The sequence below is a fragment of the Schistocerca nitens genome, chromosome 2 (assembly GCF_023898315.1).
Source record: "Schistocerca nitens isolate TAMUIC-IGC-003100 chromosome 2, iqSchNite1.1, whole genome shotgun sequence".
NCBI classification, from domain to species: domain Eukaryota; kingdom Metazoa; phylum Arthropoda; class Insecta; order Orthoptera; family Acrididae; genus Schistocerca; species Schistocerca nitens.
In genome coordinates, this window is record NC_064615.1 from 852573643 (window position 1) to 852862000 (window position 288358).

Genomic DNA, 288358 nt, shown 5'->3' on the forward strand with positions numbered 1-288358 from the left:
TCTAATGACCTCACTGTTGACAGTATATAGAAACTCTATACTGCACATAAGTGAAATTGCAATAACAATTAAATTATACTTTGTTGGAATTTTGTGTGGTGGCTTTTTCTCGATGTTTTAAACAGATGATAGGTAAATGTGTTAATGGGGCCTAATGAAGACAGTTATTTCATGCACGATGAGAATATCTCTGCTACCTGTCATTCAGAGTGTTTTCTTTCACTAGACTACACAGCTGAAAATATCATTCACAGGGAACATTGGAATTTAAACAAAAATAAATTGTGCAATTTTCTTAAAGTGTTATGAAAGGTATGTGTACATACTTCCTATGAAATTTTGGTTAATGACAATTGTAAAACAATTTGGAGTTTTATCACATTTTATAACAAGCAAACACTTTCAGTGTTATAACATGATGGATGAAACCTGGTAACACTATTTATTAAACTCTCTTTATGTTTTAAATTATTGTGTTACAAAAAATCTGAGCCTTAATAAAAATCTGCTGAGTACCCTACTTTGTGTGGCAACTGGTTGTGACAGCAACACACTGATACAACATGCCAAAGATCATAAAAACATCATATCTGTTATTGTTGATTGTTCAGGCATTATTCTGATTATTTTCTATGAGGAGTATTTGATCTGGGACACAATTGTTAGGGTAGTGAGACAGAAACCCTGAACATTACTGACTTGATTTGCAATTAATAGTCATCAGATGTATAGCATTTAATGTAAAAATACATGGGAGTAACCAGAAAGCATTAACATGCTATCTGTAACAGAAAGAATATCAAGGACATATAAGAAAAAGCTGAAAATTTTTGATATATTTATTTTGTTATAGCAATTAGCATTTAGTAAATACTGCTTCTGGTGACCCTCATTGATTTGTGTAACAGTTTGTTATGTACTTGTATGTTAGAAGTCATGGCACCTTTCACTGCAGTTGTAGTGAGTAGGGCAGGCTGGCTGCTGTGCCAGTGAGAGAAAAGGTGTTGCGCAACAGGGCTCTGTGGGCCTTGCAGTCTTGCTCTGCTTGCCGCAGTGTCCAGTAACTTGTCAGCTGGAGTGCTATGACTGGTCATGGGCAACTCTGTAGCAGTGTGTCTTGACAAAGCTCGTGGCAGAAACAAGGCGGAGATAACAACAGTCAGTGCAACCCATTGGAAACCGAGGTCAGTTACCACTGTGTACCATAATATCAATGAAATTTTCAATCACTTGTCATCCATAATTGGTTAGCGGAAATAAACAAACAGCAAATTTTGCTTGCTTTATCCAGATATTTTATGACAGTTTAGTAAGTTTGTTCATTTGTAGACCCAACATCGTAAGTACACTATCTAAATAGACAAACAATAAATGAGTACATATTTTTTTAATGAAGTGTTCAATCCATTTTGTTTATTTTGTCATTGTACTAAACAGTGCAGTACCAGTTCTGTGTAGCCATCAAATGATCGATTTCATTTTTCATGAACATTTCCTTGTTTACTTTCACTTAGGCGTTATAGTTTTTCCTCACAGTTGCTCCAACATGAGAAATGTATCAGATTTATTGTAAAATCATAACATCCGAAAAGTATTCAATTTTCATATAACTGTTCACTAATTTTATTTTGATCTTTGTGGAATGTGTTCTTACATTTAAAAGTACACCATGAAGTGTACACAAAATCACCCCCCATTAATAATATTACATTGATGGTGCTAACTGACAGCTTTTTCATGCAAAAATAAAATTTAAAAAAATCACACAGCTTCACAGAATTAATTAATTTTGTTGGTAGTAACATTGTCTTTGGTTTAATAGGAAAAGATGAATCATGAAAAACAACACAGTGTGGTGTTTGAAACAAGACTGTAGTTCTGATTTTCTTTAAATATTTAGTACAAACACAAGACCAAATGTCAGGTGTTACAATCATTTCAGAATGACTTGAAAACTGTAGCAAGACTTCAGCAATCCCAATTTCTCTATTACCAAGTTCCAAGTAAATGTGTTACATTAATATTTAAAACTTCAAAAGAAATAAACAGTTTTTTTCATGAAGAGTGACAGGACGAGGTAGGGATGGGAGGGAGGGAGGTGAGGTCTGTTTTCTTTTTCTTTTTTACTACATGATTATTAATTGCAGTTACCTGATTATTATTTAGTTACTCCAAATGACATGAAGATCTCATACCTAGTGGTGTTGCATGTTTAGTAACTTCCTTGCATTAGTACTTCATAAAAAATCTGTTTATAGAAAAATTATTTTGTGTTGCAAATATTTGACCACAATTGGCACCAAAAATATATTTTTCATTGAATTAAACTGAGAAATAGTTGTTAGTCCATCTGAATGAAAAAAATATTATGACAATAATTCCAGATTTTGGATAAGCAAGGTTCAGTCCCTTGCTCAGTTAATTTGCTGAAAGGTTTGTTATAGTTTCTCTTAATGGCTTCAGATGATAGCAGGATTGATCCTGTCAACATGTAAAACTGATTAGTTCTCTTATTTTAAGGCATCTAATGTACCGTCCAGCTGTAATGGCATTGTTAAATTCATTATTACACCTATAAGGGCTTATAGGGTTATTAATGGATTTCATTACATTTTATAGGTGGAGTGCACTGTTATGTGGCGTGATAACTCATGACCACTGACATTTTAACTGAAAGTATTTGGCTGTCGCACATCCACAAAATATACTATTGAGTGATCTATTAGATCTTTTATTGAGACAAGATCTGCTATATGAGAGTGGTATTCCTATGCAGCTTTGCTTATTTTGAAAATGATACAAGTCTCTAGACTTTGGTTTCTGATAGGTCAGTAGTTACCTTCGAAACATGAAATTATGGACAGCTCCATAGGAATTGTATGAAGCATTTTTGAAATAGTATCTTTGCATTTATGTTGAATGAAGCCAGTTGTGAGAGATCTGTATGTCATCTCCTTTGAGGCAGTCTCTCTTAAGTGTATTATATTTCTATTTACGTTTTATTGAACTTCACTGTCAGTTACTAATACATTCCTAGTGCTAGTCAATAAAAAGAAAGATTTCAAGTCAGTTAATGTCTTAATAAATATTTATTATGCACGGGGGGGGGGGGGGGGGGGGGGGCGATAACCAGCAAAGTAGGCAGTGTGACACTTGAGAACTGGTAGTCAAGTTAAAGTATACATTATCTGACAAAAAAATGAAGCAACCAGTAGACAGGGTTGGGTGTCAATGCAATGCCGTACACTTACACACCATCAGCAGTTACATAATTGATTAGAGTTCTAATTCTCTGTGACAAAGTGGCCACCAGAGGGTGTTAGTGTTATTCACATTTAGAGTTGTTACCAGATGTGGAAGGACATATAGTGGGCGTGAACAGCATCTGATGTTGAGTGATTAGTGTAAAGGACATGAAGACACTGCATACTCAAGTGAGAAAGAGTTATTAGCTCCTGACAGGGTTTGAATAGGGGATCCTTGAGGTTCTCCGTTTGCCCAGCTGACCGAATCGTGCACTATCTGGAACTATGGGACATTGGGATGTGACACTGGCCTGATGTTGAACTGCATGGTTATGTGAGGACAGTCAACCATGTAACATCACTGCAAGGGGTGATTATTGTATTGTGCACTAAGCACTTCATAATCCCTTCACATTTGTGCCTGTCATGCAAGAAAAAGAAATGGACACTCAGCCATTTTTGTGTCATCCCCCACCGTAGGTCAGAGACTAACGACAGTCAGATTACGGAATTACTACCTCAAGCTTATGCTGCTGTTAACACCGTAACACAGGTGGCTGCATTTGGAATGGTGCTGTGAGCAGAAAGCATGAACTGCTGATGAATGGTGTAGCATTGTGTTCAACGATGAATTTCGATTCTACAGTACCCCAAATGAACATTGTCAACAAGTATGTTGACGACCAGAGGAGAGCGTATATGTTGTACACTTGTTAAGTGTAACAATTCTGATTCTGATGGCCACTATAGAGTACACTTAGTCCATTAGTTGTTATCACTCACTCACACTGACCTGCATTTGACTTTGGTCATTGTTGTCTGTTTGTATGGGTATTTCTGTTTCCTAACATTGGTAGCAAGAGGATGGCACATTCTTATACAATCATTGGTGTGTATTGTTTTTTAGCAAGGAAGGGTTGAGTGCAAGACAGCTTCTTGATGTCTACAAGAGGATGATTGATGTTAAGTTCCCATTTCTTGACACAGTGTGGCAGATGAGAGAGAGAGAGAGAGAGAGAGAGAATGACTCTTTGAGCATTTTGACTTGAAGTTTTTGGTACCTGTGTGATTTCAGGTGTGTGCTCACTCAATTCTGAGTGGCTGGTTGTCATACATAGAACATGATATACACATGTTGTACCACAAAGTTCAAAGACACTGTTTAAAGTTTAGAAAATCCAATATGCTCATATAAATAAATTTCAATTTAATTTAAATATTCGACACAACTGGGAATCAAACCTGCGACATGAAGTCAGAAGATATTTGTGCAGCATCATAATAGCAAAAGTTCCCTAAAAATGAGAAAATTGTGAAAACTGAAAAATATTATTGTCAGTACTCGAAACAAAGACATCCTGAGCGTGAATTTCAATCGATAGAACTTATGGGAACTCGTCCTTCATATCTCGTCTCATAAAATAATTGCTATTTCACTAAAACTTTTATTGTAGGTTAAAACAGAAAAGAAGAGTAAACAACTGTCACTATGCCAACTGTGGCAAAGATTCATTTTATAGTCAGTGGTGGATTTGCTCACTTATTGCAGCGAAGTGAATTAACGATGCCACTTCATCAGTCACCCCCTCCCCTTCCCGCCCCCTTTTGAAACCAGAGTCCCCCAGTATGTGGGTGAAGTTGCATTTGGTTTGCCTGTTGGTTCTTGTGGAAACGGCTGGTCCAGCAAATGTTGCTCCTGTTACATGGTTGTCACTTTGCTGTCTTCTTCTGTGGGTAAAGGTTCAGCGAAAGTATCTGCAGAAATGCTTGCCTCTACGTTGGAGTGTGATGATGTGGGAGGAGAAAGTAGTGCACCCTCGACGATGTACGCGGGTTTGAGCCACTCTATTGAGACTTGTCTCCTGGTTGCTGTTCTTTTCACTCTTGAAATTGTCGACTCCCTCGTGCAATTACTCTGTAGGATCCATAATACAGCGAAACGAGGGATAGAGACATCATATCATCCCTAGGACATTTTTTTTACGTCTCAGTGAACAAACATCCTTCGGTTTCCAAGTCTGACAGGACTGTTAGACTGAGTGTCCATCATTCTGATGCTGCGTTGTTGTAAAGTATTCATGCATACTCTGGAGTCAGTGACTTCAGCTTCCACAACTGTGCACATTCCACAGTCTCAGTGTCGGCTGTTGTTGATTCTAGTACACGCAGAAGCCTTACATAAGCTGTTTACAATGGTGTCTTCTTTCCTTGCTGAGACTTGCAATGTCAAGTCTATTTGTGCTGCAATGACAGTGCGAATGGTGGTCTGGAAGTTTGCGAAGCAATAATACACGTAAAATACTGTTTAGGCAGAAGTACACAGGGTTTGCTGGTGTCTGTAGAGTTTCGAGCAGTTGCGACGGAGTCTTGTCACCCATATTTGTGCGAATTTTTTTTGTAATCGCCGTTCTGGTGACATAGTGTACCAACGTATGAGAGTAACTTTACGCATTTTAACTTAACGAGGTTTCTGCTATTTCCTTTATCACGTCCAAATCCAGAAGTGAAACAACAGTATTGAGTCGATCAGCATTACTGGATACCCGATGACGGTGAAAATATGCTATCAATTTGCGTGAACCAGAATTGTGGTCATGTCTCCCAAAATGTGAGATGCTTGACATTTCCATGTGTTTCCATCCATCATTCCATTTTGCAGCGAATTAATAGTTGTGGATGTGATCCTAGATCGAGTGACAAGTGTTCTTTCGTCCCAACTCCAGTTTCTGGTGATTGCATCAACGAATCCATTATTCCCGACGTTACGTTCACACTGTTGCCACTGTGGCAACTCGTTTTTCATATCTCGCCATATAAAATAATTTCTCAGTTATTTCACTAATAACTTCTGTGGTACTCGCATGGGTAAAACAGAAAAAGAGAGTAAACAACTGCCACTATGCCGACTGCGGCAAAGATATTTTTTATAGTCAGCGTTGGGTACCTCCACTTACTCCAGCGATGTGGATTACTGATGTCGCCACAAAGCAATGAGATGCCTTGGAATACAGGTACAAGTGAAGTGCCGATGCAGCAGAAAGCATCAAAATTTCGAAAAAAATTCTCTCTACTGGTTTTGAACCTGGGTTGGGTTGTTTGGGCGAAGAGACCCAACAGCGAGGTCATCGGTCTCATCGCATTAAGGAAGGACGGAGAAGGAAGTCGGCTGTGCCCTTTCAAAGGAACCATCCCGGAATTTACCTGGAGCGATTTAGGGAAATCACGGAAAACCTAAATCAGGATGGCCGGACGCGGGATTGAACAGTCGGCTTCCCGAATGCGAGTCCAGTGTGCTAACCACTGCGCCACCTCACTCGGTTTGAACCTGGGGCTCTGAACCATAAATATCCGTGTGAGTCATGTGTACGCTATTTTAATATAATAAATTGGGGGTAGTTATTTACAATGTAAAAAATTGTGAAAATTTAAAAAAAAATACCAGTGTTAGGTTTCGAACTCAGAACCTTCCAATCATAGATATCTATGGGAGGGAGGAGGACGATGTTTGGACGATTGGATAATTTTGAAGTCCCCCTTTTTGTGCAGTTTTCAAGATACTAAAAATTATCAAAAAATCCCAATTTCACGAAAATCTAAAAATGTTGGGATTCGAAACAGGACCTCCCAGATCCAGAGAGTATCTGATTACCATTATACTTGAAGACAGGTGAAGTAGCCTGAGCTAACCTGGCGGAAAGGGACTTAGTGAAAGGAAAGAGGTAACAGATAATGTAGACCAGGGGTGCCCAACCCGCGGGCCGCATGCAGCCCAAAGCAAATATCAATGCTGCACATGAAGTGAGCATCTATCTCACGATTGGTTAAACAAAAACCCTTAAAATTCCGTGTGTGCAAAGTCAGGATAAATTGAATATTTTCTTGAAACTCAAGGCACACGATGCTTTTCTTTCATTGGTTCATTTCTTTCTTTTTTTTCTGAGATTAGTATTAAGTATATTATGTCAGGCCCAAAAATACTCGTCTTTTACCAATGTGGCCGAGGTAAGCTAAAAAGGTAGAAGTCTCTGATCTAGACAGTGATATGACAGGAGCAAAAAAAGTCAAAAGTATCGTCAGGTAATTTGGAACAGAACTGACCAATAATTACTACTAACATCAACTTGCCAACAAGCAACAAGATTCCAAGCAGTCTAGAACAACACGAATAATGAATTTTATGATATCCCGACCGTGTGCCGTTCCATAACCACCACAACTGCACCTGGTACTTCGTATAATATCGGTTTTTATGTTAATAAATTTTATCTTTGATGTCAGTTGGACTTCTGCGTCGAAGCCCCAAATCGTACTCTTAAATGGACAGACTTATATTTTTAATAAATAATTCCTTGGATTGTATGCCGTTAGCTTCCTGTGTTTTTGCAGGTTCGCCTCATTTGAGGAAGAGCAAGGTAAAGAAAGGAATCAGAAATCATCGTAAAATTCAGTTACTGATTCTTTTCGTTGCTCAGACAACCAGCTAGGGTATTTAAATAGACACTCAATACAACCGATGGATTATTGTCTTTTGTACTAGCATTTATGCTTGAACACAGTCGGTGAATTTCTGTCTTCTGTACTAGCAATTACACTTGAAAGTGTCAATCATTAAAATTCCCAGGTAACTATACTGCGAACTTTTCATCAACATGCAGTTTTTAGCTCTTTCCTATCCTTGAAACACCAATGTATTCTTTCGTAAATTCACATCGTCGAAGTACGGTATTATAAGACCAAAGATATACTTGTGAATTTTGGCCATATGCTGTTATAAACCACTTCTCAAAATCAAATAACCTCTTCATTTACATTTAACCACTTAATTAAAATTACATAATAATTACAATCGAAATTTTAATCTTCTTTGGTATATAAGGTAGTAAGTATCGCTCCATAAATATTTGTTAATCACCATAAAATACTGTAACCTGGTTTAAATTATTCACATCCACGCAATAAAATGTTTTAATTCATATCATAAAGGTGAACATGCGAGAGTGGCAAAGAGGAGCCTGAATCCATAATAAAGTCACGCGACATTCATTATTTATTCTTATTATGTGTAAACATTTGCTTACGCCGATTTTCTCGAAGTTCGAAGCTTTATTGCGAAAAGCTTACAAAACAGTTTATGATTTAGAGTGTTAACCTTTGCTGGCCACAACTTTCTTCCATCATCCGGGCAGCATATGAATCCCGTGGCGCAGGAACTGAGCGTATTTTGAGGAGCTCTATGACAGAACCAAATTTTCCACGTGTTCATGTCACCGGAGGTGCTGGTCAGCCAGACCCTGTGCCATTGATCGAAAAGGTAAGATGGTAGTCAGAGGGAACGATGTCTGGAGAATTTCAACGTCCCCAAGTATGTTTTTACCGGTTTTGCGACATGGGATCGAACATTGTCTTCACGGAAAATCACCTTTTCATGTCTACTGCTGTATTGTGGCCGTTTATCTTTCAGTGCTCGGCACAAACGCATCAACTGCGTTCGATAACGATCTCCTGTGATTGTCTCCGACAGTTTCAGAAGCTTCGAAAACCTGTTCCGCCGGCATGCCGACCTTCGACGTCAAAATCACCGTTCCTGGAGTGTAGAAACCATTCTCTGCACGTTCTTTCATTAAATGGTGCCTCGCCATAACTCATACCCAGCGTTTTATGATCCTCAGCCGCAGATTTCGTCATGTCAAAGAGAAAATTAAAACTTCCCACAAGTGACGATAATTGAGCTCATAACTTGACATACTCAGTCGAGATTAATTTTATGATGCAATCACAAATCGACTAATAGCACAGGTCTGTAAAAATTTTTTTTGAAGTTGTTTAAAATTTGATAACTGACTTTGAGGTACTTCTCAGCGCTGATTTGAAAAATGCAATCATTTTTTTCTATGACGTCAGGTTTTCTCACAAAAAGGGAGTATTTTGGGGTATAATAACAAAATTTAAGCAATCTACCACATTTTTCCAACATTATAAAATTTTGTTTAATTTATAAATCATGTTCTAAACTACATTTCCAGTATACTTCCATTTCTCTTTAAGCTCATAAGTCCTTATAATAACGCTTTAGATTTCTGCCTGAGCTTCTTTTATTGCTTTTCCGGCTGTGGACTCGTTGAGGATCGTCTCTTTTTATCATCCAGCAGTAGTCCGCTATCATGTTCACGTTCCTTCTTCCTTGATATCTTCTTTCCATTTTTTTGATGTCTTGGTGGAATCTTTCGCCCTGCTCTTCACTTACATCACCAAGGTTTTGCAGGGAAGTAGTCAAGATATGAGTGGAGAAAATGAACTTTAATGCACATGTTACAGCCCAGCTTCTTAAAGTTGTCGAGCATGTCTGCGACGATTGCCTTGTGGTTTGGATCTCTTTTGTTTCCAAGGAAACCGGTAACAACCAATTTGAAATATGTTCAAGCTGTCTTTTCTTTTGTTTCCATTTTGTCCACAAAGTTGGAATCTGTCATTAGTTTCCAATGTCTGGTCCGACAAAGATTCCTTCCTTTAGCTGTGCCTCGAATAAACCAGGAAACTGTCCACAAATATATCTGAAACACTCCCCTTCTTTTGGCAATTCCTTAACAAATTGTTTCATCAGCCCCAACTTAATGTGAAGTGGTGGGTTTAACACCTTTTTGAGATCCACAAAGCTTTTCCTCTCAACATTTTTAACCCCTACCTGTAAGGGTTTTCTCAAGGACCAAGCTTTTTTTATGTAGTGTTGCTGTCTCTACTGTCCCATTCACAGAGAAAGCAAGGGAACTTTTATTAGCCACTTTGTTGACCAAGCAGCATTGAAATCACGTTTAAATCACCACATAGTGCTCATTTGTGGTCTGAATAGCAGAGTTTGCTTAAAACCAGTTCAAGGTTTTCGTGACATTCTTTTAAGTGAACCGAGTGTTCAACTGATATAGAAGCATACGTATTGCCATTGCGTAGAAGTACTGCTTTAAGGCTTCTTTTTGAAGAATCAGTAAAAAGTCTCCACTCATGAGGAGCATATTCTATTTTGAAACGTGCCATAAGTCCAGGAACATCACTGCAAAACACCAGGTCACCCTCTTGATAGAAGAAAGATACAAACTCCGTTTCCCTCGATTGACGCCAAGAAAAGGATGTACCCAGAGCCAACTTATGTTTATCTTTCAATCTAGATCCTAGAACCTCTGCCTATTCATTAGAAAGGCCTAGGTCTCTAACTAAATCGTTCAGTTCAGACTGTGAGAATGGAAGGGATCGGTTGTGCCAGGATGATAGCAATCTCTGCCTTCTTCACTATCACCTTGCTGAGCCAATGGCTCGTGATCATCTATATAATCCAAAGAATGGAGGAGAGGGTATTGGTACTTAAGGTCCATGAGGAACAGGGCGAATGGCTGATTGAATGTTAGAGTGAGAAATATCCTTTTTGTTTTTCAAATTGAAACCTCGTACGTTGAAGAACAAAAATAGCAATCATCACTATGATTTTTGGGCTCCCTCCAAACCATTGGTATTCCAAAACGTAAGGACTGCTTTTTACGTTGAAACCATTGCCTCAGTTCTTCAACACACACTGAACAAACTTTGTGTGGGGCCCAAGGCTTATCTTGATCGCCTAACTTGATACCAAAATAGGCGAAATATACTTTTTCAACAAAATCGGAAATGTTTCTTTGTTGTCTTGTTTTTAACGGTATCGTCACCACAAATGTAGCAGAAGCAATCTGACGAGTTTATAGATCCTCTGGTATCCATTGTCCATAAAACAACTTCACAACACAAGAGAACAGTCACTACTTTAAAGCACTAGTAACAATAACGCGTGAACAGCACAGAGTGAAGAGGTACTGTGAACTGAAGGACAATAGCAGAAGCTCACTGCTTGGTGATGGCGGGTGAAGGGGCAGCGCGACAGACAGGCACTGACATGAAAATACTGTTGGTTTCTCCTACTTTTTATTTGACGTATATCTAGCATAAAAATGGCTAAATAACAGTTTATGGAGATCCATAAAATCAAAATTCAAACTCATTAGAGTGCTGAAATATCGAAAAAAGTTAAAACTAGACAAGCGGTTTGTGAAATAACGGTACGTGATGGAATTTTTTCACTATTTTTCCCGAAATCAGCGTAGAAAACATTATAAAAGTCACTTAATAAACTTGAAACAATTTGTATGTAGCAGATCTGTGTAATATGACACTGTGATCTGTGTAATGTGACACTGACGACCTGCACCACCGCTTACCGCTATTGCCACCTATTGCAAAACGGCAGGAGCAAAGTTGTAGACGTAATATTTTACTGCAAGGTCGCAATCGCCACAAGAGGTATGGCATAGCCTGAGGCTAGTTGTCGGTGGACAGTCATCGACTACCTGGGCGTTGTATGCAGCGATGTGATAAACTCGCGCCGCGCAAAGTATGCTCGTCATAGGGTCCATTACAGCATGCTGCGGCACCCCAGAGGGAGAGGTAAACGAATCCTCTTCCCCATTCTTAATTTTATATAGATAACACGATTATTTCAGGGCTCGTTCTTTAAGCCTGAGGAAAACCGTACATCACTGAGTGGTTGTTTTTGACTGGCATGCATTAGCTGCGTGGGAGAAACCTCGATATGGATGCTCAACCTCCTCCTTGGATAGAATCTGGAAACCAAACATCTCCTTTCAGGCGCTTTCAGAATGGGTTCAGATGTCGATCGATCATCGATAATAGAACCCTGCCAGAGGCAACTATACAACGAGAACAACAGCTACACTACTTGGAGGCATAACACCATGGTAATCACTGCAGTGAAAGTGGCATCTGAGGCCATGTACCAGTTTTCCTGTGATATTTCATTCCCCCACGTTATTTTGGCAATCATGTGTCCAGTCATTTTGCAGCAGAGAACAATGTCCTTCAAGGTAGTGTTCTAAGTTCAAGAATATTTTCAACGGCTATTAACGGTATTATATCCATAATAACGGAATAAATTCAGTGTCCCTTATTCGTAAACAGCTTTTCCAATTTTAGAGCTTCTTCCAGCACTGCAGCAGGCATCCACCAGCTGCAGGTGACAGGTCGTTGGAGGAGTAGAAAGAGCAAAAATGTTCAAAGTTTCGATTGATAGTAACCGGGCCAAATATCTCACGAAATAAGCATCAAACAAAAAACTACAAAGAACGAAATTCGTCTAGCTTGAAGGGGCAAACCAGATGGCGCTATGGTTGGCCCGTTACATGGCGCTGCCATAGGTCAAACGGATATCAACTGCGTTTTTTAAAAAAGGAATCCCCATTTTTTATTACATATTCGTGTTGTACGTAAAGAAATATGAATGTTTTAGTTGGACCACTTTTTTCGCTTTGTGATAGATGGCGATGTAATAGTCACAAACACATGGCTCACAATTTTAGACGAACATTTGGTAACGGGAAGTTTTTTAAATTAAAATATAGAACGTAGGTACGTTTGAACATTTTATTTCGGTTATTCCAATGTGATACATGTACCTTTGTGAACTTATCATTTCTGAGAACGCATGCTGTTGCAGTGTGATTACCTGTAAATACCACATTAATGCAATAAATGCTCAAAATGATGTCCGTCAACTTCAATGCATTTGGCAATACGTGAACGACATTCCTCTCAACAGCGAGTACTTCGCCTTCCGTAATGTTCGCACATGCATTGACAGTGCGCTGACGCACGTTGTCAGGCGTTGTCGGTGGATCACGATAGCAAATACCCTTCAGCTTTCCCCATAGAAAGAAATCCGGGACGTCAGATCCGGTGAACGTGCGGGCCATGGTATGGTGCTTCGACGACCAATCCACCTGTCATGAAAAATGCTATTCAATACCGCTTCAACCGCACGCGAGCTATGTGCCGGACATCCATCGTGTTAGAAGTACATCGCCATTCTGTCATGCAGTGAAACATCTTGTAGTAACATCGGTTGAACATTACGTAGGAAATCAGCATACATTGCACCATTAAGATTGCCATCGATAAAATGGGGGCCAATTATCCTTCCTCCCATAATTCCGCACCATACATTAACTCGCCAAGGTCGCTGATGTTCCACTTGTCGCAGCCATCGTGGATTTTCCGTTGCCCAATAGTGCATATTATGCCGGCTTACGTTACCGCTGTTGGTGAATGACGCTTAGTCGCTAAATAGAACGCGTGAATGAAATCTGTCATCGTCCCGTAATTTCTCTTGTGCCCAGTGGCAGAACTGTACACGACGTTCAAAGTCGTCGCCTTTCAATTCCTGCTGCATAGAAATATGGTACGGGTGGAATCGATGTTGATGTAGCATTCTCAACACCGACGTTTTTGAGATTCCCGATTCTCGCGCAATTTGTCTGCTACTGATGTGCGGATCAGCCGCGACAGCAGCTAAAACACCTACTTGGGCATCATCATTTGTTGCTGGTCGTGGTTGACGTTTCACATGTGGCTGAACACTTCCTGTTTCCTTAAATAACGTAAGTATCCCGCGAACGGTCCGGACACTTGGATGATGTCCAGGATACCCAGCAGCATACACAGCACATGCCCCTTGGGCATGTTGATCACAATAGCCATGCATCAACACGATATCGACCTTTTCCGCAATTGGTAAACGGTCCATTTTAAAACGGGTAATGTATCACGAAGCTAATACCGTCCGCACTGGCGGAATGTTACGTGATACCACGTACTTATACATTTCTGACTATTACAGCGCCATCTATCACAAAGCGAAAAAAGTGGTCCAACTAAAGCATTCATATTTCTTTACGTACTACAAGAATATGTAATAAAAAATGGGGGTTCCTATTAAAAAAAAAGCAGTTGATATCCGTTTGACCTATGGCAGCGCCATCTAGCGGGCCAACCATAGCGCCATCCGGTTTCCCCCTTCAAGCTAGACGAGTTTCGTTCTTCGTAGTTTTTTCGTTAATCCTTTCTAATAATTCATGCTTTTTCACTTGGCCTGAATCGACACTTAAGGCCACCATTTTAAATTTTAAACAATCTTTGAGACATCTCGGTCTCATTTTTGATGAAAGTTTTTCTTGGCTTCCACACCAGAGGCAACTGAATGCGAGGTCTCTCAAAAAGTCAGATATTTCAAAATCTGTTAGCCACAGGGCATGGGGATCAGAATGAAAGTTCCGGCGTTTATAATATCCCAATTCGAGTACGCATGTATGATGTGTGTGTCGGGCAGAGGATCATGTACTGGTGTGCTAAACTTAACCACGAAAGTATTTTTCACGTGATGTGTCACTGCCAAGTAAGACCGTTCAATGAAAATTGCGTCATACACAGAAAGAACGCCTGCAGTATATTATGGAAGGTAACTGAAAGAAATACGGAATGAGACGAACAGAGATGACACCTTTATTCAAATACAATAATAACATTGACGTCTCCGCGATTTGTGGTGGCCCCTGGGCATTACAAAAGGCATGATATGATTCTTAAGAAGCTCTGCAAGCTCTGCAAATGCTCCCTTGCTGGCCAACAAGGCTGGTAAGGAGTTCTTGTGATGGGGCGTTCCATTCCTCCACCAGCGCGGTTGTCAGTTGCAGTGCTTGTGAGCGTGCTGCAGTACGTCTCTCCAACTCACCTCACGCGTGCTCGGTGGGATTTAAGTTTGGGAAACGGGCAGTCCAGTCCATTCGCCAAATTTCCGCGTGTTCCAAGAGCTGCTACACCTGCACAGTTCGATGCACAGCGCGTTGTCACCTATGAAAATTGACCAGTGCGAATAGGACGCATTCTGAAGTTTCCGTACAAACTTATTACGTGTATAGTCAGTTCATCCATCTCGGAAGTCGAGAATCTCGACGACTTTGCCTTTTATTGACACTGATACTTCCAAAATATCGGTTCTAGGAATGCTTTAAGTTTGAAGTCGCATAACAAATAACAAAAAAATGCAGTCATTGACTTAAAAGCTTAACATTTTTACGCCATAAAGGGATCGCAGACCTTAGTATGTATTACAAATTTCTACGTGAAATGGTTATCCGTTCCTGAGAAAAAGGGTTTTTAATAATTGGACAGATAGACAGGTGAACTACAAAATAATACTATGAGGGTTCCACTTTTACCGACTGAGGTATAGAACCCTAAAACTGAAGTCATGGTCGAATGCAGCATTATGCGTCCCCACACCATAACACCTGGACCATCAAAACGATCATGCGGGGCGTATCCACTTGTGGAGAAAGGTGGGAACACGTAATTCATCCAGGAACATGATTGTTTTGGTGGTACAGATGTTGTAGTGTGAAGGGGCGTAATGTTGCATTGGCATATTGACCTCCAAATCGTTGAACACGGCACACTCAACGATCAACGTTACTGTGAAGCAGCACTCCTTCCGCATGTGCACTTTTACAGGGGTTCATCTCGCCCAGTCCGCCCCGATAGCTGAGTGGCAGTTCGGCGCTGGCGGCCGTGCGAAGCGGAGGTCCGATACTTCCGCCTGTGCGGCGTGTGCGAGTGTTTGTTTACTTGTGGACTTAGTCTGCGCGCGGGCTAGTAACAACGATCATGGCGAACAAGTACAGGAAAACTACATTACGATTCACTTTCTGCAAAGACTACGAACGACCAAAGGCTTTAGCAGTGGAACGATTCATTCTAGAGGAAGTCAAGATACTGCCAAACGATATTGTCGGAATTCACCTGTCCATCATTAGTCCCACGGTGTATGTTAATATGCTAAACGACGCGGCGTGTGAGAGAATTCTACTGGCGACAAAAGCAGGTCTCCGATTTTGCCATAGTGACGGGAATGTTGGCACGGTAACTGTAGAACATGCTGGTCTGGGTGTACGGACAATACGTGTTTTTGAGCTGCCATTTGAGCTCCCGGCTGAAGAAGTTACCGAGGCTTTTAAGACATACGGCACGGTACATGGTCACACGGCAGAACGCTGGACACAATTCGCCACGTACCCCGTTCTTAACGGAGTGCGACAGATCACTATTGATCTTCAGAGGCATGCCGGCCGCGGTGGTCTCGCGGTTCTAGGCGCGCAGTCCGGAACCGTGCGACTGCTACGGTCGCAGGTTCGAATCCTGCCTCGGGCATGGATGTGTGTGCTATCCTTAGGTTAGTTAGGTTTAAGTAGTTCTAAGTTCTAGGGGACTAATGACCACGGCAGTTGTGTCCCATAGTGCTCAGAGCCATTTGAACCATTTTTTCAGAAGCATGTACCGTCCTATCTGACAATTGGTGGTTGTCGGGCGGTGGTGATTTACGATGGTCAACCACGTACATGTTCTGGTGTGGCCAGGAGGGGCACCTCAGGTCGAACTGTATGCAACGGCGGATTACGCAACTGCCTTCAGATGTGCGGGAGCCATCGCCGGCGATGACAGTACTACCGATCACCTATGCCAAAGCCCTCACTGCCAGTTGGCTCTCCAGACGGAGATGCTGTGGCTATGGACACGAGTATATCACAGCCTGAAACAATGTGGTATGACGATATTGAGGAGGCGCCGGACGTCATATAGAGGCAGCCGGCACTCACGAAGACGGCCTAATAATTGCTGAAGGTGAAGGGAGAGGGGCGAGAGAACGTCTTATAACTCAGCCCCCAGCGCCGATGCACCGGGATACATCTATGTGACAAGTCATTCGTCGAGCAGATTAGATCGCATTTATATCTCACGGGCTCATGCAAATGATGTCCAGGACGCGGAACGCTGGCCATTGGCATTTTCCGATCACAGCGCTTACATCTGTACGGTGCTTCTTCCCCGTAGAGAGGTGTGGAACAGTAAGGCCCCGTGGAAACTAAACATTCAACATCTACATGATCCTGAATGCCGTCAACGGATCCTTGAGATATGGACGATGTGCGAGCGAAGGGTTGGAAGGTATACGACGATGCTTGATTGGTGGCTGACTTGTGCTAAACCGGCGCCTCGCCGTACGCTCATCTCATATAACAGGGAGATGGCAGAATGGCGCCGCCGTACGACCGACTTTTATTTTGCAGCACTGCGCGACCTGGATGATGGTCCGCCGGGACAGGACATCTGGATCGAACGCAAAAGGATAAAAGCTAAACTAGTGGCTTTAGCTCGGAAACATCTTCAGGGAACCATGGTGCGCGCCAGATGTCACGATACGATAAGGCACGAGATTCCTTCCATGCACCACGTCGTGAATGAACGAAAGCACCGACGACGCGTTTTGGTACGGGAATTAATTACCCGCGAAGACCGAAGAGTGACGCGTCAAGCGGACATTGTCTCTGCATTCGTCGACCATTACCAACACATCTATCGGGAAGAAGCAGCCTCTGTCGATGACCTCGACCGTATAGCCACGCACGTCTCCCGTACACTGACGGTGGAAGCGGCGGGAACCTTACTGGAAGCCATTAGCAGTGAGGAAGTACATGATGCGATCGCACAAGGTGCGTTGAATCGGTCCCCGGGCATTGATGGGCTTCCTGCTGAATTTTATCGAGAATTTCGCAACGAAATGGCACCGCGATGGACGGAAATGTACAACGAGATGTTAAATTCCGATGCGCCTATTCCACCGGCTTTTATGGAAGGCCTCTTGGTGCCAGTACATAAACCGAAGCCAGGAATTACGGTCACACATTATCGCCCCATCACCCTGCTTAATGCCGACTATAAGATCTTTGCACGGTTGCTAGCGTCCCGATGTCGTATGTTAATTCGTAGCGTTCTCTCTCCAGAACAGACGACACCGGGTGGATCGGTGAATGTGCAAACAGCTACTGGCGAATGCCGTGATGTGATAGCGCTGGCGGAGGAGTGCCGGCTTAAAGCGGCGATGGTGGCGGTTGATTTTGACAGTGCTTTTGATAAGGTGCGCCACAACTATCTGTACGCTGTACTGCAACAAATGAGATTTCCAGACCGTTTTACTGGTCTCATTAGAAGGATATATGGGGGCGCACAATCCTTGGTACAGGTTAATTGGCGTATAGCAGGGCCCATTCAAATTCGACGATCCATTCGCCAGGGCTGCCCTCTTTCGATGCTGCTGTTCGCGATAGCGTTGGAACCATTATTTGGGAGGCTCACCAATTCTCTTTCTGGGATGGAACTACGGGGCTACACCTTCAAATGTTGTGCCTATGCGGACGACCTCCTGCTGCTCGTTCGTTCTGAGGAAGAGGTGAAGACGGTCCTTGAACTGTTGTTGGACCACAGTGTGACAGCAGGTAGTGCAGTGAACATGAACAAATCGGCGGCAATGCCGGTTGGAAGGGGCTTTACGCCGGAAGAAATCAGTCTCTTTCCTTATGTGCAACGATTCCGCTATCTCGGCATAGACTTTACCTCATCTGTAAAACATACTGCGGCAGTTAACTACCGACGTATTTTACAGACAACACGTACCATGGTCCGACAACATCTCCTACGGCGCCTTGATCCTTTGCAGCGAGTCGAGTATCTGAACACTTATGTGGTTTCTCGAATGGTGCATATTTCGCAGATCCTGCCCCTACCACTCACGCTCGGACGTCGACTTCAATCAGCACTAGGCTATTTTGTGATGATTGGATCGCCTCTCAAGGTGCGATACGAAACGCTCACGCTCCCTACGGACAAGGGGGGACTCGGGCTTACGAATGTTCACTGCCGAGCGACGGCGCTCCTTCTAGCCACAATGTACAAGCAATGGCGTAGCGGGCGTGATTCCCTTACATCCCGCCTAATGGATCTCCTCGTTCCAGCGTCCCTCACACCTCCGGTGGCGGTGGGCAACATTACGCCACATTTTGCGCATGTATCAACATTTATCGTGGAACTTAGTTATATCAGAGACGAGCTGCCGCGCAGGAGACCGCCATGCGCGAAGGATTTTTATGTTTGGCTGCTACGACGGATAAGTCGTAATGTCATTGAACTCAAACATCCCAGGTTGCATTGGCCGAAGATTTGGAGACATGTGCACCAAAAATTCCTTCCTACCTTCGTTCGGGCACTGTGGTTCTCTGTCGCCTGTGGCAAGTTCAACACCAACCAACGGCTCTATGCAATTGGACTAGTGGACACTCCACTATGCCCGAAATGTCGCCAAGTGGATGACGACCATCACCGCTTAACTTGTATCGCGGTGGAGAACGTCTGGCTCCTAGGAAGACAGAAGGTGGCTTGCTACCTCCGTGTGACCCCGCAACATATTACACCTGCTTCCTTCTTACATCCGGAGAGTGACTACTTTCCGGCGACTAAATCACACTCGATCATCTGGGTCAAAGGTTGGACGATCGCGTACCTCTATGGGGATGCTGCCAAGTCGCGACTTGAATTTTGGTATTTCTTGCAGCAAGCCCACAATGATGTTCGTAGATGGTCACACTATCGGAAAACCTTTGCCAACTATCTTCATACAGTCTTCCTCGACCCCCCACGCAGTTTGGATGTGCCGGGTGCAGTCGGTATGCACATTTGACAGCTGATAATGAACCTCACGCTTCTCTCACCACTCAATATGTAATGCACATACTATACGATGAAATGATCTACATGTTCCTTTTAACAGAGTGATCTTTATTGAAAATAAATAAATGAATAAAAAAAACATCCCTGTTCCTGTAAATTTGTGATTGTTTTAAAATGATTTTTTTTTTGCAGAGGATGCATTTCATTTAGTTTTGTAAAGAAAAATAAAGAAAAAAAGTGGTTAGTGTCCAAGCCCCGTAATCGTTGGTCGTCGGTCGCTGGATCGAGTCCTGTTCAGCGTGACGGATTACCGTCCTAAGGGGCCCGGGTTCGATTCCCGGTTGGGTCGGGGAATTTCTCCGCTCAGGGACTGGGTGTTGTGTTGTCTTCATCATCATTTCATCCCCATCCGGCGCGCAGATCACCCAATGTGGCGTCGAATGTAATAAGACCTGCACCAAGGCGACCGGACCTGCACCACAAGGGGCCTTCCGGCCAATGACGCCAAACGCTCATTGCCAATTTTCCATAGAGCCCAGACTTTATTTTTATGGATGAAAATGTGCGACCACATCGAACAGCGAAACTGGAGGACCTTTTGGACTGGCTTCCCCATTCACTGGACTTAAATCTCTTCGAGCAGGTGTGGAATTCATAGTGAAGATCTGTTGTAACATGTCCACATGCACCATCGAGCAGTTTTCAATTGCACTGGCGGAGGAACGGAACGCTCTATCATAAGATCTTCTTACCAGCCTTGGGGCCAGTATGGCAGCACAATGTAGACAATGTATTGGCATCCTTGGTGCTCACACAACCTATTAAGAACTATGTCCTCCCTTTTGTAATGTCCAGGAGACCATCATAAATCGCGGAGACTTCAGTGAAATTATCGTCTTTGATAAAAATGTCATTTCTGTTCGTCTCGTAGGGTATTTCCTTCAATTACCTTTGAATTACACTGTTGCAGTTCTTTCCATGTATGGTCAAAGTTTCATCGAACTATAATACTTCGCAGTGACACTTCAAGCGAAAATTACTACCGTCCATAAGCTTTTAACTCCTGTGTATTTACGAACATTAAATGCAGTCACCAGTTAGGGATTCACAGTGGCCACTACAGTACGTAGGGCCACACCTATTCCCACCACCTTTGCAGAGGTTAGTGAGATACCACGCTTTGAGGTGAGATCTCCTCGTGGTGTGAGTAGCATACAAAGTGGTCCATATCTCTTAATATTACGCTACTCCACCGGCACGGAGACACTCACAGTGGTGGCGACAGTATTAGTACAGCTCATACATTATCTGATTTAAAAAAAAGTACATGGACACCTCTACATAATGCAGAATTGACCACTAGATGTCATGGGAAGCAGAACCTCCAGCACAGGAGGCGAGAATTATTGTACTGTCAGTAGACAAACATTAACAGCAGAATAGGTCAGTAAGCAGAGCTCACTCACTTCGAACCTGTATTAGTCATTGGATGGCACCTGCATAATAAATGTATCAGGGACATTTCAACTCTTTTAAATCTGCCCAAGTCGACTGTTGCCGATGTGATTGATAAATGAAACGCTGATCCCTGCGGAGGTTCGAGTCCTCCCTCGGGTATGGGTGTGTGTGTTTGTCCTTAGGATAATTTGGGTTAAGTAGTGTGTAAGCTTAGGGACTGATTACCTTAGCAGTTAAGTCCCATAAGATTTCACACACATTTGAACATTTGATAAATGAAACGGAATCAACTATCACATGTAAACCAACACCAGGCAGATCTCATGTACAGATGGGCAGTGACCAAGGAACATTACGGAGTGTGGTTGTAAAAATGAACTCAGTGGAAGCAATCAGTCGTGCATTCCAAAGTGCTATCAACAGTCCAGCTAGCACAGTGAATGTGCATGGGGAATTAAAAGGAATGGGATACAATGGTAGAGCAGCATCTCCTACGAGTAAGGTGTACATTTTCATAGTTACTGCTGTGTGACACTTAAGGTGGTGTAAAGAGCGACGCCACTGGACAGTGGATGACGAGAAAGGAGTGATTTGGAGTGACGTATCACATTATACCCTGTGGCAATCCGATGGGGAGTTTGGGTTTGGCAAATACCTGTATACTGTATAGTGTGTATAGTGAAGTATGGATGAGGTGATGGTGTTATGGTATGGGGGAGTTATTAGTGGTTAGGGTGTAGCTCCTTTATTGCGCTTAAGGAAATGCTAAATGCGGAAGTGTATGAACACATTTTACAGCTCTGTGTATTGAATACAGTAGAAGTAGTTCAAAGACAATGGCTGTATCATCCTGACGCTGTACCCTGTCACAAAGTAGCATATGTGAGGCAGTGACATGCAGACAATAACATTCCTGAAATGGACCAGCCTGCCCAGAGCCCCGACCTGAACACAACCGAATACCTTCCAGATGGCTCAAAACGTCGACTTCGCTCAAGATTGCATAGTTCAACACTACTATTTTCTGTGGTTTCGGATCTTGAGGAAGAGTGGGCCGCGATTCCTCCACTTTCAGCACCTCATTGAAAGCATCCTCAGCAGGTTCAAGCTGTCATAAAGTCGAAGGGTGTGCGCACCTCTTAATGTCCACTAATAGAAGTCCGGATACTTTTGATTAGCTAGTGTAGTTCCGTTTTCGGCAAACCTAAGTCTATGGGTCGAAGCTAACACGTCAAATGGGATAGCCGTTAGCCCTCTTAACGAAATAAATACCCGGAACGGCAGATGGATCAAGCAGTTCTTATTTCATTACTGAAGCCATGGTCACGTCGACCCTCGAAAATAACTACTATCTCGATTTCTGCGCCTGTGCTTTGTTTGGAACTCTGTTCGACTGTTTGTTGTCGTGTAAGACGATTCCAAGCTTCGTTCACCAGCTCACCATTACTAATTCAGAGTCACGTTACGTCACGTTACTTGCAGCCCTAACGGTCGCACTCTATTGCGCTGAGGCTATAGACTTGCTGTCGATCTCGGTTTCCGCACTGTACGTTTTTCGCGGCAGTGTCCTGCCTGGTTTGTGTCAGTTTACGACTCTTTAGTGTTCCCTTTTGTCTCATCCGCCTTTTGTACGACTCGTCCTGGCAACAAAGCAAGAAAAGAGTTTTTGTGTGTTGGAATATGAGAGATCATCTTTGCAGCACGCAATGAGAAGGAATTACGGAAGGGAACTACCATGCATACAGAATATTGTGCATTGGTGTCGACAATTTAGAAACACAGGTTGTCTCTGTAAACAGAAAAGTACAGGTTGTGTCTGTACACAGAAAAGTAGCGGTCGACCAGGTGTGCCACAAGGAACAGTCCAAAAAAATCAACAGTCCGCGCAAGCCACGAACTTTGAGGTACCGCAGCAAACTGTGTGGAAGATTTTGCAACGGCAGTTACTTTTCAAACAGTCGTCTGGAGCTCGTACAACAATTAAAACCGACGATTATGCCCTGCGCGATCAGTTTTGTACCACAACGCAGGAAGCACTTGAGAATGAACATTTCGCCTCCAAGGCGATCTTCAGTGACGAAGCAACCTTTCATTTGTCGAAGAAGGTTAATCGCCACGCAATGTGAGTGTGGGGCACTGAAAATCTTCATGAAATTGTGGCGCCTGAACGAGATTTACCGAGGGTTAATGTTTTCTCTGTTGCGTCACAGAAGAAGCTGTATGCGCTGTTTGTCTTCTGTGAGAAGACTGTGACAGGTACCTCTTACCTTGATATGTTGCAGTTGTGTGTTGTTTTCGAAACTGACTGCTGATTCCGCGAATTTCATCTTCCAGCACGACGGGACAGCCCCCTCATTGGTACACTTATGTTCGTCGCTACCTAAACGACGAATTTCCGTAGTGATGCCGGCCGCGGTGGTCTCGCGGTTCTAGGCGCGCAGTCCGGAACCGTGCGACTGCTACGGTCGCAGGTTCGAATCCTGCCTCGGGCATGGATGTGTGTGATGTCCTTAGGTTAGTTAGGTTTAAGTAGTTCTAAGTTCTAGGGGACTAATGACCACAGCAGTTGAGTCCCATAGTAATCCGAGCCTTTTGACTCCGTAGTGATGGGCGTAGTATTCAAGATGATGTGGTTCTGTACTTTTGCCACCCCCCCCCCTCCTTCCCCCTTGTGACTTTTTCGTTTGGGGTTACGTTAAGGACCACGTTTACGTACCCCCCCTGCCAAAACCACTAGAAGAGCGCAGAGAACGCGTCAGTGCTGCCGTGATGACAATTGAAAGGATGTGATTCTTAAAAAAATTTCCCAGTTTAAAGAGGTTCCATGAAGTTTCGGGATTGCAGACGGATAACGTCGACTTCTTGCCACGATATTTGGGCTGACAATCACTCAGCCATTTTCAGTTGAGTTTTTTGCATTGGAGATTGCTAGGTTTTTTGTTCTTCTTCTTCTTTATCGTAATTTCATGCCTCGTATGAGGCGGCCGGCGGCGGCCTACATACGCCGCTCTTCGGCCAATAGAGATACAACAGATAGACAGAGAAGGCATAGAACATAAAAAGCTTGGTAATACATGATGATGAACATTTCCTGATAGATTAGAAGCCGTTCGACGGAAAGCACTGTGTACACAAAGGTGGTCATCAGTAGAACAGACAAAGGCATCCAGTTGGAGATACGAACATAGGAGGACACTGATGAAAACACTGTAACACAAAATGAAGAAACACTGACGCAAAGAAGTGCTGGGGACGATCATCAGCGAAGCACTCAAAACACACTGATGAAGGGGGGTGGGGGGCTACCTGTGGGCGGAAGGGAGGGGGGGGCGGGAAGGAGGGGGGGATGGAGCCAATGGGAGAGTGGGGGAAGGGGAGAGGGGAGGGGTTGGGTGCCTGAGGAGGGGAGAGTGGAGACGTGAGAGAAGGGGGGGGGGGGGAAGGAAGGTGAGAAGGGAGAGAGGGAGCCCTGGGGGAAGGAGACTGCTAGTACACATAACTATCTGTATACAAAAAATTGGAGCAAAGACACCAGTGCAAAAGAGAGTTGCTACATAAGCACCATCTATTGAGTGACGCGGCCTCTTCCAATATTACTCGGTTTATGGCGCACAGGCGCATGCGTAATGAGATACTACATGCATGCTCTCTATCAGAATGCGCACTCACGGAGTTGAAATTCAGATGTCAAAATGAATAAAATTAAGTATCGCTAGACGTGTCATTGGTCCTAAAGTGGTTTCTTTTTGAAAAAATTAAAGATATCACCGGGTCGCAGATTTTGTTCAATTCAAATCGCCATCACGATTAACAAGATCTTGCGCTAAACGTATTTCCACCAATTTCTTAATAACGGAATCCCAGAAGGGTCTCCTCGAGGCCAAAATTTCCGTGGCAAAATAATCCATGGAATGTCCTGCAGAGATACAATGCTCGGCTATAGTTGCGAAAGGCGAGTGTGGCGATCATGTTCAACACATCATTCACGCTCTGTGCGCGTTGTCTGACCAATGTAGGCTTTGACACACTGGCACTGCATTCTTTAGATTCCAGCCGTGTGCAATCCCAGATTTAGGCCAAGAAAATTAGAGTTTCCCTTTCACAAACCAGTGTTACTCTGGAAACTGTTCCAATCAGTCAAATATGCCTCTGATATGAGCGAGTTTGCCCCGATTTCCGAGTGAAGTGTCAGCCGCGATGAAAAGAAAAACCACCAGAACTTCGTAGAAATTTTCAATTTCCTTCGAAACTAAGCGCTTAGTCGAAAAAGTCAAGTTTACGAAAATTGTAGAGCATTATTTTCTGTATCAATTGAGTACCAAAACTTAGCTATCTGATTAGCTTTTCCTGTAGAAAGCTACATTTGGAAACAGTAATTTTCACACTTTTCGAAAAACACTCATTTTTTCGCTATTAAACGTGTAGTATCTGAAAATTTGCCAACTTGACGCAAAATTTTGTGAAAGAAAAGTTGTCTAGCATCAAACACTGATATTTCAAAGAAGAAATCGAGTGCTACCTCTAAGGCTAGGCGCAAATTGAGAAGCGTATAGCACGTGTGACGTGACACTAGACTACAGCGCGACAAGCACGTGCCGCACGGGTCGCGCGGGTCCAGCGCATATTGCGGCGCGTACACCATACTTCGCACGAGCCGACTGGCGACGTTCTGCGCTGACTGAACCGAAGCGCACGCAACCTCTTATCTTTCTCAAACGATTTTACAGAAACTATTCTCTGAAAATATATGATTTTTGCCTTACTTGTAGCGTTATATGTCAGCTTCGTGACGAAGTGCCCATCACCTCGCTAATGACCATTCTTATTGTGATGTACACATTTTAGTGAGACACTACGCAAAACTCAAAAAGTTTGCAACGAAAATTAGGGATCGCTATGATTTTGCGTTTCGTGCGTGTTACACCATGTTGCTGCGTATGAAATTCAGCTAACATGCTGAATTTTTGTTCAGACTTGGGAGGAGATCTCTATCTGCCTCCGATCTCGAGAAAATGGATCCCATGTAGCGCGCTCACTTCCGATCTCACGCCCGCGAGAATGAAATACTCGCAACATCTCTCGTATCTCCTAAACCGCTCGAGACATCGAAACGAAAGTTTGGCGAATGATAGCACACAAGGAGGAGAATGTTTTGCCAATTATTAAACACACGAAACTTTCTTATCTATGGCGATATATCACTACTTATACTTCTTTTTTTATTTATTTCGCTCCAGTGACTGTAATTTTTTAAGAGTTACCGACAGCTAGCGAAACAAGAGCTTCCTAGTATGAAAATAAACACGAAATTTCTTCTTTTATGTTACTGCAAACCGATACAATGATGTTTTTCGTAAGCTATTGAGCTCCGTGATTGCCAATTACTTGTTTAATGAGGCCCTCCGTTTCGGAATTCTGTCTCAATAGCTGATGTGAGATGAGTTTGGCAAATTACATTGTGACAAAGGAAGTACAATTAAACCAGTCACCAAGAGAAATGTGGCCTTTACTCATAAATGGTGATACTTCTTGGAATGAGAAAAGGTTAAGTGTGTGTGTTGGGGTTTATGGGCGCTCAACATCGAGGTCATCAGCGCCCTGAGAAAAGGTTAACAACTCACACAGAAACAGATTGGCAATTCTGTTGGAATTTTCGTGGAATCCCCGTAACCCATCGTATTTTTAACACTGAGCGACTGGAATGGAAACTTAGCAAAGGATTTTATTCCTTCTCTTGATCTGAGCAGTATTAAAATAATGACGAGCGTTCCTTCAGGCGGAATGATAGGCACATGCCAGATTCTGTTTACTCACCTAGGGCTTACCAAACTGACAATGCGTGATCGCGAATAAAATAGTTGTTATTGAGAAAAATAAACAATTGATATGTCGCACAACACAATGGTGAGTGTATTGTCAGCAGTGAAGGATAATGCGCGCGACAGGAATTCACGAGCTAGCTATGTGTGCCTTGTGAGATGGAGTTCGAAAAACATTGTCATGAAAGTAGATCTGCCTTTGTCAGCAGCACATTTCAACAAATTAAATATATCTAATCATAACACTTTTTAGGATATTCCTACTTTCGTAATAATACCGACCATTTTCTTCATTTGTGTAGCCTGTTGTTGTATAATTAGTTTATTAATGCTGATAATGCCCATGCAACAATTGAAATACTTTTTCTCATCACGGCGAACCAATTAAAACATTGTTATTTGTGACTGCTTTTCGACTGTTTCTAGCTTGCAGTGGAAATATGTTGCTCACATGCATGTAGTACAGTGTGTTGGTTGGTTGGTTGGTTTGGGGAAGGAGACCAGACAGCGAGGTCATCGGTCTCATCGGATTAGGGAAGGATGGGGAAGGAAGTCGGCCGTGCCCTTTGAAAGGAACCAGCCCGGCATTTGCCTGGAGCGATTTAGGGAAATCACGGAAAACCTAAATCAGGATGGCCGGACGCGGGATTGAACCGTCGTCCTCCCGAATGCGAGTCCAGTGTCTAACCACTGCGCCACCTCGCTCGGTGCAGTGTGTCGTATTACATTATTACATCCATATCAGAGTAATCACAGTGAAACTTCTATACTTCAGATTTTGGACGCTTTTTACCAGATGCACAAAGGGATCACACCTGTGGAGATTATCCATCTATAAATTTTTGTAACAGATCGTACAGATACGCTAGCTTACTAGGCAGCGAGAAGATAACCCTGCTTCTCTTTCCTGCCTTGATTCTTAATCACATGATTTTATAATATTCCTTGCTTCCTTATTCACTACCCTCTGTCCCTTCTTGCGATCTGAAAACATGGGGGGGGGGGGGGGGAGGGCATATGGTACAATTCCAGTGGCCAATGGCTCATCAGTTACTGAAGTATACATTTTTCTTGACAGAAGAAAAACAAAACAAAACTATGCACATATAAGTAACAGAAAAGTATAACGTGCTAACGAAGAAAGCTGGAGCGTTTAAATGGCGAAAAACGAAATACTACCCAAAGGCAATAAAATTCAGTACACAGTAAGGAAAAATTTATCGTATGGGCAATATTACCACTGCTCATATGTGCCGTTCCGATGTGAGCATATGGCCGTGCTACTTTTCCGCTCCCCGCCTCAAATTTCCCATGGTGCTAGCGAGGCAAGAACGACGCGCGGCGCGAGAAACTGTGTCTCAACCACAACGCCGCGCGACCTGGCGCAGGCGCGTGTCGCGTCCCAGTCGCGTCGCGTCGCAATTTGCGCGGTCCCATTTGAACCTGTGATGTTACAAAAACACGCGCTGCGCTGCGTCGCGCCACACGCGCTATACGCGTCTCAATTTGCGCCTAGCCTAAAGCGTATATCTAATATCAAGTGCAGAATGTCATATCTATAAGTGGTGAAACATTTTTCGCGAAATCACGTTCCATAAAAAGTCCAGTGAAGAACTTCAGCACTAAAAGGTTGTTTCAAAAAGAATGCCCCGATTTCAAAACTCCTTATCGATAAAAACGGACTACAAACTTGGGATGAATTGCAAAATACTCTTGAAGTTTTAGCTATGCTGCGCTATGTCTACCAGCAGTAGCATGAACAATATCTAGACGATAGCTAAATTTGCCATAAACTTTACACAATGGTTCAAATGGTTCAAATGGCTCTGAGGACTATGGGACTCAACTGCTGAGGTCATTAGTCCCCTAGAACTTAGAACTAGTTAAACCTAACTAACCTAAGGACATCACAAACATCCATGCCCGAGGCAGGATTCGAACCTGCGACCGTAGCGGTCTTGCGGTTCCAGACTGCAGCGCCTTTAACCGCACGGCCACTTCGGCCGGCTTTACACAATGTTGCTGCTTTTACAGAATGTGGGGCGGTGGATGGAAAATAAAGAATTATACTCTTTCTTTTGTATTGCCGTTCTCTACACATGCTCTCTAACTACAACGTTGGCAACCAGAAATTGATCAGCAAAAACGTGATGCCTGTAATTAGAGTTCACTGTGCCCACTCTGATGTAGAAAAAGTTAATGATTATTGGAGTTTATTACTCTGAGGATTTAGGATGACGTCTGGGATTCATAGAAAATGCAGTTTACTATAACAATTTTCACTATATTCTGAAAACTAAGAAGCGTGAAATTCCAGACAAATGATTACCCATATCAGCTATTGTACTATCAGAGCTGTTCAGAGTCTATTGTGCGGATCCTATTATCCCTGGATAACAAAACTGTTCAACAACCATTATCTATGTGAATGTTCAAAGTGAATGCTCGCCAAAATTTGATGTTAATACTCATCAAACGCCACGCTAGTGATGGTAAAAAGTCTGTCCTGCGGTGACACATGAAAATACGACATACGCAAACTGGGAATAAATCACTGAAGTCGTTCCACTGTTAACACTTTACCCCAATGCGAACTCATTGTTAAGTGCATATCGAGTTACATAATACGGCATCCAAGGCTGTTCCTGACAATTGCACAAACGCGACGCGGCTTCCGACACGGAGTGCACGCTGACACGAATCTAGAAGAGAACTGGGGCTTACTCTATCTAGCACGCTCTTATTTATATAGCCGCGGTGCGGGCCGCCGAAGGCGCAGCCTACAAAATTTGCCTTACTGACTAGCCGCTGGGCTAGCAGAACACCACTTCAAGTTACTAAATAATATTTTTGCTTCATTCGCTTAAGGCCAATGAGGCTCTCGATTTAATTGTGCAATCAGCACACAGGTATCTGTAATAAAATTCTGATGTGGCTACGTTAAATACTTTCGGCGAGAGAATTATTTTAGTTGTACTGCACGCAATAGATGAGCTCTGAACTTGCCCTTTGGAGAAACGTTATAGCTATAGTTTTATAGCTACCTTTTTGAAACTTCTCACATCTTTGTTATTATATCGTATCTCCATTCTACCTAAATGTAAACATCCCAGCTTTATCTAATCACTTATTTAATCTATCTTGCTTCCAAACTTTTAGGACACAAAAGCAGAAAATCATGAATTTCAACCAAAATATTACTTTGTGAGATCCAGCATGCTGTTTCCATTAAATTACAATGAAAAAGAAATCTGAATATAAATTTTGAAGTTTCTAGCTCCTTTCTGTTGCGCCTATGATTTTTGCGTAAAACGTCCAAATTTCGAAAACTGTTAAAGTTACTAAACTGAAACTTAACACATTATTATTTTAGCATCACTCCTGACATGCTATTAACTTCTCAGATTATTTACTTCATTTTTAAGATATTGCGCAACATTCGTGACGTCATAGCTAGTTACAGCGGACTAGGCTGGCGCATAATGGAAAGAATATGAATTTTATATGGCGTGAGTTGGCTGCTTCCCAACAAGAAGCTATAGCGCCTTTCTGTTCTTCTCTTCTTCTATCTCACGAGATAAAAGGAAGATGAACACACTTTCCTTCACATCCTTCCACAAGAAAGGCCAAGAATGCAGGGCAGTGTCTCGGGGTCCCGTGCGCCCTAGTGCACAAGCATCCTGTCTCTTCAAATTGGCGATACCAACGACGAATGTTTTTGGGTGCAGGCAGATCAATGCCAAAATGCCGACGAAAAGCACGCTGGACTGAAGTCACTGACTTTTTCTTTGCAGACTGCAGCATCCAAAACGTCTTCTGTCGAGCAGATGCCATCTTACTTCTGATTCACTGCAAACTAAGAAGATGGGTTGACTGACATATAACGGCGATTTCCTCAGACTCTAGGCCACTCCCATTCGAACATTTACACATTTACTTGCCGTCATGTCCCGTGTTTCGTGATTATTACCGTCCAAGATAATGTCATTCTTTTTTAAAATACCCTGTATTTTGAGTACGAGCTATCCCCGTGTTCTCTATCTGTGTTTGACGATGTAGATGTGCAGAAAACACAGAAAACAGGATTTTTAAAAGCTCATCTGATTTCGTAAAGGTGGAATTCGTTGTAAATGGAGGAATTCTGTTGCGTAGAGAGGCACAGGGGTAAAAGAATAATTTTGTTGCATAATTACATAGTATGTACATCAAGCGTTGGCATGGAAGAAAGATAACAACTGCGTTTGATGGGTACCCTAATGTCACAAGTGACAGGAACATGAAGCCAGCTGAGAGGCTGCACAGAGCAACCAGAAAACTGCACGAGTTGTCACGTTTAATGAAACGACGTCAGTAACGATGGTAAAAGATTTATTTGTGCAGACCGAACAAAATAAGCAGTGTCTCATTTCTTTACTGACAGTACAACTTGCAGGTGATCACTTCAATATTAAGCAAGCCACTGAGGACATAGATTCTCTATTTGTAGCTACTGCTGTTATATTTATCAGCGCTCTGTGCTGTTGTCGTTGGGGAGGTTACCGACCTTCTTGTGATTCTTACAACTTCACCCCCATTGTACCCCAAATTTTTTTTACTGAAGCGAGGCAAAGACAGACAAGGTGACATAGTCTACTGCCAGTTACATTTCAAGTTGTATCGAGTATCGTAGTGTGGCTACAACACCACTTCCTCGTTTTTCGGAACTGGAAAACTGAAACTCCTCAAGGTAATGGAGACGATAAACAATCTACAGAAAGCACCAGAGATATTCATCAATGCATGTGCTACTCTCGATGAGATTGAGGAGGCTTGAAAGAAATTAACGGCAGCCATATATTGCAAAGATGAAACAAAGTCATTAAATGTGCTTTGCTACCGAATCTTTATAAAATATGTATCAGAAACATCATTCAACCTCGCCTCTTTGCCTCCCTACAGAAGCATCTGTTCGACAGTATTCCCAGAGGAGGCATTTGCAGATACAAACTTGGTAAAACAATCCACTAGTTCCACAATGGACTAAAAGTCTTCAAAAGTCGGCCTCTTTCCAGTTCCCAGTACTAGAGAAGCAATACCTGAGGAAGTATTGAGAACCACTTACTGCACATGCAGGACAGGACGCCATGGAGATTGTTCTGCAGGAAAAGCGCCATCAAGAGTTTGCAAACTATGTGAAGACTAATCCTGCACCAATGTTCCAACTGGCATATCAGTTATTTACGCTGATTACTGCGACATAGGCAGTGAAATTTTGGAATAAGGAAGAAGAGATCCCATCGAGGATAAAAATACAGAAGAAATGGGAGAATTAGAGTCCATGTTAGTAGTAGGACAAACTTCGTACCAGCGTGTTTTATTAGTGCGCATTGCCTACATCAGGGGCAGGTATGCACTCTAGGGCAAACCTGTTGTTCTCCATTGATTGACAGGCCATTAACTTATTGTTATCCTTTGACTGACAGGTCCTTAAGGGGGGAAGGGGGGTAGGAGGGTAGGACGTCAAACGGGCCGACTTGGATCAGGAGAGGCACCACAGGACATTTTATTTTCTAATGTCTATACTTTTACAAATAAATTCATAAAACTTTGTCAGCGTGACCAGGAAGGATTTGGGATTCACACTCATAGCAGTGGAAGTTCAAAAACATAACAAAATAAATTTTTTGCATGTGAAATTTCATCATTTTTTCGCTTACTGTTGGCTGCACTTGTTGCTATAGGTACATTTTTCTTCACAAGTAACAGAGATTCTTTGATGAATTTTGCACAGCATACAAACCATACTTACAGGTGTCTGAAACTCTAGAATTTTCCAAATCTATTAAAAACTGTGGTAAAAATTGAGATAATTAACTACAAAATTTGATTTTTTTCTAAACATGAAGTTTAAAACGTAACAGCTCATTCATTATTTCATAAATTAAATAGATTCTAGAGTTTCAGACACCTGTAAGTATGGTTTGTATGCTGTGCAAAAGTCATCGAACAGTCTCTCTTACTTATGAAGAAAAGTGTACCTATAGCAACAAATGCAGCCAATAGAAAGTGAAAAAGTGATGAAATTTCAAATGTAAAAAAAAAGGTGGTTATGTTTTTGAACTTCTGCTGCTACGACTGTGAATCCTGAATCCTGCCTGGTCATGCTGACAAAGTTTTATGAATTTACTTGCACAAGTATAGACAGTGAAAATTAAAATCTCCTGTGGTGCTTCTCCTGCTCCTAATCGGCCTGTTTGACATCCTACCCCCCTTAACCTATTGTTCTGTTAAAAATATCCTTCCTTTTCATTCACTGGTCCTTAGCCTATTGTTCCTCCACCCCTTCCACTCCTCTCCCCCATAAGGAAACATCTAACCCACCCCATCCCCCTCGCTGCTAGAGGCACACTTTCAGGTCTGAGTTATTGGAATAGCCCCTCTCACTCTTATCAGTTTGACTACTTAATTAAATTGATCGATTAATTAACCCCTCTCCCTCTTGTAAACTCCCCTCCCGGAAATTGATGGAAAAAAGACTCAGGAAATCAGTTTTGGAGGGAATTCGATTGCAGTGTATGGAATATTGTTTAAACAATTTAGACAATGTATAAAACAGTGTTTAATTATTTATGGGAGTGTATGGTAAATAGTTTATTTATTTAAAGAATTTGTCAGGAGAGCGACTGTAGCGTATGGAACATTGTTTAAATAATTTAGACAATGTGTGGAATATTGTTTATTTAAACAGTTTATGGGATTCAAGGCAGTGTATGTAATATGGCTCTGTGGTGGAGAAGAAGGATCCCATAACAGAAAATTCACGGGTATATTGTTTATTTATAAAAAAATTCAGTTCATGGGGGTTGGATTACTCTTGCTCATCATTCTCTGATCTTTGGAAATATGTAGGTCTTGTAAGAACTGATTGCATAAATCGCATTTCTTTTTTTAATTCCGATCGCACAAGGAATACCATGAAGAAACACCTATCACACGTAATTACACTGGTGAAACTTTCGATCGCAAAGCACGCACCACTCACCACCTCCTGTGCACTGGACCACGTGGAAAACCACCAGACACACTGCCAGGAGTCAGGATGCACCAGCAGCCCCCGCGAATTGAAGACGTGTATGTCAGCTGCCGAAACATGCGCAGGCGTCAGTTCGGATCCCGCAAGCATGATACGGCGGCATCCCTTTCATAATTGACACCTAAGAAATTCCTTTCAAAACATGTATCTACCTAGACACCATTGCTGGTGCGATGACGCATATCCTTTGTACCTGAATTCCAGCGAGATGTTCATATGGCGGATCAGCCTCAGCGAGATCTTTGCATAGCGGCTCACCCTCACAGCTGCAGCTAAAAGGCTGTCAGTTTTATACTGACGTCACATGTCAATGTAAATAAGATCCAAGTCTATCCCTCCGAAATCTTAAAGTGTTGCAGAAATAGTTAACGGTCGCTTTTATTGTTGGTGTAGGAGCTTTTGTGATGTCTCAGCTTGTCCGCATGGAAATTATTGTCCGTACAGGAGCTGCTTACGAAAATATGTCAGAATAACACCGAATGCATTCTTTATGATGCTCCTAACGAGACATCACGTTTTCTCTTCCTGGAAATCGTGATGTCCTGCTTTCAACATACGTCTCAGTAACGGTAAACTATCTCACCGCTAAAAGCCTTCACCGTATATGTGCACATTCGCGAAAAAACCGTTAATCATTAAAGCATTCCTGGTGTTTGGAAGGGATTGCTGCCACAGTCTGACACCGAGCAATGTCCTGGAAATGTCTACTCTTGATAGCCATGGTTCTGGAACGAATCTCAATATCTACAGTGCACATAATTTTCCACGTAAAAAAAATCTTTCATTCCCCTTATGGCTATCGATATGCTGAATCTATACCTCCCTCTCGATAGGACACATAGTAGCGACCACACGACACTAGTACATATACCGCGAAGACAGTTGTACAAAGGCTGGGTCAGTTCCCCTCGGCACAAAGGTGTCACTGTTTCTGGCCCACACCTGCCTGCTTGCTTTCTACACCCACCTCCTGTCTCTGAGTTTCCATGAACACATGTATTTTCACACAGTTTGCCAGAATATTATACCATTTACGCGATACTTCCCGATATCAAGCACATAGAAATATCGCTTGCATAGCACTATCGCTTGCACCATATAATTCCAAAGATATAGACTGGAAATTATTTCTCTAGAAACCTGAAACTTTAGTGAGGTGGATCGTGCTGTAAACCACTGAATATCTAGAAACCGATGTCGTCTGCGAAGACCTATACATGAAACCTCGAAAAAAATAAAGGAAACTTATATTTCCACTCGCAAATACCGATGACAGTGATATAACAGATTCCAAACCATACATATAATTTACAAAGTCAACTAATGTGTTTCTCATATCCAGAGAACCAGCAATCGTGTCTTCTACCCGTCTTTCACCTGCTAGGTGCGCACACTGCAATCGATGTTCTCTCAACTAAACAATGACAGGAAATTTACATGGGAGGTAGTAATGGCCCAGCAAAAACACACGTCCATATTGAATCTTCTTAAATTTCCATGCCATCATCAAAGCAGTCCACACATACTAAATATTAGTTCGCTATTCGGCTGTCTAGATATGGTTAAGTCAGCTACATTCCTGCATCCCTTCAGACCTCTCCATTCGAATGGCTCTTGTCGTTAGCGGGAAATATGAATCATTCCGGCCACAGGCAACCTCCGCCGCCATGCACCATGCACCTCTAGGCAGAATCGTCCCATATAACCAGCAACATACATATTTGATCGCTATACTTACAATTAAATCTTATGATCGCGGTCTCAATTGGCCAACATTTGACAATGAGCGAAGTATCAGAAATACACACTGCTGTGGCTGTGGAAGTAGAGATATCTGTGCCATTCTTATGACTTGACATACTTTTCCCTTTGCTATCACAGTATTCTACTTCAAATCCAAATCTTCCGTACGACTGGACATGGTCATTTCCCCTGCGCATGTCAGATCACACACACACACACACACACACACACACACACACACACTTTAGAAGCCTGATGCTTATGGGAAACCTATCATGCACCCCCTACCACTAAGTATAATACTTCGCCACTAACTGATTGCTGGCGATAAGAATTAATACTGACCGAAAATCAGTGATGGGTGGACATGTCTCATAAGTTTTTCCTGCGAGTGGTACCACTGTGTCTTAGAAAGAGTGGCGTAATCATCTTACAAACCGCCAGATGTTACAAAAAACAAAAAAAGAAAACATTATCGCAACGACCATATTACTATCACAATTGGTCCTGGTCCTATAGGTGCACACAAGTATCCATGCTAAAAGCTATACTGGTTTTATAAATAGAGGTATGGCGTTACCTCCGAATGAAGTGGTTTTTCCAGACAAATACCGTGACACTGAATGTAGACGGTGATTGCTGGAGTGTATATTATCATTGTACATCCATAATTGAAATGGAGGACAGTGGGACGTCAGCTGGTATGAATTTATCTTAAAAATGAAGAAATTCCTCCAGCTGTATTTAAGGTGAAGATTTTATTTTGGCAACTAGTTTCAACGTTGTAACAATGTCATCTTCAGGCCCATACACTTGTTGACATCAACTGCATGCGGTTGATACTAGAAGTCATTCGTGGGATATGGACGTGCTCCGTGTGGAAGGTGGGTAGTTCTATAAATCGAGGTATGGCGTTACCTCCAAATGCAGTGGTTTTTTCAGACAAATACCGTGACACTGAATGTACACAGTGATCGCTGGAGTGTATATTATCATCGTACATCCATAATTGAATTGGAGGACAGTGGGATGTCAGCTGGTATGAATTTATATTAAGGTTAGTTACTACCCACCCCCACATGGAGCACGTCCATATCTCACCACTGGCTTCCAGTATCAGCCGCACGCAATTGACGTCAACAAGTGTATGAGCCTGAAGATGACATTGTTACAACGTTGAAACTAGTTGCCAAAATAAAATCGACACTTTAAATACAGCTGGAGGAAGTTCTTCATTTTTAATATAAATGTATATCAGGCCAACAGTGCAGTTACACATCGCCTACGATCTAACCTTGTGATAAAATCACCGAATTAAGAACGTGATTCGGCTAAGGATCGTGGTATGAAACCGATATTTGCAACTCCCTCATGCCTCCGCTAGGTATTTCTCCAGTATTTGTAATGCATTCTGTCTCGATGCCATGTCATAGGTTCTGCAATATATCCACTGGGTTATAGGCAAAGGTTGATTGAGAAGGATCACAAACAGTAGATAGTGTGCTGATTGAGGTCATAAGAAATGTACACATGCTTTTCAGATCTCTAGTGTCACCCTCTTCGGTAGAAATGCTGTCTGGGATTCGGAATCAAGTCTTTCCATTCAACCACATACCTGTGATGGATCCTATGGAGGAGACTTTTAAGGATTACAGCAACTAGTGCATCATATTTCTGTCACACTCATACCTCGAAAAGAGTCACCTTTTTCGAAACTATCAGCTACAGTACTATTTTAGATAGTCGTTATGCATCTTGCGAATGCTCACTCAGACTCTGCGCTGCCACCTTGCAGCTTTGCGCATGTGATCGTTCCAATTTAAGTCGGAACTGAGCGGAAGTCGGAGTGAACCATATCTACCACATTCTGCAACCTGTGTAGAAATACCTGACTTAGTGTGACAGGACCGTGTTTTGGTCATTTAGTGGAAATGGGAACATGTTGTTGTAGCTCCACCAGAAGTGTACGATGTGTAAGGTCAGCGCCAAACGAAGCCTGCTCCATCAAGCACATGTGACGATCCTATTACATATACAGTTATTGATCCAGTGCACAGTCCAAAGTAAAGTTGCATCGCCTGCACTGTAGGAGGATGACCATATCCCACAAACTATACTATAAGTCGCAAGAGAACCCCCCCCCCCCCCCCCCTGTGACCCTGTGTCGTTGTTTGAAACATTGTTTTTTTTCTGCTGTAACACACTTTGTACACTGCCATACTGTTGTTTCTTCTGCCATGACTTTGTGTCAGGATCTAAACTGACATTAACATGATCTGATCCATTGCTTCGGACAGAAAACTAGATGTCACACGGTACAAATCATGTTGTTGCTGGTGCTTCCGTAACACACCACACACACTGGATGATTTTAAATAAAAGACAGTTACAACGTAAGGAAACAGGAAGAGTATGGTGGTGTTGTGGAGCGTCTCTAAACTGCTGTCCGAAGGTGATTGATGACCTCTATATTTAAACTCATCTGTCACAGTGACGGAATAGCTGACGGATCTGCGTTCCGTTTCGACTGATTCCTCATATTGCAGTCATGTACGTGATCACTGTTTCGGTGCTAGCCATCCCCAGAAGGTGTTTCCCCTCCACCAAAACTCTTTTTCCATCTCAAACAAGCGATGTCAGTCAATCATTATGTGGTAACCAACAGTGTACCAGTGGACGGATGGGATGGAAAAGACAGTGTCGATGTACTGTAATAATAAGCATCACAGTTGACTGTGCGAACAATTTTAGCAATTTTACAGTAATTTCAACAGTGACCAATGATGCGACAGCATGTTTCCCAATTTAGTATCATCGCTAAACCACCCCTTCTTCACTTTGCGAGTATCATTAGGAATGTAGATAGATGACTGTGCACTACGTCCATTCATTGTTAATTCTCGAGCATATACATCATCAATGTATACCAGACAGCACTCTACATATTTCTAGCACCTCGAGTGTAGTGCATAATTTATGATCTATCTCTAAGCGGATGGGAGTCACAGGGCATCCTCGCAGTCTTAGGATAAAATTAGAGACTGAATGACTCCCACACACTGTCTTTGACCAACCTGCCCTGCAGCACCGTTACCAATTTAATCTGCAGCTGACCAGAAGTAGGCCACTACATTCCGTGTCTCGTGAATGAATGGAGCTTTCCGAGCCGTTGCCCATCCAAGTGCACAAGTTTTCTCCAGATGCGCCCATGTCGAGGAGGTTAGCACTCGTTATAGGAGTATAGAAGTAGATCTGAAAATGTTTTGATGTAATAGCAGACAGTGAAGAAAAACCAGAAATGGGTGGTTTTTATACAAGATGAAACTTCAGACTGATGGAGTTCAAAGCATTTTACACAAATCCACTACTCTATCAATTTTAAAGTATTGTTCTAGCGTCTGGGATCAGTACCAGGAGCGTATTGGTAAGAGAGGACATAAACACCTACAATCCTAAGGCTACACAGTTCTGTGATTAAAACAGGCTATAATGATCGCTTCAGTTTCCGATCTATCAGTCATGTGGAATGCAGCGCTTTTAATATTTCAATGCATGACATCCACCCTTCTTGCATGTTTCTCCACGATAAACTATGGTAACAAACTGTAAAATAAAAAAAAAAACCACTTCCTTAATATATCGAGTCTCTGTGATACATGCACAATGTAGCTTTCTAGAGATGTATAGTGTCCACGGTGCACATCCAATCACAGTTCAGAAATTATACACTCCTGGAAATTGAAATAAGAACACCGTGAATTCAATGTCCCAGGAAGGGGAAACTTTATTGACACATTCCTGGGGTCAGATACATCACATGATCACACTGACAGAAGCACAGGCACATAGACACAGGCAACAGAGCATGCACAATGTCGGCACTAGTACAGTGTATATCCACCTTTCGCAGCAATGCAGGCTGCTATTCTCCCATGGAGACGATCGTAGAGATGCTGGATGTAGTCCTGTGGAACGGCTTGCCATGCCATTTCCACCTGGCGCCTCAGTTGGACCAGCGTTCGTGCTGGACGTGCAGACCGCGTGAGACGACGCTTCATCCAGTCCCAAACATGCTCAATGGGGGACAGATCCGGAGATCTTGCTGGCCAGGGTAGTTGACTTACACCTTCTAGAGCACGTTGGGTGGCACGGGATACATGCGGACGTGCATTGTCCTGTTGGAACAGCAAGTTCCCTTGCCGGTCTAGGAATGGTAGAACGATGGGTTCGATGACGGTTTGGATGTACCGTGCACTATTCAGTGTCCCCTCGACGATCACCAGTGGTGTACGGCCAGTGTAGGAGATCGCTCCCCACACCATGATGCCGGGTGTTGGCCCTGTGTGCCTCGGTCGTATGCAGTCCTGATTGTGGCGCTCACCTGCACGGCGCCAAACACGCATACGACCATCATTGGCACCAAGGCAGAAGCGACTCTCATCGCTGAAGGCGACACGTCTCCATTCGTCCCTCCATTCACGCCTGTCGCGACACCACTGGAGGCGGGCTGCACGATGTTGGGGCGTGAGCGGAAGACGGCCTAACGGTGTGCGGGACCGTAGCCCAGCTTCATGGAGACGGTTGCGAATGGTCCTCGCCGATACCCCAGGAGCAACAGTGTCCCTAATTTGCTGGGACGTGGCGGTGCGGTCCCCTACGGCACTGCGTAGGATCCTACGGTCCGGGCGTGCATCCGTGTGTCGCTGCGGTCCGGTCCCAGGTCGACGGGCACGTGCACCTTCCGCCGACCACTGGCGACAACATCGATGTACTGTGGAGACCACACGCCCCACGTGTTGAGCAATTCGGCGGTACGTCCACCCGGCCTCCCGCATGCCCACTATACGCCCTCGCTCAAAGTCCGTCAACTGCACATACGGTTCACGTCCACGCTGTCGCGGCATGCTACCAGTGTTAAAGACTGCGATGGAGCTCCGTATGCCACGGCAAACTGGCTGACACTGACGGCGGCGGTGCACAAATGCTGCGCAGCTAGCGCCATTCGACGGCCAACACCGCGGTTCCTGGTGTGTCCGCTGTGCCGTGCGTGTGATCATTGCTTGTACAGCCCTCTCGCAGTGTCCGGAGCAAATATGGTGGGTCTGACACACCGGTGTCAATGTGTTCTTTTTTCCATTTCCAGGAGTGTATTTTAACTTTCTGATACAGAGATACAAATCTAAAAGGCTGTACGTAACTCCAATAAAACGGACCATGTATTTAGTCAATTGTTTGAACCCGAGCCTTATCCGCCTTTTATGACTATTCACGGGTCATGGTGAAATACTGAGGTATGCTTTGTCCTGTATTCTGTAACGATTGATGAGTGCTAGGGTGGTGCAGTGATTTGTCTGTGTCGTTACAGATGGTTTTGGAATCAAATGATTACACCATCCTTCAAACAGATCGCAAACAGGCTTTTCAGATGGCCTTCACGACGCAAAATACTGTGAAGAGAGTTATCACTTACACTGATCAGCCAGGATATTATGACCACCAAACCTAATAGCTGATATGCCTACCTTTAGCAGTGGTAGCAGCGACTTAGCCACAGCCTGGAGGACAGTTTCGAGAATGAATTTTCGTTCTACAGCGGAGTGTACACTGATGTGAAAATTCCTGGCAGATTAAAACTGTAAGCCGGACCAGAACTCGAACCTGGGCGTATGCTAATCCCCCAGGCTGTGGGTAAGCCATGTCTCCGCATTATCCTTTCTTCCGCAGTTTTTAGTCCCTTAATGTTGCAGCAAGACTTCTGTGAGGTCTGGAAAGTGGGAGATGAGGTACTGGCGGTAGTAAAGCTGTTGGGCGGGACTCGAGTCGTGCTTGGACAGCTCTGACGGTAGAGTACTTGGCTGCGAAATGCAAGGGTCCCAGTTTCGAGTCCCTGTTCGGCACACAGTTATAATCTTCCAGCAAGTTTCAATACAAAACTGTAAGAGCTTTACCATTCTAAAATTTAAAGTTAAGCCATTTGTGCAAAAGCAGCCAATAACTTTAAAAAAATCATTTACTGTACACTAAGACAAAAACGTCGCACCACGAAGGAATTATCCGAATGAAACGGATATCGGTAAATATGATGTACATTGAAACGTCACAGGTTTACGCTTCATTTAACTGACTGATTAATTTCTTCATGTTTAATAATTCATTTTACGCCGAGAGCGTCCTTTCAATAATTCGTTGAGCTAATTAACCTCTGGATTCAAGAATGCTTCCGTGTATATTTTTTTTCTGTCGGTGTCACACCTCCTCTCTCATTCTTTGATCCCATGATGTATGTGGATGGATAAACGTAATTATGCATGGAATATATTATAGTAATCTGGGTTAGTCAAAGATGGAAGCACTAGGGTAGTTTAGCACTAACATAACAACGTGAGCAGATTCGGCAGGGAGTTCGTGATTCCAAAGATAGTGTGGTTGATCAGGGCAGAGTTTGTGAGGTTGGTTCTCACTGATGCCCTACCCCCACCACCAGTTTTTTGAACTGTTGGCGGTTGGTCCTGGAACGCGCCATGTTAGGACACTCTGGGGCCGTCGATTGAACGAGACGGACGCAGGGATGCGGCGCTCGTCATTGATGGTGAGAAAAGTTATTCATAATGTAGGCTTTTTTTGGGCTAACATTGATTATGAAGCATGTTCGGGTGTGATTTAATAGCGGGAAACGTTCATCGATATTTTATTTGTAGAAATTTTTCAGATTATTGTGTTTCAACTAGCGGACTTAGGCGCGAGGTGATAGAGGGCATGAACCAACGGTTCTTGTTCTTAGGTCAATAGCGGATAGGTTCATTAATGTTTCATTTGTTACATAGTTTCGTTCTGGATATAAGCAATATAAATTTTTCATGATTCAACGGTTTATTTTTTTACTCGCTCCTTTGTTGTCGAACTGGGTCACGTGTTGCCAGCATTCATAAAGGTAGTCACTGGATTTGCCATTCGTTAATCATAGTATGAATAATGTGTAGTCATGAAGCCTGGCCTGGTTTGCTCACGTTGCATTGCGGTTGTATAATACGCGGTTTCAACATGAACTTATCCGCATGGTACTGCATGTGTAGTAACACGAGTAATGTTTGAGAGAGTGAAAGGTAATATCCTTCCCTATTCCGCGCGTTAAATAGGTGTGACAATAACTAAATGGCGTTAAGAGGCCACCATTCAATAACATTCATTTTTACCCATTTTAATCATTAGTAGATGTAACTGGCGACGAAGTGTTGTCTATGTTTCCGGTATGACGAGATGCAAGAGATAGTGAGAGCTTCATGTAGGAGTTGTCACTGAGAGTGGTAGTTTTCTTAAATATAATAGATTTCATGTATGTTTGTCACAGAAAGTAATAGTTTTCTTAAATGTTTTGTCACAGAGAGTAATGGTTTACTTAAATATTATCGAAATAAAAATGGCTCTGAGCACTATGGGACTCAACATCTGAGGTCATCAGTCCCCTAGAACTTAGAACTACTTAAACCTAACTAACCTAAGGATATCACACACATCCATGCCCGAGGCAGGATTCGAACCTGCGACCGTAGCAGTCACGCGGTTCCGGACTGAAGTGCCTAGAACGTATTATCGAAATAAATCAGAATGATAACTGAAATTCTCTCTTAGCGTTATTTAGTATCCTTCATCCATGCCACTGAGATAATGACTATATTCTATGAATTTTCAATCCAGGCATATCCATTGTATGCATTATGCACTTCATGCGACTAACTGAATTCATAGTATCAGAAAAAGAAAGTCTTAACGTCCCTAATGAGCACGTATTGTTCCACGGCCATTCACTGATGTTGCGTTATCCGTTGCTTCATGTTTAAATTATAATACTATCTTTTCTAGCGGGTTTGATTACCCATATCTCAATTTATAGGGCCTAATTGAAAGAATTAGACACATAGCGGTAGAAATGGAAACCATGGAGCACTACGTCCGCTTATATTAAAGGGAGATACTTCTTACATGAAAATTAATCAGCTTAACAAACAAGGGTAGACATTCAACATGTACAGATAGGTAAGTGATTCAAGAGAAGAAGTTTCACAAGTTAATAACGCGCTGTCTCCCTTCTGGTCCTTTCGCATGCTGTGGCCGAGTGGTTCTAGGTGCTTCAGTCCAGAACCGCGCTGCTACTACGGTCGCAGGTTCGAATCCTGCCTTGGGTGTGGATGTGTGTGATGTTCTTAGGTTAGTTAGGTTTAAGCAGTTCTAAGTCTAGGGGATTATGACCTCAGATGTTAAGTCCCATAGTGCTTAGAGCCATTTGAACCATTTTTTCCACGCAGTTATTCTGTTTGGCGTTGATTTTTAGAGTTGTTGGATGTGCTCCTGAGGGATATCGTGCCAAATTCCGTCAAACTGGCGAGTTAGATCATCAAAATCCCGAGCTGGTTTGAGGGCCCTACCAGTAATGTTCCAAACGTACTCACTTGGGGATAGACCCGGCGACCTTGCTGGCCAAGGTAGTGTTTTGAAAGCACGAAGACAAGCTGTAGAAACTCCCGCCGTGTGTGTGCTGGCATTACCTTTCTGAAATGTAAGCTCAGGATGGCTTGCCACGAAGGGCAACGACACGGGGCCATGAAGACCGTCGACGTACCGCTGCGTTGTAAGGCTGCCACGGATGATAACCAAAGGGGTCCTGCTATGAAAAGAAATGGCACCCCTAATCACCACTACCGGTTGTCGGGCCGTATGGCGGGCGACAGCCAAGCTGGAGCCCCACCGCCATCCGGGGCATCTCCAGATACATCTTCGGTGGTCATCGGGCCTCAGTTCGAAGCATGATTCATCACTGAAACCACGTGCAATGCACGTACTTGTAGCTTTCATTACTACTGGCGGCACTATGCGAAGCCGGCCGAAGTGGCCGCGCGGTTAAAGGCGCTGCAGTCTGGAACCGCAAGACCGCTACGGTCGCAGGTTCGAATCCTGCCTCGGGCATGGATGTTTGTGATGTCCTTAGGTTAGTTAGGTTTAACTAGTTCTAAGTTCTAGGGGACTAATGACCTCAGCAGTTGAGTCCCATAGTGCTCAGAGCCATTTGAACCATTTTTGGCACTATGCGATATCACGCTTCGTGTTAACTCAAGTTACAGTATTTAGGAATAAAAAGCTTGAGAATGCTGTTGCCAGAAAGTAATACCTCAGTGATAAAGTTGCCCAGTTTTGTGTTAGCTTCTTCTCTCAAGTTTTGGAGAAACATGTTTATTGCTAATTACGCGGTATTCTGTGTTCGGTGTGCCAGTTCCTTTTGCTTCGTAGACGAGCACACCCGTGGGCCAATATTGAAGCCAAAACTCCTTGTGTCACTGTTAATTCTCTGTCAGTAGTTACCTTACGCACTCCATTCGTGGAAAGTGTCCGCCCCGGTAGCTGAATGGTCAGCGTGACGGATTGTCAATCCTCTGGGCCCGGGTTCGATTCCCGGCGTGGTCGGGGAATTTTCTTCGACCAGGGACTAGGTGTTGTGCTGTCCTCCTCATCATCCTCATCATCCTCATCGACTGCAGGTCGCCAAAGTCGCGTGAAATTGACAGATCGGCACCCGGAGAGCGGCCTGCCCGACGGGCAGCCCTAGCCATACGATTAAATTAAAAAAAAAAAAAATCGTGGAAAGTATAGTGTCGTCATGTCTCCCTGGCGTTCCAGCATCTGACGCCTCATTATGCTTAGTTGCATGCTATCCATTGTTTACCTGACCACGAATACATTCCTGTTATCCTTTACTTGCCAGTAATGGGTATTTCTAGATGATATTTTCTACTTCTCTAACATGGCATACGCGTGATATACGAGGCTATCGTACGTTTTTTATATTCTCATTCGATTCTACATCGGCCTCCGTATCTGTGTGGTCTCTAATTTTCTGTTGTACTGACTCGGTAGCCCAGTGTGTTCGGTCAAGGGAGCGACCACCCTTTGTAGAAAAAAAAAATTGAGTGAAGTTCTCAACGATGGGATTTGAAAGATGTCACGCGACATCCGCACAGAACGACAAACGATAAACGATGAAGAAACAGATCGAAAAAAAAGTTGTCGGTGTGTCCTACTGCCGTAAGGAGGATCAGGCTTCTGTTCCCAATACTGCCAGGGATTTTTCGTTGGTCTGAGGACTATACAGAGGTCCACTCAACTTCGTGATGTCTACTGAGGAACTACGTGAGTGAGAGGTAGGTGATCCAAGGTCTTCAAAGCTGACAACGACCGGGAGAACTGTGCGCTGATCCCACGCCCCTCCAGAACGCATGCAAATGATACCATTAGTAGAGTATGACACGGCGGTCATTCGGTCACGACAGGCCTTTCTGAGGCCATAACGGCGTTCTACAAGGTTATGTGCGTAAGCTGTTACACATCCCGCATGCATTTTAATATTTCCTTTCCTCCCTTGTCATTTTGTTCATCAGTGAGAGATTCAGTTTATGCATCTAGCGTTCTCATCATCAGGTAGCTTAATTCGTTTATTTCTGGTCAGCAGACTTACTGCAATTCTCATGGGAAGGATTCTAATTGTCTGTTGTTTGTAACTGAACGTATATGGCAACAGACTGAGATGAGTAGTGTAAGCACACTGTAGAGTCACTACTGTATCATTAGCATAGCGTCAGCAGTGAGGGTGTACAGGCACCTTAATTGTCTGGGACGTTATAGTTGGGGCACGAGATTGGACCAACACGAATTGGTAGTGCTGAAAAAAAAAAGTGTGTACAGAGTGTAACAAAGTGATGACGAGGAACTCTGAAGAGTTGCAGACAGTATCTTGGGGAAGAAACTGAAGAGAGGGATCCACGTGCGGAAACGTCAGCTAAAACACTACAGAGCTTCTAAATTACAGCCACCAACATCTTCTGCTGGACCACTCTTTGGCATCAAACACGAGTCTGTACTCTGCCATCATTGTGCTAAACGGTTGTTACACCGTTGATTTAGTTTTTTGCGGCAGGAGACCAGACAGCGAGGTCATCGGTATCATCGGATTAGGAAAGGACGGGGAAGGAAGTCGGCCGTGCCCTTTCAAAGGAACCATCCCGGTATTTGCCTGGAGCGATTTAGGGAAATCACGGAAAACCTAAATCAGGATGGCCGGACGCAGGATTGAACCGTCGTCCTCCCGAATGCGAGTCCAGTGTGCTAGCTACTGCGTCACCGCGCTCGGTGTTACACAGTTGTTTTGACAAGCGTGGACGAGTTAGACACCATCTAACACCCTATCGTGAAAACTTAAGTTTGCGATCGTCACCGAACAATCTCAGGCTTGCTGCCAAAGGGGTAGCCTAGCATCAGGCGTTGGCCACTTTAACGCTGTTGCGTCGTTGCATGACCTTACTGGGCGAGGACTCCTGCCGTAACTCGCTTCCTCAAGACGTCCTCCACAAACTTTCGATGTTCAACATGTCGTTCTGCTGTACCCAGTATAAGCATATAAAGCGGATATGTGCTTGCATGAGAGTTGTACACTTTCTGCTCAAAATATCTGGATAACTGTCAGTAGAAATTAATACCGAGCGTGTCCGCCGTTCGCCTGACGGCCTGAACTCTTCTGAGGACACTTTCAATGAAGTGTGTGAATATCTGTGGAAGCGTGGCAGACCATTCTCCCTCAACAGCCGAAACCAGATAATGTAGTTGGATGTTGGGGTATGGAGCGAAATCGACGCTTAAACAAATCCCACAAGTGTTCCGTTGGAGTCAGATCGGGACTCTGGCCGGGCTAGTCCACTTCAGGGATGTTATTGTCCGGCACTGCCTCACGGTTGTTGCTTTTTGACAGGGTTCATTGTCATCTTGATGCAAACATTATCGTCTCAGAACTGATTCTCTGCCACGCGTAGTACAGAATGCTTTAAAATGTATTCATATTTTTCCAAATTTAGCGCTTTCTTAAGCACGATAAGGAGAACGCACTCAAACCATGAAAAGCACCCCAATACCGTAAGACCACATCCACAGTACTTCAAACTTGGCACTTCCCCGTTGGCACTAACGTTCTCCAGGAATTCGCCAAAACCAAACTGTTCCATCGGATTGCCACAGGATACAGCGTGATTCATTACTCCAAATCACTCATTTCCAGTCATCCACTGTCCATTGGCGTCGCACTTTACACCATTTCGAATATCGCTTAATAAAGACCACAGAAATGTGCGGCTTATGAGGACCTGCTCTATCATTGTACCTCATTCTTTTTAACTCCCTACGGACAGTAATTATGTTAGCTGGACTGCTGGTAGTTCTGTGGAACTCACGAGAGATTCCTTCCGATGATATATGCGATTTTTTACAGCCACCCCCTGCTATGCTCAACGCTCACCGTCCGTCAGTAAATGAAGTCTACTTGGTCTTTGCCTAGCAGTTGTTCTTCATTCGGGTTTTCATTTAACAGTCACAGTACCAATAGTCGACTTGAGCTCCTTTAGAAGGGATTAAATGTCCTTGATTGATATGTTACTCAAGTGACATCCCATGGCTAGTCGGCGTTTGAAGTCACAGAGCTGTCCTGACTGATCCATTCTGCTGTTGGTGCTAGTCAACTGACAATAAACTACGCCCTGCCTTCTTCTATACTAGCGGGGCGGCCTCTGGTGAAATCTTGTGGCCAGTTGGGCATTACATAGGAGTGTCTGGATACTTTTGATCATAAAGTGTGTAGCGAAGTCTGTTTTAAAAAGTGAAGTACGAACTTAAGTGCGAAAACCGAGTTGCGAATAATGATTATAAGCCGCGTTGCGAACGATTACTTGAGGCCCTGTAACAGGCATAACTAATGAAACTGCAACGAGTGAAATGGCATTTACAGTGGCGAAATAGTTGTCAAGTTATGCACAATAACATTCTACCCGCGAGTATTATAGCGAAGGTGACGAACTGCAGTCGCGCGACGACAGTATCGAGTAGACTTGTAATATCTGTCGTTTCGAGCAAATTTTTTAAGTTGTGAAGAGTGTGATCGTAATTGCGTGCGTTGCTCTCAGAAGATGTGGCCATTATTTACCGGAACTTAATAATGGCCATTCATACGAGTCAACAACACCCAGTATCGGGTTATCAGTTACAGAAGCTAGTAAACGTGATGAACACAGGAGAAGGAGAGAATCAGCAAGGTGACAAAACGTGCGGGGCACACTGCTATAAAGTGTGAACCCGAACTCAGGTTGTTCACAGGGATTTTCTGGTATATGGGATCCATTGTCTCTGGCGTCTCGTTATAGAAAAATACCACTGAACAATTTCCGAAATGACTATTAAAAAAATGTTCCGGGCTGCGATGCAGTGTGCGGCTGGTCCCGGTGGAGGTTCGAGTCCTCCCTCGGGCATGGTTGTATACATGGAAGAATCCTGGAGATACTAGAAGGTATCAGATAGATTATATAATGGTAAGACAGAGATTTAGGAACCAGGTTTTAAATTGTAAGACATTTCCAGGGGCAGATGTGGACTCTGACCACAATCTATTGGTTATGAACTGTAGATTAAAACTGAAGAAACTGCAAAAAGGTGGGAATTTAAGGAGATGGGACCTGGATAAACTGAAAGAACCAGAGGTTGTACAGAGTTCCAGGGAGAGCATAAGGGAACAATTGACAAGAATGGGGGAAAGAAGTACAGTGGAAGAAGAATGTGTAGCTCTGAGGGATGAAGTAGTGAAGGCAGCAGAGGATCAAGTAGACAAAAAGACGAGGGCTAGTAGAACCCCTTGGGTAACAGAAGAAATATTGAACTTAATTGATGAAAGGAGAAAATATAAAAATGCAGTAAATGAAGCAGGCAAAAAGGAATACAGACGTCTCAAAAATGAGATCGACAGGAAGTGCAAAATGGCTAAGCAGGGATGGCTAGAGGACAAATGTAAGGATGTAGAGGCTTACCTCACTAGGGGTAAGATAGATACTGCCTACAGGAAAATTAAAGAGACCTTTGGAGAAAAGAAAACCACTTGTATGAATATCAAGAGCTCAGATGGAAACCCAGTTCTAAGCAAAGAAGGGAAAGCGGAAAGATGGAAGGAGTATATAGATGGTCTATACATGGGCGATGTACGTGAGGACAATATTATGGAAATGGAAGAGGATGTAGATGAAGATGAAATGGGAGATACGATACTGCGTGAAGAGTTTGACAGAGCACTGAAACACCTGAGTCGAAACAAAGCCCCGGGAGTAGACAACATTCCATTAGAACTACTGACGGCCTTGGGAGAGCCAGTCCTGACAAAACTCTACCATCTGGTGAGCAACATGTATGAGACTGGCGAAATACCCTCAGACTTCAAGAAGAATATAATAATTCCAATCCCAAAGAAAGCAGGTGTTGACAGATGTGAAAATTACCGAATATCAGTTTAATAAGTCACAGCTGCAAAATACTAACGCGAATTCTTTACAGACGAATGGAAAAACTGGTAGAAGCCGACCTCGGCGAAGATCAGTTTGGATTCCGTAGAAATAATGGAACACGTGAGGCGATACTGACCCTACGACTTATCTTACAAATTGATTAAGGAAAGGCAAACCTACATTTCTGGCATTTGTAGACTTAGAGAAAGTTTTTGACAATGTTGACTGGAATACTCTCTTTCAAATTCTAAAGGTGGCAGGGGTAAAATACAGGGAGCGAAAGGCTATTTACAATTTGTACAGAAACCAGATGGCAGTTATAAGAGTCGAGGGGCATGAAAGGGAAGCAGCGGTTGGGAAGGGAGTGAGACAGGGTTGTAGCCTGTCCCCGATGTTATTCAATCTGTATATTGAGCGAGCAGTAAAGGAAACTAAAGAAAAATTCGGAGTAGGTATTAAAGTCCATGGAGAAGAAATAAAAACGTTGAGGTTCGCCGATGACATTGTAATTCTATCAGAGACAGCAAAGGACTTGGAAGAGCAGTTGAACGGAAAGGACAGTGTCTTGAATGGAGGGTATAAGATGATCATCAACAAAAGCAAAACAAGGATAATGGAATGTGGTCGAATTAAGTCGGGTGATGCTAAGGGAATTAGATTAGGCAATGAGACACTTAAAGTAGTAAAGGAGTTTTGCTATTTGGGGAGCAAAATAACTGATGATGGTCGAAGCAGAGAGGATATAAAATGTAGACTGGCAATGGCAAGGAAAGCGTTTCTGAAGAAGAGAAATTTGTTAACATCGAGTATAGATTTAAGTGTCAGGAAGTCGTTTCTGAAAGTATTTGTATGGAGTGTAGCCATGTATGGAAGTGAAACATGGACGATAAATAGTTTGGACAAGAAGAGAACAGAAGCTTTCGAAATGTGGTGCTACAGAAGAATGCTGAAGATTATATGGGTAGATCACATAACTAATGATGAAGTATTGAACAGAATTGGGGAGAAGAGGAGTTTGTGGCTCAACTTGACAAAAAGAAGGGACCAGTTAGTAGGACATGTTCTGAGGCATCAAGGGATCACAGATTTGGGATTGGAGGGCAGCGTGGAGGGTAAAAATCGTAGAGGGAGACCAAGAGATGAATACACTACGCAGATTCAGAAGGATGTGGGTTGCAGTAAGTACTGGGACATGAAGAAGCTTGCACAGGATAGGGTAGCATGGAGAGCTGCATCAAACCAGTCTCAGGACTGAAGACCACAACAACAACAACAACACCTGCTACTAAAACCATCCCGTACAGACTTGTGCCATTGACAATAGTCGTGCAGTGATGATGATGTTTGGTTTGTGGGGGCGCTCATCTGTGCAGCCATCAACGCCCGTACGAAGTCCCAATTTTTACACAGTCCATTCTCTTTCCACAAACCAATCTAGTCGCTCTCACAAATGATGACGATGATGAAATGATGAGATCAACACCAACAGCCAGTCCCCGGGAAGAGAAAATCCCCAACGCGGCCGGGTATTGAACCCGGGGCCCCGTGTTCCAGAGACAGCAACGCTAGCCCCTAGACCACGAGCTGCGGACATAGTCGTGCAGTGTAAACCGTGTCAGGAGTGTTGGGAAATAGATTAGTCATTGAAGACTGCAAATGATGATTAGTAATACTGTCGTATTTCACATCTTCGTACTTGGAATAGATCCATCAGATAATTGAGGACGTAGGTTGCAAGTGTTACTCTGAGATGAAGAGGTTGGCACAGGAGAGGAATTCATGGCCGACCGCATCAAGCCACTCAGAATACTGGCGACCCCCCCCCCCCCCCCAAAAAAAAAGAAAGCTTCACATCTTTCGTGTTGCCTTCTGTAATAACCAGGGAGGCTCTGCTGAACATCATATACAGCATTTGAGACCTGAAGGTCTCCCAGCTTATACAATGTTCAACTCACATACGAGAAGGCAGCCAGGCGAGGTCGTCGATAACCGTCGATATTTCGACAGGAGCTCACCCTGTCGTTCGTGTCCCTGCTGAAATATCGACGGTTGTCGATGACCTCATCCGGCTGCAATGCCGTAAGTGATTGGAACATCTAAAGCGTAATCTCACCGTCACAACCAGAGTGTATCCTTAAATGCAAGAGTCGTGCAAACATTCTCTTGAGGACGATGTATACTGGCGAGACAATTGTCATGGTATAACAGTAAGCTTGTTGCTTTTGACCAGGCAATTTGTTTGCATTTTTCTATTTTTCAATTGCGGCATCCACGTGCTCAGTGTTAAAGAATAAGTGATAGTGTCTCTATTGAACTCCTCTGCTGATAAAAGGTATAAACAGAAATGTGCTCGAAAGCAGTTGTTCCTTCTCCACCATTGTGCTCCTATGTCAACGGCGCCACACATTGTCACCAACTCTGTTTTACAAGATGTATTGAATTCGAGGTACACATTTTGACACGTGTCAGGTACGCCACAATTTTGCAGTTGCTTACACCAGTTGTTTTCCTCCAATCTCTGTACATTTACCCACCCAGATACATCTTCTGTATCCAAGGAATGATAAAACATCTGTCGCAAGACTTTACGCATCGGCTCACTCTCCGTTCCCTCTTCGTCATCCATTCTCTCACAGTTTGTTGTGAAGGAATCAACTATCCACGTATGATTCACGAGATCATACCTATCACATGCAGTGCACGCTGGTTTGGTGTAGAAATCTACTGATAAATTGCACTAACTAATGCAATACGTATCTGAAACTTCCTGGCAGATTAAAACTGCGTGTCGGATAGGTACTCAAACTCGGGACGTTTCTCTTTCGCACGCACTTGCTCTACCGACTGAGCTATCCAGCCACAGCTCACGACGCGCACTCACAGCTTTACATCTGCCAGTTTCTCTCCCTTACCTCCCAAAAACTGTGAGAGTGGTTCGTGAGTCGTGGGTGGGTAATTCAGTTCGAGTCGTATCCGGCAACAATTTTAATCTACCAGGAAGTTAGAAAACAGTAAACACTCCGCTGCAAAGTGAAAATTTATTCTGCAAATAAGTCATACGCTAGATACTTATTCGTATTAGTGTGACACATCTCTTTCGAAAAGAATGAGTTTTGCACGTTTATCTCCTCAGCGTACATCAATTAAGAACGTACATGAAGCGTGCATGAATTATTATTGAAGACAAAAGGAAGGAGAAAATGAAATCTGGATGCCTGTACATAATATCAAGTTAGTTACTCTGTTCAAAGTCCCTCTCCACGAAATGATAGCTGCTAACAGTGGCATACGTCTTCATACCACGAGATGGTGCACAGATGTTTGTGATTAATTCAGGACTTGGCAGGTAGACAATTTGTTGATCAGACACTGCACTGCACTGCAATATATCTATTTCCTGCGCTGCACTACAATATATGTATTTCCGTTACCAGTGAAATAATGACGATGAGAATTTCTTTTAGCAGTAGGATTCAAACTACCACCGCACTAGCTTTGGTTAGGAACGTCTATTGCGGAGTCTGGCTTCGATTTACTTATTTACACTACTGGCCATTAAAATTGCTACACCAAGAAGAAATGCAGATGATAAACGGGTATTCATTGGACAAATATATTATACTAGAAGTGACATGTGATTACATTTTCACGCAATTTGGGTGCATAGATCCTGAGAAATCAGTACCCAGAACAACCACCTCTAGCCGTAATAACGGCCTTCATACGCCTGGGCATTGAGTCAAACAGAGCTTGGATTGCGTGTACAGGTACAGCCGCCCATTCAGCTTCAACACGATACCTCAGTGCATCAAGAATAGTGACTGGCGTATTGTGACGACCCAGTTGTTCGGTCACCATTGACCAGACGTTTTCAGTTGGTGAGAGATCTGGAGAATGTGTTGGCCAGGGCAGCAGTCGAACATTTTCTGTATCCAGAAAGGCCCGTACAGGACCTGCAAATTACGGTCGTGCATTATCCTGCTGAAATGTAGGTTTTCGCAGGGATCGAATGAAGGGTAGAGCCACGGGTCGTAACAAATCTGAAATGTAACGTCCACTGTTCAAAGTGCCGTAAATGCGAACAAGAGGTGACCGAGACGTGTAACCAATGGCACCCCATACCGTCACGCCGGGTGATACGCCAGTATGGCGATGACGAATAGACGCTTCCAATGTGCGTTCACCGCGATGTCGCCAAACACGGATGCGACCATCATGATGCTGTAAAAAGAAAACGTTCGACTGCTGCCCTGGCCAGCACATTCCCCAGATCTCTCACCAATTGGAAACGTCTGGTCAATGGTGGCCGAGCAACTGGCTCGCCACAATACGCCAGTCACTACTCTTGATGAATTGTGGTATCGTGTTGAAGCTGCATGGGCAACTGTACCTGTACACGCCATCCAAGCTCTGTTTGACTCAATTCCCAGGCGTATCATGGCCGTTATTACGATCAGAGGTTGTTGTTCTGGTTACTGATATCTCAGGATCTATGCACAATAAATTGCGTGAAAATGTAATCACATGTCAGTTCTAGTATAATATATTCGTCCAATGAATACCCGTTTGTCATCTGCATTTCTTCTTGGTGTAGCAATTTTATTGGCCATTAGTGTACATCTACATGGATACTCTGCAAATCACATTTAAGTGCCTGGCAGAGGGGTAATCGAACCACCTTCACAATTCTCTATTATTCCAATCCCATATAGCGCGCGGAAAGAATCAACACCTGTATCTTTCCGTACGAGCTCTGATTTCCCTTATTTTATCGTGGTAATCGTTTCTCCCTATGTAGGTCAGTGTCAACAAAATATTTTCGTATTCGGAGGAGAAAGTTGGTGATTGGAATTTCGTGGGAAGATTCCGTCGCAACGAAAAACACCTTTCTTTTAATGCTGTCCAGTCCAAATGCTGTATCATTTCTGTGACACTCTCTCCCATATTTCGCGATAATACAAAACGTGCTGCCTTTCTTTGAACTTTTTCGATTTACTCCGTCAGTCGTATCTGGTAAGGATCCCACACCGTGCAGCAGTATTCTAAAAGAGGACGGACAAGCGCAGTGTAGGCAGTCTCCTTAGTAGGACTGTTACATTTTCTAAGTGTCCTACAAATAAAACGCCGTCTTTGGTTAGCCTTTCCCACAACATTTTCTGTGTGTTCCTTCCAAATTAAGTAGTTCATAATTGTAATACCTAGGTATTTAGTTGACTTTACGGCTTTTAGATTAGACTGATTTATCGTGTAACCGAAGTTTAACGAGTTCCTTTTAGCACTCGTATGGATAACCTCACGCTTTTCGTTATTTAGGGTTAACTGCCACTTTTCGCACCATTCAGATATTTTTTCTAAATGCTTTGCAGTTTATTTTGATCTTCTGGTGACTTTATTAGTCGATAAATGACAGCGTCATCTGCAAACAACCGAAGACGGCTGCTTAGATTGTCTCCCAAATCGCTTGTATAGATAAGGAACTGCAAAGGGTCTATAACACTCCGCTGGGGAACGCCAGAAATTACTCCTGTTTTATTCGATGACTTTCCGTCGGTTACTACAAACTGTGACCTCTCTGACAGGAAATCACAAATCCTGTCACATAACTGAGACGATATTCCATAAGCACGCAATTTCACTGCGAGCCATTTGTGTGGTACAGTCAAAAGCCTTTCGGAAACCCAGAAATCTGAAATCCCTTGTCAATAGCACTCAACACTTCATGTGAATAAAGAGCTAGTTGTGTTTAACAGGATTGATGTTTTCTAAACCCATGTTGACTGTGTGGCAATAGATCGTTTTCTTCGAGGTAAATCATAATGTTCGAACACAATATACACTCCTGGAAATGGAAAAAAGAACACATTGACACCGGTGTGTCAGACCCACCATACTTGCTCCGAACACTGCGAGAGGGCTGTACAAGCAATGATCACACACACGGCACAGCGGACACACCAGGAACCGCGGTGTTGGCCGTCGAATGGCGCTAGCTGCGCAGCATTTGTGCACCGCCGCCGTCAGTGTCAGCCAGTTTGCCGTGGCATACGGAGCTCCATCGCAGTCTTTAACACTGGTAGCATGCCGCGACAGCGTGGACGTGAACCGTATGTGCAGTTGACGGACTTTGAGCGAGGGCGTATAGTGGGCATGCGGGAGGCCGGGTGGACCTACCGCCGAATTGCTCAACACGTGGGGCGTGAGGTCTCCACAGTACATCGATGTTGTCGCCAGTGGTCGGCGGAAGGTGCACGTGCCCGTCGACCTGGGACCGGACCGCAGCGACGCACGGATGCACGCCAAGACCGTAGGATCCTACGCAGTGCCGTATGGGACCGCACCGCCACTTCCCAGCAAATTAGGGACGCTGTTGCTCCTGGAGTATCGGCGAGGACCATTCGCAACCGTCTCCATGAAGCTGGGCTACGGTCCCGCACACCGTTAGGCCGTCTTCCGCTCACGCCCCAACATCGTGCAGCCCGCCTCCAGTGGTGTCGCGACAGGCGTGAATGGAGGGACGAATGGAGACGTATCGTCTTCAGCGATGAGAGTCGCTTCTGCCTTGGTGCCAATGATGGTCGTATGCGTGTTTGGCGCCGTGCAGGTGAGCGCCACAATCAGGACTGCATACGACTGAGGCACACAGGGCCAACACCCGGCATCATGGTGTGGGGAGCGATCTCCTACACTGGCCGTACACCACTGGTGATCGTCGAGGGGACACTGAATAATGCACGGTACATCCAAACCGTCATCGAACCCATCGTTCTACCATTCCTAGACCGGCAAGGGAACTTGCTGTTCCAACAGGACAATGCACGTCCGCATGTATCCCGTGCCACCCAACGTGCTCTAGAAGGTGTAAGTCAACTACCCTGGCCAGCAAGATCTCCGGATCTGTCCCCCCATTGAGCATGTTTGGGACTGGATGAAGCGTCGTCTCACGCGGTCTGCACGTCCAGCACGAACGCTGGTCCAACTGAGGCGCCAGGTGGAAATGGCATGGCAAGCCGTTCCACAGGACTACATCCAGCATCTCTACGATCGTCTCCATGGGAGAATAGCAGCCTGCATTGCTGCGAAAGGTGGATATACACTGTACTAGAGCCGACATTGTGCATGCTCTGTTGCCTGTCTCTATGTGCCTGTGGTTCTGTCAGTGTGATCATGTGATGTATCTGACCCCAGGAATGTGTCAATAAAGTTTCCCCTTCCTGGGACAATGAATTCACGGTGTTCTTATTTCAATTTCCAGGAGTGTATGTTCCAGAATCTTGCTGCATATCGACGTTAACGATATGAGCCTGTAATTTAGTGAATTACTCCTACTACCTTTCTTGAATATTGGTGTGACCTGTGCAACTTTCCAGTCTTTGGGTACGGATCTATCGTGGAGCGAACGGTTGTATATGATTGTTAAGTATGGAGCTAATGCATCAGGCCGGCCGGGGTGGCCGAGCGGTTCTAGGCGCTACAGTCTGGAACCGCGCGACCGCTACGGTCGCAGGTTCGAATCCTGCCTCGGGCATGGATGTATGTGATGTCCTCAGGTTAGTTAGGCTTAAGTAGTTCTAAGTTCTAGGGGACTGATGACCTCAGAAGTTAAGTCCCATAGTGCTCGGAGCCATTTTTTTTAATGCATCAGGATACTCCGAAAGGAACCTAATTGGTATACAGTCTGGACCAGAAGACTTGCTTTTATTATGTGATTTAAGTTGCTTCACTACTTCGAGGATATTTACTTCTACGTTACTCATGTTGGCATCTGTTCTCGATTCGAATTCTGGAATATTTATTTCGTCTTCTTTTGTGAAGGCATTTCGGAAGGCTGTGTTTAGTAACTCTGCTTTGGCATTGATTGTTTCTGGCCGCTAACATACTTCACATACGACCAGAATCTCTTTGGATTTTCTGCCTGGTTTCGAGACAAAGTTTCGTTGTGGAAACAGTTATAAGCATTTCGCACTGAAGTCCGAACTAAATTTCGAGCTTCACTAAAAGACCGCCAATCTTGGGGATTTTGCATCTGTTTAAATTTGGCATGTTTGTTTCGTTGTTTCTGCAACACTGTTCTAACCCGTTTGTTAATTTATTTGGTATAAATCTCTCGATTGTTGCCGATACTATTTCTTGGAATGTAAGCCACATCTGGTCTACACTTATTAATTTGGAATGAGTGGAGATCGTCTCTCAGGAAGGCGACAAGTGAATTTTTATCTGCCTTTTTGAATAGGTATATTTTTCGCTTATTTTTCGAGGATTTGGGGATTACTGTATTCAATCTCGCTACGACAACCCTGTGTTCACTAATCCCTGAATCGGTTTTAAAGCTCGTTATTAACTCAGGATTATTTGTTGCTAACAGGTCAAGTGTGTTTTCACAACCGTTTTCTATTCGCGTGGGCTCATGAACTAACTACTCGAAATAATTTTCAGAGAATGCATTTAGCACAATGTCGGATGATATTTTATGCGTACCTCCTGAATTAAGAATGTATTTTCGCCAACATATCGACGGTAAATTAAAGTCACCACCAACTATTATCGTAAGAGTCAGGTACGTGTTTGAAATGAAACTCAAGTTTTCTTTGAACCTTTCAGCAACTGCATCATCTGAATTGGGAGGTCGGTAAAAGGATCCAATTATTATTTTATTCCGGTTGCCAACAATGACCTCTGCCCATAATAACTCACAGTAAGTATCTACTTCAATTTCGCGACAACTACTTGTAACAGCAACAAACACGCCACCGCCAACCGTGTTTAGCCTATCCTTTCGGTACACCGTTAGGTTCTACGCAAAAATTTCGGCTGAGCTTATATCCGGCTTTAGCCAGCTTTCAGTGCCTATAACGGTTTGAGTATCAGTGCCTTCTATTAGCGCTTGGAGCTCTGGTAGTTTCCAAACACAGCTAGGACAATTTACAACCGTTATACCAGTGATACCAGTGGTTCCTGTATCTACGTTCTTCCTGTGTTCAGTCTGCACCCTTTGTGACTGAAGCCCTTCTTGTGTTTTCCGAGACCCTCTAACTTAAAATACTGCCCAGTCCACGCTACACAGCCCCTGCTACCCGTGTAGCCGCCTCATGCGAATAGTGGACACCAGAACTATTCAGCGGAATCCGAAACCCAACCATCCATGGGCGCAAGTCGAGGAATCTGCAGCCTACACGGTCACAGAACCGTCTGAGCCTCTGCTTCAGACCCTCCACTCGGCTCTGTACCAGAGGTCCGCAATCGATCCTGTCGACTGTGCTGCAAATAGTCAGCTCTGATTTCATCTAGCAAACAAGACCGGCGGCATCTACCACTTCTGTTAGCCGCTCGAAACCAGAGAGAATCCCTTCTGATCCAAAGTGACACGCATCATTGGTACCGACGTGAGTAACCACCTGCAGTTGGCTGCACCCTGTGCTCTTCATAGCATCCGGAAGGATCCTTTCTACAACTGGAATGACTCCACCCGGTATGCACACGGAGTGCACATTTGTTTTCTTACCCTTCTTGTCAGCCAAGTCCCTAAAGGGCCCAATAACGCGCCTAAAGTTGGAGCTCCCAACTACCAATAATCCCACCCTCTGTGATTGCCCGGATCTTGCAGGCTGAGTGGTTTCCTCTGAAACAGGACAGGCGACAGCATCTGACTCAGCGACAGTGTCAGCCACAGACAGCACCTGGAACCTGTTTGTCAGACAAACCGGGGATGTCTTACGTGCGGCCGCCTGGGAAGTCTTGCGCCGCCTGATTCGCCCCAGGGCGACCTCCCACTCGACCATAGGTGAGGGGTCAGCCTCAGTGCGAGCAGTAACTGGGTTGGCCACCGGTGAGGACCGATCGGAGGACTCTGACGTGCTGGACGTCCATTGGATCCCCATGGCCGGCCCACAACAGTGGTGCCCATCCACTGCAGCCTCAAGCTGTGTAACCGAAGCCATCACAGCCTGAAGCTGAGTGCGAAGTGTCACCAACTCGACTCGCATGCGCACACAACCATCGCAGTCCCTGTCCATACTAAAGACCGTGGAAAACTAAACTATGCAGATAAACTGACTATTAGCACTTGCTGCGCAACTCTACTGTAGAACCTGACGAAAATGCACGAACTGTGTCTAATAATACGCAGATATTAAAAAACCTATCTACCGAAGCACTCAGGTGAAACTAAATAATTCGCCCCTGATAAGAAACTTGTAATATGTCACAAAATCGGTTTACTTTCCGACGCAAACGAAAAAGCGAGAACTGTGGCTATCAGATATTAAATTTACACGCAGAAACTCAAGAAACTAAAATATTAAAGCACAAAGATGATATAACAAAATTCGCTCCTGGTTAGGAACTCGTAAATGTCACAAAAGCTGTTACTTCCCTGTTGCTGCGTCTGTCTCGGTCGGCTACTACTGCCTGCCAAAAGTGGCCACACCGCACATTAATGTCCGCTAGTATGTGTCTGGATGCTTTTGTTCAGATATTGTACATTTTTTACAATCCACAAAAATGTCAGTGTACTGCCTGTGTAGCTTTCCAGATAATAGGCTGCAGTTATGAAGCTTAAATAAAGAAACATTGAGGTAAAGGAGCACAGTTGGATTCTGAGGCTCCTGTATTCTATTCGTGCTGAGTTTTTATTAGCATATCAGCCTGCGTAATATCTTTTGCTTGCAAAATAAAGGAATAACTGCTTATCTATTTGTCTAATTTCCACTTCGCTCCACTCCACTGGTAATTGTGCTTTACTATTCAGCATTCGAATGAAGACAGTTTGATCATTTTTTCAATAGTGCTACTGAAGTTATTAAGCATCGCTGTAGTTTCAGCAGAACCTTCCATTATTTCCATCTCACCCTGAAAATAATTTTATCTCTCTTCTTTCTTTTTCAGAATGAGCATCACTGATAAATATTCTCTGTACCATTCAGAAGAGGCAAAATACACTTTAAGGTAAGACATTTGTCTTTTATCGTAGTAGTAAAGAATGGCTGTTTCTGAGATTGTTGTTCAAACTTTCGCGGATATCGAGATGGGGAAATCTAACAGTTTCAAATAGAAAATTCTCATCCGAAATCGACTGAACTGAACATTACAAGCCAAAACAGGGAAATTTATAGTTGGCTGCAAGTAGAAACATTTTGTGATAATTGTACTCGTATTTAGTTGCGCAACGAACTTCTTCAGTATCATACACGAGACTTGTCTCATGACCTTACAAATGGAAATTAACTGGCATCAGATCAGGTGGACAAGCTATTCGCAAAGAAGACCAATTCTTCACATGTATCTTTCAGAGAAAGTATGATGCAGGTGTTTGCGAACAAACTGAGGAGGGGCACCAACAGGTTGAAACCACGTACATGTTGATCAAGTAGAATGTCTTCCAATAACATGGTGAGCATGATACTCAGAAGCGCAGGGTACTATGGTGCAGTTAAGTTGGGAGGAAACAGACACGTGCCTATTAATCAATAATGAACGATACCAGCCACAAGTTCACTGCAAATCTTCCGTGAGACTTTTCAGAGCTGTTTTTTTCTGTCAGAAAGGTCACAGTTCCTAGTAATAGGCGGAAAGTCATCGGGTAAAATATAAGTGATATCCGGCGTTCCCCAAGGAAGTTTTATAGGCCCTCTGTTGTTCCTGATCTATATTAACGACAAGGAGACAATGTGAGTAGTCCTCTTAGATTATTTGCAGATGATGCCGTCATTTACCGACTTGTAAAGTCATCAGATGATCAAAATGAATTGTAAAATGATTTAGATAAGACATCTGTGTGGTGCGAAAAGTGGAAATTGACCCTGAATAAAGAAAAGTGCCAAGTTCAGAAATCCGCTAAATTTCGATTACGCGATAAGTCACACAAATCTGAAGGCTATAAATTCAACTAAATACTTAGGGATTACAATTACAAATAACCTAAGTTGGAACGATCACGTAGATAATGTTGTAGGTAGAGCAAACCAAAGACTGCGATTCACTGGCAGAACACTTAGAAGGGGCAACAGGTCTACTAAAGAGACTGTTTACACCACACTTGTCCGCTCTATTCCGGAATATTGCTGTGCTATGTCGGATCCGCATCAGGTGGGACTGACGGATGACATCGAAAAAGTACAAAGAAGGGCAGCTCGTTTTGTATTATCGCGAAATAGACGAGATAGTGCAACAGACATGATACCTGAATTGGAGTGGCAATCATTAAAACAAAGGCGCTTTTCGTTGCGACGGGATCTTCTCATGGAATTTCAATCACCAGTTTTCTCCTCCGATTGCGAAAACATTCTGTTGGCACCCACCTTCATTGGGAGGAATGATCATCACCATAAAATAAGAGAAATCAGGGTTTGCACAGAAAAATTTAAGTGCTCGTTTTTCCCGATCGCCGTTCGAGAGTGGTACGGTAGAGATATAGCTTGAAGGTGGTTCATTGAACCTTCTGCCAGGCACTTAATTGTGAATAGCGGAGTAATCACGCAGACGTAGACGTAGCACGGGGCTTCTGAACGGCATACACCAATTTTTGCGATTCGTTATTTCATTTGTCACTTATTTCACTTGTCAACACAGATTGTGGTGGCCGAGCGGTTCTGGCGCTACAGTCTGGAACCGCGCGACCGCTACGGTCGCAGGTTCGAATCCTGCCTCGGGCATGGATGTGTGTGTTGTCCTTAGGTTAGTTAGGTTTAAGTAGTTCTAAGTTCTAGGGGACTTATGACCTCAGCAGTTGAGTCCCATAGTGCTCAGAGCCAGCCAACACAGATTGCAGTCACTTCACTTGCTGTGTGTTGGTAGAATCCTCACTTCTCATGATGTATGACCATTTGTTCTTCGGTTTTGTCTATCCTAAAATCTTGTATAATAACCTGTTGGTTGCTCTTGTAAATAATTTATTTAATGACCGGATTCGTAGCGAGAACCCACATAATCAGGTTAAGTATTGTTAAATTACTAAAAGCGTTTGCTACAATTGTGGTGAACTATAGTTACAGTCAATAGTTGTAGTCGATAGTGAGAAACAGAGCAAATTACTTACGTGAAGATTTATGACATTAAAATAGCAAGACGGACGGAGCCGAACATTCCTTCTCTATGAGTAAATGACGCAACTAGCGAATCGTAGGTAAGCGGAAAGTATGTGTCCACAGTTCCTCAAGACTGCCTAAACCTGTTATAAAAAAAAATTAGAACCATCAAGAAATATTCTCCTAACCTAATGCGATGAAAGACCAATAATGGGCTAGAACACTCAGTAAGAAATGAAAAATTAAAAACACCTACCACGAACCTAAATGGACGACAGTAGGCCCAACATAACCGATTAACCATTAGTCATAGGGGCACAATCCATCCAGAGCGCCTAAAAATTAATGGAAATGTGTGAAGTATTAAAAATAACCCACTTAGTAATAAAAACCGTATAAGGACAATAACTGGTGAGAAAATCTGTGTGAAAATGGCATACCACAAATACTACACACCGCAATGCATGGAGACCAGGCGGGAAACTGGCCAGCTATGGACTGAGCGATGAGCCGTCCGGTAGCAGAAGTCAGGTCGACGCTCGCGCAGTGAGGCAATATAACCTGTGGAAATTCGCTTGGCGTGCTCTCATTCGTAGACAAAAAAATGCTAGGATCATGCCCCAGACAACGTAACAGAAGATGTGACAGGTGACAAAGAACAATGAGCAGAAAATAATTAGATTTATCTTACGTTACTCAAGCACTTACTGAGAATTATACTGGTAAAAATCATTGTCAGAATATAAACGCATCAGTTATTATTTGAGGCGTGCTTATTTGAGCCAATTGTAAGGAATAAGTGATAAGTAAACAAAGCATATTACTGAAAATTTTAGTGTACAACGGTAACATGTTGCTTAAATAGTACAGACCTGGCTAAAAAAACTTTGTTATAAAACCAATTTATGCCGAAATCCAAACCATAAGCGATTAACTAAGGTATCAGGAAGCAATGAAATTACGGGGTCATTGGTCCAGTACAAAAAAAAAAAAAAAAAAAAAAAAAAAAAAAAAAAACAAGCGTAGACAATCTTAATTAACATTTATATTTTAAAAAATCAAAGTTATCCGAAATGTACGATGTTGAGGAACCGTGGACCCACACTTTCCGCTTACGTGACAATCCGCTAATTGTGTCATCTATTGGTAGGCAAGGCAACTTTAATGTCATGATTCACCATGTAAGTAACTTGCTCTGTGTTTCACTATTAATTGTAACTATAAATCGACCAGGTTTAACCCGTGGCTTCTAGGCTACAAAACCGGTAGTTAAGTAAATTGTTAGAAGAGCAGCCAATAAAATAAATCAGTTTATTACGTCGTACAAGGAAGCACAGGTCACACCCGTCTACATAGACGGCAGTAGAAATGATCAACAAAACTATCGTCCAGTGTCAAGTAGCATATTCAGTGCTTTAACACAATGAGGTATGTCGATCAAAATTACCTCCTCCATACCAACCAAAGTGGATTACGCAAAAATCCCACTCGCGCTTTTCTTGACTTCCGAAAGGTATTTGATTTAGCACCACAGAAAGCATTTTAACGAAAGTACGAGCATATAGGGTTTCAAACAAAATTTTTGACTAGATTGAGTATTCTTGGTAGGGAGCCTGCAGCATGTTATCTTGGATGGAGAGTCATTGACAAATGTTAAAGTACTTTCAGGCGTGCTCCAGAGGATTGTGATGGGGCGCGTGCTATTCCTCTTGTGTATTAATGACCAGCCAGCCGATACTAACTTCAGACGTTTTGCAGAACTGCAGATATATACCGAGTGTCTCTCCTAAGAGCTGTCGGGCGCATTTTCTCTGGTGTTTCGGCAGATATTTGCAGTTTAATTTTTGCAACGTGCTGCTGGAGTCAGTTCAAACAAATACTACTCTTTAAGTCTTTCATATGAAAAGCTTCAGTTTGTTCCCCTTACAAAAAAAAAAAAAACTCATTTCTGGGGCGGAGTTTTATGTCCCCATTGGAAATAGCGGTCCCAGATTGGTCTAGAGCTATATTCGTTTTATGGATGTGTATTCACAGGGACAGGAAAACAGGAATAATATCAGGAACTCCAGCAGGAATTAGGATGCCGCCCTGCCCCGCACTATCTGCTATCAACATGCAGCAGCGCTATTCAATCGCTGCTGAAGTACTGGTTATTCTTTCTGTTTTACTATCCCTGTTAATATATACTGATAAAACGAATATGACCGTATACAAATCTGGGACCGCTCTGTCGAAAAGGCACGTAAAATTCCGCTTTAAAATTCATTTTCTTTGTAACGGTAAACAAACCAACGCTTTTGTCGATACTGGGCGTCGCATGAAAGACGTGATAAGCAGCATTTGTTTCGGCTGAGTTCGTCTACACACTTCAAAAACGAAAATGCAATATCCGAGGAAATGCTACAGAAAATGCCTCTTGTGTAATGACGTACTGTCTGAAAATAGCTGCACAAATATTCGATCAGACCTTGATAAGATTTCGAGATGGTGCAAATTGTGTAGTCTGCATTAAATGATCAGAAACATAAAACTGCGAACGTCACAAAGCGCAAAGACGTACTAAAGTATGATTTCAGTACCAATGAGTCGCACAATTCATATCAGTCAGTTCGTACAAAAGCCTGAGTCTAACGATTTGGAGTGGTATAAACTGGAATGAACACTTAGGCTCCCTCATAGGTAAATGAGATGGTAAATTTCTGTTCATTCATAGGATACTGGGAAAACACAACCAGTCTGCAAAGTATATCGCCTACAGTACACTTGTGCGACATATACTAATGTATTTGAAGAAGTGTAGCACAAATACCACATGTTTTTTTAGTCAGCGGGAGAGCGTCACCGACGTGCTGAAAACCTTGACGTGAGGAATCGAGAGATGTAAGTCACTACAACCCCCTGCGTATCACCTCTGTAGGGTGCACAAAGGAATTTGAGCAAAGCATTCTCCTATACAGCTAGCAATCTTTCACCGCTAGGATTTGAGTCGACTGTCTCCTAACAGAGCGCAACGGGCTAACCTAGAGGGCTCCACTATAGAAATGGTTGGAAAACCGAATAACTGTAGAAATCATTAGAGGTTTTCTCGATTTATTTGATTTCACATGTTTTACTATAATAAAGGAAATACGTTTCGTTTCGTCGTGTTAACCGTCAACTCATATTCATTTAATGGTAGAGCGTCATATACAAATTCACAGTATTGTGGGTGCATAACTGCCTGTATATTCATAGAAAAAAGATTACAGAAAATAGGAGAGGGCCTCTATAAATGGGCTCTGAGCACTATGGGACTTAACATCTATGGTCATTGTGGTGTCACCGCCAGACACCACTCTTGGTAGGTGGTAGCTTTTAAATCGGCCGCGGTCCATTAGTATACGTCGGACCCGCGTGTCGCCACTGTCAGTGATCGCAGACCGAGCGCCACCACACGGCAGGTCTAGTGAGACGTACTAGCACTTGCCCCAGTTGTACAGCCGACTTTGCCTGAGATGGATTACTGACAAATACGCTCTCATTTGCCGAGACGATAGTTAGCATAGCCCTCAGCTACATTTGCTACGACCTAGCAAGGCGCCGTATTCAATTGATATTGAGATTCTATTAATGTATCATCAAGAGCCATGTTCTACAAATGTGGATTAAAGTTAAGTATTCCAGAAGCTACGTACTTTTCTTTATAGCATTCATTACGTATCCTGTTTCAGACCTCACGCCAGCCTGCGTGAGTTTAAGCACGTGCCTTTCGGCTTCCTCTCATTGTGTCTAGGCTGTCTTGTCTAGACACAACAGTCATCACTCCCCTAGAACTTAGAACTACTTAAACCTAACTAACCTAAGCACATCACACAAAACCCAGTCATCACGAGGCAGAGAAAATCCCTGACCCCGCCGGGAATCGAACCCGGGAACCCGAGCGTGGGAAGCGAGAACGCTACCGCACGACCACGAGCTGCGGACGGGCCTCTATAATAGTCTGATAAACAGTTGGGAATGGATGGGCTATTCTAAGAGTTGTGAGATAATTCATCCTGAACACTTTCAGTTACTTCTCATGCAACTGTATAAAAGTGCTTGTTCAGGAAAGACAGGACGACTTTCCACTTCCATTGACGCTTAAACATCGTATTTGGAAGAATTGTCGTCAAATTTGAGGATATTAATGTATTTAGTATAACGCAAAAACTCTAAGCGACAGTGACTGGTTTGTGTGAGTCCTTATCCTTTAAGCTTACTTTTTCGACACAAGTTCTCCGTTTCAGTGTTTTCAGTACAAGGTTCTTCCACTTTCCTACTGATTTTTTCCCATTTATTCAGAAATACTGTACATGACGGTTGTATGTAGCATCGTCAGAGCTTTCGTCTCGATAATCCTGTAACAATTATCGCACCTTATAAGCTGCAAAATACCGTTTTCGAATAGTACCCTCACTTCTGCTAGTGGACGGGAGGACGAGGTTTTGGGGACGAAGATCATCCGAGTCCGAACAGGGCTTTCATGTGGTTCGCCGAAGCATTCAGTGGACAGGCTGACCTTGGCACTAAGGCAACAGCATGTTCAGTACACTCGTCTTTCCACTCAGACATGGTGATGGTATTTTATAGTCAAGAGGAATTTCCCTCCTTTGCCCCCCTCCCCTGATCCACAGTTTCATGTAATATCTGATGATAGGTTAGGATCGTCGACCGGAAATAGAGCCATAGCAAACGTGGACGGAGATGAGGAAGGAATGAGTTCTACCTTTGCATGTGAAACAAGTCCGAGATTTGTCTTCGTGATGTAACAAGACTACTTCAGAGCTAAATCTGGATGGACGGACTTGGATGTTTATGCGTCTCCTCCATGATATGTAATAAGAATCCATTCTATTATCGCATCACTATTGCATTCAACCCCATGGTTGTCTTCGTGCGTCGAATGCCACAGTATCATTAGCGCGACAACGTCTTCCGCGTGTACTATTGCTAAATTGAGTTATTTACGATCGTGATTTCGGCGGTAGACTTTCTTCTTTTTGCTGGCTTTCATCCCGTACCTTCGAGAGGTCGACATGTACATTTTTGGATTAGATGATGTGCGAGGTAGAGGGTGGGTGGATGCCCTTCCCGTCGCCATCCCTTTCCCACCTCTATCCATATAAGAGTAAGTAATGTACCCAGGAAGATAGTCTAACATGGTCGTTTTTGTGGTCCTGGTGTATCCACATTATGAGCCTACGCCGCTGTCAAAAGCCAGTGTTGTGGACTGACATCTATAGAACCTGTATGGAAGAAGGTAGCGGATACTGCTTTCCCCTTAGGATCTATATCACCATGTTTCCTTCTTATGTCTAATCCATTCTAGAGCTCAGCTTGTCCACCTCTTTCTTAGTGCGACGACCACGACCACTCATAGGCTTGCCATCATTTTCTTCCCTTTTGCACACTTATTAGTTAACATGCCCAGCATCTTTTGGACGTGATCAACCGACTGTAACTTTTCAGTTTTTCAGTATTTTCATAAGGTATATGTTTCACATAATTGGAAACCCTTTCCAGTCTCCATCTTCGAGGTATTTCAGATAGGACACAACATAATTCTCTTTAGACTTTCGAAATATTCTATGACGTCCTTCTAATTCTATTCCACCATCGATCCAGGAATATTCAGAACACCGATGTGATCCTGGTTGCTTCCTTTGCAGCCATGGCAATATTTTGTCAGACATTCGACGTCCATCACCTTTCCATTTTCTAGGGATGTTACAGTGACAACGGCAATTCAGTAACACGCGACCACGCTTCAGCAATGTCCAATCAAAGGCTGCTGTAATGTCAGTCTCACATTTATTGCACACCACCGTCTTTTCCAATGCTTACTTTATAAACACAGCACCCGCTTGATCAAGGCTGTCAAGAGAATATGGGAGGATGGTTCCTTGACGTCAAAAATACAAGCAGAGCACAGTAGTCGATTATATGCATCAGTGTGTTGACATCTGATTATCCGCTTGTGAGTGTCCATTGTATCTAGAGCTACTTTTGTGATAAAACCACAATTCTTGATACAGGGGATTCCTGTGTAACTGCTTGTAACTTGATGTCAAAGAACGGTTCTTCCGTGTTATGTCAATAATATTTGCCGATTTAATGACAGTTTAATATTGAAATTAGTAGAAAATAAAAAAGATTATTAATGTAGCAACTTTTGATGGTATTCAGTATGAAGAACTAATTTTCATTGTAGTATCGGCTTTTAGCAGTACGATCCCAAACTGATTTAACCTAAAATATATAGGGGAGCACCATCGGAATTCCTCTCACAAATGTAATGCAGTCATATGATGAAAGTGTGTTGACAATCATGTCGGGTCCCCTGCCGGAACATAACGTCATCTTGACACAATATTTCTGCGGTCCACTGGCCGCCATCTTCAGGTGAGTAAGCCATCACACCAACTCACCGTAACTGAAATCAAACATGCCGCGGCGGCTCCCTTATATATCAGCTGAGGTCCACCGTGCGTCCGCGAACGTAACTGCCCTCTAGCACATTTTTTTTAAATTTCTTTATATAGGGTGGAGCCCTTCCATGGCTACACAGGCGTCATGGTCAACACAAAAGGTCTACTGCCATCTCTACATATTGGTTAGTTTTCACTAAGTGAGGTCTCGCAGGTTGTGGGTAATGCGATGTTTGCGTACGTCTGGTTATGATTAACCATTAATACGTGCTCATCTGGAGACAGATTGGGTCGAAAGTAGAACGAAGGGTAGCGGTTTGAAGGGCAGAGGAAAAAAAGTGTCAAGGTAAGAGCCAAGGGGAAAAAACCTCTGCGACAGTTGTATCGAGTTCTAAGTGCAGTAGCGGTTTCATTGCTGCCTGCTACAGGTCAAACAAGGTAAGGCTTTGTTAGTAGTGGGTATCATAGGGCGCATACCTTTGATGTTATGCAGCGGTGTTACTCTGCGGCTGCAGCTGAGTACCGTTGATGGCTTCGCGGTCAGCATCAGCATACCCGTAACAGTTGGGTTCGTCATCGTTTAATGTCCGATACGTCCTATAACGCATTCAGAGAGTAGGGTAGCGTTGGGGGTTTGTTTGTGCGTTAGTGCTGGTTGGCTTTGATAGCAGGTGGCATATAAGTCAATGTTGTTGATTGACAGGGGCTTGCAGATGTTGTCGCTTGTGAGTGTATTTTAGCTCGCCATATGTGGTTATGCTCTAGCTAGCCTTGTGTGTGGTGACAATAATAGAAGAATTATGAGCGCAACACAACACCCTGTCCACGAGCGGAGAAAATCTCCAATCCGGCCGGGAATCGAATCCGGGCCCTCTGCATGGTAAGAAAACAAGTTACCACTCAGCTAAGCAGGTGGACTCTAGTGCAAGGCACAACAGCGCACCGGTGGTGAAAACCATGCGCTAGAGGGCAGTTATGTTCGCGCACGCACGGTGGACCACACGTGGTGTATAAAGGAGCCGCAGCGGCGTGTTTGGTTTCAGTTCCGGCGAGTTAGTGCGACGGTGCACTCACCTGAAGATGGCGGCCAGGTGGGCCGCCGAAATATTGTGTCAAGATGACGTTATGTTGCGGCTTGAGACCCGACATGAATATCATTCATTACTATTCCGTAAAAGTTTACTGAGCCACATTATGAAAGTGTTCTTTCAAGACGGTATTAATTGTTGTGGTCTTCAGTCCGAAGACAGATCTTACAGCGTGCGATGTTTTCATTTCTTAGTGAAGTTGAAAGAACGTCTGGATGACAGAGAATTTTCATCGATGAGGGAGTGAAATCTCGAATGGCTCCGTGACCGTGGAACAGATTGCTAGAACGCTCCGATCGTTCTTTACACTAGATAGGTCACTATGCTGAAGAATAGTGTCATGTACAGGAAATGGACAAAAATATGGAAACACAAAAAACACAAAACACATTACGTTGCCTAATAAGGTGTAATAATAATAATGATAATTATAGACCGTGGGCATTCAAAGCAGCCTCCAGCCGTCTCGGAATAGATAAATATAGGGTCCTGCACTGTTTCCAAGCGAATCTTATAGCATTCCTCCAGCAAAATAGTGGCACGTTCAGATAACGATGACGATGGTACGTAGAGACCACGCACCCTTCACTCGAAAGTAGATCAGAAAGGCTCTATAACACTGAGATTTGTTCGCTGTGGTCGCCAGCAGAGATGCGAAAATTGATCCTCGGGTTCACAAAACCAGTCTTGGACGATGCAAGCGGTGTGAACAGGGCCCTGTCGTCTTGGAACAAGGATCACCACTGTAGAACAAACACTGTACCGTGGGATGTACCTGACCAGCCAAAACGATCACGTTATCTTTGGTAGTAATGCGACCTAATAATCATTGGTCCCATGGAATACCATTATATGGCTCCCTATATCGTCACCGAAGCCCCGCCATGTATCACTCTCGGGACGGAAACTCGGTCAGAAGTTGGAAACAGTCTGAAACAAGACTTACTCGACCAGATGGCTGTCTGCCATTGCTCCAAGGTCTAGGTTTTTTTGCTTCAGTATGGCTATTTGTATACTGATGAGTAATTCTGGAATTGCTGTTCGCCCTGCATGTCCCCGCTTTGGAGCTCCATTCGTGTTGTTTTGGTGATGACAAAAGTTCGCGAGTTCTGTAGTTACTTTTGCAGCTGCTATCCTTTCACCTTTCATCTCAGTCCTCTTCAGTGGTCGTCTACCACGATAACTCAACACACATATATGTCCGCCTTGCGACTTAGCCGATGACGTTTTTCCGCTATCCCTTTGTATGATAACAATCTTCGATACTGTGCCTCTTGCAACACTCACCATACGAGCACCAACAATTTACTCACCTACGAACTGACTTAGCTCGAACATAATGCACTGACAACTACACAGAGCACTATTCCGACCATGACTGACATTTACAATATATTGAGGACATTGCACACGTGTCTTTTGTGGTGAAATACAATACCGCAACCTGCAGGCTTGGCTAGCAGCTGCATTTATGTTCAAGAGTGCATTTCTCGTAGTGTTTCTATATTTTTATCCGACCCCTGTATCTGTCATTCTGAAGTGTAGTGTAGCATTCAATAAAAGATACTTGCAATGCCATCATAATGTGCAACTTACTTCTTGTATTCCCCTCGTACGTTCTTTCTGGTCCCATAGTTTATTCAGACTGGGTACATTGACTGTACTGCTTTCTCACCCAAAGGCCGCTATAGCAGGCAGGTGCGCTGAACAGAGGCTAGCCAATCTCTAGACGGATCGCGCTGTCCGGCAACCTTGTCGGTGAGAAACGCAGGGAGGGTCCGGTGAGTGGGAGTGCGGCGGTTAGCGGCTAGCGGCCAGCTACAGTATGTGGTCCAAGGCTAGACCGGCCGCATTACCGCAGTCGCTGTACGCGAGATTTATACACGCTGGAAGTCGTTGCCCAACCTGGCCAGACAATATTAACAACGCTTCAGGGCTCTTCTCGGGATATGGCGGCAGCTGCACGTGATACTGTTGCGAAACGCAGAAGTGCTGCACGAAGCTTTGATCGGCGAAGTAATCCGCGGCTGACGTAAATAGCGGAGCTGTCATGTATACTCAGGTGATTCATGTGAAAAGGTAACCGACGTGATTATGGTCTCAAACAGACTTTGAATGCGGAATGATAGTTGGAGCTAGACGCATGAGACATTCCATTTCAGAAAGCGTTAGGGAATTCAATATTCGGAGATGCACAATGCCAAGAGTATGCTGAGAAAACCACATTTCAGACATAACCTCTCATCACGGAAAACGCAGTGGCCGACGGCCTCCACTTAACAACCGACAGCAGCGGCATTTACATAGAGTTGTCAGTGCTAACAGACAAGCAACGCTGCTTGAAATAACCGTAGAAACCAATGTGGGACCTACGGCGAACGTATCCGTTAGGACAGTGGGACGAAATTTGGCGTTAATGGGCTACAGCAGCAGACGACGTAGGCGAGAGCCTTCGCTAACAGCTCGATATCGCCTGCAGCGCCTGTCCTGGGCTTTTGACCATATCGGTTGGACCTTAGACGACTGAAAACCATGGCCTGGTCAGATGAGTCACGATTTCAGTTGATAAGAGATGTTGGTAGGGTTTGAGTGTGGCGCAGGCTCCACGAATCCACGGACCCAAGTTGTCAACATGGGTCAGTGCAAGCTGGTGGTTACTCTATAATGGTGCGCGCGGTGTTTACATGGAATGGACTGGCTCCTCTGGTCCTGCTGAACCGATCAATGACTGGAAATTGCTATGTCCGGCTACTTGGAGACCATTTGCACCCCTTCATGGACTTCATGTTCCCAAAAGACGATGCCATTTCATCGGGCCAAAACTTTTCGCGATTTGTTTGAAGAACATTCTGGAGAATTTGAGCGAATGATTTGACTACCCACAACACCCAACATGACTGCCATCGGGCACTTATGGGACATACCAGAGAGATCAGTTCGTGCACAAAATCCTACACCGGCAACTCTATCGCAATTACGGACGGATGTAAAGGCACTATGGCTCAAAAGTTCTGCAGTAGGCTTCCAGTGACTTGTTGAGTCCGTGCTACGTCGAGCTACTGCACTACGCCGAACAAATGGAGGTCCGAAACGATATTAGGAGTTTAAGTAATGATTATACAAAATTCGGCGATAGTGAAGAAGAGGTAACAAGGGCGCACGCTGGTTCTTTGCTAAGAGGGTGCGGTGGTTGTTTTACATTGTAGCATCTACTGTTGGTTTACAGACGAATAACGAAATAGTTCACAGTTTTCACAATTAATGGCTATGGGTATATTTGCTACTAGCAATAGCCTAATACGCATACACGTTCTGAGGTTCTTGAAACTGGTGGTGAATCTGTAAGTCCGTGTTTGGTGCGGCATATTGCAACTTGTGTTGATAAAGGTTTTTCTTATGTGGGCATGCTCCTGAGGGCTATTGTACTAGTCTGAAATGACGAACGATGATACAGAAAATCCTAAAGTATAAGTGAAAATAGAAAATTTCAAATTTTTATTGGTATTCTGACGATCTTAAAATCGAAATGGACACACGTTTATAATAATTTCACTTACCAATGCAACTTACACTAGGTGGTATATTCAAAATAATTCTTAAATGTTGCGCCTCCAAGTTTCTATGTAGGAGTCATCGTCTATCAAAATTTCATCGTGGACATTTGTAAAACCTCGGTGTTGTCTGAACTGTCACATGAAAAAGGAATTATTGACTGAAGAACTCCTTCTGTCTCATATGCAACACTTTTTAATGAACTAACGAGAACAAATGAAGCGAGGTCAGATCTGAAGCACGAGCTAATCACGAAACAGGACCGTTTCTTCCCACCCATTCTCAGGGAATGTCCAATAAGTGTTTCCAGAGTAATATGCGTAAAATTGAGCTGATATATTGACATGTTTATTAACATGGCAGAGATTGCCATTGCCGGCTAGCAGACCCCATGGGGTACGTACATGAAAATCAAGTGGAGATCTTCCTACAGTGTACGCAGTATTTGTCTCAAAGACATAGCATTCTCTGGTGCAGTCGAGTGTGAAGGAAACAAACATTAAGACAGCACGAGTTAAAAGTTTGCACTTCATGGGAATGGTAGAAGCGTAGATACTGTAGCTATATTGTTTTCCGCGAGTGCAGTGCCTACCCTGCAGTGTTAGCAGGTTCGTAGGTACCCGTATTCCACTGACAGTTACACAACAACCCCTTTGGTTTCTTTATTTCCCACTCAATAGTTTCTCGAGTAGGACTCCATTTCTCATTTTGATACATTCGCGCATATAATCCGTCCGCGAAAGTTTACGTCAACACAGAAACGCCTTGTGTTACCAATAAATTCCTTTCTTTGATAATCGATCCACTAATCTTTTGGGATGATCTCCTCAATAATTATTAACAAGATAGCCAATAATTTATGATGTTTAAAAAAAGTTGTTCAATTCACTAAGAGGTCTTATCGGAACGAGTGGTAAACGAGTAATAAAATGGAAACAAAGGGTGGTTGAGGGATATGTTTAAACACGTCTCAGAATCACAGCGATTCGCCAACTAACTGGCTAGTGCAGACTCTGGTGCAGGCATAAGTACATGGCGGACCCCCATAAGAAATATTTGCAGACAAATGGGCTCTAAGTTTGCATAGTCTTCTGAGATTCAGTAGGAACAGAGAGAAGCATTTGAATAATTGAGATAAAGACCCTCTCCATTTAAATTAGTTCGATCAGAACCAAGGGCTCATCAGAGCTGTTTCCTTTTACCTCAATCCATAGCTTATCACGTTGTTCATTGTAACCAATGATGTAGTAGGAGAAAGGATTTGGAACAGATCTCCTAGTCAGAAGAAAGCACGTTGAGGTTTCGTATACATGATCAGGATTATATCACTTCACTTCTGGATACCTGATCCTTGAGTAATTTTCTAGACATTTATTACTGTATTTATAGGGAAAAATACTGATATATAAAACTTAAGAACTCTTAGTTTTCGAGAACTTTGGGCCGGAACTTCTTTGTAAATTGACAGATGCTTGTGCTTACATTGTTCAGTGTATATATTTATTTTAAAAATCTTAAAAATAGGAAATTAGGGAGTTTAAAGAACGGACGTTGACTGCTACTGGTGTAAAGTATTGTTTAACCACGTGCTTAACAGTTACTGACGTAGGTCTGATATTAGATCAGCGTTTTATAACTATTGGCTATTATGAACTAGAGGCAAAATGCTCAGATACGCACCTTTGCTGCCAAGCCTCTATGCTCATTTCAGTAGCCGTTGTTTTTTTCTCGCACTCCGTTTCTGAACTGATGATAATCTTCTGAGGCATTCTGTTCGCTGAACACGTAGTCTTTCATTGAGCTGATGGTTCTCAGATGATGCTCTTATCTACGGGAAAATAACTTCGCGTGGAAATGCATCCTGAATTTCTTGTAGGCTTAATAAATGGTAGCTTTATTTAAAAATGAATAACGGCAAGATGATATCCACAATAAAAAGAATGAAACTGATAATATCCATCCTATACTTGAGGAGTCCATCACAGAGTATAAATATTTAGGAGTACTGTTGCAAAACTACCGTAGACCATAATAAGTAAGCGTAGACTAAGATAGTTTTCCAGCAGCCTTGGTCAGATCGTAACCACGTTAGGAGTTTTGCATACCTATTGGGCGTTACATCATTTCGGTCACTTTGTTCACATATGCGATCAGTGTATTACTATGTTCCCCTAGAAACCGGAAGAGGTGAACTGTCTAGAAACTGAGTGAGGATATATACAGGGGCACATAACCTAAGGAACATTTTTGTTCTACGTAGTTATCCTGTTTGTTACTTAAAAATCAACAGTATTTATAGCAAATTGAAATTGTCAATTTTTGTTTCTGGTTTGATGACAAAACTATTGATCTGTAACGTGAAAATGAGGGATATTGTAGTAAAAATAAAAAATAATACATATTTATCATACAACTCTATAAAGAAGATTTTTCACAAAAAAGGGAAAATTAAAAGGAATTCGAAACAAAAACACATCAAACATCGCTTCGTCGAGCTTAAATAAAATATGTTGCTCTTATTCATAAATAACTTTCGCACTTACCAAAATAACAGGAATTTCTGGCCTTTGATCGCGATGAAGAACGTCCTATGGAGTACAAAATAATAACAACAATTATATGGATTTATGTTCGCGCATGTAAACTGTACTTGTATGAAGAGTAATTGCTTTGGTTAAGAAAAAAGCCCAAAAGTCACGCCATCAACCAATTTTTATTACTTATAAAATGCAATTTATATTTCGTAAGTGTATAAAATACACAACAGACTAACACTGAACGATGTGTGGTTCAAATTATGTGCAAATCAAACAAAGGAAGAAAAATCTATTAGAAGTCATCGTTTCCCAGTTTCTCTCATACACATTCATTTATGTTCCTTTCCCTACCAATACTGCCGGTAACCCTACAATTTACTACGCCGTTTATGTAGTGTGCCAAAACTATCGAATAGTAGTTTTGGTAGAGCAAACCTCTGTTTAGGAGTAAAACGAAGAACTAATATGAAATGGGTAAAGCGTACCATCAAAAGTAGAGATGGCGTCGTAGATAGGTTTGTTGCAAGATTTTGTGTAACAGTGCACTATACACCTAAAGATGACAGCATAGAATACGGTAGTACAACTTCATGCAACTACTCAAGCATTTCATGTACTTACCAAGTAATCATGACAGCACACATGACGGAAAGTGTGAAGATGCGCAGAGAAAGTAAATGGGAATCTTTGGAGGAAAAGCTGTATCGCTTCCAGATGTAGGGAGGGCTCTTTATCCGGCCCCTTATAGTCTCGGTGTGTGTGTGTGTGTGTGTGTATGTGTGTGTGTGTGTGTGTGTGTGTTTGTGTACGAAACTGCGTACGTGTCTTGTTGTGTGTGCGGAGAATAGCTCCGGTGTAAATTTAGAGAACTGATGTTTAGGAAGAATGCGCGAGTTTTGCAGCTTCTGATCCATGTATGGCTCAGGGATCATTAGAAAAACAGATGTTATGGCGCTTAGGGAGGCATGTAAGCAATTATTTTTCGCTCTATCACAACTCGAATGGAAAATGGCAGAAAATCATTAATATAGGCACCCTAAGCCACGTACTGTACAGTGGCTTAAGTATTATACAGGCTGTTTCACAATTCCTATAACAGACTTCTAGGGGCTGTAGAGGGCACTTTTGTAGATAAAGTTTTGGTAAAGAATCTACGTCCGAAAATGTATCTTTTGCATATACACTCCAGGAAATGGAAAAAAGAACACATTGACACCGGTGTGTCAGACCCACCATACTTGCTCCGGACACTGCGAGAGGGCTGTACAAGCAATGATCACACGCACGGCACAGCGGACACACCAAGACCCGCGGTGTTGGCCGTCGAATGGCGCTAGCTGCGCAGCATTTGTGCACCGCCGCCGTCAGTGTCAGCCAGTTTGCCGTGGCATACGGAGCTCCATCGCAGTCTTTAACACTGGTAGCATGCCGCGACAGCGTGGACGTGAACCGTATGTGCAGTTGACGGACTTTGAGCGAGGGCGTATAGTGGGCATGCGGGAGGCCGGGTGGACGTACCGCCGAATTGCTCAACACGTGGGGCGTGAGGTCTCCACAGTACATCGATGTTGTCGCCAGTGGTCGGCGGAAGGTGCACGTGCCCGTCGACCTGGGACCGGACCGCAGCGACGCACGGATGCACGCCAAGACCGTAGGATCCTACGCAGTGCCGTAGGGGACCGCACCGCCACTTCCCAGCAAATTAGGGACACTGTTGCTCCTGGGGTATCGGCGAGGACCATTCGCAACCGTCTCCATGAAGCTGGGCTACGGTCCCGCACACCGTTAGGCCGTCTTCCGCTCACGCCCCAACATCGTGCAGCCCGCCTCCAGTGGTGTCGCGACAGGCGTGAATGGAGGGACGAATGGAGACGTGTCGTCTTCAGCGATGAGAGTTGCTTCTGCCTTGGTGCCAATGATGGTCGTATGCGTGTTTGGCGCCGTGCAGGTGAGCGCCACAATCAGGACTGCATACGACCGAGGCACACAGGGCCAACACCCGGCATCATGATGTGGGGAGCGATCTCCTACACTGGCCGTACACCACTGGTGATCGTCGAGGGGACACTGAATAGTGCACGGTACATCCAAACCGTCATCGAACCCATCGTTCTACCATTCCTAGACCGGCAAGGGAACTTGCTGTTCCAACAGGACAATGCACGTCCGCATGTATCCCGTGCCACCCAACGTGCTCTAGAAGGTGTAAGTCAACTACCCTGGCCAGCAAGATCTCCGGATCTGTCCCCCATTGAGCATGTTTGGGACTGGATGAAGCGTCGTCTCACGCGGTCTGCATGTCCAGCACGAACGCTGGTCCAACTGAGGCGCCAGGTGGAAATGGCATGGCAAGCCGTTCCACAGGACTACATCCAGCATCTCTACGATCGTCTCCATGGGAGAATAGCAGCCTGCATTGCTGCGAAAGGTGGATATACACTGTACTAGTGCCGACATTGTGCATGCTCTGTTGCCTGTGTCTATGTGCCTGTGGTTCTGTCAGTGTGATCATGTGATGTATCTGACCCCAGGAATGTGTCAATAAAGTTTCCCCTTCCTGGGACAATGAATTCACGGTGTTCTTATTTCAATTTCCAGGAGTGTAAAATAAATTTGAAGGTCGGATCACTTTCAAATCTCCCGCTTGGTGGTACATGTACAAAATGAGAGGAGGGCTCCGTCATTAGTCCCTGTTGTAAGTGAGACATCACATACCATACCAGGTTCGTCCGGCTACAACAACGGCTGCGAGAAACCGGTGGGTTCCCATCGAGGAGGGTTGACTGCGGTGCTTCACGGACGCGCTGCGCTCTCGACTTTGAAGAGGACGTCCTTCGTCACGTGGAAGAAAACCCGACGACGAGTCCTCGAAACATTGCCCATGTCATAGGGTCCCAGAGCATACAGGTCAGAGTTCATTGTCTTCGTTCTACGCGTACCGTGAAGTGGCGGACCGTAAAGTTATGTGATCTTCAAACTTAAAGCCAAACGGTACATTTCCGGACATGGGTTAATTCTAAACCACACCTTCTAAAACCCTACAACCACTGGCATCCTGTAACAATAATTGTGAAACACCCTGCATATTTAGATGTAAATTACTTTGCTGCCTTGGCCTACAGCCAGCTCAACCATATCTGCGAGATATATCTGATGCTATCTCATAGTCTTTACCTTCAGCTTGGTAGAGCACTTGCGGTCAGTAGAAGAATGTGGGGTACTCGGGATGGAGAAATAAATATAGTCGGAGTAATAGCGTTTGTGAGTGATTTTAACGAGGCGAGACGACAACTAATTTCGCGATAATCTTTTTTACCGAGAGTAAAATTCAGCCGCAGTTTTTTTCCGCGTGTGTCTGGGTTGATACGACCACTTGTTACATTCCACGTAACGAATCTAGGCGATAACGGTTATGGCTATTGGAGATTTAAATGGTATATTAGTCGTTCTTTTGCCATAATATAGCTCCGAAATTTTGGAAAGTATACGCAAAGCTTCAGCCACGCGCTCCTCTTCTTCTTTAAGTGTCTCGTCGTCCAAGAACAATAGCGGTCAGTAGCATGATCTGTTCTTTGTACATTGCTTTCCTCAACAGTGATTCTGTGCTCAAATCTATACCATTGGCCCAAGTTCTTCTGTCAGGATAATCTCCTACGTGCGTCAACCGTAGGTACCTTGGAAGCCCTGACGATGGAGCTTTCGGTTTTAAATTTTTATCTTATGTGAAAAAAATTGTATCTGAAAAAAATATCTGATAAATCGAAATAGAGACTCGAATAGTAACTTACCCATGAAACATATAACTAAGTAATTGTCGTGGCTGTTAGGCTTTTTTAAGAACTAATCAACATTAAACATTTTCGGATGAAAAATTTTCCTCTCTGGGCTCTAAATTTATTTTTGTATTTATTTATAACTTCGTGTATAAATCGACATATATTATAAAAATGTATGTATATATAAATATATACGGCACATGTATGTATGAACGAGTATCTTCAACATCTCCTTCTAAACTAATGGGCCGATTTCAACGTAACTTGGTACACAAATGACTTACTGTCTGGAAAGGATAGCCGTGGGGATAAGAAGCACATACCTATGAAAGAGCAGGGCAGTGAAAAAGAAGAGTAGCCCACAACGTACAATACCCAGACTTTATTCATCCATTATTTTAACATGAGAGCACTTAGTGATTTGCAGAAAATTTTAACATACGTTCAAACCTTCATGAAGCTTTTTCTCGCTGACATCCCCCACAAAATGATGGAACGGAAAAAAATTTATCCCTTACTACATTTTCGCTGTTCATGTAGGAATGATGATTTAATTTAGTAGGTCTTCACGAGTAATTGGATCTGTGATGCATTTTGCAGACAGTGTTCACATACACCTTGAATTTACCTGCAAAATTATATCATGTACTCAGTGCAGAATATATGACGACATAAACGCTGTGATACGTGAGAAACTGCCGCATCAGATATTAAGTTTTATTATTTCTATACCACTAAATTTATTCGCGACACATTTTGCCGACATTATCCATTCATGCCACTGAATATTTCTACAAATTTCTATCGTTGTACGACACCTAGCTCAGGAGATATGACGTCATAAACACTGAGATTCGAAAAAATTAAACTGCAGGGCGAAATTCACTAAAGATACAGATGAAATATTTGTACAAAATTGTGTGAAATATTTTAAAAATATATGAAATATATGTGACATGTGCGTAGGCAGGCAAAACCACAGGTAAAAAGCTCCTCCTAAACCCTTGGATCTATTTCAACAAAATTTGGTACACATGCTACTTACTATCTGGACAGAAATATTGTGGGTAAGAACCATCAAGCTCCTATAGGAGTACGGGTGATAGCATGAGGAGACAATGGGGGAGGAGGATATGGACAGAGAAAGGGGAGAAGAAGAAATGGGTAGAGAAAGGAAAGAGGGGATATGGTCAGAGAGAGGAGGGAGGTGATGGAAAGAGAAAGGGTAGAGGACGAGATGGGCAGAGTAAGGAAAGACGAGGACATGGCCAGAGGGGAAAGGAGCAGATGGACAGAGAGGGAGGGTCAGATGGACAGAAAAAGGAAAGAGGAAGAGATGGACAGAGAGAGGGAGAAGAGAAGGATTGAGAGAGGCTATAGGAGAAGATGGTTTAAATGTTAACTGCAACAAATATCTACTAATACCAGTATTGCTGGCCCATGTTTTGATTACAAGCGAGGTAGATTATTCCTAAACGTCGGTCAGGGGCCTGAAGATGACGTAGTAAAACGCTGAAACTGGTTGCCCAATAAAATACGGTTGAAAATTGACGGCTGAAAGGCGTTTAATTAGATATCCCCCACCGAACAGTCGAGTTCCGCAACCATCGCTAAAAAGATGGACATACAGAGACTTAAAATTTTGTTGTTTTAAGAAGAGTGAAGAAGGTTGACAGGATAGAGGAGAGATTTGTTGGTGCCATCACCGGTTGTGACTAGTGGTGAATACATCGGAAAATCGTCATGGTAACCCAAGGAGCGGAAGTCATGTAAACTTTATTCTCTGTGTTATCGTGTTTTAATTACCACTCTTCCGAGTTTAAAATTGGAGAACAGCACCATATATGCGAAAAGGTCCGAGGCAAATCGCCTAATAACCACACTCAAGCTGGCCAATGTCCGAGCCCACGGTCGTTAATACACCGCGCCGATTCAGTCCAGAGTGGGTCACGTTCCTGTCTTGGAATCTACAGAGCTGCACGTTCTGCTGTACGAGCAGTGCATTAAATATTCACACGCTGTTCATCTGGCTGCAAACGATCATGCACAAATTAACAGAGAAATCGATAGTTTATACTGTCGCCTCCGATTTACTCGATAGTTGCTCTTATCCATTATTGCTATGTTACTGTTTACGTGACTACAGCCCTCCTAAATATTGTTATCTACACGCGAAAAGAACAGAAGCGTGTTCAGAGCGAATACTGTTACCTGGCCGGCCGAAGTGGCCGTGCGGTTCTAGACGCTACAGTCTGGAACCGAGCGACCGCTACGGTCGCAGGTTCGAATCCCCTCGGGCATGGATGTGTGTGATGTCCTTAGGTTAGTTAGGTTTAATTAGTTCTAAGTTCTAGGCGAAAGTCGCACAGTGCTCAGAGCCGTTTGAACCATTTTTGAACTGTTACCTGTTCCCAAGTCTTTACAGGCATACCTGGGGGTGCTCGCAAAAGTCTGTTATGAATATCCCCCCCCCCCCCACGATTACAGGAACAGTAGATAATGGGGATATTAATTTAAATTTAAAAGTTAGTAAACTGTCTTCATCGAATGATCAAAATTCGCTGCGTTTCTTGGAAATCTATTGAAAATTAAAAAAGTTGTATTAAGTTTTTAAAAAGCGTTTAAATTTTTACCCACGCTGCACTGTCACTGATATTTCCGTAAAGGAGATTATGTCGCCGTATAAATAACTTGTAAATATAAATAACTTGTAAACAACTGCTCTTTGTTTAGTATGTACTTATCAGCTTGTGCATATAAAAATAGCCTTCTGGCAGTATGGAGCCAATTTAACCAAGAGGTTAACCTTTAAAAGAGTCCTTCAAGTACTAGACAAGAATGTGTGTATAGCTGAAAGGAGAATCTTCGTGAGGAAAATAATTAACAGTCGATAGCTTTGTTCGTTGCTTGATAACAGTTTAGAGGGATGAATATGTTATTTGAAAAATACCGATATTCTTACAGCATAATTAAGTGTGCTACAAATAAATGGTAAAAGTTGCTTTTTACCGTGGTGTACTAGTGCGATACTGTTTTTTGACCTTCAACCATATCATGAGGCTGAAGTCTCATCATAATCGATCGGCTTACTGAAGAGTATGGTGCAGAAAGACAAGTGCTACTTGTAGAACTTCTCTTGATCGTTGACATGGCGGGTTTCCTTCCATTATGAATATCTGAGCTCCCTAAATTGTGAGTCGGTAGAAGTCGGAAGACTTCGGGGCACAAGTGTTTTTGTGTTCCAGCTATTACCATTCTCATACATTGATTAATAATATGACTGGGAGCAGCGCTGCAATAGTCAAATGGTTCAAATGGCTCTGAGCACTATGGGACTTAACTTCTGAGGTCATCAGTCCCCTAGAACTTAGAACTACTTAAACCTAACTAACCTAAGGACATCACACTCATCCATGCCTGAAGCAGGATTCGAAACTGCACCGTAGCGGTCGCGCGGTTCAGACTGTAGCGCCTAGAAACGCTCGGTCACCCCGGCCGGCTGCTGCAGTAGTCATTACGTAATGAAAGTCATAGTTTACTGTCGATTTGTTTGTTTCTAAACGAGTGACGAAAAGACTCCTGTGACTCCTCGGTGAAACTTTCGTTACTTCTGCGTGTCACTTCTACTTTCACACTGAAACTCAAAGCATGTGCGTAATATTAGCATTGCATGGGCAAGAAAAATGCGGAGAGGAAAAAAATAAAATTTAAGTGTGGTTTCATTAGTCTGGAAAAGTTTCGTAAAAGAATGGAAAATTTTTATTGCGCCTTCTTGGTTGGTAGGCTTCATTGTTCCAAGGATCGTATAAAGAATGTCAACAATGTGCAATGTACACTTCCTTGGTGACAGCCGTCTGAACTGGTCCATGTATCGACTGCTCACAGTCGACCAAAAAGCGCATCCGCCAAAACATTTCAACACAATGTCTGGCGCTGTTTAACTTCAGTGCTCAAGAGTTTTTGTGCCGGTTTGTGACATTTGAGGACACCAGAGTCAAAATGGCATTTAAAACAATGCACAAGGGCTTGTGAAAGTGCACCAAGGAGGAAAAGACCATTTCGTCAGCTGGTACGTTGTTGGCCACTGTTTTTTGGGATTCCCACGAAATAATCCTTATGTATTACGTAGGAAAAGGTGGTACATTACCTAGACACTATAATGCTTCATTGTTGGATAGCTTGATATATGTTTTGGCTAAAAAAAGACAAAAGTTGGCAAGCAAAACGGTGCTCTTTCACCAGGATAATGCACAATCCCACACACCAGCGATAACAATGGAGAAAGTGCATGAATTGGTCTTTGAGTTGGTTTCTCGTCCACTCTGTTCGCCAGACTTAGCCTCAAATGATTTCGTGCTGTTCCCAAACTTGAGACTTTGACTTGCTAGGAGGAAATTTTCATCAAATTAGGAAATGACTGTTTCAGTCAACGAATATTTCACAGAGTTTGGCAGAACCTATTTTTTCAATGGGATGAAAAAGCTGGAGGATCGCTGGACCAAGTGTATATCCTCGAAGGCGACCACGTCGAGAAATAAGGTGAACTGTTTACGAGACAAACATTTTTCCTACCTTTTTACCAGAGTCATCAAAGCACCCTTAAATATTCTGTGTCTCAGCTTTACACGTAGTGGTTTGGTGTGGTGGCTAGTACTGTATACGTGCACAAGAGGAGAGAAGTTCAAACCAGCTCTCGGTCATAGATACTTTAAAAATCCTTGGTGTTCTTATACCGCTTTAGACAAATACCAGGATGATTTCTTCCAGCATTCCACCACCCTTGTTCAAATGAGCTGTTAACCCCCCCCCCAACCCCCCCCCCCCAAAAAAAAGTATGATTTTGTTTGGTGGGAGCCGCCTAATCGGAAACGATTTCTCCACCCGCACATAGGAGTTGTGTCTTTAAGTGTATCTGTTGAGAGTAAGTGACTGTAATGGGTGTGCGTATAGCGTGATGTCATGTTTGTCTTGTATGATGTTGAAAGAAGGGAGAGCATGAAACCTGGTACCGGCACATAACCCACCCTTCTTGAATAGCACCAACAGGAGATCTGACGCACATTGACACATTGCTGAGCACGTACTGATGATGAAAATTACTTCCCTCATCAGGTTTCGGACCATCTACCTCCGAATCTCGCGCCATCGCATGGACACTTGTTAGTGACCTCGGCTCCGCCGACGCGTGACTGAGCTAGGACTCCGTCCCTAACGTCGCGGACATCGACGAGTCGTTGAACTCTGGCCCTCTTCGCTCCTCCACCTTTGGTGCCCCTGAACTGCGTCCCCCCCCCCCCCCTCACCCTGCCAATACAAGCAGCGCAGCTGGCCGGAGTCGGTGACGCAACAGCCCATCACCTGATCCCCAGATCCAGTGAAAGGCGGACGGCATCTCCGCGTATGACGCAGACGGCCATCTTCCGCTGCGCCACGAGGCTGAGGCGTGATACGAGCGCCGGTGGCGTGAGAACGCCAGATAACCCGCCTCCGGGACCAGATCGGCCAAGCCACGAGTCCTCCAGCAGCTGTTGGCGTGCCGCGGAATGCGTGGACCGCCCGGACTACGGACCACGACCTCGTCACACCACAGTGTGCGGCCGGGGTACAAAAATTTCCGGCTAAGGAATAAGGTCGTAGACACCAGGTCAGGCAGTTAATTAGCGCAAACTAAGATCTTCAGATCACTGGCATTGTTGGCTTCTGGTCACTGTCATATGTCAGCGGGAGTGATCGGTCGACAAGTGTGTCGTGGTGAGCCTTAATGTACAAACATTTGCGGCAAAGGAATTAAGTCACCAGACACCACGTCATGGGATTAATCAGCGAGAAACGAGATACTCTGATCATTGGCATTATTGGGTTATAATAGCAGATTCAGAGGGATGTAGGCTGCAGTACGTACTTGGAGATGAAGAAGCTTGCACAGGATAGAGTAGCGTGGAGAGCTGCATCAAACCAGTCTCAGGACTGAAGACCACAACAACAACAATTAAAGCCCTATCAACGTGAAAGAACGATCTAGTAGGCTACCGTTGGATACCATGGTAAGCTTATAAACTGTCCAACGAACACGTTGGTTTCTACAGACAGTGAAAAAACAATACCAACTCGCTTAATCGACAGGTATACTCAGAAAGTTGATGATCTGTGGTGGGGAGTACTTACGGAGTTGTTGTGGTTAGTTAATTTGTGTGGTGTTCCATCAATGATTTGCACGATAAATCGTGTTGATGTACAACGAGTAATTTTATAGTCACAAGTTAAGTAATTTTGTGATTATGCCGAAATGCTGATTAGTTATATTTTTTGTATAGAAGAAAGAATACATACAGATTTGATTTAGTAATTTCTCCCCAACAGCCTTTACACATTACAACAACAGAAATTCTTCTACGTAATAGAACGAGTTGTCAACGAGAAACTGATTTTACTTCGCTGTCTGTCAGACATGTCACTGGGAAAGTGATCAAAAATTTCGGTAGCAGCATTGTGCAATCTTTTTGCGCTACAGACAACCTAAATGTGGCGTAATGATAGCCATTTTTTTCTTCTGGTACTGTAGTCAGGTACATTATAATTCCTTTTGAACTGCAGTGGGTTATTTACAACAAAATTCATGAGGGAATAAATTTTACTGAGGACCAGTAGTGAAAATGCCTAACTCCTTAAACAGATGTATACAAGGGTGAGCGCCACATACTGTACTTAAAGCACGTTTTGGAGCAAAGAAAGCTTTCTTTCTTAAATATGAGCTATCCCAGAACATTATTCCAAATGACATTATTGAATGAAAATATGCAAAATACGTCAAGTTACTGATTCGTCTCTTCAGAAGATTTGCAATGATTCTAAGTGCAAATGTGGCTGAACTAAGTTGTTTTACGAGTTCCAGACCGTGCTTTTTCCAGTTTAAATTCTCATCAGAATGGACACGTAAGAATTTTGAAGTTTCCTCCCTATTTCTTATTTCTTCACCATGTGTTACACCTAACATTGGTGTAGTAACCCTAGATGTGCAGAACTAAATATGTTGCGTCTTTTTCAAATTGAGGGTGAGACCATTCGCAGATAACTGGTCGATTATACTTTTAAGAACATTGTTTACCATTTCTTCTGTTGCTGTATGTATGCTTCGATTGATACTAGCGTCATTTGCAAAAAGAACTAATTCTGTTTGTTGCATATTATATGGAACATCGTTTACGTATATGAGGAACAATAGAGGACTAAGATTGAGCCTTGGGGATGTCCCCGGACTACATTGGTTGAATTACTAAACACAACTTTCAGCATTATTTTCGTTAGATATGACATTATCCATTGGTTGGCTATACCTTCAATCCTATAAAGCCTCCTTTTATCTAGTACAATATTGTGATTCACACAGTCAAATGCCTTAGACAGACCGCAGGAAATTTCAACCGGCGCTGTTTTTTTCTTTAATACTTTTAAAATTCGGTGAGTCAACGTGTTAATTCCATTCTCTGTAGAGAAACCGTTCTGAAATCCAAATTATGATTTACTGAGGATATTGTTGTTGCTGAGGAAAGATACTATTCGAGAAGACATCATCTTCTCAAAAATTTTGGAAAATGAAATCAATAGTGAAACAGGTGGGCAATTGTTGTCATCTCTCTCTTAAAGAGAAATTTAACAACATCATTTTTGAGTCTCTCGGGAGAAATGCCTTGAGTTGGTGATGGATCACATATTTCAGATAATACAGGCCCCATTGTATGGGAACAACTTTTCAGCACCCATTTCGAAACACCATCAAATCCAGATGAGCTTTTATTTTGAATGAATATTTAATTGTCTTAATTTCAGAAAGAGATGTTGGCGAGACATTCCTACTCGTCTGATTGAACTTCGAGAGAGTTCCATTTTCAACATACCTCTGTCATTTTTCTCTTGAAGTGTTTGGCGCTATATTTTTATGATATTTAAAAATTAATTATTAACTGTATTTGCTCCTTGTGACTCATCATTTATAACCCGTCCGTTCATCTCAATAGTGATGTTATCCTATTCTGTGGCTGGTTGTCCTCTCGTTTCACTAGATCCCACGTAGCTGTTGGTTGTCGTTGTGGTCTTTTATCCGATGACTGGCTTGATGCAGTTCTTCATGCTAGTTTATCCTGTGTAAGTCTCTGTAGTTTGGCATTACTATTTTAACCTACACCATTTTCAAGTTGCTTGCTGTAATCATGCCTTGGTCCTTCCCCTTCCGCTCCCCCACTTCCCTCCGTTACTATTCCTTGATGCCTGAGGATGTGTCCTGTCAACCGATCACTTCTTTTAGTACACTGTCCAGTCGCATTAATGTGATCACGTGTCGAAACCCTGAATGATCACCTTTTGCTGCATAAATGTGCAGGAAGAGAGTCAGTGAGGTTGTGGAAGGTACCTACAGGGATGTGGAGCCATGCCGACTCTCATGACGTGGCCAGCTGCGTTAGTTTTCTCAGCTGAAGATTCGTGGCGCGAACAGTCCGATTAAGGTGGTCCCACAGATTGCTGATTGGGCTTAAATCCCGGGAGTTTGGTAGCCATGGGAGTGCGGTAAACTCATCCTGGTGCTCTTCGAATTATAAACATACACTGAGAGCTGAATGACACGTTGCATTGTCCTGCTGAGTGGATGCCATCGTGGCGAGGGAAAAAAAGCTCACGCAGAGTTACACATGGTTCCCAAGGATACACGCATACTTGTGATTATCCGTTGTGCCTTCCAAAATGACGAGATCATCCATGGAATCCTACGAAAACTTTCTCCAGCCTAAATCGCTCCCTCCTACAGACGTTTCATGCCGTATACGCCCAACGGTCATCTGTCCGACGGAGCATAAAAAGTGATTCATCTATATAAGGCCACCTGTCGCGAATCATTGGACGTCCAGATGCGGTATTGGTGTGCACATTCCGGCCTTTGTCGCCGATGGACAGCAGTTATTTTGGGTGCATGAACCAGCCGCCTGCTGCAGAGGCCCATATGCAGCGCCGTTCGATGAACGGTCCTGTTGGTAGCTCCTTGATTCATTTGGGCGATAAGTTACTCAACAGTTGCACGTCTATTCGCCGCAGCGTCATCCACCTCTAACATATACGCACCGAGCGGTTAGCACACTGGACTCTCATTCGGAAGGACGACGGTTCAATCCCGCATCCAGCTATCCTGATTTAGGTTTTCCGTGATTTCCCTATATCGCTGCCGGCCGAAGTGGCCGTGCGGTTAAAGGCGCTGCAGTCTGGAACCGCAAGACCGCTACGGTCGCAGGTTCGAATCCTGCCTCGGGCATGGATGTTTGTGATGTCCTTAGGTTAGTTAGGTTTAACTAGTTCTAAGTTCTAGGGGACTAATGACCTCAGCAGTCGAGTCCCATAGTGCTCAGAGCCATTTGAACCATTTGAACCTATATCGCTCCAGGCAAATGCCGGGATGGTTCCTTTGAAAGGGCACGGCCGACATCCTTCCTCGTCCATCCTTAATCCGATGAGACCGTTGACCTCGCTCTTTCGTTTCTTCCTCCAAACAATCCAATCCAATCCTCCAACATATACGACCCGTGCCGCACCACAGTTTCCTCGGCGCCAGTTTTGGATAGCCCCATTTCGCCGTGAGTACTTTCGCCGTATGAGTACTTTAACCACTGTAGCATACGTACAGTTTACAAACTTAACAGTTTTGGAAATGCTTGCACCTTTGGCTCAAAAACCAATGATAATGCCCCTTTGGACTCAAATAAAGCGCTCCATTTTCGTATTGTGACGAATGCGCTGTTTTCTGCGTCCCCCACGTCCTTTACATACCCTCCACTGCTAGTGCTGTCACCGGCTATCTGTGAGAGGCTATTGCTTTTACATGCGGAACATAGTTGGTGGTGACATTGACTCACTACACCGTCTAAAATTGTGCCAAATTAATTCTCCTCAATTAGATTCAGTACCTACTCATGAGTAATGCGATCTACCCACGTAATCTTCAGCATGGGTTTGTCGCACAACATTTCAAAAGCTTCTGTTTTGTATCTTCATGCACGTGCATGGTAAAACTCCAGGCTGGTACCTCCAGAGAAGACTTCCTAACACAGATTCTTAAGTAATAAAACCCAGTACGTTGTCCCCGATGGTGAGCGTTCATCGGAGGTGAGGGTATCATCTGGAGTCCCCAGGGAAGTGTGGTAGGTCCGCTGTTGTTTTCTATCTACATAAATGATCTTTTGGATAGGGTGGATAGCAATGTGCGGCTGTTTGCTGATGATGCTGTGGTGTACGGGAAGGTGTCGTCGTTGAGTGACTGTAGGAGGATACAAGATGACTTGGACAGGATTTGTGATTGGTGTAAAGAATGGCAGCTAACTCTAAATATAGACAAACGTAAATTAATGCAGATGTATAGGAAAAAAAATACTGTAACATTTGAATACTCCATTAGTAGTGTAGCGCTTGACACAGTCACGTCGATTAAATATTTGGGCGTAACATTGCAGAGCGATATGAAGTGGGGCAAGCATGTAATGGCAGTTGTGGGGAAGGCGGATAGTCGTCTTCGGTTCATTGGTAGGAATTTTGGCAAGATGTGGTTCATCTGTAAATGAGACCGCTTATAAAACACTAATACGACCTATTCTTGAGTACTGCTCGAGCGTTTGGGATCCCTATCAGGTCGGATTGAGGGAGGACATAGAAGCACTTCAGAGGCGGGCTGCTAGATTTGTTACTGGTAGGTTTGACCATCATGCGAGTGTTACGGAAATGCTTCAGGAACTCGGGTGGGAGTCTCTAGAGGAAAGGAGGCGTTCTTTTCGTGAATCGCTACTGAGGAAATTTAGAGAACCAGCGTTTGAGGCTGACTGCAGTACAATTTTACTGCAACCAACTTACATTTCGCGGAAAGACCACAAAGATAAGATAAGAGAGATTAGGGCTCGTACACAGGCATATAGGCAGTCATTTTTCCCTTGTTCTGTTTGGGAGTGGAACAGGGAGAGAAGATGCTAGTTGTGGAACGAGGTATCCTCCGCTACGCACCGTATGGTGGATTGAGGAGTATGTATGTAGATGTAGATGTAGATATTAAGGAATTTCTCTTTTCAGATACATTTTTCTTGCTACTGATATACTAAATCTTATATCCTATTTACGCCGGCCGAAAAGATCTCTTAAGACCTCTAATAATTTTAGCGTTTCATTTCCTACACTAATACTCTCAACATCGCGTGATATAATTCGACTGCTTTTCATTAGCCTAGTTTTATTTTTGTTGATATTCTTCTTATGACATCATTTGAAAACACTATCCATTTCACTCAGTTGATCTCCCAACTCACTTGTCGTCTTTCACAGAATTAATTCTGGTACCACTACCTATATTACAAGGGACAGTCAAATAAGAACGAGACAGATGGAAAAAAACCCTAATTATTTCAAAATTAATCGCCATAACCAGTAATACATTTATGCCACTGTGAGACAATACGGTCAGTGCCTTCATGGAAAAATGTTTGCGGTTACCTGCGGCAAATCGACCGCCGCAAATGTTTTGCTTCAGGGGTCAAAAATTTGGAAATAGTACGGAGGGAGGTCGGATCTGTATGGAGGATGTGAAGGGCTTCCCAGCGAAACTTCTGCAGCTTAGTCGAGACAAAGGCACGCCAGCTTCGGGAAAGTCATGGCGGCATTTTTCTTTGACTGCAAGGGCCCGCTGCTCATACAGTGTCCGTAAAACGGAGCTACAATTAACGCACAACGATATGTGAACAGTTTTCAAAAATCTAAGCGCGCCATCGAATCCAAACGCCCAAGAATAGTGACGAACGGCATCATTCTGTTGCAGGATAATGCACACCCATACGTTGCCGAAGTTGGTCCGAGTACGGTGTAAAGTTCCTTTAGAAGCAATTACACGTTCCCCATACAGTCCCGATCTCTCCCCACGCGATTTCCATAGTTCTTGAGCCCGGAAGAAAGATATTCGTGTCCGTCGGTTTGCTTCGGACGAAGAGTTGCACGCCTAGGTACAATTATTGTTCCGTAGGCAACAGCACACGTGATCCCATGAAGGGATTGACCGTCTTGTCTCACAATGGGATAATTGTATTAATAGTTATGGCGATTTATTTTCAATTAATAACCATTTTATTTACTTCTTTTCTATCTGTCTCGTTTTCATTTGATTACTAGGAATTCGGAATAAAGTACAGGTTGCAGGCTGCCTAACTAACGGCTTCCATGGCAACAATAATTTGATTTTCAGTATTTTTCGTAATAACTTATCGAACTGAAAAATTTAAAATGCTGTCTAATCTACTCATTAAGATGTACACTCTTATGTTAAAAACTTAAAGCAACGAGACACGTACATTCATGCTCATAAATTAAGGATAGTGCTATACATGGTGAAACAACGCTCTGGTGGGCGGTTTGCGGGTAAAAATCACATCGGGGCATGACCATGCGGTGCATTTGACCTGCGGTCGTAAGACGGTGGCGCTGGCAGCAGTCCACATACGCAGAGGTGTGTTGGTGCATATCAGAGTACGGTGCAGCGAGTAAGTGTGCAGACGTTTTCAGACGTGCTAATGGTGACTGTGTGTTGAAAATGACTTAAAGAACACATATTGAAGACTTTATGAGGGGTAGAATACTAGGCCGACTGGAGGCTGGTCAAACACAGCAGGTCGCAGCACGGACCAAAAATGGTTCAAATGGCTCTGAGCACTATGGGACTTAACTTCTGAGCCGGCCGCGGTGGCCAAGCGGTTCTAGGCACTTCAGTCCGGAACCACGCGACTGCTGACCTCAGGTTTTAAGTCCCATAGTGCTCAGAGCCATTTGAACTTAACTTCTGAGGTCATCAGTCCCCTAGAACTTAGAACTACTTAAACCTAACTAACCTAAAGACATCACACACATCCATGCCCGAGGCAGGATTTGAACCTGCGACCGTAGCGGTCGCGCGGTTCCAGACTGTAGCGCCCAGAACCGCTCGGCCAACCCGGCCGGGAGCACGGACCCTCCGTGTGCCACAAAGTGTGATCTCAAGATTATGGCAACGATTCCAGCAGACAGGAAGCGTGTCCTGGCGCTACAGTACGGGACGTCCACAGAGTACAACACCACAAGAAGACCGATATCTCACCACCAGTGCCCGCAGACGGCCACGGAGTACTGCAAATAGCCTTGCTCGGGGCCTTACCGCAGCCACTGGAACAGTTGTCTCCAGACACACAGTCTACAGACGACTGAACAGACATGGTTTATTCGCTCGGAGACCTGCAAGGTGCATTCCACTGACCCCTGGTCAGAGGAGAGCCCGTAAAGCCTGGTATCAAGAACATAGTACATGGTCATTGGAACAGTGGTCGCAGGTTATGTTCACGGACAAGTCCAAGTATAGTCTGAACAGTGGTTCTCGCCGGGTTTTCATCTGGCGTGAACCAGGAACCAGATACCAACCCCTTAATGTCCTTGAAATGGACGTGTATGGTTTGATGGTGTGGGGTGGGATTATGACTGGTGCACGTACATCCCTGCATGTCTTTGACAGAGGAACTGTAACAGATCAGGTGTATTGGGACGTAATTTTGCACCAGTATGTCCGACTTTTCAGGGGTGCAGTGGGCCCCACCTTCCTCCTGATGGATGATAACGCACGGCCCCACCCAGCTGCCATCGTGGAGGAGTACCTTGAAACAGTATATATCAGAAAAATGGAGTGGCCTGCCTGTTCTCCAGACCTATACCCCATCGAGTACGTCTGGGATGCTCTCGGTCGACGTATCGTTGCACGTCTTCAAACCCCTACGACACTTCAGGAGCTCCGACAGGAAATGGTGCAAGAATGGGAGGCTATACCCCAGCAACTGTTCGACCACCTGATCCAGAGTATGCCAACCCGTTGTGAGGCTTGCGTACGTGTGCATGGTGACCATATTCCATATTGATGTCGGGGTACATGCGCAGGAAACAGTGGCGTTTTGTAGCACATGTGTTTCGGGACGGTTTTCTCAACTTATCACCAATACCGTGGACTTACAGATCTGTGTCGTGTTTGTTCCCTATGCTAAGAGCGCCAGTTTTGTGTAGTGCCACGTTGTGTGGCACCACATTCTGCAATTATCCTTAATTTATGAGCATGAGTGTGTTACAGCTAGGAACTGTATATCTGGCTTGAGGCAGTGTAACTGACGGTGGGCAAATACCCGGATTATATTCGTCCAGTATTTGAGAATGACGTCCAACGAACTTTACACATAATTCCAAAGCTTTAACAAACTTTCTCGCTGACGTCTCCTACCAAATGAAGAAAGGAAAAAGATTTATTTTTTACTACATTTTAACTCTTCATGCAGTAAAACTCAGCAGCAGTCATGACGTTTTAATTCATTACATTTACCGAGTCTACTCGCAAAACAGATTGCAGACAGTATTTACATAAACCACTGAATTTATGATGAAAACTATAACATCGTATGACACATAGCTCAGGAGTTGCCTGAAAAACTATCTCTAGCTTAAAATGAAATGCAAATTAGTCAGGCCATGAACCCAGTGTTTCATAATGAGAAGACTTAGTATCATCGAACAAATTTTAAGCATAATTTCAAAACCGTTCACAAACTTTTTCTCGCTTACATGCTTAAGGCTGAATATTTAAAACATTAACTCATTTGCAAAGTAATCAAACGTTGGAAGCTGCATTATACATGGAATTTCGACTCCTTAAAAAGTGTAGGTTATTATTCTGTTCCGTTCGGAAGTAGGTCGTGGGAAGTACGGCTATCCATTAGACTATGTATCAGCTTCAGTTTCTCAGATTTTCCTCGTCATGGTCATTTCCCGAGATGAACGTGGCAGGAAGTTGCATGTTGACTGACGCTTCTTGGAAAGTTCACTGTCTGAATTTCAACTGTAAACCTGTCCATGATGCTCAACGACTCTCTTGTAGCGTTATCACTAGAACTAGATGAGCACCTTCGTATCACTCCACCAATCGCTCCCGCGGTTAATAAACGAACTCATGACGAAACGTGCGGCTGTGCTTTGGAACTTTTCTGTTAAATTACCTGGTAAAAATCTCAGGCTGATGAGCAATACTGAAGAATCCGTCTAATGAGTGTTTCGTAAGTGATTGCTTTTCCTTGTGATCCTATCAGTGAATCTCATCCAGACGTGTGCTTTCCTGCAACTACGCTGGTGTCCAAAATTTGAGCAACAAATCGCTGTTTCCCGTCCTGTTTCTATTTCACGATATAATCACACAAACTGTCAACCAGATGTCCGTACGATAGTGTTCCACACGGAAGACGGCATTCCGGTCAGCGGACAACATGCCAACGACAACGTCACAGCATTTATGAATCGAGGGCAGTTGTCGCTGGTAGCGGAAATTATTCTGTACCATATAAAGGAACAGATACGGAGTTCAGTTGCGTCCGTTATCGATATAACTCGCTTAACGTTCTGTAAGATCCTTTATTTCTTATCTTGAAACAAAAGAGGGAAATTCCAATACATCTGGTATTACACCCTGGTAGCCGAAAAGAGTAGTCGATGGAATTAGGAAATAAAATACTAAAACCAGTTGATGAATTTTATTATTCGGACAGCAAAATAGAAGACGACAGTCGAAATATAGAGGATATGAAATACAGGCTGGCAATAGTTAGAAAAAGTATATCCGAAAAATTGAAATTTGTTAACAATGTTCGGCGTCAGGAAACAATTTCTGAAGGTACTTCTTTGGAGTGTAGCCTTGTACAGAAGTGAAACGTCGATGATAACGGTTCAGACAGGAAAGGAATAGGAAATTTTGAAATGTGGTTCTATAGAAGAATGATGGAGATTAGATAGGTAAGTATGCCAATTAATGAAGGGATTAGGTATCAGTTGATAGGACACATTATTTGGCAATTGAAGGAGGAGTGTGTGTGTGGGGGAGGGGGTGGGTAGTGGGGGTAAAATTGTAGAAGGAGGCCAAGGATTGACTACAATAAGCAGGTTATTCAGGTGGATGTAAGTTACAATAGTTGCACAGAAGTGAAGAGGCTCCTACAGGATAGGTCAACATTCGGCTAACAATCTTGCCATCTTGAGATCTAAAACAGATTTTTTCTCGTGTTAGCAGTATACAACAGCTTAAAGAATTGCACATAATATTCTGGCAGGGTCCAAGAGTATGTACACGAATTAATTACAGAGTACATATCATAAAACATTCTTCACTAGTGCTGGTGTCATAGCAGCTTCACACATCGTTGTAATCTTCCTTAAAAGACAGCAGTTGTACATGATACGATTAAAAACAGATTTTCATCGTTCGTGGCCAGTGTAATTGAACGATAGACATAAAACTGAAAATATACATTAATACAGAGAACAGGCAGTGGAAATAAAGCAATATTTGAATAGGAAACGATCCAGTAAAAGACTAACTATAAAAGATATCGCCTTACCAAAGGCGTTATCTAGTAAATGACCCTAGTAAATGGCCCTGTCAGTATTTACATCATTTCGTAACAGAGATCATCATATATTTGTTGCTGTGACGTGGTACATGTGGATAGTGTGGCAGCTGACGCCCATTACAACGTACAAGAAACACGTCATCGGCACATACATGAAAGCAGACTTCGGACTGAAGACTAAAACAACAAGTACATATTATCTCATAATCTTCGAATAGATACAGATACTTTTATTATTTACACGTGACATCACGTAGTCCCCTGACAGAGGACTAAGCATCGTCCGTTTCTGGCACACGCAGCTTCTGCGCTCCTTTAAAAGTTGAATCAATACAAGCGGAGAGTCGAGAAGACGAAGGCGAAGACGCATCTTCAGCGATTCACCTAAAAAAAAAGTGTTTGGATATATAGTAATACAGACGTTTGCGGGTGACTGTACGGAGCTAAAATTCAGAGTCTCTTGGCTGTGTGTGGCCACAGTGAGAAGCTCATCGCAGTGGCGCAAAGGTTGAGATGTGAGCATCCTTTATGGTTTTTGTCGATTCCACCCCGTCCGCATTGGAGCTGGTACCACAGTTTCATTACTTCTCCACTAGAACCCATCTAACTTTCGTCTCTCCTGATATCGAATGTCTGGAATCAATATTTTGTAGCGTGTATTTTCTTTTTTGTCATTTAATAATTTTTTTACTTAATGTCGCATTTTACATTGACAACATCAGAACCTTAGATTACCCAACATATTGATGGACAGGAATTCGTATTTAGGGAAGGGAAATGACTAAGAAATGTTACAAAAGGCCTCAAATTATTGTAGAATAAAGGACAGACAGAGAGAAACAGAAAATGCATTGACCCGAAAGAGACATTTGTTAGTTGGAAATGAAATATATTTTTTCCGACACTGAATAAAACTGGAATAGAATGATAGGATAACTGACAGGTCCTAAATTTATACAAAAATCAGGATACCTAAATAGATACAACATTAAGAAAGATATTTGAGTAAGATGAAGTAGGTGACATAGCCGTCTTCCCTTTTATATATAATTTTTTTCTAAGCTTGCTTTGATATTATTTTCGGAGGATAGCAGCTAACACACTAAGCAAAAAATAATTATTTTTTAAATTTATGTTTGGGATTGAAAACCCATGAAGTCAACATCGCACATGAAATCTTCTTTATTTGGATTGATTACTTGTTTCGCCTAACAGTCTAGCCATCTTCAGACCTAAGATATAATACAGATTTTTTATTATCACACAACAGCTTACAGAACTGCAACACTATTTTAGCAGGGTTCAAGAGCATATACACGAATTAACTGCAGAATACATAGATAAAACATTCTTGATTAGTATTGGTGCCATAAAGGCTTCATACATCGTTGTCACTTTTCTTAAAATGACAGCATCCATACACGCCATAATTAAAAACAGCTTTCCATCGCTCGTGGCCAGTGTAATTCAACGATGGTCATAAAACTGAAAAAACACATTAATACAGAGAGAGAGCAGTGAACATAAAACAATATTTGCATAAAGAACAATCTACTAAAATGACTAAATGTAAAAGATATCATCTTACAAAAGGAGTTATGCCGCCACATCTTACTAACATTATTTATATCATTTCGTAATTGGGCTTTATGTAAGGTTTTCCTCATAAGAGTGGGAATGCCAATCACGTGATAGAGTATGGTAAAGTTACTGACAAATACATATATCTCAGTAAGTGGACGTCCAGCAATGGTACATCGAATGTATGAGAGAAAGGTAAATTCCAGGAACCCAAGTATTGCACTTTTATGCATGCACTTGGTAAGCATCTAGCTACAGATTAAATGCAGATTTTATTATTTTTCTTTTATAATATCTCTTTACGCTACTTACATTGTCAAACATGTACTTTTTCATTTGTCACCTAGTACTATCGCTAAGACATAAAAATTGCGAGACATTGATTCGACCTCCGTTATGATTCATCACGTTGCAGATGAGTGAAGCTTCTTAAACAGACTTTGTTTTTAAGACATGTGCATAGTACGTTTTAAAAAAGCCGTTCTTTCATCATGTGCATTGCCATACATTTTACTTCTTTTTCGGTTTAGTAATAGTCTGATCTGTTGTTACTACCATTACCGTCAAAGTGACGTAAAAATTGGCTGCCATTAGTTCCCCTCAATTGTTGCCCATAGCGTTGCGTGTAGGTTACGTTGCTTATAATTTAGTTAATTGTGTAGACCTGTTTTAAAAATAAAAATAAAATATTTTGAGACAGTGGCTAAAGCCGGTAATCCATTCTAAAGTATCAGTACGATAAGGTATTACATAAAATTACTTCACTTGGTTTACATAACATCAGCAGATTTCTATCATGCCAATTATTATCGTTAAAGTCCTGCTGATTTAACTGAAAGACGAGTTGTATTGATGTCAGCTAATTAATTTTAATTACATTATCATGTTGCTCCTTAAATTGTTATTGGAGCTTGTAGATTAGGTGTAAGTTACGTAGCCAGCTACTGACGTCACCTGGCGGTCTTCGCCTCAAGCTGTGTGTGAAAACCTAGTGGCCGTCGGTCCCCAGTTCGCCACAGTACTGGACACACATGTGTATACTATGCATATGACGAAAGACGCGTTTCTTGTACGTTGTATTGGGCATCAGTTGCCATACTATTCACGTGTACCATGTCACAGCGACAGATATATGATGATCTCTGTTACGAAATACTGATGATCTCTATTACGAAATACTGATTGGCTCATTTATTAAGTTGCAACGACATAAAACCTTTGGTAAGACGATAACTTTTAAATTTAGTCATTTTACTGGATAGTTTCTTATGCAAATATTGCTTTATTCTCTCTGCTCTTTCTCTGTATTAATATATATTTTCAGTTTTATGACAATAGTTCAGTTACAATGAAACGCTGTTTCTCATTACATCATGAATGGTTCTCGTCATTTTAAGGAAGATTATAACGATGTGTGAAGCCGTTATGGCTCTGACAATAATCAAGAATGTTTGTTTGTTTTTTGGGGGGAAGAGACCAAACAGCGAGGTCATCGGTCTCATCGGGTTAGGGAAGGAAATTGGCCGTGCCCTTTCAAAGGAACCATCCCGGCATTTGCCTGGAGCGATTTAGGGAAATCACGGAAAACCTAAATCAGGATGACCGGACGCGGGATTGAACCGACGTCCTCCCGAAGGCGAGTCCAGTGTGCTAACCACTGCGCCACCTCGTTCGGTCAAGAATGTTTTGTGGGATGTATTCCTTAATTAATTCGTATATACTCTTGAACCTTGCCACAGTGTTATGTGCAATTCTGTAAGCTGTTGTATGTTGCTAACACGAGGAAAAATCTGTTTTACATCTGACGATGGCTAGATTGTTAACCAAAACAAGTAATCCATCCAACTAAAGAATATTTCAGGTGCGATCTTGACTTAATGGGTTTTCAGTCCCTAAGGTGAATAAAATAAATTACATCACATCGCGTATCTCCTGGCCGACAGTGTCAAAAAACTTGAAAAAATAATTAAATAAATCCTCACTTTTTATATTTTGTGTTACTTTATACTGAAAACATGATGCTCTCAAAAAAACAGAAAGCGTTTAGTAATACTTTTCACATAAATTCCAGTATGTTTATCATAGCCTCTCGTCAATACACACAACAGCTTTCTTTATTACGATATCGAATTAGAAGATTGTTGTCTTCCTCAAAAAATGAAGGCAAACACCCGTTTCTGTAGCGTAAGGAAGTGTGATGTTATTGGATGGGGTACACTGGGGGACTACTCACCATTCACCACGAGGTGAAACCGACAAACTGCGGGGACTAATTCCAGATTGGGTATGGAAAGAGAAAGGTATTATGAACATGTGTCCGGAACGCAGTAGTGGTCGAGCGGTTCTAGGCGCTTCAGTCCGGAACCATGCGGCTGCTTCGGTCGCAGGTTCGAATCCTGCCTCGGGCATGGATGTGTGTGATGACCTTAGGTTAGTTAGGTTTAAGTCATTCTAAGTCTAGGGGACTTATGACCTCAGATGTTAAATCCCATAGTGCTTAGAGCCATTTGAACCATTTTGGAACGCAGTATCGCCATAGTAGATGGCACTGACGAATGAAAGTTTCTCGGACCACTTTTCGTGTCTGTAGCCCACAGACGACGATTATGCAGGTTGATGATGCCAGTTCTGGCAAAGGTTGCTTCGTTGGTAAAGAAGAGTGATGACAGGAGTCCCATAATTATGATACTCTGGTGCAGAAACCGTGGACAAAATCCTTCCCGTAGAGGGAAATCCGCTTCTGATAATCATGGCACTCATTGCAGATGGTAGGGATAGAAGTGATTATAATGCGGGATACACATAATCGTACTCTGGCTTACACCATGTTGGCGGACCACTTGCAGTGGGGTTCGTCTCTATATCGTGTAGAACTCGGTCTTCCAAATCTGGCGTACGCACCGTCTGCCGCCTCACTGCACGTACGTCAATCTGAAAGGACCCATGGTCACACAGTCGGCCGGTGTGGCCGAGAGGTTCTAGGCGCGTCAGTCTGGACCCGCGTGACCGCTACGGTCGCAGGTTCGAATCCTGACTCGGGCATGCATGTGTGTGATGTCGTTAGGTTATTTAGGTTTAAGTAGTTCTAAGTTCTAGGGGACTGATGACCTCAAATGTTAAGTCCCATAGTGCTCAGAGCCATTTGTACCATGGTCACACAAACGCCCAAAAAGGGCTTGAAATGTTGTGTGATGTGGTTGGTGTCTGAGAGCGCACTTGTTTTGCTGTAGCTGAGCTGCCTCTCGACCGTTTCCATCTGCTTGGTCGTACACAAACACCATCTCGGCTTGTTACTGACATCAGTACCCTATCATTCTACTGATTACAGTACGCTGCGTCAAACACACGGCCTTCAACACACAAGGAACACGCGACACGTGGTCAAAGGAACTTTCATTTGTCAGCGCCATCTATATTTTGGCAACAATGTATTTCCGGACCCATGTTCAAAGGACCTGTTTTCCTCCATTTTCATGAATCCGTCCCTGCAGTTTGTGGGTTTTATTGTTCACGCTGTAAATGGAAACGAAATATCACCACAATTGGCGCCAAGATGTGATAAAAGTGATGGTTGTATTAAAGTACAACTGAGTGAAATGGCCCCATGCTGGGCACCAAAACGTAGTAAAATTTGAGCTACTGCGGTTTTGTCGGCCCAACAACGGGCGCTAAAAATGTAAGAAAAATAAAAATAGGGATATGAAAATTAAATGTAATTGGCCCCACGATGCGGACCAAAAATATAGTAATAAATTCAAAACAGATATAGATTGTAACAACAACTGACTTTATTCATTTGTGTATACATATAAACTATAAACAGAAATTTCTCAGGGCCAGTTTGGCTGGACATAACACGACTGAATAACTGGGCATGTAGGGACAGTGAAATATTAATCATTTTGTCTGAACACATGATGGAATTGGTGGTACGTGGTAACACAAGTGGCTGGCAGGGTGTCAGCGCGGAGTGTTCATCTCCCGGTAGGCTGGCGTGGTGTTGCGTGACTGTTAACCGACAGCTGCCAGCTTTTAACTCTGCATCTGCATATACCTGCTACTTTATGGGCGACAATCAGAGCAGCTTAACCTTCGCTCTGTCCGCTGTTTACTGTCTTGTTGTTCTTCAGGTAAACCGCCGTGTGCAGATCTATAAAATAAAATCTGCGCGTCTCACAGTTATTTAACATTGCCGATCTATAAAATAAGAACAAGCGTAAACATAATAAATAGAAATGATCTGAAATTGGGTAGTAACAAACGTAAGGAAATCAGGTTCGTTGCTGCTGAGATTACTGGCGATAATAAATAGAAATGATCTGAAATTGGATAGTTAGAAATGTAAGGAATTTAGGTTCGTTGCTGAGATTACTGGATCGGATACGATGAGAGTTTCGAAAGCAAGTCGGCCGTGGTGTATTTTGTTTTCTAAGTAATCGTTCCTGCAATTACCTCAAGATATCTAGGGGAGCCACTGGAAACGTAGATCTGGATCACCGGTCAACGCCCCTTTATTGTCCCGGCCGCAGAGGCCATTCACTGTACCCGATGCTCACGCGGCGTCTTTTATCTGCAGTACTTAAACTACAGAAGTGTAACCCAAGTTATATTATGAGATGTAGGTCAGACAGCAGAAATACAGTGGAATGATCATGGAACTGAAAATTTGTCCAATAACAAAAACATCCTGAACGGAATGGAAACTGACGATGTAAATCCGAAAACCGATTAGAAAACCGACAGATAGAAAGATCTCTTGTATTAGAATTAGAATCAGAACGAGAATAGAATGACTACGGAATCTGAACCCCAGACAGAATAACGAGGAAATGGCGTGGAAAGATCTCATGCCCTATGCGAAAATTTTCGAATTTGCCTTGTCGGGAGTTGTTGGGTTCAATTCGCAATTCCCGAATTCGACGCTGAGTAACTCCATCCTCCCAGTTTTGGCTACAGATCGCCACACTTTCTAATTCCGCTGCAAGAAATCCGTGGATTCCATGGCCTGGGTTCCCATCATCGGCGGAAGGGGCGGAACATGCCAACTCGACGGCGTTCCTACGGCAGTCTCATTTGCCTGATTTTGTTGAGAAACGTCTTTGAATACATCCACTGTCCACTCTCTGCACTCTAGATTCCCCAAGAAGGCTGTACCTTAACAGCGAGTCCATTTATTTATAGAGGGAAAGCCTTTAAGGCCCTCCTGCCCCTACCTCTCAAGTTCCTCGCATCCTGGGGGAACTTAGCGCTGTCTCGCAGGCGCCAGACAGTCTTCAAACACGACACTTCTTTCACAACAAAGCACAACACTTGTAAACCGCACCATCTTCTGTGGCTATAAGAAAAATACTCCGGATAAGAACGGAGGTATTAACGGGAATCGTCGGTATTAGTGTGATTCGAATCAGCTACTACCTAGTTGAACTAATATATGCACTCGCCGTTTGTCATCGGCCACATAGGCATACTATAAATTGTTTATCAACCTTTATGACAAAAATCCAGTTATCTTTCTTGATCACAGATATCATACTTTCAACTACCAATTGCATGAGGTAGCACAAGACTTAAGGCGCTGGAGTCATATTCAAATACCCGTCGGTGATCCCGATCTAGTATTTTTTAAAAAACACTGAGAGACACGTAGTTCTTATTTTATAGATCTGCAATGTTAAATAGCTAAGAGATACACATCACATTTTATAGAACAGCAGTGCTACATTAGCATTTACAGAAACTTTAAGCTATACGTTCCCGTTTTTCATCATCATTGTCATTATATTCTTCTTCTTCAAAGATTACACCTTTTTCTGCTTTGGTGTGACGGCTCCCATCGCTTCCTCGGTCTTCCTTTGTTCTTCTCCCAACTGTCTGTAATCTTCTTATGAGCAGAGGTAATTTCCTCTCACTCATTCTTTCGAGATGTTCATTCCATTTTCTCGAATTTTATTGAGGATAGTAAATATATTCAGTTTTTCTAAATTTCCTACTTTCGAAATCTGTCGGTTCTTGAACATCCTTTTACTGTTCTTAGAAATCTCATCTCTCTTGCCTGTGTGTTACTCTCTTGACGTTTTCTTATAACCCACGATTCACTTAAGTTTATTTATTTTATTTAATCGTATGGCTAGGGCCCCCCGTCGGGCAGACCGTTCGACGGGTGCCGGTCTTTCAATTTGACGCCACTTCAGCGACCTGCAGTCGATGAGGTGATAGGATGATGATGAAGACAACACAACACCCAGTTCCTGAGCGGAGAAAATCCCCGGGAATCGAACCCGGGCCCAGAGGATTGAGGATCCGTCACGCTGACCAGCTACCGGGGGCGGAATTCACTTCAGCAAGCAAATATCAGAACTACTACTGTCTAATAACAATTTAATTTCATTTATTTCCTCGTTTCTGGAACGTTACTACCAGTGGACTATAGCACAGGTCTAATTATCATTGTAGTAATACAGTCGGCGTAAACGATGCTCCCAGGCCATGAAGGCCCAAAACACCAACGGATGAACGGAACGTAAAACGTGTGACAGATGATCTCCGAGGGACATAAGAGGAACTTTTTTCAAGCCACAGGGTTGCCTCCAAAGTCAGAATTTCAAATTCTTACGAATGTTTTAAACAAAAGGAAACAGAAGCCGCAGAACCTTTCACTCTTGAAGAAATAGAGATTCAACGCTGGAGGTGAAGCGTTCATGTATTGAACCATCGCTACTAATTAAGTTTTAATTGGGAACATCGAGCTAACGTTGAAGTCACAGGCCAGCGAGTGGAGAGGTCAAGTTTCTCGCGGCAAAATACAGTGACGTGAAAAAAATCATAAGATACCTCCTAATAACGTGTCAGACCTCCTTTTTCACGTCATAGTGCAGCAGCTCGACGTGGCATGGACTCAACAAGTCGCTGGAAGCCCCATGCATAAATATCGAGCCATGCTGCCTCTATAGCCGTCCACAACTGCGAAAGTGTTGCCGGTTAGGTTGACCTCTCAACTAAGTTCCGTAGATGTTTGCTGGATGTTCATGTCGGACGATCTGGGTGGCCAAATCATTCGCTCGAATTGTCCAGAATGTTCTTCAAACCAATCGCGACCAGCTGTGGCCCGGTGACATAGCGCACTGCCAGGCATAAAAGTTCAATCGTTGTTTGGCAACGTGAAGTCCACGAATGGCTGCAAATGGTCTCCAAATAGCCAAAGACTACCATTTCCAGTCAATGATCAGTTCAGTTTGACCAGAGGATCAGTTCTATTCCATGTAAACACAGCCCACACCATTATGGAGCCACCACCAGCTAGCAAAATGTATTATTGACAAATTGAGCCCATGGCTTCGTGGGGTCTGCGCCACATTCGAACCCACCATCACCTCTTACCAACAGAGATCGGGACTAAATCGACCAGGCCACGGTTTTCCAGTCGATATGGCCACAAGACCAGGAGAGGCACTGCAGGCAATGTCGTGCTGTTAACAAAGGCACTCGCATTGATCATCTGCTGCCATAGCCCATTAACGCCAAATTTCGCCACACTGTCCTAATGGATACATTCATCGTACGTCCAATATTAATTTCTACGGTTATTTCATGCAGTGTTGTTTTTGTGTTAGCACTGACAAATCTAGGCAAATGCCGCTGCTCTCGCTCGTTGAGTGAAGGCCGTCGGCCACTGCGTTATCCGCGGTGAGAAGTAATGATTGAAATTTTGTATTCTCGGCACACTCATGACGCTGTGGATCTCAGACTATTGAATTCCTAACGGTTTCCGAAATACAATGCCCTATGTATCTAGCTCCAACTACTACTCCACGTTCATAATCTATTAATTTCCGTCGTGGGTCCATTATCACGTCGGAAACGTTTTCACATGAAACACGGAGTACAAATGACAGCTCCGCCAAAGCAGAAGCTGCATTCTCCTGAAGATGGCGACCAATTGGATCGCCGAAATATCGAGTCAAGTTGATTTTAGGATCCGGCAGCAAAGCCGAAGAGACTTTCAACACTGCCCTTTTATAGTTGTGTGCGCGATACCACCGCCATCTGTATATGTGGATATCGCTACCAAGCGTCTCTTTGTCACTTCAGTGTATATTGTTACATGCTCGGTACATGGTGATATTTGTTTATCGTGGAGAAATCATTGTCAGAGAGAGATCTGCATGAGGAACCAGTGTGACAGCTTCGTACAAAAGCTATGCAGATATATTCACAATATCCGACATTGGTTAAACGAGGCATTGTCATTCATTCCAAATAACGCTCAACCGCTTGTTACATTGTTTATAAAGTGACAGTCCTTTAATATAGAGTTCTTGTTATCAGAATACACTCATTGCTTACAGATCTGCAATTTTCCAGATTACTTCTAATATCTCGGTCGCTCTTTGTACCAACACTGACTGTCAAATCAACGGAACTGAATTACTCAATTTTTAATCACAACGGATGATGCGTATTGCGAACCGATGTGCGTACCTTATCAGGCCATGCTGTTTCCTATGACATCTGTTCTACAGAGCTGCTGTATGCGCTGTCTTCTGTCGTGGCACAAGTAACTGCTAGCGTTTGTACTTCAGAGTGACAGAGAGGAAGTCTGTGCAGTGTACAATCCTCAACAGCACGCGAACTCTTTGACGTCCGATAAGCGCAAGGTGGGACAACAGTTTCAGTCTGCACTGTACGTTGCGGGAGGAACACGCGAGTTCATTGCATCACCTGACGAACTTTAGCGAACTATGAACTACAAACAGGACGTGGCCTAGGAACACGTTGCGAAGTATAATTGCAGTACACGTACAAAGGGAAACATTAAATGTGCTCGGCATAGAGGAGAAAAACTGTTTTATGTCTAAAATACACTTATTTTTCGATGTAGACCTCTTTTAGGACAACCGATAACGTTTTTCCATTGAATAAGTGCCATCTCTGAAGTATGGTCCTCGACGGGCTGCAGAATACCTGCATACGATTCAAATGGCTCTGAGCACTATGGGACTTAACATCTTAGGTCATCAGTCCCCTAGAACTTATAAGTACTTAAACCTAACTAACCTAAGGACATCACACACATCCATGCCCGAGGCAGGATTCGAACCTGCGACCGTAGCAGTCTTTGCGGTTCTGGACTGCAGCGCCTAGAACCGCACGACCACCGCGGCCGGCATACCTGCATACGGCTGCCAAACTTGTTCACTGCATTCAAAACGTTTTCGAACCATTATTTTCTTCGCATGTTGGAGAAGATGAGTCAGAGAATAGAAGAAATCGTGAACTGAGTGGATATTCCAATAATTAGGGCTCGAATGCAGTTGAATTAATCAGATGATGCTGAGGTAATAAAAGAAGTAGATGAATTTTTCTATTTGGTCAGCAAATAACTGATGATAGCTGAAGCAGAGAGGACGTAAAATATAGATTGGCAACAGCAAAAAATGCTTTTCTGAAGGAGAGGAATTTGTCATCAATTTAAGTGTTAGGAAATATTTTCTGAAGGTATTCATCTGGAGAGTAGCTTTCTTTGGAAGTGAAACGTGGACGATAAACATTTCAAACAAGAATAAAAGCTTTTGAAATGTGGTATTACAGAATAATGCTGAAGATTAGACAAGTAGATCACGCAACTGATAAAGAGGTACTGAATAGAAATAAGGAAAACGGAAACGTGTGGTGCAACTTGATTAAAAGAAGGGATCTGTTGATACGACACACTCTGAGACGCCAGTTTACTATTGCAGGAAAGCGTGAGGGGTAAAAATTGTGGAGGGAGTCGAAGAAATGAATATAGTTATCAGGGCAAATGGATGTAGGTTGCAGTAGTTATTCAGAGATGAAGAGGTTTGAAAAGGATAGAGTAGCATGGAGAGCTACGTGAAACCATTCTTCGGCCTGAAGACGATAACAAGAACAAGATTCTTCCATTGAACCTCAGCCCTGCATACGATTTTCTGACAATTATTTTCATGTAGTTATCCCAGTTTTAGTCTCTCCCAACGGTTACTCCCAGGTGTATGACGATTGTTATTATTTCCAGTGACTTTATACCATAACGTAATAGCCTATTTGAGTGCAATACGTTACGGACAGTATGCCAATCCCAAAGATAGCTACAGTCATACATAACATTAGGTTTGAATCAAATTTCCTATTACTTATCTCTCCTGGTATTGCCATTAGAAGCACCTTAGACGAATTTTTCCTGAAAGAGGGAAGAAACGAACACAACTCACACATCACTTGTTAAGATTAGAAGCCGTAATGGTTCAAATGGCTCTGAGCACTATGGGACTCAACTTCTGAGGTCATTAATCCCCTAGAACTTAGAACTAGTTAAACCTAACTAACCTAAGTACATCACACACATCCATGCCCGAGGCAGGATTCGAACCTGCGACCGTAGCGGTCTCGCGGTTCCAGACTGCAGCGCCTAGAACCGCACGGCCACTTCGGCCGGCAAGCCGTAATGGGTAGCCATTATATTCGTAAATATAAGGCTACAACTACATCACGCGCGAAGCAGGTATCAATCAACGTTTTCTTCTCTTTTAACTGACCATAGGTCGCTTCGACGTTTTGTTTACAATACCTGGCTTAATTAGACTGCCCATCGTTTCCCGTCAGCTTCACAGATACTGACGTCTGCTATTGGTCGCGACAATACTCTTACTACCTGACCCTCCTCACCCTCTTGTTGCGGGTGCATAAATAATTGACTTTCGGGCTCATACACCCATTTGAAGGGTGGAATGTCATTTAGGATTATATGAAGTTGAAGACAACTCAACGCCCAATCCGCGAGAGGAGAAAATCTCCTACTTGGCCGGGGATCGAACCTGGGCCCCTTCGTAAGCAGTCCACCGCTGTGACCGCGCAGCTACCGAGGAGGACCCGGTGGGAGTTTAAAAATGGTTCAAATGGCTCTGAGCACTATGGGACTCAACTGCGGAGGTCATAAGTCCCCTAGAACTTAGAACTACTTAAACCTAACTAACCTAATGACAACACACACATCCATGCCCGAGGCAGGATTCGAACCTGCGACCGTAGCGGTCGCGCGGTTCCAGACTGTAGCGCCAGAACCGCTCGGCCACCAGCGGCCGGCGGTGGAAGTTTAATGGGCATCATAAGCACTTTAATAGAATTACATTGTAACAAGTCCATAACTGCTTCTGTGAAGCTCACGATAGGGTAATTTATAATACTGCGAAACTATCTTTTCATTAGCTCGTTTTAATTGATAAGTCAGATGGCAATATTAAAACGTATGCGTCATGTACCGAAGCTAGACTCTAATTCTGTCTGAAAGCCACCAACGCGCTACACGTTAGCTTATGCGTAATTAACCATTAACGAAATGGTATTCTTGTGTGACTGTCGTCCGTCATAAATTACACTCGTAACATTGACACACGAGCTTTCCTCAACACGCAGTGTATACACCGCTTACGCGTCCCTTCAAATACGCTCTTCTGCTCTGTCCTTTATACCATTCGGGAAACCAATCACAGTGGAAATTCGTAGCAATACAATTTTTCATTATGGAGCAATGTTAACTCAATTACAAGCGTGTATAGCGAACAAAATGTTCCCTAAAATAGGCTATGGAACAGAAAAATGAGGGGTATTAATAAAGCTAAGGAACAAGTTGGCTTAGAAGTGCTTATGTCACAATGGACTCCTAGTACACTGAGGTGATAAAAGTTGTGGGACAGCGATGTCCACATATACAAATGGCAATAGTATCATACAAAGTACAACAGGACGATGCATTGGCGGAGCTCTCAGTTGTGCTCAAGTGATTCACGTGAAAAGGTGTCCGGTGTGATTATGGCCGCACGACGGGAACTATTAGACTTTGAACGCGGATTGGTAGTTGGAGCTCAAAACATGAGAAGTTCTATTTCAGAAACCGTTAGGGAATTCAATATTCCGAGATCTGCAGTGTCATGAGTGTGCCGATGATACAAAATTTCTGGCAAAATTTCGGACAACGCAGTGGCCGACGACCTTCACTTAACGTCCGAGAGCAGCGGCGTTTGCCTAGGTTTGTCAGTGCTAACAGAGAAGCAACACTGCATGAAATAACAGCAGAAATCAATGTGGGACGTAACGATGAACGTATCCATTAGAACAGTGTGGCGAAATCTGGTGCTGATGGGCTATAGCAGTAAATGACCAACGGGCGAGTGTCTTTGTTAACAGGACGACGTCGCCTGCAGCGCCTCTCCTGGGTTTGTGGCCATATCGGTTTGACCCTAGACTACTGGAAACCCGTGGCCCGGTCAGATGCGCCCGATTTCTGTTGTTAAGAGGTGATGGTCGGTTTAGAGTGCGGCGCAGACCCCACAAAGCCACGGATCCAAGTTGTCAGCATGGAACTGTGCAAATTGGTGCTGGCTCCATTATGGAGTGGGATGTGTTTATATAGAATGGACTGGGTCCTCTGGTCAAACTGAACTGGTCTTTGACTGGAAATGGTCATGTTTGTATAGAGTGAACTGGGTCCTCTGGTCAAACTGAACCGATCTTTGGCTGGTTCAAAATGGTTCAAATGGCTCTGAGCACTATGGGACTCAACTGCTGAGGTCATTAGTCCCCTAGAACTTAGAACTAGTTAAACCTAACTAACCTAAGGACATCACAAACATCCATGCCCGAGGCAGGATTCGAACCTGCGACCGTAGCGGTCTTGCGGTTCCAGACTGCAGCGCCTTTAACCGCACGGCCACTTCGGCCGGCCGATCTTTGGCTGGAAATGGTCATGTTTGTATAGAGTGAACTGGGTCCTCTGGTCAAACTGAACTGGTCTTTGACTGGAAATGGTCATGTTTGTATAGAGTGAACTGGGTCCTCTGGTCAAACTGAACCGATCTTTGGCTGGAAATGGTCATGTTCGGCTTCTTGGAGACCATTTGCATCCATTCATGGACTTCACGTTCCCACGATAACGCATCATGTCACCGGGCCACAATTATGGCGATTGGTTTGAAAGACATTCTGGACAGTTTTAGCGATTGATTTGGTGATGCAAATCGGCCAGCATGAATCCCGTCGAATAGTAGTGGGACATAGTAGAGATAAAAGTTCGTGCACAAAGTCAATACGGACAGTGTGGCTCAGTATTTCTGCAGGTGACTTCCAACGAGTTGTTGGGTCCGTGCTGCACTAGACAGGGCAAAATGAGGTCCGATGCTATATTAGGAGGTAACACACAACTTTTGTCACCTCAGTGTAAGTCGCAGACGAAACCGCAATCGTGTCGGAGCAGAAATGAGATAATCGTTAAAACATTTGTTTGTCCACGTTGATAGTTAATCAATCTAACAGGGAAATTATGAATTTGAAAGTTGGCGACAGTATTAGTTAATGTTTTGTTCATTCTATGACAAACATCATGTGTAGCTGAATTTTCTTACTTCGAACTTTATTTGTAAGAAAATCTAAGTCCTGCTATTTTAATTTAAGTATGTGGTAAGAACATTTGCAATCTAGTTTCATTAACCGCAAGCTCTCTTTTAAAGAATATTTTAATGTGACGCCCAACATTTTTTTGACGGAAATACTGAACAGCCTTGCGTCGTTCTCAACTCAAGAGATCATGTTGTGATTAAAGCATATGAAGAAAGTAAGCCATCATTTACACTGCGTGCATGTACAATTTGTCACTTAGAAGGCAAAGATAATGTTGATGCTATGTGGAAAAAAAGAACAAGGCCGATTAAACAGATTTATTGTAACAGATCAGGAGTCTCTTTCAGTCAAGGAGATGTCGTTCGAAAGCTCTTTGTTACTTCTCGGAGTATGATTTGTAGATTCAAACACTTTCGTTTTAAACATGATTCAGTGAACTAATGTATTAAAAAACAAACTAAGTTCATCAATTTAATGTTGCAATAAAATAATTAGAGATTTGTATTTGGAATACAGAATAAAAAAACCACAGTTCATGTAAAATTTTTAGTTTTTTTATTGAACAAAACTTTCGAAGCAGATAAATTTTGTTTCTTATTTTCCTATATGCAAAACTAATTTTGACATGTCCCTTTTCACCTCCAAGGATCTACAAACAGAAAGAATAATAAGACTGGCGCTACTGTTTCGATTCACCCCTCTCTGCGGGGTGAATAGAGACAACAGATTTTAATTTTTAATGTTATAAAAGGATAAGCAAGATCCCAAGTCTGATGACAAGTTCAAAGTTAGATGCAGGACCAATAATGCTATACAGTTTTGAATTTCGTATTTCTTCATAAAATTATCAGTTTCTTTTTTTCTTCTTAAGGTGAAAGCTGTTTCTATTCACCCCGTTTCACGGTACCCACATAACATTAATGCGGTGTATTTCCATCGATGCTTTCCCACTTTCCGAAGCGTGTAAGATGTGCTGTAGTCGAAAATACCAAATTTATTATCGTTCTGAAACTTTTTAAGGTGATAAATTCCAAGCCAATTGCACTGTGTATCACTGGAAATCTGCTTTTTTTTTGCTTCTAAATGTTTAGTGTGATTTACAAGTAGTGTACTTTACATCTGAGATTCTGGCAGCATAACTGATGGAGGCAACTGAAATGAAATGAAATGTCATGTGGCTGGAGCCTCCCGGTCGCCTGGTGCAAGTCTTTTGAGTTGACGCCACTTCGGTGACTTGCGTGTCAATGGGGATGATATGATGATGAAGATAACACAACACCCACTCCCTAAGTGGAGAAAATCTCCGACCCAGCCAGGAATCGAACCTGGGCCCCTTTACACGGCATTCGACCGCGCTGATCAGTCAGCTATCGAGGCGGACATTGGGGCTACTCATGCGATTATATTAAGTGACGTGAGGCGACGGCAGTAGAGGAGACCGTGTCGTACGTAAAAGCTTCAGTTTCCTAGCAATAGACATCCGCATCGCAATACCTTTATTGTAATTTGTTGAAGTCTTCAAGATGCTGAATATATTAGTGCTGAGCATGTTCGCGTTGGAAAGCGTGATATGAGACAATGTATTCTGTGGATGCGGGGATAGAAGAGGTTTATTGTTATTATTATTACTATTATTAAAAACGGGCGGACGCTGCCTTCAGTCTTTTAACTAGTTCGATGCGGTTCATCACGATTAAATCTTGTACAAAGCGTTCAGAATTATTCGTTCGATATATTTCAATCTCTGTCTTTACCCTCTACAGCGATCGCTAGTACCATGGAAATTATTGCCTGTTGTCTAAACACAAGGCCTACCATCATGTCCATTCCGTTCTGGTAGTCAGCGTTTTCCATGCAGATCCTTCGAAAACCTCATTATTTCTTATCAGTCCACCTGATTTTCAGCAGCTTTCTGTAGCACCAGATCTCAAACCTTTGGATTCTTCTCTGCTCCAGTTTTCCCACAGTCCATGAATCACTACGGTATTATGCTGTGCTCCAAACGTACGTCCTCAGAAGTGTATTCCTCAAAAGACCTGTGTTTGATACCAGTAGACTTGTTTTGGCAAGGAATACCCGCTTTAAATATGCTAGTACGCTTTTTATGCCTCCGTCATGTGTAATTTGCTCCCAAGGTAACAGAGCTTCCTCTTTTCGTCTGCCTTGTTGTCCCCCGTTTTGGTGTTAAGCTTATCGTTAATCTCGTTTCTGCTGTAGTCCTCACTACTTTTGTCTTTCTGTGGTTTACTCTTAGTCTATAGAGCGTGCTCATTAGTTTCCTCTTACCATTCAACCACCAGTGAACGATATCTTCAGCGAATCTTATTACTGATATCCTCACACCTTGAATTTTAATCCCATTCCTGATTATTTTTTTCATTATCACTTGCTTCCCCGATGTAGGGTTTGAACAATAAGGAAGAAAAACTGTATTCCTGTCTTACAGCCATTTTCCTTTTTGATCTTCCATTCTTTTGTCCCTTCTCGATTCTTGTACATGTTGTATATAAGTTGCTTAATCTATTTTCTGGAATTCGGAAATATGGTGCACTATTTTACGTTGTCGGATGCTTCTCCAAGCCGGCCGCAGTGGCCGAGCGATTCTAGGCGCTACAGTCTGGAACCGCGCGACCGCTGCAGTCGCAGGTTCGAATCCTGCCTCGGACATGGATGTGTGTGATGTCCCTAGGTTAGTTAGGTTTAAGTAGTTCTAAGTCCTAGGGGACTGATGACCTCAGAAGTTAAGTCCCATAGTGCTCAGAGCCATTTGAACCACTTGCTTCTCCAAGTCGACAAATTAAATGAAAATGTTTTGACTGCAAGAGGCGTGCTGTGGCACGTGCTATGGACAGGCGTTACGTAGCAGACTGAAAACTATAGATTTATTTTCCGTCTGTGGAACGTTGTTTTTGTTATTTCAAATTGACTGGCTTTTGACAGCGTGAGATCATTTCTGGTAGTTACAGAGTAACCAGACTTACGGGAACTATCAGTTTCACTTGCTGACAAGTACGACCAGTTTTAGCAAGTTTCAAAGCTTTTGTAAGACTAATTGCTAGACTTGTACCACCTTCATAAGGTGCATACGATAAGATTACTAGATTTGCATCTTGAATGGAATTTGTGCAGTGTTTTCTTCATAAAAATGCTGGAGCGTTTGATAATGTTGTAGGACCTCTACCTCTCCCAGCATGCTTAACTAGAGTACCGTGCTTATTACACTGCTCATTCCATTCAACCTCACCGATGATAGCGATGTCATTGGTGACTCTTGCTGCTGATATCTGTACAACACTGAATTTTAATCACATTCATGATTATTCCCGTTTACGACGCTGCTAAAGACAGTATCTTTCGCTGTGTTCGGAACTCTGGCACCACTTTGACGAAGCCGTTTGATTCAGCTTCCTCCTATTTTTTTTTTTTTTCTTTGGAAGAGTCTCGGTAGTGTTGGAGCGAGTCCTCCAATTGTCACATAAAGCACATCTAATTTACCAAGTCATGGTGCTGTTCACAACACAGAACAGAACGCTGGACGGATTGGGATGGTCATATCTGCGAAAGAATCAAACATGCAGGCAGACTAAGGAGAGTCTCTTCGAACACCTCTTACAAACACTTTCGAACATGCTCTGAACAAATTACAATTTGTGTATAAGTTTTTTACACATTCAAAGAAAATAAAATAGATCTCATGCACAATAAAAGGGATATGTTCCTTAACAAACAAATAGCCCTCTGCCTGTTATCCGTTATTCCTCAAGGTTTTTTGATGATGCACTGTCCAAAGTGAAGCTGTCAACAACGTTGAGATTGGTATAAACACCACTGTACTCTAAGAAGCTTGGTCTTATTGGGGGTGTTATGTCCAGGCCATTCTCCTGTCTGAAAACTCACTTAACCACACACCTGAGCGGCAACCTCATTTTAACGCAGGCTGTGGACGCTGTGCTAGCTGCCTTTTTCTCGTCCACCTAAGTCCTATGGCTAACCAGATATCAAAACAGAGCTCCCTGGAAATCCTGTTCGTCGTTTATTTGCTACAGAGCCCCCTATACTATACGGCGAAACTCCTATTACCCGTGTTCCTCTTTTAATCACCATTTTGTGGCCTGCACAATATGTACCAGAATTACATGACGCTGTGGTGTATGTTCTATTGTACAAGTCCGAAAGGACAGACACCACGCAGAATTGCAACTGCGTAGGTGTTATGTCAATTGAAAGTGGAGGAGGCAGAAATAAAGGAAAGGAGTTGTTGATGTCAGCTGGATTGGGACTTTATGCTAAATCAGTGCTGCCAAAGTGACAACGTGTGCCGCAGTGGGATTAAAACCTGGGCTCTTCTGCTTACTAGACAGTAGCGTTAACCACTGCGCCATCCAGGCACTGTGTGTACTGCGATTGCGCGGACCATCTCGGCACGCCTCCCGGCCGACTAACATTCCCACCTGGCGCCGCCCATCCGCATTCCCATCCATGTTCGCCACACTCGCTACTTTGAGATTCCCGCAGGAGGTCAAACGTAACTGTACGCCTGCACCGAAGGTGGTGGATTCTTTGTCCATCGAGCCAAATAAATTATATGAATGCATTGTGTCTGTTCTATACCTGGTCACTATGTTTCCCCTAGCTATATGTGCTTCTGTAGATGTGCATTTGTCCTCTGGTCATTTCTGCCTAACCATCTTACACTTTCTGTCACTCTCATTCTTGTGACATTTGTTGTATTCCTTTTCGCAAGCTTCATTTGCTGCATTTTTTACATTTTATCCTTTTATCAATTCACTATTTCCTGTGACATCCAAGGATTTCTACGAGGCCCTGTCGTTTTGCCCATTTAATCCTCTACTACCTTCACTATTTCATCTCTTAAATCTACCCATTCCGCTTCAGCATCCCTTTCCCCAATTATAGTCATTCATTACCTGATGCTCCCTCTAAATTCTCAATAATCTCTGCTTCTTTTAACTTACCTTGAGCCCATCTCCTTAATTTTACTGTCTTTTTGCAATTTTCTCAGTTTTCATCTACATTTTGTAACCAGTAAATTGTGGTCAGAGTCCACATCTACCTCTGGAAATGGCTTACAGTTCAAAATCAGGATACGAAATCTCTGTGTTACCATCAGCAGGGTGATTCAGCTGCCCCTACCTATAGGCTTTATGCAACCTACAATGCCTTCATAAAACCACATGTGAGATTTCCATATTCTCCCGGTTGCAAGGTTTAAACTATTTTCCCTACAGAAAAACATGAAAAGGACAGTTTTGCAGGAAATTTAATGTAGTTAAATTTTAAACTGGGATACGTATTCGTTGGAGACCGCGGTTTTCGAGTTATTAAAAGAAAACGCGCCTGAAGATCACTTTTGTTCGTTTTTCTTCAATAATTCTAAATCTACGATCTCCAGCGGAAACGTATCCCAGTGCAGAATTTAACTACATTAAATTTCCTCGGAAAAGGTCCTGTTCATTTTTTCTATAGGTCTGGTAGTTTCTACTTAGCAAGCGAGAGAATATGAAACTCTAGCGTGTAGTATTTGAGGGCGTTGCAGGTTGCATAAAACCCTTAAGTGTGTGCCGCTGAATCACGCTGTCTAATGTACCTGATACGTTCCAGTGTCTCCAGCTCTCTTGCACGTGTACAATCTTTTTTCGTGGTTATTAAACCAAGTGTAGTGATGATTAAATTATGTTCTGTGCAATGGTCTGCCAGGCAGTTTCCTCTTTCATTCCTTTCTTCAGTCCGTATTCAGCTGTTAGGTTTCCTTCTCTTCCTTTTCCTAGTGTTGAATTCCAGTCCACCATCACAATTAAATTTTCCTTCGCCGTGTGTGGTAGCCGCCCGGTCTAGGGCGCCTTCCCACGGTTCGCGCGGCTCCCTCCGTAGGAGGTTCGAGTCCTCCCTCGGGCATGGGTGTGTGTGTACTCCTTAGCGTAAGTTAAAGTTAGATGAAGTAGTGTGTAAGCCTAGGGCCCGATGAACTCAGCAGTTAAGTCCCATAGGAACTTACCACAAATTTCCAATTTTCCTTTCCCTTAACAATCTTAGTAATTTCTTTTATCTGATCATAAATTCTTTCATCCTCACCTACGAAGCTAGCTGGTATATAAACTTGTACTACTGTGGTGGGTATTGACTTCATGTCCATCTTGGCTACGATAATGCGTTCACTGTACTGTTAGTAGTAGTGTACCCTCATTCCTATTTTCTTATTCATTATTAGACCTACTCTTGCATTACCCCTATTTATTCTGTATTTACAACTCTGTATTCCTTTGACTAGAAGTCCTGTTCACCTTGCCACAGAGCTCCACTGATTTTCATCATGTCTGACTTCAACCTTCCAGTTCCTTTTTTTAAATTCTCTAACATACTTACCCGATTAAGCCGTGTAACCTTCCACGCTCGGACTCGTAAAATGTTTTGTTTTTTCTGACGACGAAATCCTCTCGAGTAGTACCCTCCCGGAGACGCGAACAGGGGACTATTTTACCTCCGGAATTTTCATTTAACCATACAATAGAGCTCTATGCCCTCGGGAAATGTATCGGTTGCAGTTTCCCCTTGCTTTAAGCCGTTCGCAGTATCAGCGCAGCAAAGTCGTGTTGGCTGATGTTACAAGACCAGATCAGTCAATCATATAAGCTGTTGCCCCTGCAGTAATTGAAGAGACTGCTGCCCCATCTTCAGGAACTAAATGTTTGTCTGACCTCCACACAGATACTCTTTCATCGTGTGTACACTTTTGGTACGGCTATCTGCAGCGTTGAGGCACGCTATCCACCCCACCCCGGAAAGGTCCATGGTTCATGTGGGGTGAATATACCAGAAAACGTTAATTATTTTAGTAATAATTACGTGGTTCACTGGGCATTTGATCCGTCGAAACGTCCATTTTTTCACCTCTTGAGGGCCGTTTTCAGCAACTTCAACACAATTCACTACTTCATTAAAAGATAAAGTTGCTGGTGCCATCCTTTTTTCCCAGTAATTTTTGAATACGGAGAAAAATTAAAATACGATGACACAGCATCATGCATTACTTTCCTTCCCACATCAAAGGCCTCAGATGCGTAACAGTCCGATAAAAAACTTTACTTCATAACTTTGTAAGACTTTTTACGTAATATTCTTTCCTTCTAAACCGAGGATGAAAATATTACTTCGTCCTTCATTGGCGTGAAAAATATTATCAGTATTAATGATTACGTAAGTTTAAATTGCGAAGTTAACGTCATGGAAAGAAAGAATGGAAGAATGTAATTAATATTTCATAAATTTCTGCACAAAGATATACAGCGGTTGGACAGATATATGGAAACACTGCGACAAATGCATGCTTGTACATAAGTACAGATGCTAGGCAGGCCTGCGGGTTGCGCTGTTTTATTTGACAACAAACGCCACATGCGCAATGTCTCCAATGTGTTGCAAGTGTCAGTCGGAGTCAGAACATAAAAAAAGAGTAAAAATTAGGGTTTAAAATCCCTTCGACATCGAGATCATTAGACACGGAGCAGAAGCTCGTATAGATCCAAGGGTAAGGACGGAAATCAGCCTTGCCTTTTCACTGGAACCATCCCGGCATGTACCTGGAGCGATTTTGGGAATTTACGGAAGACCTAAATGACGACAGCCGGACGCGGGTTTGAACCGTAGCGCTCTCAAAAGCGAGTCCATTGTGCTATCCACTGCGCCACTTTGTTCGGTGACGTCAGAACAGTGTTTTGTGTAGTTGTTAGTGCATTATGTCGGAGTGAACTGAATTCGAACATGGGTAGATTGCTCGTATGGTGGATGCTTCCACAACCAGGGTAGACGAAGTGTTTGGTGTTTTAAGAGGTTCTGTATCGAAAATTTGTACAGCATGCAGGGAAATATATCATCGGCTGAGTCACAATTCAGACGTAATTACGTGCTGAGTAATCGTAATAGACGATCATTGAAGTCCATGTGACGAAAAATTAGAAGATATCAGTTGCTAAAGTCACTGCAGAACCGAATATCGCACTCACGAACTCTGTCTGTACCAAAACATGAAGGGAGCTCCATATGTAGGGAACTGCATGGCGAGCTGAAATTCCGAAACCACTCGTCAGAGACAGAAATGCTTGTAAAAGGGGAACGTGGTGCTGAAGCGCTAAAACTTGGACTAGGGAGCAATGGAAGAAGGACATTTGGGGGATTAGTCTAGTTTCACACTGTTTCCACCTTCTGATAGAGTTTACGTCCCAGCAGTGTAAAATGGCGAGGTTCGGTGATGACATGGGCAGGCATATAATGGTAGTCCATGGGCCCCATGGGTACTCTGCAAGGTTGCATTATTGCCTAGCGTCATGTGATCATTTTGGTTGGTCAGACCCCACCCCATGGAACAATGTTTGTTCCGCATTGGTAATGCTGTGTTCCAAGATGACAAGGCCCAATTGACACAGCTCGCATCGTTCAGGACTGGTTTTGTAAGGACGGGGATGAATTGATGCATCTCCCCTGTCTACCATAGACAGCAGATACCGGTAATATTGAGCCTTATGATCTACTTCGGAGATAAGGTTGCGTGACGCTGTCTACCTCCATCGCCTTTTCCTGATGTTGCCTCTGTTCTTCAGGAAAACTGATGTAACTTACCCTTGAAAACCACAGAAAACTTGCATTTATTCATTCTGAAACAGCAGGAAGCTGTTTTGAATCCTAATGGGTTTCCTTCACCGTGCTAGACATGGTAGTGTGTTTGTGGTGCATTCTCATATCGGGCCGCCTCCTGTACGATATCACCGGCCGTTGTGGCCGAGCGGTTCTAGGCGCTTCAGTCTGGAACCACGCGACCGCTACGGTCGCAGGTTCGAATCCTGACTTGGGCATGAATGTGTGTGATGTCCTTAGGTTAGTTAGGTTTAAGTAATTCTAAGTTCTAGGGGACTGATGACCTCAGAAGTTAAGTCCCATAGTTCAAAAATGGTTCAAATGGCTCTGAGCACTATGCGACTCAACTCCTGAGGTCATCAGTCGCCTAGAACTTAGAACTAATTAAACCTAACTAACCTAAGGCATCACGCACATCCATGACCGAGGCATGATTCGAACCTGCGACCGTAGCGGTCGCTCGGCTCCAGACTGTAGCGCCTAGAACCGCACGGCCACTCCGGCCGGCTAAGTCCCATAGTGCTCAGAGCCATTTGAACCATTTTGTGCGATATCAAGTAAATACGAAATATGCCTTTGGCATCTACTTGCTAACAATATCACTTCTTACTTTCAATCTATAAAATTAAATGACTGAATATCGAAGTACGTGTTAGCAATATTTTGGTACTTTTAAAACAATCTTATCTGTCATTATTTTCAGCATGCCAGCAACACGAGCAACCGCTACGCAATTGTCTCGAATGAAAAACAGCCCACAGTTGCACTAATTATGTTTATTCTAATTTATATTATTATAATTTATATTCTTATAGCAGAAACCATGGTCAAGGTTTAGAATAAACATAATTAGTGCAACTGTAGGCTGTTTTTCATTCGAGACAATCTTATCTGTGTAACGAAGCATTACTTCGTTTAACACATTTTTCAGTTCATCCAAACGCTTCACGAGGCTGTACCGTTATAATCACATAAGGCTGAATTAAAACGTTAAAATAGAGAAAAATTACCGTTTCCTGCATAATGCACCAATTATCGGTCTCCGCCCATTATCTGCTTTAAATTTTGCTTTCTGTGTAACAACAATGTTAATGCACTAACTATTTCAGCTTTTGTGTAAGATTTTACTATTCATTCTTACGGACTTTTGCGTACATACAGAGAAACCTCCTGTAAGTATTTTGTCCGACGGAAGGGAAATCCAACTTATCGTACCAAGAACCTGCGCGCTGTGTTGCGGTCCGACCCGCCAGTCGATACGCCGCACCCGCTAGGCACTTTATGGCTGTTTAGCATTCCGCGGGCCCAGAGCCGTTCTCTGGCCTCAGACAGCTTTGCCCGCGAAAGGCTTGCCTGTTAAAAGCCCTGGCCGCTCGCCGCCAGAATTGCAATAGGCGGCCGCACTGGGAACTGGTTCCAGCACACAGCGAAGTGGCCGATCGCAGCCGGCCGGGCTTCCAGCCGCCTCTCGCGTATTGCAAACAACTTCTGCTGTAACGTACAGTGTACATTCGCATGTCGGGTATTAACTGCTGCTGTCGGCGGAGACTGTCCTTGGTTTCATCTCTCTTAGTACCAGCACATTTCAGCCTCGGGAAGCGCAAAGGCTTGATGGCTATTTCGTTTTCTATGCTCCTCATCCTACGTTTCGCCCGTCAAGTTCTGTCATATCAAGGAAGAAAGGAACAGAGACACTTTATTTTAGTGTGGAATTGTTTTCTTGGAGTATTTGTGTAAGGCTTTTCTTCCTCTCATCTGTAGTTATTCAAGTCGAATTTCCATCATTTGCATCTAATAGCTCCATTTTGAGGCACCGGCATGTAAATACAATATCAGTTAAATGGAATCAACAATAGCCGTCAGAATTAAAGTGCTAAATGCAATATTCACTGTCTGACAAAAAACAGTGAAATACACTGAAGACAAGGTTCGCTGAAGCGCAAAGGGTACCTAGCGACTGGACAAAGCGCAAGTCATTCGCGTTTTCAGGAAGGGTCGTAGGATAGAAGCACAAAATTATAGGCTTACATCGTTGACGTCAATTAGTTGTAGGATTAAAAATCAACATTGATTCCACAAACAGAGATCTTGCGAAAATCAGATCGCTGTGTTACTCCATGAGTTCCACATTGCTGTAGACATCGGCGTTCAGGCTTACCGAGCTTATCGAGTATAGGACCAGCTTTGCGACTGGATTCAAGGCTTCCTTGCAGACAGAATTCTTTCAGAGTACGCCAGAGACTGGTTTAGCCTGCAGTTGACGCATTATGTGCTGCGAACAGTAGAGGAACAGTTCATAGATGATGCCTGTTTCTATAAGCACGAAAATCCACCCTATCATAAAGCAGCAGCTGTGAGGCAATGCTTTGAGGATAATAGCAGTCCTGAAATGGAATTGCCTGCGCAGAGTTCAAACCCGAACCTAATTGAACACCTCTGGGATGTGCTAGAACGTCTGCTTCGCTCCAGACCCCTGAGTCCGTCATCAATACCGTCCGTATTTTCGATCCTTGAGACACCACTTTGAGAGTGTCCCCATCAGAGCTCAGGCCGCCATAAAGGCTGGACGCATCCCATCTTAATGTCCAGTAATAGATTTCCGGATACTCCTCATCAGATAGTGTACAGACGTTTGATGCCAAAGAATCGACACTGATGATGCACTTACGAAACACGTTTATTTACGAAATACGTTGATGAGCTAAAGTATTATGACCACTGCCCACCGCGAGACTAATGCCGCCTGCCGTTTGGTGTTGCAGGCACGTGATGCGGTAAGGGAGTGTACGGGGTATTCAAAAAACAGCGTCGAATACGACGCTTGGTTGCGAATATTAGCACAGTCGTTGCACTGGCAATATGTCAAATGTATCGTCGGCAGGGTATTAAGACGCCTAACTCACAGTACTTTATCTACCATTAGGTGGTCTGCAGTCAATTGTGTGGTTCGAGACGTGTTATAGGCTACGTTAGATTTTGTCGTGTTTGTCTGCCTTATTGTATAGTACTGGGATCTCTGGCTTTCTTTACCCTCTTCCAAACACAGATTCACTTACGTGTCTGTTGATATTTCGCTGCCTGTGCGTACAAATGGTGTAGTACATTTATTTACATTTTCTATTTTCCATCACTTGTTGGCAATAGCCTACTACTCGACAAGTGAAATGGCGGATGTGATATTCAAATGGCTCTGAGCACTATTCGACTTAACTTCTTAGGTCATCAGTCCCTAGAACTTAGAACTAATTAAACCTAACTAACCTAAGGATGTCACATACATCCATGCCCGAGGCAGGATTCGAACCTGCGACCGTAGCGGTCGCTCGGCTCCAGACTGTAGCGCCTAGAATCGCATGGCCACTCCGGCCGGCGGATGTGATATTCTGCTATGGTTTAGCAAGTGGATGTAGCCTACGAGCCCTTGCCATCTACGCTGAAAAATATCCACAACGCAGAGTGACCTCTGATAAAGCTGTTCGGCCGAGTTTTCCAGCGTCTGAGGGGCACAGGTACCCTTACATCTTAGAAGAATGACAATGCAAGACCCTGACTGCCTCCACGCCTGACATGGAGGAGCGTGTGCTACGTTTGGTGGAACACTGGGACTAGTGTGCGACGATTAGCAGCAGCAAAAGGCGTGTTTCGCTCTCTTATCTGGGGGGTACTTCATAAACAATTGCTGTACCCGTATCATCTACAGCGCGTTCAGGCCTTAAGGACACAGGATCTCATGGCAGATGGCAGTTCTGTCAATGACTGTTACAGAAGTGTGCCGCAAATCCACTGTTCAGATCCAAGATTTTATTTACCAATGAAGCAGGATTCACAAGAGATCGTATTATGAATTTCCATAACCAGCATGTATGGCAAGATGTAAATCCCTAAGAAAATCAGGAAAGATGGCCTCTACACCGATTCTCGAGCAACGTGTGGGCAGGCGTACTTGGCAATAGATTAATAGGGTCATACGTGCTACCACAAAGGTTAACTGGGGCGCATTATCTGGACTTTCTATTCAATGTATTGCCTACCTTGCTGGAGGCTGTGCCATTGCAGCAATGAATGTGGTTCATGCATGATGGTGCACCAGCACACTTTCGTCACAATGTGCGCAAACTTCTGACGCAGACATTTCGGGACCGCTACTTGTCGGGAGGGCGTTACTTCAAAGGATGCGCGATTCCTTACGCCGGAGGATAGAGGGTTGCATTGTGATCGGTGAACGCCACGATGAACACCTGTAAACACGTATTCATAACAGAATGTATTGCTTTTCTTGTTTCGTTAAGTGCTATCACCTCTCAAAGAATTCACACATTTTTTTAATACCCCGTACAAGCGGAGCAGAGTTATTGTTGGTCACCTTCAAAGTTCAGTGCATTTGGATGCACACAGTCCCTATCACTGCACAAAACATTAATGCATACGGGACTGCGCAAGATCTCCACTTGTTTTGCTTGGCTGTTGGATGCCGAAGTACGACTCTAGAAAACTGTTCGTCTAATGTCATTGAATAGACTGGTTTAAGGGAATTTGTCACAGCCTAAAGAAAGAACATAATGTCGAAAAGCATTTGTGCATTAATATGCACCAATAAAATTGTTTTTCAGTTCGACGACATGTGTCTAACTTTACTGTTACGTGTGTAAATCATACGGTTATTGAAACTTCCTGGCAGATTAAAACTGTGTACCCGACCGAGACTCGAACTCGGGTCCTTTGCCTTTCGCGGGCAAGTGCTCTACCATCTGAGCTACCGAAGGTAGGAGAAGAGATACTGGCAGAAGTAAAGCTGTGAGCACCGGGCGTGAGTCGTGCTTCGGTAGCTCAGATGGTAGAGCACTTGCCCGCGAAAGGCAAAGGTCCCGAGTTCGAATCTCGGTCGGGCACCCAGTTTTAATCTGCCAGGAAGTTTCATATCAGCGCACACTCCGCTGCAGAGTGAAAATCTCATTCTGGAAACATCCCCCAGGCTGTGGCTAAGCCATGTCTCCGCAGTATCCTTTCTTTCAGGAGTGCTAGTTCTGCAAGGTTCGCAGGAGGGCTTCTGCAAAGTTTGGAAGGTAGGAGACGAGATACTGGCAGAAGTAAATCTGTGAGTTCCGGGCTGAATCGTGCTTCGGTAGCTCAGAAGGTAGAGCACTTGCACGAGAAAGGCAAAGGTCCCGAGTTCGAGTCTCGGTCGGGCACACAGTTTTAATCTGCCAGGAAGTTTCATATCAGCGCACACTCAGCTGCAGAGTGAAAATCTCATTCTGGAAACATCCCCCAGGCTATGGCTAAGCCATGTCTCCGCAGTATCCTTTCTTTCAGGAGTGCTAGTTCTGCAAGGTTCGCAGGAGAGCTTCTGTAAAGTTTGGAAGGTAGGAGACGAGATACTGGCAGAAGTAAAGCTGTGAGTACCGGGCGTGAGTCGTGCTTCGGTAGCGCAGATGGTAGAGCACTTGCCCGCGAAAGGCAAAGGTCCTGAGTTCGAGTCTCGGTCGGGCACACAGTTTTAATCTGCCAGGAAGTTACATATCAGCGCACACTCCGCTGCAGAGTGAAAATCTCATTCTGTATACGGTTATTGATTTTTGGGGTTGGTTAGAAAGAAGTAAGGGAAATAATTCTGCGAAAATAGCGTTTTTCAGTGAACATTCAGTGCTTTTTTCACTGAAGATCCAAAGAAAGTGCTACACCTGCCTAATATTATGGCCACAGCGAACACGGAGAAGTGATACAACACGACGTGGCATGGACTCAACTAATGTCTGAACTAAAGCTGGAGGGAACTGATACCATGAATCCTGCAGGGCTGTCCACAAATCCGTAAACCTACGAGGTGTTGGTGATCTCTTCTGAACAGCATGTTTCAAGGCATCCCAGATACGCTCAATAATGTTCGTGTCAGGGAGTTTGGTGGCCAGCGGAAGTTTTTAAACCCAGAAGAGTGTTTCTGCAGCCGCTCTATAGCCATTCTGAACGTCTGGGGAGTCGCTTTGTCCTGCTGGAATTGCCCAGTCCGTTGGAATGCACAATGGACATGAATGGATGCAGGTGATTAGACAGGATGCTTACTTACATGTCACCTGTCAGAGTTATATCTTGACGTATCAGGATTTCCATATCACTCCCAATTAAACACGTCCCTCACCATTACAGAGCCTCCACCAGCTTCAAAATGATCAAATGTGTGTGAAATCTTATGGGACTTAACTGCTAAGATCATCAGTCCCTAAGCTTACACACTACTTAACCTAAATTATCCTAAGGACAAACAAATACACCCATGCCCGAGGGAGGACTCGAACCTCCGGCGGGACCAGCCGCACAGCCCATGACTGCAGCGCCCAAGATCACTCGGCTAATCCCGCGCGGCCTCCACCAACTTGAACAGTCCCCTGCTGACATGCAAGGTTCATGATTTCATGAGGTTGTCTCAATACCCGTACACTTCCATCCGCTCGATATAATTTGAAACGATACTCGTCCCACCAGGCAACATGTTTCCAGTCATCAAGAGTCCAATGTCGGTGTTGACGGGCCCAGTCAAGTCGTAAAGCTTTGTGTCGTGCAGTCATCAAGGATACATGAGTGGACCTTCGGATTCGAAAGCCCATATCGATGGAGTTTCGTTGAATAGTTCGCACGCTGACACTTGTTGATGGCACATCATTGAAGTCTGCAGCAACTTGCGAAAGGGCTGCACTTCTGCAACGTTGAACGGTTATCTTCAGTCGTCGTTGGTCCCGTTCATGCAGGATTTTTTTCCGGCCGCAGTGATGTCGTAGATTTGATGTTTTACCGGATTCCTGATATTCATGGTCGTACGGGAAAATCCCTATTTCATCGCTACCTCGGAGATACTGTGTCCGATCGCTCGTGCGCCGCCTATAACACCACGTTCAAACTCACTTAAATCTTGATAATCTGCCATTGTAGCAGCAGTAACCGATCTAACAATGCGTCAGACACTTGTCTTACGTAGGCGTTGCCGGCCGTAGCGCCGTATTCTGACTGTTTACATCCGTCTTTATTTGAATACGCATACCTATACCAGTTTCTTGCCAGGCGCTATGGCCGAGCGGTTCTAGGCTTCAGTCCGGAGCCGCGCTGCTGCTGCGGTCGCAGGTTCGAATCCTGCCTGGGGCATGGATGTGTGTGATGTCCTTAGGTTAGTTAGGTTTAAGTAGTTCTAAGTCCAGGGGACTGATAACCTCAGATGTTTAGTCCCATAGTGCCTAAGAAATGGGTGGGGGTGACGCAATGGTGAGACCGTGGAGTCGCATCTGAGGGAACGGCGATCAAAGTCCCTATCGGCCTTCCCAATTTAAGTGTTCCGTGACTTCCCCAAATCGCTTATGACAAATGCCGGGACGGTTTATTTGAAAAGAACACACGCTATTCCGTTCTCCTTTTATACTCACCCCGACTTTATGCTCCGGGTATAATAACCTAATGACGTTAAACTCCACTAGTCCTTAGTCCCTTCCACAATTTGTATATTTAGTCATGTGATTTACGAGTTGCCGCAAGCCTTTCTGTTTGATACCATCTTGATGGTTTGCTTGTTGGTTGTCTTAAGTTGTAAATGTTTCGCCTAAGTGACTCTGATGAGGGCATGAAAGGTGGATCATCATTTTTGTCTTGTTGGTGATTGTTCAGTACGGCGACAAGAAACGGGAACGTTATGATATGACGTGGAAAGCTGGCAATCGTTGTATATGAGCGTCTCTGGAAGCGTCTTTTATTCAGCAGTGAGTACAGTCTGCTGACATTCATAAAACGTAGGAACAATTACTTGTTTGTCAAGCTAATACAGGTCTTGCGTTAGTTAAAATACACTCCTGGAAATTGAAATAAGAACACCGTGAATTCATTGTCCCAGGAAGGGGAAACTTTATTGACACATTCCTGGGGTCAGATACATCACATGATCACACTGACAGAACCACAGGCACATAGACACAGGCAACAGAGCATGCACAATGTCGGCACTAGTACAGTGTATATCCACCTTTCGCAGCAATGCAGGCTGCTATTCTCCCATGGAGACGATCGTAGAGATGCTGGATGTAGTCCTGTGGAACGGCTTGCCATGCCATTTCCACCTGGCGCCTCAGTTGGACCAGCGTTCGTGCTGGACGTGCAGACCGCGTGAGACGACGCTTCATCCAGTCCCAAACATGCTCAATGGGGGACAGATCCGGAGATCTTGCTGGCCAGGGTAGTTGACTTACACCTTCTAGAGCACGTTGGGTGGCACGGGATACATGCGGACGTGCATTGTCCTGTTGGAACAGCAAGTTCCCTTGCCGGTCTAGGAATGGTAGAACGATGGGTTCGATGACGGTTTGGATGTACCGTGCACTATTCAGTGTCCCCTCGACGATCACCAGTGGTGTACGGCCAGTGTAGGAGATCGCTCCCCACACCATGATGCCGGGTGTTGGCCCTGTGTGCCTCGGTCGTATGCAGTCCTGATTGTGGCGCTCACCTGCACGGCGCCAAACACGCATACGACCATCATTGGCACCAAGGCAGAAGCGACTCTCATCGCTGAAGACGACACGTCTCCATTCGTCCCTCCATTCACGCCTGTCGCGACACCACTGGAGGCGGGCTGCACGATGTTGGGGCGTGAGCGGAAGACGGCCTAACGGTGTGCGGGACCGTAGCCCAGCTTCATGGAGACGGTTGCGAATGGTCCTCGCCGATACCCCAGGAGCAACAGTGTCCCTAATTTGCTGGGAAGTGGCGGTGCGGTCCCCTACGGCACTGCGTAGGATCCTACGGTCTTGGCGTGCATCCGTGCGTCGCTGCGGTCCGGTCCCAGGTCGACGGGCACGTGCACCTTCCGCCGACCACTGGCGACAACATCGATGTACTGTGGAGACCTCACGCCCCACGTGTTGAGCAATTCGGCGGTACGTCCACCCGGCCTCCCGCATGCCCACTATACGCCCTCGCTCAAAGTCCGTCAACTGCACATACGGTTCACGTCCACGCTGTCGCGGCATGCTACCAGTGTTAAAGACTGCGATGGAGCTCGGTATGCCACGGCAAACTGGCTGACACTGACGGCGGCGGTGCACAAATGCTGCGCAGCTAGCGCCATTCGACGGCCAACACCGCGGTTCCTGGTGTGTCCGGTGTGCCGTGCGTGTGATCATTGCTTGTACAGCCCTCTCGCAGTGTCCGGAGCAAGTATGGTAGGTCTGACACACCGGTGTCAATGTGTTCTTTTTTCCATTTCCAGGAGTGTATATGGTTTACAGAAGCGCATAAGTCAGTGGTCTGCGTATCTGACAGGTAAGCGGTGGACACGGGTTCGATTCCAGGTACTGCCAGGGATATTTCCATGATGAGAGGACTGTAACTGTGTGCACTCAGCCTTGTGATGCCAACTGAGGAGCTATCTGAGTGAGTAGGAAATCGCGGACGCAAGGTCTGGAACTTGGACAACGACTGGGAGAGTGGTGTGCTGACCACATGCCCCTCCATACCATATCCTTATGACGCCATGGTCAGAGGGTGACACTGCGGCCGGTCGGTCCTGAATGGTTCGCTCACTTGGGCAATGACATTAATCTAAGAGGTAGTTTGTGATGGAACGTTTGCACCACCGAGATTTGACTAACAAGTGTAGGGACGGTCGTGTAGCGATGTTTACGAGTACTAAGCTATGCAGCAGTGTTGGAGATCATAAGTCAAACGTCTCTGCAGCGATTCAGGGCAGCAGGAAGACATATACTATTGATGGAGATCCGTCCTTTCGGACAGAGACATTAAGCTAGGCGATCGCCTTGGAGCTGCTGGAGAGGGAAGCTGAATAATTCTAGCAGATTATTCAGTTTCACCTTTCCATTCCTCTCATACAACTCTGTAACAATAGTAGCGCAGCACAATAGGCCAAGCAAGGTGTTGCAGTGTTCATGATACTGTGCTCTCATTGGGAAGGAACGGAGTTCAAATCCCCGTCAAAACATCAAAAGTTATATTTCCTGTTAAGTCCTTAAATCACTAAAGATGACAAGCCAGGGCTGATTCCCTTGAACGACAGGATCATTTTTCTCCCCCATTTTACTCCAAACTTGTTCTTCGTTAGTTATTCATATTATGCTAACCTCTCTAGAACTTCAACTCCAAGGTCGATATGAACCGGAAAAGACACTTCCTGTCGTGATTCACTTTAGGTACCAACTACTAGGTGGTTATAATTAAAGTGCAGCACATCACAGAGGTCCAGTGTGGGCTGTAATAATCGTATGGTAGCGAAACTTTGTTGAGATGTTAATGCGTTGATGTGGAAGCGATTTACAATGGAAAAAAGTTAGTTCCAAGTTTCTCCACTAGGTGCAAATCTGGTGCTTTACAGCATCTCGTCGACGTTTCCGGTGCTCATATTGAACATACTGTATAAGCGGTGGTTAATACACTACCGGCCATTAAAATTGCTACACCACGAAGATGAGGTGTACAGACGCGAAATTTAAGCGACAGGAAGAAGATGCTGTGATATCCAAATGATTAGCTTTTCAGAGCATTCACACAAGGTTGGCTGACATGAGGAAAGTTTCCAACCGATTTCTCATACACAAACAGCAGTTGACCGGCGTTGCCTGGTGAAACGTTGTTGTGATGCCTCGTGTAAGGAGGAGAAATGCGTACCATCACGTTTCCGACTTTGATAAAGGTCGGATTTTAGCCTATCGCGATTGCGGTTTATCGTATCGCGACATTGCTGCTCGCGTTGGTCGAGATCCAATGACTGTTAGCAGAATATGGAATCGGTGGGTTCAGGAGGGTAATACGGAACGCCGTGCTCGATCCCAACGGCCTCGTATCACTAGCAGTCGAGATGACAGGCATCTTATCCGCATGGCTGTAACGGAACGTGCAACCACGTCTAGATCCCTGAGTCAACAGATGGGGACGTTTGCAAGACAACAACCATCTGCACCAACAGTTGGACGACGTTTGCAGCAGCATGGACTATCAGCTCGGAGACCATGGCTTCAGTTACCCTTGACGCTGCATCACAGACAGGAGCGCCTGCGATGGTGTACTCAACGACGAATCTGGGTGCACGAATGGCAAAACGTCATTTTTTCGTATGAATCCAGGTTCTGGTTACAGCATCACGATGGTCGCATCCGTGTTTGGCGACATCGCGGTGAATGCACATTGGAAGCGTGTATTCGTCATCACGATACTGGCGTATCACCCGGCGTCATGGTATGGGGTGCCATTGGTTACACGTCTCGGTCACCTCTTGTTGGCATTGACGGCACTTTGAACAGTGGACGTTACATTTCAGATGTGTTACGACCTGTGGCTCTACCCTTCATTCGATCCCTGCGACACACTACATTTCAGCAGGATAATGCACGACCGCATGTTGCAGGTTCTGTACGGGCCTTTCTGGATACAGAAAATGTTCGACTGCTGCCCTGGCCAGCACATTCTCCAGATCTCTCACCAACTGAAAACGTCTGGTCAGTGGTGGCTGAGCAGCTAGCTCGTCACAATACGCAAGTCACTACTCTTGATGAACTGTGGTATCGTGTTGAGACTGCGTGGGCAGCTGTACCTGTATACGCCATCCAAGCTGTGTTTGACTCAATGCCCAGGCGTATCAAGGTCGTTATTTGGCCAGAGGTGGTCGTTCTGGTTACTAATTTCTCAGGATCTATGCACCCAAATTGCATGAAAATGTAATCACATGTCAGTTCTAGTATAATATATTTGTCCAATGAATACCCGTTTATCATCTGCAGTTCTTCTTGGTGTAGCAATTTTAATGGCCTGTAGTCTAATTTCCGTTCGTAATCCATTACATATGGGAACATTTCTACACGTCTTTCTTGTATTCACAGCGTTAAGTTTACATCTCGTGGTCAAAACTGGAACTAATTGTTTTCCAGCGTAAATCGGTTCCGCATTATCATATTAGAATATCCACCAAGTTTTGCTGTCATACAATAATCACAGCCCACTATAGTCCTTTGTGACCAGCTGCACTTTAATTATAACCACCCGGTACAAAAAAGTGTACTGGCAGGATAATAGAATTGTAAGAGTAAGTAAAAACTCCAGACGTGCGCGGATGGGAAACGTTTCCTACACTCGTTAACACGGTTCGGCTATCGGAGCTCACGCGTCAATTTTAAACTTAAAGTTGGAGTTGCTGGGAGGTGTCGCACAGGGGTAACTCACTGGAGGCTGTTTTTTATTGTAAGAACGGCGCGCGAAGAAGTGAATCCAGTTCCACAGGCAACACTCCCGAGTAAGCAAACAGCGTCGTGTGGCAAAAGTTCAAGGCGATGGCCGGATCATAACGGTGCCGGTTCCGGCTGACTTGACCAGAACACTGTGCGTACGTCGGCGAGTGTCAGTCTGGAACTTACGGGTGAGCACTTTTTTTTTCTTTAAGTTACTGGTGGTTCCAGAGAACATCAGGACACAGAACAATATGCCACGGAGCTTATATACAGAGTTTGTCTCAAAACGATTACTTCGATCTCACTAGTGCATCTTCTACATGCATGAAGATAGAAACTTCAGGTAAATTTTAACTTACGCATATGACTAGAAATTTTATATTTAAAAAACCATGGTTACAGTGGTATATCTTTTACATAAATGAACACAAAATCTTGGGGTACTTTCACCGAGTGATTTGGCGCACTGGTTAGCACATAGGAGTCGTAGTCGTGAGGACGATGGTTCAAATGAACGTCCGACCATCCTGATTTGGGTTTTCCGTGATTTCTCTAAATTACCCCAGATAAGTGCCGGGATTGTTCATTTGAAACGGCACGGCCGATTTCTTTCCCCATTCTTGAACCTTTCCGTGCTTGTGGTCCATCTCTGGTGACTTTGATGTCGACAGGACTTAAAAAACCTCATATTTCTTCCAGCCGTGGGGAATTTTCGGCATTTACCCTTCACAAATGTTCAATGTGCCCTCCACCAGACGCCAGTCAAACTCGTCCCATAGTTTTGCGAGCATCCGCTGTTGCTATACGGCTGAGAGGGTAGGGGCTTAGATGGAGTCTTTCACAAAACCCGCACGGGAAAGTCACACTCCGTGAGATCAGTTGACCACCTTGAACGTGATTGGTCCTTTGCGAGATCCATATGCCCCTTATGGTCGACTGATCTTTGAGGCAGGTATTGTAAAGAAATGCTCGTACGTGTAGCTGCCAGTGCGTTGGTACTTCGTCCTCTTGAAAAATGAAATTTTCAGCGTGTTCTACCAATTGTGGAAAAATGAAACTTCGTCTGGATCGCTTATTTTACTGTCGACTACTGGTTTCAGTCTGCGCTGCAGATCGCCTTCAGGCCTGGCGGCGTAAAGTGCAGTTTGTCGAAGTGCAGATTTTCAAACTGCACTTCGCGGCGTCATACCTGAAGATGATCTGCAGCACAGACTGAAATCCATAGTAGGTAATGGAAGGTGTGATCCAGACTGTGTTTGTTTATTGGCTCTGAGCACTATGGGACTTATGTGTTTGTTTATTAATTATAGCAAAAGTGATCACGGTTGCTATGACATGGAGTCAATTATGAAATTGTGGAGAAAGCCAGGTCACCTATATATCCAGGTACGTGATTTCTGTATCAGCCTTTTCTGAAAAAAAAGGGAAGGAGTGCAAAAAACTTGAAGTTTCAGCTCGAATGTAGTCTATGGCTACAACGATTCCCATATTCTTAGGTTGTGACGGTTCACTTATCCACGTAAGGGGTACATAGCCTCAGCACTGAACACTAAGCGTGAAAGGAAAATATCTTGCATCTGCATGCTCAGAATGAGTCCACAAAACTCTACACGTTGTTGCTTATTATCGTCAAGAAGGGATTGAAGCAACTGAAACCTGTATGGTTTGAAACACAAAACACGCTAGAAAGACACGTGAGGAATGGATAACTCTCGGCTACCGTAATGATATCTCTGTGGACTGCGTAAAAACTCTGTTCAATGCTATCTACGCCTTGAACCAACGGAAGCGGCTTGTGGATTTCCCCTTGCATAAACAACCCACGTCTCGAAACTGTTGGTCTCACTACTGGATGCTTTGAGCTGACGCAGTACTGTCTAGCCCAGTGAATTCGGAATTTGAAACACTCCGTATTACTGCAGATATTCCAGCTGCATAATGATGAATTTCTTTCGATGGCCAGAACGCTTACTTAATATCGATTCCCATCACAGAATTTGGAGGGTGAACCGAATCGATCGGTCTGAACTGTGATAAAATTCGTCGACGGGCAGGAATCAGCTCCAGCTGCTTGATGCAGTCTGCGTCTCCTCTCCAGCTTCTGCACACAAATGGCGTGTCGACAGCGCTTCGACCGTGCAGTACTTGGAGTAGCAGTTGGGCACTTACAGTTGAGGAGCTACTTGACCGAGTGGTAGCGGCTCCACGGTCTGGAAAGTGTGCAACACAGCCGGGAGACTGGTGTGCTGACCACATGCCCTTCCATACAGCATCCGCATGACGCCACAGGACAGAGGATGGCATGGCGACCCGGAGACATCCCGTAGGCCTTCACGGCCTCGACTAGGAACTCGTTTAAATGGGCACTTAGAGAAGTTGCGTGGTTTTACAGACACGGCAATGGTATCAATATTCGTTCTAGAAATGTGTTAATACCGCTGATTGACGAGTAGGTGTAATTTAGAGTAAAGTTAAATTAAACTGAAGAACTGGGCGATATTGTTAAACTGTAAATATTTAAATCATTGTGAATCAGTTGTATCTTTCCCATTCTGGATACAGAAATGATATAAAAATGAACAGTGTGAATATACTGCTAGCAACTGGAACTGTGCTGCATGTGTGTATTACTCTAACAAGATTCACATATGAAAGACTTATTTGAATATAGATCAATAATATGTAAATAATAGTGAAGGTGTCTTAACGGTATTGGGTATATCATCGTTTTATGACACAATATCCAAACCAAGAATGACCTGTCCACTCAGGACTATCATTCAAATCGTCTGACAGCATAAACACACTAAAGAATTTAAAGGAAAGAAAACTGGACCCATTAGTTGACAGTGATATCATAGTTTTTGGGCTGTCGTTAGCTGACAATCAGGTAAGTTTTATTTGCAGTAGTAAGGCATCATCATCACGCTCTGCTTCATACATTGCTCTTTCGAGCTTTTGCAACTTTCAGATGTCATTTATTTTTTATCTTTCTCTGGGGAAGTCTATAGACTTAAGAAGTGTGCACTGATGTTTCCAGATATGCATATACATAACTCACATCATATGGTTGGAGTTAATCTTTCTAAAGTATCTTGACTCTCCTCTTTACAATTACAGTCCATGACTGAACCAATATTTACATCGTCAGGATTCATGTTTATGCACCACACATGTCTACTGATATCACCATAGTCATTTAAAAGTTCAGCTTCAGTTCATCACTCACCTTGTACTCTTTTACTCTTTTTTGCAAGTATTTGACTCTTGGGCAGATGTTTTGGGGGTTCTATGTTCCCCAATAATCTGATTCGTTATCAAAATGTTATCAGAGCAGGATTTAAGCTGACGCTACCAACTCTGTCAAGCAGGATATTCTCGGCAGGGTGTTGGAGGCGAGTGGCGAATATCGTGCTGTAGAGCTTATATCAACAGTTTACAAGGCTCATTCTTTATTTCTCTCATCATACAACTTCAGTTTACAGATTTCGGAACTTGCTCGTAGAGGAATTGCGGCAATCCTCAATTCGCCTCTTAAGATGTCCACCGAAGTAGCTCCTTACGATGACTATCGATTTCAGAAGCTTTTATGTTGTGATTTTCCACTGCTGCTGTTCACAGGGGAAAGGGTACAGTTTCATTATAAAATTCTCACTGTCAGTTTTGAAGAAAACAATTTCAGATTATCAGATGCGGAAATTCTTGATGCCATCTTAGAAACTCAACTAGGTATCAAGAAAATTTGTGTATACGATTCTTTAAAGTTATTTTTTGAAATTACTCTCTACTATCAGTTTTAAATATTTTTGTGCTACGTTGGGTGTCTTAACAAAATACGGATTAGGGCGTTACGGCCCTCTCTTACATATTAAGTGAGAGAGGGAACCCTTGCTCTCTTGCGTGCACATTGCGACAGAAATTATACAATATAAATAATTACAGGAATTACCCATAATTTAGTGTGACAGTTAAATAAGGGAATATAAAAACGCTTTAATTTATAACTAACACAAGTGGTGTAGTTTCGTCAATCAATAGTAAGAGAATAATCTTTCATATATACATTGCCTCATACGTAATTTTTCCTAACGAAAGAGTATGATTGACCAAGAGAAACTGAAATATATAGAATGAACAATGTGTAATAGCATGTATGTTCCACACCACAGGCTTCAGTTAGTTACGGAACAGAAATCTGATTCGGTGGGTTCCGTTGCCACGCCTCCCGTCTACCAGTTCATGGCCGTTGGCATTCCAGCCGTCCTGCTATTGTGTAACCTGCATTCAATTCGATAGCGGGAACTGTCTGAGCGCAATTGTGTGTGCTCGGAGTGTGCAGCGCACACCCACATTTTACTTCTCACGCAGTGTTCATCTTTCATATAACACCATGATTAAACATGAAGGGGAAAAAATACAACCGAAGACGAAATTGAATTGTTTTGCCCTAGTTTCCTGTGTGACGTACAAGGGAGATACAGACTGTCTGGAGATGCATTGAAAAGTAGTAGCACTTTGCCCCGTTGCATCAGCTTCGAAACTCGGTGGTTCGAAGCTCTCTGCTCCAATGGAGGAGGTCGATAGAGGGGATCTAATTCATCCAGTTATTGCTACAGCAAGTGAGTCCGCTAATTGAACGCATATAGGATGGCCAGGGTAAAATGAAGGGAGGACAAATACAGTATAAAATTACTATTTTATTTGACTCAATAGAAATGGTTGGTGAAAGCTGCGACTATGAAAAATAGTGGGTTTATTTATGGAATAGCCTATCTGCTACCAGTTACGATCTTCCGTTTATTTATATTTCGCAGGACGCGTATCATGAAATTATCCCATTTTCAAGTGCGTTTTCTCTGTGATACGCCATTTATACCTGTGTGTGTGTGTGGTGTTTTTGGGTTGAGATTCGGCAAATTCAAGAATTCACACTGCTTCCATACCCATGTTATGAAACACAACCTTGTTTTTCTATCTCGATATCTCGATGTGTCTGCAGATGAAGACAACCGATTCTGATACCAATCCATATTAGTATTCATACTTTATTGGTAGATTAACGTATGTGTGACGAATGTACAATGCAGACAGACGAACTTTCCAAATAACTGTTACAAAACGTGTTAACGTACCCTGGCGGCAAAAAGACAACAAACCGGCGAACTGGATCGCATTCTCTGTGGATTCCAAACGCATTAGCCTCGTTGCCTAACAGATCAGACACTGAATTGGTAAATCTGGTAAATATCTTTGAAACAGTCTAATTTTGGCGACGATTTTACGGATTTGTTCAAACTTTCATAAGCAACGCGCAGATGTTTCTTGGCAGTTATCACAAGTGGCCGATGTCCACTTTTCACAGAATTAGATAAAGATGAGTATCGAGCAGCGATAAAATATTTTGAGATGAAACTACGACCCGGACAGGAACTGAGCTGTAAGATGTTAGCGGGCAAATCTGCACTAGCATCAGAGATTACTGCATGAATTAATCTGAGGTCGGACGGACGTGCACAACAGGCACAGTACGTGCTGGAAACTCAACTGAAGCTGCTTCTGACACATTGGCGAGGAAGTTCATTGTATCGTTGAAACATCCCCTTAGAAAAATTTATAAATGACAGTACTGGAAAACCTCTACGTTATTTGATTTTCAAACATGTGCAAAACAGAACGTACTCAGACATTTCTCTCTTTACTTATTCTGATCAACACTAAACTGACACACAATATTTTTTTTCCTAGCGCAGCGCAATCTGACTTTCAATAATCTCTACAAAAGAATGGCCCTGACTAACAATAACCTATATCTTACATGAATCACTTACGTCACAAAAATCTTCGTTGCTCAAACTACTGCAATACAGCCAGCGCTGATATTGCCAGCTAAATAAAAGATTCTAATTACTGAAGGCACTAACTACTGATAGGCATATAGTTAGCAAATGAAAGATTTTGATTGAGAACAAACAATGTATTTGCCTTAATAGTGTTCAAAAGTCATATATATATATATATATATATATATATATATATATATATATATATATATATATATATATATATATATCGGTTCATGACATCCAGTCTTACAAATTTACTCTTTCTGATGGACACATGTCCAGATCGTCCGCTCTCAAAATTCTGCCATCTCTCTCCCCACATCCACCAGTGCTGGCGGTTCACCTCCAACTGCACAACGCTACGCGCTGTTCACATCCAACTGCCCAACACTACAATAGCAAATATTCCAACAATGCAAACCAGCCATAGACTGCACACAGCACAGTCAGTGATTTTCATACAGAGCGCTACGTGGCGTTACCAACATAAAAACCTAAACAGCCTACTTACATCGTGAAGGGACGCCGTCGATGTAAGATTCGTGACACTATTGAAGTGGAAGGCATCTTATATGATCCCCTCACTCCTTATTCCGGAGATATACACTCCTGGAAATTGAAATAAGAACACCATGAATTCATTGTCCCAGGAAGGGGAAACTTTATTGACACATTCCTGGGGTCAGATACATCACATGATCACACTGACAGAACCACAGGCACATAGACACAGGCAACAGAGCATGCACAATGTCGGCACTAGTACAGTGTATATCCACCTTTCGCAGCAATGCAGGCTGCTATTCTCCCATGGAGACGATCGTAGAGATGCTGGATGTAGTCCTGTGGAACGGCTTGCCATGCCATTTCCACCTGGCGCCTCAGTTGGACCAGCGTTCGTGCCGGACGTGCAGACCGCGTGAGACGACGCTTCATCCAGTCCCAAACATGCTCAATGGGGGACAGATCCGGAGATCTTGCTGGCCAGGGTAGTTGACTTACACCTTCTAGAGCACGTTGGGTGGCACGGGATACATGCGGACGTGCATTGTCCTGTCGGAACAGCAAGTTCCCTTGCCGGTCTAGGAATGGTAGAACGATGGGTTCGATGACGGTTTGGATGTACCGTGCACTATTCAGTGTCCCCTCGACGATCACCAGTGGTGTACGGCCAGTGTAGGAGATCGCTCCCCACACCATGATGCCGGGTGTTGGCCCTGTGTGCCTCGGTCGTACGCAGTCCTGATTGTGGCGCTCACCTGCACGGCGCCAAACACGCATACGACCATCATTGGCACCAAGGCAGAAGCGACTCTCATCGCTGAAGACGACACGTCTCCATTCGTCCCTCCATTCACGCCTGTCGCGACACCACTGGAGGCGGGCTGCACGATGTTGGGGCGTGAGCGGAAGACGGCCTAACGGTGTGCGGGACCGTAGCCCAGCTTCATGGAGACGGTTGCGAATGGTCCTCGCCGATACCCCAGGAGCAACAGTGTCCCTAATTTGCTGGGAAGTGGCGGTGCGGTCCCCTACGGCACTGCGTAGGATCCTACGGTCTTGGCGTGCATCCGTGCGTCGCTGCGGTCCGGTCCCAGGTCGACGGGCACGTGCACCTTCCGCCGACCACTGGCGACAACATCGATGTACTGTGGAGACCTCACGCCCCACGTGTTGAGCAATTCGGCGGTACGTCCACCCGGCCTCCCGCATGCCCACTATACGCCCTCGCTCAAAGTCCGTCAACTGCACATACGGTTCACGTCCACGCTGTCGCGGCATGCTACCAGTGTTAAAGACTGCGATGGAGCTCCGTATGCCACGGCAAACTGGCTGACACTGACGGCGGCGGTGCACAAATGCTGCGCAGCTAGCGCCATTCGACGGCCAACACCGCGGTTCCTGGTGTGTCCGCTGTGCCGTGCGTGTGATCATTGCTTGTACAGCCCTCTCGCAGTGTCCGGAGCAAGTATGGTGGGTCTGACACACCGGTGTCAATGTGTTCTTTTTTCCATTTCCAGGAGTGTATATCTACATCTATACTCTGCGAACCATAGTGAGGTGCATGGAAGGGGGTAAGTCCCACTGTATTAGTTATTTCCATTTTTCTCGCTCCATTCACGTATGGAGCGTGGGAATAATGATTGTTTAAATGCCTCTGGGTTGTAATTAATCTAATCATGTCCTCACGATGCCTTTGAGGGCGAGACGTAGGGTGCTGTAGTATATCCCCAGAGCCATCACCTCTTTTCGATAGTCTACCAGTTCAGTTTGTTTATTATATAATTGTGATACTCTTCCGCGGGTCAAACAAACCTGTGACCATTCGTCCTGCCCTTCTCTATATACGTTCAATATCCCTTGATAATCCCATCTGGTACGGGTCCCACACACTTGAGAAATATTCTAGAATTTATAAGCAATCTCCTTTGTAGACTGGTTGAATTTCCCTAGTATTTTACCAATAAACCGAAGTCTGCTATCTGCTTTACCCATGACTGAGCCTAGGTGATCACTCCATATCATATCGCTGCAAAGTTTTACATCCAGGTATTTGTATGTTGGCCGATGCCAACAGTGACTCATTGATATCATAGTCATAGGGTACTACGTTTTTCCGTTTTCTGAAGTCCAAAATTTTACATTTCTGAACATTTAGAGCAAGCTGCCGATCTTTGCACAACTCTGAAATCTTACGAAGGTTTGACAGAATATTTGTACTTCGTTGAAGATAACTGAATCACCTGCGAAGAGTCTGTGGTCACTATTAATACTAATTGCAAGGTCATTAACATATAACATGAACTGTGCAGCACCAAACAGACTTCCAAGTTACGTCTACATCTGTCGATGACTCTCCATCCAAGATAACTTGCTGTCCTCCCTACTAACAAATCCTCAGTCCAGTCACAAATTTCGTCTCATTTCCCGTATGACCATAAGCGTAAGTGTTGCGTTGAGTCAAATGCTTTTCGGAAATCGAGAAACACTGCATCTATCTGACTGCCTTGATCCATAGCTTTCAGGATGTCATGTGGGAAAAGTGCGAGCTGAGTTTCACATGACATATTTTTCCGAAATCGATGCTGACTGCGTGTAGGAGATACCTCATTATGTTTGAGCTCAGAACATGTCCTACGTTTGTACACTAAATGGATGACAAGGAAGTTGAATGGTAGTTTTGTGGATCACTTCTGCTACACTTCTTGTAAACAGGTGTGACCAATGCTTTCTTCCAGAAATTGGGTACGTGTTTTTTGTTCGAGGGAAATACGAAAGATTAAAGTTAACATAGGGGCGAAATGAAACGCAAGTCTGGTGTAGAGTCTGATATGGATTTTATCGGAGCTTTGTTCAGTTGTAACGATTTCAGCTGTTTCTCTACGCAACTGACGCTAACATCTATTTCACTCATCTTTTCGGTGGTACAAGAATCAAAATGGGGCAATACTCCTGGACCTTCCTTTGTAAAGGAACATTTGAAAACAGAGTTAAGCATTTCTGCCTTTGCTTTGCTATTCTCAATTTCAGCTCCTGCCTTGTGCATGAGTGACTGTACGCTAACTTTAGTGCCACTAGCAGCCTATGCATCGCGACGAGAATTTCTATGGATTTTGTGAAAGATCTTTCGACAATATTCAGCTACGGCTGCCAATGAGGAAAAGGAGAGGGAGATTGGGGTTTAACGTCCCGTCGACATCGAGGTCATTAGAGACGAAGCACAAGTGCGGACTGTGTAAAGGATGAGGAAGGAAATATTTCAAAGGAATTTGCCTGGAGCGGTTTACGGATATCGCGGGAAACCTAAATCTGGATGGCGGGACGCCGGTTTGAACCAGTGTCCTGACCTCTGCGCCACCTCGCTCGGTGCTATGGACTGAACGTTTCACACATTGCACTCTTGACAGCCAAACGCGTTTCATTGAACATCTCTCAATCTATAGCTTTGTCTTATACGTATTATGCAGATTTGATTACACGAAAGTTTTTCCTTTTTCTAAAGTCTAAAAAATATTTCTGAAGTTTTCGTAGAATGGAGAAATCTGATGTAAATGAGTTTTCCGTAGAAACAATAAGCAATTGTTTTACCAAGGTGATAAAAATTGACTGAAATCTCGCGAGACCGAATATATTTCAGTCAATGGAAATTAATTTGGGAAATAAATACATATTTTTAAAAAATGAGTATTTCTATATCCTCCCAGAAGACATTGCTTTATGGAGGCACCTTCAGTGCCGGGCAGGAGGGAAAGCGTGTTTTGATGAAGTAGAGAGCTGTGCCGGCGGTAGCATAGCTACCAGCAAGCTAGGGTGGTCTCGACAGTGGAGCTACACAAAGTGTGTCCCACAACTTACAGAAGAAAGGGCTCTAAAGGCGTGGTGAATCCAGCTTCCTTAGGGCAGACAACTCCGAAAATCAGGCAAGTCGCGATGAGTACAAGTGGCTGCCTCATCAAGTGACTTAAGCCCCGCAGCTCTTGTGGAGCGGACGTGGAATTATAAAATTACTGTCAAACTCACAGTCAGCCTCGAATACGGGACTGCATCGAGTGGTAGCAGCCAGAAGACCTTAAAGGGCAAACTATTTGATACTGCAGGTTATATGTTTTTGGCAGCGTGAAATGTTCGAGAACTGACTAACAAAGAGAGCGAGGTAAATCAGATACTTTTAGAAAGGAATGTGGACGTTGCAATAATAACAGAAACTGAGAAAATCTAAAAGGAACAAAAGATCTGATAGACTACTGGATGACTTATACAAGGTGAGACCCATTCTTAAGTACGGCTCGAGTGTTCGGGATCTCCGCCATGTCGGATTAAAGAAGACATAGAAGCAATTCAGTGGTGGGCTACTAGATTTATTACCAGTAGGTTCGAACAACTAGCAAGTATTACGGAGTTGTTTCGGGAACTTAAACAGGAATCCTTGTTGGGCAGGTGAGGTTCTTTTCGAGGAACGCTATTAAAATGTAGAGAAACGGCATTGGAGGCTCACTGTAGAACGATCCTACTGCCGCCAAAGTATATTTTGCGTAAGGGCCACGAACATAAGAAAAGAGAAATTAGAGTTCGTACAGTTATAGACAGTCGTTTTTTCCTCGCTCTATTTGCGAGTGGAACAGGAAGGGAAATGATCAGTAGTGGTACGCAGTACCCTCAACCATGCATCGTACGATGGCTTGCGTAGGGTGTATATAGATGTAGAAAGATTTCCCTGTGTTGAAATGACAGTGCACTCAAGTTTTTTCTGTTTGTTGTAAGTGAAAGTAGCACAAAAGAGGCTCCTTTTGTCGACGGACAAGTACTTTTAAGTAAACTGTTATGAAAAGAGCTATCTGCAGTAACGAGCAAAAAGTGGGGCCAACTTCGTCGACCACCTTTATAATAGAAATACGCTTTCACGCACGTCCTTGCACTGCAGTAAAGGAGAAGCACCAGTAGCACCCAGTGAAAGGATCATTAACGACACTCGCTTAAAGCAGCGATTGCGATGGCTGTTGGGTAACAAACTGCTTTTGCCATACAATTTTGCGCTATAGCCTGCGTTTTTCGGAGAAGAGTGCTTTCTCTAGAACGTCGAATGCGGTAAAAACTCATCGCGAGCAATCAGCTTGCTCGATACTTACAAACGTGGTTACTATCGTGGTTAATAAGCCTCGCGGTGTACAGACCCATGAATCAGGGAATTACATTACCGCGTCCAACCTGTTTAGATGCTTTCTCGTTAACCCACCTCGATGTCTAGATAAATGCCCGACACAAATAGATTATCTTTCGTGTCGTGGCAGAGGCTGTTTCTGGTCGTAGCTGCTCGTCAGAGAAAAACCAGGAAGTAAACCTGTGGAGCGTTTGTGTTCGGAATATAGAAAATTAAAAACCAAGTTCTATTATGATGACAGACGATAAATATTCAGTATCCGGCTATGTGCATGAACGATTAGGGTATCTAACTGTCTCATGAAATATCGGGTTTCAAAAATGGTTCAAATGGTTCTGAGCACTATGGAACTTAACATCTATGGTCATCAGTCCCCTAGAACTTAGAACTACTTAAACCTAACTAACCTAAGGACACCACACAACACCCAGTCATCACGAGGCAGAGAAAATCCCTGAACCCGCCGGGAATCGAACCCGGGAATATCGGGTTTCACCCTATGTCAGCGTGAAGTATTTTTCCTAGGTTGGAGAATTTGAAAATAGTACGGGTATACCTAGCGTCCTGAAATAAGTAAATTAATACTTGAAGTGAAAATAGCGGCATCGTCCAGTAGACCAGTAATGGCGAACAGGATAATGGTTTCCTCATCAAATATGTGCCTGGTTACGTAGTTGAGATATCGTGGTGGCACTCAATGTGAAAAAAAGCAAATCGATTTCCGGTGGCAGGATAAATGTTTATACGGAGACGTGACTGTCAAAGAGTAGAGGTATGGTGACGTAAACTGCCTAATCACCAAACTGTCTTCCGAGAAAGGTCAAAGGACAATGTACTAACCATGGTTCGTAGATCGGTTGGGGACGAAGAACTCGCTAGCCCCTTTGATGTTATGCGGCCAAGTAGACTATGCCCATTGCACACACAAAATTCGTGATAAGATCACATATTCGCACGACACGTTTCGAGATTAGGCTTTTATCTCCAAGTAAAATATAAAAGAATCTTTAAAAATGTCAACATTTTAACAGCGTAGGAAATACTAAAATCACAGAACAAACAGTTCCTTTCAGGTTCAAAATGAGTCAAATGGCTCTGAGCACTATGGGACTTAACTTCTGAGGTCATCAGTCCCCTAGAACAGGTGGCATCAGACTCTGATCAGAGTGTTTCAGTATACACAAGCAGCCCCTAGCGGCAATCTATAATTTTTAACTGGAAATGACAGTAAAACTTTTACGTAGGATGTTTTATTATGTGACGTGGCCTTTTTGATATTAAAATTGTATGACGAGAGCTGCAATGATCAACGTTTAATGTATGTAATATAAATTCTGATGAAGACTCCCTTAGTTTAGGAGTCGAAACCATGGCCAATTCGACTATAAAATCCATTGCAACCAGTGGGCTGTCTTTATACTCCTGGAAATGGAAAAAAGAACACATTGACACCGGTGTGTCAGACCCACGATACTTGCTCCGGACACTGCGAAAGGGCTGTACAAGCAATGATCACACGCACGGCACAGTGGACACACCAGGAACCGCGGTGTTGGCCGTCGAATGGCGCTAGCTGCGCAGCATTTGTGCACCGCCGCCGTCAGTGTCAGCCAGTTTGCCGTGGCATACGGAGCTCCATCGCAGTCTTTAACACTGGTAGCATGCCGCGACAGCGTGGACGTGAACCGTATGTGCAGTTGACGGACTTTGAGCGAGGGCGTATAGTGGGCATGCGGGAGGCCGGGTGGACGTACCGCCGAATTGCTCAACACGTGGGGCGTGAGGTCTCCACAGTACATCGATGTTGTCGCCAGTGGTCGGCGGAAGGTGCACGTGCCCGTCGACCTGGGACCGGACCGCAGCGACGCACGGATGCACGCCAATACCGTAGGATCCTACACAGTGCCGTAGGGGACCGCACCGCCACTTCCCAGCAAATTAGGGACACTGTTGCTCCTGGGGTATCGGCGAGGACCATTCGCAACCGTCTCCATGAAGCTGGGCTACGGTCCCGCACACCGTTAGGCCGTCTTCCGCTCACGCCCCAACATCGTGCAGCCCGCCTCCAGTGGTGTCGCGACAGGCGTGAATGGAGGGACGAATGGAGACGTGTCGTCTTCAGCGATGAGAGTCGCTTCCGCCTTGGTGCCAATGATGGTCGTATGCGTGTTTGGCGCCGTGCAGGTGAGCGCCACAATCAGGACTGCGTACGACCGAGGCACACAGGGCCAACACCCGGCATCATGGTGTGGGGAGCGATCTCCTACACTGGCCGTACACCACTGGTGATCGTCGAGGGGACACTGAATAGTGCACGGTACATCCAAACCGTCATCGAACCCATCGTTCTACCATTCCTAGACCGGCAAGGGAACTTGCTGTTCCAACAGGACAATGCACGTCCGCATGTATCCCGTGCCACCCAACGTGTTCTAGAAGGTGTAAGTCAACTACCCTGGCCAGCAAGATCTCCGGATCTGTCCCCCATTGAGCATGTTTGGGACTGGATGAAGCGTCGTCTCACGCGGTCTGCACGTCCAGCACGAACGCTGGTCCAAGTGAGGCGCCAGGTGGAAATGGCATGGCAAGCCGTTCCACAGGACTACATCCAGCATCTCTACGATCGTCTCCATGGGAGAATAGCAGCCTGCATCGCTGCGAAAGGTGGATATACACTGTACTAGTGCCGACATTGTGCATGCTCTGTTGCCCGTGTCTATGTGCCTGTGGTTCTGTCAGTGTGATCATGTGATGTATCTGACCCCAGGAATGTGTCAATAAAGTTTCCCCTTCCTGGGACAATGAATTCACGGTGTTCTTATTTCAATTTCCAGGAGTGTGTGTGTATATATATATATATATATATATATATATATATATATATATATATATATATATATATATATATATATATATATATTCACGGTTGCTGCAACCAGCTATGTTTAAAGTTGTAAGTTTTTCATCGTAGATAGATACGGGAAACAAATACTTCGTAGGTTAAGGTATAGATACATCGTACAATGTCGTGGAATATACCTAAAAACATAACAAGTGTTTGGCTATGAGTGGACGCATTAACCACGGGGATGTAACTCATACAGGGTTTCCGATAAAACGATCTTGGTTCACTGCGATGCTACTTGGAGCGCTGGGAGTTTATCAATCCTTCATCAACACTTTTTTTTTCGTACTAAAGAGAAGCTGATTCCATCGTATTGTGATTCTGATTGTGGCTTCTTGTGGATGCTGCCCTCTGAATTGCATCATAAATTACGAATAACTTAAAATGGAACGATCACACAGATATCGTTGTGGGGAAAGGAAACCAGACTGCGACTTACTGGCAGAACGCTCACAAAATGCAACAGGTGTATTAAAGACACTGTTTACACTAAGCATGTCCGCCATCTTTCGGAGCACTGCTGTGTGATGTCGGATCCGCATCAACTAGGATGGACGGAATACATCAAAAGTTCACAGAAGGGCAGCTCGTTTTGTATTATCGCGAAACAGGGTACACACTGTCACGGACATGATACGCGAATTGGGCTGACAATAATTAAAACAAGGCGTTTTTCGTTGCGGGAGGATCTTCTCATGAAATTCCAATCACTAACTTTCTCCTCATAGTGTGAAAATGTTTTGTTGGCACCCACCTACTAAGGAAGAAATGATTATCACAATAAGATAAGAGAAATAAGAGCTCGTACGGAAAGATTCAAGTGTTCGTTTTCCCCGCACGCTGCTCGAGAGCGTAAAGGTAGAGAAATAGCTTGAAGGTGGTTCATGAACCCACTGCCAAGCTCGTAACAGTGAATTGCAGAATAATTGTGAGATGTAGACGCAGATAAATATGTTGCTTGAATTCTGGTTGATTTCTGCTTGCATCTATAATACTGGGTGGAGTAAATGATCCTATGGATCTCTGTTCCATATAAAACAAAAGCTGGTTTCGTCGCATGTTGTTCGGTGGTCTTATGCACATTGGTTACGGTTTACGAATCCGTATGTGAACTGCTCGATTTAAATGCTTGCAAGTACATTGTCTTTATTCTACTTCATTTTTGTTTGCATCTGATTTCTGTACTTTCTCGCATTTGATGGAGAACTCCATGTGAGCAGCTTTTGACAGAATTGGCATTCAACTTTATTACATTTTGTCACGGAATGAGTATATATTTCAGCTTTGAATAATGTTGCTCCTTGCCACTGAGTGTCATACATTTCACAGTTACTTGCAGAGTATGGAAGTAAATGAGTATGCTTTGTAGTCTTTTGGTGACTACAACATTCTTCCTTGCAAATGCTAAAAATGTTAGAGTAGTTACGCAGATAATGGATAATGGAATGCAGTCGAATTAAATCAGGTGATGCAAAGGGTATTAGATTAGGAAATGGGACGCTTAAAGTAGTAAATGAGTTTTGCTATTTGGGGAGCACAATAAATTATGATGGTCGAAGTAGAGAGGATATAAAATGTAGACTGGCAATGACAAAGAAAGCGTTTCTGAAGAGGAGAAATTTGTTAACATCGAGTGTAGATTTAAATGTCAAGAAGTCGTTTCTGAAAGTATTTGTGTGGAGTGCGGCCATGTATGGAAGTGAAACGTGGACGATAAATAGTTTGGACAAGAAGAGGATATAAGCTTTCGAAATGTGGTGCTACAGAAAAATGCCGAAGATTTGATGGGTAGATCACATAACTAATGAGGAGGTATTGAATAGAGTTAGGAAGAAGAGAAATTTGTGGCACACCTTGACTAGAAGAAGGGATCGGTTGGTAGGACATATTCTGGGGCATCAAGGGATCACCAATTTAGTACTGGAGGGCAGTGTGGAGGGTAAAAATAGTAGAGGGAGACCAAGAGATGAATACACTAAGCAGATTCAGAAGGATGTAGGTTGCAGTAGGTACTGGGAGATGAAGAAGCTTGCACAGGATAGGGTAGCATGGAGAGCTGCATCAAACCAGTCTCTGGATTGAAGACCACAACAACAGTTACACAGATGTGTTTACACGTTATTAACAGATACTAGAAGCAGTACAATGTAGCCGAAATCAGTGTACCTGAATCGTCCTCCCATTCCAATGAAAATTTTCAGAGAGCTCCATTAAACGCTAGGAAATACGAAAATCGGAATGCGAACTAAAATAAAGTAGAATACAAACAATACACGAGTACCGACAACCTATATAAATCTAGCAGTACCCATACGGATTCGTAAGCAGGAACAAAGGTACATTAGTCCATAGAACACCATGCGACGAAACCAGCTTCTGTTTCATATGAAACAAAAGCAAATATGGAATCATTTCCTCCGCACGATGTTACTGAAGCATGGAACAATAAATTAGAATATGGGCAACATATTCATAATGCAATTCAAAGAATGCCATACACGCAAGAACGTTGTAATCAGGAACAGAATGCGATGAACCACAGTCTGTGACACATCACGTCATGTCAGATGATTTTTTTAGGTTTTGACAAATGCTAAAGCGCATTTATTTCCACTTGATAATGGACACACAGTCAAAATTTCGATATTGGTGTTCACAGACAAACAGTTTTACAGTCAAAAGCCGACCACTATGTCACTTACAAAATTTTCTCGAATGTATTACTTCGTAAGGTCACAAAAACGTTTCCAAGTACACATTTCATCACCAGAGTAAGAGGCCCACCCATAAAGTATAAATGAAAAATGTTATCATCTAATTCTCATACTTTGCAAAGCGAGAATACGGATTTTCGTGTCATGTTTTCCCATATTCGAAATTCACCGCCCGGCCACTACGAGCGCTACTATCGTTCTCTGTTTCCTTATCGTAACACGCGCCTTGTACGTCTTAGTCATGTAAAACACTGCAACTACATGCGGCGATATTTTTTTTTAAATTGTAGTTTATTTCTGATTCTCTCGTCGACTCATGTGAGTGGGAATCTTCACATCTACTGATGAACGGAGCAGAATTGCCGATCGTGAACACTGTAATCCAAGGGAAAGTCAGAGACGTACTTTCACCGAAACTATCTTCGTCAACAAACAGATACCGTGGAAAAGGGAAGACACAGAAGAAAGGTTTGTATTATCACCGAGACATTTCCGGCCACAGAGCTTGGTAAGATTTGAGTCACTCTCTCTCTCTCTCGCCGATAAAGTTACTTTGAAAGCTGACGCGTCCAGAGATTCCTCACGCCCACTAAGCGAGACGGCATCGCTAACACGTATTACAGTTATCTCAGGAAGACACCACCGAGCTCATTATTATGGCAGCCCAAGTCACTTTTGTTGAACGCTGCATTACACGTCAAAGTGACACAGATGCCTGACACTATGTTTCAACATAGTCGCCAAGTCTCTGTAAACAATGGCCGGAACTTTCTACCGTTCAATTCCTCGACGACAGGAATCCTCTTCTTCGACACGAAGCTATTCTCTCATCAAAAAAGTCTTCGTCGATGTTAATACGTTCTTTCAGCTTCCCGAAGAGATGGAGATATCGCTAGAGTTTCACGGTGAATCAGTGTGTAATTTAGACTTTTTGCCCACAAGATTCGTACTGTTCCTCGCACTTCAACTTGGGAGTACGTTTCCAGTTGCCACGCTATTTCACTCACACACTGTGACGCACTTATTATCCGTACAGCAACAAAACTGAATCTCCACAAAATACGGAACATGTACTGCCTTCTGAGAATGTGCAACACTTATCGCGGGTTGATCTTAGCGGGACGACATGTGTCACTTAGTTTCTAAAGTGCTTACGTATTTATGAATGAAAACACACAAAACACTGGTTACAGTGGCCTACAATATTTATTATTTATTTAACAAACCGGTTTCGGTTATTACGACATCAACAGTTACAATAAAATATTCTATAAAGAACCAACGTATCAGTCAGTCAATGAATACGTGGTTTCTTAAGTCCTCGTAAGCTCTTCTGCGTACTTTTCTCATCTGAAGCTGCTTGGATAAAAGACGTGGTAAAGGATGGCTTAGTCATAGCCCACAGATTTTTTTCTGGATGAGTGTTTCACCATACAGCAGGAAGTGCGCTGTTTTGAAACTTCATAACAAACTGAAACGATTACCTGCAGCTGTATCCAGTATTGGGAATTGGCAAATAGCTGACGTTTTAAGTACATCGACTGTGATAAAGAGACTGGGTTCTTCTCCCAGTCTGACAAAGATTTTAAACCGGGGAGACTTGCAAATAAATGTATTATGTCTGTAGAAAGGCAGAATCATTCCACTAAATAATTATCGATCCAGCCACTTTGTTCGATTATTTCTATTTAAAGTTCTTTATATGTATATACTGTGCGGAGAAAATTCAATTGAATTTTGGAGCAACTCCCTTTCAATAAGGATTCTTAAGAAACCATGGGATTATCTAGGAACAGTATGATACTAATAGATACACTAATGCAGGGATTGGACAAAAACATGGTGTTGCACCCTGCCATCACCAAAACAACACGAAGGGAGCTCCATAACCAGGGAAATGCATGGCGAACTGCAATTCCAAAACCACTCATTGATTCCAGCGTCCATACCAGGAAAACGTGGTGCAGAAGCCATAAAACCTGGACTATTGACAACAGAAGAAATTCATTTGGTCGGATGAGTCTTGTTTCACACATTTTCCAGCTTTCGGTCCAGTTTACGTCCCAAGAGTGAAACATAGCGAGGATTCGGTGATGATTTGGACAGCTATATCATACTATTCCATGGGTCCCATGGGTATTCTGCAAGATCGCATTACAGTCAAGGATGATGGAACCATTTTGACTGGTCAGGTCAATGACATGGTACAATATTTTTCCCCAATGGCGACAGTTTAATTTGTTCACATAGCTCGCATCGTCTAGGACTGGTTTTGTGAGCACGAGGATGAATTGCCGGGTGTCCCATTGCCACCAGTCACCAGATATCAGTGTTATTGAACGTTTGTAGTCTACTTAGAAGAGAAAGTTGCGTGATCGCTTTCAGATTCCCTTGAAAACCATACAGGACCTGTACTTGTCCATTCCGAGATGACTAGAAGCTGTTTTGAATGCCAAAGGTTTACCTACACCGTAATAGTGAAAGTTATTTGTTTAAATTTATTTTAGTGGAAGTGGCTCTCTTATGTTGATTGTGTTTTAATGTTAAACTGTCTGTTAGATGCTAAACTTTGGACTCCCGTTTTGAATGGTGCGAATACCAAATCTTGAAGCTGACAGTTTGCGTAACGCAAACTGTTCGTTACAAAATTGAACTGCGAGAAAGCGTAGCGGAAACTATCTGCAAGAAATCTAAGGCAATCATGACCTGTTTGAAAATTACTGTTAACACTTTGATGAAAGACCGATTACTTTGACACTAAAGTTGGTCTTTGTGAAATTTAATTAAAGAAAGAATCTGTTTTCTGCACTGTCTTATCTCTTTGCAATGCAGCTTCACTGCCGAAGCTACGCGCGCTTGCGCACACACCTTTCAATAGGCAACGTAATTTGTTGTTTTTGTCGTGTTTCCATATTGTAGTTAACTCCGCGGTATTACTCTCTAGCTCATCATTATACTTTGTGAACAGTCATGCTTCCGTACTGAGTGGTCAGAAGTCACGGGAAGGGATGTCGCGTCTAAAGATGAGCTGTATACAACCTCCGAATGTTGCGAATGGTTGCGGCATATGCAGCCAGTATATCTGAGCAGTCAGCTGTGTAGTGAACATGTCACCACTTCGCGAGGTAACAGACTTTGAACGTGGTACATGGTACGAAAATGGGTGCAAAACTCAAGAGTCGTAACATATCTAGGGTTACGCAAGAATTCGGGTTTCCGAGGTGAACGGTATCTATGGTGGATGTTACAGTGTCGCAGAGACAATGTTTCCACACGCGTAAAGAACCGCATAGGACAACGGTAAGTGATTGATGAACAGAAACCACGTCGTCCCCTCAGAGCCACTTGGAGCGATTGATGGTCTACTATAAGTCAGACAGCTGATGGAAATGCAACCAGGTGATGTATTGGATAACAGCCGACAATTCGACACGTTCACATCTCGTTATTTCCAAGGCACAAATGCAGCGAGAGAGTGCTGTTTTCTTCGGATGCGGAGCACCTGCCGAAAGACAACACGTACACCACACACACACACACACACACACACACACACAAACGCACGAACGAGCGCGAGCGCGCGCACACACACACACACACACACACACACACACACACACACACACACACACACACACACACACACAAGGTAGCATTAAATTTGTCTTTTGTTGCTTGACCAGAGAGAGAGCAGGTTGTCATTCAGGTTCAAAATGGCTCTGAGCACTATGGGACTTAATTTCTGAGGTCATCAGTCCCGTAGAACTTAGAACTACTTAAACCTAACTAACCTAAGGACATCACACACATCCATGCCCGAGGCAGGATTCGAACCTGCGTCTGTAGCGGTCACGCTGTTCCAGACTGTAGCGCCTAGAATCGCCGGGCACTCCGGCCGGCTGTCATTCAGGATTTAAGCAAAAACTTCTATCTCTACTTATAAGGTCACTTGCTAAATTAATGGCAACTGCTCGTTCAATAACACTATCCCAATAGCTGGACGTGCATGTCAGAATCACCATGTTGTTTTATTCCACAGGATGAACGGGGCCAAGGCAACGTTCTGCCATAGCAGATTTGCTCGACTGTTGTAAGTGTGTGTATGTTCGGCACACTATTCCGCAACAGTCCTGATGGTCTAACATTATATGACATGGCACAAGTAAAGGGACTACCACAGACACAATACTTACACTAACGATAATAATTCTTTACAGGTCTTGAAAGGGCTCTAATCTTAGATGGTCCCGCAAAAACACATTTCACATCATATTACCGCACTTAACCAGCAATACTGCTGGAAATGTTATCTGCGTAATGCAAAACAGCTGTAGACTTTGATGCCACCTAGTTTGCACCATTCTGCACGCGTCCCTTTCACTGTTCAGAGATGTCAGTAAACCCGCCCAAAGTTGTAAACAACCATGCATGAGCAGCGCCTATTACACGGAGGGGGTCCGACAGTCGATGAGTTTCAGTCATTCCACCAGGAAGGCGGTACACGGGTCGTGTTGTTTGTAGTTTAAACGTGCCTAGACGGTCAATACCGCAGTTAGATCGCGTCCGCATTGTTACTTTATGCAGGAAGGGCTCTCAGCAAGGGAAGTGTCCAGGCGTCTCGGAGCGAACCAAAGCGATGTTGTTCAGACATGGAGGAGATACAGAGAGACAGGAACTGTCGATAACATGCCTCGCTTGAGGCCGCCCAAAGGCTACTACTGTAGTGGATGACCGCTACCTACGGATTATGGTTCGGAGGAACCATGGCAGCAACGCCACCATGTTGAATAATGCTTTTCGTGCAGCCACAGGACGTCGTGTTGGGACTGAAACTGTACGAAATCGACTGCATGATGAGCGACTTCACTCCCGACGTGCATGGCGAGGTCCATCTTTGCAACCACGACACCATGCAGCACGGTACAAATGGGCCCAACAACATGCGGAATGGACCGCTCGGGATTGGCATCGAGTTCTCTTCACCGATAAGTGTCGCATATGCCTTCAACCAGAAGATCGTTGGACACGCGTTTGGAGGCAACCTGGAGAGACTGAACGCCTTTGACTCACTGTCCAGCGAGTGCAGCAAGGTGGAGGTTCCCTGCTGTTTTGGGGTGGTATTATGTGGGGCCGACGTACGCCGCTGATGGTCATGGAAGGCGCCGTAACGGCTGTACGATACGTGAATACCATCCTCCGACCGATAGCGCAACCTTATCGGCAGCATATTGGCGAGGCATTCGTCTTCATGGACGACAATTCGCGCCACTATCGTGCACATGTTATGAATGACTTCTTCCAGGATAACGAAATCGCTCGACTAGAGTGGCCAGCATGTTCTCCAAACATGAACCCTATCGAACATGCCTGGGAGAGATTGAAAAGGGCTGTTTATGGGCGACGTGACCCACCAACCACTCTGAGGGATCTACGCCGAATCGCCGTTGAGGAGTGGGACAATCTGGACCAACAGTGCCTTGATGAACTTTTGGATAGTATACCACGACGAATACAGGAATGCCTCAAAGTAAGAGGACGTGCTACTGGGTATTAGAGGTACCGATGTGTACAACAATCTGATCCACCACCTCTGAACGTCTCGCTGTATGGTGGTACAACATGCAATGTGTGGTTTTCATGAGCAATAAAAAGGGAGGAAATTATGTTTATGTAGATCTCTATTCCAGTTTTCTGTACAAGTTCCGGAACTCTCGGAGCCGAGGTGATGCAAAACTTTTTTTTTTGTGTTTGTAAGTACCAAACTATAGCGTCCCATTTAAAAAAAAAAAAAAACAAAACTGACCTTCATATCTCTAAGCGACCCCACCTAGCAACTAAAAAACCAACGTCATAACGGCCCCCGTTGTACCATGCAACTTTTGTCCCACAAACGTTTCAGCTCCTATCATACTTTCGGAGTTATTGTTGGTAGTAATAGTTAGTGACTGACCTTGTGTAATTAACTGAAACCTTCCAGTGTATCCAGATCTCTTAAACGTGTACAATTTTCTTTTATGATTCTTAAGCCAGTGATGGCGATGATTAAATTATTCTCTGTGCAAAATGCTACAGGTAGCCTTCTCTTTCATTCCTGTCCCCCAGTTCATAGTATCTTACTATTTTTCCTTCTCTTCTGTAGTCGAATTACAGTCCCCTAAGACTATTAAATTTTCGTCTCCTTTATCTATCTGAATAATTTCCTTTATCTCATCATACATTTCTTCAATCTCATCATCTGCGGAGCTAGTTTTTATATAAACCTGAACTACTGTGGTAGGCGTGGGCTTCGTGTCTATCTTGGCTTCGATAATGAGTTCACTATGCTATTCACAGTAGCATACCCGCATTCCTATTTCTTTTATTCCTTATTAAACCTACTCCTGCATACCCCTATTTGACTTTGTTTTTGTAATCCCGTATTCACTTGTCCAGAAGTCTTGTTCCTCCTGCCACAGAACTTCACTAATTCCCACGATATCTAAATTCAGCCTATCCATTTTCCCTTTTAAATTTTCTAACCCACCTGACCGATTAAGGGATTTAACATTCCACGCTCCGATGCTTAGAATGCCAGTTTTGTTTCTACTGCTGACGACATCCTCCTGAGTAGTCCTCGCCCGGAGATCCGGATGACGAACTATTTTACCTCCGGAATATTTTACTCAAGACAACGCCATAATCATTTAAGCACACAGAAGAGCTGCATGCCCTCGGGAAAAATTAAGGCTGTAGTTTTCCCTTGCTTTCGCAGTACCAGCACAGTGAAGCTGTTTTGTTTTGTGTTAGAAGACCAGATCAGTCAATCAACCAGACTGTTGCCCCTGCAACTATTGAAAAGGCTTTTTTCGCTCTTCAGGAACCACATGTTTGTCTGTCCTCTAGACAGGCACCCATCCGTTGTGGTCACACCTACGGTACGGCTATCTGTATCGCTGAGGCACGTAATCAATCCCACCGACGGCAAGGTCCATGGTTTATGGGGGTAGGCGTTGTGGTTACCTCTTTAAGGTGGTCAATGAAAGGCTCTCTTTGGCACTGCTTTCTTTATGAATTAGAAAATATAGCAGTAGGTCTTTTAGTCCGATGAATTACACAGCAGCATAGAAAAAGGCTTGTACTTCTAAAAGTACGTAATGCATATACAGCAGTGGTCTGCGAAAAACATGTCATCCTCACTATCATAAAACGCAAAAAGTAATTTACATTAATTACCAGAATGTATCATCGCAGGACAGTTATAATTACTTTATTCGAAATTTCAGAGTTGCTAAGGACGTCTAAAAGTTGTTCTTAATCCCTTACTGATTGAGCAATACATGTAATCCTCACCACATTATCATAAAATTGCCTGAATATATCACCGAATTCACAGATCTGAATAACAATTCTGCTAATTGTGTTTACTGCTATTACAATACTAAACTTCAAGCACTCGAATAACCTGCCTGTTGCCAGAAACCTCAAACAAAACTGCTCCTACAGTACTCCACAATCGGTCGGACAAGCGCCTTATTGGCCACTTCCTTCGTGGACGAGTTACATTTCATTGAGATTATTCCCATGAATCTGAGTGTGGCAATTGTTTTCCACTATTTCTTTTATGTGGTCGTTTAACTTAAGGCCGCTCTGCATAGTTAATCCTAGATATTTTACGGCAGACAGTGTTTCCAGCGGTTTGTCATCAATAGTGTAGCTGTCCAGTATGGATTTCTTTTCCAATCTATGCGCAATATGTTACGTTTATTTACGTACAGGGTCAAATGCCAGAGCCTGCAACATTCATCATTTGTCTAAAGGTCATTCTGCAAATCGTTACTACCTTCTGGCGTTGCTACTTTGTTACAGACAACCGCATCATCTGCGAACAGCCTTAAATAGCATAATACGCTTTGTACTAAATCTTTTATATATATTGTAAACAGTAACGGTCCTGTCACATTTCCTTTGGGTACTCCGGCACTTACCTTTACATCGGCCGATTTTGTTCCGTTACGAGCTACGTGTTGAGTTCCATCTGCAAGGAAGTCTTCAATCCAGTCTCAAGTCTGCTACGATAATCGATTAAGTTTGTATTTTTTTTCGCTAAACGGCAGTGCGGGACAGTGTAAAATGCCTTCCTGAAATCAAGGAACGCGGCGTCAATCTGAACGCCGTTGTTTACGGTACTGTTGACCTCATGGAGGAACAGAGCGAGCTGAATTTCGCAGGATCTCTTTTTGCAGAATCGATGTTGATGTTTATAGAGGAGATTTCTATCCTCCAAAAACGTCATAATTCTCGAGCATAAAACATGTTTCATACTTCTACAACAGGTTGACGTCAACCATGTAGGTCTATAACTGTGTGCGTATGATCTATGGCCCATCTTAAAAACGGGTATGACCTGCGCTTTCTTCCAGTCGCTAGGTACCCTTCGTTGCTCAAGCGATCTACGATAAATAACTGCTAGAAGGGGAGCAAGTTCTTTCGCATAATTTTTGTAGAATCTTACAGGTATCTCATCTGGTCCTGACGCCTTTCTACTACCAAGCGATTGTAGTTGTTTTGCTATTCCGCGATCGGTTATCTCAATATCTGCCATTTCGACGTTCGTATAACGAATAGACAGGTGTAGTAATTCATGGCCAACGAATAGATATGATAAGATATGCCGATGATATAGCTGTCCTGGCTGAAAGTGAAGAAGATCTTGTAGTCCTACTGAATAGAATGGATAAAGTTATGGGTAAAGAATATAATATGAGAATTAATAAAGCAAAAACAAAAATAATGGCATGCGACAAAGAAGATCAAGTGAAAGTCCAAGGTCATGTAGGCAATGAACTGCTTGAACAAGTTGATAAATTTACTTATCTGGGCAGTAATATTACCAGGGATGGAAGGAGCAAGGCAGAAGTGAGACGCAGAATAGCTCAAGCAAAGGCTGCTTTTAACAAGAAGAAAAACATATTAACATCTAAGAGCATCAGCCTTGAAATCAGGAAAAGATTTTTGAAATCATATGTGTGGAGTGTGGCATGCTATGGATGTGAAACATGCACTCTCGGGACAGAGGAAGACCAGAAGCTAAATTCTTTTGAAATGTGGTGCTATAGACGCATGCTCAAAATAAAATGTATCGACAAGGTCACAAACGAAGTGATTCTGGAAAGAGCAGGTGAAAAGAGAAGCTTCTGGAGTTTCATTGTTAAAAGAAGAGTGCAATTTACAGGCCATCTATTAAGACATAAAGGACTCCTGAACGCAATCATAGAGGGATATGTCGAGGGAAAAAGACCAAGAGAAACACCACGCTGAGGTACATGGATCAAATCGTGAAAGATGTGGGATGTAACACCTATAAAGAAATGAAGAGAAAAGCTGAAAGACGCACAGAATGGAGACAAGCTGCCATTGTAGCTGTTGAAAACCAATCCTTGGATTGACCACTACAGAAGAAGAAGATAACGATTGAAAGGAGGGACCGGGTTACGATCTTCCGCGGTGAGATAATTTCGGAAGACCAAATTCAGTACTTCGGCCTTCTCTCTGTTATCTTCCCTTTAGGTGCAAGTGTGCTCACTGAGTGAATGAGTAGATGATTTTGATCCACAAACGGCTTTTACACACGGCCAAAACCTCTTAGGGTTCTTGCTCAGCTTCCATCGAAAAGTTCTGTGAACATATCGAGACGCCGCTCTTCAAGCACAGGTAGCCTCCAGCGTGTGGGAGCGCCACGCACCTCTCGTCCCACCAGCGGGGAATTTTGGTGAACACAGAATTTCACCTACACCTGCGCTGTTCTCCTCCCGGAAATTCCCGATCAGTACAACACATAACGCAATTATTAAAGGTTGGACAGCGACATGTGACTAATCAGTGTTGTCATGCCTTTTAATCTAGTCCTCCTAGATATGGCTTTTCTCGTTCATATAGCATATACCTAGAAAAAAACGTTGGCAGTTTTCTCTGTCCGGTTCTAGGCGCTTCAGTCCGGAACCGCGCGACTGCTACGGTCGCAGGTTCGAATCCTGCCTCGGGCATGGATGTGTGTGATGTCCTTAGGTTAGTTAGGTTTAATTAGTTCTAAGTTCTAGGAGACTGATGACCTCAGATGTTACGTCCCATAGTGCTCAGAGCCATTTTTTCTCTGTCCTCGTGCTGTTGGCATCTCTTCCGCAAGTTTTTTAGTTGTACGATTCATTTAAAGTTTACAATATCCTGTCTTAATGTGGTTAGGGGCTGCCTTGATAAGTCAGGGGTGTACTACATAAAGGAAGCAGCTATTCGGGTAGCAGACTACTTGTACAGTAGTACTCTGGTTGTTAGTTCGAGGTTTTCTGGTGAACACTCGCCAGTCGATGCGCAGTTAGCGAAATCAGATCGCGTTCAGAGCAGATACTAAGATTGTCAAAATTTTATCAGTAAACTGTCGAAGTATTCGTAACACAGTTCCATTATTTACTGCTCTCCCGGGAAATTTGTCGCGAACAAATATTTCTCAGGACCGAGAGCAAAAGATCCTACCAGAAACCCAAGAAAATTCTGGTCCTACGTAAAACCGCCAAGCGGGTCGATGACTTCTATCCAGTTACTCGTTGACCAGTTTGGTGTCGTAACAGAACACAGCAAAAGAAAGCTGAAGTTATAAATTTTTCATTTAAGAAATCGTTCACGCGGGAGAATCATACAAACATACGGTCGCCTGACCATCCCACAAATTCCCATATGGAGGACATAGTAATAGTCATCCCTGGCGTAGAGAAGCAAATGATAGAGTTGAAAACAAATAAGTCACCATGTCGGGATGGAATCCCAAACCTGTTTTACAATGAGTACTCTACAACATTGACCCATTTATCGCGAATCTCTCACCCTGTGCAAAGTCCCAAGTGACTGGAAAAAGGCGCAGGGACTCCTGCATATAAGAAGAGTAAAATAACTGACCAGCAAAATTACGGACCAAAGTACTTAATATCGGTTTGCTGCAGAATTCTTGTTCTCAATTCGAATATAATAAATTTCCTTGAGATGGAAAAACTTCTGTCCACAACTCAGCAAGGTTTGAGAAAGCAAATCTCGTCCGAAAAACAGCCTGTCTTTTTTGAAATGTCAGTGGACGCCCCAGGATAAAGGAACAACTAAACGGGCATGCGAAAGTGCAGGCCATTTATCACAAGTCATTTGTTACTTCACACGAGCCCAACAATATTTTATTGCACATATAGATCTTAGAATTCAGCTGCCTGGCAAAAACACAATTATTCTGATTTCTCTAATTCTCTCTTACCATCATAAATATAGAACATTTTTCACACACACATAAAAAAGGAAACTCTTCAATTCAAATTTACAGGTAAACAACACACAAATAGGTTCAATGAAAATAAACAGAAAAAAAGAATAAATATTTTATACACTGGCCAGTGGTGAATCACATAATTCTGAAAACGTATTTAATCAACCACCGAAGGCCGGCTGGAGAAAACACGTTTCCTCTGATTCTCTTCCTCCATCTTACCACCATAAATATAGAGCATTTTTCCAAACATACTTTAAAAATGGAAATTCTTCAATTTACTTTTACAGGTAACAATATACAAATAGTGTATATATGGATCTCGGGCGAGACGTCGGATGTCATAGTGAAAACTCCACAATATTTCGTCAGCGCAACTGGCCGACATCTTGAGGACCCCACAACAAAAATTCAGCGGAAAACTTTGGAGCTCCTCAAAAACAGCACGATCTCCGATGTGGTTGCTAAGAGACTACGTACACAGGCGCCCGTACCTCCCAGGCTGTACGGATTGCCCAAAATTCACAAGGATAATGTGCCACTGCGGCCTATTGTGAGTAATATTGGGGCACCAACGTATAATCTCGCGAAACATCTAGCAGCGCAATTGAGCCCTTTAGTAGGAAAGTGTGAGCATCATATCCGTAACTCACAAGACTTTATTCGTCGGCTCAAGAACTTACGACTCGCACCATCAGATATACTCGTGAGTTTTGACATAGTCTCACTTTTTACTCGTGTACCATTGCAGGAATCGTTGTTGCTCATTAGCGAGAAGCTGGATGGGGAACTTTTAGAGTTATTCCAACATGTGCTCACCTCGACATACCTTTTATTTAATGGACAATACTTTGAACAGACTGACGGCGTCGCAATGGGTAGTCCCCTGTCTCCCATTGTAGCTAATCTTTTCATGGAAGACTTCGAGGAGAGAGCGCTCCAGACGTCGGATTTGAAACCTACGTGTTTTTGGCGATATGTGGACGACACCTTGTTATCTGGCCTCACGGCATTGCATCGCTGAATGTTTTTCTTGGGCATCTTAACTCGCTTCATCCCAACATCAAGTTCACGATGGAGATGGGGAAAAACGGCGAACTTCCATTCCTGGACGTGTTGGTACGGAGAAAAGAAGATGGCACGTTAGGTCACTCAGTGTACCGTAAACCAACACATACGGACTTATACTTACAGACCACCAGCTGTCACCATCCTTCGCAACGAAGTGGCGTACTGAGGACGTTGGTGCACAGAGCACGAGCCATATCAGACTCAGACAGCTTATCCAATAAGCTACTCCATCTGCGTACCATTTTCCAACAAAATGGATACTCCGAACGGAAGATTCGCCGTGCCTTACAACCAAAGCGGGTTACCCAACGTGAGGATGTGGAAGAAGGCGAAGAACAAAGGCGAATGGTCATCTTGCCATACATCGGCGGTGTCTCTTCAAAAATAGGAAGACTATTGAAGAGGCATAAAGTTAAATGTGTTTTTCGTCCGCCGGCAAAACTCAGAGCTCTCTTGGGCTCATCTAAGGACAGCCTTGGCCTAAGAAGACCCGGTGTTTACGAGATTCCTTGTAGCTCCGACATGTCGTACATCGGACAAACTTGTCGCACTGTAGAAGAGAGATGCACTGAACACCGACGCTACACTCGTCTGGAGCAACCAGAAAAGTCTGCAGTGGCCGAGCTTGTCTCAGTACAGACCATTCTATGAATTACCTACACACAAAAATTCTCGCATCGACGAGTTCGTACTGGGATAGTGTTATTAAGGAAGCAGTGGAAATACGTAGCTCGACGAATCTTGTAAACAGAGACACGGGCTTTCAGCTTAGTTCAGCATTGGATCCAGCACTGGCCATATTGAAGTCGCTTCGAGCAGAGAGGAATACTGAAACTTCCTGGCAGATTAAAACTGTGTGCCCGACCGAGACTCGAACTCGGGACCTTTGCCTTTCGCGGGCAAGTGCTCTACCAACTGAGCTACCGAAGCACGACTCACGCCCGGTCTCACAGCTTTACTTCTGCCAGTATCTCGTCTCCTACCTTCCAAACTTTACAGAAGCTCTCCTGCGAAACTTGCAGAACTAGCACTCCTGAAAGAAAGGATATTGCGGAGACATGGCTTAGCCACAGCCTGGGGGACGTTTCCAGAATGAGATTTTCACTCTGCAGCGGAGTGTGCGCTGATATGAAACTTCCTGGCAGATTAAAACTGTGTGCCCGACCGAGACTCGAACTCGGGACCTTTGCCTTTCGCGGGCAAGTGCTCTACCAACTGAGCTACCGAAGCACGACTCACGCCCGGTCTCACAGCTTTACTTCTGCCAGTATCTCGTCTCCTACCTTCCAAACTTTACAGAAGCTCTCCTGCGAAACTTGCAGAACTAGCACTCCTGAAAGAAAGGATATTGCGGAGACATGGCTTAGCCACAGCCTGGGGGACGTTTCCAGAATGAGATTTTCACTCTGCAGCGGAGTGTGCGCTGATATGAAACTTCCTGGCAGATTAAAACTGTGTGCCCGACCGAGACTCGAACTCGGGACCTTTGCCTTTCGCGGGCAAGTGCTCTACCAACTGAGCTACCGAAGCACGACTCACGCCCGGTCTCACAGCTTTACTTCTGCCAGTATCTCGTCTCCTACCTTCCAAACTTTACAGAAGCTCTCCTGCGAAACTTGCAGAACTAGCACTCCTGAAAGAAAGGATATTGCGGAGACATGGCTTAGCCACAGCCTGGGGGACGTTTCCAGAATGAGATTTTCACTCTGCAGCGGAGTGTGCGCTGATATGAAACTTCCTGGCAGATTAAAACTGTGTGCCCGACCGAGACTCGAACTCGGGACCTTTGCCTTTCGCGGGCAAGTGCTCTACCAACTGAGCTACCGAAGCACGACTCACGCCCGGTCTCACAGCTTTACTTCTGCCAGTATCTCGTCTCCTACCTTCCAAACTTTACAGAAGCTCTCCTGCGAAACTTGCAGAACTAGCACTCCTGAAAGAAAGGATATTGCGGAGACATGGCTTAGCCACAGCCTGGGGGACGTTTCCAGAATGAGATTTTCACTCTGCAGCGGAGTGTGCGCTGATATGAAACTTCCTGGCAGATTAAAACTGTGTGCCCGACCGAGACTCGAACTCGGGACCTTTGCCTTTCGCGGGCAAGTGCTCTACCAACTGAGCTACCGAAGCACGACTCACGCCCGGTCTCACAGCTTTACTTCTGCCAGGATCTCGTCTCCTACCTTCCAAACTTTACAGAAGCTCTCCTGCGAAACTTGCAGAACTAGCACTCCTGAAAGAAAGGATATTGCGGAGACATGGCTTAGCCACAGCCTGGGGGAAGTTTCCAGAATGAGATTTTCACTCTGCAGCGGAGTGTGCGCTGATGTGAAACTTCCTGGCAGATTAAAACTGTGTGCCCGACCGAGACTCGAACTCGGGACCTTTGCCTTTCGCGGGCAAGTGCTCTACCAACTGAGCTACCGAAGCACGACTCACGCCCGGTCTCACAGCTTTACTTCTGCCAGTATCTCGTCTCCTACCTTCCAAACTTTACAGAAGCTCTCCTGCGAAACTTGCAGAACTAGCACTCCTGAAAGAAAGGATATTGCGGAGACATGGCTTAGCCACAGCCTGGGGGACGTTTCCAGAATGAGATTTTCACTCTGCAGCGGAGTGTGCGCTGATATGAAACTTCCTGGCAGATTAAAACTGTGTGCCCGACCGAGACTCGAACTCGGGACCTTTGCCTTTCGCGGGCAAGTGCTCTACCAACTGAGCTACCGAAGCACGACTCACGCCCGGTCTCACAGCTTTACTTCTGCCAGTATCTCGTCTCCTACCTTCCAAACTTTACAGAAGCTCTCCTGCGAAACTTGCAGAACTAGCACTCCTGAAAGAAAGGATATTGCGGAGACATGGCTTAGCCACAGCCTGGGGGACGTTTCCAGAATGAGATTTTCACTCTGCAGCGGAGTGTGCGCTGATATGAAACTTCCTGGCAGATTAAAACTGTGTGCCCGACCGAGACTCGAACTCGGGACCTTTGCCTTTCGAGGGCAAGTGCTCTACCAACTGAGCTACCGAAGCACGACTCACGCCCGGTCTCACAGCTTTACTTCTGCCAGTATCTCGTCTCCTACCTTCCAAACTTTACAGAAGCTCTCCTGCGAAACTTGCAGAACTAGCACTCCTGAAAGAAAGGATATTGCGGAGACATGGCTTAGCCACAGCCTGGGGGACGTTTCCAGAATGAGATTTTCACTCTGCAGCGGAGTGTGCGCTGATATGAAACTTCCTGGCAGATTAAAACTGTGTGCCCGACCGAGACTCGAACTCGGGACCTTTGCCTTTCGCGGGCAAGTGCTCTACCAACTGAGCTACCGAAGCACGACTCACGCCCGGTCTCACAGCTTTACTTCTGCCAGTATCTCGTCTCCTACCTTCCAAACTTTACAGAAGCTCTCCTGCGAAACTTGCAGAACTAGCACTCCTGAAAGAAAGGATATTGCGGAGACATGGCTTAGCCACAGCCTGGGGGACGTTTCCAGAATGAGATTTTCACTCTGCAGCGGAGTGTGCGCTGATATGAAACTTCCTGGCAGATTAAAACTGTGTTCCCGACCGAGACTCGAACTCGGGACCTTTGCCTTTCGCGGGCAAGTGCTCTACCAACTGAGCTACCGAAGCACGACTCACGCCCGGTCTCACAGCTTTACTTCTGCCAGTATCTCGTCTCCTACCTTCCAAACTTTACAGAAGCTCTCCTGCGAAACTTGCAGAACTAGCACTCCTGAAAGAAAGGATATTGCGGAGACATGGCTTAGCCACAGCCTGGGGGACGTTTCCAGAATGAGATTTTCACTCTGCAGCGGAGTGTGCGCTGATATGAAACTTCCTGGCAGAGTCGTGCTTCGGTAGCTCAGTTGGTAGAGCACTTGCCCGCGAAAGGCAAAGGTCCCGAGTTCGAGTCTCGGTCGGGCACACAGTTTTAATCTGCCAGGAAGTTTCATATCAGCGCACACTCCGCTGCAGAGTGAAAATCTCGTTCTAGAGAGGAATACTTTTGGTCATAAGACGGACGACGATTCGCCAGCAACATAAATATTCTGTTGACAACGGGAGGATAATCAAGGCGCCTACGTGGACGCGCAGTACTGCTTGCGGCTTCCGACAGAGGTCGCTGGGGCTGCCGATGGCAGCGCAGAGCTGCGGCGGCAGCCTCCGCGCGTGCGCCGAAGTTTTTGGTTCTTCATCCTGTAGGTGGCGTTACTGTCCTTCCAGCTATCAGTTGATATCGTCGCTATTGGCCATCGAATTTGGCGCCTCCACGCATGCGCACTTCCTGCCTAAAACTGACATAAATGGGGAGCCCTGGTCCTGCCTTAGCAGTGTGTTCGTCGCACCTGAAGATGTCGGCCAGTTGCGCTGACGAAATATTGTGGAGTTTTCACTATGACATCCGACGTCTCGCCCGAGAACCATATATACAACATGTCCGTCGCGAAAGCCTCAAGCAACAACATACAGATAGGTTCAATACAAATAAATAAAAATTAATTTTCTCATAACACTGGCCAATAACACTGGCCAAAGTGAATCACATAATTCTGAAAACATATTTGCTCAATCAGGGAAGTTTCTTGGACATATTCAAGATACTGACGTGGGAAAATAATAAAGTACCATTTAACAAATGAGCATTACATCAATATTACAACTATTACGTTAAAAACCAAACTTCAGACAGGGAAACCGCGGAAGGAGCAGGTCCATGAGGCCAGGTCTGAATAAGATGGTTTAGAATAACGGGCACTACTGGCTAAGTTACGCCCGATATCTACAACATAGAAACTCAACGTATGAGGGATGCCTAAATTTTAAGCACCTCCTACATCTACATCTACATCTACATCTACATTTATACTCCGCAAGCCACCCAACGGTGTGTGGCGGAGGGCACTTTACGTGCCACTGTCATTACCTCGCTTTTCTGTTCCAGTCGCGTATGGTTCGCGGGAAGAACGACTGTCTGAAAGCCTCCGTGCGCGCTCGAATCTCTCTAATTTTACATTCGTGATCTCCTCGGGAGGTATAAGTAGGGGGAAGCAATATATTCGATACCTCATCCAGAAACGCACCCTCTCGAAACCTGGCGAGCAAGCTACACCGCGATGCAGAGCGCCTCTCTTGCAGAGTCTGCCACTTGAGTTTGCTAAACATCTCCGTAACGCTATCACGGTTACCAAATAACCCTGTGACGAAACGCGCCGCTTTTCTTTGGATCTTCTCTATCTCCTCCGTCAACCCGATCTGGTACGGATCCCACACTGTTGAGCAATACTCAAGTATAGGTCGAACGAGTGTTTTGTAAGCCACCTGCTTTGTTGATGGACTACATTTTCTAAGGACTCTCCCAATGAATCTCAAACTGGTACCCGCCTTACCAACAATTAATTTTATATGATCATTCCACTTGAAATCGTTCCGCACGCATACTCGCAGATATTTTACAGAAGTAACTGCTACCAGTGTTTGTTCCGCTATCATATAATCACACAATAAAGGATCCTTCTTTCAATGTATTCGCAATACATTACATTTGTCTATGTTAAGGGTCAGTTGCCACTCCCTGCACCAAGTGCCTATCCGCTGCAGATCTTCCTGCATTTCGCTACAATTTTCTAATGCTGCAACTTCTCTGTATACTACAGCATCATCCGCGAAAAGCCGCATGGAAATTCCGACACTATCTGCTAGGTCATTTATATATATTGTGAAAAGCAATGGTCCCATAACACTCCTCTGTGGCACGCCAGAGGTTACTTTAACGTCTGTAGACGTCTCTCCATTGATAACAACATGCTGTGTTCTGTTTGCTAAAAACTCTTCAATCCAGCCACACAGCTGGTCTGATATTCCGTAGGCTCTTACTTTGTTTATCAGGCGACAGTGCGGAACTGTATTGAAAGCCTTCCTGAAGTCAAGGAAAATAGCATCTACCTGGGAGCCTGTATCTAATATTTTCTGGGTCTCATGAACAAATAAAGCGAGTTGGGTCTCACACGATCACTGTTTCCGGAATCCATGTTGATTCCTACAGAGTAGATTCTGGGTTTCCAAAAACGACATGATACTCGAGCAAAAAACATGTTATAAAATTCTACAACAGATCGACGTCAGAGATATAGGTCTATAGTTTTGCGCATCTGCTCGACGACCCTTCTTGAAGACCGGGACTACCTGTGCTCTTTTCCAATCATTTGGAACCTTCCGTTCCTCTAGAGACTTGCGGTACACGGCTGTCAGAAGGGGGGCAAGTTCTTTCGCGTACTCTGTGTAGAATCGAATTGGTATCCCGTCAGGTCCAGTGGACTTTCATCTGTTGAGTGATTCCAATTGCTTTTCTATTCCTTGGACACTTATTTCAATGTCAGCCATTTTTTCGTTTGTGCGAGGATTTAGAGAAGGAACTGCAGTGCGGTCTTCCTCTGTGAAACAGCTTTGGAAAAAGGTGTTTAGTATTTCAGCTTTACGCGTGTCATCCTCTGTTTCAATGCCATCATCATCCTGAAGTGTCTGGATATGCTGTTTTGAGCCACTTACTGATTTAACGTAAGACAAGAACTTCCTAGGATTTTCTGTTAAGTCGGTACATAGAATTTTACTTTCGAATTCACTGAACGCTTCACGCATAGCCCTCCTTACGCTAACTTTGACATCGTTTAGGTTCTGTTGGTCTGAGAGGTTTTGGCTGCGTTTAAACTTGGAGTGAAGCTCTCTTTGCTTTCGCAGCAGCTTCCTAACTTTGTTGTTGAACCACGGTGGGTTTTTCCCGTCCCTCAGAGTTTTACTCGGCACGTACCTGTCTAAAACGTATTTTACAATTGCCTTAAACTTTTTCCATAAACACTCAACATTGTCAGTGTCGGAACAGAAATTTTCGTTTTGATCTGTTAGGTAGTCTGAAATCTGCCTTCTGTTACTCTTGCTAAACAGATAAACCTTCCTCCCTTTTTTTATATGCCTATTAACTTCCATATTCAGGGATGCAGCAACGGCCTTATGATCACTGATTCCCTGTTCTGCACTTACAGAGTCGAAAAGTTCGGGTCTGTTTGTTATCAGTAGGTCCAAGATGTTATCTCCACGAGTCGGTTCTCTGTTTAATTGCTCGAGGTAATTTTCGGATAGTGCACTCAGTATAATGTCACTCGATGCTCTGTCCCTACACTCGTCCTAAACATCGGAGTGTCCCAGTCTATATCTGGTAAATTGAAATCTCAACCTAAGACTATAATATACTGAGAAAATTTATGTGCAATGTGTTCCAAATTTTCTCTCAGTTGTTCTGCAACTAATGCTGCTGAGTCGGGAGGTCGGTAAAAGGAGCCAATTATTAACCTAGCTCGGTTGTTGAGTGTAACCTCCACCCATATTATTTCACAGGAACTATCCACTACAGGATAAACTACTACTAACAGCGACAAACACGCCACCACCGGTTGCATGCAATCTATCCTTTCGAAACACCGTCTGTGCCTTTGTAAAAATTTCGGCTGAATTTATCTCTGGCTTCAGCCAGCTTTCTGTACTTATAACGATTTCAGTTTCAGTGCTTTCTATCAGCGCTTGAAGTTCCGGTACTTTACCAACGCAGCTTCGACAGTTTACAATTACAATACCGATTGCTGCTTGGTCCCCGCATGTCCTGACTTTTCCCCGCACCCTTTGAGGCTGTTGCCCTTTCTGTACTTGTCCGAGGCCATCTAACCTAAAAAAACCGCCCAGTCCACGCCACAGAACCCCTGCTACCCGTGTAGCCGCTTGCTGCGTGTAGTGGACTCCTGACCTATCCAGCGGAACCCGAAACCCGACCACCCTATGGCGCAAGTCGAGGAATATGCAGCCCACACGGTCGCAGAACCGTCTCAGCCTCTGATTCAGACCCTCCACTCGGCTCTGTACCAAAGGTCCGCAGTCAGTCCTGTCGACGATGCTGCAGATGGTGAGCTCTGCTTTCATCCCGCTAGCGAGACTGGCAGTCTTCACCAAATCTGATAGCCGCCGGAAGCCAGAGAGGATTTCCTCCGATCCATAGCGACACACGTCATTGGTGCCGACATGAGCGACCACCTGCAGATGGGTGCACCCTGTACCCTTCATGGCATCCGGGAGGACCCTTTCCACATCTGGAATGACTCCCCCCGGTATGCACACGGAGTGCACATTGGTTTTCTTCCCCTCTCTTGCTGCCATAACCCTAAGGGGCCCCATTACGCGCCTGACGTTGGAGCTCCCAACTACCAGTAAGCCCACCCTCTTCGACTGCCCGGATCTTGCAGACTGAGGGGCAACCTCTGGAACAGGACAAGTAGCCATCTCCGGCCGAACATCAGTATCAGCCGGAGACAGAGCCTGAAACCGGTTCGTCAGACAAACTGGAGAGGCCTTCCTTTCAGCCCTCCGGAATGTCTTTCGCCCCCTGCCACACCTCGAGACGACCTCCCACTCTACCACAGGTGAGGGATCAGCCTCAATGTGGGCAGTATCCCGGGCAGCCACAGTCGATGTCCGATCGGGGGATGCGTGGGACGAGCTGGCCGTCCCCGACAAACCCCCATCCGGACCCCCACAGTGGTGCCCATTGGCAACAGCCTCAAGCTGTGTGACCGAAGCCAACACTGCCTGAAGCTGGGAGCGAAGGAATGCCAACTCAGCCTGCATCCGAACACTGCAGTTGCAGTCCCTATCCATGCTAAAAACTGTTGTGCAAAGAACGTCTGAACTAATCTACAGAGAGCACAAACAAATCGACACAAAATTTAAACAGTTATTAAAATACAAATTGCCTAGTAAATGCAGTAATGCTGCTACTTGCGCACTGCTGACACACTGCTTGGCGGCGGAAGGAGACTACGCGATTTTACACTATTCAGGTACTAAAACGCGATGCTACAACTCTCAAATACTATAATACGCCCGAAATTTATGAATTTGAACAATACAAGTACCAAAAACACGCAAAGAAATTAAGAATTAAACTATTTAACAAATGAGTGAGCTAGGAGTATACGACTTTCTGCTGGCAGCTGCTTATCCAACGGCGGCAGGGAAAATAAACTTTAGTATGCTACATAAATTGGAGCTTGATTCATGTACCTGTTCCTGAGAATAATCGATCTTAAACGGACAGTCAGGCAGTCGAAAAACGAATGAGAAAAAAAGTCGTGTGATGTAATTACGTGTTGTCGATTTTCGGATTTTGTTCTTTACTTGTACTGTGGAACATTCCTTTTTGACAAATTTCATTATTCTAGATTAACGAGAAGTACCCTATACATTCTGATGAGTGAGTTTGCGAGTATCAAAATACACTACTGGCAATTAAAATTGCTACACCAAGAAGAAATGCAGATGATAAACGGGTATTCATTGGACAAATACATTATACTAGAACTGACATGTCATTACATTTTCACGCAATTTGGGTGTATAGATCCTGAGAAATCAGTACCCAGAACAACCACCTCTGGCCCTAATAACGGCCTTGATACGCCTGGGCATTCAGTCAGAGTTTGGATGGCGTGTACAGGTACAGCTGCCCATGCAGCTCCAACCTGATACCACAGTTCATAAAGAGTAGCGACTGGCGTATTGTGACGAGCCAGTTGCTCGGCCAGCATTGACCAGACGTTTTCAGTTGGTGAGACATCTGGAGAATGTGCTGGCCAGGGCAGCAGTCGAACATTTTCTGTATCCAGAAAGGCCCGTACAGGACCTGCAACATGCGGTCGTGCATTATCCTGCTGAAATGTAGGGTTTCGCAGGGATAGAATGAAGGGTAGAGCCACGGGTCGTAACACATCTGAAATGTAACGTCCACTATTCAAAGTGCCGTCAGTGCGAACAAGAGGTGACCTAGACGTGTAACCAATGGCACCCCATACCATCACGCCAGTATGGCGATGACGAATACACGCTTCCAAAGTACGTTCACCGCGACGTCGCCAAACACGGATGCGACCATCATGATGCTGTAAACAGAACCTGGATTCATCCGAAAAAATGACGTTTTGCCATTCGTGACCCAGGTTCGTCGTCGAGTACACCATCGCAGGCGCTCCTGTCTGTGATGCAGCGTCAAGGGTAACCGCACCAATGGTCTCCAAGCTGATAGTCCGTGATGCTGCAAACGTCATCGAACTGTTCGTGCTGATGGTTGTTGTCTTACAAACGTCCCCATCTGTTGACTCAGGGATCGAGAAGTGGCTGCACGATCCGTTACAGCCATGCGGATAACATGCCTGTCATTTCGACTTCTAGTGATACGAGGCCGTTGGGATCGAGCACGGCATTCCGTATTACCCTCCTGAACCCACTGATTCCATATTCTGCTAACAGTCATTGGATCTCGAACAATGCGAGCAGCGGTGTCGCGATACGATAAACCGCAATCGCAACAGGCTACAATCCGACCTTTCTCAAAGTCGGAAACGTGATGGTACGCATTTCTCCTCCTTACACGAGGCATCACAACAACGTTTCACCAGGCAACGCCGGTCAACTGCTCTTTGTGTATGAGAAATCGGTTGGAAGCTTTCCTCATGTCAGCACGTTGTAGGTGTCGCCACCGTGTGTGAATGCTCTGAAAAGCTAATCATTTGCATATCACAGCATCTTCTTCCTGTTGGTTAAATTTCGCGTATGTAGCATGTCATCTTCGTGGTGTAGCAATTTTAATGGCCAGTAGTGTATGTGACAAACTGGCCCTATCTTTTAACTGCATTGACTTAAGATTACATTTATTACACTGCCAATGGGACGTTGACCTTAGTCTAGGACATAAATTTCAACTCGGCACGTCTACTCTTTCCTGATAAAATTGGTTTTTAACAGTGGGACAGACAGCAGACAGACAGGCAGATAGACTGACGGACGGACAACGAAGTGTTCCTATAGAGGTTCCGTTTTTACCGACTGACGTGTAGAATCTAAAAAATAAAGTCTGCTGAAAAGCCTCGCACAGAAGTGCCACAATATCGGTGACTGGTGAGAGTACAGTTTTTAGACCTGGAGGTCAGTACACCCGCGCAACATTATATGTCCACACACCATACACCTCTACCAACAAGACGATAATTTTCGTGCTTCCCCCTCTCGCAGTATGAGGGTGTATGCAAAAGTTACTTTCATCTCTAAGTTTCGCCCACCAACGTATTAAATTTCCTTGCACAGCTCTCTCTCGGTGCAGTTTTGCCTTAGAAGTGATAGAACGTGCGTACGTCAACATATCGGCGATTGTCGAAGACATCAGCCGGCTACGTTCCCGTAAGCTGCTTGAACACTTTATTCTCCGGAAGAAACTCAAGCTGAATGCCGTAAGTCAGATCGCCGCCTTTTTGAATGCAGGCTGTTTGGAGCCCATTTCATTCAGAAACTGGTGTAGATAAAAGCACTGCTTAGTCTTCAGCCACTGACGATCGTCATCACATGACTTTTGGCCAGTCAGTGTACTTCAGAGGAAGACGATGTCGGCTTCCCTTGATCGTTCCTCGTCCGGAATAAATTATGTTCCAAAGTGGCAATCAGCAGCGCCGAGTGAGCGTAATAGTGTCTGTGGCCGCAGGGAAGCCATCAGAGGTCGAGTGATTCGGCGTTAGTCTGCCTCTGGCTTGTGCAGCTACAGCAATTTCCGAGCCATCTAGCGTGTTTCCTTCGCCGCCGCTGGCGGTGCAGCACTTGCTGTAGGCCCGAAGCTAGGGGGCGTGTCGCAACGCATGAACGCTCAAGTCGGCTGGCTGCCTGTGGACTCCGCGAGGTCGGTGAACGCTACGAACACCGGCGCTCTCCTGCAACGCCTCGTCTAGCCTCTAGGGGACAGGTGGACAACTTTGCTCGTTGTTGGCACTGGGCTCATGGGCTACTTGCGTTTTACCTGCATCACTCCTTTTTCGCTCTTAAGCCTATACAGAGGATAGGCAATGAGACTTGGGACTTAGGGAAAACAGGAAAAGGAGTGGACGGGGCCTAATCAGTTACCGTTGGTTGCATAGTAAGCAAATACACTTTATTTAAGGAAACAACTTTTTTTAAAAAACAATCATTTAAAAAAATTGACTGTAACACAAGCTACACTGACGGCTGAAAGCCGTATTAAGAAAGAATTCAAATTATTTGTCAGCTGAAGGCCACGAGCAATTCTTCAGAACAATTAACGGCTGAGGCCTGAATCACAAATTAGGAAGACAATTACAAGTTGAAAATACCAAAATCATTTTTTAAAACAATAATTTAAAAAAAATTGACTAACACAAGCTACACTGAGGGCTGAAGGCCTTATTAAGAAGAATTCAAATTATTTGTCAGCTGAAGGCCACAAGCAATAAGAATTAATTTAAACAAAATATTATTTTTAAACAATTGACACAATCAGATCGAACAGAGAAGGGAGTGATCCACAGACAGTGCTCTAATGATCGACCTGAGAAAAGTCCCTGCAGCTCCGTAAGCGGTGAGACAGGCAGCCAAGAGTTATGCTCACTTAACGGGATGGCAACTCAAACTAGGGACAGCTTAAACGCCGCGCAACACACTCGCAAAATCCACCAATACCACGATAGAATGACAGTTAGCATCGTCAAATGACAAGCATTTAATTACAGAAGTTGGCTCCACCAAATCTTAGTACGCAGACAGGATTAAGCTCAAACTGCCTATTCAAAATCTGACTAGATGCACATGGAACCACAAATGACAATTCGACAAAACAACTCAAACAATACTAAAACAGTCACTGTACAGCAACAAGACGAACTGCACGTAACATGGCTCTGAGCACTATGGGACTTAACATCTATGGTCATCAGTCCCCTAGAACTTAGAACTACTTAAACCTAACTAACCTAAGGACATCACACAACACCCAGACATCACGAGGCAGAGAAAATCCCTGACCCCCGCCGGGAATCGAACCCGGGAACCCGGGCGTGGGAAGCGAGACGAACTGCACGTAGACATGAACGCTAAGAACACAGAAACGGTCGAAAGACCAGATACACGTCGTCCACTGAGACGACTGACAGAACGACCAACCATCGGTTGTTGCCCATCAAGTCTGGCAAGGGAAACGTCGGACTATAAAACCGCCAACTGACAGCTTGATGGCATGAGGTCACTTCGACGGACGGATACGCACACAAGTGAAAGTTGCACTACTCGAATATAACGATCCATTCAACATAAACTCGATGAATCCGGACCTCGACGTGGTCGTGCACTCTCACGACCACATACTTACATCGGGCAGTGCGTATATCGCCAGCTCCCTCGGCGAGTACTGGCGCTGTCGGACTGCACCGCTGCTCCGTCCCCACAGAACTCCCAGACACACGACGACTCGGAAATACTAGAGGTCGCTCCAAAGGTAGTACCACAGTACTCGCTATCGATAAACAGCGCTGCTGCCACTCACGGACAGACAAAGCGAGCAAACGTAGTGGCGCCAGTGAACGAACTAAGAAAAGGAGAGATCACGATCCGAACACACGACGCCAATCTGTCAACTGCACAAACACGAGCCGGACCGCGACTCAGACAAAACTATGGAAATATCAATAAGACAAACATTAGCGTCCCTAAACGGTGGCCGGCCGGTGTGGCCGCGCGGTTCTAGGCGCTTCAGTCTGGAACCGCGTGACCGCTACGGTCGCAGGTTCGAATCCTGCCTCGGGCATGGATGTGTGTGATGTCCTTAGGTTTGTTAGGTTTAAGTAGTTCTAAGTTCTAGGGAACTGATGACCTCAGATGTTAAGTCCCATAGTGCTCAGAGCCAATTTTGAGCCTAAACGGTGTAGCGAACCCAATAGGACTCAAAATAGCTTCCAGTCCTCTCGGAATGCATAATAAATGATGTTATACCGTTCTTCATGCAAAATAGTGGCAAGTGTAAGTAACGATGGTGGAGGCAGACTGCGATCACGCATCCTTCTCTCCAAAGTAGACCACAGAAACTTAACAATATCGAGATGGGATAGCCATTGGAGAACCGACAATTTATCCTCGTGCTCACAAAACCAGTCCTGAACGATGTGAACTTTCTGAACAGGTGCCCTGTCGCCTTGGAACGCACCATCATCACAGGAGAACAAACATTGTACTAGGGGACGGACTTGACCAGACAAAATGGTCACATAATTCTTGGCAGCAATGCTACCATGCAGAATGACAATGTTGGCCTTGGGAAACCACGATACGGCTGCCCAAATCATCATCGAATCCCCACCTTGTGTCACTCTCGTGGTGTAAACTCGGCAAAAAGTTGGAAGAAAGTGTGAAACAAGACTTATCCGACCGAATGACTCTCTTCCACTGCTACATAGTCCAAGTTTTATTGGTTCGGCACCACGTTTTCCTGTTGCGGGCAATTGAATTACTAATGAGTTGTTTTGGAATTCCAGCTCGCCCAGCAACTCGGTGCTTATGGAGCTCCCTACGTGTTGTTTGGGTGTTGACAGGGTTCACGAGACCGACTTTCAGTTCTACAGTGACCTTTTGCAACTGTTCTCCCCTTATTATTCGTCTCAGTCCTCTACCACGGCCGTCTGTCGTGATCATTCGGCACACACTTACGTCCGTGTTGTGACTTAGCGGATGATGGTTTTTGACTTTCTCTGTATGCGGTATAAATCTTCGATACGATACTTCTCGAAAGACCGAACATGTCGGCTACCTAGGTTATGAAAGCACCGACCATACGAGCACCGACAAATTCTCTAAGTTCGGTTTCGCTTATCTCCGACATAATGCGCTCAACTACAAAGTGCACTGTCCTGACCTCGCCCGATACTTGTAAAGTATTGAGGACATTGCGTATGTGACGTTCGTGGGTAACCTATAGGCTTGGTTACGTCTGCATTTCTGTTGAAGCATGTATTACTCACGGTGTTTCCACATTTTTGTCGAACCCCTGTACTAGCGGCATCTTGCGTTGGCACTGCAGCTTTATTGGTATCCGCCGTACCGTGCACGGTGGGGTGTACTTCATAGTAGTACAAACCACTTCAATGACGTGTAGAAAGACGGAAAAACACTGTAACCCTCTGCAGCCAACCTAAACCCCCTTACCGCATCCATTCGATCCATTCGCGAAGTGCTTGATGGAGAAATATTGCATAGTCTGCTCCCATCACATGATCTATAAGTTCACGCAACAGCGCTTCGTGAACTGCCTTCTGGGCCCACTCTGGGCTTCATTTATGGAGTGACGGATTACGTTAAACACATATTGGGAAAGTCATTCGTGCGGAGCTGAATTACAATAATTAAATTTCTTCATTACTAACAATACGTATATCGAAGTGTGGCAAACTGAACTCAAGTTAATTAAAGTAATACACTTCAGCGCAACTCATTCAAGCTTTAATAATAAAATATCTTTTATTTATACAAAAATTTTCTGTTTTGGGTGACCTTCAAATTCATACGAGGTACCCTATGCAACATTAATTACTATCTTAAAATACAGGTTAAGTCTATAGTAGTTATATCTTTCAATCAGAAACCATCATTTAAAAACAGCATTATGTCCTTGAAGGTAGGAATTTCCACGTTGTTAGGCCACGTTATGTTCCTCTCCAGTTTCTTCTTACACAGTCTGCTCCTCAGTGAGATCTTTTTCGGGTGGATGAATTTCCTCATGACGAGAAATTATAAGAAACGATCTGTGTTACTTGCTAAAATTTTCTTGCTTTAATATGTTCTATTTATGACGAACCCTTGCATTATGAGCTACATTTTATGTACATAACAACTTGGCGTGAAGTCCAACTCGTAATGAACTCATTTTATAACATAAATTTTTGAAGACCTGAAGATGACAGTGAAGTCTGTTGAAATCGATTGCTTGTAAATAAAGAAATATTTATGCAATCTTGGCTTTAGAAAGTTTCTGTCTTTTTCGTGATCTAGTGTCACCGGTTAGCTGAACAGCTGAACAGCTGAACAGCTGAGAACACCGCAAGATTCTGGATAGAACCCAGCAGAAGGGTTGAAACGTTGATTATGTAACAACAGACTAGAGAAGAACACGAAGTGGCCTAACAACTTAGAGGATTTTACTTTCAGTGAATTTGGCCACGAAAGCCTGCAGATTTACGTAATATTATGACCATAACAGTAACAATAATCTCTTAACAGTAATCCTCGAACCACTACAAAAATGTGTGAAACAGATAGTGCCACTGGCGTTGAAAAACAGCTGAAATCGTTAAAACTGATCAACTTTCCATGGCCCGATGGAACACCAAAGATATTCTATACCGAATTTTCAGCTGAGATAGTATTTTTTTTTTTTCATTGTAAGACACTATAGATCCCTTGAACAAATAAAGCACAGGTCACACCCGCCTACAAGAAGGTAGCAGAAGCGATCCACAAAACTACCGTCCAATATCTTTGAAATCCATTTGTTGCAGAATATGAGCTCAAATGTAACGATCTGTCTCGAACACAGGACATCCTCCATGCCACACAGCATGGATTGCGAAAATATCGCTCGCAGCTGGCGCTTTTCTCATATGACATCCCGAAAACCATGGATCAAGCCACTCAGGCAGTGCATTTCTTGACTACTGAAAACATTTGACATAGTATCGCACGTACACTTACTATCATAACGATCGCATGAGCTATCAAGCGAAGTTTGTGACTGAACTGATGATTTTTTTCTAGAGAGGACGTAGCAGGTTATCCTGGATGGAGAGTCATCGACAGATATAGAAGTAACTTCAAGAATGCCCCAGGGAAGAGTGTTTGTAACCTTGCTGTTTACGCTGTGTATTAATGACTTTGCAGACAATGTTAATAGCAACCTCAGTATATCTGTAGATGATGAGTTCTGTCCGACAAAAGCTGCACAAATATTTAGACAGATCTTGATAAGATTTCAAAGTGTTGCACAGATTGGCAACGTACTTTAAATGTTCAGAAATGTAAAAACCTTGTATCGTAGGACCAAACTATCAATGAGTCACAGCGGGAGTAGATCAGCTCATATAAATATATGGGTATTAAAATTTTGTTGTGATATTAAATAGAACGTTCACGTAGGCTCAATTATAAGTAAAGAAGGTGGCAGACTTCGGTTCATTGGTGGAATACTGGGGAAATGCAATCTGGTATATACAAAAGGGCACCATCGCCACAAGCTTGATCATCAGTGGGAGTACGTTTCTGAGACGCTGAAAAAACTGAACTAGTAAACTCTTGAAAATATGTGTTACAAAGTTTTAAGAACCAGCTTTACATCATTAACCCCACACGTGTCGATCCCATAGGGTTCCCGAAGACAAAATAAGACATACACTATGTGATCAAAGGTATCCGGACACCCCCAAAAACACGTTTTTCATATTAGGTGCATTGTGGTCCCCCCCCCCCTCCCCTACTGCCAGGTACTCAATATCAGCGACCTCATCATTAGACATTGTGAGAGAGCAGAATGGGGCGCACTGCGGAACTCACGGTCTTCGAACGTGGTCAGGTGACTGGATGTCACTTGTGTCACACGTCTGTACGCGAGATTTCCACACTCCTAAAGATTCCTAGGTCCACTGTTTCCTATGTGATAGAGAAGTGGAAACGTGAAGGGACACGTACAGCACAAAAGGGTACGGGCCGACCTCGTCTGCTGACTGACAGAGACCACCGACAGCTGAAGAGGGTCGTAATGTGTAAGAGGCAGGCCTATCCAGGCCATCACACAGGAATTCCAAACTTCATCAGTATCTACTGCAAGTACTATGACTGTTAAGTGGGAGATGAGAAAACTTCGATTTCATGGTCGAGCGGCTGCTCACACATCACGCCGCTAAAGCCCAAACGACGCATCACTTGGTGTAAGGAGCTTAAACCTTGGACGATTGAACAGTGGACAAAGGTTGTGTGGAGTGACGAATCACGGTACACAAGGTGGGCATCCGATGGCAGGGTGTGGGTATGGCGAATGCCCGATGAACGTCATCTGCCAGCGTGCGTAGTGCCAACAGTGAAATTAGGAGGCGGTGGTGTTATGGTGTGGTTGGGTTTTTCATGGAGGGGGCTTGCACCACTTGTCGTATTGCGTGGCACTATCACATCACAGGCCTACATTGATGTTTTAAGCACCTTCTTGCTTCCCACTGTTGAAGAGCAATTCGGGGATAGCGATTGCATCTTTTAACACGATCGACCACCTGTTCATAATGCACGGCCTGTGGCGGAGTGGTTACACGACAATAACATCCCCGTAGTCGACTGGCCTGCACAGAGTCCTGACTTGAATCCTACAGTACACCTTTGGGATGTTTAGGAACGCCGACTTCGTGCCAGGCCTCACAAAGCGACATCGATACCTCTCCTCAGTGTAGCACTCCATGAAGAATGGGCTACCATTTCCCACGAAACCTACCAGCACCTGATTGAACGCATGCCTGCGAGAGTGGAAGCTGTCATCAAGGCTAAGTGTGGGCCAACACCGTATTGAATTCTAGAATTACCGACGGAAGGCGCCACGAACTTGTAAGTCATTTTCAGCCAGATGTCCGGATACTCTTGATCACATAATGTATTACAGCGTGCAAAGAGGTGTTCAATCAATCACTTTTCCCGTGCTCCATACAAGAAAAAAACTGAAAGAAGACCTAACAACCATTACCATGGTAGCTGCTCCCTGCCATGCATTTCACAACGGTTTTCGGAGTATGGATGCAGTTCATTTCCCTGGGTGTTAGTTATTAATGAATAATAGGCACATGGAACATCAGCAGTCAGATATTAACTCTAGTAGATTAGTGTGACCCATTTTCATGCAGGACAATTGTATTCGTCTCATCTAGCGATGAATAGTTTCACAGTACGTGGAAGAGGTGGCAACGTCCCAAGGCAAAGTATGTCGTACATGAGGTGGTTGCATCTGGGCTGGATTAGACCAAGCGTCTAACAACAATGTTTCTGAAATACTTATCGCTATTATTCATGACCGTAGTGGAGAGAAGTTACAGAAGAATTTAAAAAGCTTCAGCCCACGAATATAGTCAACAATTTGGTCCTACGGAACTTGACGTGTAAATAAAAATAAAGTGGCCTATATAAATACAAGCCTCTTTTCTTCCCTGGCGTTCTGCAAACATGCGGTCAGGCATTTTCCCTCATTTTGTGCGGCAACTCGGATTTTACGTCCTTTCAAGCAAATTATTTTTTTATCTGCTTTCGTTGCTCTCGAGCTACATCGTCTTTTCCGACGTTCAAGCGCATACTTACGAAACACTGTGACAATGAAAACATTGGTGATCACGAAGTAGATGAAGTTTAGGAATTCTGATACCTAGGGAGCAATGTAACCGCTCACTGACGGAGCAAGGATGACGTAGAAAGCAGACTAGTACTGGCAAAAGGGCGTTACTGGCCAAGAGAAGTTTATTAGTATCAAACATAGGTCTTAATTTCAGAAAGAAATTTCTGAAAATGTACTTTTGGAGCACAGCATTGTATGGTGGTAAATCATGGAAAAGAATAAAAGCGCCGAGATGTGATGCTACAGAAGAGAGTTGAAAATTAGGTGGTCAGGTAAGGTGAGGAATGATGAGGTTCTCCGCAGAATCGGCGAAGAAAGAGACATACGGAAAAAGTCTGACAGAAGGGACAGAAAGATAGGACATTTGTTAAGACATCGGCGATTAACCTCTATGGTACTGGAGGGAGCTGTAGGGGAAGACAAAGATTGGAATACATGCAACAAATGACTAAGGGTACAAGTGCTACTCTGAGATGAAGAGGTTAGCTCAGGAGAGGAATTTGTGATGGCCCCTGTACTGTCCTCTGTCTGGACCAACGAGAGCTCTCAGTTTTTTGTTATCAAAGCTCTGTCTTGTCCAGTGAACACTTTCAGGTATCTATTATCCAACAATAAACATGACGCCCGTTCCGCAACTGAAACAGAGCTCTTTGATGGGCAAATGTCGTCATTTTCTGCCCATGCGCGTTATGTTGTTGTCTACTGCTAGTGCACCCAGTTTACAGACATTTTGTAAGTATGCCATGAGAAATTATCAGTTTAAATTGCATCACCTGTGACCTGGATGCATGCACTGGTACTGTTGATGATGGTGTCATAATGATGCTCCATCCTCTCTTGAGGCAAGCCGGCCCACAACCGTTATAACTGGTCCCTGATATCTTGGATACTGACACTGGGACAGAGTTGACATTCCAGCTGGTCCCAGACATCTTCTATCGGGGGCACATTTGGGGTTCCTCCTGACCACAGATGGACATCAGCATCACTCAGACAGTTCATAGAGATACATGCCTCTTGTAGGCGAGCATTGTCCTACTGAAAAATGGCACCACAATACTGCCGCATGAGAAGTAACAACACATGAGGACGCAGGATGTCCATGATGTACCGTTGATCCATCATAGCTCCCTCAGTCACTACCAGCCGTGGCGTGAAGTCATGTCCTGCGGCACCCCATGCACCAGGAGTAACATCGCTGTCTCTTCAAAACATTGGAAGAATAGTTCTCTCGGGTAGAGCAGAATCACGACTGATCGCTGAACACAGCGCGACGACGTTCATCAGCAGTCCATGCTTCCTGGTCGCAAGACCGTTCGACACGGATAGAACAATAATTCCCTAGTCCGGTTGCTGCTAACCTCTAACCAACGGGGCAGGATGACACGGAATGTTGCATGGACTCCATTAATTGTTCTCCGATGGCTGACGACTCGTTACGTTTCCATGCAGCCTAACATCGGGCCACTGTAATGTCTGAATGCCTCAGAAATACGGGTAGCCCACGATTCGACCAGCCGGCCTAATGGACACCCACAATAAGGCCCCTTTCAAACTCTACAACGTGCTGATAACGCTGTCTCTGACGGGTACGCGAAATCTTCTTCTCCTTCACAGTGCTCGTTCCACCTCTGACACTGTTGAAGCCCCTTTTTACACTCTGCTACACCTGGTAACAACTCTAAATAGGAACAGCGCTAATGCACTTTATTGGCTGTTCAATCTGTCACAGAGAATTGCAACTTAAATCACTTAGCTGCCTGTCAACGGTGCGTGCCTGTAAAAAGTGACATCCGATCATGTTTTCTAGGTGCTCTACTTTTTTTGTCAGGCAGTGTACAAGTGTAACTCATATTATCTTTTCATGGTAGCTAAGATATTCTGTGTTGTTAGGCCGCGTAATGTTCTCCTGAAATTTATTCTTCATTTTCGACATTTCCGACCAATGTTCAGCTAACCGGGGACACCAGAAGATTCTATAGATGATCTCAGTAGCGGGTTCGATACGTAAATTATGAAGAAGAAATTTGAAGAGGAACTTGAGGGGGCCTATAATATTTTACCCTAGGCGACAATAGGCACGGAAGCTGGAAATTTGCATAGTATTTTAGTATATTCCGGTACAGAAGGTTAATGCAGAACAAAATGTTTTCTTTTAACTTCCTTTATTCAAAAGGTACAGTTACCGGTATCGAATCATTACGATTCATCGTCAGACGGCTTCCATGCTTTCATTACAACATGTACTGCGTTTTGTACTGATTAGTTATCGTGAAATGTCGGTTTGGAGTACTTCTTCTCGTAGTTTTCGTCCAGCAGACAACGTTTGTACTTTTCGCCGCATTCACATCATTTCACACACAAACTTGCATAATTGAGCGCTTCAGATTTGTCACTTAATGCATTTCCACCACATTTCTGTCGTCGCACACGTAAATATGTATCACTGAGCACTTCAGCTTAATCAGAGAACAGACTTCTAACATACACCGCATATTTTGGTAGATACATAGTGTTTACAAACACTTCTATCGCCCACTGCATTCGTCGACCGTTAGTGAAGTTTCGTTAAGTCTACCTCCCTTTTGACGATACTGGACGTATCCTCATATGGCGAGAGGTGGGAACACGTAATGCACCCAGGAACATTATCGAACGTAATCGTTTTTGTATTCCAGTTGTTATGTTGTGGGGAAGCTTAATGTTGCGCGGGTGTACTGACCTCCAAATCTTTGAACGCAGTAAACTCAGCGGTCAGCGCTATTGTTACACTGTAAACCTTCCGTGCGTGCATCTTCTCAGGGGTGTATTCGGTACTGACATTGTTTTTACGGACGGAAATTCGCGACCGCAATGAACTGCGCAGGTGGAAGAGCTCTTGGAACCAGAGGATGTTTGGCGAATGGACTGCTCTGCCCGTTCCCCCGACTTAAATCCCATCGAGTATGTGTGGGATCCGTTGTGGAGACGTACAGCAGCACGTCCACATTCATCAGTGATCATCCGGTAGTTGTCAACAGTGCTGGTGCAGGAATGTAACCCCTACCACAGGAACTTCTTACCAACCTTGTGACCAGTGTGTGAGCATTTCATAGAGGATGCATTGCCATCCGTGCTGCTCACACACAATATTCAAATGGATACTCGCATTTTATAATCTTTAGGCGACCATCATCAATGCTGTTATTTCAGTGCAGTTATTGTCCTTGAATGAAAGTGTCATTTCTGCTCGTCTCATTGCGTATTTCTTTCAGTTAACGTCTGTCACATACTGCAGCAGTTCTTTCTATGTATGGTCCAAGATAATCGAGCTATGTTACTTGCTTGGGACACATCATGCGAATGTTTTGAGCACCAGTGACTTTATAGCAATGCAACAGCTTCAAATAGGCTTTATAAGGGTAGAATGAAGCTCGAAAGAGATTCTACACTCATGCTCATAAATTAAGGATAATTGCAGAATGTGGTGGCTCAAATGGCTCTGAGCACTATGGGACTTAACTTCTGAGGTCATCAGTCCCCTAGAACTTTGAACTACTTACACCTAACTAACCTAAGGACATCACACACATCCATGCCCGAGGCAGGATTCGAAACTGCGACCGGAGCGGTCGCGCGGTTCCAGACTGAAGCGCCTAGAACCGCTCGGCCACTCTGGCCGGCCAGAATGTGGTGCCACACAACGTGGCACTACACAAAACTGGCGCTAATAGCATAGGCACATACGGAACACACACGACACAGATCTGTAAGTCCACGGTATTGGTGACAAGTTGAGAAAACCGTCCCGAAACACATGTGCTACAAAACGTCACTGTTTCCTGCGCATGTACCCCGACATCAATATGGGATATGATCACCATGCACACGTACGCAAGCTGCACAACGGGTTGGCATACTCTGGATCAAGTGTTCGAGCAGCTGCTGGGGTATAGTCTCCCATTCTTGCACCAGTGCCTCCTGGAGCTCCTGAAGTGTTGTAGGGGTTTGAAGACGTGCAACGATACGTCGACCGAGAGCATCCCAGACGTGCTCGATGGGGTTTAGGTCTGGAGAACATTTGCCTGATATCTTCTGTTTCAAGGTACTCCTCCATGATGGCAGCTCAGTGGGGCCGTGCGTTATCATCCATCACTAGGAAGGTGGGACCCACTGCACTCCTTAAAAGGCGGACATACTGGTGCAAAATGACGTCCCGATACACCTGACCTGTTACAGTTCCTCTGTCAAAGACATGCAGGGATGTACGTGCTCCAATCATAATCCCGCTCCACACCATCAAAGCGCGACCTCCATACAGGTCCCTTTCAAGGACATTAAGGAGTCGGTATCTGGTTCCTGGTTCACGCCATATGAAAACCCGGTGAGAATCACTGTTCAAACAATACCTGAACTCGTCCGTGAACATAACCTGTGACCACTGTTCCAATGACCATATACTGTGTTCTTGACACCAGGCTTTACGGGCTCTCCTGTGAACAAGGCCAGTGGAATGCACCGTGCAGGTTTCCGGGCGAATAAACCATGTCTGTTCAGTCGTCTGTAGACTGTGTGTCTGGAGACAATTGTTCCAGTGGCTGCGGTAAGGTCCCGAACAAGGCTACCTGCAGTACTCCGTGGCCGTCTGCGGGCACTGATGGTGAGATATCGGTCTTCTTGTGGTGCTGTACACTGTGGACGTCCCGTACTGTAGCGCCTGGACACGTTTCCTGTCTGCTGGAATCGTTGCCATAATCTTGGGATCATATTTTGTGGTACACGGGGGGTTCGTGCTCCGACCTGGTGTGTTTGACCAGCCTCCAGGCCCTCTAGTATTCTACCTCTCATAAAGTCATCAATATGTGTTCTTTGAGCCATTTTCAACACTCTGCTGGAATCGTTGCCATAATCTTGAGATCACACTTTGTGGTACACGGAGGGCCCGTGCTACGACCTGCTGTGTTTGACCAGCCTCCAGCCCCCCCTAGTATTCTACCTCTCATAAAGTCATCAATATGTGTTCTTTGAGTCATTTTCAACACACAGTCACCATTAGCACGTCTGAAAACGTCTGCACACTTACTCGCTGCACCGTACTCTGACATGCACCAACACACCTCTGCGTATGTGGACTGCTGCCAGCGCCACCGTGCGACGACGCTGGTCAAATACACCACATGTTCATACCCCAAGGTGATTATACCCCAAGGTGATTTAAACCCGCAAACCTCCCACCAGAGCGTTGTTTCACCATGTACCAGTATTACCCTTAATTTATGAGCATGGGTGTACATCACCAAAACTATTCTCAGCAGTCCCACATAAAGTTTTCAGACCCCTAAACGTCGAAGGAACACGCGTCTGTAGAATATATCTGAACCACCTTTATTTGACGCTGACGTACTGTTTATCTCTAGGGGAGACATACTGCAACAAGGAAATAACAAATTTAATAAAGCGAGTTGTATAACAAGACTAGAATACTTTATGAACAACACATCTGAAAGAATATAGTTCAGATGAACAATGCAGTCATATATCCAGTTGACGAGTGCTTGTTATCTACGGTGTTAGACTGGTTGGAGAGGAAGCTAATCAGTCATTCTTCCACAATGCGACAAATATACAGTGATCAGATAATCACGTTCGTATTCATCTATCGAGTTATAAACGGACTTGTGTGCAGGTGTAAAGTTCCATGAACATCCCCGATTAAATTTGGATTTCAACCGCAGTCCATCTGTTTTCTAAAGATATTATTCTTTATGTATTCCCACGAAACGTGTGTCATCGATAGTTTAAGACAGCTGCCAAAAATAAACGGTACATTACAGCTGTTTGGAAGTTGGTGTTTGAGTTTTACATGAATCATTCTTACCAACGGTTTGCCGTATAATAAGTATCTCTCCATTATACACTCCTGGAAATGGAAAAAAGAATACATTGACACCGGTGTGTCAGACCCACCATACTTGCTCCGGACACTGCGAGAGGGCTGTACAAGCAATGATCACACGCACGGCACAGCGGACACACCAGGAACCGCGGTGTTGGCCGTCGAATGGCGCTAGCTGCGCAGCATTTGTGCACCGCCGCCGTCAGTGTCAGCCAGTTTGCCGTGGCATACGGAGCTCCATCGCAGTCTTTAACACTGGTAGCATGCCGCGACAGCGTGGACGTGAACCGTATGTGCAGTTGACGGACTTTGAGCGAGGGCGTATAGTGGGCATGCGGGAGGCCGGGTGGACGTACCGCCGAATTGCTCAACACGTGGGGCGTGAGGTCTCCACAGTACATCGATGTTGTCGCCAGTGGTCGGCGGAAGGTGCACGTGCCCTTCGACCTGGGACCGGACCGCAGCGACGCACGGATGCACGCCAAGACCGTAGGATCCTACGCAGTGCCGTAGGGGACCGCACCGCCACTTCCCAGCAAATTAGGGACACTGTTGCTCCTGGGGTATCGGCGAGGACCATTCGCAACCGTCTCCATGAAGCTGGGCTACGGTCCCGCACACCGTTAGGCCGTCTTCCGCTCACGCCCCAACATCGTGCAGCCCGCCTCCAGTGGTGTCGCGACAGGCGTGAATGGAGGGAGGAATGGAGACGTGTCGTCTTCAGCGATGAGCGTCGCTTCTGCCTTGGTGCCAATGATGGTCGTATGCGTGTTTGGCGCCGTGCAGGTGAGCGCCACAATCAGGACTGCATACGACCGAGGCACACAGGGCCAACACCCGGCATCATGGCGTGGGGAGCGATCTCCTACACTGGCCGTACACCACTGGTGATCGTCGAGGGGACACTGAATAGTGCACGGTACATCCAAACCGTCATCGAACCCATCGTTCTACCATTCCTAGACCGGCAAGGGAACTTGCTGTTCCAACAGGACAATGCACGTCCGCATGTATCCCGTGCCACCCAACGTGCTCTAGAAGGTGTAAGTCAACTACCCTGGCCAGCAAGATCTCCGGATCTGTCCCCCATTGAGCATGTTTGGGACTGGATGAAGCGTCGTCTCACGCGTTCTGCACGTCCAGCACGAACGCTGGTCCAACTGAGGCGCCAGGTGGAAATGGCATGGCAAGCCGTTCCACAGGACTACATCCAGCATCTCTACGATCGTCTCCATGGGAGAATAGCAGCCTGCATTGCTGCGAAAGGTGGATATACACTGTACTAGTGCCGACATTGTGCATGCTCTGTTGCCTGTGCCTATGAGCCTGTGGTTCTGTCAGTGTGATCATGTGATGTATCTGACCCCAGGAATGTGTCAATAAAGTTTCCCCTTCCTGGGACAATGAATTCACGGTGTTCTTATTTCAATTTCCAGGAGTGTATGTTTATGGCCATCACTATAAGCAAAGTTAAACAGCAACCTCTATAAAATTTAGTGACGTGGCACTCATCAACTTCCCCATCTGAAAATAAAGAGTAATGACTGTTGTAAATAAATAAAATTTATGGTGTATCTAATTAAACGCAAACAAGGTTCCTTCCGACATATGCAAGACATTACCAAATCATCTTCTCGGTACCTAGCTGGACAACTCATATTTACAGAGTTTAGCAAACTATCTCAAGTATCCAAATTTAAATGTCTAGGAGAATTTACCCAACCGTCTGGATTAAATCTAAAGCAAACAAAGAGGCAATCGTTAAATTACAAGAAGGTTGTAGAATGTCATGGAGCAGACACAATAAAAAAAATCTGTATCTCGTAACGTAAAATTAAAGCTTCGTATCACAGTTGTCATACCTGAAGCGTTATATGCAACGGAGACTCACTGGAGGTAGATCAGTAACTAAAGAAATAGAAAAAGAAGAATGGAAAATACCTAGGAAAAATTCCGGTCTTGTTCGTGTGAAGGGAATCCAGATATCAAAATTTGGAGAAAATTTCGAACACTTTCAGGAAAAGAAGACTGATAATGAACGGCAATAGACTGACCAAAAGGATTCCTACCTTTCCCTCTCAATGAAAGTTAAAGACAAATGGATATTTGAAATTGAAAAATATCTCCAGGAAATGGAATTACAGATGAAGTTCTACATGACAAAGCTACATTAAAAACTTTAATTGAAAAGCATCAGTTTAAAGCTAAACCAAGTGTTACGTGTAATAGGACATGGACAGAAGAACACAAAAGTAACTACAATGAGAAAACGAAGAGATTTTGTGAAAAGAAAAGAGCAAGCACATCAGCAAGTAAATTCAATCGCGCTTCGTAGCTGGGCATAAAGATATAATAACGTTAATAATATTAATAATAATATCAATAATAGTAGTAGTAGTTGTAGTAGTAGTAGCAGCAATAATAGTAACATACTTACAAGGGAACTGTGCAATCCGACATGTCGAAACTCGCCCTGAAATTGTTTGTTCAAGAAGAATACGCCGAAAGAAACATAATGTCGAAACTGTATCTGCTAAGACACAGTGCAAGTATTTTTTTAAAATGTTGAAATTTGTCAGCTTCGTCGCTCGCCAAGCGGCTGGCGAAATGTATACCTCTGCCGTAGCTGTAGCAGACAGCACATGCGCATCACGGTAGGCACATATCCTTGGTTGACGGCACATCCATAAACGGCTAATAGGCCTACATCGCAATGCAATCGTAATTTGTAAAGCGAATTTTAATTTTCATTGATAGCTTCTCTGACAAACTGTTCATAGTTACTATTCACTCGAATTTACAGCTCATTTAATATACATAATAACTAGCAGTTGCCTTCGATGTATCGTTAAATTTAACAATGGAAATAAAACCGAATTAATTTTCTTTGTGAGTTCTTTATGTATACCTCCTAATAGCATCTGTCTCTGTGCATGTTCCAGAGATTTACAGTAATTTTTTGTACATTTAATGTTTTCAGCCTTCCAAAAATTAAACACAAAGAATGTGGTATGTAATCGAAATCACATACTTCTCCTGAAGAGCTACATATGTGCTTTTTTATTATTTAATTTCTTGGACATTCATTCCAACGATGTCGACATTTCGTTAAATACTGTTTAAACATTAGAAGAAATGGGAAATATTTTATACAGTTCCATGAATTGCAGTTCAGACGAAGATAGTTGAGCTAATTAAAGTCCACAACAAAATCAGAGTAAGTTACAAGCCCAAAGATACCATGTATACTAACAGGTTTCGGTGACAAAGAAAATGCTGTAAATTTTTCGATTAAACGAAGGAGGGAGGAAATGCTTAACCTTAAGCAGTGTGGAAAGCCAGTTTCGTTTCCTGAAATCTGAATATGAAGGTTTACATGAAATACGACATATGTACCAAAATGAAACTCACAGAAGTGTGAAAGAAAAAGTATTCTAGAGATTTAGAACTGCTCGTGAGAGTCAAGCCCACCGTTACCAAGGGAGATCTACGAGATTGGGCGCTCTGAATTGCAAGGGAGATCGACATGACTGATTTTCAGGCTTCTTCGACCTGGTTAAACAGATTCAGGAAATTTCACGGGTACGGAAGCCGCAGGATTGCGAAGCTTACTTCATGTAAACATATAGAGGAGACGTCATTCAAATGGCTCAAATGGCTCTGAGCACTATGGGACTTAACATCTGAGGTCATCAGTCCCCTAGACGTCATTCATAGGTAATACTATAGAGGAGTGGTTCTCAACGTTTCTGCGACCATTACCCCTGAGTGTAAGCAGATATTACCTACTACCCCGTCCCCCTTCCTCTCACAACCATTATCATCATTAGCGTCTAACTGAATTTTACAACGAACAAGAATTTTCTTCGAATGATTATTCCTAGAAGCCGTTTTATAGGATGATAAAACAGTTGACAGTGCATTGTTATTGCTACATTCAACCCCAATGAGGGTATACTCTTATTATAAAACATGCTTTTCTGCACCTCTCTTCTCGTTGCCAATACTGGCTTCCCCCACATCCTGCACCTCCATTACAATCAACCACATTAAAGCGTACTCACTATATTTTGTACATCACTTGACTGCTGGACTGCTTACTTCTGAACTGGCAGAAACTGGAAGACTAGGCTGCCAATGCTTTGTGTATTATATTTAAGTGTATGTGATGTTTATGTCTCAATTTCGCTGTCATAGATGCACGGTCAAAGTACGAAATATATATATAGCGGGTGGACTACGTCAGGAAGGAGTCCACACATTGAGGCACCCGTTAAGGCTATTATTTAAAAAAAGTGTAATTATTTTTATCGTACGTGATCAGTATTCCAGTCTTACAAAATAGGGAGACAAAACTTCCCGTTATCCCATAAACGTTGCATATAAAGCCAATAAGTCAGGTTTAGTGCAAACCACACTTCATCATTTCGAGAGAAAAAAGACATAGTCACTTGAGCAGTTGATGACTGCTATGAAACATCCGTATACAACAATGCCAGTGATTTTTCTTCAGAAACATCAAGGCAAACATGGTCAGAAATTGTGGTAAAAAAGTACTGTTTACTTGCAAAAGTCTTGTAATCGATTCACCAAAATGTGGAAGATGAGAGGGAATATTTTCAACATTACATCTGAAACGTCTTCTTACCATTTGCAGAAAATAATTCATTGCTTTTGTTAGACTCTTGGCCTCGACATAACAACACCTCTATGGGAGGATGACGAAAAAACTAATATAATTCTGATTCCACCCAGAATTCAGCCATTCGATAAAAAAATCCAATGGTGTAAAGCATTTTTCAGAAAAGTGTCGGACAGTATAATTTCCGATAGCTCTCTGTCATTTCAGGTTTATCAGCGAAACACACTTTACGAATTTGATCAAATATCCCTTTTACTCAGCAGAATATTCAGAACAACGGCCACGAACATTTCTTACTCCATTCCAGTTGTGTCTAAATAAAACTAGTAATTTCTTTGAAGTGCCTGAGTGCATTAATTCTTTTCTATTATCAGGTGTGCGGGATGTAGGGAAAATGTTTGGTTTCGTCATCCAGTAGACACTTCGCATTTTTGTGACGACTACAAGGAATAAACAAGGAACTGTTTCGTTGTTAGAAAAATATTAATCATTTAAAAATTATCATAAGAACTGTGTTATAGGAATTATTATAATTTAAAGTCAACAAAGTGAAGTCCCGACTGATAGAAATCGTTTGGAATTGAACATCGTACGCTGGCCTGATTTGCTTTCCTTTTCTAATCACTTGTGTAACAATTGCATCTACAACAGTTTATCCATCGATATGAACTGCAAGTTATTAAAAAATTAATGATTTGAGACATTTTTGGCATCGTTTAAGTACTTAAAATTCACTTTTGTGCACTTTGGAGTCCGGCTACGCAGCGCTACGTTTTCGTGCCACGGGTGCGTCTGCTTATTCACTGATTCGGGCGGCAGGGATGCACAAAACGATATTATAAGCGGTTCTTCATGTGAAAAATGAGTAATTTTAACGTTTCTTTAAAGAATACTTGCAGTATGACCCAGCACCTAAAATTTTGACAGTACATTTATTTCGGTGTTTTCATCCGTGTGGAAAATTTCAGGTTAGACCATTCCCTTGTTAGTAAATCATACTAAAACTTTATGAAATGCAATAACAAAACTGTGCTTTGAAACGCATGGACTAAAAATTATTCTCAATAAATGATTTTAACTGAACACTTATTGTGAGACATTGTTACGTTACAACCTTTCATCAAAATCTTGAAACTCTCGATTTGAACGGTCATGTAATGCCGGAAACGTATATTTGTATATTATGAAGAAAACAATAGCAAGGCCTGTGGTTTGAACTATGCCCTGGAATCCTTTCAGGCAGTGTTCCAAACAATATAGGGTTATTTGGTTGATTAAATGTGTAGCTCGATCACCCCGTAAAACTACTGTGAAATTCACTTTTAGCAGTTTGAGAGACCACGTATCTCCCTGCAATTCGCACAACCATCTACAATAGAGATCTTAGAAAAAGAATTCTGTCTCATCTGAAGGAGTTGTGAAACTTATTTTCGCGCGAAAAAAAGAAACAGTCTTCTAAAACAAAATGTAGAATTCTTATCAGTGATTGTCATTCACGCAATTAACTCCACGAGAAGTGCATATCAGCGAAAACCTGCCACTCAGTGGGGATGTCACCGTTATCACAACAAATACAAGCTTATCATTTATCGAAAACAGATACCTCAAGTGGCACACATCTGCTCGGTCTTTATCTCAACGAGATGACCAAGCTGTCCTTAACTGAGATTGTCCTAAAAGCCACCTTCTTCTGTGGTTGACAGTTTCATTACGTTACATTGAAGTTCAGTGTGGCATCCATGCGAATCATTGAGTTACAATAGTTGTGGAGAATTCTTGCAAAACCCACTAATTGTCAGTCTCTCAATCCAGACGATGAAAACTGGCGGTGCTTTAAACAGGAAACGAGTACTGAAAAATGTGACTTTTTTCCTTGTCTTTTTTATGAGCTTCTCCATAGCACCCATGAAGGCTAACTGCGCACAAAATGTTTATTTCAAACCCAAATACAGCTTGATGCAGGAAAATCTACTTCGTAGAAAAGTTCTTACTTTTTTCTGCAACCTCTGAAGTCCAAACGTATCAAAATTCTGTTTAACAGAGCACTGGCTCAAATAATACTATGTCTAAACACACAATTGGACGGTCGCATCAGTGCAGCCAATTTGTTGCTTGTCTGTTCATTTGTAAATATTTACAAATATTTTTACAAATGTATAGGCAACACGGATATAGGAAAAATCGTTCTTATGAAACACAACTAGTTCTCTACGCACGCAAAGTGCTGAGTGCTATCGACAAGACGTTTCAAATTGATTCCGTATTTCTAGGTTTCCAGACGGCTTTTGACACTGTACCACACAAGCGGTTTGCAATGAAATTGCATGCTAAAGGAACATTGTCTCAGGTATGATACTGGATTCGTGGTTTCCTGTCAGAGATGTGATAGTTCGTAGTATTTGACAGAAAGTCATCGAGTAAAACAGAAGTGATTTCCGGCGTTCCCCAAGGTAGTATTAAAGGTCCACTGTTGTTCCTTCTCTATATAGACGATTTAGGAGGCAATTTGAGCAGCGGTCTTAGATTTTTTGCAGATGAAGATGTCATTTATCGTCTACTAAAGTCATCATAAGATCTAAGACAATTGCAGAATGATTTAGAAACGTTAACTGTATGGTGCTAAAATTGTCAATTGACCCTAAATATTGAAAAGTGTGAGGTCATCCACATGAGTGCTAAAACGAATACGTTAAACGTCAGTTTCTCGATAAATCAATCGAATGTAAGGGCCGCAAATTCATAAAAATGCCTAGGAATTACAATTATAAATAACTTAAATTGGGAGGTATACATAGAAACTCTTGTGGGGACGGCGAACGAAAGACGGGGTTTTATTTGCAGAACAATTAGAAGATGCAACAGATCTACTAAAGAGACTGCCGACAGTACTCTCGTCCGTCCTCTTTCGGTGTACTGCTGCGAGGTGTGGGTTCCTTACCAGATAAGATTAACGGGGTACATCGAGATAGTTCAAAGAAGTACAGCACGTTTTGTATTATCGAGAAATAAGGGAGAGAGTGTCACGGACATGATACACGATTTGTGGTGGACTTAATTAAAACAAAGGTTTTTCTCGTAGCAGCGGGATCTTCTCATGAAATTCCAATCACCAATTTTCTCCTCCGAATGCGACAACATTTTGCTGACGCCGAACTACACAGGGAGAAACGAACACACAATAAAATAAGGTAAATCAGAGCTCGTGCGGAGAGATATAGGTGTCCGTTTATTCCGCGCGCTGTTCGGGAGTGGAATAATAGAGAATTATTGTGAAGGTGGTTCGGTGAACCCTCTGCTAGGCATTTAAATGTGTTTTGGAGAGTATCCATATAGATGTAGATGCAAATTTGCAAAAAAGTTGGATGCAAAAGCTACCAACATCTGGTCACTACAGAGCTTCTCTCTTTTTGCCTAAGGCATTGGGAATAAGTGACTTACTGGAACGATATCAACTACGACTTGTCTCATTATAACATACATAGCAGGGTAGGACAGCATTCGCATTCGGCAGGTACCAAGTCTAGCATCTAGATATACTTATATTGGACAAAATCACATCAGGCAGATATCTGAATGGTTCCACTGAAAAGGTCACCCGCACTTTCTTCGCTAATCTTGTTCAAGCGTACGCCCCTAACCCTTAAGCGACCTTAGACCGGCCGCTACCGTTTAGCATTCCTTCATTTTCCTATATAGCGTAAGGGTATTGGGGTATCGTTTCAGCAAAGGAGAAAGAGAACAAAACTTCTTTTCATTACAATAGAAATGTGGCCTATCTACCACCCGCCTCTTCATTCTTTCATTTAGACATCGTAGGACAGTAATGGCATAGTGGAAATGGCGACTTACAAAATGTTACCTGCCCCTTATCCTTTCAGTACCTCCTCACTGGCACTATTAGAAAGAATGGACTTGCTGCAGTCGTTCCGTTAGTGAAAATGACTTTGCGTGTCGTATCATTGATCTGCTCCGTGACACTTTCGTGCATACTGAATGAACCTGTAACGAAGCTCGCTTCTCTTCTTTGGAACTTCTCTATTTCTACAATCAATCCTATCTGGTACGGATCCCATACTGACGAGCAATATTTGAGTAACGGTCGAACGAGTGTTTCGTAAGCTACTTCCTTTGTTGATGGACAACATTTCCTGGGGGTTTCTCCAAATAATCTCAGTCAGGCATATGTCTTAATCCCGATTAATTTTATGTGGACATTCCGCATTAAAAAGCTCTGTACGCATACCCCTGGACATTTTATTGAAGCGACTGCTTGTAGTGATTGCTCTGCAGTTGTGTAACCATACAGTAAAGGGTCTATGTATATACGTATTCGCAATACTTTACATTTGTTTATACTGCACCAAGCTTCTTCCTTCATTTCGCTATAATTTTCTTGCGTCACCACTTCTCCGAACACGGCAGCATCATCCGCAGAAAGTCTCATGGAACTTCCGATGTTGTCTAACATGTCATTATTATTTACATGTCACTTATAAGCAGGGTGATTCAAAAAATGGTTCAAATGGCTCTGAGCACTATGGGACTTAACATTTGAGGTCATCAGTCCCCTAGAACTTATAACTACTTAAACCTAGCAAACCGAAGGACATCACACACATCCATGCCCGAGGCAGGATTCGAACCTGCGACCGTAGCGGTCTCGCGGTTCCAGACTGTAGCGCCTAGAACCGCTCGGCCACTCTGGCCGGCGGTGATTCAAAAGTCATGTCCCGTAGGACAGAGTCTACAGTGTTGATTCAGTGATTTTAGCTCACAGGACAAAGTCGTTTTCAAGGGTATGACAGGAAGGATCATCCGATGCAAAAAATTTTAGTAAGCACAGGCTCTTAAATGCATACCTTAAGAGCTATGAGTACTTCGTCATCTTCAATAATGTGAAACAAATTTCTTCTGCTGTGAGCTCTTTGCGTTCCATGTTTTGATAAGGAGTATTGTGGACCAAAACAAGAGAAAAAGTATAGTAACCATGGACTCCCATCTTCGCTGCTAAAAAAACCCATCTCTTCGACTAAACAAGTGCTCCTAGCTCTTAAGTTATGCCTTTTAGAGCCCATGTTTAAAAGGCAATTTGTTTTGTTTTATTCCATATAACCTCCACATAAAATATGGAAAACAAAGAGCTTGCAGTAGAAGAGATTCGTTTGACAGCATCGAAGATAATTAAATGCTCACAGTTCTTAAGATGTGCATTTTAGGGCCCATGTCCACTACACTTTTTTGCTTCAGATTTCCAACTTGTTGTTATCCCTGAATACGGAGACTTTGTCCTATGGGCCAAGACTACATAATCACCAATGCTGACTTCGTCGTATGGGACAGGAGTTTTGGGTTTTTCTATGTATTGTGAAAAACAGAGTACGTCGGAAGCCATTTCCACCTCTGAAGACTTCTTTTCATTGAGAATATCATGCTGTGTTCTGTTTCTAAAAACTCTTGAGTCCAATCAAACAGCTGGTCGATGTTTCGTACGCTCGTATTTTGTTCACTAGGAGGCAGCGTGGAACTCAATCTACGAGAGGTGTTCAGTAAGTAATGCAACATTTTTTTTTCCTCGGCCTATACTTTCATGAAGTTGCAATATGTGGCGATGCTACATGTACCCTTCAAAATGGCATCTACAACGGATATGAGTTCCAAGCAGAGAGCTATCATTGAGTTCCTTCTTGCGGAAAGCGAGAGCATTGCAGATATTCACAGGCGCTTGTAGAATGTCTACAAAGACCTGGCAGTGACCAAAAGCACGGTGAGTCGTTGGGTGAGGCGTTTACGGAACGTGGAGACACTCAAATTCGAGGTGATCGACGAATCACAATCAGACACCTCGTTGCTCAACTGGATGTCTCTGTTGGTTGTGCAGACACACTCGTCTACCAGCTGGGGCACTCAAAGGACTCTGCCCGCTGGGTTCGTCGCCGCCTGACACAAGACTATAAAGAACAGGACTAATTGTGAGGAACTGCTTGCGCGTTACGAGGCTGATCATGATAATTCTTTGTCGAACATCGTCACAGACGATGAAACATGGGTTATCAATTAGAAACGAAAACAGAACGGCAATCCATGGAGTGGCTTCACATCAGCTCTCTTCCGAAAAAAACGCTCGAAGTCACACCCTCAGCCGCTCAAGCCATGGCGACGCTCTTCTGGGACTCTGAGGGGGTTATTCAGTTTCATGTACTCCCTCGTGGTGCCACGATCAACTAAGTGTACTGTGCTACCCTCATGAAGGGGTCAAAATAAGGGAACACGTGTTTCGGCTTATCCGTAGATATTCGACCATTTCTGAAAAAACGATGGTCAAACTTACCGAGGAAATGTAAGTGCCTTTTACCGAGTCACCAGTTGCACTGGAGTGTTGGTGCACTGGTTAGAGTCGTGGCTTCACACTCTTGCACCCCATGTTCAAACCCGATTATTACTTGTATTTTTGGCCGGCCACTGTGGCCGAGCGGTTCGAGGTGCTTCAGTCCGGGACCGCGCGACTGCTACGGTCTCAGGTTCGAATCCTGCCTCGGGCATGGATGTGTGTGATGTCTTTAGGTTAGTTAGGTTTAAGTAGTTCTAAGTTCTAGGGGACTGATGACCTCAGATGTTAAGTCCCATAGTGCTCAGAGCCATTTGAACCAATTTCTTCTATTTTTGTTTTTCATTTGTCTACCAATCCCCTTAGAAGAATGTTTTCCAATTTATACTGAAATAACGTTGTCCTTATTTGTCTACCAATTGTATGTCTGGTGAAAGAATTAAAAATAAAATAAAATAAAAGAATGGAAAAATTATTTGAAGTTGTTTTCGGTGCAATTCCTATAATATATCTTGATTAATAATAAAAATACAAGCTACAGATTTCGGAAAAGTGGTCCATTATGCGTGGTTTGCTGCGAAATTATTGCCAGCACGTGAAATCTCCAGCAGTGTTTCTTTTCCGAGCGAGATTCATACGAAGAAATGTTGTTGTGACAAACCTGCCTTCGCGCGGTGCTCTTGGTGTTGGAATGTCTCTATGATCGGTATCCTCCACGGAAATGCACCAAATCTTCCTGAATTAAGAATTGATGTGAAGATGAAATATAAGAATATGAGAGTTTAAAAAGATTCTAACTCGCGAAAATACTATACAGTCATATATTATATAATAAACGTATTACACTCATTATGAAACCCAGTTGTAATATTACAATTACTACAATTCTCTTGGATCCCCTAACTTGATAAGGAACTTTCGTGTGGTAATCTTCAACGGAAATGGGTAGATAAATGAAATAAAATAAAATAAAGTACATAAAAGGAATAATCAGGTTACGAAAGGAAAGAAAAATAACAGGACTCGATGAGAACCACTATGCCACCAATTGCGTTGAGCGTATCGCGCGCTAAAAGGCGTCTAAATTACGTCCAAAACTGTGTAGATGGCTTTCTCAGAAACTATCGAGTGTCTACGGATAAGCCGAGACAGGTGTTCTCTTATTCTGGCTCCTCTTCCACCGAGCGAAGTTTGTGCGAAATTGGGTTAGAGCACTTGCCGTGTTCCCCTGGTAAGGAAAACGCATCGCATTGTGAATGTTTTCAAGACAGTTGCGCACTTACTGTAAAGTGGTTCAGCTTGTCATCGTCAAATATCACGGTAAGAACTCACGATAAACTAACCGGAGCGCTCTCACACACAGGCGCAGTAATACTGTGGTCGGCAAGTAATATCACCAATCTTCGATCCTCCGCAGGTCAAGTGCTTTGATGTTGCAACCTCCCTGCAGGCAACACGATCATCATGGAGCTTCGAACGCTATTCACTAGATGGTTTGTATAAATTATGAACAGTGACCCCTCTATAACGCTAACTTAGATACACCCGAAATTACCTTTACTTCTGTCGATTTCGCCGCATTAAGACCAACAAGTTAAGTTCTGTCTTCTAGAAACAAGATTAACGGAACAATCATCCAAAGGTTGCTATTTGTTTTTTCAAGGAGACTATCCCTTCATTTTCAGTAGTTTGCATCTGGGCATCTGCATTCGAAAGTTGTCTCTTGACCCACGTGAGAAACGTCCCAAAACTGTAACCATAGGTCCAAAGCGCACATTTTAGTACTCGACAAAATACGATGAAAAGCGTGTGAAAAAAAGATAACGCTGTAGGAGCGTCAGAAGAGAAACTACAGTACATGTTACGTGAAGAAGTAACTTCTATTGTGAGAGAATTTGTTACAATGTACTAACGTGGATCCAGCACTTCACTCCGAAATAACAACAGGAATCAAATCACTGGTGGAGGCTAAGGGCTGTACCAAGAAAGGCGATATTAATTTCATCTAGCGGAAACGTTCTGTCCGGCGTTTCTTGTGATGCCAATCTTATTATTAGTTACGTTCCAAAGGCTATAACAATAACTGGAAAATACGTCTAGTCTTCTGTACCAGCTGAAGGAAAAAATCGAGAGGACGTTTCAACTGCAGAAGAAGAAACACCACTCTTCAGAGCTTCCAAACTCGCACTTGAAAGATAGAAACTGCTCGCTGCAAAAATAAAAGTTGAACAATGTGTACTGATCTAAAAGAGAACTACATCGAAAAATTCTTGCATTTTGTAACCAAATAAGTCTTTATGCCAAGCCGACTTTTCAACTTACCCTCACACATACTAATTATGAGACAAATTTGATTCATATTCCTTGTAATATTCATGCATCCACCTAAATGACAGTATATGCTAGTGTTCGCCCTATTCGTACAAATGAAAGGATGTCTTCATGAAAAAAAAAATTGCTTTTAGCTTATAAGCCATATAACCAGTTTATTAGTTTTGAGTCAGCAGTCTTTTTACTTTTCTACATAGCGCATTAATGGTCGGTGTACTGGTTTCTTTTTTTTTCGATTTATATTCTGTGTCACCTTATTTGAAAGTGTCTACCTTCAGCTTTTGAGTATACGTATAGGAGCACATTTATAACGCATGTAGTTGAAAGTTCTGCTGACATCAATGTCTACAGAGAAGTATAAAAATAGGTGGCTGCAGCACATCGTAAAGAACGATTTTTGCAAGCGGCTGAAACGTAGTGCATCAGTTTTGAGAATGAAAGATGCACGAAACTACGACGCAGTTTTTTAAGAACTCAGAGTGGTTCAAATGGCTCTGAGCACTATGGGACTTAACATCTGAGGTCATCAGTCCCCTATAACTTAGAACTACCTAAACCTAACTAACCTAAGGCCATCACACACATCCATGTCCGAGGCAGGATTCCAACCTGCGACCGCAGCGGTCGCGCGGTTCGAGACTATAGCGCCTAGAACCGCTCGGCCACTCCGGCCGGCTTTTGAAGAACTGAAATGATAATTAAATAGACACCCTAGCTGCAAGCAGGCGTTGATACACTTCATTGGGGACATGTTGAAAATGTGTGCCCCGACCGGGACTCGAACCCGGGATCTCCTGCTTACATGGCAGACGCTCTATCCATCTTTTTTTTTTTTTGTTTTTTTTTGAGTAGGTCAGGGGGCAGAGTGGGCAGGGGTCGTACTTGGAGGCCTGGCCACGGTGTCCCCGTCTCCTGACAGGATAAGGGAGAGGCAGCAGGAAGGAAACATTGATATTGTTTTTTTTTTAGTAACAATAATATTTTATTTATTCATTTAATTTTAATGTCCCAAAAGAAAAATCATATATATAAAAAGAAGGGAAATAAATATAGGGCCGAAGTGACATCCTCGTCACTTCACTGGGAGTAAATCCTATCCCTCGAAACAACGTAAACCTGGGATTCCCCACCGCTTCGGGGGGTTATGAAACATGCTGCCTAGAAAGTTCGCAAAATGCGTTTTATATTTAGAGTGGCGTCTGATGATTTCGTGTTGTTCTAGTAGATAATGCCAATAGTCCATGACCGATATCAAGGTCCGCGAGAGCACGTAGTGCGATGCGTGTCCTCCAATCCATCGGATTGCCGATGTTTTTTGTGAGGGGAAAAAGACAGGGTCAAGGAAAAATAAAGCGTCCGTCGTGATCGTTGATTCGTCGGTGTGTCGGAGGAGGGCCATTATGCGTTGCGTCAGCCGCCAAACATCCTTTGCCTCACCGCACTGCAGAGAGTGTTCGTCGGTGTCCTGCATGCCACATCTAAGGCAGAGCGGGCAATCCACCATGCGAATGTCGTACAATCGTTGGCGGTTGACCGTCTTTCGGTTGATTAATGTATACCATGACGATCGCGCTGCTGTGGTGAGGAGTGGTGTGTGGACAGCTCGCCAAATCTGTCGCCAGTTTCGTGTTGGGTATTTAAGTTCGACAACATTGCTGCCATGATGACGCCGCAAGTATCGATATATCTCACGGGTAGTGGGGATTCTGGTAGAAGGTATCTGTAACTGAACATAACTAAAATCAACAAAAAATCGCGCGACGTGAGGAAACGAGGACGAGATGGTGCCTACTGCTACCGGTGGTTCAAAAGACGTTGGAAGAAGCACATCCAGGATGGCCGACGTGATGGCGTGTTGCCGCTGGTTCCAAGTTCGTAGCGTCACTCGCAGGTATAGAGCTAGAGCCTTGTTCCGCACATCCGTGAGGTTAAGTCCTCCAGAATGGTGTGGGAGAGTTAAAGTCTCGTATTTGATCTTAAACAACATTCCTTGGCTGACATAGTATCCAAAGGCCGCCATTAATCTGTCAGCGATACCATGTGGCATTGGCAGTACCTGTGCCAAGTGCGGCAGTCGCGAGGCCAGGTGAACATTAGTGTAGTCCACCCTTTGGAGCAGGTCATGCGTTCGGAGTGAATTGTTGCGTATGTGCAGTCGGACGTTCTGGAGGAGACGTCGATAGCTCGCCGCCGCTGATTGCCGTAGCGATCGGGTGAACAAGACACCTAAACATCGCAAGAAGTCCACCGTCGTAAACGGACTTCGCAGAGCGTCCAGCCCTCGACCGATGTGCATGATCTTGGTTTTATTCGTGTTGACCCTGCTTCCCGCAGCTACCCCGTACGTAGTAAGAAGGGTAACCACCTGACTGACTTCGTTCTCCGACCGGACGAGTATCATCAAGTCGTCGGCATATGCACGACACGTGAAGGAGCTCGCACGGAGTCGGACGCCTGTTAGAGTCCGTCTAAGAGTCTGCATCAATGGTTCGATCGCTATTGTAAACAGTATCATCGACAAGGGACATCCTTGCCTAACTGAGCTGCGAACAGGAATCGTTCCTACCTCCCTGCCATTGACTCTCACCGTCGAAGAAGCGCCGCGAAGGAGGCGCATGAGGACGGTAATAAAATCCTGTGGTATCGCCATGCGTCTCATGGTCGAGTCAAGGAAATCATGGTTGATCCTGTCAAAGGCACGATCAAAATCCACCGATACGAACGCCGCTCGCATGCGACAAGCTTCCGTCAGGGAAATTACGTCACGGTATTCGCCGAGGATAGAATGTATGTTGCTCCGAACCCCTAGACAAGCCTGGTCTGGTGGTATGGTCTTGGATATTACAATCTTGAGCCTTGCCGCCAACATTCGCGAAAAGATCTTATAGTCAGTATTGAGCATCGTGAGCGGTCTAAATTGATGGGCGCTGTCACTCGCTGTCGATTTCGGTATTGGTATAAGCAGTCCCGCCATGAACTGCGACGGAACGTCCGTGTCAGGGCTCAATAACTCGTTATACATCAATACCAACTGGGACATCATTAAATCCGCAAATGCGCGGTAAAATTCGAGTGTCAACCCATCTGGCCCAGGGGATTTATGCACCGCACCCTTCGCGAGTGCGCCCCGGATGTCACCTTCCGTTAGGGGTTCCAATAGCGCCTCTGCATCCGGACCATCCACCTCCGTTTGCATCTGTCGCAAAATTTCTTCTTCTGTCCGATTGTCCGTCGGCGTCCCAGTGAAAAGGAGGCGGTAATGCTCCAGAAACTCAGCAGCAATGGCCTGTTGTGACGTCAAGGGCCGACCATCGTCATCATGGAGGACTGTGATTAGGGATCGGCGATTACGCGCATGTCCCTTGGACACATGATGCATGCCAATACGTTCTCCATCGACGTTGTCCAAGCACCGAGCACGGATCGAAAGTCCCTCCAGTCGACGTCTCGTGATCGATAAAATGCAGGCCTGAATGCGATGGACTTCCGCTTGACGTTCGGGCGATGGGGCCCTGGAGGACAGGTCGCGGAGCACCATGTAGTAATAGTCAAGTGTATCTCGGAGCCATTTCGCTTTTTCCTTGCCATACGTTATGAGAGCTCTTCGTATCGCCGGTTTTGCACACTGCAGCCACCACGAAAGAACCGTACGGTGCAGCGGCAGACGGCGAGTGCAAGTCCGCCATGTTTCTTCGATCCGCTGGCGACATTCGAGATCCACCAATAAGGAGGAATTAAGTTTCCAGGAACTACGACTCCGCCAGACCCGCTGCCGTGGGAGGGTTAACGTGCATAAATACGCAAGGTGATCCGTAAAAGCTGTGGGCCAACGTTCAGCAGCCAACACGTGATCTCTTAATCCGTCAGAAACATAAATCCGATCCAGCCTGCTCGCCGAGTGGCTAGTAAAATACGTGTAGCCCTCTCGCTGCCCATGGATCTTTTCCCACGTGTCCATAAGGGCCATGTCCCGGCAGATCGTGTTCAATGCGTGGCAGGAGCTGAAATTAGGAGTTTGATCCTTCGGTGTGAGTACACAGTTAAAATCCCCCCCCTACCAAGATGTGGTCATACCTCCCATGGAATAGGGGGGCAATCTCCTCCGAGTAGAATCGTGCACGCGCCTGTCGATTGTCAGATCCGGAGGGTGCATAGATGTTGACGATACGAATGCCGTTCACGGTCATAGCCAAACCCCGAGCCGAAGGAAGGTAATCGAGGTCACACATCGGAATCCCTTCCCGGACTAGTATTGCTGTGCCACGTCCTCCATCTGTAGTCGGCGCTAGATAAGTGGTGTATCCATGCATATCGGGAAAAGCAGCATTGAAGGTTTCCCGCATCAGCAGAATATCAACGTCTGTGGCGTAAATCATGTCCTGGAGAAGTTGCATCTTTGCAAGCGAACGTGCGGTGTTAATGTTCACTGTGCCCACCTTATATGCTTGGTTCGTTGTCGTTGTCATGCTCGTGTCATGTCATTGAGAACTCGAAAGGCTGTAGTACACTATTCGTGCTCAGAGGGGTGCCCGCCAACGGGCTGCCCTCCTTCGTTGTCGTTCCGTGGTGTGCATCCTGTAGGTGAGTGGTCATCATTTGGGGGTGGCAATTCCTGTAGGTCTTCGACTGGTTCCGCCCAGTCGCAGTGGTCATCCATCCGAGAAACGTCCTCTGATGTATTTCGACGTGGCTGCCGTGACATTGGTGTCCCTGACTCCTTCGTCGGCAGCGCTGGGTCAGTCGGTGTCAATGAAGAGGGACCATCTGAAGGGCAGGACATCCGGTCACCATCGGACGGAATCCTGTCAGCGTCCTCTAAAGGCACGTGTTCTGTGTCAGACAGTTCTTCCGCTAGGATACCTACCGTGTCCCCTAGGCTAGAGGGGGACGTGTCACCCGAACTATGGCGACGCTTTTTGCGACGCTTCGGCGATCGCTGTTTGCGTGCCCTGCCCTCTGCTGCCTCACTGTGTTCGTCGGTCGTTCGTTGGTCCGTTGCCGGCGCCACCGTCTGGACCTCCACTTCCACGTCGCGTGCTACATGTGAGTTTTCGGAAGGTTCCTCCCTCAACTGTCGTGACATGGGTGTAAGGACATTCTCCGAGTCACCTCCATGCTCCCGTAACTCGGTCTGCTCTTGCATAAACACGTCCTTGTCACGCTCCGAACTTGGCAACACCTCCCGGCGGGCCACCGACACGTACGTCATCGGCAGTTGCGTGGGAACTTCTCGCTGTGACGCGTCTCCATGTGGCAGTTGCACGACGCGGCGTTGTATGCACTCCGAGCGGATATGTCCTTCTCCACCACAGCCAGAACAGGTGCGTGGCTGGCCATCGTAGATGACAATAGCTCGACATCCGCCAATGTATAAATAAGACGGGATATGTTTAGTAAGGACGATCCACACCTGTCGCACGCCGTTTAGCACAGGATAGGTATTAAAACTAGCCCAGCGTTCAGGCGTATGGCTAAGTACCGTTCCATATGGTCGCAGCGATTCAGTAACCATCGATTCTGGCACCTCAAACGGCAATTCAAAGATCCGATCGACCCTCACACCCAATCCTGAAGGAGCTACTGTTACATCGCTGATATGGCCATCAGAGTGTCGAAATTTAAATCCTCTTTGAGCAGCGGAGAGAGTTCGTTCACACGCAGCTTCATCGGTCATCTTTACGTACATTGTACTGCTTACAATGGACAGGTGTATTCCAATTATGTCTGCAGCAGATAAACGAACTTCGTCCCTCAAAAAACGCTCTATTTCGAAAGCTTTGGGTCTGGCATATTCGTTGTCGAACGTAAATTGGAGCGTAGTCTTTCGAAAATTGTGTGCCATGGAGATCGAGTCAGACAACAACACGCGCGAGTACCGGCGGAGTAAACACTTCCTCGTTCACGCGCGCCCGCGGCCGGGACAGCAGGTCCGTGCCGCGCCACTGCCTAAAGCAGACTGTCCATCTGAGCCACCGCGGACACAGAGGATGGTGCGTCTGCTGGGAATTAACCCTTGCACGCTCCCCGTGAGATCCACATTCCCAACATGTCCACAACACTACATTCGTAGTGCGCCTAATAGATGTATGCCCATCATACTCATTACTCGTGGCAGATTAATCTACCAAGTCCCGTACGAGTTCGGGCATAGCGTGTGCGTTCGCACAAGAAGGTCAAAGGCCGGGAACCCATATTTTTTTAACTATATATATGACGGTAGTATCTGTTCCCGAAAGAACAGTTACCGTGGATGACCATGCAGCTTTGCTAGAAATGAAATGATAATTAAATAGACACCCTAGCTGCAAGCAGGCGTTGATACACTTCATTGGGAGCGTGCAAGGGATAAGTCCCTGCAGACGCACTATCCTCTGTGCCCGCGGTGGCACAGATGGATAGAGCGTCTGCCATGTAAGCAGGAGATCCCGGGTTCGAGTCCCGGTCGGGGCACACATTTTCAACATGTCCCCAATGAAGTGTGTCAACGCCTGCTAGCAGCTAGGGTGTCTATTTAATTATCATTTCATTTCTAGCAAAGCTGCATGGTCATCCACGGTAACTGTTCTTTCGGGAACAGATACTACCGTCATATATATAGTTTTGAAGAACTGTTCAGATGTTCAACTGAAATATATTATTAAGTCCACGGAAAAGTCTGATTTAGTATTTAGCAAGTGTGATTTGTTTCTAAATCATTCTCATAATGACACCAGTTTACGCGATAGGAAAATATAATGATGTGCCCCGACCGTATAGTGAAATTCATTCACAATATAATAAATCGAAAGATGTAAGTAGTTCCTTCTGTTCAAGTTTTACTTGTGTATGAACAGAAAGCGAACATCACAAACGTTACAGGCCTGAGAGTGCTGTGACAAGTAATGGTGCCGTCAGAATGTAGCAGCACCCACGTGGCGTTGCTACGGTGACCACTGCCTATGATGAGGCTTTCGACTTCTACACAGCACTTTATCAAAGACGTCCGATGATACAGAATACATCTGAGTAGCAGCAACAACAATATTATCTATCGATTTTCCGCTCCAGTTGCCATGCAAGGTTGTCACCACCGAAACAGTTACAGTACAATTACCTTTAGATGACTTCAGAAAACCATATTACAATTTTCGTACCATGTGTGTTTTTTTACTGTCGTGGGTGCATGTTCATGATGCACCCACGTATAACCTAAGTGAAACAAATGATGGAATATTCGGAAGTGCAAATTTAGGCGCTTGCCGTCAGTTTAAAGTATGAATATTAACAGAATCTTCCGTCGGTTCTTGGTAGAACAACATTATAATAATAAATGAAAAGCACCAGTTTGCTTTTGTTCTACAATATTATTTTTATTGCTAACCGGTTTTCGGCTTACAAGGCCATCTTCAGACATTTACTTAGTATTATCACCAAAGAAGTTAAATGTTAGCAGACAACATTGGAATAGCATGCCTGTATTCTGTATTTACATTGACAACTGTCTCTTCTTTTTTAATTGGTTGTGTATCACTCTCCATGTTTCATACCTCTTGATGCAGCCTTGTCTAGTACTAATTTTATCTTATTTCATTAGTTTTGATTATTAATAGAAACTGTTATGTAGGCATGCTATTCCTATTTTGTGCTAAAGGTTTTCCTGTCAACTCCATTGTTATTTATGTACTGTTCAGTTTTTATTATTTCATTGCAAAGATGTTACTCGCTGTATGTTTCTACTTCACTCTAGATGTGTTACTTCTCTTCCAATGTTGTCTGCTAACATTTAACTTCTTTGGTGATAATACTCAGTAAATGTCTGAACATGGCCTTGTAAGCCGAAAACCGGTTAGCAATAAAAATAATATTGTAGAACAAAAGCAAACTGGTGCTTTTCATTTATTATTAAAGTATGAACAGAGCGCGCCATCCCCATATCGGATTATTCATTCTAAGCACTCGAACTAGAGCCGTACCTATCTGTGCAACAGATTTGTCCACATATGTTCTACATAACAATTCCTATCATTTTAATTCTGTTGTCAGTGACTACCGGCATCTTTTGACAATACGACTAAGGTTTTATGCGATACTTTATATTGACGGCGATACACATGCACTGTCGTATATTCCATAGTTCATTTTATCTAGGTTACGCGTATACACATCATGGGTAATGCTACCTAAAATTCAAGAAACTTATGGCAAGAACATCGTATTCTGGGATTATGAAGTCACATGGAGGTAATTGTAGTGTAATGGAAACCTGTCATGATAAATGGAAAACCTTGGACTGCAGCTGAGTGGAAAATACATACAAAAAATACACATCATTATACAGTTTTAAACATGGCTGTTTCTCAGCAGCCGTATATAATTTTCAAATATAGGAATTACACAGCCAACCAGTTGCAAATAACTGTTTGGTACATTGACATAGGTTTCGACGCCTCTAAGGATGTCTTCATCGGAATGGAATCTTGAGAAATAATTACATTACGAGAAAGCAAAGGTCAGAATTTATATCCGACTATGCTCAAGTCAAAAATAAAATAAAACACATTCCAGCCTTAAGCGCTTATCCCTAGCTAGGAACAACATCAGACATATATCGCTATTGCTTCTACTCCCACACATGAATTCTCCAGGTAAGGAATTATCCAGACAGAACTTTCCTGGTTATTCAGTTTTCACGAACGTTATTCAGTCTTTCTAATCGTTGCCATTCACACACTGCACATCCTGTTCAAGCTTCACTGCCTCTTTCACGTCTTCATTATCCTGTATAATTATTAATGGACATGTGTGTAAAATTTTTCTTATTCGGGAACCCGCAGTCCTACAGAGGAAAAAAAAATAGTTCTAAAAAGCCCACCCGCGCATATGTGCCATAGACTTGGAATAACAGCACACTCAAAAGAATTAGTCCTAAGTATCTGTGAGGTTTCTTGCAATCTTGAGAATGAGATGTTCATGGACACATCCTTCGATGTCAATTTTAGATGGTGTAACTTCATGTGCGAAGTACAGTGAAACAGTGAGATGGAGCATCAACAACTTTACCAAAGCACTCCGTCTTCAGGCCACGAGTGGCCTGCCGGGGCCATCCGACCGCCGTGTCATTCTCAGAGGATGATGCGGATAGGAGGGGCGTGGGGTCAGCACACCGCTCTCCCGAACAACTTTACTAACCACCCCAACAATTTACGCTCCTATCGAACGTTCTTATTTTCGACAGTTTACATGTGTTTGTTTGCCGAATTTCGAACAATTGTGGGATCAACCTCCTAGAACTCCCTAGAGCTGAGGTTTCACCTGAAACTCAGTTCCTTGTAAGTGTGTTTCTTAGAAGAAAAAAAAAACAATTTGAACAGTTGCGATAAAGAAGAATTTTGAGAACTGCTTGGTAGGACTAGAAAACAGTTCAGTTCCATAGCCAAAGCTGTTTTACCAGCGGAAGCGTATTTTCATGAGTGTACTTTGTGCTACACCAATGACTCTTGCCCCTGTCACACAGCTTAGCATTTTGCAGTAAACAACTCAGCGGTGTAAATCAGATTAAGCCGAATAAAAGCAGAAATATCGCGTCATTGCCTCATTAAAGCAACTATGATCTTATTCCGAAATCATTTGTCTTAGTTTTCATCAGCTGTACAGCTCTGTTATCAACCGACTGACAGATTATGCATTATGAGTCTTCAAGATATTGCTTTCTCATACCTACGTGAGTCACTTGAGGCATAGACCAACATAGGACAGCCTCTACAAAAATATTCGACTGCACATGAACCGATCGCTGTCTTTTTTGTGTTTTTTCCCCATAAGTCCTATGGTTTTATGAGGCCCGCTTCGAATTCCTCTCCTGTGACAACCTTTTCATCTCAGAGTAGCGCTCACACCAAACATCCTCAGTTATTTGTTGAATATGTTTTAATCGCTTACTCCCCTGCAGTTTTTACTCTCTGCAGCACCCTCTATTGTCTTGGAAGTTTTTCCCTATACTATCCCATCTTCTTACCAATTTTTTCTATTGTTCTTTCTTTGCCGGTTCCCTGGAGAACCATCTCCTTTCTTATCTTAACGGTCCACGTAATTCTTAACATCCCTCTATGGCATCACATCTCAAGCGCTTTGATTTTCCCCTACGTGATTCGCTTCAGTACATTGCTGTGCTCCAGTCGCGTATCCTCAAAGATTAAAACCAATGGTTGATACTAGCAGGCTTGTTTTGCTCAGGAATGTTCTCTTCGCCTGTGCTGGTCTCCTTTTTATGTCCTACTTCCTTCGCCCTTCAGTTTGCTTCCAAGGTACCGGAATCCTTCCCTTCGTTTACTTCATGGTCACCAGTTTAGATGTAAAGATTATCGCTAATCTCACTTCTGCTGCTCCTCATTACTTTCGCCTTTCTTCTGATAACTCTCAATCCATATTTCGCGATCATTAGATCGTTCATTTCATATCAATATATCCTGCAGTTCTTCTTCAATTTTAATCTCAGTCCTTAACCTACCTGTTATTTACATTATAGCTTCTTCAACGTACAGACTGAATTGTACGGGAGAAAGGCAACGCGCCTGTCCTACACGCTTTATAATCCGATAACTTCGTTCTTGGTCTATCACTCTTATTGTTCTTTCTTACTTCTTGTGCATATTGTATATTATCCGCCTTTCCCTAGAGCTTCCACCAATTTTTCTAAGCATCGAAAGACATTCTCGAACGCTTTTCCTTCGTCAACAAGTCCTATGAGCGTTTCTAAATTTTCTGTTCTATTTTTCTGTACTTTATTCTTGTCAGCGACTTGGATGCCTGAGCTGTTAAGCTGATGTTGCAATAGTTCACTCCCTTACTATTTCAAAATTTTATGGATAATTTTCCGATAGTATATGTCCAGTCTCATTTCCTCCAACTCCGCGCCGTCTATGGTGCCTTGCCACGGTTCGCACGACTCCCCCCGTCAGAGGTTCGAGGCCTCCCTCGGGCATGGACGTGTTTGTGTGGTCCTTAGCGTAAGTTACTTTAAGTTAGATTAAGTAGTGTGTAAGCCTAGGGACCGATGACCTCTGCACTTTGGTCCCATAGGAACTTACACAAATTTCAAAAGTGGCGTCAAATCGAAAGACTTGCACCCGGCGTACGGTCTACCCGACGGGAGGCCCTAGTCCCACGATATTCACAAGTCACACGACACTCTTTGGATTAAGCGCTAAGCCTTTCTGCATTTTGAAACAACTTTCTAATTGTGTGACCGTCTTATTATAAAATTGGGTCGTCTGTGGACTGTCTCAAAGAGCTAAAAATTTCCTTTATGTGCAGTAACGGTCCTGTCACTCTTCCTTAAAGTAAAATGGACACAACTGACTCTTTTGATTCTGTCTCTCCATTAAAAACGAACTGGAAGCAATATGTTTCGCAACACTTGAGAGAGACGGAGAGTGGAGTGTAAAATTACCGTTACGGGCCAGATTTTCGAATGGAACACGTTATCTTATGCATTAACACGATCAAAGACAACATTTTTTTTTCATTTATGCAGACTCTTTTTAGTTTTATGAGGTGCATCCTAGTTTTACGATAGTGCATGTCGACATAAAACGGTGAGTTGCACCTGGGAACTTGCATTATAAGAAAAAGACTTGTAGCAGTCATGTGAAGGGTAACAACTGCCCTGAAGTGCTACTGAAGACGCAGTTATTTCAAATGTGTAGTAAGTGGCTGTTATGATCATTTTACTATTATTCTATGACTGTCGGGGCCATTTAGGCCGCGAAAGACGATATATCCTTCTCGGTTGCGCTCTCTCTCACCCTTTTCATAACGAGATTAATGAATGTCTCTCATCAGTACGCTAAAATGTTGTACTTGTAATGTGAAGACTGTAGACATTAGTGGTGGGGGTGGGGGGGTGGGGGTGTTATTTCGTTTCTTAGTCAAATTCGCGAGTATATTCATCGTCGTTTAGCACGTGAAGCAATAAGGCGTCATCTTGTACAACGGTACTGTTATCCAGCAGCGTTACATAGCACTGAATTTCTTCTGTTTCTGCAGTTTAAACATTTCATCTTCTTAGTGTCCCGTACTGAACGACCCAGTGTACCACAAACTCGAAAACTGGTGCTTGCAACCGAAAATTGAACTTCCGTGTTTTTAGGGCAGTAGAACAAAAAAAAGAGGTAACTCTTATAGGATCACTTTGTTGTCCGTTTCTCTATCTGCTAGTCCGTCAGTTAAGACCCTTTTTTTCTTAAAAACTGGTAGATGTCAAGATTATATTTATCTCAAGTGCTATATTCTACAGTCTCTTGGCAATGTAAAAAATTTAAGCTTCTCAGTCAGTGCAATCAGAAGATACGACCATTTATATGTAACATATTTTGATACTCGCAAACTCGTCAAAACCTATATATGAACAATCTGTATACATAATTAAGTTTGTGCGGAAACTTGTGAGTGCGAGTCCTACTCGCACTTGTCTTTTTTTTTTCTTTATTCTATTTTGCTGAAGGGTGTATCATATTTCTGCTTTGGTTTTCCATCTCTCTCGCTCAGTTACCGCTGGTAAAGAAGGGATAACGAAGTTATACAAGGGCGAATGAATAATAAGCTTGTAACTAGCAGCCATACAATTCGTATGTGCAACTGACTTCATTTCTTTTCCAGGTTGCCAATGGATCTGCCCAGAGTGGAAATGCCTCAGACAGAAGCGCCTCAAGTAGAATTGCCGAAGGCAGAACTTCTCAATGGCTACGCCGAAACTCCTAATAAAAGGTACTTACTCACAAAAGGTTGTGGATGCTGAAACAAAGATTAAAATTAAAAATTATTTTAATGTGTCTAATGACAAGGTTAAGAATGGTACAGACTAAGAAGTAATAAAGTTAATAGTATCGGTACTACTACTACTACAACCACTACAGATGCTGATGTTGGCCGGCCGCGGTGGTCTAGCGGTTCTGGCGCTGCAGTCCGGAACCGCGGGACTGCTACGGTCGCAGGTTCGAATCCTGCCTCGGGCATGGGTGTGTGTGATGTCCTTAGGTTAGTTAGGTTTAAGTAGTTCTAAGTTCTAGGGGACTTATGACCTAAGATGTTGAGTCCCATAGTGCTCGGAGCCATTTGAACCAATTTGACGCTGATGTTACTGCCGGTAATAATAATAATAATAATAATAATAATAATAATAATAATGACAATGACACACGGTCCAGTCACATTTATGTGACCCCTACCTATGTTCGACGTCAACATGCAGTAACCTCTCACAGGCAGCAGGTGTCAGTACTAGCAGTGGAGGGTATATAAAGCGTGACCGAGTGATGCGGAAAACAGTGTAGTCGTTGTCATAATGCGGAAACGGAGTCATGTATCTGACATCCAAAAGGACATGATCATTGGCTTTCGGGCCAAAGGTGGAAGCATTTCCGAAACGACTTAGTCTGAAAACTGCTCGCGTGTCGCCGTGGCTAAGTTGTACCACGCATGGCAAAATGATGCTATCTAAAACCGGTGCCGAAGCAACTGTGGTGCACCACAGGCCATAGATGACGTGGGTGAACAGGAGCTGCGGAGATGTGTACGGGCGAATAGCCGCCCGACTGTTAAACAACAGGCCGCCCAGATGAACTGAGGGCCACTCAGCAGTGTCTCCTCAACGACTGTTCAGAGAACGTAGGTGCGTATTGGTCTCCGCAGAAGGCACCTGGCTCATGCAGCCATGTTGCTTGTTGTTCATCGGCGATGTACGCTGGAATTTGCACGCCATTACTGCAACTGGACGTCCACGAATGTCGACAGGTGATCTTTTCGGATGAATAACGTTTTATCGTCAATCGGCGTGAAACATCTGAAAGCAAACACCTTGCTTCACACGTCACAAGGGCCCAGGACAGAGGAGGGAGCGTTATGGTCTGGCGAATGTTTTTGTGGGATTCCTTAGGTGATCAGTCTGGAAGGCAATTATGCATCTATCTTTGGGGACCATATCCACCCCTACTTGTAGTTCTTTTATCCTCGCCACAGTGGCATTTACCAGCAGGACAGTGCAACATTTCAAGAGCTCGCAGTATCTGTCGTGGTTCGAAGAGCGCCAGGATGTACTTACAGTATTCCCCCCATCCAGCAGAGTCACCAGATTCAACGAAGTCAAGAATCTGTGGGACCACCTTGACCGACCTGTTCACGCCATGGTTTCTCAACTGTGAAACATAGTGCAGCTGGCCACAACACTGTAGTCTGCATGGCTACACATCCATGTTGGTAGCTTCCAGGACCTCACGGACTCTCTGCCTGCATCTCGTGGTCGTGCGGTAGCGTTCTCGCTTCCCACGCGCGGGTTCCCGGGTTCGATTCCCGGCGGGGTCAGGGATTTTCTCTGCCTCGTGATGGCTGGGTGTTGTGTTATGTCCTTAGGTTAGTTAGGTTTAAGTAGTTCTAAGTTCTAGGGGACTGATGACCATAGCTGTTAAGTCCCATAGTGCTCAGAGCCATTTGAACCATTTGAACGGACTGTCTTCCTGCGCATTTGTGCTGCAAAAGGTGATTATTCGGGGTTTGAAGATGGTCACATTAATGTGGCTGGATCGTGAAATAACAGAGAGAAAATGTATTTAAAGACGTACGAAAGTGATATTTTCTGAGGTAGCGAGTTCTAAGGAAGACAAATTTAGGTAGAGTGTACTAGCTAGGAACGTTGGAAAATGAGAGAGCTCTAGTTGGAAAGAAGAGTACTTAGTAGTAACGTGGTAACGAGTGCGAACAGCCACAAAAATGGATATTATTGCTGCTTTATTAAATATGTCATTAACCTCTGCTATAATGATTGAGGTCATTCTAGTGTCGGGTTTCTGCTACTGAAAATCACTTCGAGAAAGCGGTTGAATAGTGGAACAGGACAAAGGGGATTTTGCTGAGATGGAAACGAATGTTTCCGCTGTGCTCTTCAGACAACGACGTTTAAGTTCGAGAGAGATATGAGGGACAATGTACGTTGATAACGCGATAGAGCGGACAGAATACACGGATATATCTGTGCTTGTCCTCACGTCGCCAGGATGACAGTGCATATAACGATCGAAAACACCAGACGTCACAGAGATATTTAAAGCAGGTGTTCGTGAACAGTTCTGGGCCCAGTGAGCTATCCCGAGAAAGACCTAGGACGAGAAAATACGAGGGCCGTTCAGAAAGTAACCTCCGGTTGATTTAAAAAAATACACCAAGTTAAATAAAAATATTTTAATATATACATCTTACAACTACATCTTTGCACTATTTTTCTACATAGTCTCCATAGCGATTGAGGCACTTATCGTATCTCTTCACAAGCTTTGAAATTCCTTCTGCATAAAAATCACCCGCTTGTGCCTGGAGCCAGCCTGTGACCGCATCTTTGAGCTCTTCGTCGTCATCAAACCGCTGTGACCCGAGCCATTTCTTCAAATGAATGAAGAGGTGATAATCACTTGGCGCCAGGTCTGGGCTGTAACGTGGATGGTTGATAACGTCCCACTTGAAGGACTCAAGAAGGGCCGTTGTTCTGCGAGCAGAGTGAGGACGGGCGTTATCGTGCAAAAAAACGATACCGGAAGTCAGCATACCACGGCGTTTGTTCTGTATAGCCCGTCGTAACTTTTTTATTGTTTCACAGTACACGTCTTGATTAATGGTCGTACCACGTTCCATGAATTCAACCAACAACACCCCTTTGGCATCCCAAAACACCGTTGTCATCAGTTTTCTGGCAGAAAAATCTTGCGAGGCTTTTCTTGGTTTGGTAGGCGAATTTGAATGTGCCCACATCTTTGATTGTTCTTTTGTCTCAGGGTTCACGTACTTAATCCAGGTTTCGTCACCGGTCACGATTCTGTTTAACAATGGTTCTCCTTCGTCCTCATAACGTGACAGAAAGTCTAATGCAGAGGCCATTCTTTGAGTTTTGTGGTGGTCGGTAAGAATTTTGGGCACCCATCGTGCACAGAACTTACGGTAACCCAATCTTGCTGTCACTATCTCGTACAAGAGAGTCTTAGAAATCTGTGGAAAACCAGTAGACAACTCCGACATTGAGAAACGTCGATTTTCACGAACTTCTGCATCAACTGTCTGAACGAGTTCGTCAGTCACCAATGATGGTCTACCACTCCTCTCTTCATCATGAACGTTTTCTCGTCCACTTTTAAATAAACGTACCCATTCACGGACAACTCCTTCACTCATAACTCTTGGTCTGTACACGGCACAAAGCTCACGATGAATAGCTGCTGCAGAATATCCTTTGGCTGTAAAAAACCTTATGACAGCACGCACTTCACATTTGGCGGGGTTTTCTATTGCAGCACACATTTCAAACTGCCACAAAAACTAAACTAGCGCAGGTACGACGTTCACTCGACCTCGGCTTGATGCCGACTGACCTGTTGAGTGCGTGAACGCACAGATGGCGTCGCTACTCCCCCCACAACCCGCACTGTGACCAATCGGAGGTTACTTTCTGAACCGCCCTCGTAGTTGCAATCAACAGTTGGAAGTACAAGCGTTTGTACAACTTTCTTTTATAGGTAAAAAGGGGAGGGCTTTTTATATTTTGTAGAGTATGGAGAGATGCTGATGCTTTCTTTGATGCTGCAGCTACTTGCTCTGCCCAGGTTAGCATTTCATCTATTACTTCCAGGTTCTTAGCTGATGGAGAGAAATGTATATTTGTCCCATTTAAAATTAAACATGGCAGAGATTTCCGAAATTTCGGGCTAATGGGTCTAGAATGACAAGCCAGGGCCGTTTGAATTTTTAATGGATTGAGCTTTAACTCTATTTTATGAGCCCACTTTGATTCTGCACACAGCTATCTTCAAGTTTATTGGTTTTGTACTAAGTTATAACTAGAGGTCGTCAGCATACATGCGGTATTTACAGCAGAACAGATCTGATAACACTTCATTGACATACAATAAAAAGAGTATAGGATCTGATACCAAACTATTGGGGACGCTTGATACAGCCTGCATGCATTGCGACATTATCGTGGCGGGCATGACGCGTTGTTGGCGAGTCGTCAGGTGTAAGAGCGAAACCACTGCACTGCAGTCGGAGATTACTTTAGGCTGCTAAGTTTAACAAGTAAAATATCGAACAGTGTCAAAGACTTTGCTAAAGCCAAAGAAGTAAATGATAGTCGCCTTTTCTCTATCCATATCAAGCTTCATGTCGTCTGTTACTTTTATTAAAGTAGATGTGCTGCGATGTTTGCGGAAACCTGATTAGTATTCGTCTAGTACGTTGTTTGTAGTTAAATAGTTAGCTTGCAGATGTGGACTATACTGTATCCTAAGGTCTTGGACAGCGCCGGAAGAATCCAAACCACATGGAGCTGTGAAAACGTCCTTTTTGGGTAGTGGCTTGTAAGGCCCTGCTTCCGGGTCTCAGGAAAACACTTGTGGTTCAAAACTGGTTCAAATGGCTCTGAGCACTATGGGACTCAACATCTGAGGTCATCAGTCCCCTAGAACTTAGAACTACTTAAACCTAACTAACCTAAGGACAACACACACATCCATGCCCGATGCAGGATTCGAACCTGCGACCGTAGCGGTCGCGCGGTTCCAGACTGTAGCGCCTAGAACCGCTCGGCCACTACGGCCGGCACTTGTGGTCTAGGAGTGGTTGAAGATGTCTTTTATTGTGGGTGGTAGTGGTCAATCATTTATACTGTAATAACATCGTGTCCATTACATGCTGATCTGATAAGCATGATGGATTTTTTTTTACAGTATTACCAATAACATGCTTAGAATTTTTCGCGGATACCGTCATTAACCCCATGAAGTAAAGTCTCTGTTTCGTTTGACGTTCAACGTTGGCTGAAGGTAAAGTGAAGTACCGTGTTAGTTCCTCCAATGGAACAACGGCGTCGGCTGCAGCTTCTAATTTACTTCCAATGGGACCACGCAAGGTTTTCCATAGAACAGATGGCCTGTGTCTGCTGGCGATTAATGTATTGGCATGCCGGAATTTAGCCTCTTTTACGGCTTGACTGACTCTGTTTCGTTTCTGCTTGTAAGCGATATGGCTCTTAGGGTTCGTTTGGCAGTTGTTACCGATTTAAAATCAACGTATCACGTGTTGAAAATTGCATTCCGGTTGCCGGAACAAATACGAGAAACCAAAACTACGAATAACTCAAGGAAAATACATAAGCAGAACTGGTGGAATTAATAACCGTGTGGTAATTTTAGGTGTATCGAGACTTTCCTTGAAGGATCGTGTAAAGAAAGGGTGGCTGCGAACTTCACATAAGCTGGCATATTCCATTAACTTACCTACCAATAATAATCCTTGACATTAAAATGATAGCACCAATTCGTGGCCGTACTTCAGGATAATACAGGACGGAACTATGTAGCTTTCTACAACTACGTACATATGTGCTCAGCAAACTACAATAAGTTATGAGGCAAATGTTGCATTTTGCCATATGGTATTCCAGTAGTTTCCCATTCCATAGTGGATAATGTACACGAAGAACCACTGTCAACATTATGCTATAAGAATTATTACTTCTCTAAAAAAAAAAAAGAAAACCATTTAACTCAGGGACTGCAGCTAGATACAAAAGCAAACTATGTTGCTAGGCTAATTTCATTTTCAGGTTTCTTATGTTAACTGTCTACGGGGTGCTGCAGTACATCCATACATATCGTCCGCAAACAAGCTCTTACATTTTTCAATTATTTTTCAAAGTATTTTTTAAAGTACTTCGGGCCATCGTCATACAGGTGTCTGTCTTAACCTATTACCGTCAGCACATACAGCATTTCATAACTACATTTGATGGTTACCAGGAAAAATTTACATCTGGTCTGCCGGAACAGGTTATGGATCTCGGTCGCTCTGAAGGCGAATCTGCTGCCCTTACTACTGAAACATCGGGCTCGTTCTATGTAGGACTTCATGAGATGTTGTATGCTCTACGTCAAGAGTCTACCTAATAAAATGTCCGCAGTATTTTATTCACCCAAAAATCAAACACCCTCGTGAGCACTCATGTTTTACATAAAGGTTTCGCATGTGTTGTAGAAACAATTGCCTGTCGCAGAGAAACTGAAGATAAGCAGCATTCCATCAGTTAACAGAAAATTTCCATTTGCTTAATCTGTATGATAGTTCTACTGCACGCCCATTTTAACTTTCGGGTATTTTTATGAGATCACTGACAACAACTGTCATTCATCAGTGAGCTGTGTCCGCCCCTGGTAGCTGAGTGGTCAGCGCGACGGAACGTCATACCTACCGGCCCGGGTTCGATTCCCGGCTCGGTCGGAGTTTTTCTCCGTTCAGGGACTGGGTGTTCTGTTGTCCTTATCGTCATCATTTCATCCCCATCGACACGCAAGTCCCCGAAATGGCGTCAACTCGAAAGACTTGCACCAGGTAAAGGTCTACCTGACGGGAGGCCCTAGCCACACGGCATTTACATTTTAGTGAACTGTAAAAGACTACTAAATTGATAAATTTAGTGGAATGCGTTACATTACACTTTTCTACATCTGCAGTTAGTTTCCAGTCTGTGCAACAAATTGAGGTGTAGTCCAGATTGTTAAAAAAAAAAAAAAGTTCAAATGTGTGTGAAATCTTATGGGACTCAACTGCTAAGGTCATCAGTCCCTAGGCTTACACACTACTTAACCTAAATTATCCTAAGGACAAACACACACGCCCATGCCCGCGGGAGGACACGAACCTCCGCCGGGACCAGCCGCACAGTCCGTGACTGCAGCGCCCAAGACCGCTCGGCTAATCCCGCGCGGCATCCAGATTGTGTTTGATGTTGTTTCCTTCCCGTCGTTGTGCTGTTACTGTAGGCATCGCGCGTGATGGGTCTTTACCCTCCTGGATATGGCTTTATCTTTTGTGACCAGATGTCGTTCCTGCCTCACACAACCGTAACTTGAGGAGAGTAATGTTGTGCCCGCTATCAGTCTGCCAATTATGTTTCGCTCTTCAATATCATTTAACAGTTTGTGTGTTGGGTTTCTGACGCACAGATGAGGGACCTCTCTACTTACCACCTAAAAGGTAGTAGGAAATTGTCAAGGAATTACATTGTCTCGGCTATTGTCCTATACCACGGAAAAAATTAATTTTTGATACATTTCATCTGCTCTACCGAGTCGCTCTTATCATAACACACTTGGCGGTTTGGACTCACCTATACGAGAGAAAGCAGTCCACATTTTGGTAGCTGGAATCTGTTTTATTTTATCGTAGCTCGAATCTATTTTGTTTTGACTTCATGGTTTTCTCGCGAGGTACACGTAGGAGGAATAAATACACTGAGTGAACCTTTTACGAACGCGTGATCTCGGAATTTTAACAGTAAACCATACCGTGATGTATTACGTTTCTCTTGCAGCACCTGTCACTGGAATTGGTGAACATCTCTGTGGCGCTTTTGCGGTTACTAAGGTAACCAGTGACGAAAAGCGCTAGTCTTCTTTCGATATTCTTCACAACTTCCGTCAATCCTACCCATTAAGGTTACCAGACGAGGTCTGTCGAATGAGGATTTTGTGAACTTCCTCATTCGTGTTAGAAGTGAACGGCCGAATTCCCCCAGACCGCCAGTCACAAGGATAGACATACAGAAACCTCATTCGTGGATGGAATGTACTTCCTGAGGATTCTTCCAATGAATCTCAGTCTGAGATCTGATCATTATTTTTATGGGGTCGCCCACTTTAAACCCAGGTAATTAATGGAGGTCACTGTTTCCAGTAACTGTTCGGCAATCAGGTAATCAAATAATAACGGGTCTTTCCGCCTGTTTATACCCAATACGTTGTATTTATGCATGCTGAGGATCAACCGACAATGACTGAATCAAGTGTCGAACCTTCTGAAGGTGTTCCTGCATTCCGCAGCAGTTTACTGGTGTTGCGACTTCTCTGTGCAAAAAATCAAATACCGCTAACAATCTCATGGAGAAGTTGAAGATTAATTAAGTTGAAGATTAATTAAACCGCTTTCCGCACCTAGTAACGCCTCTATTCCCTGGTACAATGCTGCGATCTCAGAGCGACTTGCATGGGCATCAAAATAATATTTCGTGCGCAATTAATTACGAGATCTATAAGATCACCAATGGTACAAGGACGTCCCATTACGTCCAATGCTGGTGTGTTTGCAAATATCGGAGAGCCCTGGCAGTAGTGACAATATGTAAGGGAAAAATGAATTGAAGTTTGTGTTGGGGAGGGCACTCAACTTAGGTATTTCGTGCAGCATTGTTGCCCATCGTACTGCGGTGGTGTAAAGGTTAGCATTTCTGTCCAGCAATCCAGAAGTCGCGGGTTCGAGTCCCGTGTCCTCGGTGGCTCAGATGGATAGAGCTTCTGCCATGTAAGCAGGAGATCCCGGGTTCGAGTCCCGGTCGGGGCACACATTTTCATCTGTCCCCGTTGACGTATGTCAACGCCTGTAAGCAGCTAAGGGTGTTTATTTCATTGTAATTCCACCGTACGGTGCGTGGCGAAGGGTACCCTGTGCCACTACTAGTCATTTCCCCTAGTGTTCCACTCATAAATAGAGCGAGGGATAAACGGCTGTCAATATGCCTCAGTATGAGCCCTAGTTTCTCGTATCTTAAAAAAAAAAATAAAAAGAAAAAGATGCCGGCACGGTAGCTCAACGTGTTCGGTCAGAGAGCTGGTTGGCCTCTGTAATAAAAAACTGAGTGGAAGGATCAACCAACGAACTTGAACGGATGTCATGTGACGTCCGCAGTGACCAAACACAACGACCAACTTCGATCATTATCGTAGATAATAAAGAGAGACTTAACTGTCTCAGGGAAACATTTAATTGTAAGAATAAGAGGTTGTTGAAGAATATGGACTGAAGTACTTACGCTAATCCAAAATGATTAAATATATCTTTAATGCAAACGAACATTCCAAGAAAAGGCGTTCTCGTCCTTTTACTACAAAATCAATATTTCACACACAGATACAAGTTGAGAAACGATTCAATAATGTTCATTTGTTAAAAGTTAATATTACGTATTTAAAACGAAACTATAACTTTCAACCTTGTACTAGAATTATGAAGTAAGCAATACTGTAATAAAATACGTGGAATTTACTTATTTTTGTTTTTCAGGTTACCAATGGACTTGCCTAAAGCAGAAATTCCTCAGGCAGAATTGCCGAAGGCAGAAGTCCCCAATGGTTTCGCCGAAATTCCTAATGCAAGGTACGTACTTGCAAGAAGCTGGTGACGCTGAAAGAGTCAAATTATTACAAAAACGAGTTAGCATATTCCATTAACTTACCTGTCGATTTGTAATCTTGCATGTATAAAACGTAACTGACTTTCTAATCAATTCATCGAATCTTACTCGTCTAAAGTCTCCCAAAAAAATTTTTCCACGCACGAATTTTTCCTTACGAGTATGGTAAAAGCACACATCAGAACAGAATTTTTCCGCCTATCGGAATAGAACACTATATGTTCTTTATTCGCGAGTGTATAGCAGAAAAATGATTGGAGAATGGCTATTAGTTGATAATAAAAGTGTTAGGCCACTTGCAATAAAATCACCTCCGCAATCCCAATTGAAAAATGTTATTAATTTTTCCAGCATTGACATCAAGATGTATTAATTCCAATCACAGTGCCCCATATAGGGTAACATGTAAAACTGATCACTCATTAATTACTGAAGTTTCTAATTATTTGTAAAGTTTTATCGCCACCCATTGAGGATACGTATCAAGAAGAGGTAAGCAACATATTAATTTCTTTCACGTACATTCCATGAAACAACCGTGACGGGAAAACGAGAGAAACTCGAACTCACATGGAGGTTTATCGATAGTCGTGCTTTCCATTCGCTTTGCTCAAACGGAAAGGATACGTCGGGAAATTCCAATGGTATCCGCTGTATCCTCCACCTCCCAGTGCATAGACGTATATGGAACTGTAGGAGAGTACAGATTTTGAACATGATCGTTGAAAGACATCTGTTGATCTGTAGACTGGTTAAAATAAATTTTGAATATAGGTCCGTTGCAAAATAATCTAGTGTGCCGTGAAGCTGAGAAGGCTGACATTTTATATGAAGTCTTTAAAGAAGGAGCACTGCTTCAATGGGAGAAGGACGGACCTGTGGCACTAGTCATATGAAGTGAACCTTATATCTCCCAGAGTCCAGTGTACGGAACAGTTCGCCACCTTATTCCATGTCCCGTGATGAGCACGGAGCCTCTTTGTTCCACATGAAAAAACAACGTCAGAGCAAAGACATATACATATGGATTGTGTGCTGATTACTATTTGAGAAACTGCCGAAATATGCACTTTGGATTTTGGCGTAAAAGAGTATCAGATCATACACTGCTATTCCATGGGAAGTGCAGAGGCCCGACAAGAACGTGCTGGGAATTCGCCACACTCTGAAAGCGTTTATCTGAGATTGAAAATATTTGGACGTTTTGGCACGCCATCTATACATTCGGACATGTAGAGACAGATTGACGTCTGCTTTAACTAAAATTCACCAGGGAGCGTCGGGGTGTTATTTCACTGCTAAGCTCTTGTCAGTTGATCACATGTAAAAGTCCATGCTGCAGTATAAAGAAAAAGTCAGCCGGCCCTTGATTGAACATCATTGCTAAGACAATCATCAGGTGCTATCCATATGTTTCTTGTTCGACCTCCTCCTAATTCGAATAAGGTACACACAAAGCGATCAAGAGCAGCCATATACAAGGGTTGGATCTTAAATAGTGGCAACTACGAGGGTTGGAACTTTAATAGTGGCAACTATTTATTAACACCTCGTACAAAATAGATACGTGTTTCAAAGTTTTACTGACCTTCAAAGTAGTCACCAGCATTGTGTATAACCCGTTGCCAGCGATGTGGAAGTCGTAGGATACTCTTAGCAGTGCCAGTTGTGTTTACAGTTCTAGCGGCGCGGTCTATTGCCCGCTTCTAGTTCACAGAGGTGATAGTTTTTGGTTATAAACTAAATGACAACAGTTTTGCTGTCATCCTACCCAGTGAATACTAAGCACCGGATCTGGCCCTCTGTGACTTTTTTCTGTTCTGCAAAATCTAAGGGGAAGCGTTTTTGGGGCTACAAAAACTGAAACAAAAATCACAGCAGACGCTATACAGCTCAACTTCAGGCTACTTTAAAATCTGTTTGCATGAATGAGTGCAACTCTGGGACAAATGCAGTACGGCCGATTGACACTATTCTGAAGCTGATGCAATTATTTATATGGTCTGTTTAGATTACGTTAGATGTACCTTTCGTTTCAATTGATCTATAGCGAGGAGAGCCTCCAGGATGTAGAAACTATCAGAAGAACAAGACTGCACAATAAATATTTACAATAGAAAACAAATACGAGTATACTAATGTACCTTCCACAGATCCCAAGTGGAATGAATGATCGTCATGGATGTGGAATGAGTCAGAAAAATTTCGAACAAATTTTCAGTTATGAGGTAATAAACACTGAATAGAGGAACCATTTTACAACACTTATTTACAATGATCGTATTAATGCACTGAATTTATACAGGAGTCAGATTGTGCTAATATTCGAATTAGATTATATTACTGGGAACACAGAAACACATACCAGTTGTTTCTACTAAGAAATTCATCAATGAATTAGAAGGCGTTGGCCACAATAAATCCTTTAAGCTTCCTGTGAAATACAAAATCTGTAATTGACCAACTCTAGTTGCTTTGGGTTGTCCCCTTCTACAAACTAATAATACCAACTTTCAAGAAGACATTATGTTTGAGCTGACACTTGATGGTTGGAGAGACAACATTACAGTTACAGATAGTCTGCCTATACCAGTCGTTGGCCACTGGTGCATAGTATATATGGATGGTGATATCCCCTTCCGCGTCAAGGTCTGGAGATGATGCACTGAAGCGGCGAACCTGGTAGCTACACAAAAATTACAACGTAAGGGCGGCTATAGGCGTTTCATTTTCTTACGATAGTGAACGGCCGTTGTCCTCCAGACCTCCTGGCACAAGGATGGACATACAAAAACTTTATGTTTCAGACGTGTTAATAGAGTGCTGTGTGAGTAAGGTGGAAGTGGCCCGCCCGGCTAGCCGCGCGGTCTAACGCCCTGCTTCCCGAGTGAGAAGGCGTGCTGCTCCCCGGCACGAATCCGCCCAACGGATTAGTTCAAATGGCTGTGAGCACTATGGGACTTAACATCTATGGTCATCAGTCCCCTAGAACTTAGAACTACTTAAACCTAACTAACCTAAGGACATCACACAACACCCAGTCATCACGAGGCAGAGAAAATCCCTGACCCCGCTGGGAATCGAACACGGGAACCCGGGCGTGGGAAGCGAGAACGCTACCGCACGACCACGAGCTGCGGACCCAACGGATTAGTGTCTAGGTCCGGTGCGCCAGCCGGCCCGTGGATGGTTTTTAGGCGGTTTTCCTCGGCGAATGCGGGCTGGTTCCCCTTATTCCGCCTCAGTTACAATATGTCAGAGATTGCTGCGCAAACACTGTCTCCACGTACGCGTACATCACAATTACTTTACCACGCAGACTTTTGAGACTACACACGTCTGGTATGAGAGTTTCCGGGGGAGTGACGGAGGAGGGGGGAGGGGGGTGTCTCCACTGGGGCCCGAACCGCGCAATAACCCTGGGTTCGGTGTGGGGCGGCGGTGGGGTGGGTGGACTGCTGTGGCCTGTTGTGGGGTTGTGAAATACTGAGGGCTACGGCGGGGACGAAGCCTCTCCTTCGTTTCTAGGTCCACGGTAGAACATACAATACAGAAGGTGGGAATGCATGAGTGTCGTTTTTTAGGTTTCATCCTTACTGTGAATAATAATTTTAGCTTTTTTATCCATATTCGTTCCTTCTAAAATGCATCATGGCACTGATATCCTCGCCATTAAGTGCCCATAAAGTCAAATCACGCCTGTGCGCGCACACACACACACACACACACACACACACACACACACACACACACACACAAGACGTTTAGCACACACAAGACGTTTACACTTTTCACGTAAATCAGGGCGGATAAATACGATAACTCAGTGGCGGTAACCTTTAAATATCTCGTTCATGTATACTGTTAACTTACAAATACAGAAATGAATTTTTAAAAGTTTCTCCTTACGAATCTATCATCCTAACGAATAGCGATTTTGGCCGGTTATGTAACCACGAGATATATCTGTTATATTCGTGTACCTCGAACACGTATGGCAAACTTAACGCGATGCACAGCATGTGAAGTGTAGATGACAGTATGAACGAAGTGATAGTATTTTCAATGCAGTAAATTTTACGTTACTGCATATCATACTGGAATAGAACGACATTGTGACGATATAACTTGTATCTCTTAGATATCAACATTCACCCACTGTAAATGGAAACAAATGAGGACTGTAGAATAAAAAACTAACGTCTTCACCTCCTTCCCCACTCTCCAGCAGCTTACCTCCACTTCATCCTTTCGTTGATCGTGCAGTGCATTAGAATCGACAGCGTCACAACCAATGATCTACAACTCGATGTGCAACAAAGCGTCTGTTGCATTATGACGCAACTATGCTCTAATTTCTGAAGAGGGTAATAGCGTGCCGAGGCAGTCACGTCCATCGAGAGTCCCAGCCCGTGGCAGCTGTTTGATTTCCCAGGGGCTGCACCTTCATTATAACCCCTCACCTCAATGGCTCTTCTCTAGATGACTACACATGGTTCCTCGGAATACATAGCAGCTACATGTCGGCGCATCTTACCGAGAAGCTACATAACATTTTTTGGTTCATTAGCCTCAAACGTATCCATCAATAACAGTAACAGTAACATCAGAAGCTAACTGCCCTTTTGTTGATTCCATTTTTTTGCACTCAGATATCGTCCGTTATTGACCCGTCTGAAGTACTACGTAGTTACCCAGGCTACTCGTGGGCACAGGAATTTGTAACTGCTTGACGAATCTTCATAATATAATATCAGTTAATTGTGACATAGACAAACATTTAATTTTTCATTTAATACCACTGTGTAACTGCCAAACACCGGTATTTTCTGCAGACCTGCCAGCATGCTGAGTTGCTAGGCGTTTTGTATGCCAAATAGTCGAAACACATAAGCGTGTGATGTGTGTCTGACTAAAGCGTACCAAACGTTTTCGATGCAAGCCGCTACTTTATTTGCGTCGAATGAAGAAAAAAAAGCACTTGGTGGTCCCGGTATGGAGATACACATGTACGCGTTTATGCGTTATGACCTCAAGGCTTCTCCATTACATAGCAACATGTGATGAGGGTGATCTTATTCGAAACTGTGTTTGAGGGCGGATACGACATTAATTGCTGAACTTTAGGGACTTAGCAATTTCTAATGAGAGCATTCGCTGTTTGTAACAGCATGGATAGTTAACGATTTATTGTAAAGGAAGGAAGCTTATAGGAAATACAGCAAATGTCTCAGTTGAATATGTGTCGGAGAGGTGTGTGTTGCAGCTTCTTCGGATTTATTTCCTTTTCATTTATTTGAAGTTATTTGGCGGTCTTATAGTAAATTCTATCTGGATGGTAGTACGGAGACTTTAACCCCTTCTCTCAAATATATGTTTGTGTCTTAACCATTGCACCACCTCTCTCGGTAATAACAAACTAACTACAACGTGCAATATGTCTACAATTCGCTTAGTATGATATTTCAGTCACATAATCAATTTTCTCACAAAGTGCCCTACAGACCTTTCCTAATGACCTAGATGACGGTGAGACAGCATCATTGTTTATTCTTTCCTTCCTTTCCTCATCCTAACACTGCTGGTTACTTCATTGCAGTCTGAGAAGACAATGCTCCAGTATCATGTGTACCATGTACTTTGTAGGTTCAAAGAAAACTTGAGCCTAATTTCACAAACGTACACCGCTCGTACAATTATAGTTGCTGGTGACTTCAATTTATCCTCGATATGTTGGCGAAAATACATGTTCAAATCCGGAGGTACGCATAAAACATCATCTGAAATTGTACTAAATGCATTCCCTGAAAATTATTTCGGGCAGTTAGTTCATGAGCCTACTCGAATAGTAAATGGTTGTGAAACCGTACGTTACCCCTTAGCAGCAAATAATCCTGAGCTAATAACGAGCATCAAAATAGACACCGGCATTAGTGAACACAGGGATGTCGTAGCGAGACTGAATATCGTAATTGCCAAATCCACCAAAAATAAACGAAAATATATCTTTCCAAAAAAGCAGATAAAAATTTGCTTGACGACTTCCTGGGAGTTAATTTCCACCCCTTCCAAATTAAGAATGTAAGTGTAGACCAGATGTGGCTTGAATTCAATAGTGATAGTATTGACAGCAGTTGAGAGATTAATACCAAATAAATTGACAAACGACAGAGCTGATCTTCCATGTCACACAAAACAAATCACAAAACACTGATGCAGAAACTATGAAAAAAGTATGCCAAATTCAGATGAACGCAAAACCCTCATGATTGTCGATCTTTTATAGAAGGTCGAAACTTAGCGCGAACTGCAGTGCCAGATGCTTATAATAGTTTCCACAACGAAACTTTGCCTCGAAACCTGTTATAAAATCTAAAGAGATTCTGGTCGCATGTAAACTATGCTAGCGGCAAGACACAGTCAGTGCCTTCTGTACACGATAGCAATAGAAATACTGTCGATGACAATGCTGCTAAAGCGGAGTTGCAAAACACAGCCTTCAAGAAGCTCCTTCACTAAAGAAGACGAAGTAAATATTCCAGAATTAGAATCAAGAACAGCTGCAACATGAGTAACTTAGAAGTACATATCCTCCGAGTAGTGAAGCAAGTTAAATCGCTTAATAAAAGCAAGTCTTCCTGTCTAGATTGTATACCAGTTAGGTTCCTTTAACAGCATGCTGATGCAATAGCTCCATACTTAACACTTATATATAACCTCTCGCTCGCCCAAAGACTGTAAAATTGCACAGCTCACACCAGTATCAAGAAAGGCAGTAAAAGCAATACACTAAATTACAGGCCCATATCATTAACATCTATATGCAGCAGGATTTTGGATATACACTCCTGGAAATGGAAAAAAGAACACATTGACACCGGTGTGTCAGACCCACCATACTTGCTCCGGACACTGCGAGAGGGCTGTACAAGCAATGATCACACGCACGGCACAGCGGACACACCAGGAACCGCGGTGTTGGCCGTCGAATGGTGCTAGCTGCACAGCATTTGTGCACCGCCGCCGTCAGTGTCAGCCAGTTTGCCGTGGCATACGGAGCTCCATCGCAGTCTTTAACACTGGTAGCATGCCGCGACAGCGTGGACGTGAACCGTATGTGCAGTTGACGGACTTTGAGCGAGGGCGTATAGTGGGCATGCGGGAGGCCGGGTGGACGTACCGCCGAATTGCTCAACACGTGGGGCGTGAGGTCTCCACAGTACATCGATGTTGTCGCCAGTGGTCGGCGGAAGGTGCACGTGCCCGTCGACCTAGGACCGGACCGCAGCGACGCACGGATGCACGCCAAGACCGTAGGATCCTACGCAGTGCCGTAGGGGACCGCACCGCCACTTCCCAGCAAATTAGGGACACTGTTGCTCCTGGAGTATCGGCGAGGACCATTCGCAACCGTCTCCATGAAGCTGGGCTACGGTCCCGCACACCGTTAGGCCGTCTTCCGCTCACGCCCCAACATCGTGCAGCCCGCCTCCAGTGGTGTCGCGACAGGCGTGAATGGAGGGACGAATGGAGACGTGTCGTCTTCAGCGATGAGAGTCGCTTCTGCCTTGGTGCCAATGATGGTCGTATGCGTGTTTGGCGCCGTGCAGGTGAGCGCCACAATCAGGACTGCACACGACCGAGGCACACAGGGCCAACACCCGGCATCATGGTGTGGGGAGCGATCTCCTACACTGGCCGTACACCACTGGTGATCGTCAAGGGGACACTGAATAGTGCACGGTACATCCAAACCGTCATCGAACCCATCGTTCTACCATTCCTAGACCGGCAAGGGAACTTGCTGTTCCAACAGGACAATGCACGTCCGCATGTATCCCGTGCCAGCCAACGTGCTCTAGAAGGTGTAAGTCAACTACCCTGGCCAGCAAGATCTCCGGATCTGTCCCCCATTGAGCATGTTTGGGACTGGATGAAGCGTCGTCTCACGCGGTCTGCACGTCCAGCACGAACGCTGGTCCAACTGAGGCGCCAGGTGGAAATGGCATGGCAAGCCGTTCCACAGGACTACATCCAGCATCTCTACGATCGTCTCCATGGGAGAATAGCAGCCTGCATTGCTGCGAAAGGTCGATATAGACTGTACTAGTGCCGACATTGTGCATGCTCTGTTGCCTGTGTCTATGTGCCTGTTGTTCTGTCAGTGTGATCATGTGATGTATCTGACCCCAGGAATGTGTCAATAAAGTTTCCCCTTCCTGGGACAATGAATTCACGGTGTTCTTATTTCAATTTCCAGGAGTGTATATTGTGTTCGAACATTATGAATTACCTCGAAGACAAAGGCCTATTGGCACATACTCAACACGGATTTAGAAAGCATGGTTCTTGTACGAGTAAAACACAACTAGCTCTTTACTCACACGAAGTGTTGAGTGCTCTCGGCAAGAGATTCCAAATTGATTCTGTATTTCTAGATTTCCAGAAGGCTTTTGACCCTGTACCTCACACGCGGCTAGTACTGAAATTGCGTGCTTATGGAATATCGTCTCAGTTATGCGACTTTACTCGTGATTTCCTGTTAGAGTGGTCACAGTTCGTAGTAACTGACGGAAAGTCATCGAGTAAAGCAGAAGTGATTTCGAGCGTTTATAAAATAAATAAAAATAAAATATAGGATATGATAAAATATTAATTATTCTATCTGTATGATGGTGATTGGTTGTAATTGATATTTGCTTATCTGGAACGTGGACGTTTAATTATTCGGTATCAGACGCTTGACAATGGCTATTTGGAAAAGGCAATGTTACTCGTAGTTGACCGTGAAATAAAACTGAAATAATCGGACTTCGTAATTAAATCGTTTCCAAAGACTGCTGCGGTAGGTACGGACACATGATCTAATCTCAATATTACAATGATTTGCCAGCCATGCCAATACGTCGTACAGAGGTGATTGTCTACTAAACATAAAAAAGTTACACAGTTAGTTAAATCAGATATATTCAATGAAATAGCCTACAGTTCATAATCCTACTTACTTTTATAAATATAAATTCATTACAGAATCGAGTGCCTAGTGTGGTTGCAACTCGCAGTATTCTTCTATAACATGAAAATATGGCGGTGTGCCAGACAATAAAATACGTGCTTCTCGCACCACTTATACCTGAGCTCTCTCTTCTTGAACAGACATAAGAGTAACGTAATTATTCTTTTGTCTTTATCAGCGACACAGCGCTGCAGTTGTGTGCCATAGGCTTTATTTATTGGTCACTGATTATTTATTTAATTAATATTTCGCGTTTCCGCGGAAACTCACGCTCGGCATGCAAATGTGCCTTTATATTGCCCCCTGAATTGCGAGGCGAAAGGACACACCTGCAGGCGAGCAATTCACCTAAAGGCACAAGAAAATCTAAGTTATCTACAACTATTCACATGACTTACATTACACACATTATACACATTATATACAAAATTTGAATGACGCGGGTGCGCCGTAAAAGTTCTTATGTTGGCAGATAGAGTGCGCGCATGCGCAGAAGCGTCTGTGTGACTCCGGCAGTGCCGTTATATCATACAGTTAGATCACGCGGCACAGTATTGCAGTTCATATTGTTCGTGTGCGCGCGTATCTTAGTCGTTGCACAAAGAAAATATTCAACCAAGATTACATATGAAGACTACATTCTGTAACAGGTAACTTAGTTTTAAATTTACAATATTTGTTATATCACAATACAACTTAGATTGTTGAATGTTCTTAGTTACATAGTATTGTTTTGAAATACTTCAAAGAAAAATGTCCGTATGTTTCAGGTGCGTCGACCTATACACATCGTGTCGTTATTACAGTTCATATTCATCTGCTGCACAATAATTTTTTCACAGGTTAGTGTCGTCGTGATAAAGTTTTTTTTTTTTTTTTTTTTTTTTTATCACAGTAACATCGCTGTATAACAACGTGATTAATACATAAGCGTGTCCATTTCCATTTCCATTATAGTCGTTGTGATGCAGTTCGTTGTGACAAAAAAGCATTGTTTATTACAGATCTGACGTGACCCGTTAGTAATTGGTCCACGTGCAGTTCGTTTTTTTTTTTTACATTCCGTGGAAGCTTGGTTGCAGAACCTCGGACGGCACATAGCTGGCGTCGATCCTTGGACAGTCCAGGTAAGAGTGTCCGTCACATTTCGAGAACATTTCATTCCCAGAAGTTCCAGCCAAAATTCTTCCACCCGTCGTGTTGTTTTCTGGACAGGCACTTTGTGTCCGTTTAATCCAGTTAACATCTTGAAGTTAGGTACTGTAGTATTGTCACTAGACGATGCACGAATTATGCACTTCACATTTTCAGTTTTTTGCTGAATATAGCTCACCTAAATGTTCGTAGTTATTAATCAAAGAAATGGTTCATCGCGTTTACATAGGTACGATGCATAATGAATGGCATTTAACCGTTTCTTTCACATAGGTTTCTGCGTAGTTGCAGAGTTAGTAATGTTCATTAATGTCCGTGAACAATGGTTCACTATGCAATGTCTTTTTGGCACTCGTTTTGTTCAAAATTTTTTACATAGTAACAGTTACATTATACATCATTGAAAGAGAGAAAAAAAATATAAGTAATCATACATACACACGTCACATATTCTCTTAGCATAAACATAATACAGTTGCACATAAACATGTTTACATCATTATTACATAGCTATGGGTTATTACATTGTGTCACATTTGATTACATGAATTGCAGATAATTACGTCCTCTTTATCAGTTTTGCTGGGATTTTATCGATGTTTATTTTGTGATGTCATCTGAAATTAAGATAGGTTACATCTACATCTACATCTACATCTATACTCCGCGAGCCACCTTACGGTGTGTGGCGGAGGGTACTTATTGTACCACTATCTGATCCCCCCTTCCCTGTTCCATTCACGAATTGTGCGTGGGAAGAACGACTGCTTGTAAGTCTCCGTATTTGCTCTAATTTCTCGGATCTTTTCGTTGTGATCATTACGCGAGATATATGTGGGCGGTAGTAATATGTTGCCCATCTCTTCCCGGAATGTGCTCTCTCGTAATTTCGATAATAAACCTCTCCGTATTGCGTAACGCCTTTCTTGAAGTGTCTGCCACTGGAGCTTGTTCAGCATCTCCGTAACGCTCTCGCGCTGACTAAATGTCCCCATGACGAATCGCGCTGCTTTTCGCTGGATCATGTCTATCTCTTCTATTAATCCAACCTGGTAAGGGTCCCATACTGATGAGCAATACTCAAGAATCGGACGAACAAGCGTTTTGTAAGCTACTTCTTTCGTCGATGAGTCACATTTTCTTAGAATTCTTCCTATGAATCTCAACCTGGCGCCTGCTTTTCCCACTATTTGTTTTATGTGATCATTCCACTTCAGATCGCTCCGGATAGTAACTCCTAAGTATTTTACGGTCGTTACCGCTTCCAATGATTTACCACCTATGGCATAATCGTACTGGAATGGATTTCTGCCCCTATGTATGCGCATTATATTACATTTATCTACATTTAGGGAAAGCTGCCAGCTGTCGCACCATTCATTAATCCTCTGCAGGTCTTCCTGGAGTACGTACGAGTCTTCTGATGTTGCTACTTTCTTGTAGACAACCGTGTCATCTGCAAATAGCCTCACGGAGCTACCGATGTTGTCAACTAAGTCATTTATGTATATTGTAAACAATAAAGGTCCTATCACGCTTCCTTGCGGTACTCCCGAAATTACCTCTACATCTGCAGATTTTGAACCGTTAAGAATGACATGTTGTGTTCTTTCTTCTAGGAAATCCTGAATCCAATCACAAACCTGGTCCGATATTCCGTAAGCACGTATTTTTTTCACTAAACGTAAGTGCGGAACCGTATCAAATGCCTTCCTGAAGTCCAGGAATACGGCATCAATCTGCTCGCCAGTGTCTACGGCACTGTGAATTTCTTGGGCAAATAGGGCGAGCTGGGTTTCACATGATCTCTGTTTGCGGAATCCATGTTGGTTATGATGAAGGAGATTTGTATTATCTAAGAACGTCATAATACGAGAACACAAAACATGTTCCATTATTCTACAACAGATTGACGTAAGTGAAATAGGCCTATAATTATTCGCATCTGATTTATGACCCTTCTTGAAAATGGGAACGACCTGTGCTTTCTTCCAGTCGCTAGGTACTTTACGTTCTTCCAGAGATCTACGATAAATTGCTGATAGAAAGGGGGCAAGTTCTTTAGCATAATCACTGTAGAATCTTAAGGGTATCTCGTCTGGTCCGGATGCTTTTCCGCTACTAAGTGATAGCAGTTGTTTTTCAATTCCGATATCGTTTATTTCAATATTTTCCATTTTGGCGTCCGTGCGACGGCTGAAGTCAGGGACCGTGTTACGATTTTCCGCAGTGAAACAGTTTCGGAACACTGAATTCAGTATTTCTGCCTTTCTTCGGTCGTCCTCTGTTTCGGCACCATCGTGGTCAACGAGTGACTGAATAGGGAATTTAGATCCGCTTACCGATTTTACATATGACCAAAACTTTTTAGGGTTCTTGTTTAGATTGTTTGCCAATGTTTTATGTTCGAATTCGTTGAATGCTTCTCTCATTGCTCTCTTTACGCTCTTTTTCGCTTCGTTCAGCTTTTCCTTATCAGCTATGATTCGACTACTCTTAAACCTATGGTGAAGCTTTCTTTGTTTCCGTAGTACCTTTCGTACATGATTGTTATACCACGGTGGATCTTTCCCCTCGCTTTGGACCTTAGTCGGTACGAACTTATCTAAGGCGTACTGGACGATGTTTCTGAATTTTTTCCATTTTTGTTCCACATCCTCTTCCTCAGAAATGAACGTTTGATGGTGGTCACTCAGATATTCTGAGATTTGTGCCCTATCACTCTTGTTAAGCAAATATATTTTCCTTCCTTTCTTGGCATTTCTTATTACACTTGTAGTCATTGATGCAACCACTGACTTATGATCACTGATACCCTCTTCTACATTCACGGAGTCGAAAAGTTCCGGTCTATTTGTTGCTATGAGGTCTAAAACGTTAGCTTCACGAGTTGGTTCTCTAACTATCTGCTCGAAGTAATTCTCGGACAAGGCAGTCAGGATAATGTCACAAGAGTCTCTGTCCCTGGCTCCAGTTCTGATTGTGTGACTATCCCATTCTATACCTGGTAGATTGAAGTCTCCCCCTATTACAATAGTATGATCACGAAACTTCTTCACGACGTTCTGCAGGTTCTCTCTGAGGCGCTCAACTACTACGGTTGCTGATGCAGGTGGCCTATAGAAGCATCCGACTATCATATCTGACCCACCTTTGATACTTAACTTAACCCAGATTATTTCACATTCGCATTCGCTAATAACTTCACTGGATATTATTGAATTCTTTACTGCTATAAATACTCCTCCACCATTGGCGTTTATCCTATCCTTGCGGTATATATTCCATTCTGTGTCTAGGATTTCGTTACTGTTCACTTCCGGTTTTAACCAACTTTCCGTTCCTAATACTATATGCGCACTATTTCCTTCAATAAGAGATACTAATTCAGGAACCTTGCCCTGGATACTCCTGCAGTTTACCAATATTACGTTAACTTTTCCTGTTTTTGGTCTCTGAGGACGGACGTTCTTTATCAACGATGATAATGTTCTCTCTGGTAAGCCGTCAGGTATTTTATCGTTTCGCCCAAGGGGGGGTCCCTCTAACCTAAAAAACCCCCGTGTGCACGCCACACGTACTCTGCTACCCTAGTAGCTGCTTCCGGTGTGTAGTGCACGCCTGACCTGTCTAGGGGGGCCCTACAGTTCTCCACCCAATAACGGAGGTCGATGAATTTGCAACCATTATAGTCGCAGAGTCGTCTGAGCCTCTGGTTTAGACCCTCCACACGGCTCCAAACCAGAGGACCGCGATCGACTCTGGGCACTATGCTGCAGATATTAAGCTCAGCTTGCACTCCGCGTGCGATGCTGGTTGTCTTCACCAAATCAGCCAGCCGCCGGAAGGAACCAAGGATGGCCTCAGAACCCAAGCGGCAGGCGTCATTCGTTCCGACATGTGCTACTATCTGCAGCCGGTCACACCCAGTGCGTTCAATAGCTGCCGGAAGGGCCTCCTCCACATTACGGACGAGACCCCCCGGCAAGCACACCGAGTGCACACTGGCATTCTTCCCCGACCTACCCGCTATTTTCCTGAGGGGCTCCATAACCCGCCTAACGTTGGAGCTCCCTATAACTAATAGGCCCGCCCTCTGTGACTGTCGGGACCTTGCCGGAGAATCGGCCACTGGCCCAACAGGCGAGGCATCCTGTGGTGGCTCGGAAACGATGTCATCACCACTAGGAAGCACCCCGTACCTGTTGGAAAGGGGTAAGGCAGCCGCCACGCGGCCAGATCCCACCTTCGCCTTTCGGCCAGGCACGCGCGAGCCCACCACTGTCCGCCATTCACCCTGGAGTGATGGCTGACCGGTAAGATGCTCACTGCCGGAAGACGCAGCGACATCAGGGGTTCCATGTGATTCCAAGGCCACCGAAGTAGGCATAGGTCTCACCACAGTTGCCCCAACGCCACTACGAGCCGACGCCTGCGCCTCGAGCTCGATGAGCCTAACAGACAAAGCCTCCACCTGCCCCCGAAGAGTGGCCAATTCTCCTTGCGTCCGCTCACAACAACCACAGTCCCTACACATGACTATGTTTACCCTACTCTATACGGTGACAAATTCCCAAGATAATCTTCTGATGAGCTACTCTGATAATCAAGAAACACTCACTGAAATACGAGACGCGAAAACTACGCTAGGTTTTCCCAGAAAAACTATTTAAAAGCTAAGCGCAGCAAATAAGTACAAAAACACTGTTATTGAAATAAAAGGTTCTACCTAGTAAGCACTCGAACACGCAAGAAATTACAAAAATAAACTAGTAATTACACAGATAACTGAAAATAAGTCGCTGCTGTTTGTAAAATATGTAAGAAGCAAACGGTGTACTCGCCTTAGTAGTAGCAGGAGCTAGCGATGCGCTCTCGCTGACGGTCTAGACACAACATTCATTACATCAGTAGGCAAGACCAGGCATTTTGACTACTCAATAAATATTCAAAATAGTAAGAGAGAAAATGTTTGATTCCTCGCGTTTTGTGCGTGTGTGTATAGTGTCTGTGTGGCCTTGACTACTGATAGATGCTTTTCGTGTTGAGAGATGTGCGTCTAATCTATTTCTCAAAGTAAAAGATCGCTTCACAGATGACGTCTGTCGGTTCGTCAGGTGTCATACCAAGTCAGTGATACCTACAGTCACAAATGTTCCGTGAAAAATTAATATATCATTCACTGCTACGTAAACATAAATTTTATTTTAATATTCCGTCTTCCAGGTGGTGGCGCGCGCTGAAAGAAGAGTTCTTCTGCCTTCAACTGCGTCACTGGAACCGCTGAAATGAAAATTTCTATACTACTTACTATCTGTGTTGTAGCAACAGTGTTTTTTGGAGTTGCTTAGCAATGTTTTGATGGATATGACTCTGACATTATTCCGCATGAAATGCTCTAAGATCTCGGTGTGCGTGTAGCCCAATAATTTTGTTAGTTCTACGATGTTGTAACAAATACGCACCAGGATGCGGTATGTTAACAATTATATAAGGTCCTTCATATAGCAGACGCCACTTAGCGTTGCGTCGTTTGAGTGCTACAGATTTATGATGAGTACGAAGTAGTACAAGCATTCCTACCTCGAATTTTTGTTTTCTTTTTATTATGTTTCTGTGATGTTTGTTTCGTATCTGTGCGTGATGTGTCAGCGTAGTCAAAACTTCTTTTATTTTCTGTTCAGGTGTGATTTCCTTGTCTGACAACTTAGGTAATGGTTCTATCCACTGATCATTCTGTGTGCAATTGAACATGATCTCGTTAGGTGTGTAATTTGTATCGTAAATATTTAAGTTATTGTGTACGTCTTCGAAAAGACTTAGGTAGGACACCCAATTAGTATGTTTTGATGAAATATAGGTCCTCATGAATCGGTTTAATTCTCGGAAAAGTCTCTCAGTCGTGTTACATTGTGGACTAAACTTTGAAATAAATATACTTTTAATGTTACTGTCCTTCAAGAAATTTCTCCATTTGTACCCAGAGTAGTATGCTGCATTATCTGACAGAATTGCTTTTGGTTTTCCCACGTGCGTCAGGTAATCACTTGAGAATCTTCGTATTATAGCACTTGCAGTGGCGGATTTTAAAGCATAAAGTTTTACATGTTTAGAAAATATATCGTAAAAAGCTAAGATATATTTGACGCCTCCAGAACTTTCTGGATGCGGTCCACTGATGTCAGTACACAGAATTTCCAGGGGTTTACTGGGTAAAATAGAATGTAAATCTGTCTTTGTGGATAAATTCTGAGGTTTTGATTTTTGACATATGACACATGTTTTCAGTTCCCTGTAAATTTTTCTTCTCATATTGCTAAAATAACAGTATGTGCTGAGCTTTGCTAAACACTTCTTCGTCCCATAATGACCCCAAACTAAGTGTGTGTGCCAAATTAGATTACGTTCAGACTCTTTGGGAATGCATACACACCAGTTAGTAGCATTTGGATGTCGGCGATAAAATAACACATCATTGTGTAACTTGTAATACTTAGTCAAAGGATGATCGTGTTTTTCTACCAGTAATGTTATTATCTTATACCAGTGAGGATCAGATTTTTGTAATTTAGCCATGTTTCTGCACATATCAATATAATATTGGTGATACTGCTTGTCCTGCATTAAGAGAATCCTGTAGTCATTTATATTTTCTAAGTCACTGTTGGTTTCATTCATACCATACAAGTCTAGACAAAGCGTCGGCAAGGGTGTTGTCCCTACCTTTTATGTACTTAATTTCAAAAGAGTAGTTCTGAAGTGTAACTGCCCATCGTGATAGTCTAGGATGTACAAGTTTACAAGTTAACAAAAATGTCAGGGCCTGGTGGTCGGTATAAATTACTGTATGTTTTCCAAATAAATAATAATTGAATTTCTTGAATGCCCATACTATGGAAAGTGTTTCTAACTCAGTAGTGGAGTATGTACGCTCACATTCAGATAGAGTACGACTCGCAAACCCAATAATTCTTATCTGTTCCTTTTCTTTATTCTTTACAACTTGAAATAAGCAACATCCCAAACCAGTACGTGAAGCGTCACAAGTCATACAAAAATCTAAATTGAAATCTGGATGGCTCAATAAGTTTGCATTCACTAAAGCATGTTTAATTGTATTAAAGTCATTCTGGCACTGTTCCGACCAGATCCAAACTTGATTCTTTCTGAGTAGATTTAGCAGATGTTTACTGTTCAAAAGTGGTTGTGGCAAAAAACGTCTGAAAAATGAACATAGCCCAAGGAATGATTTTAACTGCTTTTTAGTTCGAGGACTAGGAAAGTTTCTGATAGCATCTAATTTACTGGGATCAGGACGTATGCCCTGTGAATTAATGATATGTCCTAAATATTTTATCTCACTGCAACCAAACTTTGATTTTCTAAGATTGGCTGTGACTCCAGCTTGTGCAAATTTTTCTAAAATTCTTTGAAGTGTGTCAACGTGTTCATTCCAAGACTGTGTGGCTATCAGTATATCATCAACATAGTGTGTGACTGTCTCAACTAAATCATCGCCAAGCACGGTATCCAGGGCTGTAATGAATACCCCAGAACTGACATTCAGTCCGAAAGGTAGAACACAAAACTGATAGGTTCGCCCCCCGAACATAAATGCAGTATATTTCCGAGAATCAGGAGTGATACCCACCTGCCAAAATGAATTAGCGAGATCTATAGTGGAAAAATACTTTGCATCTAGAAATTTCTGTAATTGCTCTTCTAAATTTTCGGGTTTTGTGTGAACTGGTAAAATTATTTCATTAATTGCTCGTGCGTCTAACACTAACCTGATGCTTCCATTTGATTTTTTGACAACAAGTAGAGGACTACAGTAAGGTGAGGTGGATGGTTCAATGACCTTCCAGTCTAACATTTGTTTTAATTCTTCCCACACAGCAGGTCGTTGAGATAACGGTACGTTATATGTCTTGTGGTAGAAGATCTTGTGAGGCTTAACTTCAATCTTGTACGCATACGTGTTGATAACACCTATTCGTTTGGCAAAAACTTGTAAATATTTGGATAACACTTCCTGTAGTTTTATACGTTCATGTGCACTGAGAGCTGTAGCTTCATTTATCTTATGATCAAGCAATGTTTTCAAGTCCATTAGCTCTGTGTCAAATGAGTGTGTATGCGTGTCTTGAATGTCATTGTCAAGTACTAACTGAACCTTGTACCCTGTACAGTGTTTGTCATGCTTTAGAGTTCTCCTGTCCAAATCAATAATAATTACACTGCCTCTATCATTTAAAATACATTTACCTTTGGAGAAGTCTATAATGCAGTCCTTCTCGCTCATAATATCTATTCCTAATATGCAATTTGTCACAAGGTTTTGTACAACCAGGAATGGCCATTGTACGGTTCCATTACCTATTTTAATGTTTACAAAAACTTGCTTCGTAACCCTACATGACTTATTACCTAGTGCAGTAGTTATTTTACAGTTTTGGGCAGGAAACTCAGGCACAGGTTCCAATTCACACATCTTTTTATAGAAATTAAAAGACAAAACGCTCACAGCTGCACCTGTATCTAGAATAATAGTAGTTGGAATCCCACCTACTACACCAGTAGTAGATGCTAAAACAATTTCATTTGTGTTTGAACGACATTGTGTACTGTCTTGTAAAAGTTCATCTGATATATTGTTATTGTGGTTGTATCTTATAAATAAAACAGGTAATTTTTGTTTAGAATTATTCGGCATATCATTATTCTGATGCTCAACTGTGGTGTCAAATAACTGATTAACATTGAAGTCGCCCCCCAAGAATTCCTCAGCCACGACCTGGGGCATAGAAGTGACTGTTTCTAGTTTGTTGGATTAGCATTTGTACTAGGTACTGACACAGATTGAGGTTGTGTATCAGGTGTCATTTCTATTATATTCACATTCGGATATTGCCTATTGTGATCTCCAAACTTTTGCGGTTGTTGTTGCTGTTGCGCATTATAACTTACCTGTCGGTCATAAGGTATGCTCCAATTTTGTCCTGGTGGCTGCTGTGGTAAAGCAGTGTTTGAATGAAAGTACTGATCGTTACGAGTCCAGCCTTGACGCTGTCTTGTCTCGTAGTTATTATTATTTCTATTTCTGTTTGTGTTTTTGTTGTTGCCTATGTATCCGTTGTTACCGTTGTAGTTATTACCGCGGTGCCTTTTGTATGGATTGCCGCATGAAGTGTTATTACTGTTGTAACTATTGTTTGTAGTGGAATACGCGTGTTGATTTTGATTTCCGTATTGAGACGGCATGTGAGTTTGCTGTTTTTGCTGTACCGCGTATCCAACTGTGGGCGCGCCAGAATTGAGTTGGCAAGCCTGCATGTTTTGCATTCCACTAGTGTAAACATTGTGGCTGCTGTTTTGCCGCGCGAAGCGCTGATCTTCAAGTAACATGTCAACCGAATCTAAAGCTGTTAAAAAATAATCTGAATCATCATCCGGGATATGTAGGAGTTTTTCTTTAATGTTGAAAGGCAATTTGGCCTTCAACGCACGGAGTATATCGCGTGTTGCGACTGGTTCGTCTAAAAAGTGTCCCATGTTCAAGTATTTTTCAAAATATCTGCGTAAGTTGCCATTTTTACTGTTAAAAGTTTCAGGTTCTAGAATTTGTCTTCTGAGTCGCTCCTGGACGGATTGCGACCAGAATTTGTTCAGAAAAACACGCTCAAACTCACTGTACGTGGTACATACGTCAGCTTGACTGTATGCCCAGACAGCTGCATCGCCTTGGATGTAACCGACAATATATGAAATCCTTTTCCGGTCACTCCAAGTGCGTGGAAATGCGTTACTAAAAGATTTAAGAAAAATCACCGGATGAATGGTTCGTTTTTCTGGGATAAAAATCTGAAATTGCCTGTGTTTCATTAAGCTTTCTTCTTCCTTCGCATTGTGATATGGATTTATTCCACTGTAATTACTGTTATGTTCAGCTGGCGAGTAATTACGATAATGTTGCTGTGGTTTACCATGATAATAGCTTGTGTTTGTGTTTGCACATCGTGGTATGTGTTGTAGTCGTGGTGTGTTTTGTTCTTGTGTGTTTGTCGTGTGCGGTATGTGTGTGTCATACTCGAATGTATATTGGTTCCTGAACTGTACATTTTGACTGATATTTTCGTTACATTCAGACTGTGGTCGATCGGTGAATTGTCTGATGGGTGCAGTGACGGATTGTACTGCATCACTGATCAGCTGTTTGTTATTAGTAATGTATTCCGCTACGGAGTCGTGCACAATTGTTGGTAAATTTTCACGTAGGCATCTATCAAAATGTTTGTCTTTGTTCACTACCCAATCATGAAATTCTTTATTAATGTTTTGTAAATGAGCTGTGGCATCAGATTGTAAGATGTCAGTCAGGTGTTGTTCAACATTGTCAAATTTATTCTGTACGTCAGTAATTCGTTTTTCAAGGTTGTCGTGTACTGAAGGATATGTTTGAATTTGTTCAGTAAGAACTTCACACGTGACATTAAGATTTTTTACTTGTGTCTGTAAAAGTGCTACGTCAGTTGTAGTCTTTTCTTGTCTCGTATTGAGCTGGGAAAATTTGGCACTGAGTTCAGTCATCTGTTTGGTCAGTGTGGCGTCTATAAGTTCCACACGTTTACATAAAGTGTCATTACTTGTCTTGAGTGCTATGAGGTCAGATTTAATTTCGTCATTTTGTGTCTTTAACTGTGTCTTTAAGGTTGCCATGTTTTCCGCGTTCTGTTTCATTAGCATTTGTAACATGTCGGCAATGTTTACCGTTTGCAAGGTCTGTGCCCCCGCCGCGTCATTAGACGTGACGTCATGCATTAACATGGGCTCTGACTGAGACTTTGAAATTTTTGTGGTGGACGGCCTATTGTCAAAATTTCCGTCAACACTTGCGTCAATGTTTGATAAATCGTCACTACCGGTTGCTGTCGTAAAGTCATTTTCTAACATTTGTCTCTCGTCCGAGTCGGATTGTGTCTGAATAGTACGTCTTTGCTGTTCCATTTTTGCGTATTGATTTCTAATTATTACCATGCCACACGTGATTTATGTTTCAAGAAAATATTTGACACTGATTTTAAAATGAAATGCAGTTGAGCATGAATCGCTCGTAGCAACAATGGCTGTCCGTTAATTTAAAAATATAAACTGAATTTGAGATTATTGGTAATGGCTGCTGGCCATGTTACATCATATCGTACAGAAGTCGGCCATATTGTACACTCGTGTATTGGTATTGTTGGATACGTTATTGTTTAGGGAAAAGTACTAAGAATGAAATTTGTTACTGAAAACTGTTATGCGCGAAAGAAACACTACAGAATTTACTGAAAAGCTAATACACTGAATTATACGTCTGGTCAAGCCTGCTAATGCAAAGATGCTGCGTCTTACCTTATTTTGCTGGAAGCTTCATTGCGTCTTCCGGCAAAACTTTAGAATTGGAAAATATCTTCAGATTTTCATTATCTCTCATACATTCACGTCCAGGTCCAGAAAGTTGATTTTTGACATGAAACAAAAAGAACAATGTAACAAATGACAAAATAACAAGTCCGACACGCAGTCGCCAATATAAAATAAATAAAATTAAAATATAGGATATGATAAAATATTAATTATTCTATCTGTATGATGGTGATTGGTTGTAATTGATATTTGCTTATCTGGAACGTGGACGTTTAATTATTCGGTATCAGACGCTTGACAATGGCTATTTGGAAAAGGCAATGTTACTCGTAGTTGACCGTGAAATAAAACTGAAATAATCGGACTTCGTAATTAAATCGTTTCCAAAGACTGCTGCGGTAGGTACGGACACATGATCTAATCTCAATATTACAATGATTTGCCAGCCATGCCAATACGTCGTACAGAGGTGATTGTCTACTAAACATAAAAAAGTTACACAGTTAGTTAAATCAGATATATTCAATGAAATAGCCTACAGTTCATAATCCTACTTACTTTTATAAATATAAATTCATTACAGAATCGAGTGCCTAGTGTGGTTGCAACTCGCAGTATTCTTCTATAACATGAAAATATGGCGGTGTGCCAGACAATAAAATACGTGCTTCTCGCACCACTTATACCTGAGCTCTCTCTTCTTGAACAGACATAAGAGTAACGTAATTATTCTTTTGTCTTTATCAGCGACACAGCGCTGCAGTTGTGTGCCATAGGCTTTATTTATTGGTCACTGATTATTTATTTAATTAATATTTCGCGTTTCCGCGGAAACTCACGCTCGGCATGCAAATGTGCCTTTATACGTTCCTCAAGCTAGTCTTATAGGACCTTTGCTGTTCCTTAACTATATAAACGGTTATTAGACAATCTGAGCAGCTGTCTTAGGTTGTTTGCAGATGACTCTTTTTGTTTATTGTCTAGTAAAGTCATCAGAAGATCAAAACGGATCGCAAAATAATTTGGGAAAGATATCTGTATGAAGCAAAAATAGGAAATTGACACTAAATAACAAAAAATGTGAGGTCGCCGACATGTGTGCTAAAAGAAATCTGCTAAACTTCGGTAACGCGATCAATCAATCAAAGGTAAAGACCACAAATTTAACTAAATGTCTAGAAATTACAATTATGAATAACATAAATTGGAAAGAACACACAGAAAAAATTGTGTGGAAAGCGAACCAAAGAATGCGTTTTATTCAAAATGGTTCAAATGGCTCTGAGCACTATGGGACTTAACGTCTGAGGTCATCAGTCCCCTAGAACTTACAACTACTTAAGCCCAACTAACCTAAGAACATCATACACATCCATTCCCGAGGCAGGATTCGAACCTGCGACCGTAGCGGTCGCGCGGTTCCAGACTGTAGCGCCTAGAACCGCTCGGTCACAACGGCCAACTTCGTTTTATTGACAGAACACTTAGAAGATGCAACAGATCTACTAAAGAGACTGCCTACGCTACCTTGTCCTTCCTGTTTAGGATTACTGCTGCGCGGCGTGGGGTTCTTAACAGATATAATTAACGGAGTACGTCGAGGAAGTTCAAAGAAGGGCAGCACGTTTTGTCTTATCGAGAAATAGGGGAGAAAGTGTCACGGACACGATACAGGATTTGGGGTGGACACCATTAAAACAAAGGCGTTTCTCGTTTCGGCGGGATCTTCTCACGAAATTTAAATCACCAGCTTTCTCCTCCGAATGCAACTTAGTCCTCCGAATGTGAAAATATTTTGTTGACGCCGTCCTACTTTGGGGGAAACGATCACTATAATAAAACAATGGAAATCAGACGTCGCACGGAAAGATAGAGGTGTTCGATTTTTCCGTGCGATTTTCGAGAGTGGAATAACAGAGAATTATTTTGAAGGTGATTCGATGAAACCTCTGCCAAACACTTACGTGTGATTTGCAGATTGGCCATGAAGATGTAGATGGAGGGAAGAATCACTGCTTCCCTGTCTTACCACCATTTTAATTCGAGTATTCTCTCCTCGTTGTCCATTCATGTTGTTCCCTCTTTGTTCTTGTACGTATTGTATATTATCCATTTCTTCTATAATGTATAACTACGTTCTGAGTAATCACTTTTTCCTGGCGTTAAACCATGTGCAAGGATATTTTATGTATTCTATCTTGCAAGCATTTCATTCTCCAAGAGAAGGAACGATGTCATCTTATTGTACGATAAAACATGTGTGCTCTTCTGTTGATGCCATATCCCAATTCACTTCTCTTACGACTTTCTCTAGTATGTTGTAGTGATGAGAGAGCATCGCCTTGCCTCCGAGCTGAGTGTACGTAGTTCCGTAGGAACCCCTGATCTTTATATTCTGAAATGGCTTCTGTACCTGCTGCGTAAGCTGCGAGTAGTCTTCTTTTATATTTCGTAATCGCACTACTTCCTCCTGGTAACTGTTACGTTCACCCGGAGAGAATTTCGACACCACTGTTACAGACATCTCCGTTTGCTCTCGGTTCCAATATGGAAGCTACAGCATATGTTCTTTATAAAGATGCTACCACTCAGAGGAAAAAAAAAGAGAGAGAGAGAGAAAAAAAACATAATTTGAGAAATTATGAATCATGCTGGGATAATGCAGATCCTTTGACTGTTGTGTCTAAGGAAAGAAACCGTAGCTCACTCCTATGCAAATACCTGAAGCTTCCAACGTTATTCGTTTATTTAGCCGTGTAAGGTACTGTTTATCTTACATGTTCGTTTCGTAATCACCCACGTCGGACCAGCACAGATGGATGTGATAAACACCGTTTCCTACACGTTACACCTTCCATAGTGAATCTTCCTTCCTTCTATACTCTTTACAGTTGAGTAACGAACTTTCATCCCATCAATCTGTTTTAGTTTCTTGCAGCCTCAAACTCAGCTCGATAAAAAAAGACAATGAGCTGGTCATTGTGGTGCTGGGCCCAGCTCACTGCCTTGTAAAGTAGTAGTTGAGGGTTCTAGTCCGCACTACGGCGTCTGTACTGCGTGTGATCCACAAAGACACAGAATGAAAAAAATCAAAAATTCATCAGTAATAAAACAAAGACAATGTGTAATAAATGACTTTTAGATGACTATGTTACTAAACTGACATGTTGGCTGAATGGTCTAAGGAATTCAAAAAGTATAGTTTTATCGATAGTAAATGACAGTTTCACCAGTTTTCTGATGTTTCCATTTCTATGCGCAACTAACCGATTTCACGTTACTGCCTGCAATAAAATCCGCCGTTCGAGGTGGTTCATGCTCTGTCTAAAATGCACAAAAAGCGAGATCGAAAGATCAGACTTACTTTCCAGATTTAGTTATGCTATAGTTAACTGAAATTGTTTAAGTTGTTCCTCTGAAAAGGATACACTTTACTTCCTGTATCATCTTTGCCCAATCTGACTCTGTGGCCTGTGCCACTGTACAAGTCAGGCTAACTTTCGTAGTATTGGTACAGACGCTGAAAGAAGCCTTTATACACAGGGATAAAACCATCAAGTAATAGACAATCTTGAGTCTGAGAGACAGATTAGTGCAATGCCTTTAGTGCCCCTGCTATTCAGCAAGTGAATATTTGGATGGTATGTACATGAACCTTTTAATGCGTTCCATATAACTGGAATTTGCAACTCATGGTTGGCATATAATAGCATACAATGCTTCTAACTCATATTCAGTAAATGGTAATAAATACATTATAACCTGAGGATTAAGATCTCCAGTACACTATAGGCCTATACGTAATTAGCAGATGAAAAAGTTTTAGTAATTCCAGCCATTGTCAGGTCTAAATATGCTCGGAAGCAGGGTGTAGCTTCCCCACAGAGTCTCACGCTGGATTTGGAAGCCTAGTTCGTACTTCCTTTGTTAGTGAGAATTGCCTGAATAGTCACACCTTCAGTTGAAAGTCGTCTTCCTATATCCACAGTTATTACGTATGACGTGATTTATTTTTTCCAGTATGAACTGATCATGAACTGATCGTTTCAATGGAATATCGAATGGCATTCCTCCCCTCCAGGAGTAGAATATTAACTCATGCTTGTACTCGCCTGTACTATTTTATTATTTTATTGAATCTGGAAAGCCCTAAATGGCACATGTATGTCTTTTCTACCAAAATTAAAACTGTAGGTACTATTAGTGATGACAGACTTGGTTTCACAGTTCTAAACGTTATGCCTTCTGGAATACTTAGACTTTAAATAATGGAAACAGTGCCGCAATTTCTATGGAAATGCTGTAATGCCATAATGCCGGTTGCCTGCAATGCCCTGAAGTCCGCTGTAAGCAACCATTGCTTTGTGCCTTACGGCAGCAACTGTGGCACCGTTGCTATCCTTTAAAGTCTACGTATTTCAGGAGGGATAAGGCTTATAACAGTGAAAACAATTATGCCAACACTAATTTTACCTCTAGTTTTCATTCCCGTAGAGAAAACATACACGTACCATTTTAAAAATGACGAAAATTTGTGTTTAGAGTGACATTTGTTTACAGTTATGGCTTTGGATTTCTGCCCATTGTGTGAGCCTCTAACATAGGTGCATATCTTGGCCAAATGCATTTTTCACATTTTCTTTCGTTTTGGAAATATATACGGTGGCGGAGTTAGGTAGAAAACTTTATGTGCGAAGGTTCGTAGTGGCTCTCACACGAAGAAGGTCTGTATCGAACGCAACTTCTCTCTATCTCGTTCTCTGTAGGAATTACAAAGTGCTTGGAGATTAGTATGTTAGAGCTCTATCAGTTTGTGAGAAACTTCATACTGGATTTTTATTAATCTTAAATACGATGTCGGTGTTGTCAATCTACTAGTGTACCACAGGTTAAATTAATGCTTTACTATTATATTTAGTGGTACTCGTTAGCTGTCTAAATCGGATTGTACTAGTACCAAGGAATTTTCGTTCATGACATAGCATACTTTATGGCAGGAATAGTCGCTGAGCGTCCGATGATACATTTGTAAAATAAGAGACGAAAAATGTATTTTGAAATACTGGCCCGTGTAAGTGGATGATATTTTAAGCACTAGATTTGTTTTCTAAGAAGCCTTTTCCTGAGAAGTACAAACATGGGATCGTTGACAACTGGTTCGCGTGGACAACATGTAACAAATTTTCAAATGTCACCAATACGTAGTACATCTTTGTACACCTAACACAGCTGAGTCCAAGTAATTCGCATTCAGTGAATTTATTTCGAACAAGTTTAAGTGGTCATAATTCTTTTCTGAAAGACTTAAGTGTTTTACAGAGGTGAAAACTGGAAGATAAAATAGTTGGTCAAGAAGGTAACACAAGCTTTTGAAATTTGGTTCTACTGCGAAATGTTGGAGATTATATATGTAGAATGGATAACTACTGAGGAGGTACTGAGTCGAATTGGAGAGGAAAGTATTTTGTGGCACAATGCGACTAGAAAGGAGATCGGTTAACAGGATACATCTTGAGGCACTAAAGCATCGTTAATTTGGTTATGGACGAAGTGGGGTGCCGGGGGAGGAAGGTAGAGATTGTAGAGGCAGACCAATGCTTGGTTACAATAAGCAGGTTCCAATGAGTGTAGTTTGCAGCAGAGATAAGGGGACTTACAGAATGTAGACTAACGTAGAGAGCTGCATGAAACGTGTCTTCGGACTGAAGACAACAACAAATAAAGGGCTCATCATTCAAGGCTGAGAATATAAATAACTCCTGCGCAATAAAAGAACATTAACTTGACTTTCGAAATGATAACGCATTTTATTTGCAATTTACAGTGACGAACTGGAGAGGTTATTCTTCTTCAGCGAAGTATCTGTCACGTAGAATTCATTCCTGGGCAAGTAGTAAGACGTCCCCGGAGAAAAGTCGCAAAATGTCTCAAGAAGGTTAGTATAACGCGGATCAGGTTTTGACATATCCGACAACTTAATATCCGTTCACATTTGAAGAAGTAGGATTATTACAGGTTTAAAATTTTGTTTGAGGGCTTCCGCTGTTCAGTGTGGATTAAGTTAGAAATTCCAGATTTGCAAAATAAGGCGAAGTTTAACCATTAGATGACCCTACAAAGTATTCTGGAGCAGCTGCCTCGAGAGCTATGCACAAAGGGAAACCTCATCGACGTTAAGTGTTTTTCTAGAGAGGAAAGTGTGACGAGGCGCTTTTGCTCTGATTCACGCTCTGATGGCGTGTCTGTCACCTCCGCACAAACTATTGTGAAAATATTATCTCGTCAGAGGCATCGCTGTTCCTCCAGTGCAGTGTGTGATGCCACTATTGCGCAAAAGGCTTCCCTTAATCATGTTATGTAAGTGACAAGCAGGAAAGGCAGAATCAGCAGTTCTCACAACGTCATGGTCAACTACACAGCATATTCCTCTCGGAGGCAGTGTCTTGTGCCGCTACTCCAGGAGAAAACAGGCTTCCATCTTTTGCATCAATTATTCCTAACCAAAAGCTGCTGGGAATGCAATGCGAAAAATGAAACAAGTTCACTTAGGAGCAATAGAAATGAAATTTTTGGTGCCTGAATGAACTATATGAATAAAAAGTTTAATTAAAGTTGGTGGCAATTACACGCTGTACGATCAAAAAACCATGAAACGTTGATCAATCATGATTTATGATTGTTCACCAGTCATCCAAAATTCAATTAGGAATCTCACACTCGTGGACTGGAATCAGTTCCTGGAGCTCAGATGGTATTAACCGAGATCTGCTCTCGACATTCTTAAAGAAGACCTCCCCCGAAGTTCTCGATTCGATATTTAATTTGGTTGGGGGTGGGGGGGTGGGGGGGTAGAGCGCAAAAAAACTATGTCATTAGCAATGTTTTAAATAATGAGACGAGGATAGTGGTATAATTCAGCAGTTATCTATGAAATTTATCATTAAAATGTTGCATACACGCCCAACAAAACTTCTTTACGTATTATTGGCAGTGTAAATAGACATACAGGGTGATTGAGCTGCCCCTAGCGATGTCATTTTCTGCAACCCACAAAGTTATATCCAGCATTCAAAAACTACGCACGAGATTTACATATTCTCTCGCTCGCTGCGCTCGAACTGTCACTCCAACAGAAAAGATGAACAGGACACTTTTGTAGGAAATTTGACACTAGTGAGAAATACTTGAGATTATATGTATAGAATGGATAACCAGTGAGTAGGTACCGAGTCGAGTTGGTAGTAAATTTAAGGTTGTTAAATTTTGTACTGAGATACGTTTTGCTGGAGGCCCTGCTTTCGAGCTATTCAAGAGAAACGTACAAAAGTGACCTTCAAAGGCACCTCCACGCTACACTCATCCCTCACCCGTCATGATTTCCATTATGTTTCTCGTGGCACTCCCTCCTACCACGGTACAAAAATTTCCGGCCACACGAACTATTCCCGATTTTCCATCTTTTTCGGTCTCTATTAACTGGCCATAGTCGGCTGTTCCTTTAACATTACTAAATTAAACGTGCCTGTGATATTAGTGAAAGACTTTTGTGAACGTTACGCTAAAACTAGTTACTTTGGCAATTCAGTCCAAACTAATCCCCTTCAAACACAGTAGTTTCTTAGTCAGAAGGTCTGACGAATACAACAATGTAATGGTTTATTTTATGCCGTTGAAATTGAGAAAATTGTTAGGTTAAATTTACGTAAACATCAATTTTACGATATTTAACTGCTCTTCTAAGCCGGTGGCGTAATAGGGCCAGTCAACGAAGACAAAAAAGGTCGAATGTGGGTAATAATTTGCGCAGTCGCAAAAGTTTGTACATTGGTATTAGGAACTGCCATGAACTACATACTAGAAATTCTGACCGCCGGGGGCTGAGAGTGGGAGTGGGGGTGCGTTTGAAGTTTACTTTTGTACGTTTTTCTTGATTAACTCGAGAACTACAGCCTCTGGTGAAAATGTATCCCAGTACACAGTTTAACTACATTAAATGTTCTGCAAAAAGGTCCTGTTCATTTTTTTCTGTAGGACTATACAGTTTGAGCGTAGTGAGCGAGACAATATGAAAATATCGCGCATGGGCTTTGAAGGCCAGATATAACTTTGCGCTGCGTAAAACATCAGTAGGACCAACTGAATCAACCCGTAAAGTTTTAATAAGAATGTTCAGAAAGTATAAGTGGCTGACTGATTAACCGGGCGAACCAGCTATCTTGATACACTTTTAAATCTCCGCCCAGTCAATTCGGACGAACAGCTCAGACACCAGGCCAAATCTTAAAAGTTAAGATACAGACGTCTCACTGCCACATAAAATCCAACTGCTTTGCCTCACTGGTTTCATCTGTTCTCGGCAGATCATCGAAGTTAAGCAATGCCGGGCGTGAGCAGTACGTGAATGGGTAATCGCCTGGGTACTTCACGTGCTGTTGGCTGCTTTCCCTTTGACGTTACGGCGAAGGAGAAGTGAGTTGGTGGGTAAAGTTCCTGATCGCCAGTCTTTGCGCCAATGTCCTGTGTTAAATTCCAAACATCTCCATAGTGCCTCATGCCGTGAGGGCTTGTGACACTGTCGATGGTGATCCGTCCGTCGGGGATGAGGAAGTTAAGCTCGGCGCTCTGGTTCAAATGGCTCTGAGCACTATGGGACTCAACTGCTGTGGTCATAAGTCCCCTAGAACTTTGAACTACTTAAACCTAACTAATCTAAGGACAGCACACAACACCCAGCCATCACGAGGCAGAGAAAATCCCTGACCCCGCCGGGAATCGAACCCGGGAACCCGGGCGTCTCGGCGCTCTCTTTGGTGCTTTTACGGAAGAGTAGGTTCTGTGCTGGCACCGCGTTTCACCGTCTCCTTTCCCTCATTATCATCCAAAACCAACATGACACACACACACACACACACACACACACACACACACACACACTCACCTACACTTAACAAATATACTTAAACACACAACTCTCACACTTTGTGAAAGAAAAGTGCCACTGTGTGCGAAGTGCGAAGGAGAGAGAGGTCTTTCCAACTAGGCGGCTGAATCTGGCCTTTGGCTGATCCTGTACAAAGGCAGCCTGTAATTTTACTTAACAGGTTGCCTTAGTACAAGTTCATTTTTAAAATTCTTGATAAAGATGGGCAGTGCCACCGAGGTCTTAGTCGAACTGCGAGGGGCAGGGGGGGGGGGGGGGGGAGGGCGGGCTTACATGGACTATTTGGTGTTTTATTCATTTGCCTGTATCACTACTCCACAGAAGGGCTCAAAGCAAGAGGGCTCAGAGAGCATAAGCACCTTTGCTGCTTCGGATCACGTTCAAATTTCTTCGAATACTCTTGAACGGGCCCTAGTTGGTTCAAATGGTTCAAATGGCTCTGAGTACTATGCGACTTAACTTCTGAGGTCATCAGTCACCTAGAACTTAGAACTAATTAAACCTAACTAACCTAAGAACATCACACACATCAATGCCCGAGGTAGGATTCGAACCTGTGACCGTAGCGGTCGCTCGGTTCCAGACTGTAGCGCCTAGAACCGCACGGCCACTCCGGCGGCACGGGCCCTAGTTGTTCCAATCTGCACACGAGAGCAAAAATTGCGGTCGCGCTCCACTTCAAACAGGTGCGATACCGTTCTACATCTACATCCATACTCCGCAAGTCACCTGACGGTGTGTGGCGGAGGGTATCTTGAGTACCACTATCGGTTCTCGCTTCTGTTCCAGTTTCGTATTGTTCGTGGAAAGAAAGATTTTCGGTATGCCTCTGTGTGGGCTCTAATCTCTCTGATTTTATCCTCAGGGTCTCTTCGAGAGATATACGTAGGAGGGAGCAATATACTGTTTGACTCCTCAGTGAAGGTACGTTCTAGAAACTTCAACAAAAGCCCGTACCGAGCTAATGAGCGTCTCTCTTGCAGAGTCTTCCACTCGAGTTTATCTATCATCTCCGTAATGCTTTTGCGATTACTAAATGATACTGTAATGAAGTGCACTGCTCTCCGTTGGATCTTCTGTATCTCTTCTATCAACTCTATCTGGTACGGATCCCACACCGGTGAGCAGTATTCAAGCAGTGGGCGAACAAGTGTACTGTAACCTACTTCCTTTGTTTTCGGATTGCATTTCCTTAGGATTCTTCCAATGAATCTCAGTCTGGCATCTGCTTTACCGACGATCAATTTTATATGGTCATTGGATTTTGGATCACTCCTAATGCCTACTCCCAGATAATTTATGTAATTAACTGCTTCCAGTTGCTGACCTGCTATATTGTAGGTAAATGATAAAGGATCTTTCTTTCTATATATTCGCAGTACATTACACTTGTCTACAATGAGATTCAATTGCCATTCCCTGCACCATACGTCAATTCGCTGCAGATCCTCCTGCATTTCAGTACAATTTTCCATTGATACAACCTCTCGATACACTTCATCATCATCTGCAAAAAGCCTCAGTGAACTTCCGATGTTATCCACAAGGTCATTTATGTATATTGTGAATAGCATAGGCCCTACGACACTCCCCTGCCGCACACCTGAAATCACTCTTACTTCCGAAGAGTTGTCTCTTCAATGGGATGCAGCCCTACAATGTGCTTAGAGAAGGGTTGATACGTCCAGGAGCGTCAGCAGTGTCAAAGGGTGTTAAGAACGTCTTGCTGTGGAGCATCGCACTGCTAACTATCGTTTTCGACCGCGAAATGTGTGGGAATCGACCCCCCAAGGAAAGGGATAATTTCGTTGATGCTCTTTATGCCATCCCATGAGGCCTTTTCGTATCAATTCTGATCGGCGGTGAGTCTGTAATGGTTTCCTCGACCACTCATAAGACAATCGCGTCATTTCAACGCTGTGCTCCGGGATTCTGGCCTCTATCGCAGAGGCGTCAAAAGAAGGGGTGATACTGGTAAGAATGGCTGTGACAACGTTATCATCGTGTGACACGTCCACGATGGCGTCGGGAAAAATTGTGGTGAAACTTAATGCCATTGTAACATAATTAACCCACCTTACATGTCAATGAACTCCTGAGCTCTGTTTTTCTTTTCCGTGTGTCGACACCTTGTCGTTCAAAGCGTTGTCGAGACCGAGGGTGAGGAACCACGTTTTTGCACCGTCATAGAGGAAGGTCGTAGGCAACTTCGAGTCAAATTTCAAACTTTTACCTCGCAATGTGACACAAAAAAGACGACGTTTTAATTCTGACGCGGAGATGCTTGCAACAGTGGATGGAAGTAGCAACCAACGACCCCTCAAATTTGGTAGCTTTATGTTACCTAATGATCCACGAATGGTCTGCATATCGACATGGTGTACCTGAAGACACTTGTGAAACTTGTGGATTCTTTGCCTCGTCGATCTGAAACCATTTATAAAGATTAGTTTTAATTTTAATAACCAACAGCCTCAGTTTCAACGTTTACCTAGAATTTACCTAGCTTTCAGTCGGGATAACCCAACCTTCTTCAGAATAACAGTAACTACCGTTTAGCCACAGTGGATATCGTCAAGCTAAAACTACAAATCCAGAAATTATCGTCAGACTGTAAAAACGTATCTGAAACTGCCTCGGCCCCACTTCGCGACCGCGATGCGGCAGCCACGAGTGCTGTACTGGAACTCCAATTATAAAGGCTGGAGGCGGTGTTACATGATTATAACGTGCTGTCTCCAGGGATGACTAATTTTTGTCCGGCGTGGTTAGTTTTTGCAGATGCCAGAGTTACGTGTGATGCCCTGTATAGATATATCAAGTTGTGGGCAGTCACTTAAGAACTGCAATTGAAGTGTAATTTGCCCAGATGTGCATGAGCTTCACTGAGACACTGGGTAAACCCGCCGAACATTATAAAAACAACTAACTTGTCGGGGCTTAGAGTGAAAATATACCATAGTAAAGTAAGGAAGAAGATCAGTTAATAATGTAAATTTGGTAGTCTATTTTTGCAGATTATTTTTTCTTTTTTACTGTACTAATTGTCTCCTTTTAAAGCCACCAGGGATCTGTGAAGTCGTACCTAAATACCAGAGAGAGCCTATTGCATCACGAAGAGCATTATAGCGTGACGTCGTCGCCTGTAATCACATACCGCGGGCGACAGTGAAAGCGAGAACCGCGTAACGAGGTAGTGAGCCGGTGCGAGCACACCTGGCGAAAGTCCCCGGCATGCACGAGCGGCGGCTAGGCGGCCGCCGGCCTCTGGTCAAACTGCTGCTGCAGCTGGCACCTGTATGGAGCCCTAACAACAAGTGCGAACCTGCTCTCAACCAGGACACTGTATCGTTCACTACCAGACACGTACCGTTTCGGTCCATTTGCTCTCAAGCGAAGTGATCTCCCGTGGCACTCCTTCGGCATGGTGGGATGCCTGAAACGTAAGTACAGCGGACAAAAACATTGGCCCCTAGGAGACATCACGCTAATACTGCGTAACGCCGCCTTCAGCCTTGCTAATCGCCTCAGTTCTGCGAGGAACAAGGTCTACAAGTTTCTTCAGGTAAGTTGTATCCAGCTGAAGCCACTCACTGACGATACCATGTTTCTAGATTTACAGAAGTCTCTTGATACCATATCACAATAGGGGCTTTTGATGAAACTATGTGCCACTAAATTCCTGATTTTCTTTCAGAATGGTCACAGTTTGCAGTAGCTGACACGAAGTAAACCATGAAACCGAAGTCATATCTGGTGTTCCCCAAGGAAAACGATATAGACTCTCTTCTTTTCTTAATACACTACTGGCCATTAAAATTGCTACACCACGAAGATGACGTGCTACAGACGCGAAAATTAACCGACAGGAAGAAGATGCTGTGATATGCAAATGATTAGCTTTTCAGAGCATTCACACAAGGTTGGCCCCGGGGGCGACACATACAACGTGCTGACATTAGGAAAGTTTCCAACCGGTTTCTCATGCACAAACAGCAATTGACCGGCGTTGCCTGGTTAAACGTTGTTGTGATGATTCGTGTAAGGAGGAGAAATGCGTAACATCACGTTTCAGACTTTGATAAAGGTCGGACTGTAGCCTATCGCGATAGCGGTTTATCGTATCGCGACACCACTGCTCGCATTGTTCGAGATCCAATGACTGTTAGCAGAATATGGAATCGGTGGGTTCAGGAGGGTAATACGGAACGCCGTGCTGGATCCCATCGGCCTCGTATCACTAGCAGTCGAGATGACAGGCAACTTATTCGCATGGCTGTAACGGATAGTGCATCCACGTCTCGATTCCGGAGTCAACAGATGGGGACGTTTGCAAGACAACAATCATCTGCACGAACAGTTCGACGACGTTTGCAGCAGCATGGACTATCAGCTCGGAGACCATGGCTGCGGTTACCCTTGACGCTGCATCAGAGAGAGGAGCCCCTGTGATGGTGTACTCAACGACGAACCTGGTTGCACGAATGGCAAAAAATAATTTTTTTCGGATGAATCCAGGTTCTGTTTACAGCATCATGATGGTTGCATCCGTGTTTGACGACATCGCGGTGAACGCACATCGGAAGCGTGTATTCGTCATCGCCATACTGGCGTGATGGTATGGGGTGCTATTGGTTACACGTCTCGGTCACCTCTTGTTCGCATTGGCGGCACTGTGAACAGTGGACGTTACATTTCAGATGTGTTACGACCCGTGGCTCTACCCTTCATTCGATCCCTGCAAAACCCTACATTTCAGCAGGATAATGCACGACCGCATGTTGCAGGTCCTGTACGGGCCTTTCTCGGTACAGAAAATGTTCGACTGCTGCCGTGGCCAGCACATTCTCCAGATCTCTCACCAACTGAAAACGTCTGGTCAATGGTGGCCGAGCAACTGGCTCGTCACAGTACGCCAGTCACTACTCTTGATGAACTGTGGTATCGTGTTGAAGCTGCATGGGCAGCTGTACCTGTACACGCCATCCAAGCTCTGTTTGACTCAATGCCCAGGCGTATTAAGGCCGTTATTACGGCCAGAGGTGGTTGTTCTGGATACTGATTTCTCAGGATCTATGCACCCAAATTGCGTGAAAATGTAATCACATGTCAGTTCTAGCATAATATATTTGTGCAATGAATACCCGTTTATCATCTGCATTTCTTCTTGGTGTAGCAATTTTAATGGCCAGTAGTGTGTATATAATGATTTAAGACACAGTCTAACCAACTCTCTTAGATTGTTTGCAAATCATACTACCGATTGCCATCTAGTTAAGTCATCAGATGGTCAAAACAGCGATTTAGACATGCCAGGTGAGAAAAGTAGCAATCACCTCTGAATAATATGAAAATATGAGGTTCTTCCATAAGAAGCTAACAATTTTGTTAAATTTCTGTTACAATTCTAAATGTTGTCGATTCAACTAAATATTCTTGATGATGTGATCCGTCTATGCATCCAGATTTTCCAGGAAAATACACTGTCCAGTCATATTAATGTGACCACCCGTCAAAAGCGTGAATAGCCACCTTTTGCAGCGCTGACGGCTGCGAGATGTGCTGGAAGAGAGTCAATGAGTTTCTGGAAGGTACCGACAGGGATGTGGAGCCACGCCGACTCCAGTGCTGTGACCAGCTGCGTTAGATTTCTCGGTTGAGGATCCATAGCGCGAACAGCCCGATCGAGGTGGTACCACAGATTCTCGACTGCATTTAGATCTGGGGAGTATGGGAAACTCATACTGTTGCTCTTCGGACCACGCACTACACTGTGAGCTGGGTGACACGTTGCATTGTCCTGCTGGTAGATGCCATCGTGCTGAGGAAAAATAAACTGCATGTAGGATGGAAATGGCCTCCAGAGATAGATGCATACTTGTGTTGATCCATTGTACCTTCCACAATGACGAAATCAGCGAGGGTTTGCCCTCCGGCCTGGACTCTTCCGACGATTGTCGCAAGGTGTTTGCTTCCAGGTGTTTCACACCGTGCACACCAACGTCCCTGTGTTCGATGAAACAAACACAAGATTCTTATCAAAAGGCCAGCTGTGGCCACTCAGAGAACGCCCAGTCGCAGTATTGGCATGCAAACTGCAGCCTTCGTCGCCGATAAACAGCAGTCAGTATGGTTGCATGAACCAGGCGCTTGCTCCAGAGGCTCACACGGAGCAACGTTCGCTGAACTGTCGTTGAGGAGACGCTGTTCGTAGCTCCTTGGTTCATCTGGGCGGTCAGTTGCTCAACAGTTGCACGTCTATTTGCCCGTAGACATCTCCGCAGCCGCCTTTCACCCCTGTCAGCTATGGCCCGTGATGAAACACAATAGACTCGGCGCCTATTTAGCCATGCACGAACAAGGGCTACACACGTGTAGTTCATAAACTTTGCGTTTCGGATATGCTTCCGCCCTTGTCCCAAAAGCTGATGATCATGCTCTTTTTGATGACAGATAATTCGCTCCGTTTCCGCATTACGGCAACACCTGGACTGTTTTCCGCGTTCCCCAACACACTTTATATACCCTCCGCTGCTAGTGCTACCACCTGCCATCTGTGAGTGGTTATTGCACGTTGGCGTCGAACGTAGGGGGTGGTGATATTTAAGTGACTTGATCCTGTAGGAGGTGTAATAAATCTGCTACAGTGGCTGGTAACCAAAGCAGACAGAACTGACGGAGGATATTGAAAAATTCATAGAAGGGCAGTTCACTTTGTATTTTAATGAAACAGTGGATAGCGTGTCACGGATATAATACTCTAAAACAAAACCGATTGCGTTACAACGAGATCTTTCCACGGAATCTCAGCTTCCTCAACGTCTGCAAACGACCACAGAACCCGCACTACGCGTTCCACAAACCGTGTGTCAAGCGCACTCGACGCCTTGTATCATTCGAAAAAGAGCCAAAACTCGAGTGTCATACTTGGGCATCGGACCCATAGTTCTGATCTCTCTCCATGCCATTATCATGCCTTCGGTCTCTTACAAAAGGCCTCGAAGGGTTGCCAATTTCCACCGGACGAGAATGTGCAGCAGGCAGTTACGAATTTCTTCACGCAGTGGGACCCGGCGTTTTACGAGTATCAAATGATATCTTCAACGCGGTGTGTCTGTGACATGACTGCCTCAATGCTCAAGGCGATTTTGTCTGGTTGGTACACCGATTCTGGATTGTACGACTTTCGAACAGAAACTTGATCGCCCTTTATATTTTTTCTGTCACTTTTCTTATGCCGTCTTATATGAATGCAAATGGTATACCATTTCTTGTAGACAGGTTGGTCAGTCCTTGTTGATACAGAAACAAATCAAACTTACCTCACGGAGTGGTCATGGTCACATCCGAACACACGCTAATAAAAAAGCAGTAAAAAAAGAAATAGACGCATCACGAAGGAATTATTCGAATGAGACGGAATTCCGTAGATGTGATGCACATATGAAGACAAATTATTACAATTCCAGAAAAATTGGATTATTTATTCAAGAGAAAGAGCTTCACAAACTGAGAAAGTCAATAATGCGCTGGTCCATCTCTGGCCCTTAAGGAAGCGCTATTCCACATTCGCTTTGATTGATAGAATTTTTGGGTGTTCTCCTGAGGGATATCGTACGAAATTCTGTCAAATTGGCGCCCTAGATCGTCAAAACCGCGAGCTGGTTGGAGGGCCCTGCCCACAATGCTCCAAACATTCTCTGCTGGGGAGAGATCCGGCTACCTTTCTGGCCAAGATAGGGTTTGACAGACTTGAAGAAAAAAAAAAGTAGAAACTTTCGCGTATGGGCATTATCTTGCTGCCCAGCATGACTTGTCATGAAGGGCAACAAAACAGGGTGTAGAGTATCGTAGACGTACCTCTGTGCTGTAAGGGTGTCGCTACGATATCAAATTGTAAACCACGCCATCACTCCTGGTTGTCAGGTCATACGGGGGGCGACATGCAGGTTGGTATCCCGACGCTGCCTGGGGCGTCTCCAGATACGTCTACGGCCAGGAATCTCAATGACTGGAGTAGGACTGGCTGGTTGCCATTCGCAGCACCCTTAGAGCACAGCGGTACGTCTGTGATAATCTACGCCCCGCTTTGTTTCTCTTTATGGAAAGCCATCCTGGGCTTACACTTCATAAAGATAATTCCCGCCCGCACATGGCGAGGGTTTCTGCTGTTTGTCTCCGTGCTTGCCGAACCCTATCTTAGCCAGCAACTTCGCCGAATCTCTCATCAATTGAGAACGTTTGGAGCATTATGGGTAGGCAATTCAAGTATCTCGGGCTTTTGACGCACCAATTGGACAGAATGTGGCACGATATCCCACAGGAGGAGATCCAGCACCTCCACCAGTCAGTGCCAAGCCGAATGACTGCTTGCATAAAGGTCAGAGGTGGACCAACGCGTTATCGGGTTCCTCACTTTATAAAGCTCTTTCACTCTTAAATAAATGATCTAGATTTTCTGAAACCGTAACAATTTTTTGTCTGTACATGTACCTCACATCTATCTATTTCCGTCCCATTCGGATAATTCGTTCGTGATGCGTCATTCTTTTTGTCTCATATTACACAATAGTTTCTTCCTATCATTCTGTATGGTCTTCATTTTAATCATCTTACAGCGCTGATTCCATACAACCGACTCGCACATTTACACCTCTTCATTGCCGTGATTTACGTCAACTGTCGCTTTGTACCAATTCTACACCATCTACAGAGCTCCAAGGCGCTCTATATGCTCTTTTAAAGGGGTGACTACTATTTTGCCCAATGATCTTACGTCCATAATGGAAAATTTACATTTCAAATACGTAGTCGCCTGAGATGCGCTTTCGTGCACATGTTGGTACCGAGCAGTGGAAATTTACCTTTAATAAAGGTAGGTTGGTACCTGTGACAAGCTTGCATGTCTGCAACATCGTTGACGAGGAAGAAGACTTAGGGGCGTACACACATAATTCCTTATTACCAAGTTTTATGTCATCGCAATGGCGTACATTGTAAAGGTCTCGCCGCGCTGGATTAGCCAAGCGGTCTACGGCGCTGCTGTTATGGACTGTGCGGCTGATCCCGGCGGAGGTCCGAGTCCTCCCTCGGGCATGGGTGTGCGTGTTTGTCCTTAGGATAATTTAGGTTAAGCAGTGTGTAAGCTTAGGGACTGATGACCTTAGCAGTTAAGTCCCATAAGATTTCACACACATTTGAACATTTTTTGTAAAGGTCTCAGTAGCGAGAACTGAGTTTCTACCCCTACTTTCTTTTATTCAGTCTCACCTAAACAAGAAGTCTCACAGAAGCAGTACTACTCTTCATCAGTACGCATTACAGGTATGCATACAATAACTGACACATCATCAGCGGCTAGAAGAAAGGCCTTGTCAGATCACGTATTGTGAGGCTGAGCCAAGAATAGCAGTGCGAAATAATTGCATTTTCCCAACGTTCCTTAGCTATTATCAACCTTCCATCGACTTCGCTGGTCTGAGATGGTTATCCCTGTTGTCTAGAGCAGCCGTCTTCAAGGTACGGGTGCGGCCCCATGGGGATGGAAGCGGTGAGTAATAGAGAGGGGCACCTGCTTTCATTGATAGATTTTTATTTAGTATTACGTAAGAAGAAGACTTTCTTGAAGAAATATTGCTAGCGTGAGGTTCTTATTTCCATGAGGCAAGCTAGGATGCTCCCCCATCGTTAAGTTGTTGTCTTATTTCACAAGAACTGAGCAGTAGATCTTGTCAGTAAGAAGGCTGAGAAAAGTCTCGACACGTAACTGTTTACCAAACATTTAACAACTATTAATGACAATAAGTGAACTTTTTTTGCAATGGGGTTAATCAAGACGAAACATCGGTCTTAACTACAGCTGGAAAGGGCTGTGCGAGTAGTTGTTTCATAGTTCCAATGAAGAATGGACGTGCTTTCTTCACAAATGCAAGCCCACACATCACACTAAATGTGCAAATGCTAGAAAATTTCCGCATTTTGAACCTTGTGCATTTTTACTCTTGTTTATTTCTTTTTTGCATGATCAGTTTCAATACGATAGTTTTTAAATTGACATTATTTGTTGACTATTATTCCGTCACCATTTGTACATCGTGATCTTTCAAATATTAGAACTTTCGAAATGAATTCAAAGTAACGTAGATGGAAAAAGTTAAAAGTTAGCTAATTTATTTGTGAATTAATATGAAACGAAATACACTTGTGTGCTCAGTTACAAGCAGCTGTGGTTGTTTTTAAACTAGTTGTAATTGTTAACTTTCACCACCTTTGAATAACACAAATGTGTGATAAAAAAATATTTAGCTCTGATGTGCTCGAAGGGCACATATTGGCTCCCTTTACTTGTTATGTAGTACTGAAAACGGGGGAGCCGCATGTCAAACTGAACTTTTACTTCGAAAACACTTGCTGCTCGTAGGGCTAGAAAGTCTGTGTACTGAACCAACGAGGCATTACAGATCAGCAGCTTTCGCAGTGAAAGTCGCACCGATTTATGAAGCTCTCTTCGGTTGCTGAATTCTTAACACAGGCGAATGTCCGCAATTGTTACGCATGCCTGAAGATATGTGCTACATCCTCAACTTTTAGATCTTATTTTCTCCAAAGAATGTTTTTAGACGTTATGCGGAAGGGAGGGATTTAAAATGTCTCGAGTTCAAGGGCACGCTGCTACCGGAGAAAGTTTTTCGCTGCGTAAGCTGTGGTCAGTCTGAGAACAGGAACCGCCAGGGACAGCCCAGGGCTCGAAGACTGAGCATTGTTCTCCTATTTGGCACTGCCAAGCAGACCAAATGCGGGTGTAGCACGTATAAGCAGAGCACGTAAAATACATTTTAATAGATACTCAGTAACCAATTTCAGATATACTGTTAAACTGTACTGAACACAGCGTTAGGAAAAGCGAGGAACGATGTAAACAACGCCGGTATCAGTAGCAGTTCACAGTATGATAATACGGAAACGAACATGAATGGAGACATGTGCGGTTTTGGCTTCCGTCGCAGTAACTATAAACAAGAAGAGATGTACATAAAGTTATATATCGTAAATAGGTTTCCAGGTGGAAAGTACTATTTTTATTTTGTACAGTCCGGAAGTTAAATACAGCCAGATCGTACCGTTTGCAAATCCTATTTCCTGGCCTTCTGTGCCTGCTGCTGTACGAATGAACGACAATGACAAAAATAAGGCATGGGGACAAAGCGACGTTCCTACACGCTTACAGAAAATCAGTTAAACAATCTCACTGTGTACGTTTAGTCTTTGTCAAGTGGATTATATAGATTGCTTGCTTGAGAAACTATGACGCCGTTAAACTTTAAGTTCACCATAAATGATGCCACGTGGATGAGATGGTGGTGAAAGCCTTAAGGGATAAAGCTGTGTAACATATGTGCATGTAATATTGTTCTAAGATCTCACCCATCAACAGGAGAAACTTCTGAAAAATTACGAAAGGAAACATGCTATTGATGCTCAATTTTTCCACGTATTGAAGAGGAGGACGTACGCCTCCCAATTTTCTATGTGGAAACTTTTAAAGTTTTTTGAATAAAACAACTGTTAATAACTATAATATTCAGTTTTATTACTAGTACATTTTTCTTGATAATTTTACAAAAGGATATAATAAAAAATAAAAATATGTAAAGTACAAGTGTATGTATACAGTTTTGTTTAAACTTGTCGGTAACTTAGATGATGGTAATAAATAAGATACATAATAGGTTATGGATGTATTTCAAATTAAAAGTGTGTTTAATGGAAGAAACAAGAGATGACAATTTTATTTTGATATGATGTGACAGTTCTTCCCTTTATACTTTCTATATGTATGGTTACATCTGTTACATATGTTTTCCTGACTGTGGTAATAATTAGTTAATAATATATTCATCAGTTAGGTTAAAATTTATTTCCGAAGTTAAGGTAACATTCGAGATTGGGAGTTTATTTAAAGTATAGTAGTCATCTGTACCAGGTGCGAGAGCTCGGTAAAGCTTCGTGCCAGTGATACACGTGATGCAGCGACGGAAGAAGAAATTTCACGTTTTCAGATAATGTTACTTGCTATGAAATGGTATAGCAACCAACTGCATAGAGAGTTACTTTTCAGATTAATTCGATTTAGTGTTGTTTTTGGAGTTCCAGTCATATTTTCTGCGTATTAATTGCCGTATGTCCTGATTCCCTAAACACGGTCTTGTATCTCCTAAAATGGTTCAAATGGCTCTGAGCACTATGGGACTTAACATCTGAGGTCATCAGTCCCCTAGAACTTAGAACTACTTAAATCTAACCAACCTAAGGACATCACACACATCCATGCCCGAGGCAGGATTCGAACCTGCGACCGTAGCAGTCGCGTGGTGCCGGACTGAAGCGCCTAGAACCGCTCGGCCACCACGGCTGGCTTGTATGTCCTAGAGCATCGCAGATGAGCAATTATGCGCTCAGGTGTGCCATTCCCGCCATAGGCACAAGTGTGAGTCTGGTTTAGGCCAAACCTGTGGAGATGCAGAGGATAAGAGCCGTGGCCCATGAGAGAGTGTACCATGCCGCGTGTTGGATTTACGCACTTTAAATTCATCCGCTCTCGGATACTGGGGAACAAAGAATAGACTCGTCTTCCCGTATCAGTTGTGTCCCGTTCTGTCTGCCATGTATCAACTCTCCACTTGTTTAATTTCCATTTGTTGTTTATGTCTTGTCCAATTATTTCTCTCCTTTTCAGCCAGTACGCTGCTCTTTGGCAAACTGTAAGATCTGTAGGGAAAACTCTCAGTACCAACCACAGTGCCTCAATTGAGGTCGTCTCGAAAGCATCCAAGATTCTGAGTAGAACATTCCTCTAGCCGCACCTCACAATGGTTTTTATGTGTACCTAAGCATAATCGATGTGCTCAAGCACTAGTCGCAAAACAGGTTATTGACTCAGTCATGTGTTCTCATTGTCTGTATGGGTAGTCTGTACCTTATAATGTTCTTGCAAGTTTATGCATGAGTTTCGTCGCTTTGTTAATTATCAGTCTGGAAAGTTCGTTAAAGTATCAATGTTCGTCAATATAAATGTCGAGATATCTTGTCTCAGATTTCTTTTTTTGTAAATATATTGTTCAACTTTATAATTGGATTTCTTTTCAAGGTGCCTCTTAGAATTAGGTAAACAGTTTTGTTAGTTTGCTATTGTGAATTTGTTGTTCGTGCACCGTTCACCAATGAGCGCGAGGAGCCGCGTGGCTTTACTCTCTAATTCAGACTTGGAATTTGCAGATACCATGAGCTTAATGTCATCTGCGTACGCAGCCACCACATTTGCGATGTCGTTGTCTTCTAATGCATTCAGTAGTGGTTCCATGGCTATGTTCCAGAAAATCGATCTGCATATGGATCCATGCGGACAACCCCTTGTTACCCTCTTTATAACCTTTTGGCGACCAATCTTCCATTCCACTTTCCTATTTTCACAATAATCTCTAAGGCTGTTGTATAGTGCCAGCGGAATAATCGTCTCTATGTGTCTTGCAAACAGCGCCGTCCATTAGAAGTTGTCGAAAGCACCAGCATTAAGTCCGTTAGGTACGGTACGATACTTGGAGCAGTTGTTTGATGGTTTCGGTGTGGATACCATCAGGGCCCAGAGTCTTTTTGTTCTTTATTTTGTGTATTGCCAAAGCAGCTTCCTCGTCAGCAAATGGGATGGTGATACCTTCGTTTTCGTATTTGTCTTAAAGCAATCTGCAAAGGGCGGTGTGCAGTTGGTTGTTCTAACTGTGGTCATCGCCAGGAAGTAGTTTGTTGAGGAGATACTGTGCTGTTCATATCCAGCCTCTTGTGGTCGTACCACCTCGTTTCTTCAGAGTTGATAATACTGCAAGGACCATGATACGTTCAGTCTACAGTTAAAACTCTCGCCGGAGGTTCGAGTCCTCCCTCGGTCATGGGTGTGTGTGTGTGTGCTGTCTTTAGCTAAGTTAGTTTAAGTGGTGCGTAAGTCTAGTGACCGATGACCTTAGCAGTTTGGTCCCTTAGAAATTCGCCGGCCGGAGTGGCCGAGCGGTTCTAGGCGCTACAGTCTGGTACTGCGCGACCGCTACGGTCTCAGGTTCGAATCCTGCCTCGGGCATGGATGTGTGTGATGTCCTTAGGTTAGTTAAGTTTAATTAGTTCTAAGTTCTAGGGGACTGATGACCTCAGCAGTTGAGTCCCATAGTGCTCAGAGGCATTTTTTTGAACCTTAGAAATTCACACATATTTATTTGAACATTTGAATTTGAACAGTTAATACGGCACCCCCCCCCCCCCCAGATGTTCTTCTAGTAGTAGTAGTAGCTTTATTCATCCGTAGATCTCTTTTTACAAGAATATAGGACCTGTCAAATTATTTACAAGGTTACACTAATTTAAAATAAGCTAATTCATATAGACATACATTTACAGACTTCTAGTTAGAGACAGTCATTAGATTTACTCCTGGTATTCAATACTTTTTTTACTAATAACTTATTAAATAATGTAATGCCACACTGTTCATTAATATCTCACTATAAGTCATTCCACACACTATACACACATTTTTCGTAACGTCTGTAAGTTTGTCCTAACACATTTGTCCCAGTGGTCTTTCCTGGTCTTACGTAGTTCATCTTTGTATCGTGTTTTAGTGTTGTGATAATGTTGAAGTCTGATTTGAAGTCTAATTTCTCTTTCATGTGATGTCTTTGATTTTCGGTTATACCGTCGTTTATCACGAGTGTCTTTTCCTAGTCTTGTTAGTAGTGCTGACCATGGTGTCCGTTGTCTGGCTGCGTCGCTTGCTGCAGATATTGCTGTAGCTTGTGCTCTCTGTAAGACGTCTGTACGAACTTGAGCTCTTTAATCTATGCTTCCTTGGGTGTCGCATAGAAGAAACTCTTCAACCACGTGTCTTAGTTTTTGCCATTTCGCTTTGCGTAGCAGCAACTTTGGGTGTTGTGTTGTGTCTGTGTCTGTTTTAGTGTATATAATTATTGCGTTGCCACTGAGTACTCTCTTATCGAGCACTTACCAGTTCGCCACCTGTATTGAAGATTCGCTGTTTGCCAGAGAAATGTCTGTGTGGTGCCTACTCCACTGTTTCCGTGGTAAGTGGCCTGGTTTGTTTAAAACGAAAAGATTACATTCGTTTGTAACGTCGACTATTATTTGTTCTCTGGCGTCCGTTCTGTCAGTGTGCCATAGGGTTGACACAGGATTTATGTCTGTTAAGATAAGCAGTCGTCTACCATTTGCAAATTGCGCAATTTCTTTTATTACTTCAGCAAAAGGCTCTATATCAAATGAGTATTGGGCGTAGCTCGACGAGACGATCCATGTTTCCCTGTTTGAAGTTATTTCGACTGTAACCGTGTGCTGTGTGCACAGTTGCGTTATTTGTGTTACTGTAATGTTTGTGTTTACTACAACGATTGCAACCGTGAACTTGTTTGTGCCTGTGATTTGCATGTACTACCTCGGAAGACCTGGAATTCTTCCACCTCGTCTGTACGGTTCTCTTAGACACAACATGTCCACACATACCTCGTTCACCAGCCTGCCAAGCTCTGCGTCCACCGTCATGCTACCCAGACAGTTTAGCTGCAACACTTTGACTATAGAAATTTGATAAAATAAAGAACTTTGGCCCGCTCTGGGTGTAATCGGGATACACGCGTCCATGCGCCCTTACCAGGTCCTTGTAGGCACTGTCAAGGTCTTCATTTCTTCGTTCATATGAATTGCGTGAAAGATTACAGAGTTCGAGTTTCGGTTCGTCGAATCATTTTGACTGTTTGTTCAGTCGTGGGGTAGCATAGATGAGTTAGTCCTGTTACCAGTCTTAATGCAATCTGAAAAATCGAGTCGAACTGAGCTCGGATGACAGATAAGGGTACGCCATTCCATAACGCCTGAACTTAATGACAAAGTTGATCAGCTGTAGTGGCTGGGGACGGTGGCATGCTAGTGTCTCAACAACCCATGACCAGACGTTTTCAGTGGGTGAGATATCTACAGAATGTGCTGACCAGGGGAACGACGAACACCCTCTATTTCGAGGTAGGTCAGGACATCACGGGAATCATGCAGCTTTGCGTTATCTTGTTGAAAGATAACGTTATAGGGACCTTGAAGAAGGGGCTCAGACAACAGTCTTATACTGCCAAAAATGTAACGACTGCTGAATGTATCGGGTATGCGGATCACAGATGATGAGTACTCAAGGACAACCCGTACTAGCACGCTAGGTGCTGAGTCCGTGTGCCGATGACGAAAGCAGTCTGACGAGATTCTTAATCCTCAAAGGCTCCACACACGCATACTGCGATGCTGCACCAGAATTCGGACTCGTCAGAAAAGAGGTCCTGGTCCCCGCTTGTATGCAGTGTTGTTTGGCGCGCTTCTCTTTGCTGCCATGTCAAGGGAATGTCAACAACTGTCGTTATGCTGACCGTAAGCGATGTCCACACGTAGTCACACTGCCCGTGTGAATACTTTCGTTCCCTGTAACAAGCCCATTTCTAAAAAATGGCTCTGAGCACTATGGGACTTAACATCTATGGTCATCAGTCCCCTAGAACTTAGAACTACTTAAACCTAACTAACCTAAGGACAGCACACAACACCCAGCCAACACGAGGCAGAGAAAATCCCAGACCCCGCCGGGAATCGAACCCGGGAACCCGGGCGTGGGAAGCGAGAACGCTACCGCACGACCACGAGATGCGGGCAGCCCATTTTTACACTCAAAGTACGTTTCGTGGCTATTCGATACTGCACGTCCGAGAAAAAGAACTTTCTGCCCTCTCGGGCGCTAATGCGTGGAGCCGATGAGATTCTGCACGATTTTATATAGCCTTCCCGAACCCTTCGATTCCACATTCGCATGACAATCTCGCTACGAGCAATATTGGGGAACGATAGTTATGATATTTTCATGCAGTTCAAGAGGTGGGTGCAAGTATTTCAGAAGCCATTTCATAATCTACCACTGGGCTTTTATTTTTCTTCTTTCTTTCTCTTTTTGCTCATTATTGTTCTAGTCATTTGGCTTGAGCAGACGTCACATGCCATCAAATTCGCTGTTGAACACTTCACTCAGTATTTTTGTTACTGATGACACCCAGCCCTCTGACAGAAAACGCTGAGTTACCGTGCCAGCGGGCTTCGATCCCGCAACCTCTCGGTTTCTAGGGACGCACTTTGCCACTATACCACCAGAGACGATCGCGGAATGGTAATCCGCACACTCGATAGGCATCGATCCTGACACTGTACCATTCTGCCATGTACTTGTGCTGTTTCTTCTTCTTATTCGAGGCACAATCCGATCTTATCACAAAATATGTAAAATAGTTGAACAGTAACATTGACATTAGTGCGCTGACTTTGTAAGCTTTATCTTAAGTTTTATCTGTAAATGAAAATACTGAATATTCTTTTTTCTTTGAAAAACTTCTCCTCGAGTAATGTGAGCTGATAATGTGTTCAGCTGCTGAGCAATACTGACTGTTGGTTGGCTCTTTGTTACACATGTGAACAGTTTCGTGAAACAAAACTTTAAACTTAGTGAAATACTTAATTTGAAATAAAGAGAAGTAATTAAATGTCAAAAGTAACTGGCTGTGCACTCATTGAAAACTATTTAACTGGAACTCAATACTAAAGTGCATTATAGAAGTTGCGTGACATGAAGTGCAATTTCTGACTTGAAATGTCCACCAGAAAATAAAATACTGCTCTGCTCAGAAGGAAAGTAACACTCTGAGTTACCCTAAACTGTTCACTGTAAATTAATGTGCTTGCTTAGCACGACATCTGATAATTATGGCTACGAACTGTTTCTTCATAAAGTGAGATACGCCCAGAACTGAATGTAATTTGACTCATGCTCAGCATGTTTTTTGTGTCTGGCGTACTGACGTTCTCGGAAGCAAATAGAAGTCAGTAGGTACAGCAGCTAAAGAAGAAATAAACTATTCGCTACAAAATTTGTTTTTTGCTTGTCAGAAACAATCTGTGGCTTCGTGTAGCGTAAGATGCAACGCCGGCCGAAGTGGCCGTGCGGTTAAAGGCGCTGCAGTCTGGAACCGCAAGACCGCTACGGTCGCAGGTTCGAATCCTGCCTCGGGCATGGATGTTTGTGATGTCCTTAGGTTAATTAGGTTTAACTAGTTCTAAGTTCTAGGGGACTAATGACCTCAGCAGTTGAGTCCCATAGTGCTCAGAGCCATTTGAACCATTTTGTTAAGATGCAACGCACACATCAACACATTCAAAACTTTACTAAGAATGATGGAGGAGGGCTTTATTTTAAAGAAAGACGTTCTTGAAAAATTAAACTCTGATTATTGCGAGAAAAGACTGTTCAACATAAGAAGACCCTGACAGTTACGAAATTCTCTCACTACAAAAATTATAGACATTCCAGCCAATTGCGTTATTTGTGTCATAATGGAAACAAAGAGACCAAATTAAAACTAATCTTTAATGTTATTAGTTATCTGAGGGACAAAGATTTCCTTCAACAAATAGTTCTGAGAAACAAACATTTCATTCTTGCGCATGCATTGGTTACCTTGAGTAAGTCCTCCAAAAAGTCTTCTCCATCAGTAGGATCAATAACAGATATATACAAATAAGTTTTCATCTCCATAATAAAATATTCCAGATAATTTCTCTCAGATTCACAAATATCAAATCTCCTCTAAAAACTCAACTGTTTGATACTATGACTCTAATAAGGATGCCCCAGAGTTGCACAACTGACAGGCGAGCAATCGGACCATAGATAAACTAAACACTTTGGCTGCCGTGCAAATCAAATTTACTCACAAGGTGCCTTGCCTAGCGGGCCGTGTGCATCAAAATGATACACACATTCCAGGCAGTGTGTATAAATCGTGAAAACAGAGACAATAATTGCAAATGGATATATAGTTGCCCTGGCCTCCTGAAGAGACTGTGTAATTTTGGTTTCGAATTTCGTTGACGGATAGTGTGACATTCGACTCTGTTTCTTTGTGTTTACGACCTCTGGTTACACTCGCGATAACTCGCTCGGCAACGTTGCTAGAGGTTATTTGTGTTTCAAATAGCGTATCCTTGAGGATATCTTGTGAGGTTGTGGCAATGTCCTAGACAGAGTCAGTTGCAGGTTGGGTGGACGAGGAAAGCGAATTCAGTGACAGTGAGGCCAGTTTGTCCGGCGACATATCTGACGGCGATGATCCTGAATACTCTCCTGAGAGTTTCGATCGATCCCGATGCAGGCGAACCGAGAGAAAGAACAACCGTTGGGGAATCAGCAACCCTGCCTCAAAGAGGCGTCTCCGAAGTTACTTGGTGCGATGTAACTGGAAATATTAATGATTTTACCACGAACTGTAATGATGGAATATCCGATCATTTGAAGACGAAAGATGCAATGAACTGGATTTTTACCGATTGGTTTTTTGATGACCAAGTTTTAGAAATGATAGTCACCGGCACGAGTCGTTATGCCGAGCAACGAGTTATTGACAGTATTGTCAACGAAAAATGCATAGAACACATCAGACTACAACGATGGGTAAACACCGATAACAAAGCAATCCTGCGTGTCCTTTTTCTTTTTTCTTGGATTGTTCTGTGGATTGGTTTGGATCGAAAACTTACACTGCAGAAATGTTGGTCAAGGAATGTACTGTACACAACTGAAGTAACTAAAGCTTTACCCCAGAACACTTTTGAGGCACTTTTGAGTACGCTACATTTTTCAGTCAATTCTGGTACAAACAACGGCAAATTGCAGAAAATCTCACCATTAGTGGATCTACTAAACGATAAATTTCACGAAGTATATTGTACTGGCGAGAAAGTGTCCATTGACGAAACTATGGTGTCGTTCAGATGAAGGTTGGGCTTTCGCCAGTACATTCCGGTGTAACGGAATAAATGTGATCTCAAGCTGTTTATTCGGTATCTTCAAGGAGGCTGTACCTGGCATGTAAACGTTAATGCTGAAAAGGAGATTGCACCCGAAGGTCATGATATGTCCTCCAGTGTAATGATGGAGTTGATGGGTCCACTGCTCAATGCCGGATGCACTCTGTACGTCGGCAGTTACTATACAAGCAGCCGGCCGGTGTGGCCGAGCGGTTCTAGGCGCTTCAGTCTGGAACCGCGAGACCGCTACGGTCGCAGGTTCGAATCCTGCCCCGGGCATGGATGTGTGTGATGTCCTTAGGTTAGTTAGGTTTCGCTACGGTCGCAGGTTCGAATCCTGCCTCGGGCATGGATGTGTGTGATGTCCTTAGGTTAGTTAGGTTTAAGTAGTTGTAAGTTCTAGGGGACTTATGACCACAGTAGTTGAGTCCCATAGTGCTCAGAGCCATTTGAACCATTTAGTTAGGTTTAAGTAGTTCTAAGTTCTAGGGGACTGATGACCTCAGAAATTAAGTCCCATAGTGCTCAGAGCCATTTGAACCATTTTTGAACTATAGAAGCGTCACGTTAGCCCAAAAAGCTGAACTAACGTTCGACCCACCTCTTTAATACATTGGCGAATAAAAGAAAGTACAATCCAACGACCGTAGCGGATGGAAAGGTTAAGAAAGCTGAAATGTTATTCATGCAGAGTAACACAAATGTTATTATAGGAAAATGGAAGGACAAGAGAGATGTCTTGTTTCTCACCACTAAAAACGTTCCAAAAATGGTAGCAACCACCTCAGGAAAACGAGCAACCACAAAGGTATATACAATTTTGGAGTATAATTACCCAAAATCCTTCATAGATGTGTCAGATCAATTTGTGTCTTATGCCTGCACTTTACGAAGAGTAGTGGTACCACAAGACTGAAGCTGAGCTCCACACAAATAAGGCAGTTGTCAATGCTCATACTGTCTACAAATTAGTAATTGACAAAAATGTGCACATAACTGAATTTAGAAAGAAAGCTGCACTTGCACTGATACACACAGCAAACCCGAAAGATGTACCAGGATCACCACACCAGGAACATCAATTTCACGGAACCATGTCTTGCAAGAAAATTAGCAGCAAGAGAAACAGGTGCACAACATGCTATCGACGATACTCTCACAAATTTGGACGCTCTGAAGCTATTAAGAAATCGAAACACGTCATCAAAAACTGTAAAGGCTGCCCCGAATGAAAAGTTCATATGCTTAGACTGTTTATTCATTACTCACATATGCAGAGTAAAGCTTACTATATTGCGGGAATAGCAAAATTCACTACTACTTTAAGTGTCTCATTTCTTAATCTAGTTTCCTCAGCATCACTTGATTTAATTCGGCTACGTACCATTATTCTTGTTTCGCTGTTATTGATGATCATCTTATATCCTCCTTTCAAGACACTGCCCATTCCGTTGGACTGCTTTTCCAAGTCCTGTGTAGTCTCTGGCAGAACTACAACGTGATCGACAAACTTCAAAGTTTTTATTTCTGTTTTTATTTCTTCTCCCTGAACTTTAATTCTTTCTCTAAAATTTTCTTTGATTTCCTTTGCTGCTTGCTCAGTGTACAGACTGAATAACTCTGGGGGGGGGGGGGGGGGGGGGGCTACAAACCTGTCTCATTCTCTTCTCAACCACTGCTTTCTTGTCATGCCCCCCCCCCCCCCCCCCCGACCCTTATAACTGCCGTCTGGGTCCTAAACAAGTTGTAAATAGCCTCTCGCAACCTGTATTTTACCGCTCCTGTCTTCCGTATTTCAAAGAAAGTATTGTCAACGTTGTAGAAAGCGTTCTCTAAGTCGACAAATGCTATAAACATAGGTTTGCCTTTCGGTATCCTATGTTCTAAGGTAAGTCGTAGGGACAGTATTTCCTCGCGTGTTCCTACATTTCTCCGGAATCCAAACTAATCTTCCCTGGTGTCGGCTTCTGCCAGTTTTTCCGTTCTTCGGTACAGAATTCGCGTTAGTGTTTTGCAACCTTGACTTATTAAACTGATACTTCGGTAGTATTCACATCTGTCAGAAACCTGCTTTCTTTAGTATTGGAATTATCATATACTTCTTGAAGTCTGAGGATTTTTCGCCTGACTCACATACCTTGCAGGTCAGATGGCAGAGTTTTGTCATGGATGGCTCTCCCAAGGCTATCAATAGTTCTGAGGAAATGTCGTCTACACACGGGGCCTTGTTTCGATTTAGGTCTTTCTTCATCTTCATCTACGTCCTCTACCAATTCTATAATATTGCCTTCAAGTTCATCTCCCTTGTATAGAACCTCTGTATACTCCTTCCACCTTTCACCTTTCCCTTCTTTGCTTTGCACTGGGTTTACATCTGAGCTCTTGAGTTCATACAGCTGCTTCTCATTGCCCCGAAGTCCTCTTTAATTTTCCCGTAGGCGGTGTCTACCTTCCCCCTAGTGAGACATGCTTCTAAATCCTAATATTTATCCTCTAGCCACTTCTTCTTAGCCATTTTGCACTTCCTGTCAATCTCATTTTTAGACTTTTGTATTCCCTTTCTCCTGTTTCATTTGCTGCATTTTTATATTTTATCGTTCCTTCATTTAAATTCAATACGTCCCGTCTTTTCAATGTTTTCTACTAGACTTTGTCTTTTTACCTATTCGATCCTCGGAATAAATATATTTACTGTCGTTATCGAGATTTCTTAATAACATTTGTTTTATTCATTAATTTTGGTTGGGTTCTCTGTCATCTGCAGCAATTTTTTCTCCAAAACTCATCGGTAATTCGAAAAGCGCTTCAGCGGTATGTTGTGCAAAAACTTTTTCGTGGATATCAACGTCTTATGTCGCCGTTATTCTCTTCACACACGTGTGTCTCACGGGAAAACGAAGTTGCAAAAATATTGATCCTTTAGCATAGGACCGGTCACATATGATTTAGTCATTTGAATGAGAGTCCTGTAATTTAAAATGGGAAATGAGTGTGTGACCTGTGAACTAAATGTGCTTTATTTTATAATTCCTCTTTGAATTTTGGTGTCGTAATGGTATGAAGCTTTATGCTGATATTGGACGTCGAGAAATGGGAGAATGCCGAACTTTTTCGGTAATTTCTCCTTTGTCAGTGATTAATGGTGATTACATGTTTGTGACTCTATGTTATTCAGGCAAGAAGCACATCAGAGACGTCACTGCGTTCCACTGTGATTGCTTAGTAAATCTTTAGAAAGCGGAACTCATTGTCAGTATGAATTATCAGTCGGTCAGATAAGGATAGGATACGTCATAAAATAGTAGTAAATTAAAATTCCGTCTCTCTTCAAGAATATAGAATCCTCGAGGAGTATCTGTACCATTATCTTTACTGTTCCTCAAGGAGACTCATTTCAGCTGGCTGAGATTGACTTGTTCATATTTGCCGATTATTGTCCTACTAGTATGCCCAATTGGAAAATTTTTGGTACTCGGGCTAAAATCTCAACATAAGTGAGAGTGTTTTTAACGCGGTACAGTGCACGGGGAAGTCGCAGGGCACTTGAGGCAACGTGACAGTATGCAGCTTTTCTGGATTTAGATATAAATTATCTTGCGACTCGGCAGTAAACATTCTCAAGCTTCTCGTGACTGACGTAACTGTTTACGGCTATGCAGAGGCTACCGTACACTGATTGCAATACTGGCTACTGATCACCGTCATAGTGGGATGTACGGAGTGGTCCGTACTGTAAGCATTCGTACAATCAGCCCACTCACCGCTCCCACTATAACGCGTGGGGAAACCAAACTTTATCTGATTTGTAAATTACTCTCGTGTATTACGATGTTCCAGAACACCGAAAATCTTTCCTGCAGGAATTAACGCACAGTCCGCTAACACCGATGCTGTTTACTAACTTTGCTCTCTTCGTACATTAACTACGTAAGACAATAGCAAGCGCCACCAAGATCTGTATCATGTCTCTTGACTTCCGATTTCTGTACAGTTTTGACTGTCCCTAAATAAACGAAATAAGACCTAACGGAATACTTGATGAGCTTTGATGGTGCTGTTGTGTATGAGATAGCCGTAACAGTGGAAAGATGTGCAGAAGGTCAACGCTTGGTGCAGGAATTGGGAGTTGTTTGATTACACGATTGATGATCGACCAGTGAATACAGACAGGACTCACAACTACCTAGATGGATGCGTCCGGAGCCACTTAAAGCGGAACTGCCACATAAAATTTACGGAAGATTGAGGAGGGTTTGCAGCAATGAGTCACTATTTTTTTTTCGCACTCGACTAAGGAAGGTGCTCGTTTAGATTTTATCGTCAAGGCCACTTTTGTCAGATGAATTTCGATTTTCCTATACGGACAGGATTTCCGTCGTAGTGAATTAAGGATACCCTGTTATACAGTATGTTACTGAGACAGAATTTACTGTGTTATAGAGGGTTTACTGTTGACATTTCGAGAACTTGTTGAAGGAATTCGACAAATATCTTATGTAAGCCCAAAACGAAATTTTCACAGTGGAGCGGAGTGTGCGTGATATGGAACTTCCTGGGACGTTAAAACTGAGCGCCAAATCGAGACCCGAGCTCAAGACCTTTACCTTCAGCCGGCGAGTGCTCTACCGATCGAGCTACCGAAAACTCAGTACCCACTCTCTCAGCTCTAATTCCTCGAGAAACCCATCTCCTTCACAGATATTCTTTTACGAAACTTTCTTCCAGGAGCGCTTGTTTCGCAAGTTTCGCAGGAGAACTTTGGTGTACTCGTTGTTTGGAAAGTAGGAGATGGGATGCTGGAGGAAGCAGAGCCGTGAGGAGGAGTCGTGAGTCGTGCTTGGGTAGCTCAGTCGGCAGGGCACTTGTCCGCGAAAGGCCAAGGTGCCGAGTCTGATTCTCGGTGCGGCATGCAGTTTAAATCTGCTACGAAGTTTTAATTTCTTCTATATTTCAATTACCTGTAGAAGCAGCAAACATTCCACATGTGTAACTACAGAAGGATAGATAGAATTTTTTAAGTGCACTATGCGGAACCGGAGGGAATGATTCATCGCGTTGCTTCCTGAAAGTGATAAAAAAAGGGGTTGTGCAAAAATGGAAATACCTTTTCTTGGATTCTAAAGACGACACAATTTGCGAACTAATTGTAAGCATTAAGGACAAAATATTCCAGGTTTTCACTACGTTCCATTAATCTGTAATACTTTAGAAGAATTTAAGTACCGAGAGAGGGCTAACAAAATTTAGCAAAAGTAATACGAAACTTGGTAGTTTGAAAGGAAGAAAATAGACATTCTTATTGTCTAGCAAAAATTCCCATAGTTTTCGGAAAAAGTTTCATTCGTCGTATTTATGGTGTGAAGCGACATTAGTTGGCACACAGGTAAACTGAAGCAAACAGGTGGACTAGACTGGAAGACCTTGAGATATAATACTGGAAGTGGATTGAAGAGATTTCACGTAAACATTAATTCACTTCTCTGGAGCCCCGTAGGTTAGCTGAAGTTTTAAGGTTGTTGGTTATGTAGACGTCGTCTTAGTGAAGCATTATTATTATTCTGACACTATCGTTTTGTTTGTCTTCTCTGCGACTTGAGCATTGCCTCTCAGCGCCGGCCAATCACAACGGTGCACCTCTGTTAGTGTTTGTGTATGTGCAGGAGTTGAGTCCGATGAACAAGAGGAAAAACCAAGATGAGAGTATGATTTTACATCTACATCTACATTTATACTCCGCACGCCACCCAACGGTGTGTGGCGGAGGACACTTTACGTGCCACTGTCATTACCTCCCTTTTCTGTTCCAGACGCGTATGGTTCGCGGGAAGAAGGACTGTCTGAAAGCCTCCGTGCGCGCTCGAATCTCTCTAATTTTACATTCGTGATCTCCTCGGGAGGTATACGTAGGGGATACCTCATCCAGAAACGCACCCTCTCGACACCTGGCGAGCAAGCTACACCACGATGCAGAGAGCCTCTCTTGCAGAGTCTACCACTTGAGTTTGCTAAACATCTCCGTAACGCTATCACGGTTACCAAATAACCCTGTGACGAAACGCGCCGCTCTTCTTTGGACCTTCTCTATCTCCTCCGTCAACCCGATCTGGTACGGATCCCACACTGTTGAGCAATACTCAAGTATAGGTCGAACGAGTGTTTTGTAAGCCACTTCCTTTGTTGATGGACTACATTTTCTAAGGACTCTCCCAATGAATCTCAACCCACACTGTTGAGCAATACTCAAGTATAGGTCGAACGAGTGTTTTGTAAGCCACTTCCTTTGTTGATGGACTACATTTTCTAAGGATTCTCCCAATGAATCTCAACCTGGTACCCGCCTTACCAACAATTAATTTTATATGATCATTCCACTTCAAATCGTTCCGCACGCATACTCCCAGATATTTTACAGAAGTAACTGCTACCAGTGTTTGTTCCGCTATCATATAATCATACAATAAATGATCCTTCTTTCTATGTATTCGCAATACATTACATTTGTCTATGTTAAGGGACAGTTGCCACTCCATGCACCAAGTGCCTATCCGCTGCAGATCTTCCTGCATTTCACTACAATTTTCTAATGCTGCAACTTCTCTGTATACTACAGCATCATCCGCGAAAAGCCGCATGGAACTTCCGACACTATCTACTAGGTCATTTATATATATTGTGAAAAGCAATGGTCCCATAACACTCCCCTGTGGCACGCCAGAGGTTACTTTAAAGTCTGTAGACGTCTCTCCATTGATAACAACATGCTGTGTTCTGTTTGCTAAAAACTCTTCAATCCAGCCACACAGCTGGTCTGATATTCCGTAGGCTCTTACTTTGTTTATCAGGCGACAGTGCGGAACTGTATCGAACGCCTTCCGGAAGTCAAGGAAATTAGCATCTAGCTGGGAGCCTGTATCTAACATTTTCTGGGTCTCATGAACAAATAAAGCGAGTTGGGTCTCACACGATCGCTGTTTCCGGAATCCATGTTGATTCCTACAGAGTAGATTCGGGGTTTCCAAAAACGACATGATACGCGAGCAAAAAACGTTCTAAAAGTCTACAACAGATCGACGTCAGAGATATAGATCTATAGTTTTGCGCATCTGCTCGACGACCCTTCTTGAAGACTGGGACTACCTGTGCTCTTTTCCAATCATTTGGAACCTTCCGTTCCTCTAGAGACTTGTGGTACAAGACTGTTAGAAGGGGGGCAAGTTCTTTCGCGTACTCTGTGTAGAATCGAATTGGTATCCCGTCAGGTCCAGTGGACTTTCATCTGTTGAGTGATTCCAGTTGCTTTTCTATTCCTTGGACACTTATTTCGATGTCAGCCATTTTTTCATTTGTGTGAGGATTTAGAGAAGGAACTGCAGTGCGGTCTTCCTCTGTGAAACAGCTTTGGAAAAAGGTGTTTAGTATTTCAGCTTTACGCGTGTCATCCTCTGTTTCAATGCCATCATCATCCCGGAGTGTCTGGATATGCTGTTTCGAGCCACTTACTGATTTAACGTAAGACCAGAACTTCCTAGGATTTTCTGTCAAGTCGGTACATAGAATTTTACTTTCGAATTCACTGAACGCTTCAAGCATAGCCCTCCTTACGCTAACTTTGACATCGTTTAGCTTCTGTTTGTCTGAGAGGTTTTGGCTGCGTTTAAACTTGGAGTGAAGCTCTCTTTGCTTTCGCAGTAGTTTCCTAACTTTGTTGTTGAACCACGGTGGGTTTTTCCCGTCCCTCACAGTTTTACTCGGCACGTACCTGTCTAAAACGCATTTTACGATTGCCTTGAACTTTTTCCATAAACACTCAACATTGTCAGTGTCGGAACAGAAATTTTCGTTTTGATCTGTTAGGTAGTCTGAAATCTGCCTTCTATTACTCTTGCTAAACAGATAAACCTTCCTCCCTTTTTTTATATTCCTATTAACTTCCATATTCAGGGATGCTGCAACGGCCTTATGATCACTGATTCCCTGTTCTGCATTTACAGAGTCGAAAAGTTCGGGTCTGTTTGTTATCAGTAGGTCCATGATGTTATCTCCACGAGTCGGTTGTCTGTTTAATTGCTCGAGGTAATTTTCGGATAGTGCACTCAGTATAATGTCACTCGATGCTCTGTCCCTACCACCCGTCCTAAACATCGGAGTGTCCCAGTCTATATCTGGTAAATTGAAATTACTATTATTGGAGTGTAACTACTGAGACAATAGCCAACTTAGAAGGTTTATTTTGCACCCATCTTATATGTGTTCACTACCCAGTAATGTTAAATTAATTTGCTTTACTTCAGTTTCTTATCTTCATGTGCAGCCATTGCATGCGTCTGAACACACAAACACACACACGCACGCTCGCACGCACACACACACACACACACACACACACACACACACAAACGTCCTTTCTCGGGATAATTTTAATCGTTTTCCTCTTCCAGATATTGAAATAATCCTTGATATCTACCTGTCATCAACTGTAAACTATCTCACATGCACCAATCCAAATGAAGGTTCCAAACGGGTATTTCCTGCCTAGCCGAAATCCTACTCACCTCTCGCTAAATCACTGAAGGTAACTGCCGGGTTAGTTCCTCTATAAGGGGATCTGGACCCTACTTCTCCAGACTGAGACCAGTGCACTGATCATTGCGCCACTTTGCTCGCTCACGGGGCCCCGGTTTCGATTCCCGGCCGGGCTGGGGATTTTCTCTGCCCGAGGACTAGGTGTTTGTGTTGTCCTCATCATATCATCATAATCTGTGACAGTGGCTAGATTGTATTGTGAAAAGAAAATGGACTGTGTAAAAATAAAAAATTGGAACTTTTTACGGTCGCTGACGACCGCGCAGTAGAGCGACCCACCCACCCACCCACCCACCCACACACACACACACACACACACACACACACACAAAGAAAAGAAAACAAACAACAACAACTTTGCTCGCTAACGCAGAGGGTGGAGGGCGGGTGGCGGTTGGTAGGTGGGGGTAGTGGGAGGAAATTTTTTCTTCTATGTACTTATGTAGCCCGCCCTGCAGCATGCCGTTGATATTTTGCTTGCATATGGCTGTTACTTATTTGTGAAAATGAATGAGAAGCAACTGTGTACGTTTTGAAAAGACAAAAATCATTACGAAATGAAATATAACATCTGTTACTGTAAGGAGAAAAAACTAAAATAATTTTGCAGAACCGGAGACACTGACCAAAACAAGTTGCACTGAACACATGTAAAAACCAAACGAGCCAAGCGGGAACTTTATCTCTGATAGCGGACGTTTATTCGTATCAATCAATGAGATCGAATAAAGGTCACAAGTTCTAAAATTGTTTGGGCAACGGTCAAATTCTTCATAATAGGTTCAATGTACTACCACACACAGTCATACAGAAAACACACACACTTCTAGGGAATTCACAGGTTTTTCTGTAGCTATAGAGACAGACGGAAGTCTGTAAGGTTAGAACATAAATTACCGCCGATGTTATTTAATTACACATGGAAGCTGTCATGGACGTATTACGTTGTTTAATACTAATTTATACTGTATCAGTACACTTCACGGCTGATGCACTCCAATCCAAAATTCAGAGGAGCGTTGCATTTTCCGCTGGTTGACGGAACATCTACATCTACAGCTACATCTAAATGATTACTCTGCAAATCACGTTTAAGTGGTTGGCAGGGGTTTCATCGAACCATCTTCAAGTTATTTCTTTACTGTTCCACTCTTGAACAGCGCGCAGGATAAACGAACACTTAAATCTTTCTGTGCGAGCTCTTATTTCTCTTATTTTATTATGATGATCATTCTTCCCTGTGTAGATGAGCACTAACAGAATATTTTCACATTCTGAGGAGAAAGTTGGTGATTGAAATTTCATGAGAGTATCCTGCCACAACAAAAAATGCCTTTGTTTCTATGATTGCCACCCACAATTCACGTATCATATCCGTGGAGTCCTGCGGAACCAAAATAAAATAAAGTTATAGCGAAGGAAACAAAATGTAACGAGATATAAACATGTTTATTTATAATTTTACAAGGAAGATATCGAAACAAGGAAACCTCAACAAGAGGGCTAGCTAGAAAGCTGGAAGATTATTCTAGTTGTGACTGAAACTGTAAATGTTAGACTTCGAAGTTACCTAACTTTCCGTAGCTCACATGAGGTTGTTACAGAAATAAGTAGTCGTCTGAGATTCTATACATTGAAAATCCGGGCTGGGAACAGATAGTGTTTTTTCCCGAAGGAATGAAATGGAGAAGTAAGTTAACTAATTTTACGATATTTCAGGTCACAACAATCAGTCAGAAAAGTACAAAATATTTGATCAATTGAACTTCCGCCAATGATGGAACATTTTTATGGAATGAAAATCCGCTTCAGTTTCCAGTAGTTTCTTGATTTATTCCACTATCGAAGCATAAAGCTTTATCTTCAGGTGATACCAAACAATTATGGGAACATCCATGTCTGGCGGTCGGACTAGTCAGTCATGTGGGGGGGGGAGGGGGGGAGGGGTGCATAGTGATCATGCCTACACACCCACGTCAAACAAACGGAAGAAAGCGTAAGGCCAGCAACCACAGCGCCCACCTAGATAGCACGACAGGAAGTAACTAGTGACTTCCATGTCATGTTATCTAGGCGGGAGCTGTGATTGCTGGCCCTACACTTGTGGGTGTGATTCCTCCCCCCTCCCTCGTGACTGACTGGATCGACCGCGACCGCCACATGTACATGTTCCCATAATTATTTGGTGGTACTTGAAGATGAAGCTTTATGCTTCGAAACTGATCGTGGAAAAAATCAAGAAATTACTGGCAACTGAAGCGGATTTTAATTCTTTAAACGACCTGAAAGGGTAAGCCCATAAACAAAACACTGTCACAAACCTGGAGTTGGTTTGAAAAGGACAGTGCTTCTTTTAGGCTTGGTGCTATTAGAGATGCCATCGTTTGCCTTCCTCCGCCGTTTGAAATGATTTACCCATCCAGTTCCACACGATGGCTGAACCACGGTACAAACTTATACTTTTCACGTACAAAGAACAGGAATAAAAGAGAAGATCGGAAGCAATAACACGAATAAAAAAGATGATCGGGTGCAATAATAGGCTATTTAGAGCTTGCGCTGCCCAGATTTCAGAGTCACAGAACTGTATATTCATCTCAGTCACACTGGGAGAGAACAGGAACTCGGAGTCAAAATTACAAAATATTTATAGGCGTCTATCATCCTGTACCAAAATTATGTCTGCCATTGCGCACGCGTTCATATTCTCCTGGTTTTTGTGCTGTTTAGTGAATAAAATTATAAATTAAATATTAAAACATATTGTTTGGGTGTTGTGGGAAATTCGGTGAAAACAGTTGGGAAATGTTTCCAATAGGAATAAAATCGAACTATGGGACCTTTGAAATACCATAGGTTAAAAAGAAGAATATGCAGTGGATGAACAAGATACAGTAAAGCAGAGCGACAGAATAGCATAAATAATAAAAACACTCTAAAACAAAAACAAAAAAAAAAAGACGCGGCACGAAGGAATTAGGAATTACCCGAATGAGACGGAAATCGGGAGATATGATGTACAAATACAGACAAAGAAATTATTACAATTTTAGAAGAAATGCATGATTTATTTAAGAGAAAGAGCTTCACAAATTGAGGAACCTTGGCTCAGCTATTGCCCTTATGCAAGCAGTTATTTAGCTTGGCATTGATTGATGGAGTTGTTGGAAGGAGGAATATCGCGCCAAATTCTGTCCAATTGGAGCTTTAGATCGTTAAAATCCTTAGCTGGTTGAAACATGCTGCCCATAACTCTTCAAACGTTCCAAATTGGGGGAGAGATGCGGCGAGCTTGCTAGCCGCGCACGAACGCAAGCGGTAGAAACTCTCCCCATGTGTGGGTGAGCAATATCTTGCTGAAATGTAAGTCCAGGATGGCCTTCCATGAAGGACAACAAAACTGGGCGTAAAATATCGACCGTGTACCGCTGAGCCGTAAGGCTGCCACGGACGACAACCAAAGCGGTCCTGCTGTGAAATGAAATCGGACCCCAGACCATCATCCCTGGTTGTCGGCCGTATCGCTGGCGACGGACAAATCGCTGTCCCACCGCTGTCTGGGGGCGGGGGGCTTGGTTGTTTGTCATCCGCAGCACCCGCATTGCACAGTGCTACGTCGACGATAATCTATGCCCCCTTTTGTTGGCCTTCGTGGCAAGTTATCCTGGGATTACATTTCAGAAAGATAATGCCCGCCCGCATATGGCGAGGGTTTCTACTGCTTGTTTCCGTGCTTTCCGAACCCTACCTTAGCCGGCAAGATCGCCGAATCTCTCCTCAGTCGAGAGCGTTTGAAGCATTAAGGGAGGACTGACAGTCAGCTCGGGATTTTGACGATATAACGAGCCATTTGACGATATAAGTAGCCAGCTGGAGAGAATGTGACACGATATCTCTCAGGAGAACATCCATTAACTCTATGAATCAATGCCAAACCGAATAACTTTTGCATAAGGGTCATAGGTGGAGCAACGTGTTATTGGATTTGCTCAAAATGTGAAGCCCTTTCTCTTGAATAAATCATACAGTTCTTCTGAAATTGTGACCTGTTCGTCTGTACATGTACATCGCATTTAACGATTTCCGCCCCATTCGGATAATTCCTTCGTGGTGGTAGTTTTTTTTCCTTAGACTGTATCTTGAAATACTTATGCTGTTTTAGATTTCACTTTCTGATGGAACAGTATACTTTCTACTTTGCTTGAACTGTATTCTAGTGACATAAAGGAGATGACTGTGGGATTAAAATGGCTGGTAAGGAGTGGGTTCAAATGCACAATACACATGTTAATTTACTACACGATTCTAATTAGTGTAACACAAGATGAAGGCATTTAATAGCAAGATGGATGAAATAGAGTTGAGAATCACATATTGATTAAAATCAATCTCATTACCTAGGGAAGGGAAAGTCTTCCAGAAGGGCTTGTGAAAATTACAGAAGCAGTTATACACTACAAGAAGTGAGTTCAGTCTTAAACCCTGGCTGTGTTTCATTAACACCACAAATAAAGTACGATGGTCACAGTATTGCAACAAAAGAACATAAAAACTTGAAATTTCATTTTACAAGGCCCAGCCACATTAATTTAACCATCTGCGAACTGCGTGAATAATTACCTTTTGCAGCGAGGACGTGCAGAAAGAGCCATTTAGATTCTGGAAGGTACCGACATGGACGTGGAGCCATGCCACCTGCAGTGTCGTGGTCAGTTGCGCTAGGTTCATCGGTTGAGGATCCATGGCAAGAAAAACGCGATCGAGGCCATCCCACCGATTCTCGGGTGCATTTAAATGCGGGGTTTGGTGGCCAGGGGACTAAGGTATACCCATTGTTCTGCGCTTCGAAACACATACTTATACTGCGAGCAGTGCAACACGTTGCGCTGTCCTACTGCTAGACATCATTGTCCCCAGGAAAAAGAAACTCCAGGTAGGAATCGACCTCGTCCCCAAGGACTGATGCATATTTGTGTTGTACCTTTCAGAATGACGAGGTCGCCCATGGAATGCTATGAAAACATTCTCCACACCATAACGCTCTATTCTCTGCCTCGGCCCTTCCGATACTTATTGCAGGGCCGTATATGTCAACGGCAATCTGTCCGGTGGTGCACGGGAAGAGATTCACCTGAAAATACCGCCTGTCGCCACTCATTAACCTTCCATTTGCGGTATTGACGTGCAAATTCTAGTCTTCGTCGCCGATGATCAGCAGTCAGTACGGGTGTATTAACAAGGTGCCTATTGCGGAGTTCCAGACGCAGTAACGTTCGTTGAACTGTCGTTGAGGAGATGCTGTTCGTAGCTCCTTGGTTCATCTGGGCGGTCGATTTCTCAACAGTTGCACGTCTATTTGCCCAGACCATCTCCACATCCGTCATTCACCTCTGTTCTTTATGGCCCGAGGTGCACCACAGATGCCTTGGTGCCGGTTTTGGATAGCGCCATTTTGCCATGCACGGTGTACCTTTAGTTAGGAAATCAGCTTGTTTTCAGCAAGACAAATATCGTTCATGCATTCGTCATGGTCATACGGGCATGACAATATGCAGTGCCACAAGGTACACAACACCATCAACTCCAGTTAACATAATAACGCAGCTGGTAATTTGGATATCAGGAGTTATATTACTCATTTGTTAATACCGATTTCTGTTGCATGACGTGAGGCTCTATGTGAAATTATCTTTCAACAAGCTAATGCAAGACTGCATGTTGCCTGTGCGGTCCTGATATGCCTAAAAGAAGACGCTTTCGACGGTTGCTCTAGCCAGCTCGTTCTCCAGACCTCATATGCACTGAAAATGTGATGGAGTTTCAAAGTGGGGTACTGGCATGTTATTGGTGGGACATTTTCTACAAGGATAGTGATATTATTTAGATTAACAAGGCACGACGTGAATAATGGCATGACCGACTACAGAAATGAAGCTACGTAAACAATAACACTATGTGATCAAAAGTATCCGGACACCTGGCTGAAAACGACTTAGAAGTCCGTGGCGTCCTCCATCGGTAATGCTGGAATTCAATATGGAGTTGGCTCACACTTAGCCTTGATGATAGCTTCCACTCTCGCAGGCGTACGTTCAATCAGATGCTGGAAGGTTTCTTGGGGAATGGCAGCCCATTCTTCACGGAGTGCTACACTGGTTAGAGGTATCGATGTCGGTCGGTGAGGACTGGCGCGAAGTCGGCGTTCCAAAACATCCCAAAGGTGTTCTATAGGATTCAGGTCAGGACTCTGTCTAGGTCGGTCCATTACATGGATGTTATTCTCG

At 43.5% G+C, this 288358-nt stretch overlaps 1 protein-coding gene and 2 non-coding genes across 3 annotated transcripts; 1 reads left to right on the forward strand and 2 right to left on the reverse strand.

Annotated features, from left to right (window-relative positions):
• Positions 1-1012: 1012 nt before the first annotated feature.
• On the forward strand, positions 1013-223011 carry LOC126235388 (uncharacterized). The gene is made up of 4 exons (XM_049944110.1): positions 1013-1184; positions 60998-61057; positions 213402-213509; positions 222894-223011. The coding sequence occupies exons 1-4, from the start codon at positions 1093-1095 to the stop codon at positions 223009-223011; spliced, it is 378 nt and encodes a 125-aa protein (XP_049800067.1). The 5' UTR covers positions 1013-1092.
• On the reverse strand, positions 165276-165350 carry Trnas-cga (transfer RNA serine (anticodon CGA)). Its single transcript has one exon. It is a non-coding gene; the product is annotated as a tRNA-Ser (tRNA).
• Trnas-cga (transfer RNA serine (anticodon CGA)) lies at positions 165875-165949 on the reverse strand. The gene has a single exon. It is a non-coding gene; the product is annotated as a tRNA-Ser (tRNA).
• Positions 223012-288358: the final 65347 nt, after the last annotated feature.

What these genes read in the sequence shown, in the direction of transcription:
- LOC126235388 (XM_049944110.1), top strand. Translation starts at nt 1,093, where the DNA reads ATGGGCAACTCTGTAGCAGTGTGTCTTGACAAAGCTCGTGGCAGAAAC. An exon ending in GCAACCCATTGGAAACCGAG is followed by an intron (nt 1,185 to 60,997) that starts GTCAGTTACCAC and finishes TTTCTTTTTCAG; the next exon opens with AATGAGCATCACTGATAAAT. An exon ending in GCCGAAACTCCTAATAAAAG is followed by an intron (nt 213,510 to 222,893) that starts GTACTTACTCAC and finishes TTTGTTTTTCAG; the next exon opens with GTTACCAATGGACTTGCCTA.